Raw genomic sequence first — 271574 nt, 5'->3', positions numbered from 1 at the left:
GTCCTGCAGGTACATGAGTCCAGTGCCACGTAGAGCACTGTAGGTGACAAGACTGATAACCAGTGGAAGTACCTGCAAAGTGGTAGCGGTATGCATATTCTGCTTAGCACCCAATAGCGGCTGGACAATGGCATTCTGAATTAACTGGAGTTTCTGAATTGTCTGTAAGGGCAAACCCAAGTAGAGTGCATGACAGCAGCCTAGCCTCAAGATAACCATAGAATGGTTCCATGAGGCCTTATCAGCAGTCAAGGTAGGAAGCCATCTTCTGAGCTAAATGGAGTTGATAGAGGGAAATACGTGGAGATTTTGGGAGTGGAGCCTGAGAAGAGAGAGGGAGAGGGACTTCAATGCCATAGAGTCCAATTAGCAAAGCAGCCATTTTCTCCAGGTAAACTGATCTCTATCAGCTGGAGATCAGTTGTAATAGTAGGAGATCTCCAGCCACCACCTGGAGGTTGGCAACCTTATCACTTCATCTGGAGACAATGGATGCTTTGGAGCTTGGACTCTATGGCACTGTTCCCCACTGAGGTCCCTGTCCTCCCCAGGCTCCATCCCCAAATCTCCAGGAGTTTCCCAACCTGGATCTGGTAACCCTAATCCCCCCCAACCCCCACCAGTACCCATGGTGGACCTGGCAACCCTGTCTGCAATGGAAGCTTGCAGGATGACCATGGGCCCCTTGCACACTCTCAGCCTAACCTGCCTTAGGGGAGGGGCCGTAGCTCAGAGGCAGACCATCTGCTTGGCATGCAGAAGGCCCCAGGTTCAATCCCCGACATCTCCAGTTAAAGGGACTAGGCAGGTAGGTGATGTGAAAGACCTCAGCCTGAGACCCTGGAGAGCCATGGAGAAGGGTCGTGGCTCAGTGGTAGAGCCTCTGCTTGGCATGCAGTAAGTTTCAGGTTCAATCCCCGGCACCTCCAGTTAAAGGGAGGAGGCAATTGGTGATGTGAAAGACCTCTGCCTGAGACCCCGGAGAGCCGCTGCCGGTCTGAGCAGACAATACTGACTTTGATGGACCAAGGGCCTGGTTCGGTAGAAGGCAGCTTCATGTGTCCACTGTAACTTGTGAACAGGGTTTCTGCCACCACATTCCCCTATTTGCACGAACACAGTTTTAACTTTCTAGTGTATATATTTTAGGGGAGGGGCCGTGGCTCAGTGGTAGAGCATCTGCTTGGCATGCAGAAGGTCCCAGGTTCAATCCTCAGCATCTCCAGTTGAAGGGACCAGGCAAGTAGGTGATGTGAAAGACCCCCGCCTGAGACCCTGGAGAGCCGCTGCTGGTCTGAGTAGACAATACTGACTTGGATTGACCGAGCGTCTGGTTCAGTAGAAGGCAGCTACATGTCTTATGGGGAGGGGCCGTGGCTCAGTGGTAGAGCATCTGCTTGGCATGCAGAAGCTCCCAGGTTCAATCCTCAGCATCTCCAGTTGAAGGGACCAGGCAAGTAGGTGATGTGAAAGACCCCCGCCTGAGACCCTGGAGAGCCGCTGCTGGTCTGAGTAGACAATACTGACTTGGATGGACCGAGGGTCTGGTTCAGTAGAAGGCAGCTACATGTCTTACGGGGAGGGGCCGTGGCTCAGTGGTAGAGCCTCTGCTTGGCATGCAGAAGGTCCCAGGTTCAATCCCCAGCATCTCCAGTTAAAGGGACCAGGCAGGTAGGTGATGTGAAAGATCTCTGCCTGAGACCCTGGAGAGCTGCTGCCAGTCTGAGTAGAAAATACTGATTTTGATGGACCAGGGGTCTGATTCGGTATAAGGCAGCTTCATGGGTACCTCACAGGGCCGTCGTGAGGATGTGCAAGAAGCTGATCTGGGTCCCCATTTGGAAAGAAAGGCGGGGGTTACAATGAAGCAAATCGATCAGCAACTCGATCAACTAGTTAAAGCCTCTAAGCGGCCGCTGGCGCAAAATAAAGATTCCCTCCCATCGAAGACGGCGTTAGGGGGCGCCCAAGAGTCCCGACTGGCGTCTGCGGAGACCTCTCTCCTCTCCCCGCCCCCCCGTCCAGGTCGCTCCGTGATGACGAAAGCGGACGGGGCGTCCCGTCGCGCACCCACCCCCTCCCCACCCCCGCCCGGCCGCTCCTCCTGGGCGGTTGCCTGGCAACGTGCTCAGCCGGGGCCGGAGCAGGCCGCAGCCTGCCTCGACAGCGCCCGGGTCGGGAGTGGGAGCAGCCGACGCCGCCATGACTTCGCTGCGGGCTTTCACGTGCAACGACCTCTTCCGCTTCAACAATATGTGAGGAGGGGGCCGCGGAGGGCGGGCGGGCAGGCTTCGGCCGGGCCCGGGTCGCCTGTGGCCAGGGCGGGCCCTCTCCCCGGCGAAGCGCTGGTGCCTGGGTCCCCCCTTTTTTTTTGAGGGGGGGTTTAAAAACCAACCGCTGGGCCTCCTCGGCCGCCCCGGTTCTGGGGCTCGAGGGAGCCCCGCTGTTCTTGGCGGCTCTCTTGGGACGGAGGGGTCCCCGGGGCTGGCCTGGCGCGGTGGTCGGCAGCCCTGTTCGCAGGTTGCGGGGGGGGGGGCGCCTGCCATTGGTGACGGGCCCGCGCTCGACACGGCTTCATACACGCTTTGACGGAGTCTCACGTTCTGTGCGATGCACGCACAGCGGAGTGCGGGATTCAGGCGCCACGTTTATCCGGGTCCGGGTCCCTGGTTTCATTTGCAAAGTGGATGTTGTGTTGGCTTTGAACGCACGAACACATGAAGCTGCCTTCTACTGAATCAGACCCCTGGTCCATCCAAGTCAGTACTGTCTACTCAGGCCGGCAGCGGCTCTCCAGGGTCTCTGGCAGAAAAGGGTCTTTCACATCGCCTACTTGCCTGGTCCTTTTAACTGGAGATGCCGGGGGATTGAACCTGGGAGCTTCTGCGTGCCAAGCAGAGGCTCCACCACTGAGCCACGGCCCTTCTCCATGGCTCTCCAGGGTGTCTTTCACATCACCTACTTGCCCAGCCCCTTAACTGGAGATGCCGGGGGATTGAACCTGGGGCCTTCTTCATGCCAAGCAGAGGCTCCACCACTGAGCCACGGCCCCTCCCCGTAAGACATGTCGCTGCCTTCTACTGAACCAGACCCTCGGTCCATCCAAGTCAGTATTGTCTACTCAGGCCGGCAGCGGCTCTCCAGGGTCTCAGGCGGGGGTCTCTCACATCCCCTACCTGCCTAGTCCCTTTAACTGGAGATGCCGGGCATTGAACCTGGGACCTACTGCATGCAAAGCAGAGGCTCTACGACTGAACCACAGCCCTTCTCCATGGCTCTCCAGGGTCTCAGGCGGGGGACTTTCACACCACCTACTTGCCTAGTCCCTTTAACTGGAGATGCCGGGGCATTGAACCTGGGACCTACTGCATGCCAAGCAGAGGCTCTACCACTGAGCCACGACCCCTCCCCATAAGACATGTAGCTGCCTTCTACCGAACCAGACCCTCGGTCCATCAAAGTCAGTATTGTCTACTCAGACCTGCAGGGGCTCTCCAGGGTCTCAGGCAGAAAAGGGTCTTTTCACATCACCTACTTGCCTGGTCCCTTCAAGTGGAGATGCTGAGGATTGAACCTGGGACCTTCTGCATGCCAAGCAGAGGCTCTCCCACTGAGCCACAGCCCATCCCCTAAAATATATACACTAGAAAGTTAAAACTGTGTTCGTGCAAATAGGGGAATGTGGTGGCAGAAACCCTGTTCACAAGTTACAGTGGACACATGAAGCTGCCTTCTACCGAACCAGGCCCTTGGTCCATCAAAGTCAGTATTGTCTGCTCAGACCGGCAGCGGCTCTCCAGGGTCTCAGGCAGAGGTCTTTCACATCACCTACTTGCCTAGTTCCTTTAACTGGAGATGCTGGGGATTGAACCTGGGACCTTTTGCATGCCAATTACCAAGCAGATGCTCTACCACTGAGTCACGCCCCCCCTCTCCATGGCTCTCCAGGGTCTCAGGCAGAAGGTCTTTCACATCGCCTACTTGCCTAGCCCCTCTAACTGGCGATGCCGGGGATTGAACCTGGGAGCTTCTGCATGCCAAGCAGAGGCTCTACCACTGAGCCACGGCCCTTCTTAAAAAACACTCCCTCTGTGTTTTAACAGGGTTAGTGTGGCCAGCTTGGGGAGGGTGGCTGGTGGGAGATGATGAGGGTTCTTTAGATGATAGTTGTCTTTGTTTCCCGCAGCAATTTGGACCCTCTCACAGAGACTGTATCCTTTTTAGCCTGGACATGAAGAACTGGGCGGTTGTTTAATGTGTTATATGGAAGCAAACCCACGCTTGCCGCTGACTTCACTGGGGAGTTACACCAAACAAGAGCACCTGTATTTATTTTTATGTTACTATTTTTGTATACTTATACCCCATCTTTCTTCCCAGTGGGGAATCAAAGCAGTTAACATTGGGCGAAAATGCATGAGAGGTTTTGCATTGGATTTGCTGCTCTCTAAATGCACATTTTCCCCAGCCACATTCTCAGAACTCAAAAATAAGCCTCCATGCAGAGTTTTGAGAATCCAGGTAGGGAAAATGTGCATCTAGAGAGCGGCAAATCCAAGGCAAAACCTCCCATGCGTTTTCGCCCATTGTTCTCACCTCCTCAGTGTTCTTCTCACAGCAACCCTGTGAGGCAATGTAGGCTGTATGTGTGTGTGACTGGCCTGTGGTTACCCAGCAAGCTTCCATGGTTTGTTTGTTTTTTAAATAAACTCCCCCCCAAAGTGGGGCTCAGGGTTGTTCACAACACAATTACAACCAGCAATGAAATTAACCCAGGTAAAATTTCTTAAGACAAATCTAAAGACCACAACATAACCTCTGTGTGCTGAAAATAACACATAGAATCGAGATTCAGTCAGGAAAAACAGCACACATAAACAGCCTGGTGGCTGAAAGGGGAAGCTGGTGGAGAGACCGGAGGGAGGGGGAACGGGAGGGAGGTTCAGGATCCAGGGCCTGAGATGTAGTCATCATGGATGTAAAACATTTGCTGTTCTCAGCAATAGGTTTAGCAGAACATTCCTTTGGGAGGCCCGCTCCACGAAGCCACTTACAATCTTAAAGACAACAGGCGTGAGTAGCACGTGGTACTTCGATACAAGTGGCTAAAGTTTCGGACTAAGATCATGGAGACCCAGGTTCAAGCCCCCACTCTGCCGTGGAAGCTTGCTGGGTGACCTTGGGCCAGGTACACATTCTCAGCCTAACCTGCCTCATAGGGTTGTTGTGATGATAAATGGAGAAGGGGAGAATGATGTAAGCTGCTTTGGGTCTCCGTGAGGGAGAAAGACAGGGTGTAACTGAAATAAATAACAATAATAATTTAGTATTGATATAGCACATTTCAGCTGGTCAAACTGCTTTACAGTCAATTTATTAATGTTATGGTCACAGACCTTAATAATGATAATACAAGCTATACAGCAATAACTGCAATAATTACAATGCCTGTACTAACAACAGTAGTAATACAAGCTAAAAACTGTACGATAGATCCTCGGTTTTGGCCGGGGAGAGTTGGGTAATAAATGGAAATAATTAATAAAGAAATAGAAATAATAAATAAATAAATACCCAACCTTTGCCTTACTACAGTATAGTCTGCACCATGGCATTTACAAATCTCTTCCTCAATTTAGATAATAATAAGATAAAGGAAGCCACACTATACGTAATATTTGAATTTACATCTGCCAAAAAAATCTTATTTGGACCTCGTCCGTGTTCAGTATGTATGTGTAAGTCTAGATCGAATAGTTATATATTGAACAGTGGAAAAAAAGATGTGGGAGATCTTCTATTTGACTTACAGAACAGGGACATAAACGTTGATCAAACTAGTTTACAAGTCTTTGTGTTGAACATAATTATTAGTCTGTTTGTTTGATTTTTGTACCCCACCCTTTCCTGACTGAAGTCAGGCTTAGGGCAGCAGATTGGGGTCTTGGACTATCATGTAGGGCCACTTAACAAAGTCATTGCTTAGGTGAATTCTGAAGCTGTAAAGGAGCGCTGAAATATGTCTTAGGATCATCTGTGATGTGCAAACAGAATTTTCTTCCATGTTCAGGTAGCAGCACATATGAAGCTGCCGTTTTCTGAACCAGGCCAGCTCAGTAGTGTCTTCTCTGACTGGCAGCAGCCCTCCAGGGTCTCAGGTGGAGGTCTGTCCTGGCACCTGATGCCCAGTAGCCTTCTGCTGGAGATGCCAGAGATTGAACCCGGGTCCTTCAGAGGACACCAGCAGGTGATCTTCCACTGAGCAGCATTCCCTACCCGTCACAATGGAGTTAAGCATTAACAGTTGTTCTTTTTTTATTATTATTTTATTTTGCCCGTTTTAAGAAGCTCGCCTTTTGAGATGAATTTTTCTTAACCTGCAATACTCATAGTATGGGATTCCATTTTACTTACAGTACTTGGCTCACTGGCCAGAGTATTTTATTGTTGCGGAAGCACCTGGTGGCGAACTAATGGGTTACAGTAAGTAGAATTTTCCCTTCATTGCTGGGTGTAAATCGTTCTCTTTCCTTTACATTCTCTACCTGGAAGCAAGGCTCGTTTGATTTCAATGGAATTTATTCCCAAGTAAATATTCTCATGGTAACAGCTTTTGGCTGCAGTCCTAAGGACAGTTTTGAGACCAAGCCTCATTGAATAACATGGAATTTACTTCTGAGTATACATGCATAGATTGCTCCCTAGTTATTTTCCTTTTAGTATTTTAAACAAGAAAAGTGATATGAATGTGTTTGTGACTCCATGGTTAACAGAATTACATAAATCTGCTAATTTTCTGTAACCCCATAGTGATGGGATGGGTGATAAACAATTTCTGCAGGTACTGAACAGAAGTCCTGCTTCTTAACCACCTTTGTTCAGCCCCTTCTGGTTTCTGCCCACATACTTTTAAACCTGCTTCAGCAGCCATGAGAGCTTGAAAATTTTTTTTTTAAAAAAGCTCAGCCTCTCCAGGACTTGAATTTTGTGGCAAATTCCGCCCTGGCCTTCAGCATCTAAAAGGAGGCCTGTTGAATTGGCCTAAGCTGCGTAGTGAAACATTTACCTGGCATTGTGTCATACTAAAAAGGCTGCAACTGTAACCTTCTAAATTAGTGCCAGAAATGGTCACTGCCCTTTTAGAGATGTTAACAAGAAAACTGCTGTGAGATGAGCATGCGCTAGTTCAAATGTGCTAACTCACATTCCTTTTTCTTGCAGTTATGGGGAAGGCTGAAGGCTCAGTGGCCAGAGAGGAGTGGCATGGCCATGTTACTGCCCTCTCTGTTGCTCCTGAATTTCGCCGGCTGGGTTTGGCTGCTAAGCTAATGGAGCTGCTTGAGGAAATATCGGAGAGGTGAATCCTGTTCTCTAAAGATCTAGGTCACTAAGCTGTAAGCAGTGGTACTGGTTCAGTAATGTATTGGTCTGCAGAAATTCTGGTTACATTTCCTGTGAGTCCTATTGAAGACCAACCATAATGTTATGAGCTACTTAAATCATGCCAAATACCTTCCTGGATAGTACAGTCTCCCACCTCTTGGCAAGGAACATGGATGCATGCCTCACCTCTGGAAGGTCACTCTGGAGCAGAAGGAGGCAACTGAAAAAGTCCGCGTAGCAGCAGAACACACCCTGACCAGAGTCAAAAGGCCCTGTTAAGCCAGAGCATAGTTACTGGGAGAGGGCATCCTTCAGATATGTGGGTCCCAGGCCACAAGGGGCTTTCAAGGTAAGGTAAGCAGTTGCCCTGACCTGGACAGCCCAGGCTAGCTGGATCTTGCCAGAACTCAGAAGCTCGGCAGGATCAGCCAGGGCTAGTATCTGGATGGGAGCCCTCCAAGGAATACCAGGGTTGTGACTCAGAGGCAGGCGATGGCAGACCACCTCCCGACATCTCTTGCCTTGAAAACCCTATGTGGTCATCATAAGTCAGCTGTGACTCAACGGCAAAAAAAAAACATCTACCACCTTGAATTGGATCTGGAAACAAATTAGCAGTTAGCGGAGGAAGCTCAGAATTGCGGTAATATGTCCTCTATGACCAGCCACGCATATTAATAGGCTGCCGAATTCTGCACTAGTTGAAGTTTCCTGTTTTTGAGGTAGCCTCGCAGGCAAGATGTTATAGTACTCAAGATTTGAAGTTACTCTATTGCAGATCAGCATGGCCAGATCCTGCGTCTGCAGATAAGGGGCCAGCCTCACCTCTGCTAAAATGTGTTCTTTGCTGCCAAGCTTGCCTGCATCTCCAGTAGGAGGGTGGGGTCCCACAGGATTCCTAAGCTCTTCACGACATTCTTTAGGGAGAGCTGAGCTCCATCTGTAGTTGGAAGCCAACCTCCTGCCAAGGCAGCAACCTTGCCCCAACCAGCTTCACCTCTGTCTTGCCTGGGTTCAGTGCCTGCGCTTTGTGCTTGGCTATGGCATTTGTGCCCTGGCACAGAACAAAGATGGCAGCATCTGTTGACTTGCTCAGTGTAATGTATAGCTGGGTGTCATCAACATATTGCATATTGATGACACCCAACTCCAGAGCTCTGGACAGTCTTAAATCCTATAGGTGGAAGTACTGACTCTTGTGGCCCTCCCTTCCCCATATCCCATTGTTCTGACCCCACATTGCCTATAGCCACTTCTTAGGTCTGATTTAAAAGGGCTTGAACTGCCTCAGCCCTGTCCAACTGAGTTCTGCGTCCATCTCCAGCCATCTCAAGAGTGGCTCAATCCAAACAGCATACCAGACCTCTCCCAATAAATCCCCAAAGAGTGCTGCACTCATCCAGGAACAACGTACTGGTGGTCCCTGGCCTGAGAGATCGCCAACTGTCCTCAACTAGAGCCGGGGCTTTTTCCTGCAGGGGTTGGTTCAGTTCCGCAGGGCCTGTAAGATGGAGATATTTTGCCAGACCTATGGTTGAGGGGCAGCGATGGCTCTACATCAGTTGGCCTCCCCTACTGGACCCTCCTAGAGGTGCCTGTCCCCTGCCCTGCTGTTACTATTTAGTCTTGGGAACTGTTACGGATGGGAAGTTTTATTATTTGTGCTCCATCTTAGCCAGTTAGGTTTTGTTTGCGGGGTGGTTTGCCAGTGCCTTCCCCAGTCATCTTCCCTTTACCCCCAGCGAGCTGGGTACTCATTTGACCGACCTTGGAAGGATGGAAGGCTGAGTCAACCTTGAGCTGGCTGCATATATATATACACATGACAGCTCTAAGTCATGGCCGGTCTGTCTTGTTTGGAAGCTCAAACTATGATTTGGGTCCTAAACCACAGCTAGCACACAAACCATGGTTTGTTTAACAGCATTTTTTTATATATATAAAAAATTGCTGTTAAACAAACCATGGTTTGTGTGCTAGCTGTGGTTTAGGACCCAAATCATAGTTTGAGCTTCCAAACAAGACAGACCGGCCATGACTTAGAGCTGTCGATCTGCTTTTGTTTTCCATCTGCTCAGCACTCTGGTCTGGGACCGCTTCAGTGGCTTTTGTCCTTAACTGATTTGTCAACAGGGATGTTATGTCAACCCTTTAGCGCAAATTCTTAAGATGTGTCAAGTTATGGTTCATAGTGTTGCTTGAGAAAATGCTGTTTAGTTAGGGAAGTGTCTGAATTGAGATAGAGGTTGCCTGTATAATGTTTCTTCCCATAGATTTTCATATAACCTCTTATGTCACATAGCACGATTGCAAATCCTTTTAGCTATTTTGCCTCAGTGCCCTCTTTTACCCCCCCCCCCTTCTGTCTCCTCCGATGAAGAAAGGGTGGATTTTTTGTGGACCTCTTTGTAAGAGTATCAAATCAAGTTGCCGTGAATATGTACAGACAACTAGGCTACAGTGTGTACAGAACAGTGCTAGAATATTACTCAGCCAGCAACGGGGAGCCTGATGAAGATGCTTATGGTGAGTGTTTGGAATTGCATTTCAGACAAATGGCCTGTGAGGTTGAAACTCTCGATCCATTGCTGTAAATATGTGTGTGGAACTGGTTAACATCAGTCTTGTCTAGATTAAGGGCACAGTCTAGTCTAAAATAAGTAATCCAGTGGTCCACTTCAGTGGCAGATGTTTAGGCATGCATGTAGCTTTACCACTCTCCCTTAAGGAGAGTTCACTTTTAGCTGGATCATTTTCTAAATTCCCAGTTGTTACTGCCGCTTCATTGGGCTCTTGAGGCATGAGATAGAGCTCTGGAGTGTCATTTGGTTTATGCAGGGAGACGCCACATCAAGGTAATGGTGGTCTTTATGGCAACTTAACCATTGCTCTAGGATTTTTTTCAAGCATGCATACAGATTGGAACTTGCAGGGCAGAGCGCCCCAAAACAAATAGGTAGAGTCAGTAGTGAATATTGTTACATTCTAGGCACCAGGAGGGACCTCAGGAACAAAATTGCCACTTCTGGTCAGTGTAGAGAAAGACCTGGTATTATAAAGGATAAGTAGAGGGCTGCTCTTATTAATTCTTGTAATGAGAGCACTGTGCAGACAGTTGGGCTGGTTGAGGTAGCAATTCGCAAGTTCCATCATTGGCAGCCTGAGGCTCTTCCAGTACGTCTTGCTAGGCTTGCATGGTGGAGCAGGGAAGCTACGAAGGACTCTGTCTGACCTTAGTAGCAAGATGAGTTGGTGGCCAGAGGCAGAGGAGAAATTAGTCTCTTCCTGCAGGAAGTGCCTGTCTCCTCCCAGTCCCCCACTACTTGTGCTGTTTCAGTTTAATCTTAGTTTTGTGGATTTCTTATTTCCCACTGACTTGTTTTGCAACAAAATATTTTACTAGTACTTGTTTTTGTCTCCATTGTGTTCATATTCACAGATATGAGGAAAGCCCTGTCTCGAGACATAGAGAAGAAATCAATTATACCATTGCCTCATCCTGTCAGACCGGAAGACATTGAATAAGCCAAGGCTGGTTATTTATGCAGTGTGCTGAGAATAACATTTGGAGACAGCTGGAAACACTTTACAAGGACACTGCAGCATTTTGAGAAATGTAATTAGGAGTCTTGGAGCAGTGAAGAGAATGTGCAGATCTGAACTTTTGTTTTTAGGCTGTTTGGCAAAATCTTCAAATGCTGCTGATGCAAAGCAGACGTGACGGGAACCTTTTGTGACTTTTAATTAAAACCATAAATAAACCTCAGTTGTTTTGAACTATTACAAAACTTCAAATTCAGATGAAGTATCTTACAGGGATTGGAGCCTTAAAGTAAACACAGGAAAAAAATTAAAACCAATAAGTGTCAAACCTAGGTATCTATAAATATCTCAATTGTCTGATGTTCTTATACATTCCCGCCTCTGTAGTTGTGTGTCATACATGTAATTAGAAATCCTGCAGCTGTTCTCTCTGTTTCCTGTTTGGGCATAGAGCCTAACTCCTTCCTGTGGATGGTTAAAGTGACAAGTGGATTCTTCAGGTTTTCCCAGCTTCAGTAAATCTCTAGTTTCAATCCAGCTACTAGATGTGAAGCATAAATTAGATTTTTTCATTGTTAAACTGTATCTGATAGCATCGAAGAGCACCATTGACAGTTCATTATTGTTGTCATGAACCTTTTCGAATTTTCTGAGATGTTTCTTTTTGGTGGTAGAGTGGGGCTAGTCTGTTGTGTGGTTCCAGAGGACAGATGGGGCTCTGTGACTGGAAGGAATATGTGTTGAGGTAGTGGTGAAAACTCTCCGTGAACCCTGCTCACAAATATAATTGTGGTTGATGCCTCTTGACAAAACTACCAGTGGCTCAGGGTAAGAGCTTCTGCTTTGCATGCAGAAGGCGTGAGGCTCAGGTTGCAGTCTGAAGGCCAAAGCTCCTTTTAATCTGCAATAAGGGGCAATTACGCCGTCACTGGTGGCATCCACGCCAGCGCTGGGATGCCACGCTGCGGCTCAGGGCACAGGCGCTGCCTCATGGCAGTGTTCCAGTGGTGCAAGTCCCTGTGCTGGCATTCCTGGGGGTGGAGCTGCCTTTAGGCAGCTTCCTACCCCCTTTTGCCCCAAGAACTCCCCGCACCAGTTTGGCTACAACACCTTTTTTGGTGTCAGCCCCATTGAAGTCTATGGGAGCATTTTCCTATTTTTTAATCTTTACAGAATAAAATCTCTTTTTGGCAGCAGGGAAGCCTCTGTGGAGGCAGCATAGCAGCGCCACTCCCGGCCACCGCAGATCTACCCTCCCTTTAGGAATGGGTTGCCCATCTCTGGCAACCCCTGTAAAAAGGTTCAGGAAGTGGGTGATAGGAAAGACCTCTGCCTGGAGAGACATGGCCAGTCTGAGGAGACAATACTGACCTTGATGGACCAGGGGTCTGATTCGATATAAGGCTGCTTCATTTGTGAATATTTGATGGTCTTCAGCTCTGGCTCGTGTTCTGGCATCTGGCAGTCTGCTTTAAGAGTTCACGAACAGCAGAGGGAGGGGAAGAAGAGACTCAGTAGATAAGTAACTGAGCAAGCTGTGAACTTGTACGTAGGTCTTGCCCCCAAGGAGGTTTGTCTTTCCAAAGTGTTCCTTAACCAAGGCGTATTGCTGGCTTACTGGACTTGGGAGGACTTTGAATTGATAAGCAGTGTCTCCTGTTTGGTTGCTGCAAAGTTCATGGAAAACATTTTGCTTCCAGATGTTCCAAATACCATCAGGCAGCATTGCCAAGTTGGGCAGAATTTGGCAAATGCTAGACTTGCTTCTCCCTGTGACAACACAAGCTGACTTTTCTTTGCTTGCACTCACTGGCGTACAGGCAGGCTGGGCTGCCGATGGAAGGGGTGGAGGGAAAGCTGCACGTAGTCCTTCATCTCTACAGTTGCTAGGCAACATCTGCCATGCAGTCCTAATGTGTATATACTTCCGTTAGTAACACACGAGAGAGGGGTGGGCAAAGACTTGGGCCAGAACTGGAGAAGATACCAGGCATCATGGTTGAGGAATAGGCGATTCCAAGCAGGAAGTGGGGAAAAGATTTTTAGTTCCTGCCTACCTTAGAACTGGAAAGGAATCACCCATCTGTCTCCAAGATGCCCTTCACTTCAGAGGGAGAATTGGTGTTTCCTGATGCCTTTAAAAGCTGTGAGTGGGTGGAAGTCTATTTTTAGACAGAAATGGAGCATAAAGGCAGCTAAATGCTGCCTTTTTCTGCCTCCCTCCTCTAGTGTTTATTTTTCCCAGCCATGCACAGAAGGGGCAACATTTAGCTCTGCATGCCCACACGTCCCATTTTTGTTTAGAAACACTCATGCTCAATCAGCCCACTTGCTTTACATGTCAGCAGGTGGATTTGTGTAACTACATGAGGATTTCCTATTATATATATTGGGTTGTTGTTTTTTGCTGCCACGTCACAGCTGACTGATGGTGACCCCTGGTGGTGGTTTCAAGGCAAGAAACATTCAGACGTGGTTTGCCATGGCCTGCCTCTGTGTCACAACCCTGGTACTCCTTGGTGGTCTCCCATCCAAATACTTGCCACGGTCGACACTCCTTAGCTTCTGAGATCTTACGAGATCAGGCTAGCCTGGGCCATCCAGGTCAGGGCATATATTAACTTGGATCTGTTTTATTATCAGAGGTGCTTTGCTTCAGCAGCAGGAGCCTTCCCTTAATTCAAGACGTGTGAAAGATTGCCAGGGGAGGCACCTTAGTTGGCTCTGCTAGTGGAATGCCTCTGTGACATCCGGTCCTACCCTTTTTACTTTCTTGGGTTCCCAGATACCTGCAAGAATCTTGGCTGCCTATAAAACACCAACTTTTTCTCCTAGCCCTTAGCTGAAGTGGCAAATTCTTCAGAAAGCCAGCCTCTCTGGGAGGGGGAAAAGTTGCATTCAGAAATATTTTCTATTGAAACCATGGAACTAGAAATTAATATTATACAAAGAGCAATAAGGAAATAAGTTTACAATGAAAACATGAAACCATTGGGTGTGCGCACCTCCATGAGAGGTTCACTGGGGGTGGAGGAGAGAAACAGGCTTGGGGGTCCTGGTGGCCCCTCGGCGGCCGGGGCCCATCAGCAGGAGCCAGCTGCTTTATGCTTGACTCTTCCTAAGCCTCTGGGGAGCCAGCAGACCTGCAGCTAAGCAGGGGAAGACGGAAGTGAGAAGATTTACATTGGAGGATAACCATTTATTTGCCTCAGCATCTCAAGAGGACTGGAAAAAGGCAAGAGAGACTGTAATGCCTTTGATTGTGGGTGAACCTTTGAGAGCTTAAGGGAAAAGACTCTGAACTGAATTCCTGGGTGGGGAAGCCGGATCCACAGGACTGTTTCCCTGGGTCAAAGAAAATGAAAGAATCCCAGCTAAAGAGCGACACAGCAGGGAAAAGGCCATCTCCATAGCTAAACCATTTAAGAAGTCACACCTAATAGCTGGTGTAGCAAGGTGTCTTCTCTAATGAACTATATTGGGATTTCGCTGGCTTGCATAAATTAGAAAGAAACAAGTGGGGGGCCTGCAAAACTTGGAGAGGGGAATCCCTCTCCCCCCCCCCACTGCTGTGCCTACTAAGGCTGCTCCCCCTCCCCCTGATCTTGACTGGTGAGGTCGCAGTAAGGACTCACCAGCTAAGGAAGCCACCCCCCCAACACACAGTGAAATCGCTAAGTGAAACCTGTTGGGGTGAGTGTGCCCCCTACCTGCTGATGTAAGTATCTGCCACTTGGGAATTAGATATAAAGATTGTAAGGGACCCCTCCACTTTGATTTCTTTGCCTCCAACCTTTCCCATAATGCCAAATTCCCTTTCCCCCCCTCCCCCATGAATGGCAAAAGAATACTTCTGGGGATGGGAATTGGGCTCAGAGGACATGATCCGCAGAGAATGTCTCCAGATGGCAATTCCCTCGCCCTCTAACACCTAGTTTTTCCTGCTGCTTCTGGCTCCAGGGCAGGGTGTGGCCTCAGGTAGGGTGCCTTCTACTGCCCTTGCTAGGGTGTCCTTAGCTGGGCCTCCAAAAAAGTGCCAAAAAGCCTCATAGATGGCATTGTCCAACCCACTCCATGCTGCTTGGGCTGGGTTGCTGAAGCCCGCCCAAGAAGTGCAGCCAGTGTGTAGGCACCTTCTGGTTTGCACCTAGGGCTTTCTTGTAATAAGATTGCATGGGAAATGGCTTTGTGGAGAGAAGCCAAACAGTAGGTGCTGAGAGAAGTCCTACCAAGGTCACGCACTGCTTTGGGTTAATGTTTCTAGTTCTCTAGTACGCAAGAATAGACTTGCCTTTCATGCAGCTAAATACGCACTTGTGCCAACATAGACAAATACCCTTTTTTCAAAGGCAAACAAATATAATTGAAAGCAAGGGGGCAAGTGATTGGCTCAAGGGGGCATTCGGTTTTTCAGCAGGTGGTCCATTTTGCCATAAAGTTTTGTGCCCCACTGTTGTTGTATCTTCTGGCTCTCCTGTGCCTTTGATATCCAAGATATTTGGTTTGCAGTTCACATGGAAGTTATTTACGCAGTGACCATTTATTCTCAGATGCAAGGACTATCCCTAGGGCATAGTGATCTATGTGGGGACTTTCATAGCTCAGAAACAAGTTTCTCCCTGCAGGTGTTATAGGTGACAAATCCTAAGGCTTCTTTCTTTACTCAGAAATTGACTTCTTGGCTCTCTTTGTGATCAGAACAGCTGAAAAATATTAGAAGTAGCAATATTAACCCAGCTAAAAATTCTAGGGGTGCACCGTCATATATATGTTTATAAATTAACTGTGTGATGCTACTCACATAAACTTGTTTAGCTGCATTTAGAAGAATAAGAAGAGTTGGTTTTTATACCCATTTCCCTACCCTTTAAGGAGTCTCAAAGTGGTTTATAACTGCCTTCCCTTCCCCTCCCCCCAACAGACACCTTGTGAGATAGGTGGGGCTGAGAGTTTAGAGAGAACTGTGACTAGTCCAAGGTCACCCAGCAGGCTTCATGTGGAGTTGGGAAACAAACCTGGTTCACCAGATTAGATTCCGCTGCTCTTCACCACCACACCACACTGGCTCTCTATTTAAGGCCTCTACAGGTTTAAGTGCCTTTCACTGAACTAGTGTATCAGACTTTAGGCTCCTCATGAAGACCCTTTCATTTATGCTTTTAAAATGTTCCTTGTAAAAACATGCATGAGTTTAGAATTGCTCTGCTAAATGTCCTGTATTACATTAAATTGAAACCCGATCTTGGAGTGCTTTATTCTAAGTATTTTTATGTTGGCTTAATCTATCATTGTAAAATATAATTTATGTTGGTTTAAATATCCTTAACAAGAACTTTTGAATAAGAGGGAGGCAGTTAAGTCATCTAGTTAAAACTGATTATATTTACCACTATTAAGCCTTATATGTATCTGGCATGTAGATGCTACAGGAATATGGTGACGCATGATTATTATTGTACATTTTGATTTAATATAATATCACATCATGCATATCTTCAGTTTGAAGGTAGGCATTTAATTTATTATAGTATTTTGTATTCCTCTTAATATGTGCTGGACATCTTATTTATTTACAGTGCTCTGAAGAAGTTTATTGGAACATGTTACGCAATTTACACGTGAACACTGAATTACTATTTTGAGTGCTGGAGGCGTTACAACTCTATTTTTTATCTTCTGCTGCTGCAGATATATCTTACTGTGAGATAAGCTCACACTAAGCTGAGATTTGGTCCCACTAAGAATGAAATTAGTCTCTGAATAGCATTCCTTGCTAATGGAGGCCCCTGGATTTCACAAGGCAATAGGTTACACTTTTATTGCCTAGGAGTCTTACATAACTAGTACAGGCAGGAATACAGGAGCCCCGTGGCGCAGAGTAGTAAGCTGAAGTACTGCCATTAAAGCTCTGCTCACGACCTGAGTTCAATCCTGACGGAAGTTGGTTTCAGGTAGCCGGCTCAAGGCTGACTCAACCTTCCATCCTTCCAAGGTCGGTAAAATTAGGACCCAGCTTGCTGGGGGTAAACTGAAGACAACTGGGAAGTCTGCCTTGTAAACACTGTGATGTGATGTCACCCGATAGGTCAATAATGATCCGGTGCTAGCACAGAGGACTACCTTTACAGGCAGGAATGGATTGACAAACCAGCAGTATGCCTACAATTTACTATGTTTGCACACCAACTGTTAATCCTTTCAGCAGCCAAAAGCAAAGGGGTTGCAATGCTTTCTACTCACATGCTAATAGCACAATCTCTCTCCTGTTCCAAACATGACTGATGATTCACATTTTTTTGTAAATATTTATTGCATTCTTCCGCAAAAGCTACTGTACAAAATTAATGGTAAAAATTCAAAGGAAGGATCAGGGACTGCTTTCATCGATGTCCTTGTCTGGGTCTCTCTCTGGGTTGTCGTCTTGCTGCTGCTTTTTCCAGAGTTTAGCTATCGCAAGCAGTTTGAGGTTGGGCTGATTGGCAGCATCCTCAGGGAAAATGTAATCATAATATTCTTCCCAGCCAGCATCCGACTAGAGGGAGGAAAAAAGGAACATCACAATTCTATCCCTCCTATTTGTTTCCCTCTTTCCTGAATCATTACTGTACAAGCAAATGGTTTTTTAAGAAACATTTGAAAAGAGACATTTTTGGCAATAAGTTAGATCTTGTGGCTCCATACCAATGGCAGAGACACTTTTCCTCCGGTAGAAGGAACCTCACCCAATGCAGAATGGATCCAGAGGACCCAGCTCAAGATAATTGACTGCTACTGTGGGCTGCAGATTAGGGAGCTGCATGTTTGATTGCTTCCCCCCCACACACTCATGCACACAAGAAAAAGCACATGGAAAGCTAACATGGCAAGGAGAGAGTAAGGCTGAACGTCTCTCCTGAGTGGAGGGAGCTTTTAAGTTAAGACACTGATGTGTTCTAGCACAGGATAGATTTTTAGTTTTTATTGGAAACCTCAGCAATGTAACAACACAAATTAAACAAAGACATAACTATGGGAGAGGATGTTATATATGCCACTTCCAGCCTGCAGCCTTACAGGAGTTCTGCCCAAGAATGCCTATCAGCTCAGCTTCCTGTTCCCCACACAGGCCCAGCAGAGATGCCCAAGAATGCCTGCAGTCAGACCACAGAAGCCAAAGTCTCTCTCTTGTTAACTCGCATTGAGCAGTCCACAGCCTCCGAACACTGAGGTCTGAATCATCAGGGCTAATATTCGTTCAGAGATTTTTCAACCTTTAATTGGTCTAATTTCCTTTTAAAAAACACCTAAACTTGTGGTTGCAGTAACACCTCGTGGCGGCTGATTTCATCTGTTAATCATGTGTGGTGTGAAAAAGTTATTTTGTGAGTTTCAATGAAGATGAGCTTTACTACTGGATACTTCCAGCTGCATAACAGGCCCAGGGCCAGTGAGATCTCCTCTGATCTTCGACACAACTGACTAACCAAACTAAAAAAGCCGGAAGCCAAAGCTTCACAGAAACTGTAGCTAACCTCCGTTGCTTATTTACTTAATGCTTAGCTTGCAGAAGGAGCACTCACCCACTGGTGCACTCTCACACTGTCACTTTTGTGACCTCGTGCGAGATCCAGTTTCATAACATCCCATCGTGCGCTCCTGGAAACCCACCACCCACCAGAGATGGCCAACTTTCCAGAGTGGGTTCTTACCCCATCTTCGGCCTGAAGCTTTCTCCGCTTCTTGACTTTCTCTGGCATGAGATTGTCCACCCGCTCTTTGCTGGATTCTGTTCCAAATTCCTCTTCAAAGTTTCTCCAGGATTCCAGAAGCATAAGCCTCTCCTCTTTCTCCTCGCAGTTCCGCATGGTTTTATTGGCCTCTTCGTAGATCTGCCTGCATCGTGGCAAGCTGTCATCTTTTGCCGCTGAGAGTTCAAACTGAGCAAAACTGATCCACACCTAGGCCGAAACAGAGAAATGGCAGCAAACCAGCGATGCGGCAACAGGAGGCCAACACATGAACACATGAGCTGCCTTATACCGAATCAGACCCTCAGTCCATTCAAGTCAGTACTGTTTACTCAGACCACAGCGGCTCTCCAGGGTCTCAGGCAGAGGTCTTTCACATCACCTACTTGCCTAGTCCCTTTAACTGGAGATGCCGGGGATTGAACCTGGGGCCTTCTGCATGCCAAGCAGATGTACCACTGAGCCACAGCCCCTCCACAAGCCCCACTTTAATGCCATCTTTTTCCCCAGGCTTTTTCTCTTGGAACACTTATATCTAAAATTAATGAACGGTCGCTCTGAAGCAATGCAGGCGGTACTGAGCTTTTCACAGTAATAATCAATGGACATCTGTACACAAGCAAGACAAGCAAAACTGCGAACTGTGTTCTACTGTTCTGTGGCTCCCAGTTCATTCTGACCACTGAATCCAGATTTTTAGAGCAGACCTCAATCTGCAGTTCAGTTTTGAACCCCCCCCCCCCCCAGCTCTATTACAGCAGCATTGGGCAGAATTACTTAATGGCCCTATCCATGAACAAGAACACTACCTTCCAAATCTACATCTATTCAAAATCAAATTAAAACTTTTTAGTTGAAATGTATTCAACAAAACCGATGAACTTGATCCAGCGGTACCAGCTCTTCAAAGTCTGGAAAAAAATTCTGAAATTTTCCACCAAATTTGCCAGCATGGTGCCATAGCTTGATCTATTGTAAATTAGTGAACAACACAGTCAAAGGGGCCAACCTCTAGCGCCCCCTGCTGCCCCCTTGCCTCTTAGTGCCCCCCCAAGGTAATCCCCCCAGGGGGTGGTACTGCCCACTTTGGGAACCAGTGACAAGACTAAGAAGAAAAAGCTAACAGTGGATCTTTGAAAAACATCTGCAAAACAGCCATTTTCAGAGGAGCAAAGATTTGATCGCCCACCAGCTTAGGGGCTGGTGGCAGATAGCTGAGCATAGATGGGTGCAAAATGGGGCTCACAGGGAAGTTTGACAATCTAGCCAGGGTCTACACCACAAATGGCAAACACAAACAGCTCAGAAGGCCACATTCCCTGTCAACTCTGTCACTGAAAATTCCACTTAAATTCAGTACCATCAATACTACTTCAATTAGTCATCAAACTGGAAAAATCAAAAATGGTTCCTGCAGCTGTGGCGACACCAGCTTTTAAAAATGCCGAGCGAACGGGGTGAGCGGGGGCTTCTTTGCTGAACAAAGAGTATTTGTTCCTAGTGCCAAACCTGAAGCACATGAGAAGTACTGGGGGCCACCAGGGGACCCCTAAAGTGCCCTGCATTGCTGCTCAGGGCCTTAAAATGATACTGCATTTGACCTACTTCATTCTCCTTTGCCCCACACGTTTGCTAAGCAAGCCTGTCGTGACAGACAGCTGCATTCCAAAGAGTTGTCCCGGTCACAGAACCCTTGTGATTGACAGGGGGTTTGAACAGAATCCTGAGAGTGGTAGTTAAGAACTTGACAGTTAAGAACTGACAGCTGACTGAGAGAGAAGTTAACAGACAGAGCTTGGAAACAGCTGCGTAAGCCGTCTGGTGGAGGATTTTCTCCTCAGGAGTCAAAAGGAACACATTTTGGGGTTTTGGATCGGGACAGGATCCATAACCAGTTATATAAGGAAAATAGCTCTAAAGTTTATATTGTGATTCCAATAGTTTAACAGGAGATGGCTCTGGTGAAACACATGATCCCAGGCCAGTTTAAGTCAGAAACTGGGGAAGTGTGTGAACGTTCCTAATTCCTACAAGTCAAGAAATACAATGTAAAAGCAACTTAAAGTTTAAGAAACAAACAAGGGACTGCCAAGAAAAAGCCAACTCAGTAGAAAATACTCAAACACTTGTATGTGAAACAGCTTAGTTACATCTTGAATTACAAAATATCTCTTGTATATATCCATAAGAAGTGCCTCATACTTGGTTTGTTACAAGCCAAATACATTTTATGACACTTCGTCAACCTCAGCTATACCATCCCCTAAGCAGAGACAAATAAAAGGGGGGACATGATTGCTCTCTTTAAGTATTTGAAGGGCAGGAGAGGATAGGACCTGCACTAAGGGGTTTAAATTGCAGGCGGAGAGGTACTGACTGGATATTAGGGAAAATATTTTTTACAGTAAGAGTTGTTTGACAGTGGAATCGGCTACCTAGGAGGATGGAGAGCTTCCCCCGCCCCCACACTGCTAGGCTTTAAGCAGAGGCTGGACAAACACTCGCCAGGGATGCTCTAGGCTGATCCTGCACTGAGCACATGGTTGGACTAGATGGCCTGTATGGCCCCTTCCAACTCTATGATTCTATGTTTTACTTCAAAAAGCCATCTTATTATTTGAAAAAACCTCTTCCGTGATCCCTGTGTTAAATTACAATCCCTCTTAATTTGACAAAGGGAGCTTTGACTATCGAAAGCTTATACCCGCAAAACCTTGTCGATCTCTAAGGTGCTACTAGACTCGAATATAACCATTCTACTGCAGACCATTATAGCTACCCTCTGAAACGATCCCTCTTAAGATGGCCTAAATTGCACAGTCTTGTTACATGTTTCTCTAGACCTGTTTAAACTTCTGAAAGCTTCCATTGCTGCAATGGGAGTTGAATCTGGCTCTGCCCAAGCACACACGTACCTTGACATGCTGTGTTCTCTGCAGCAATCGTCGATAAAGATTTCTTGTGTTCTCGTACTCTTCCTGTTCAATCTCAAAATCAATGTAAGATTTCCAGAGAACCTAGAAGAAGGGACGTATTGGTATCTAAGTCAAAAAACAGTTTTTGGGGAAAATGCTTGTTATGAGCTATCTATGTAAACATGTGCCTGATCCTGCAAAGGAAAAAGAAGAGTTGGTTTTTTATATGCCGACTTTCTCTCTCTGAGGGGGAGAGCATCTTGCAGAGATGGATGATTCCCTTCTGGTTCCTTGGGATAGGCAGGATGTAAACAAACAAACTTCCGGTTTCCTGCTCCGGAATCGCCCCCTTCTCAGTTTCTCTTCCTGCCTTGCTGCGGGAAGGCAGCAACCAGGGTTGCTCTGCAATCCACTACCAGCGACCGCCATTTTGGTCGCAAACCGCGAGAACCCCAGGCACTCAGCAGCCGACGATCGGCTGGAGGAAAGGCGCATGGCGAGCCACGCGACACACACGCCCGACGACTTTCTCGCTCAGGGGGAGCTCATGGAGGGACTAGTTCCAGCGCCCCCCCCCACCACCACCACATGAGCCCTCCGGCAGCCGCAAGGGCAGCAACGTGGAGCGGCAGGAGCGACAGCCTTCCTCCTCGTCCTCCGGCAAGAGGAAGCAGCCGGATGATGGCTCCAAGAAGGACAGGGAAGGGAAAAAGAAGCCCGATCCGGCCTCCGCCAACCCAGCCGACTCTGTCGGGCGGCGGAAAGAGGAAACGCCAGGAAGCCTCTCCCGCGGTCACGGCGCAGGCAGCCCCGAGGACCAATGAGGACTCCCGGGAGACGGCAGCCGCCGCAAGGGACAACAGCGCCCTGGCGTCACGCTTAATGGGTGAGACACAGCCCCCCCGGCCAGCAGCCCATCCAGCCCACCAGGACAATGGGAGGTCAACTCACCGGGGGCCCCCAGAGTGACCTCCTCGCCCTAATGAGGCAGATCCTCAGGGAAGAATTTCCCTTTCTGCAGCCCGCAGCCCAAGGGGGCTTGCAGCCGGCTCACCCATACACGGTCAAAGGGGGAACATGGCCCACTCACCCCTACTACCCTCCTGTGCAAATGGGGGCAGAAGAAGGTTCCAGCACCAGCACTGCTACGGGGAACCTTAAGCCCTCCTCCACCAAGGCGGGAGGGAAGACCACGAATGCATCTGACTCGCTGCAGGACGACAAATCCCCCCCTCCCAATACGATTCTGATGAGGGAGGGAGGAGGGCGAGTTCTCTTCTTCTGAGGGGGAGGGTGAACCCGTGGAAAAGCAGCAGACGCGGCTGTTTTGCAGAGAGGACTATCAGTCCATCTTCTCTAAAGCCATCATGGCCCTCGACCTCAACGAGGCCCCTGAGCCTGATGAGGGAGAGAAAGGGAAGGGTAGACCAAGGGGTCCCAAAGAATTTTCCCCCCCGCACGCAGTCCTCCACCAAGGTGGTACCCTTCCCAGAATACTTTGAGCACCGTCTTAAATTGGAGTGGGAAAAGCCCCTGGGCAACAGGCCTCTTCCCCGTAACATCACCAAACTGTATACCTTGGCCCTGCACGCCATGGAGCTTCTTCACCTACCCCTAGTGGAGGGTCCAGTGGCGGCGCTACAGTCCCAGGGTCTCCTCTCAGGAGATGGCAGGGGCTCTTTAAGAGACCCCTCAGACAGGAAGGCTGGCCAGGCCTCGCGCAAGACCCATGAGGTGTTAGCCATGTCCATCCAAGCCTCTGCCACTGCAATCCTCTTTGCGAGGGCGGCTATAGTGTGGGCAAGAAAACTAGCCACCCTTGTTCCAGTGGAGGACCGAAAGGCGAATGAGGGCCTCAATAGACTGATGAAAGCAGTCTCCTTTTTGGCGGACGCCACCTTAGACTCTATGACGCTTTCAGCCAGGGCCATGGGGACCAATGCTGTGACAAGACGAGCCCTCTGGCTACGAGCCTGGCAGGTGGACCAAGGCTCCAAATCCATGCTGTTGGCTTGCCCTTTCCAGGGTGGCAAGCTCTTCGGAGACAAACTGGAGGATATTTTAGTGGAGACTAAGGACAGAAAAAAGGCCATGCCGGGGAATCCCCGCCCCTCGCCTTCCTTTCGTTCCTACCACACACTTGCACGACCTAGAGCGGACCCAATGCGCTCAGCTTGGTCCGGCACAAGAGGGACACAAAGAGGGGGCAACGTTACAGCAGACCGAACCAGTTCCAAAATCAGAGACCGGGCAAGCCGAGCCACAATTTCAAGCCAAAGAAACAATGGCAACAAATCCGCACCAGTGGGAGGACGACTGAGACTCTTCGTACACCAATGGGAGCAGGCGCAACCAGATTGGTGGGTGCGCGAAGTCATTCAACATGGCTATCGAATAGAGTTTCTTCGCCTGCCACCGGACCGCTTCGTCCCATCCCCCTCTCCACGCAAACACGACAAACGTACCAGGACCATGACAGCCATTCGTCATCTTCAGTAAATACAGGCCATCGAACCAGTACCAACGCCAGAGAGATTCTCAGGGGTCTACTCTGTCTTTTTTACAGTTCCCAAGAAGAATGGGGACTGTAGGGCTATACTGGATCTGCAGTTTGTGAACAAATTTGTCCAAGCCAAACACTTCCGCATGGAGACCCTGAGATCCATTGTGGAGGCACTGCGCCTGGGGATGTTCCTGTCATCGATAGACCTGACAGAAGCTTACCTGCACATCCCCATACACACAGACCACTGCCGCTTTCTCCGCTTCGCCTTCGGGGACCTTCACTTCCAATTCAGGGCACCCCCTTTTGGACTTTCTCAGGCTCCTCGTGTTCTCCAAAGTCCTCGTCACCCTGATAGCGCTGTTACGGAGATAAGGGATACACATCCATCTGTATCTCGACGACATCCTGGTCTGTGCAACCATGGCGGATGCAGCCAATCGTCACACCACCAGAGTTATCCAAGTACTGAGCAAACATGGCTTCCTCATCAACAGAGCCAAAAGCAACATCTCCCCATCGCAGAGGATACAGCACCTCGGTGTTTGGATCAACACCAAACACAATACCTTGACCTTACCAATGGACAAGGCTACCAAACTGGCTCGCCTCGCCAAGCACTTGCTAAAGTCAAGGTCAGTGGGGCTGACTTCCCTGGTTCAGCTTCAGGGGTTGATGGTCTCCTGCATCGGCATGGTCACATGGACTAGGTTCCATGCACGACCATTGCAATGGATTCTCAAGCCTTACCAACCGCAAATCCTCCAAAAGAAGAACATTTGTCTGATCCTTCCGGCGGCCACCAAGCTGAGCCTACTTTGGTGGTCCCACGCCTCGAACCTGCAAAAAGGGCAAACCTACATCCTCGACTCACTCATCCAGATTTTCACTGACGCCAGCCTGGATGGGTGGGGGGCTACTCTAGGCCATCAGGTGGCCCAGGGCACGTGGTCGCTCCGGGAGAAAGCCATGCACATCAACTGCCTGGAAATGCGAGCAATCCACAGAGCGCTCCTACAGTTCCAGCCGAGCATTATGGGTTGCCACGTCCTGGTGCAGACGGACAACATCTCCGTCAAGGCCCACCTGAACAAGCAGGGGGGCTCCAGATCCTCCTCGCTACAGGGGGAGGCGACCCAAATCCTCTCTTGGGCAGAGAAGCATCTTCTGTCGATCAGAGCAGAACATATACAGGGCAAACTCAACACTCAGGCGGATTGGCTCAGCCGCCAAACGCTGGACAAGGGCGAGTGGTTGTTGAGCGACCGGTTGTTTCACCTTCTAGTGCAACGTTACGGAACGCCGGCAGTGGATCTTTTTGCCTCACCGGCAAACAACAAAACACCCCACTTCTTTGCCAGGTATGCCCACAACGAAGCGGAAGAGGCGGATGCCCTGCTCTCGCCCTGGCCTCAGGCCTCCTGTACGCCTTTCCGCCACTGCCCATCATCCCCAAGGCACTGAGGAAGATTCAACAGGAACGAGCGATGGTCTTGTTCATAGCACCAGACTGGCCGCGCAGGCCATGGTACTCAACCCTGATGGAGTTATCCCTACAAGAGCCCTGGCGGCTACCCACGTCGGAGGACATGCTGCATCAAGGGCCTGTGTGGCACCCAGATCCAGACTGGTTGAATCTGACAGCTTGGCTATTGAAAGGCAGCGGCTTCTGAGCCGCGGGTACCAGACCAACGTCGTCAACACCATACTGGAGGCCAGGCGACCTTCCACTCAGAGAATATACAATGCCTCCTGGAAGGCCTTTGTCAGATGGTGCCGCTGTAAAGATGAGGATCCCGTGACGCTGTCCACAGCACAGCTACTGCGATTCCTGTAGGACGGGGTACACCAAGGACTTAAGACGTCCACCCTGTGCAGACAACTGGCCGCTATCGCCACAGTCCGTCCCTCCCTGGAGGGATACACCACCACGACGCACCCCCACGTCAGATCCTTCCTCAAGGGGGTGGCTCAGACGTCACCTCCAGTCATGCACCGCTTCCCATTGTGGCGGCTCCATGTAGTTTTGTCGGCCTTGATGGGACCCCCGTTTGAACCATTGACGGAGGTTTCCCTAAAATACCTTCGGCTCAAGGCATTATTTCTTACAGCAGTCACCTCGGCGTGTAGGGTCTCCGAGTTGGGAGCTCTTTCGATGAGGGAGGGGCTCTGCGTTTTTCACCACGACAAGGTGGTCCTCAGAACCGACCCTAAGGTGGGTTCCAGCTTCCACAGGCAACAGGAGATCCACCTACCATCCTTCTGCCCACGCCCGAGTCATGACAGGGAGAAGAACTGGCATACCCTGGACATGATACACGTCCTCCGCATATATCTGGAGCGCACGGCACCGATCAGAAAAACGGACTTCCTCTTCATTTCAGTGTCAGGGGTCAACAGAGGCAAGAGGCTCTCCAGACCGACCATCAGTCGCACACTGCGTTCCTGCATCGTAGAGGCTTACAGAGCCGCCGCCGTACCTGTCCCTCAGGGCATCACCCCGCATTCCATACGAAGCGCGGCCACCTCGGCAGCCTTCGACAAACAGGCCTCCGTTGAAGAAATATGCAAGACGGCCACGTGGTCCTCCATATCGACCTTCGTGAGACACTACTGCCTCAACGCCTACGCTTTGGCGGACACAACCTTCAGGCTTAGAGTGCTCCAGCACGTCGTAGACGACCGCTAACCCACCCTGAGGACGTTAAGCTCTTGGACATCCCATCTCTGCAAGATGCTCTCCCCCTCAGAGAGAGAAGGGAACCTTGGGTACTTACCGTGAAGGTTCTTTCTTCTCTGAGGTAAGGAGAGCATCTTGGCCCACCCGGGCAAGGACGGAGCACTCTCGTGGTATTCAAAGGCTCTGCTTAGGGCACAGCCAGGTTGACAATGTGGGTTTTTCATTGCAGTTAATTCGGTTAAGTTGTCACTGTTAGTCTCGAAGGGGGTCCCAAGCGGCCCCCGCCCTGTTCCTGCATAGTTTAATAAAGTGTTCAAGTCAGTTTGGTCTCAAGCATACTTCATTCGTTGATGACCGCCGTAATAGCACGGCAAGCCTTCTTCCTTCTTACTAATCCACTAGCTCGGAAAGTATTGAAACTGAGAAGGGGACGATTCCGGAGCAGGAAACCAGAAGTTTGTTTGTTTACATCCTGCCTATCCCAAAGAACTGGAAGGGAATCACCCGTCTCTGCAAGATGCTCTCCTTACCTCAAAGAAGAAAGGACCTTCACGGTAAGTACCCAAGGTTCCCTTCTCTACCACTTAAGGGAGACTCAAACCGGCTTACAATCACTTTCCCTTCCCACAACAGACACCCTGTGAGGTAGGTGGGGCTCAGAGAGTGTGACTAGCCCAAGGTCACCCAGCTGGCTTCATGTGTAGGAGTGGGGAAACAAATCCAGTTCACCAGATTAGCCTCTGCCGCTCATGTGGAGGAGCTGGGAATCAAACCAGTTCTCCAGATCAGATTCCACTGCTCCAAACCACCGCTCTTAACCACCAAACCATGCTGGCTCTCTGTTTCTGCACACAGATCAGCTGTGGTAGGAAAAGGCTGCTCCACCTTCAGATGCCTTCCTGTAAGCATATTTTGCTACTATTGAGATTATATTATGTTCCCTCTGGATGAGACCTAAATCTCTTGCGCTGCACTGAGCACCCCACATGGAGGCCCCCTGTTACCTCTGGCATGTCCAATCGCGGCTGGCCAATGGCCAATTCGTATATTGCTCTGGCTCTGTCAACGTCACCCAGGATGGTTTCCAGCTCAGCAAACTTGATCCAGGAGGTGCAGTTTTCCGGAGCAAACTCCAGAAACTTCTCATAGAGCTTCCGGCACCGATCAAATTCTCGCAGCTGCAGCTCCAGCTCGATGTAGCCTTTGAAGAGCTTGTTCTTTGGACATTTGCCTACAGAGGTTCCCTGGCAAGAGGAAATTCAAAACCCTGCTCAGAGCTAGTCACCACAAGGTGATTATCAGCTTTAGGTGATGTGTAGACCCTTAACCCCCCCCAATTACCCCAAGAAGCGCAAGTGCTACCATACAGGGAGAAGAGATGCACCACTTTGGGAAACTAAAGAGGAAAGTCGTGAGTGCTGGGAATAAGACAAGAGAATCCAGAAAAAGCTGTCTGACCCAGCCATAAGCATGCAGAAGACACAGAGAACTACAATCTGTAGGGAAGCATCAAAAGTGGAAGTCAAGGGCATGATACAGGCAGACCCCACAAAGAGGGGTGTCCCAGGGCCAGTGGGGAGGAAGACAATCCCTTCTGAGAAAAGCCCAACTTGAAGTAGGGTAGTCCTTTCCATTACTGGACGGAGAAAGGAAAATAGGAATTGAGCATTTCTCCTCTAAGATGCAGGCAAAGTCCATTTCCATTCAGTTTACGAATCCATCACTCTTCTTCCCAAGGCACAAGGGTATTAACAACACGCGGAAAGGTGGAGCAATGCCTAATCTTAACATTGGAAGCTAGCAGCAAAATCATAGTGGCGTCTTCTTGACAATCAAGAAGAAATAAGGCTGTACCAGTAGGTGGGAGAAAAACAGAACAAGGCCCCTGACGAAGCTTAAAACAATATGTGTTGGGATCTAAAAGGCCTAATAAGCTGCTCTACCTTGTGCCTTGTTCTTTTTTCATCTTCCTGACAAACCAGAGAGCTGCAGCAAGGCCTTATCGCTGTATAAAATGACAGGGCTAGAACCACAATGTTAATGTGAACAGGATCAACCCCATTACCTTCAACTACTTCTCGGTCTGCAAACAGCAACAGTTGTTTCAACAGTACCTTCCAGGGAAATCATCTGTATAGTCAACAGCAGCATCTATATGGATCTGAGGATGATCTGGCTGGCTAGGCGAGCATCCCCTTCCTCCACGTGTATCCTCCCCCACACAAAGCTGTGTATCTGGTGGAAGGGGAACCCAACCCAGACAGGAGTGTACCATTCTTCATTCAAAGGACTCACCAAAGCTCTCCTGGCAAACTGGAGATTCTTCTGCCTTATTTCAAACTGAGCATACAGCAACCATATTTTGGCAAATGTAAACTGAAAAGGGAAATGGCATAAGGTTTTGTGTCAGATTTAGATTAGCTCAATCAAAAAGCAAAAGTCTGCACTACAGATAGGCACATCTAACTTAGTCACAATTCATCTATCATATCACACTGCTTCTCTTCCGACCTTATGCATGTTTACAAGTTACTGAAAGTAACTGGATGCCTCAGATACAATTATTCCAGTACTACTAATGGGACTTTTGCCATAATTAACTTTAGCAGGATTGGGACCATACCTTTTTGTGAGGAATGAGTTCAATGCAGGCTTGATACACTTGCCTTGTCCGCTCTGGATCCTGAAAGGCAAAACAGTCAGAGTGGAGACTTCCAGACAACGGAACACCTCTGCAAAAATTATGCTGAGCACCTAGCTGGATGACTCCCACAGCTCCATTCTGCTAGTGGGGACATTTTCCTCTGGTGGAGAGGGACTTTCCCTGATGCGAGATGACCTTGTGTCAGGGGGAAGGTTCCTTGCACTGGAAGAACACGCTACCACTAACAGAATGGACCCCAAGGAAGCAACACAATGTTGGTTATGCCTCCTTCTTAAATCTCTGCCGTGTCTTCCAGCTTAATTACATTTAGAATAAAAAGATAAAATTTCTAGCAACAGAGGTATACAGTCAAAAGCAAGGAGCATTCTGGGGCTGCCAGGTGGTTTCCCTGCACGTAGGAAACTGACACTGCATTCTTATGGAGCAGTTACTTAGCTGAGATTTTGTCCTACTTGCAAGAGTCATCTGGTCGCTTATATGAACTATATTACAGGCAGGTCAAGCACCGGGTTGTTCCTGACCCATGGGGTGACGTCACATCCCGACGTTCACTAGGCAGACTTTGTTTACGGGGTGGTGTGCCATTGCCTTCCCCAGTCATCTTCCCTTTACCCCCAGCAAGCTGGGTACTCATTTTACCGACCTCGGAAGGATGGAAGGCTGAGTCAACCTTGAGCTGGCTACGTGAAACCAACTTCTGTTGGGATCGAACTCAGGTCGTAAGCAGAGCTTGGACTGCAGTACTGCAGCTTACCACTCTGCGCCACGGGGCTCCTTATTACAGGCAGGTACTGGAGAACAAATATGCAGAGGTACCACCAGGACATTCTGCTTCCAGAAAGGATGCAGGATTTTCTGCAAAACGGAGACCCACTGTGTCACCCCAATAATCAGACACCAAGAACACAAACAACATTCTGGAACAGCTTTCTTTTACCTTCGCCTCTAGCTCTTCATAAAGTGCGTAGTTGATCCACAAGTAGATATACCTCTTCCAGTGTCTCTTTTCTTGGATTGGAGGAACATTTGCAATGGCTCTTTCATAAACATCGCGTACTGCATCGTGATCGGCGTCACTTTCCACAAGCCGCAAGTAATCAAACCAGGCGTCATAGTTATGTGGATTGGCCTTTGGGGAGGATACAGAAGAGCATCAGAAAGGCAAAGCAGGATGCAGCACTAGTTCCTCTCAAACAAGAGGAATGCCAAATACAGTGCAAACACAGTTCTATGGCTCTACTCTCTGTATTACAGTGTTCGGTTTGAGGAAATGGCCCTGCTGTATCCTGAGTTCCATCACTCCAAGCAGCCAAGGCTTTTAGGTATCATTGGACTGAATCAAGAGTGTCGCAGTTCCAACGAACGCCAAGACCAAGAGTTCTTGTTCACAGCATCTTGGCCTGGCTGTAACAGAAGTTTTGTTTATTTAAGAAAATTATTAGCCACCTTTCCACCTTACAGAACTCAAGGCAGCTTACAATATAAATATAGTAATAATAAAAACCAGAATTTAAAATAACAATTTAAGACTGCCACCAAATTAATCAAATACAGTCCTAAATAAAACCATCTTCAACTGCCTCTTATAATATTGAAAGTGAGGGGGCGGCCAAATGCACCTCCTTGGGGAGGTTGTTCTATAATTGTGAGGCTACAACCGAAAAGCTCCTCTCTCTCATGTAGCCACCAAACAAGCTTTTTGATTGGTGGGACAGTCAAGAGGGCCCCTTCCTGTGTTCTTAATTTCTGGACAGGAACATATGGGACGGTCCTTCAGATACCCTGGTCTCAAGTCATGCAGGGCTTTAAAGGACAAAACCAACACCTCGAATTTTGCTCAGGAGTGGATTGGTAGCCAGTGTAATTGCTGAATATCAGGGTCAAATGCTCCCGATAGCTGGGCCTGACCAGTAGTCTAGCCACAGAATTCTGCACTAGCTGCAGCTTCTGAATACCCTTCAAGGGTAACCCAAGTAGAGTGCATTGCAGTAGTCCAGTCTAGATGTAACTAAAGCATGGGTCACTGTGGCTAGATCTGACTGTCCCAGAAATGGGCGCGGCTGATGCACCCAGCTGAAGCTGGGCAAAAGCACTCCAAGCCCCCACAGCCACATGGTTTTCAAAAGTGACCGCTGTGTCGAGTAGCACTCCCAAGCGGAAAACCTGGCTTTTCAGGGGGAGTATAACCCCTTCCAAGACAAGAGAGAGGTCAAGTCCCAAGTATGCCTTTCTACTAACCAGGGAACCTCTGTCTGGTCAGGATTACGTTTTAGCTTGTTCACCCTCATTCAGCCCATTACTGACTCCAAACACCAGTTCAGAACATCAATAGCATCTTCAGAAATAGGTGGAAAAGAAAGACAGAGCTGTGTATCATTGGCATTTTGGGTTCTGGGCACTGTGTGTCTGTGCTTTGATAAGCTAAATTGTGTCCCAAGGAAAGCTGAGTTCAGCAATATCTATTCAAGTTGAGCAAGCTTTCTCCATTTCTCTTTATTCTACATTGTTTCCCCACAGCATACATTTATATTGTTCAGTTTGTTCTGGTGGAAGGGGGGTCACAGATTACCAATTTTGCCAACATGCTTCAAAACCTTTCTTTGCACCCATAAGACCTAGAAAACCTTTCATTGTCCCCCACCCAGCCAAGACTGGCTGTTATTCTCCCTCAGCGCTGCCCTGCCTACCTCCACAAGGATGTTGTGAGGATAAAATGGGGAGACTCATGTACACAGCCCTGAGCTTCTGGGTGGAAGGGTGGGATTAAAAAAACAAACAAACCACGATGTGATCATGATGATGAGAAATTCAAATGACAGCCAAAATTCTCTGAGCCTGCAGGAAACCCACCTTCTGGGCTGGAAAAGCTCCCTCTGGCACTCACCTTCACTTCTTCTTCATACTGGAATCTCCTCTTGCTGACAATAATGTCCTCGATGCCTCTCCGGTCCCCAAATTTCTTTTCAAAAATGGTGTAGTTTTTGAACAGTTCCTGGGCCTCGTGCTTTGGGATTCGATCCAAGGCGTATTTGTAGATCACCCGCACTCTTTCAAACTGAACGAAAAGCAACAGCTTAGAACATGAGGGGAATCTGGTGTCTTGTACACCTTCAGTTGCTCCTTAGCTGCATACAGCTGTATTCTCAGAAAACCGCCTTGCTGCTTGTGTGCAGACCCCCACCCCCCAGTTCAAAGATGCAGAGGCTGGAAGAGGTCTCTGCATGAAACCTGGAGAACCAGACACAACTAGGCTAAAATCAGATGTTTGGTTCGGTACATGTTGCATGCTCGTATATCACTGGCCGAACCCATACCCTCAGCCATTTCTCAGAATCTGATCTATCCAGCCACTCTACTTGTTCGAAAGGGCGACAGGCTCAGATAACCATCAGAATCTCATTACTAGCCGAAGGGTGTGAAGACCTGGAAATTTTTTTGGAACAAATTATTTTGGAAGACTTCTGCATTTTTCCAACAGAAAAATTGGAAATTTGGGGGAATACTGAAAGATACTCCTGTGGAATATATTCTTTTGTTCTTTGAATTATTGAAATGCTTTTAAAGACAAGGTTTTTACTCACTCAAAATGAGTAGCATGAAGAATTTAAGGAAACACAATCCACATCATTGTGTGTGTGTGTTAAGTGTCGTCAAGTCACTTCCGACTCACGGCAATCCTATGCACCAATGTACTCCAAAATGTCCTATTGTTAACAGCCTTGTTTAGGTCTTGCAAACTGAGGGCTGTGGCTTCCTTTATAGAGTCAATCCATCTCATGTTGGGTTTTCCTGCTGCCTTTTGACTTTTCTTAGCATTGTTTTTTCCTGTCACACTTGTCTTCTCATAATGTGACCAGTCTGATAGTCTCAGCTGAGTCATTGTGGCTTCTAGGGAGACTTCAGGCTTGATTTGATCTAAGGGTAAAGGTAGCCCCCTGTGCAAGCACGGGGCATTACTGACCCATGAGGGGACGTCATATCATGTTTACTAGGTGGACTTTGTTTATGGGGTGGTTTGCCATTGCCTTCCCCAATCATCTACACTTTATCCACGGCAAGCTGGGTACTCATTTTACCAACCTGGGAAGGATGGAAGGCTGAGTCAACCTTGAGCCAGCTACCTGAAACCGACTTCCGTAGGGATTGAACTCAGGTCATGAGCAGAGCTTTGACTGTAGTACTGCAGCTTACTACTCTGCGCCAAGTTTCATCAATCATCTATTAAGGCTTTTCGTCTGTTCAGTTGTCTGAAATGTGTTTGCAATGAACTTGTTGACCTCACAGAATTCTATTAATTAATCTCCTGCTTCATTTCATGCTCTTAGCCCAAATCTTCCAACAATATTTGATTGTTTTGTTTCCTTCTTTTGTGTTTCAGTCACCTATGATTAATAGCACATTTTGTTTAGTTCTGTAATCAGTTTCTTCCTGGACACTTGCAACTTCTTGCTTTCAATTTCTTCCTCTTCAGAGTCCAAAGCTGAGGTGTAAACTTGAATGATGGTTATGTTGCTAGTCTTTCTGTGAAGTCTGATTGATACTATTCAGTCAGACTTTGCATTATAGCCCGACTGCTTGTGCTACATCTCACTCCTCTATTAGCACAACTCCATTTCTTATGTTCAACATTTCCTGAGTAAAACACTTTGTTATTTTTTGACTGACAATGTCCTAACCCAGCCCACTTTAGTTCACTTGTTCCTAGGTTTGCAATGTATAAATATTCCATTTCTCGTTTAACTATTTTGAGTTTACCTTGATTCATACTTCTTACATTCCATAGTCGTCTTATATGTGTCCAACAGCTTTGGACTTTCCTTTTGCATCCATTTGTATCAACAACTGAACATCCTTTTGGCTTTAAGCCAGTTACGTCATTAAGAATAGTGCTATTCGCACTTGTCTTCTGCTCTTCCCCACCAGCTAGATAAGTGCCAGAAAGATAATTCCTATGTATACCGTAGACATACACAACATATTCTCAAGGACATGTTTGTTTTAATGTGACTAATTTTGTTTGCAATTAATAGGTGACAATGACACTGGTCTAATACTGGGGAAAGTAGGGTTTGCTGTGGCAGTCTGAAATGTATGTTTATCAGCAAACAAAAAATTACCTCTTTCTGGTTTTCTTCAAATTTTGCAAAAGCGACATATAGATGTTCATCCATATGGTCCTCTCCAAAAAACTCCACTGCTCTCTCAAAGACTTTCCTCGCATGGGCAAAATAACTGTGCTTTTCTTCAAAACGGGCATACTTGATCCAGTTCTTAACGTCAGGATGCACAATTACAAGTTGGATGTGTTAAAGAAACCCAAATGACTAAGTGTTTATTTCAGTCTTGCTTTTTGGGGAATTACTGGCTATTAATGCATCATTACCATGTCTAACAGTAATGTGGCTGACCCCCTTGCCAATCACAGAAGCAGGAAACTGGGCCCCACAGATGAGATTTCTTTACACACAGCAAGGATACAGACACCGACAAGGATCTAAGACTGTGGCAAAAGTAGAACATACAAATAGCCCCATTTCATTTCTAAACCACAGTCGTCATCCCCCCGCCACTCTTTGAAGAAGAGTTGGTTTTTACATGCTGACTTTCTCCACCTTTTAAGGAGCATCAAACCAGCTTACAATCCCCTTCCCTTCCTCTCCCCACAACAGACATCTTCTGAGATAGGTAAGGCTGAGAGAATTCTGAGAGACTGTGACTAGCCCAAGGTCACCCAGCTGGCTTCATGTGGAGAAGTGGGGAAACCAGCACGGTTCTCCAGATTAGAGTCCACCACTCTTAACCACTACACCACGCTGGTTCTTATCTAGACAGATATCACACTTACCCTGTCCTTTCTCCAAATAACTCAAAGCAACATACATGTTTCTTCCCTCTTTTGTTTTTCCTTCACAGGGGTGTTAGGCAGAGTGTGTGTGACTGACCCAAGGCAGCCCAGTGTGCTCCATATTAGCAGAGTAGGAATGTGAACTCAGGTCTCCCTAGCACTAAGCATCACACCACACAGGGTGCTTTGGTCTATGGAAGCCTGATGTACAAGCAAATCGTGCTTCTCTGCATAGAACATCTCTGCTGTCAAAGTATTACTAGATGCTTTTAATAAATGATGTAAAGTGGGCTCCCCCTTGTTACACTTGCTAGTATGAGAGCATACCGATTGCTCACAAACAACTTAAAAAAATCAAGCTAAAAGGTGCAAAGCACAGCCTCAGTGTTGACGTCCTTCAAAGGATATATCGCTCATAAATGGTGCGCGCTCTGTCCACTTCCTTGTACCGCAGCTCGAAGTTAATGTAGGAATGCCACGACTGTTCCTCAGGCTGCCATTCCATCCAGCGTTCAAACACCTGGCGGGCTCCCGCAACATTTCCCAGCATCTCTTCCATGTACGTGTATTTGTACCTTTTCCAAGAAAAGCAACGTACAAAAGACTCATGCTTTGTCATCCAGCTAATGAATGTCACGTTTTTAAACTTGCAAAAATAACTATCCATTTGTGATTAGGCAATTCAGAAAAGAAAAGGCACATGCTCCACAGAAGGCTGGCATATCGCACTCTAGAGCCCAGATTCCTGTTTGGGACTCCTATTTCAGATATCCAACACAAGCAAGCCAAACCAATCTTCAAGCCATGACCCTCTTCCAAAAAACTGCTATCGACAGAAAAAACCATAAACTTTTCAATAATACTATTTAAAAAAATAAACTGATATCTTTTAGGAGCTTGGGGACAGAGTTGTAACCACTCATGAACAAAAGCAGACAAACACTGGTTTACTCATACTTAAACAACTATTTTAGAAACTGTAAAAGATTCTCAGCTTACCAGAATTGGTTGACTCTTGGTAGGGTAGTGACAGCTCGATCCCAGATATTTCGCGCATGATTTACCTGTCGGTTCTTCATTTCCATCTCGGCATATTTCAGCCAAAGGGTGACATTTCGGTAGTCCACATCTAAAGCACGCTCGTAAATGGAACGAGCCCTGAAAGCAAAATGTTGTTCTAATTAAAGCATATGGCACACTGATCGGGGTGGTGGTGAGCACTATTAATTGCTGGGTATCCAATGCTGGGTGGAAAAGATAGAATAATATAATAATTTTTAAATTTATTTTAAGGCACTAAATCAAGATTAAAAATATTAAAAATGATAAAACATGGCACAATGACATCTCATAAGGTTGAACCACACGCCATACGTGTTTTGGCCAACAGGCCTTCCTTGGTGGTCAATTAAAACCCATATAATGTACCCAAATATTTACAAATATATCAAGAAGAAGAGGAGTTGGTTTTTATATGCCGACTTTCTCTACCACTTAAGGGAGACTCAAACCGGCTTACAATCACCTTCCCTTCCCCTCCTCACAACAGACACCCTGCGAGGTAGGTGGGACTGAGAGAGCTCTAAGAGAGCTATGACTCGCCCAACATATACAGACAACTATATACCAGCCCAAGCATGCATGTAGGGTGTATCATAAATTCAAATTATAAAGCCCTCTAGTTGGAGTGCCTGCAATTTGTTCTACACTGGGCTGTATCAGTCTCCCATTCAGAATGTGTGCGCAAGTATCAACCTAAAAACACTTGGCGGGCAAAAGAAAAGGTGTTGGTCAGGGTCATGGCACCGACACCATGTTTGGGACCCCCGACACAACTGAAGGCACCTGATTACCTTTGTATTTCTTTGAGGCTTTCCTCCCATTGTGCGTATTTGATCCAGTTACTGATAACAGTCCGATTTTTTCGTATATTATCTTCAAAAGTCTAGGGGAAAAGTCAGACTTGGAATTAAAGAGTTTAAATCAAACAAAAATGCTGGCCATTGGCCGTAATGAATAAACAAACAAATCAAACAAAGAGCTGTAAGGAATCTGATATTCTGTATGCAGGCTTAAAGTCAAAACTCCCTGCTCTGAAGAACTAGTTAGGGTTGGTAACCTGCCCAGAAAAAAAAAATGCTCTGCCCCTTTGGTCGAGTCTTTGCGGGATGTTATTTACCTCCCTGCAATGAAATGCTTCAGCTACCTGTTTCCACCCATTACGTCTCTATTAAAGAGACAGAACACTGTTCTCCGGGCTTGTTCACAACCTTCATTACAGTCAAGGAACAGCTTTTCTGTGGAAAATTAGAAATCACAAGTAAACAAGCTGGGGGCCTGCAGGGAGGCGGACAATTTGGAAAACCCACTTCACCAAAAGGCCCCTCTGTCTCCACCCCCACCTTCTCATCTGCCATGTGGGATGATAATACTGACCAACCTACCAGAATTCTTAAGGACTACTATAAAATAATGTTTATGGAACACTATGAACACTGTAAAAGCATGATATATAGAATTATAATTGTTAATGGTGCTCTCTTACAGATGGTTAGAGAACACCCTTTCTGTTCCTTAAGAAACTCAAGACATCCCAAAAAAAACAACAACCCAACTTCAAGTATATGCTAATAGAGTCTGAACTTGCTGGCTGCCAGACACAAGCAAATAGGGGAAGTTTTTTTTAAAGATTATATTTTATACATATATATGCATATTTTTTGCATTCATTGGCCAATATAATTTGATTGTTACATTTACTATATGCTTACTTTTCTTTTTCGAAGTTTGTAATCGTTCAGCTCTTCTTCATCTGTGATCTTCTGTTGAGGGGGTGGGGGAAGAAGCTCGAGCTCCCTTTCCTTGGCTTCTCTTAAGAGCTGCTCAGCTGTGATCTGGACCTCTGCTGGTGCTTTGTTCTTCACCTGGGGAGGGAGGGGAACAAGCCATTTGTGTACTCTTTATATCATAGAACTGTACAAATGAGAGAAGAGAAATATGAGGCAGCTGAAGTTTGGAGTTGTTTTGCTGCCAATCTGAAGTAAACTTGCAAACTAATAGACAGGAAATAGCTTCTCATCTGTATGTAAGCGCTTTGAACACTGAAAAAGCTTTATCAATGCCCAAATATGTGATCCTGTGAATGCCATTAAATGCTACATATACAACTTTTCAGGAAACGGTAAACATTACCACAGGGACCCAAGTAGCTCACCTGCTCAAAGAACACTGGTTTGCTGCTTTGTTATTAAACACACATGAATATGCTCAAACTATGTACTTACTCTGGCTTTATCAATTTCACTGTCCTGCCCCCAAATTCTGGGAACTGTGAATATGTGGAAAATTTAATTAGATGTCATTAGCCCCCTTCATGGGGCTTCTGAGGAAAACAGAATGTTAACTTCTGTACTGTAGATGAATTCATCTAGCAAACAAGCAGGCTCTGGTTCAGCTTATCCAGCAGGAGGAAAGAACAGACCCTGTTATTTAATATCAAAAGGTAGACCTTGTTCCTTTGACATAGCTTCTCCTGAACAGTTATCAGGAGCAGAGAAAGCTGACATGAAATACCTTGCTTAGCCACAATAATTTCATGCAATTACTTTTAAAAATTGTATAAAATATTTGCATAACTTGAAAATTGGGCAATCCCACTTTTGCCAATCACAAAACAACATTCCCATGCTCTGGATCTATCTGATATTACTAGAATCCCTAGAGGATCAGACTTGCACTCCACACAAGTATTAGTAACTTAAATCTTTTAAAATGAAAGCTCAACTATGCTCATAATCAGAACTTTAGTATGGATTCAGTTATGCTTTTCTCTGTCTCTCAGTAATATCACACATTTGTGATATATGAAGAGCTCTCTCCTCCCTGCCAGAATTATTGGAAAAATTGTATTACTTGAAGTTGACAGAATTTTTTTGAACACCCCCACCCCTGGTACTTCATATTTTTCTAGCTTATTCATATTTCAGGAGCTCTGTTCACAAACAATAATCTGTTTCAGGCAGATTCGGTATACATTTTTGTTGTTTTAGTTTCTTTTAAGGCACAAAATCCTAATGGGTAAATTTTTACATGAATGATTAATTCTGACAGCCAGCACTTGGGAGAGATTGAGTTTATCAGTGTTGTTTACTAATCTAATGCAACCTCCATCACTCCAGTACCAAACTTACATACTTTCATACAACATTTCCTCTGTTTAATAATAACAGTTGGAAAAATGATCTCAAATCCAGCCTTTAATTGTGCTATTGCCCATGTCCTACTTGAGAGCCAGTGCGTTCTAGTGGTCAGCATGTCAAACTAGGATCTGGAAACCCCTAATTCAAATCCCAGCTCTGCCATGTAACTCACTGTGTGGCTTTTGGCCGCTCATGTTCCCTACCTCCCAGGGCTGTCGTGAGGATAAAACAGAGAAGGGAGAACTACGTCACCTTGAGCCACTGAAAGGGGGGATAGAAATGTGACCAACTGTGTTGCACTGGTAATGGCCCCATGTGTCGTCAGACCGTCCATGATTTAGTGACCACCAGGACTTCCCCGAACAGGGAACCCGAGTTTTCATCTTGGCCACCCCTTCCAGGCCAGACGCGGACGCGCGTGAGAGCCGGGCTCCTTTGAACGGTGCTGCCAAGCAGGGGGTTTCCATGGGTCCAGCTTTCTGGTAAAAACGCCCTTCTCTATGCGAGCTTACTCAGAAGTAAGTCCCACTGAGTTCAATGGCAAAACCTTTACTTGAAAACAAATTCCTATGCTAACTATACTACTGGCCACCGAGACTAGATTAATTCATGCCATCATATTCCCTATTACTATGTATGGGTGTGAAAGCTGGACAGTGAAGAAAGCTGATAGGAAGAAAATAGATTCCTTTGAAATGTGGTGTTGGAGGAGAGGGTTACGAATTCCGTGAACTGCCAAAAAAACAAATCAGTGGGTTATAGATCAAATCAAGCCTGAACTGACCCTAGAAGCTAAAATGACTAAACTGAGGCTATCGTATTTTGGTCACGTCATGAGAAGACAAGAGTCACAGGAAAAGACCGTGATGCTAGGAAAAGTTGAGGGCAGCAGGAAAAGGGGAAGGCCCAACAAGAGATGGATGGACTCAATAAAGGAAGCCACAGCTCTCAGTTTGCAAGATCTGAGCAAGGCTGTCAAAGACGGGACATTTTGGAGGACATTGATTCATAGGGTCGCCATGAGTCGGAAGCAACTTGAATGCACTTAACACACACACACACACAGTCTTGCCTATTGTGAGTGTATGAGAGCAATTTTTGTCCAAATAATATACTTGCTTTTGTTTGCTATGGAATTTGTTTTCTAACATCAACTACCTTCTACCTGGAAAAGACCGTCATGCTAGGAAAAGTTGAGTGCAGCAGGAAAAGAGGAAGACCCAACAAGAGATGGATTGACTCAATAAAGGAAGCCACAGCCTTCAATTTGCAAGATCTGAGCAAGGCTGTCAAAGATAGGACATTTTGGAGGACTTTCATTCATAGGGTCGCCGTGAGTCGGAAGCGACTTGAATGCACTTAACACACAACACACACACACACAGTCTTGCCTATTGTGAGTGTATGAGAGCAATTTTTGTCCAAATAATATACTTGCTTTTGTTTGCTATGGAATTTGTTTTCTACCTTCAACTACCTCCTACCTGGAAAAGACCGCCATGCTAGGAAAAGTGGAGGGCAGCAGGAAAAGAGGAAGACCCAGCAAGAGATGGATTTGACTCCATAAAGGAAGCCACAGCCTTCAATTTGCAAGATCTGAACAAGGCTGTCAAAGATAGGACATTTTGGAGGACTTTCATTCATCGGGTCGCCAGGAGTCGGAAGCGACTTGAATGCACTTAACACACACACACAACTGTACTACTACTGGCGAGTAGGCCAGTAGTACGGGGGCTTCCCAGAGGCCCCTGGCTGGGCCACTGTGCGAGCAGACTGCTGGACTGGATGGGCCTGGGTCTGACCCAGCAGGGCCTTTCTGATGTTCTTAGGCCTCGCCGAACTCAGCAGTCCTACTCCCGAGTAAACACGCAACTGGATCGTCCTGAGCAAGGAGCGTGCTTGCGCCTGTTCAGGCTTACTCCGAAGCAGGGGGAGCAGCAGGTTGGGCTGCGGGCCCGGCTCTTTCCCCACCCCTCACGGATCCCTCTGCGCCCCCCCTCGCCTCTCCCTTCCCCACCTTCGCCACTTTGGGTATTCGCTGCTTCCCGGCCGCCGTAGACGCCATCTTGCCTCCCCTTCGACTCGCGCGCCCCGCCTCCAGCACGTGACCCTTTAAATCCCCCCCCGGCATGCAGCGCGTCGCGGTGGGCCGGGCCTTGCGGTCGCCATAGCAACCGCCGGGCGCGTCTTTTCCCGCAGCTGGACCCGGGCAGGGAGGAAGCGGCGGCCGGGTGAGTGTGGCGCCTCTCTCCGCCTGTGCAACTGACGGCTGGAGGAACGAAACAGCAGCTCTCCCTTCGCGCTGTCTTGTGGAACTCGCTGCCACGAGGCGGGCTGATTTAAAAGGAGGGAGAGCGCGAGCTCAACCTAGGGCCGCTCCGGCCTGAGCGCGTAGCATTGCGCTGGGAACTTGTGTAGCATCGGCCGGGAGAGCTCAGTGGGGCCTCGATGCCCAGAGGCAGCTTCCCTGAAAAGGTGGCATTATTATTATTATTATTATTATTTTAAATAAGTGTTTTTTTAAAAGCTGCATTTGCATCTTCGAATTTGCAGGTATCGATGCAAATTAATGGTATAGTAGTTGGGAGTGCTGGACCTGGTTTGAACTCCCAGTCTGCCTTGGAAGCTTGCTGGGTGGCTGTGGGCCCCCCACATGCCCTGCCTAATTTACCCCACAGGGTTGTTGTGATGGAGGAGGGCCATGTAACCTGCTTTAAGTCCCCACTGGGGAGAGAGGTGTGGTATAAATGAGGTAAATAAACAATTTAAGTAGAAACATAGCTCACTGTAGTTTCAGCTCTATGTGGGGCAGCTAGGGTAGCTCAGCTCCTTGAGCCTGTCAGTCAAATGTTTGCACAAAAGCTTCGTTGGGGGGCTGGGGAAGTAACTTCAGCTGATTTGACCGGACTTTTTCATTAATTATTTAAATTAATCTCGTTTTACTGTTCTGTTGTTGTTTTTTAAGCTACCTTAGGCAGGTTCCTGAAAAGGTGGCATCAACATTTTCTAAGTAAATAAATTTGGAATAAACAAACAAGAACCTGGGTATTGCAGCGGCTGGCCTCAAAAAAAAAGATGCCCATGTACTGAAACAGGGGCCCTATACCTCCCCTTTGAATGCCAGCTGCTGGGGAGCAGGCAGCAGGCTGGGGGAGAGAGCTGTTGCCATTCTTGCGGGTGCCCTGGAGGCATCTGGCTGGCCATTCTTGGAAACCAGATGCCGGCTTGGATGGATCTCTGGTTCGGACTTCAGCAGGGTTCTTCTTGCACGTGCCTCTTGCACGCTTAACCACCTAGTTAGAGCTCCTTTCCAAGTCTAGTCTGCAGCTTTCCATTTTCTGGCATGTTATGTCTGCTGCCTTCCTGTTTGGTCCTGAATGCCAGTGTGGTGTCGTGATTACAGTGCTGGAACAAAACTAGGATGGCCTAGCTTCAAAATTTCTGCTCAGCCATGAAGCCACCTGGGTGACCTCTTTCAGCCTGGTCTACCACTCAGGGTTGTTGTGGGGATAAAATGGGAGGGGAGAGCCACGTATACCACCCTAAACTCCTTGGAAGAAGGATGGGATAAACATGCACCAATACATAGATCCTCCCTGTGAGAATGAGCTTCCAAAAAGGCGGAAAACAAAACACGTTAATGTCTTTTTTTCTGTGTCATTAAAAAAGTGAGAAGTTAGGACAAGCTGGAGGACTTTCCTTCCTTTTATTCCTTCTGTTGTTTGTAACCCAGAGAAGGAACAAAAAGTACCCGATTGCTACTATTCTGTGTTTGATAGCAGGATTGTGGTTGTGTTTTATTAGTTGTAATTAAAAAAAAAGAAGAGTTAATCTTTTTAGAGTTGGGGAAGCAGCTGTATCTGTCGATTAATAATACAGTCCACTCCAAGCTAAGGATGGTGATAATACTGGCCTACGTTACAGGGTTGTTGTAAGTACTATGTCCACTCATTCTGCAGGTTAGTGGAGTCCTGAGTTGTTAGAATGCACTCTATCACTTCAAACTGCCTGTGTAATGGAAGATTCAGGTACAAATCACTCTGCTGTGAAGTTCACTGAGTGACTTTGACCCAGTTATTCTGTTTCAAATTAACCTACCTCACCAGATTGTTGTACTAATCAAATGTTAAAGGGGACAGAACCATGCATACTATCTGAATTGCTTGGAGGAGGGACAGGATAAAAATGTGATCACTTCTCCTGCAGTCGATGTATTACATTATTATTTTTACTGTAAAGAAAAAAAAAACTCTGCATATTGAAAACTCTGAGAGCATTCAAAATGTTATCTTACCTGCACAGAAGAGCTATAGCCCATTCTACTGCTGTCTCAGGACTATGTTACATTACCTGCTGCATATGTGAATTCTGCCTAACATCCATTCTGTATACTGCAATGAGATGGTTAACGATTTTAAAGTGCCCTGCTTCAATGAGGGGGGGAGTTGGTCATACAGGTTGAGTATCCCTTATCTGAAATGCTTGAGACCAGAAGTGTTCCATATTTCGCATCTTTCCATATTTTAGAATATTTGCATACAGCATCTTTATTTTCTGGTTTCCCTTGATATTTGCATATACGTAATGAGATATCTTGGGGATGGGACTGAAGTCTAAACATGAAATTCATTTATGTTTTGTCTACACCTTATACACATAGCCTGAAGGTAATTCTATACAATATTTTAAATAATTTTGTGTATGTGGGCATTGTGGGGAACCTGCCGTTGGTGAGACTGGCCTGCATACGTGCCATTTTATTACCTTTTGTGAGTGCTCAAAAAGTTTTGGATTTTGGAGTATTTTGAATATCGGATTTCCGGATAAGGGATACTCCACCTGTATTTTTTTAAGGCTTTCTCTCCTAAGAAACTCCCTGCATACACATTAGGAATAAAGGTATAATGTAACCCTATCTTCAATGCATTATTATATGCAAAGAATTATTGATGAACAGAAGTATTCAGAAATATGAGCTACTTACTCCTTGCCTGTAGTTTGTAGTGGTAAGTTTGCTTTGTTAGTATTTTATTTCTACAGTTGTTAATGAATCTTTTGCATTATCTACATACACTTGGGCATATCTATATTGCAGTTTAAACTTCCTTTGTATGGCTGAAGGCTAAATAAATAAATTCTAATTCTAAACCAGCAATCTGGTGTGCACAGTTGGAAGTACATTGCATTGAATGCAGTGTGACTTGCTTTTGCATAAACATGCATAGGGTCAGAGTGCAGTTCACTCCCTGTAGTTCTGTAAAAGTGGTTTGGAATATCTAGCATAGAATTCTCAGCACCCTCATAGAATTCTCAGCACTACAACACCCACGACACATAACCTGGTTAAAATCTACCTTCTGAAAACAAGTGACGAGACAGCTTCTCCAAAGTTTAATGCATATTTGTCCAGAAAATGCAACATGATCATGTGATCCCAAACATGTTCTTCTAATGAATAATGTTTAGACTGAAACTCTGTACATGCTTAGTTTGAAACAAATGCAGTTCAAAGAAATCCAACTGGTATCCAGGTAATGTGGGTAGGAGTGGACTGTAAGAATAATTGTACTTCTGAAAATATTTGTATTCTTTTTTATGCTTGTTCTTAGTAATGTATTTTATTTCAAATAAAGAGTAGGAAATATTTTCTGTTTTGCTGTAGTCTATACAATGTCTTCACTATCACATGCAACAATTTCGACAACACCTTCTGATGTGTTCACTGCCAGGAGAACAGAATCCCATGATATTCCTACTATCATCCGTCACATTAACTATATGACAGAAAGCATATTTGGCAGAATTAATGTCATTTATCTTTTGTAAGTAACACAGCTGCAATGGAGTCACTCCTGGAACCTTTTTTGGGGGGTGGGGGGAACTAATGTTCTAAAATGGAATCAAACAAACATCTGTTTTACAGAGAAACAGCTAATCTTTCAGTGACCTTAATCAACCAGAACAATGAAACTGTTGCTCATGCCGTATTTGTGGACTATCCCAACTGGAAATGTGTTGATCCGGCCTACTGGGAAGACTTCTTACAAAATGACTATAATGAACGCAGGTGCACAGTAAGTAGTGCACATTTTTTCCTTGAATTTTTTTAATTGCAGGAGCCTTTGATCCTATGTGTCTTCACTGCAGGAAATAGACATAAAGCCACCATTTGAAAATCCTCATTCCCTATTGCATGTATTAATAATGTGTTATATGAAAATGAATATTGAAGAGTAGTTTGCCCTTCCCAAATGTGACTTGCTTCACTTTCTGCGATCCTGCCTCAGTCCTAGGGTTCTCTTTCCAAATGTCTCTTGGAGAATGAAGAAGGTGCCATCTTGACTCACTTGTGTAAGAACATAATGCATCCTTGAATGCGTTGGAGGATTTCTGTTCTGTTGGCTTTGATTTCTAGGGAAATATCTGTACTCTGTTACCTGGCTTGAAAAGGATTTTGTGGCCTTAGGAGAAGAACTAAATATCTACAGGTCTACAGAAGATTTGAGAAGTTTTCTTTTGCCCCAGATTTTGGCTGTCTGTTATACTCTAGTCATGTGAAAGCCAGCTGTGAGTCCGCTTGTACTGCTAAGAGTTCGAAGACTTTCTGAGACAGGCAGAGAGAGCTAGAGGGGCTGTTGAGCAATGGAGAGGCACCATTGGTTTGTTCTTCCTCAGGGAAACGAGGGTGCCACCTGATGTCAGAGGTGCCAGTGAGTAGCTGCTTGCCCACCTACACTGAACACAGGGATGCTGGTTACAAAAGGCTTTAAAATCATGGCCCGAAACATTATTTCTCTTCCCTCTCCTCTTTTTTTTTTTTTTTTTTTTGGCAATACCCAGTCTGATAAGAAGTTCTTGAAAGATTTCACACTGTTTTATGTCATTTTGGTTGGTCGGTATAAAAGGTATTACTTGGGTTGTGCTTTGTTGTCCCCTTTCAGCATTCCGGTTTTATCTGTGTTCATCTGAACAGCTAATTTTCCCTAGCAGCCATTAGTAGGAGGGAATAGAAACAACTAGCTGCCAAGGTGAGAGCAGAGATAAAGAATGAACTGAAAATGGTGGCCAGGTACTCAGTCATCCCTTTCCCGCTTTCAGTGCCTATCGTCAGGGGAGCCCTTAGAAATCTCTGTCCCAGAGCTTGGTTTACACAAGACCACATCAGATAATAGATTTACCATTTACCATGTGGACTTAAGCTCTCGGCTCTCCTTGGACAGCATCATTCAAAAGTTCAGCTGTGAAATAGGTTAGGCAGAGGATGTTTGACTGGCCTCTCCGATCCTAGTCTGACAGTCCAACCACTATGTCATACTGGCTGTATGCAGCCCTAGTCTATTGAGATGTATGTGAAACACACACATGGGCTGCTGAGAAGCTTATGTGCATTGACAAAACATGAATGCATCCAAAGAGCCAGCATGGTGTAGTGGTTAAGAGCGGTGGTTTGGAGTGGTGGAGTCTGATCTGGAGAACCGGGTTTGATTCCCCACTCCTCCACATGAGTGGCGGAGGCTAATTTGGTGAACTGGATTTGTTTCCCCACTCATACACATGAAGACAGCTGGGTGACCTTGGGCTAGTCACACTCTTTCAGCCTTACCTACCTCACAGGGTGTCTGTTGTGGGGATGCGAAGGGAAGGTGATTGTAAGTTGGTTTGATTTCCCCCCCCCTTCCCACGCTAACTCAAAATTAAAACCTACAATTTCCCAGATTATACATAATTTACAGGACATCACACTTTGCTGAATAGTGTTCCCAATCCCCCCCCCCGGGGGAAATTCCCCCCTTGCTGAGAACCCCTGATCTAGATATTGCTTCCAACATGCAACTTCTGGGCAGAGGGATTTATAGGGCTTAAACCTTCCACTTCCAGGCACTTCCCCCTGTAATTGCTCCCTTTAGCTTTTCTTCCCCACATGAGTGGGAAACCTGGTTTGAACCAGTCAAGCTGGGGGAATAGCGGTTGTGGATATGCGGATGGCAGAGGAAAAGCAACAGCAGGTGGAAGGGTTAAGTGCCCATAACCTTTCCATCTGCTTCTTCTCTCATGTAAATGCCCAGCCTTGCTGTGCACATCATAGGTGGACCTGAAACTGGGAATCTCATGTAGGGTCCTTGTCCAGCAATTCTTTGGTTATGAGCTGTCCCTGGTGCTGAAGTTTGAACAATGAGCCAGGAGTTGTGTCTGCACTTGAGTCCCTGTGGAAAGCTGATCTGCAGGTGTTTGTTCTTGTTTTAGCCACGGCAAGACACTTCCCTGAGCATGAGATTTATAAAAATAAATAACCTATGTTTCACAGGATCAGCACCTATGATAAATGGAAGCTTTATTTTCTGTTCTAAAATGGTTGTTTTGAATTTCTTTGCATCTTTTGTTCACAGCCTTTAAATACCTTGTTTCTGCATCTGTTTGTGGCAGCTGATGAACGTGCTGTTCACTGTTCTCAGGAAATCATGAAGTGAGTGGATATGTTACCAAATATGCTAAAGTCTGTGTGGAACCTGACAAGCAGATAAAGTGGACTGTTAAAATGAAAAGCCAAGGCTGCAAAACAGCATATGTTTGTAAGGCCCTTTCAAGTCAGTTGTTCATTGGATTGTAGCAAATGTGTGGTTCAGTTCACACTTGCAAGTTCTTGCACTTGGCAAGCCAGGATGATGCGCATACACAAGACCACTTAGCTTTGATTTAATTCTCACATAGAAACATAGAGTTGGAAGGGACCACCAGGGTCATCTAGTCCAACCCCCTGCACAATGCAGGAAATTAACAACTACCTCCCCCGCACATCCCCAGTGACCCCAACCCTCCCCCTGCCATGCAGGATCCCACAATCAAAGCACTCTCGACAGATGGCCATCCACCCTCTGCTTAAAGACCTCCAAAGACAGGGACTCCACCACCCTCCGATGCAGTGCATTCCACCATTGAACATGTTGGTAACCAACTCAGTGACAGGCCAGAAGAGCTGTGTGAAGCAGCCGCTGGTTCCAGGTAAGAGGACTAAGCTTGAGGACTCATGTGTAGGATTCTTGGAGGATTGCTTTCAAACCAGAAAGGCTATTTTGCCGACCCACTTCAAATTTGCATGTGAGAGCTGTTCAGTTCAGTAGGATCGCTGTTACCTTATGTTAGGATATGGGGAAGACCCAACATGAGATGGCTTGACTCTATAAAAGGAGCCATGGCCCTCAGTTTGCAAGACCTAAACAAGGCTGTTAACAATAGAACATTTTGGAGTACATTGGTTCATAGGATTGCCATGAGTTGGAAGCAACTTGATGGCACTTAACACACCCACACACACACCTGGATGGTATGTGGAAATTCAACCTGGAATAGTAATCTTGAAAAATCCAAAAAGGGCTGTGGAAATTCGACACCTCTGCATCCTAGCACATAAGATTTTAATAGGATGAAGCAGATACCTGACAGTGGTACCACTTTCATGATGAACTGTGGGCTGGTTTATTTAAGACGAGTGTCAAATATAAGGCCCGGGGGCTGGATTCAGCTTCTTGAGAGCTGTTATCTGGCCCGCAAGGCAGCCACCTCCCTCCCCTCTCCCGATCTGGGCTGGCGAGCCTGCTGCGGGGTCAGCCCCTCCCACTCCTAAAGTGTCAATGATCAAAGACTGTTAAAGAAAATACTGTAAGAGTGTTATTGTTTTAAGCATGTTTGTATTTTAAGTAAAAAAAGTAAAAATAATATCAATTGGCTTTGCCTGTTTCCATAAAATTTGTATCTCTGGTACCTGGCATTAAATTTTATGGTACACAGGGCCTGGCCCGACCAAGTGACATTTATGTCATATCTGGCCCTCATAACAAATGAGTTCGACACCCCTTATTTAAGAGAACATATATGAAGTGGCCTGCAAGTTAAAAAACTATAAAATCATAACAACATAGTCAATAGTAAAAACAAGGCTGTGGTATAAAAACAGCCACCAGACAGCCTCAAAAGTGTCAGGAAGAACAGGAGAAACCCGTTAGTTTCCTCAGGATGCAGAAGAACAATTTAATAAAACATCAATCCGTTCAGGTGAACTTGACCTGGAAGCAGTCTTGAGTGGGTAGGATTTATGTCATTTCTAAGGAAAACCTCCAGTTTAACGGGAAAGTGATAGATCTGACACATGATTAAGCATGCATATTAGTTACTTTATTCAGAGGTCAGGGCTGATTTCTACAAGCCCTCTTCTGGAACCTCTTGATTCCTGCCAGGTTTCAGGAACCTACTATTATTTTTAAAAATGCTGATTCACAACATAGAATTAGGATAGATAATTTAAAATTTTACAAGTGAAAATGCCTACTGCTCACCCTATCTTGTTGACTATGTGGATTTGAAATAGAAAATTCAGGGATGGAAAAGATTTTTGAAGCCTAAATGAAAACCAGCATTGTTGTGTTGTTTTTAATTATATGTAATATTTTAATTCAGGACTGCCTTTAGAACCGTACCAGAACTGCACTTCATACTTCTCCTTATACCTAGTCAAGAACATTTAGGTAAGGCTGCTCAAAATCCATTCCCTCCCCTAACAGTCTTATTGTTTGTGAGGAAAAGATGAAAAGGATCCAGTTGAGCTTATTCCTTGAGAGAGAGAAATCTGGGGGAAAGTACTGAAGAATTCTTTGTAATGGGCATTTTGGCCCATTACATTCTCTGTTTAGAAGATCTGTTGACCATTTAAGTTTCCCAGGACTCTTTATTTCTTGAAATTGCTAGTGCAAATATGTGTCAGGGCACTTGCTGTAGCCTGTTCTTGGAAGTTATACAAGAGGTTATCAGTTGACCCATCTCCTGGTTCCTGTGGTAGGTCTGGACCGTAGTTCTAAAACAACCAGGGGAAGGGTATCCCCTTGTACATGTGACACATGAAGCTGCCTTATTCCAATCAGACCATTGGTCTGTCAGTGGGAGGGGCCGTGGCTCAGTGGCAGAGCATCTGCTTGGCATGCAGAAGGTCCCAGGTTCAATCCACAGCATTGCCAGTTAAAAGGATCTGGTAGCAGGTGATGTGAAAGACCTTGGGGAGCCACTGCAAGTCAGAGCAGTCTATACTGACCTTGATGGACCAGTGGCCAGACTCAATATAAGGCAACTTCATATGTGCATATGTCAATCTTGTCTACTCTGACTGGCTGTGGTTCTCCTGGGTCTTTGGTAGAGATTCTTTGCATCAATTGACGCTGAGGATTGAACCTGGCACCTTCTGCATGGCAAGCGGGTGTTCTCCCACTGAGCTGTGGCCCCTTCTCTAACAATGCTTTCTGTATGTATGGCAAGCAGGTGTTCTCCCACTGAGCTGTGGCCCCTTCTCTAACAATGCTTTCTGTATGTACAAAGTGCTTAACCTATATTATGTTGTCATCATTACAGTGATCCTTTTATCATTATCCCATGCAAATGTTTTGAAACTGAGACTGAGAAATAAATTCATAGTGGGGGTGACTTTTTAAGTGAGGATTTCTCAGTTCACATTCTTAGCCACTGCTTGGTACTAATGCCCAATACGTGATCAAGTTGTAAGTATTGCTCTTATTTATTCATGGTAGTTTTAATGTGCTAGAAATCAGCCCAAGACATAGATCTAAACTACCAGTAGGCTTGCTGGAATACATTCTGTTTCATAAACTGTTGTAAAATGAAGCTCATTGGGCCAAAGTTATGGAATATAAGAAAATGTTAAAGCTGTTTTGATTATATTTGGCAAATATAAAAGTTGAGCAAAATATCTGAACAGTCAGTGCTTTTAGTTTGATATTTTATACTAAGAAACAATGGGTGGGGAATATCAATACACATGCTGCATGAAAACAACTTCCTAACAGTAAGATGTAACCAACAAAGCTATTTATCCTACAAGAGGGGTGTGAAGCAGGGTTTCATTTTGGCTCCTTTGCTATTCAATTTCTATATAAGATCCATGGTATAAAGCCTTGTATGATCCAGACTTCAATCCCCCTAAATTAGCGAACAGATCAATTCCTGCATTATTATATGCAGATGATATAGCTATTTTATCCTGTTCTGAAGTAGATCTTAGTAGAGCTGTTGAAGAAAGGTGGAGAGGAATAGCCAGCAAAAGCACACATAGTCCCTTTAAGAGCTGACCTGCCCCCTCCAAGTAAAGTGCAACAAGGCTGTGTTTTCACGGGGAGGGACTCAGAAGCTCCATGATTCACTGGGGATGCCTAATTAATCACAAGGTATTCCTGGAATTGGGGGGGGGGAGCTCTCATGCATATGATGTTTGATAATTCAGAGCAGAAAACTGTGCAGCAAACCAACTGCAAATTTTCCCTGCATAAATGACCTTAGATAACTTTCGTTCAGGCTGGGTGGAAGCCATTGGAAAGAAATTACAATCTTACGGGCTTACTCCTCCAGCTCTATGCCATTTTGGGTTCCTGGGAGCTAAAACAATCAAAGAATCTGGGAAATAGCCCTTTCAGTTGATAGAACCTGGGTCCATTCTTATCTGGCAGCATGGAATCAAGGTTCAAAATTTTGTTCCCACAAATTACTTCCATGCACTAGAATTTCCTAAATACTACAGAGCATTTACTTTGGCTTGTTTCAACATTCTACCTTCAGCTCTGCTCCTTTATTCCCACCATTTGTGTTTTTGCCAACTGAAAGCCATGGAAACAGCTGGACATGCGTTTCTTCACTGTTACCCTTGTTTTATCTAAGTTTCCAGGCAATCTGAGAAATTTTATATATACACTCTCCTTGCAGGTTGCCTTAATGAAATCACTCTAAAGGTGGCCAAATGTCCCTTTGCTCAGCTGATAATGAAAGAGAACACTTCAATTTTTTTATTAATTGCCTTATACTACTAAAATTAGCACTTAACAATTCTTAGCTTAGTTATTGTTTTTATGTTTATTTGTGTTTGTGACCTTACATTAGCTGACTTTTTATTGTAATAAATGAAATACATAATTTAAAAGCATGATCAAAAGGTGACAGTAGGTATAGTGTGTAATAGAAATGGTTACATCTATGTATAGTTGTCAAAATTCTTTGAAACTATAAGCTGAAGTTCAAAGTACTGGCTCAGTGTTGAAATCCAATGAACAAGTGGCTTTTGGTAATTATCCATTTGTTTGATTTTATTGGGTTTTTATTTTAGGATGGCTAAAATGAGCAGTGGATGCTAACATTGATATCAGCATTATCAACATTTATTACAATGAAAAAAAAAGATCAATCAGCATCAGTTTAACAGCACAATTTACATATAAATATAAAATTACTATACAGAGATTAAAATTCATAACCTTATTGTGCAGTAATTAATTATACATAAAACCTATTAAAATGTTTGGAATATCTGTTTTCTTATGGACAAGGTCTCAGCTCAGAATTTGGCCACTTTAGAGGTGGTCTCATTGGAGCAATCTGCAAGGAGGAGATATGTGTAGCATTTTCCAGATCTTCCTGGGAACATAGAGTAGAGATGAGATAGGTAGAATGGATGTCCTTATGAAACGGACAATATAATAACACATGTTCCACTGTTTCAACTGTGTTCAACTGGCAGATACACAGATGTTGGGAACAGGGAATGTGCAAATATTTCCCTTTCAGTAGTGCTGAGGGCAGGCAGTTACAATTCGCTACGCTAGGGTGAAAACTCTGTGTTATTTGGGGAATTCTAAAGCATAAAGTAATATCTATTGTCCTACCTATCTATACATTTTTATCCCGCCTGCCCTCCATGATGTTAAGGGTGATGTACATTGTCTATTCCCTAATCTTTGTTAAGAATCATCCTTTCTTCACTGGATCAGAACCTTTATTCATCTCTAAGTGGACAACAGAACTCCTTAATTAAAATACCTAATTTACAGTAAGATTTGTACCAGAAAGCAAAAGCAATTCTTACTTTAGCACTTTTACTTTAATGGCTGAAGAGATTCAGTGCACATCTTGTATCGTTTTCAGAATTGTTTTATTGTCTTCCAGATATGGACTTAGCAGCTGCTTTTAAGCCACTGATGAAGGTATCACATTCAGAAGTGAATATGGAATACAGCCTATTTATGTGTGAGAGGCATCACTACTGTGCACAGCTCTATATCCGCCAAGCCAGGTAATAGTTCTGCACCTTTCTGTGATTTTTATTGGGATAGTTTAATTAACTACCTTTATTTGTTTAAAATGTTTATATCCTGCTTTTCTCCTTTGACTCAAGATGGCTTTCATAAGCAATAAGTTGTAATAGAAAAACGAAACAGGATACAAAAGTTACCAACACAAAACATACATTCGAACACAATCGTCTCTTCCAATTCTTCCCAACACTCTTGCATGCCTTCTGAAAAGCAGGAAGCAAAGGTGCCTGCCCCATCCATTCTGGTAGGCTAGTCCATAACACCAGAAATGCCCTTTTCGATGATGATGAATTAGAAGATTCACAGTGCATTCCTGAGCTCTAAGGGCAAAAGCCTTTAGGAGGCCAGGAGGGTGCTGCGACAATGTCTGGAACTCCAGTGCCGGCGTCCGGATTACTTACGCCAGGGTTAGTGGCCCGAACGTCATCAGGAAGGCCCGGGTGCTGGGTGCTGCTGCAGCATCACCACTTTGGGATGCCGCCAGGGCCTTCCAGTGGTATCCCAATGCCGTCAAAGCCCATACAGCTGTCCCAGGAGGCAGTCCCGGGGCATCCCAGCGTCCCAGGAGGCATTCCCAGGGTGTTCTGGCACTGGGCTGGGGTAGGAGCCACTGTTAGGTGGTCTCCAAAGCCCTTTTGGGCTGGGAATGCCCCCCCTTTTTTTGACGAGATACGCCTTTTAGGTGGCATATCTCCTGTGCAACCCTATGAAGGGTTGCATGGATTTTTCCTGCTGCAAGGAGGTTTCCATGGCAGAGTGGGGATTCGAACCTGGGTTTCCCAAATCCTAGTCCAACACCAACCTCTATACCATGTTGACTGTTGCTGCTGCTAAGAGTGCCTTTTCCAGCCACATCATGCTTGTCAGGTATCTCCCAATTTAGAGTATGTTGACTTTGTCACATGGATCCGTTACACTGTCACCCTCCAGCTCATGCTCAGCATTAGGCTCTATGTGGGGCTGCCTTTGAAGATGGCTTGAAAGTTGCCCTTGGCACAAAATGATCACCGTAAAACTTAGTTACTTCAATGCACTCCACGTGGGGCTGCCGGTTCGGAAACTGCAATTGGTCCAAAATATGGTACCTGTGCTACTGCCAGGGGTTGGTTACAGGGATTGTATCACCCCTGTGCTTAAAGATCTGCACTGGTTACCCAGTTTCCAGGCACAATTCAAAGTGCTGGTTCAAGGCCCTAAATGGCTTGGGGCCAAGGTACCTGAAGGACTGTCTCTTCCCATGCTGTCCAACTCTCCAGTTAAGATCTGCCTCTCAAGCACTGCTCTCTGTGCCCTCACCGTCAGAGGTGAGGAGGGTGACAACTAGAGACAGGGCATTTTCAGTGGTGGCCCCTCACGTTTGGAATGCCCCCCCCCCCCAAGGCTTGCCTGAGCCCTACTTTATTTTAGTTTAGGTGCCAGGATTTCTCTAAATTCCTCTTAATCTGGATAGAATGACTCAACATGCTCATAATTACGGAGTCTACCTTGTGTGCAATTTACCCTGTTTCCTGTCTTAAGCAATGTAAACAGCAATATCGTCAACGCAACTGAACTTTACACTGACATGAATAACACAGAGAAAGACTACATCACTCCAGTATCCAAAGATTGATGCCCTTTGTTGTTGACTTATTGTATGTACTAGGAGGGAAAGTGGCATGGTATAGCCCAATCTATTCAGATCTCAGAAGCTAAGCAGGTTCGGAAGGGAAACCACCAAGGAAGACATAAGAACATAAGAAAAGCCATGCTGGATCACACCAAGGCCCATCAAGTCCAGCAGTCTGTTCAACCAGTGGTCAACCAGGTGCTCTAGGAAGCCCACAAACAAGACAACTGCAGCAGCATCCTGCCTGTGTTCCACAGCACCTAATATAATAGGCATGCTCAACTGATCCTGGAGAGAATAGGAATGGATCGTGCGTGTGTGTGTGTGTGTGTGTTAAGTGCCGTCAAGTCGCTTCCGACTCATGGCGACCCTATGAATGAAAGTCCTCCAAAATGTCCTATCTTTGACAGCCTTGCTCAGATCTTGCAAATTGAAGGCTGTGGCTTCCTTTATTGAGTCCATCCATCTCTTGTTGGGTCTTCCTCTTTTCCTGCTGCCCTCAACTTTTCCTAGCATGACTGTCTTTTCCAGTGACTCTTGTCGTCTCATGACGTGACCAAAATACGATAGCCTCAGTTTAGTCATTTTAGCTTCTAGGGTCAGTTCAGGCTTGATTTGATCTATAACCCACTGATTTGTTTTTTTGGCAGTTCACGGAATCCGTAACCCTCTCCTCCAACACCACATTTCAAAGGAATCTATTTTCTTCCTATCAGCTTTCTTCACTGTCCAGCTTTCACACCCATACATAGTAATAGGGAATACGATGGCATGAATTAATCTAGTCTTGGTGGCCAGTGACACATCCTTACACTTCAAAATCTTTTCTAGCTCCTTCATGGCTGCCCTTCCCAGTCTGAATCTCCTTCTGATTTCTTGGCTGCAGTCTCCCTTTTGGTTGATGGTGGAGCCAAGGAATAGAAAGTCTTGAACAATTTCAGTTTCCTCATTGTCAACACTTAAAGTTGTGTAATTCTCCTGTAGTCATTACTTTTGTTTTCTTGATGTTCAGCTGTAGTCCTGCTTTAGCACTTTCTCTTTTAACTTTCAGCAGTAGTCGTTTCAAATCTTTACTATTTTCTGCCAATAACGTAGTGTCATCAGCATATCTCAAATTATTAATGTTCCTCCCTCCAATTTTCACTCCACCTTCATCTAAATCTAATCCAGCTTTCCTAATTATATGTTCTGCATATAGATTGAAGAGATAGGGAGATAAAATACATCCTTGTCTGACACCTTTGCCAATTGGATCATGACTAGTATCCATTTTTACTAGTAGCCATGAATACCCCTCTCTTCCATGAACATGTCCACTCCCCTCTTAAAGCCTTCCAAGTTGGCAGCCATCACCACATCATGGGGCAGGGAGTTCCACAATTTAACTATGCATTGTGTGAAGAAATACTTCCTTTTATCAGTTTTGAATTTGTCATCCTCCAGCTTCAGCAGATGACCCTGCGATCTAGTATGAGAGAGGGAGAAAAGCTTCTCCCGGTCTACTCTCCATACCATGCATAATTTTATAGACCTCGATCCTGTCTCCCCTTAACCGCCTTCTTTGCAAGCTAAACAGCCCTAAGTGTTTTAACCACTCCTCATAGGGCAGTTACTCTACTCCCCTAATCATTTGGTTGCTCTTTTGCACCTTCTCAAGCTCTGCAATATCCTTTTTTAAAGTGTGGTGACCAGAACTTTACACAGTATTCCAAGCGTGGTCTCACCATAGATTTGTACATGGGCAGTATGATATCAGCAGTTTTATTCTCTATTCCTTGTCTAATTATGGCCAGCATGGAATTTGCCTTTTACACAGCAGCCACACACTGGGTTGACGTTTTTATCAAGCTATCCACTACCACCCCAAGATCCTTTTCTTGGTCTGTCACTGCCAGCACAGATCCCATCAGTGTATATGTGAAGCAGGGATTTTTTGCCCCAATATTCATCACTTGACACTTGCTCACATTGAATCTCATTTGCCATTTTAATGCCCATTCTTCCAGTATGCAGAGATCCTTTTGGAGCTCTTCATAGTCCGAATTTGTTTTAACCAACCTAAATAATTTGGTGTCATCTGCAAACTTGGCCGCCTCGTTGTTCATCCCCAACTCCAATTCATTGCTGAACAGGTTGAAAAGCACTGGTCCCAACACAGATCCCTGAGGGACCCCATGCTCACAACCCTCCATTGTGAGAACTGACCATTGATTCCTACTCTCTGCTTCCTATTTTTCAGCCAGCTCTCAGTCCATAAGAGGACTTGTCCTCTTATCCCATGACTATGAAGTTTGCTTAGCAGTCTTTGGCGGGGGACTTTGTCAAATGCCTTTTGGAAATCCAAATACACAATGTCCACAGGTTCATTCCTGTCCACATGCTTATTGACACTTTCAAAAATCTCTAAAAGGTTTGTGAGACAGGACCTACCTTTACAGAAGCCACGTTGGGTTTTGCTCAGCAGCGCTTGCCCTTCTATATGCTTGACAATTCTATCTTTAATAATGCTTTCCATCAATTCACCTGGAACAGACATTATACTAACTGGCCTGTAATTTCCTAGGTCCCCCCGGAACCTTTTTATAAATGGGTATTACATTGGTCATTCTCCAGTCCTCTGGGTCAGAGGCTGATCTAAGGGACATGTTACATATTACCTCTGCAGAGGAAGGCAATGGCAAACCATCTCTGCTTCTCACTTGCCTTGAAAGCCCCTTGCTGGGGTTGCCATAAATCGGCTGTGACTTTACGGCACTTAACACATGCACAACTGTATGTATTGGCACTGACGTCTTTATTCAGGTAGGCACTAAGGCTTGTGCACGTCAACAATGAACCTTGAAAGCAAACAGTTTGGATAATTTGCTTTGTGTGTGTGTAAAAGTCTTTTTTCCTGTAGTGCAGTGGGCACAGGGAACATATTTCAGTTTAGCACAGATGTCTCCCTCTCATCCAGCCATCTATGCTAGCACAAGCTTCTGCACAATCGTTCTTTGAAGTTGTCTTCCTTTTGATTGCCTGCAACAATTTGAAGGTCAAGGCACTATTCTTCATCATGGAGTCAAACTTGATTTTATTACGATGACCGGCCTTGTTCTGACAAAGTTATCTAATAGTTCTCTTGTCCCATTTCTCTTTAATCTTCCATCAGAAAAAAAAAGGCTGCAGAACAGCTACGTGCCACTTCTTTCTTTTCAGTGCAGATCTTCCTTCCAGAGGTTGATTCATTATCTGTGAAACAGCCACGGTCTGCTTCAAATGATGACATTGTGTCAAAAGTAATTCGAGCCCTTTCATCCTGTGATAGTGCCCATCTGCTCAATGCAGGGTTTGTTTTGACAATGCTGACCGTTTCTCCTCCTTTCTCCAACAGCATTGAAACATTTTTGTCTGCAGTTAGAGATGATTTCATTAGATTTATTCTGAGGTCTCTCAAAAACAAAGTTTGCCTCCTGAACTCCTCTTTAACTCAATGGAATGGCTGGTGTGTCTCACTGAGATATACGAGTCTACACTGTGCATAGGTCGTATGATTGTTCCCCAACGTTTTGGAGCCTGCATGCAACTTTGGAATTTTGAGCGGAGATGATGAGTGCCATCCTAAAATGGCTGCTTCAGGAGGCGGAGTCAAATCCAAAATTGCTGCCACAGCAGGCAGAGGGAAAGGAGGGAGAAAGAAGGGGGAATAAACAGAAAAGCCTGAAGGCAGAATGGACCCTCGCCCTGACTAAAGAAAGCCCGAGCACTCCCCAAACCTCCTGATTCTCCAGTGCCTGTGACTGCTGTTGCAGTCAGGGAAAACTCTTTCATTTGAATAAGAGCAGCGAATAACAAACCCTGCCTTACAATGGCTCTGCCCAATTTCTGAAACCCTCAGTGGGTGCCAGGGAAAGTACTGGCCTCGATCATGGCACCATGTCGGGAAACCCTGCCACAAACAAAGGCAGAAAAAAGAAAAGTTCCTAAATGCTATCCCGTGTAAATGCAAGCTGGGTCAGAATCCTATTCATACACTCCAACTTAAGCAGGGAATGTAGGTGGTATGTAGGTCTCTCATGTGAAGCCTCTAGCCTGTGGGCACCTTTGGAATTTTGACACAAGGTGGTGGGCACAACCACGAAATGGCTGCCACAAGAGGTGGAGCCAACTACAAAATATCAGGGAGTGAGGTCCTGCTTAACTCTAATAGTAACTCTTCTGTTACCTAAATGGGCCAGATATGCATATACCTTGACTACAGGAGCATCCTCCCTGTAAGGGGGTCAGAAGCCTATACACATTTGTGATGTAGACAACATGGATTGTGCTTGAGAAATTTTGTCCAAGAAATGTGTAGATCATCACTGTAGTTTTAAAATGTTTAAAAATGCTTGTTTGGCATGCAGGCCAAAGGGGCAGGTTTAGACTCTGCATACCCAAAATATATTTTTAAAATATTTCAGCCCTCTTCTACTCAAAAATATCTCTACAAGTACATGTAAGCACAAGTTTCCATTTTCCAATCTGTCTGTCTCACCAGTTCCTAACATTTCATATTTTTCATATTTCATAAAGAACTTTTTCTGTCCATCAATTAGAAATTTCTTTGGTAGCATTAAAGTGACTCTCAGGGCCATCCGAAGTCAGTGGGATCAGAGGGGTGTAGTTCTGCTTAGCATTGCACGGTAAAGGACTGAGATGTTTTGCAATGGCTTGTTGAACTATGTTATGCTTGTACATGTTGGCAAGCAGTAAATGAATGTTCGAGAGTACTAGGAAGGAACGCACTAGATACGTGACCACTAGAGGTCATCCTAGACCTTATAACAGTGGTGGCGAACCTATGGCAAGTGTGCCAAAGGGGGCACTCAGAGCCCTCTCTGTGGGTACGTGCGCCGTTGCCCCAGCACAGAGTTCGCCTGAGTTCGTTACTAGAAAGCCAGAGGGACGCGGGGCCGGGCTGCTCCCCTCCCCCTCTCCACGTGCACCTGAGGGCATTTCTCACATCACCCACCCCTCTGCCCAACAGCCCAATGGGAGCGCTTCCTCCCTTTCCTGTCACATGCGGCAGGGCGGCTCACATGCCGGTCGGCTCACATGTGGCGTGAGGGTGTGGCGCGGACGGCAGTCTGTTGAGTCTGTGGCGAAGGTGATTCCCGTGGTGGGGTTGGAGAGGAGCTAGGTTGGAGGGGAGCATAGCTCACAGCATGGCATAGCTGGAGGGGAGCAGAGCGCTCGGGCCACAGCGTGGGTTTTGCGGCGCCTCCCACCTTTCAGTGAAATCCCCTACCAAATCTAAAAATTCATTTAGAAAATTCTACAACATTTGCAAACAATCCTACAAGCCATCAGGAAATCTACAAGGAATTTTCTAGCATTGTAGCAGCTGCAAAGGTGAATTTTAGTAACACATTTTTACAGTTCCATAAGATGGAGACAACCCTGTGTTTTCTTACTTCTCCAGATAAGGCCAAATTTGAAGAACTTGATCTTTCCTGCTTACACTGGTTAGAGTTAGGAAATCTGGAAATGGAGCTATTAGAATTTCAAGAAATCTCCATCTGGAAAAATAAATTCTATGACCTATGTGAAACACTTGAGAAGATAGAAGGGATGACAAAGGACAGCACAGTTCTGAAAATGAAATCCTTAAAGTGTGGAATTCTCTGCCAAATAATTTTAAGTCAATGAAAGCACTTGGGATTGCTTTCCTTACTTTGTTTGGATCATCTTATGCTGGTGAGCAGCTGTTTTCAGCTTTGAATTATATCAAATCTGACACCAGAAACAGACTAACAGATGACCTGTGCTGCATGTGTTGCTCTCAAACTTACAAAGTATGAGCCAATGTTAGACAAATTATCAGCATGCATACAACAGCAAAAATCACATTGTTCAAAAGCATGCCAAATGCGAACTTTTACCTTTCAATAAAAAGTTGTTTATATCATTGAAAGCTCTGTTATTGTGTTTTTCTTTTAAGACAAAAGATGTTTATGTATGAGTTGTTTTTTCTAAACTAAAACCTCAGTATTCAGGTTAAATTGCCAGGTTGGCACTTTGCGATAAATAAGTGGGTTTTGGGTTGCAATTTGGGCACTTGGTCTCTAAAAGGTTCGCCATCACTGCCTTATAACAACTTTTTGCTTGCATATAGAAATCTCTTTAATGATGGGGAAATGAAGGGACAACCGTAAATATTCTGCTAGCCCCAAGGGTAGCATGGGGTCTTTCTTTTTTTCTTGACTTGTTTACCTGTATTCAGTTTAGTCAAACATGCACTGATGGCAAGTCAGTTTGACGGATGAAGCCAGGGGTCTGAGGTATATGGCACCCTTTCCTTCCTGTATTTTCCTACCTGCTCTGCTCCTTTTACTTTACTTCCCCCTTTATCTGGCCTGTCTAGAAGCAGTGAAAAAGTCCCTTTCCCAAGTGGAATTGTGCCAGGTACTAGTAAAGTTTACCTGTCGAAATGCTCTCCGTGAACAGATTATCTGAAGGGAGAAAAGTAATAGGGAGACGGGTTCAGTTTAGCGTTTTCAACTGTAGGCTCACAATAGGTAGCCATGTTAGTCTGTCAATAGCAGTAGGAAAGAGCAAGAGTCCAGCAGCACCTTAAAGACTGACAAAATTTCTGGCAGGGTAGGAGTTTTTGTGAGCCGCAGCTCACTTATTCGGATAACTGTATGCTGTATTTCTGCAGACTGCATTCAGGGAGGCTTTATTTGTGGTTAGAGTGTATGCAGGCCTCCATCAGCAGTTGGAAGTGGTGCAGCCCAAGAAAAGCTTGATTCAGCTGAGTGAATAAAGTGGATCTTAGGTCTTCATGGTGTAGGATGCCTAGTTATAAACACAGGAGGAACTGGTGAGAGAGAGAAAGAGATGTTATTATTTACTTCATTTATACCTCACCTTTCCCCCCAATGAGGCCCAAAGTGGCTGACATCTTTTTCCTCTCTTCCATTTTATTCTCACAACAAACCTATGAGGTAGGTTAGGCTGAGAGTGGGTGACTGGCCCAAGGTCATCCAGCGAGGTTCTGTGGCAGTGTGGAGATTCGAACCTGGAATCTCTCAGATCCTAGTCTGTCACTCTAACCACTACACCATACACCCTTTCTTCTAGTTAGGATTGGTGTGTATGAACATATTGTTTATCAAACAGATTATAACCTGTTTCTGAGCAAGGCTGGAGAAAAATGTCTTGCCCCTTTAATGGAGGTTTAATGCATAAATATGGGCAAGTGAAGCTTTTCACATTGTGGTGTTGTAAATAACACCTCTTAAACCTCTATTAAAGGGATGGGACATTTCCCTCCCCCCTCTAGCCAGTTGGCAATCACATATGAAACTCATCACTCAGAAATATTTCCAGTTCTTAATAGATTTTTTTTCCTTACATCTTGATGGGGGAGTGAGAATGAACAAATTATAATTTTAATTAAAATGGATGTTTTCATGGGGGGAATGAATGAATTTGTTAATTAAATTGCTGGCAGTGATTAATGGGTGAACTAATAGTAAAGTTGATGAGATGTCTTTGGCTTATGGTGAGGCTTATTGCTCTGTGAAGTAAAGTACATGATTGGATCAGGTGAGAACTGTGAGGGGAATGGAGCTCACAGAACAACACTTTTCTGCCTTCCCCTCCCACTGTAACTCACTGCCTTCCCCCAAAAAACTGCCCCAGAGCATAGCACTGGGGACAATGTGGGGGTCTGCAGTATGGGGGAGGGGGGAGTAGCACCCCCCTCCCCCAACACACACACTGGTTGAAACTTGTAGATTGGATCCCGTGAATCCATTCTGCTAGTGAAAGCTCTTTCATCTGGTGGAAGGAGCCTTCCCTGACTTAACAGTAGTGTTCCCTCTAGTGAAAAGGATCCACCGCACGACGTGGCCTGTTGATTAGTTTCAGACCTTGTTAAGTCTTAAAGACATTTTCTTTTTATTTTAGGGTAGAAGACCATGATGATCTCACCCCTCTCTTCACAAGTCAGAATGATACTCTGAGAGAAACATATGGCGAGTACTTTCTTGCTGAACTAATAGAAGCACAAGATGACGAGAATGTTGCTGTGGTTTGTGAGGTGAGAGAGGAATGCTAACGGTACTGATTTGCATTTTACGGGACTCACAGTATCTCCATGCCTGGGGTGGGGAAGTAACCTGGGATTAGTCCCGGCACCTCAGTGATCCTTAATGGCATTGATCAACTCCACTTGGGACTGGGGAGGCTCCCTGCTATCCCTTCTGTTGAATGTGAGGACCTGTGCTTGGAGACTGTACAAATACCCTCTGCCATAATCTGGATTTTACCAGAATTTCCCTACTGGCTATTTGACAGAACATGGTTTTTTCTGGTCATCAAAATGCTTGTGCCTTGGCTCTCCTGCCCGAAAGTTCTAGACCGTTACAATTTGGCTATCTAGCGTGGTACAGAAGTAGAGTGGTAGAGTGGTGATTTATTGTAGAGTGGTGATTCTTATCCAGAGAACTGTCGTCGCTGGGCAATAGTACAATGCCGTTAAGGCAAAATAGGGCAGTTGCCCATGTGCCCTGGGCGGGCCTGTGCAGCTGCTGCCACAGGTTTGGGCTGACTGCTGCTGCTGAGCCAGATTTACTAGCATCACCCCATCCTGAAGCAGCAGCAGCTTGGTAGTGTCTGCATCCTCCACCCTGCGGGTGAAGTGGGTCAGTGGCTTTCGAGTGACTATGCTCTTAGAAATGACCCCTTCCTGAGAAGTGGTATGTTATCTTATTCAGATAGTCACCTACTAAGCAGGACTCAACTACTTTACTCACTTAAAAAGTAAGTCTTTTTATTGATGTACTCCAATGTAATTGTGTGTGTGTGTGTGTGTGTGTGTATGCAAGTATTACAAAGTCTTAATATTCAGTAACAATGTATACAGTAAAGCAAGCAAGTTCTACATAATATTCAGTTTTAAAATCCAACACTTAAAATATAACAGTTAAAGAAGTCTGATCTAGTTCAAAGTATCTAATTCACACTCTAGAATAATTTATTTGTAAAGCCATAGATACCAACACCTTCTTCTGAGATCCTCTGAGAGAGGTCTGAAGTTCTAGCCCTCTCCCTGCCTGTATTTATACTGTTTCAGTCACCTACAAAGAGGTTGACTTTAACAAACGAGCAATTCTCATTTTTACTGCACATGCTCAGTGGCCTCCCATTGTATTGCCAAATAAGGACGTCCTCTTCCAGGAGGCTATTTTTTGCTAAACTATAAACAATCAGTTTTTAGCTTTATTATCACTCTATATAATCTATTTTAGTATCATTCTCATCTCTGGGAAAAAAGGTTAAGATTAAACCCATTCATTAATTTCTAGCATCTTGTTTTCATGTTTAAATCATAAAATACAATTATTGTTTACATTACATCATTACAGTAACATATCCTTGAATATAGTGGGTGGAGAGCATTTCTGTATATGAAGTCATTGGAAGGCAGGAATCTGACACTTAGTTTTTCTGCATTTCAATAGTTATATAAGGAGTGGCTAACCGTTTCTCATTAGCTAACCGTTTCTCATTAACAAATAGCTGGGAAAGGTCTTAGAAAAAATAAACAGAACGTGTTGCTGGAAAATTACTGACGCCTCTGACAGGGTAATAGAAGCAGAAGCCTCTGGCAAAGAATATTCTCCTAACTTTTAAAAGGAAATTAAACCTCTGCTATATATCTTTTGCAGTTTATATGTGTAGTTGTGTTTTATATTGAATAATTCTGCATATGTACAACACTAATTCCATGTTCATGTGCTCCAATGTGTCAAAACCTGTAATGCCTTCTCCTTGTACATTGTCGAAGTCATTCATGTAAAACGTTTAACATCTGTTACAGAAATCAAAAAGCATAACTTTGTTGCAGTTGTCAAGCTATAAAAGTAATTCAGATTTTGTGAGTCCATAAGACAATAGTTCATGAGTAAATATAGTCCAAAAGCCAGAATGTAACTTTAAACAATATTTTTAATAATTTTGTGTACATTGTGTACATTGAACCATCAGAAAGCAAAGGTGCAACTATCTCACCAGAATACCTGTATCAGCTTTTAAAGAAGAGCAACAACAAACTACCGTATATACTTGGGTATAAGCCGACCCGAGTATAAGCCGACCCCCCAAATTTGAGGCCAGAAAAGGGAATTTCTTATTGACCCGTGTATAAGCGGAGGGTCAATAAGAAATTCCCTTTACCGGTAATGCTGCGCTATAAAATGGCGGCTGCCATTTCAGAGCGCAGGGATTGTCTCGCCCCTGCCCCAGGTCGCCCTCCCGCTGGCCTCCCGGGCCCTCCCAACCCCCAGTGCCATCCAAGGGCCGCCATTTTAGAGCGGGAGGAAGAGGCCCAGAGAAGGCCCGCTGGAGGCCCGCGGATCAGCTGTAGAGCGGGAGGACCAGCCCTGGTGAGGTGGGGGGGAAGAAACTGCCACTGCCGCCACACAGCAGAAGGCGCGGTGCGGTGGGGGTGGGCTGGGGGGAATCAGCTGGCCGGGGGGAGCGTGCTGGGGGTGTGGGGGGGAGTGCACTGGGGGTGGGGTGGGGGGGAATCAGCTGGAGAGCGCTGGAGCGCGCTGGGGGGGTGGGGAATCAGCTGGAGTGCGCTGGGGGGTGGGGTGGGGAATCAGCTGGAGCGTGCTGGGGGGTGGGGTGGGGAATCAGCTGGAGCGCGCTGGGGTGGGTGGGGTGGGGAATCAGCTGGAGAGCACTGGAGCGCGCTGGGGGGTGGGGGGGAGCGCGCTGGTCGGCTGGAGCGCCCTGGAACGCGCTGGGGGGGTGGGGTGGGGAATCAGCTGGAGCGCTGGAGCGCGCTGGGGGGTGGGGGGAAATCAGCTGTCCGGGGGGAGTGCGCTGGGGGGGGTGGGGGGGAAATCAGCTGGCCGGCGGGAGCGCGATTCAGGCGGCTCCGAAGGAGAAACCGCCCAATTACCGTATTGACCCGTGTATAAGCCGAGTTGGGATTTTTCAGCCTTTTGGGGGGGGCTGAAAAACTCGGCTTATACACGAGTATATACGGTAACTAACAATGGCAGGCTTTCAGTCTCCACCTACAATGCAATGTACACTGTATTTTATTTTTTTACGTGAGAGGAAACATTGAAAGCAGGCAGCACGGATCTGCCTGCATGCCAGCTCGAAGGGCCCGGTTTACTGATCAGTCCAAATATGGAATTCCGGATAAGCGATACTCGGATTAGTCAAGGCAGTTTATATCAATTTTAATGATGGCAACAAATTTTCCCACTGCTGTAGTTTTTGTATGCGCCAAACGCACACAGCGCCCTGATCCTAAACACATGTACTGGATAAGTAAATTGTATTGATTTCAATTGAAATCACAAGTTACCAAAAATCATAAGTTACCAAAAGTTACCAAAAATCATAAGTCACAACTTCTCTTTGTAGTTATGGAATTAAATCTTTTTGGTCTTTAAGGTGCTGCTAGACCTGTTTATCCTTTTAAATGTGAGCTTTTGAGATTGTGCCTTTTCACGAGAGGGTAACCCTCTTTTCATTTTGATCTTTTCAGGATGAAGGCAAGGCGGTGGGTTTCATGAGTGTGTGCTCTGAAGTGAACATACAGTTGCTTCATGAATGCTTCAACTTGGGTCCTTTCCACGGACTCTGTAAACCTCACCCAGATGACGTTCTTAAGCTCCCACGGGAGCCAAGTGACATAGGTGAAAACACAGAATGTTTGTAAGCTCTAGAGCAGTGATTCCCAAAGTGGGCAGTACCACCCCCTGGGGGGGCGGTGGGATTACCTAGGGGGGCACGAAGAGGCAAAAGGGCAGCCAGGGGCGCTAGAGGTGGGCCCCTTCAACTGTGTTGTTCACTAATGTACAATAGATCAAGCTATGGCACCATGCTGGCAAATTTGGTGGAAGCTATCAGAATTTTTTTCTAGTCTTTGAAGAGCTGGTACCACTGGATCAAGTTCTTCAGTTTTGAATAAATTTCAACTAAAAAGTTTTAATTTGATTTTGAATAGATGTGCAATTTATTGTTACTGTTTTGAAATTTTACTGTTATCTTTAGTGAGTCATGCAAACCCCTATTTTGAGTCATGCTTTTTATAGGAGAGGGTAGGGGGCGCTGGGGTTGAGTTTGTGGAACCAAGGGGGCAGTGGCCCAAAAGGTTTGGGAACCACTGCTCTAGAGCCATGCCTTGATTTGAGCTTTGTTACATATTTTCTTTATTTAAAACATTTACATCCTGTATCTCTACAAACTCTGAGGCAGCACAAAATAAGTAAAAAATTGAAATCTCTAAAAGCATAATTCGCACCATATACCAATTCTAAAAAGGGCAGAGCTGGGAGATCAGCTGATGTAGTACCATAATTGAGAGCGCCCCATGATCTAGCAGGCCTGGTCCAGCAAGAAGATGGTACTCAGAACAGCACTTCCCCATAGATCTCAGAGGCTAGACTATCATAAAATAGACCCCCCCAACCTTTTGGAGCCTGAGGGACCTTTGGCATCCTGACAGTGGATGGTGGGTGCAACCGCAAAATGGTTGCCACAAAAGTTGGGGCCAACCACAAAATCTCAGTGTTATGTGTAACTCTGATTGCTGCTCTGTTTAACAGGATGCTTTTAAAAATGAATATTTTGTTTAAAAATATATTCTTGCATATGTAACAGCTGATCTTCAGTCATACAGTGAAGATCAGTGTACTGTAGTGGCAGCTGCTGCCCACACAACGTCTTAATAATCTGTCCAATTGTCCAAAAATATAGGAATAGTGTGCCTAAGGAAACTGAAGGAATTATGCAACATATTTTTAGCTGTACGCTAAAGATATGTCTTTTGAATGGTGACCCCAATAGTATGGATTTCCATGGAAGACATCTGCTTCAACAGTTGGTCCTTGCAGCTAGAATGACTTTGGCACAGAAATGGAAGGAACAGTGAGTTCCACTTGGAACTGAGGTTAAATAAAGTGTGGTTCATATGGGCAATTCATAAGATATTGTCATATGTGGACTGGGAAATGGTGGACAACTGCTGAGTTTGTGGATATATGTTCATTCATTATGTACTGGAATAATAGTAAGGGTTATCAGGATTTGCAGTAACAGGTATTGGATTTTGTATGAAAGATGGTTTGTGTGTTCAGATATTGTTAATATATTGATTTAAGTTAAGATTGCTGATTAAGGATTAAAGGATTCAGTAGTAATATTTAAGTTACTATATAGGGCTATGAACTATTATGTTAGTAGGACTACAGCTTTGTGCTGCAATGAGCCTATTGCTGTAGTGCTGTTCAAAACTTTCTTTTATTGCAGTAAATTTTTAAAAAATTAAAATTAAATCCAGCATATCATCGTTTTCATGACTAGGTCTCTCAGGAGTTTTACCAAACTGCCTGGCATTGTTTTAAAGCTGTTGTTTCAGCACCTAATGGGGATTTCTAAGAGTTAAATAGCATTATTATCATGCCTCAAGTAGGGACCCGAAACCCACAGAATCCTGTGGGTTATTTGGGTTCAGTTGGGTGCAAGGATCCACATTCAGATCAAAAGTGTTCAGCAGATGATGAAAGGATTGGGCGAATGTCTTAGGTAAATTTCAAAAGTGAAGTGCAAGTTCATAAAGGGTGTACCTTTTATGGGGGAGGGGGTCGGAATCATTTAGCCAAACAGGTGCTAACAGCTATGGGTAGAGAGAAAGAAGGGGGAGCGAAGTCTTAAAATAAACCAATCAATTTGCTAAAACTCCGATATATGTATAGAAGTCAGTATAAAAACTCACTAGAGTGAAATAAGGTGCTAAATTTTGATGCTCATGATTGATTCAATTTTTGTTTGATGCCTTTTTTATGTCACATTCTCCATGCAGCTCAAGTCAGCAGCAGCCTAACAAGACAAGGATCAGAAAGCATGGGCACCCAAGATACAGAAAACCAGGTAATATTACCCGTTACTCCTTAGATTGAAAAAAAGAGAAGATATTTTCAGCTTTGAACAATATATACCATGGAAAGCCGGAATGCTGCCCACTCACAGAAAGGGTGTTTTTGCTCAAGGGAGTCATCCTTGTCTTCTTCTGACCCCCTCCCCCGGCACAGCCTGTCTGCCCCCACCAGTTAGTCCTCTAATGTTCTGCATGGGCTTGCAGCAAGATGGCCTCCTCACTACGGCTCAGGTTCCAATTCTGGCTCCTTCCCTTCCTGTTACATTACTCTTTCACATGACTGTGGTGTCACATGACTTCCTGTCATGTATTCACAGTTTAGTTGGCCCATGCTACTGCTGAGGATTAAAGGTGGGTGGGTCCACAAAGGCTGAAGTCCACTGTTACAAAGGCCAGTTATGATTCCGGAATATCACAAGGGCGTTGTTAGAGATTAACAATGCTAGAAGAGCATTTACCCTTATCAGGTATGCAGCACTTCCCTCCGCGGTGCTTGAAGACAAATTCAAGAAGATTCCATACCTAGAAAGGTTGTATTTATGCTAGTTATGTGAGATAGAAACAATAGAACATAAGATCTTGAAATGTCCTTATTATATGGCGGCTAGACTAAAAATTATTAATCCATTGTTAGATAGGATTTCTGAGGAAACTGACAAAATTAAATTGTGCTATTTGTTATCAGATAAGAACTCCCAGATATTGCACCAGATTTTGTATTTTGATAGGTAGGATCTGGAAAATTAGAGTTGCGGCAAATTTTAAATGGTTTTTAAAGGGTCACATTTTTAGTTATTTTCATAAATTACTTTTTTGTGTAATTGGATTGAAATGTCTATTGTTTGTAACGCTGGTGAATGACCATGATAAAGCAGATCAGCTGAATATCACGAGAGAATTGCAGCTATGTTCTCCCTATCTTATTTAGAGTGGATAATTCACAGTGGGTAGCCGGGTTAGTCTGTCTGCAGTAGTAGAGAAGAGCAAGAGTCCAGTAGCACCTTAAAGACTAACAAAAATATTTTCTGGCAGGGTATGAGCTTTTGTGAGCCACAGCTCACTTCTTCAGATACAGCTAGAATGTGAATTCATCTGTCTTTAAGTAGAGGAAATGTCAGGCTGCTATCTCGGTTTCGTTATTGCCTCTGTCTCTGTGCTGTATTGTCTGCCCCCCAAGGTCGCATGCCTAAGCCTAAGCCTGGGAACTCAGCTCCTGGGAAACTGTATTCCTGCGTGTAATCTCCCGCCTTTCCTGCCTTATAATATCTCCCAGCTAGTGAGCCTTTCATAGCTGTCATTTTATTCGTTTGCACTGTATGCCTATTTGATCAGTAAAATCCACCTGTTTGGACTCTATACGACTTTGTGGTGATTTCTGGTTCTGTGGGCCAAGGGCTGACATTATGACAGCTAACACCTCACATCTTCACCGTTCTCCTAGCCAGGCTGGAGCCCAGGGGGGTTCGCCTGCCACTTGGATGGGAGCTGTGCAGCTCTCCAGGTGATCTACTACCCTGGAGCCCTTCTCAGAGGACCCTACTCTGTTACAGGACTTAATTGCTGAACTTTTCCGGACGAACCGAGAGGTTTGCCGCTTGAGGGGACTGGTACACGCGCAGTGGCAATCTCTTACAGGACGTCTCTGGATGTTAACATCGGAGGATACTGATGCTCGTTTAGATCTTCAGGACTTGGATCAATTACTGGACGATGCCCGATTGGCGACTGAGGATTTACAAATATTAACTGGACTTCTGGATACTCTTATTTCTCGACAAACTCTTTCTACCATGGCGGGAGCCCCACCGGAGGGTTTTTCCCTGATCCCGGATGCGGCCAGCTGCCAGGCTGAGGCCAAGCGAGTCGCTATTAGCACCGCTCTTCTCCTTGTGGAATGTACAAAGGACACCCCGGTAGCCACCTTGGCTCAAGTTTTGACCCCGACGTTTGGAGCCGAGGCATCCGCACTGGCGGTTCGAGTACAACCTCTGCTGGGCGGGGAACCTGACCCCATACTCTTGCTCCTCGAGACAGAACTTTTGCCGCGCATTACGGCAGAGGCTGCCCTAAGACTTGAGAACGCCAAAGTTCTTGCGGATCAGCAAGCCGCCGAAGCGGCTAGGGTCGCAAGAGAGAGAGAGGCGGCGGAAGCAGCCAGGGCGGCTGCAGCAAGGAATCAGGCGAACGTGGACACGCGCCCCAAGGACTATGTACTGGGACTATCAGGTCTCACCTTTTCCCCGGCGTTTGTCCCGTCGCGTACGACCCAACGCGCACGCCGTTTGGCTGACCGACGTCGAGACTCAGATGAGTCTGAAGACGAGGATTTATATGGGGATAGCTCTCAATGGGCCACGAGCTTCCGAACCAGTAAGCCTCATCTTACTGGGGGCCCAAGTGAGGAGGTTCATCTTTTACGAGCCCAGAATCGGGAGCTCTCCGACCGTGTGGATCAACTCCAAGAAGTAATGGAACTTATGCTTCACGAGAACAGGCAATTACAACAAACCCTGATAGCTCAGAGACAGCCCGTTCCGATACCGGGTCAGGCGGTACCCGTACAACCACCCGCTAATGTGCCGGCTCCACCCTTACCTCCTGGAGCTCCTGTTGCTCCTCCGCTCCGACCACCCGTGCAACCACCTGCTAATGTGCCTGCTCCACCCTTGCCTCCTGGAGCTCCTGTTGCTCCTCCGCCCGGACCACCCGTGCAACCGGGTCAGCCCGCGCCCGGCCCTTGGAAGCAACTCAAATTGAGGACTACGTATGACGGATCTCTTGAGACTTTGCCTTGTTTCTTGCATCAAGTGGACAGTTATATGCGAGAACAAGGTCAACTCTTCCCCACGGAAGATAGCCGGGTGCGGTACGTAGCTTCCCTCCTGACAGGCAAAGCGGCTGACTGGATGGTCCTCCAGTTTGACACCCGCTCTCGTGCGATTCGTTCCCTCAACAACTTCATGACTGCCCTGAGAAGGAGGTTTGAGGACCCCTTCCTGGGAGAAAGAGCCAAAACGGAACTTTTACAATTAAAACAAGGCTCTGCTACAGTTCGGGAATTTGCCGATGAATTTCAGCGACTGGCAAGTAAAATTGTAGGTTGGCCCGAGACCACCCTAATCCATCATTTCAGGGAAGCCTTGCATCCTGACATTCTGAACTGGTCTTACATGCGGGGCGATCCCGATACCCTCGAAGGCTGGATCCTATTAGCCGAGGAAGTGGAAAGCCGCCGCCGCTTTATTTCTCTCGTCCGTCAAAAGCACAAGGAGAAGGGCACCCAAAAGCCTCAACCCAAGGCACCACTGCTCGTCCCACGAAATCCCCCACGTCCGCTCCAGGAACGTGAAGTCCGATTTCAGAGGGGTGCCTGTCTTACATGCGGAGAAATGGGCCACTTTGCAGCCGTTTGCCCACGCCGCCAGGAATTATTTCGTCCCAGCACGACAACCCGCGCCCGAGGTCGTCCACCACGCAGAGGCACCGCGGCCACCCGCAGCGCAGCTCCGGGAAGGCCCACACCCTCTGCACTCCATGCCGGGGACCCAGCCTCCCTGCCTGCTTCCAACGACCCCGCCGGGTCTCGGATTACAAGTGCCCCATTGGGGGACAGCTTTCCCTCTTCGGATGAGGAAAACCCTTGGATTTCTCCAGCCTTAAACCTGGAATCTCCCCTCGACTTGTCAAAAAACGGCTCCGGTCTGTGGTGAATGGAGCATCTCCACAGACCTCTCAGGATCTTCCTATCAAACCGAATGCTCCTACCAAAATCAAAGAAGTGGACTCCACCGTCTACGTAGATGCAGTTTTACAACAACTTAACGGAGGTCCACAAATCCCCGTCAAAGCACTAATTGACTCCGGTTGCTGTCGCACTCTCATAAGCGAAGCCACGTTTGCTGCCCTCAGAGCCGACTCAGAGGCTTTACCCGCCCCCGTCCAATTTGCTCAAATGGACGGGAGCCAATTCCAGGGGGGTCCAGTTGATCATCGCACCATAGGGGTGGCAATGGGAATTGGTTCCCACTGGGAACAAATAGACTTCACTATAGCCCCTATCCGATTTGAAGTGGTCTTGGGAATTAACTGGATTAAAGGACATAGTCCCAGTATTGATTGGGAAACAGACACTATTTCTTTCGGTAGTCCCACCTGCGACCAGCATCGGCAAAACTTTGCTCTGCCATTTCCGCCCGTTCCAGCGTTAACCTCTACTGCCCCAGTACCACCGGCTCTACCCGCTGTATACCGGGACTTTGAAGATGTCTTCGACCTTAAGGAATGTGATGCCTTACCCCCCCACCGGGCCTCAGACTGTGCGATTGAAGTAGTAAAGGACTGCACATTAACCAAAAGTAAGATTTACCCTATGAGCGCTTCCGAGCGCACTGTCCTCCGGGACTTTTTGGACAAAAACCTCGCCAGAGGGTTCATTCGCCCTTCGAATGCCCCAAACTCGGCCCCCGCGTTTTTCGTCCGGAAAAAAGAGGGCGACCTTCGCCTGTGCATTGACTTCAGAAAGCTCAATGCGGTTACCCAGACCAACGCCTATCCTATCCCATTAATATCGGATATTTTGGGACAATTACAGGAAGGCCGTGTGTTCTCTAAATTAGACTTGGTGGAAGCCTACTACCGAGTCCGTATCCGCGAAGGAGATGAACACCTCACTGCCTTCTCTAGCTGTTTCGGAATGTATGAATTCCTTGTAATGCCGTTCGGATTAAAAGGGGCCCCGGGGGTCTTCATGCAACTCATCAATGAAATCCTACATGACCTTCTATATCGTGGGGTGGTGGTCTACTTAGATGACATTCTCATTTATTCGAAAACTATGGACGAACATGTGACTCTGGTCAGAGAAGTTCTACAACGCCTGCGTAACCATCAACTGTTCGCTAAACTAGCTAAGTGTGAATTTCACCAAAGCAAACTCACGTTTTTGGGATACATCATCTCCCACCAAGGTCTTCGCATGGACCCCGCCAAAGTCCAAGCCGTCCTCGATTGGACTCCCCCCACCAACCGTAAGCAAGTACAGCAATTTCTGGGATTTGCAAACTTCTATCGGGGATTCATCCCTAACTTCGCCCAAGTGGCTCTACCCATTACGGACCTGCTGAAAACTAAAGGAAAAGTAAGCTCGGCTGCCTTGCCCTCCGCAAAGATCCTATGGACTGAGCAATGCCAAGCCGCCTTTCTAGCCCTCAAACGCCTCTTCACTTCGGAGCCGGTGCTACGGCACCCAGACCCAAATCAAATGTTCATTGTGCAAGTCGATGCTTCCGATGTAGCCATGGGAGGGGCTCTCCTCCAGCAAGGACCGGACGGTCTTCTTCACCCTTGCGCTTACTTTTCAAAAAAATTTGCGCACGCTCAATTAAACTGGCCCATCTGGGAGAAAGAGGCCTCTGCAGTTCATCATGCACTGACTTTATGGCGGCAATTCTTGGAAGGGTCTAAAATACCCTTTGAAGTTTGGACCGATCACAAAAATCTAGCTGCCCTCACGGGGTCCCATAAGCTATCGGCGAAACAACAACGGTGGGCGGAGTTCTTTGCTCAGTTCCGTTTCACCCTGAAGCACGTCCCTGGGAAGCAGAACGTTCTCGCGGATGCCCTCTCCCGTTTACCACAATATCCGGTAAAACTCGAAAGACCCACCAACTCTCTGTTCACCCCTATGCAACGTGGGGCCCTACCTATGCTGGCTGTGCAAACCCGATCCCAGCAGCAACACACCTCGCAAGCTCCGCCAGCCCAACCGGCTGCCCAGCCGCCACCGCAACAGACCGGAGTTCCCGCCCCTCCTACCCCTCCGACCGCTCAGCCGCCTGCAGTCTGCGCGCCGCCACACGTAAGCACTAGCCCTATAACTATTTCTCAGATCTCCAGAACCGACGGGGGGGCTCCCTCCAAACTCCCCATCTCCGAATCCTTTTTAACTGTCCTTCGGGACCAGTGCCTTTTAGAACGTTCCGCTCATACCCTACCTCCTGGTGTTTTGGAACAAGGGGGGTCCTGGTACAAAGACTCAAAATTGTATGTACCCAAAGCTCTCCGGAAGGACGTTTTACATTTAGCTCATGGAGCCAAAACAGCTGGGCACTTTGGGTTTCTGAAGACCCTCCACTTATTGCGCAGACAGTTCTGGTGGGGGGGAATGCGTTCCGACATTGACTCCTTCATCCGCAGCTGTCCCGTTTGTGCCGCTGCGAAACGATCGCAGGGCAAACCCCCGGGACTGCTACAACCTCTTGAAACGCCCAGCAAACCTTGGGAAGTAATCGCTATGGACTTCATGACTGATCTCCCTCTCAGTGGGGGTAAAACTGTGTTGTGGGTTGTTACTGATTTGTTTTCTAAGCAAATACATTTGATTCCATGTGCAGGGATCCCCTCTGCTCAGAAACTGGCCCGCCTCTTCGTGACGCATATATTTCGTTTACATTCGTTTCCGCGTAAAATAATTTGTGACCGCGGAAGTGGTTTCGTTTCTAAGTTTTGGAAAGCTTTCCTCAAGTTGGTGGGGGTGGAACAGGGATTGTCTAGTGCATACCATCCTCAAACTGATGGTCAAACTGAACGTGTCAATGCTGTACTCGAATGTTATTTGCGTTGTTATGTTAACTACCACCAGGATAACTGGGTGGAACTGCTACCTTTAGCAGAATATGCCTACAATAATGCCATGCATCAATCCACAGGTTTTAGCCCGTTTTTTGCTGTGTATGGACAAGATTTCAGTCCCATCGTTCCTACAGATGATGTAGAGGGGGAGGGGAACCCCGACATTGCCTCCTGGGCACACGCCCTCCGTACCACTTGGCCCTGGCTCGTTAGCAACCTCGACCGGGCCAAACGTAAATATAAAGCGCAAGCTGACAAACATCGCTCCCCCGGGGGTGATCTGCAAGTGGGTGCTTTGGTTTACCTTTCCACCAAAAACCTCCGGTCCACCCAACCGTGCCATAAACTCAGCGCCAAATTCATTGGCCCTTTCCCCATTACTCGGGTCATAAACCCTGTCACAGTGGAACTGGCTCTCCCCAAATCTTTGAGGCGTGTGCATCCTGTTTTCCACATAAGCCTCCTCAAACCCCATGTTGCTTCTCCACAATGGCATCCGGACCCACCGCCTGCGCAACCCATCATGGTGGGGGGGGAAGAACACTTCGAAGTCTCCAAGATCCTTGACTCCCGTATTCACCATGGTACTCTCCAGTATCTAGTTCGTTGGAAACATTTCCCCCCTGCCTATGACGAATGGGTGCGCGCACGGGATGTCTCCGCCCCCGACCTCATTGACGCCTTTCATATTGCTTACCCGAACAGGCCAGCCCCCTTGCGAACTGGGAGGGGGCCTTGAGGGGAGCAGAATGTCAGGCTGCTATCTCGGTTTCGTTATTGCCTCTGTCTCTGTGCTGTATTGTCTGCCCCCCAAGGTCGCATGCCTAAGCCTAAGCCTGGGAACTCAGCTCCTGGGAAACTGTATTCCTGCGTGTAATCTCCCGCCTTTCCTGCCTTATAATATCTCCCAGCTAGTGAGCCTTTCATAGCTGTCATTTTATTCGTTTGCACTGTATGCCTATTTGATCAGTAAAATCCACCTGTTTGGACTCTATACGACTTTGTGGTGATTTCTGGTTCTGTGGGCCAAGGGCTGACAGGAGAGTGAATTCAGACAAGCATTAGTATGTAAATGAGAATAGCAGGTGTGATGGGATGCAGAAGAGTCTGTGATGTCCAGGGGAGAGATGGGTGTGGAGAAATCAGCATTGGTAATGAGCCATGAATGCAAGGTCTTTATTCAGCCCAGGTAAATGCATTCTTTAGTTTGAATATCAACTGTAATTCAGCGGTTTCTCTTTCCAATCTCCCTTTGAAATTCCTTTGTAAGAGAACTGCTACTCTTAAATTTGCAAAAGAATGTCCTGGAAGGTTGAAATGTTCTCCCACTAGTTTTTGAATATTGTGGTTTCTGATGTCAGACTTATGTCCATTTAATCTTTGTCTAAGAGACCTGTTTGTCCAATGTAGATTGTGGAAGGGCATTGCTGGCATGTGATGGCATAAATCACATAAATTCTAATGTGATTTATGCCATCACATGCCAGCAATGCCCTTCCACAATCTACATTAGTTAGACAGTGCTCTGACTTGGGTTGAGACAGCTTCACATGTTCTTGAAAGCTAGATCCCTAACAATGTTGCAAAGGGGCATCGCCTTGGGGAAGAAAGGAGCTGTGAGGGTTCCCAACCTTCCTGGGCAAACTCCATAAAACCACTTGCTCAGACTGTCGTGCAGAAACAAGGAACTTTATTGGAAGCTTCAGGTAGTACAGGCCTTTCACTGGTAAAGTTGCAAGTGAATACTGATTCACAAAGACAGAATTATAACCCCTACAGGGAAGCAGATGTCAAACTTATGTTATGGGAATCTACGAGATAATTGTGCATGGTACAAAGCATCAAAGAACTCAGAGCTTGTTAGTACTATCTACCCACCAAGGCCACAGTGGTGGAAAGGAGTCAGTGAGAGCAAGGGAGGGACGTGGGAAGAGGGAAGAGACATTCCAACCTGGGGCCCGTCAGACGCTGCGCCTGAACCAAGGATAGTCAAGAGGCCTGTACTGCTTTTACGAGCCCAGGGAGGGGGGGGGGGAAACATACAAGACAAAGGCCTACCCAAGGCAAGGCATACAGACCCTCACAGGAGCACCATGACCATTTAAAATAGTTTTCGAAGATGGGTGTTTTTTCAAGGAGTGAAAATAGTCATGAAGAGTGCCCACCGGTTCAGTCCTAGATTTAAGTACATTGTTAAATTCTCCCTTTGAAATCAGTGGGTCCTAATTTGAGATAAAATGTGAGATAAAATTGGTCACTACTTCATAGAGCTAGGCTGATTCACCTGTGCCTGTAATATCACAGCACTGTTCATGTTACAGTCAATGCACATACACCTTGCATGTACACATTCTTACTTCTGTTTGTAAGGAAGAGCCAATGCCCGGGGACCAGTGTCTGGATAAACCAGTGCCTGGTTTCAGTCACCTGTTCAGCTGTACATGAGAATTACTCAGTACATATTTAAAAAAAACAACCCACCGATTGTTCAGTGTCATTTTTGAACGTGGTTAACTGGTGACCTGCAGCAGAATGAGTGAACATCACTTGAACACATGAAGCTGCCTTCTACTGAATCAGAGCCTTGGTCCATCAAAGTCAGTATTGTCTACTCAGACCAGCAGTGGCTCTCCAGAGTCTCAGGCAGAGGTCTTTCACATCACCTGCTTGCCTAGTCCCTTTAACTGGAGAAGCTGGGGGTTGAACCTGGGACCTTCTGCATGCCAAGCAAATGCTCTACCACTGAGCCACAGCCCCTCTCATTTCAGCCTCCACTGAAATGTTAGACAACATCAGGCAACATGAAACATTTGTCCACCTTATGTGATAATTTTCTTGGTTTGGAGAGCCCTCCCCTGCACTTACCGAGGCCAGCAGATGTGGGGAGCAACTACCTGCCACCTAGCAGGTCCAGCAATGTGGTTTCTTCTCCACTGCACCCCAAAGAGAAGCTGGCGGGCACTGGAACAGCAACAGTGCTGAAAAGGCCATCAGTGCCAATAGATCTGTGTGGCTCTTTTAAGGACCCACACCTAGTAGCTGGGCCTGTTGCCAGCTGCCCAGCAAGCCCAGAAGATGACCAGGAGAATTCCCCTATGCGGAATGCAGCCAAGCCCCCATCTCTGATTTCATGGGAATGCTAATTCCTGTGGGATTTCCCTGGGACTTCCTGGATGGGTTGGACTCCAGTAACTTCTTTAAAAGGAAAATTAGCCAGGGAGGACTTTCCAGGGTTCTCTCTGTTAAGCTGTGGAGAGGCCAACCATGGGAGAGAAAGGACACAAGGTGAGTTAACCTCCTTCTCTCTCTAGTACGGAGGCCCCACAGACCTCCTGCAAAGAACACTGGAGGGAGCCTAAGTTCAGGGGCTCAGCTCAGTGATAGCTATACAGTCGGTCATTGCCCAAAATTAACCTCTTGACTTAGCTAAAGGTCAAAGGGACTTTTGGCGGCTGCTGTGCCAGCAGGTGCATCCACTAGCAAAACCGCAATGGTTTGGAAAGGGGGATATTAGTTTACATTTGGTAGATACAACAATCTTTGCCCAAAGCAGAAGATCTTTCAAGGCTTATGACCGCAGGAAAGCAGCAATCTGTAATGCCAGGCCTAAGCTAATCACAGAATGATTGGCAGCTGCCAGCCAGCACCCAGTTTACCAAGGAATAAGTGTTTGCCACATTTAAGATGGAGAAATGTATAATCATTAGACTCAACTTGTGTTTTAAGATAAATGTAGGGAAGTAGTAGTGAGGGGAAAGAAAGAAAGACAGATAGACCAGGCTAAATATAGAATAGGGTCTGTTCTGGTTCAGTGTCCTTGACCTGAAAAGTTTAAGATGTTTCTAGAGAAGAACAGGGGAGTTAAAATAAATAAATAAATATACCTTTAATGTTGTGTGGACAGGAACATGGGCACATACCAGAAAGGTACCCATGACTGCCATATAGGGAAAATCACCCCAGAGGGAGGCACTAGAAGTGGAGAGTATAAAATCTGTGCTGCCATAGACAAAATCAGAAATTTCCCCTTGAGATATTTCTCCAGATTGATCAGTATCTGGGTGTCATCAGCTGGCCAGCTTGAGGTAAGTGTGTGTATGTGTATGTGCACGTGCACTTGAACCTAATTGTGAGCTGTTAATCAAGACTGCAGCTTTAATCAAAGCTCCCTTGTATCCTATGTCTGTTCCTTCCAGTAAAATCCTGTGGCTTGAGTGATGTATCCTGTGCTCAGTTGGTGAGGGTCCCAGGATGGCTGATCACCTTCTCTGAGACCCACATCACCCCAGAATTTATTTCTAATAGCGGTAGCCACAGCTTCTGGCAATAATGATGCTTTTTCGGGGTCAAGATTCAGAGAAAATGTAGAGCGTAGTTCCATGAGGCCATAGACTCTTTATAAGTCAGCATGAAGTTAAGTATGTATCTTGCTTTGTTAGCAGGAACTAAATTGGATCAAAGTTTTTTTTAACCACCCAGAAATCCACCTTTGCTCCTGGGATCCTTCAGCATGGCACTATTATTGACCTAGTATTAATATTCATGTGAAGATAGGATGTTGCTCAGAATTTGCTTGTGGTGCTTCCAAAACACATAAATGTGTACAGATGGTGTTTGATAGAGTATTTCGTATTATTTCTATGTATTTCTGTAGGGCATTACCAAAACTGAAAGCTTCATTACTCAAACTTCAGAATCGAGCACAGGTGTAATTCCATCAGCAAAAGAAAGTGATTTTTCTAGATCGACAGAGGTAAGGCCTCTGAGATTTTACAGTCTCAGTGATTGATGTCTTGACATTACAACTTTCCAGTGTTCTTTGTACTGGTGGATTTCTAAATCAAAGTTATAATGCTGTAAGGAGAGATTTTTCATTCCCAGGTGGAAAATAGTATTATGGAGCGGTGGGAGCAGAGCTAGACCATCTGCAATCCACCAGATTTGTGGATAGTGCTGATCTATTATCATGCAGATTTTGTGATGGTGCTTCAGTTAAAAAAATATGGGATACATGACATTCTTGGAACCAAGAGACTAAAATTTTTACATCCGAGTTTCCCCCAGCACTGCATAAGGCCTGATCTGCACATGCAGCTGTTGTAGGTTTCAATATATTGATTATAGATATTGACATATTACAGCTTTTAATTCATTATTCTCAGTCTTCAAATATGTTTTGACTATGTAATGAAGCGTCTGTGAGAAGTGAAACCAAGTTAGATCAGTGAACAACTGATAGTCTAGGATGAATGCCAAGTTACAGATATGAGCGATGTTTGTGTTACTTGAAAGAACAGTAAAAAAAATGAGGATACAAGAGGCTTTTCGCATTCGGCTTTTCTGCCTTTTCATCTGGCTAGACAGATTTTTAAGATATTATTTTGCTTTTAAGTATAATCAAGATGCAATTATGTATAACTTTAAGGTTAAAGGATGTTTAGACTTAATAGCTAAACAATGAGCAGACGTGTGTGAAACTTAAGAATGTTATGAGAAAAGTATGGTTTATATGACATATCCTGATGCCATCCATCAATTTATGACATCAAGGTTAAAGTATATGTTTGAGAACAGACATTTAATCTGATTTCATGCATCACAAATCCTTTGAAGTCTGGGGAAATGATAATATTCCCATAACGATATTTCATTGGTTCCCAGAACCTCCAAAATTGTATAAAAAGGGCTTGTACAATTGAGAGAAATTGGGACATTCTCCTCCAGACATGCTTGCATGCTGTCTGTATGAGAAACTTTCCCCGGCATGATCATTGACGGGGTGGTTACTGGGTTGGTAACTATTTTGTAACTGTATTTCATATTAGATCTATATTCGTTTGTTGTAACTTGTATATATTGTGCATATATCTTTCCATTTTACTATTTTCTGAAGTATTTACAATAAAAAGGAATTGCTTTTCAATTCAAAATACGTTGTATCATCACTTGCAAGTGGCTGGTTAAATAAGGTAACGTGGTTTTTAGTGAATCACAAAATCTAAAAACTTAGCCTCAAAAGTACACTGATTGGCTACTTCACAGCAAACTAAGATGGCAGACTGCAGAGTTAGTAAAATGGATTATACCACTTTAGACTGCAGGTGAGATCACATTTTTCCATGCTGCCCTGTGTTAAAAATAAACAAACCCCTCCTTGCAAGTAGTAACTAGCATGCAAAGAGCTAAGCTAGAACCTTTCTGTGAGTGTCTTAGGGAGACTCAGTTCCACGGTAACCTCATTGATTACTCTGGTAATGGGGAAAGGTCCTACATAACGGTCGCTCAGTTTTTTGCAGGGGCGAAGAGAGCGGAGGTTTTTGGTGGACAGATAGACTTGCTCCCCCACCTTGAGTTCCCATCCCGGAGACCGGTGTTTGTCCGCTTGTTCCTTGTACTTGCTTTTTGCCCTTTCCAGATTAAGGAACGGGTACTCAGAACTCCAGCCGCCGCACTGGTAGGGTCCCCCGCCCCAGTCTCTCCACAGTTACCCTCTGAGTACTCGCAGTTTACTGATGTTTTCGATGTTAGAGAGTGCGACGAACTGCCTCCCCACAGAGAAACGGACTGTGCCATCGAGATCGTAGGGGAAGGCAAACTGTCTAAGGGAAAGGTTTACCCCATGAGCCCCAGTGAAAAGACTGTATTGCGGGACTATCTGGATGTCAATCTGGCGAGGGGTTTCATACGCCCCTCCAAGGCTCCTTATTCAGCCCCAGCTTTCTTTGTAAAGAAAAAGACGGGAGATTTAAGACTGTGTATTGACTTTCGCAGACTGAACGCAGTCACCCAGTCTAATGCTTACCCCCTCCCTCTTATTCCTGACCTTCTAGCACAATTAAAGGAGGGCCGAATCTTCACCAAACTGGACTTGGTAGAAGCCTACCACCGCATTCGCATCAAAGAAGGAGACGAACCCAAAACGGCCTTTTCCAGTTGTTTTGGGATGTTTGAGTACCTGGTCATGCCGTTCGGACTTTCGGGGGCTCCGAGTGTCTTTATGCAATTAATTAATGAAGTTTTGCATGTTTTACTGTTTCGGGGGGTGGTGGTATTTCTCGATGACATTCTTATTTACTCTGAGACCATGGAAGAACATGTGCGCCTAGTGCGGGAAGTGCTCCAGCGGCTGCGGGAGCACGAACTGTATGCTAAGGTGTCCAAGTGTGAATTCCACCAACCTTCTATTACATTTTTGGGGTATGTGATTTCCCACCAAGGGTTGGAAATGGACCCCGCCAAGGTCCAGGCGGTGCGGGACTGGGAAACCCCCACTACCCGCCGCCAACTTCAACAGTTTTTGGGGTTTGCCAACTTTTACCGGAATTTCATTCCCAACTTTGCCCAAGTTGCGCTTCCCCTCACTGCCCTGTTACGTACCAAGGACAGGGGGGCTAGCGCCGCACTCCCCTCAGCCCGTCTGCAATGGTCTCCCCAGTGCCAGCAAGCTTTTGAACGTTTAAAGCTACTTTTTTCATCCGAACCCGTTTTGGCTCACCCGGATTGCACCAAGCCCTTCGTGGTGCAGGTGGATGCCTCGGATGTAGCAATGGGCGGGGCCCTATTGCAGAGGGATGAGGGGGGACGGTTAAGGCCGTGCGCCTACTTCTCCAAGAAGTTTTCCCAGTCCGAAATCAACTGGGCCATTTGGGAGAAGGAGGCAGCAGCGGTCAAACATGCCCTTACCATATGGAGACACTTCTTGGAGGGGGCCGAACTGCCGTTCGAAGTGTGCACAGATCACAAGAATCTTGAGGCTCTCAAGGGAGCTAGAAAACTCAATGCCAATCAAATTCGGTGGGCCCAATTTTTTGCAAAATTTCGGTTCACCCTCAAACATGTCCCTGGCAAAGAAAATGCCCTAGCTGATGCTTTGTCACGACTTCCCCAGTATCGCAACGATTTCGATCGCCCCGTCGACTCCCTGTTCACTCCCGAACAGCGAGGGGAAGTCCCTGGCTTAGCCGTCACCACCCGATCCCAAGCCCGCCAACCGGAGACCCCCCCTACGCTCAAAGGTATCCCGGAAGTGTTCCAACAGCGACTCCGGGACGCCTCCTTGCAGGAGGAGGAGCACAATCTCCTCCCTCCTGGCTTGGAACGAACCAACACTTGGTGGGTGCAGGGGGGGAAACTATATGTCCCATCTTCCCTTCGCAAAGAAGTATTGGGACTTGTACATGGGGCCAGGCTGGCAGGTCATTTTGGTTTCGTAAAAACGCTTCACCTGGTTCGAAGGCAGTTTTGGTGGCCCGGTATGAGATCTGATGTGGAGTTGTATGTGCGCAGCTGCCCCACCTGCGCCACAGCCAAGAAACGGATGGGAAAACCCCCGGGGCTTCTCAAACCGCTTGAGAACCCCTCCCGTCCCTGGGAAGTCATCGCCATGGATTTTATCACCGACCTACCTCCAAGTCGGGGGAAAACGGTTCTCTGGGTTATCACAGACCTCTTTTCCAAACAGGTTCATTTCGTTCCATGTGCAGGTCTTCCTTCAGCCCAGGGCTTAGCTAAACTGTTCATCACGCACGTCCTCAGGCTACACTCGATCCCGAGGAAGGTCCTCTCCGACCGGGGGGTCCAGTTTGTTGCCAAATTCTGGCGGGCTTTCCTAAAGTTAATGGGAGTGGAGGAACAGGGCCTTTCTTCCGCCTATCACCCCCAAACGGATGGTCAAACAGAACGAGTAAATGCGGTAGTAGAATGTTATTTGCGCTGCTATGTAAATTTCCACCAGGATGACTGGGTTGACCTGCTGCCATTTGCCGAATATGCGTACAACAATGCGCCTCATTCCTCTACCGGCTTTAGTCCCTTCCAAGTTATATACGGGACGGATTTTGGCCCTTTCGGTTCTGCCCCCGTCTCGCCAGAGCTCCAGTCTACCCCTGATCTTCAGGAGTGGATTCAGGTGGTTAAATCCACCTGGCCATGGTTGCTCAAAAATCTGGAAAGGGCAAAAAGCAAGTACAAGGAACAAGCGGACAAACACCGGTCTCCGGGATGGGAACTCAAGGTGGGGGAGCAAGTCTATCTGTCCACCAAAAACCTCCGCTCTCTTCGCCCCTGCAAAAAACTGAGCGACCGTTATGTAGGACCTTTCCCCATTACCAGAGTAATCAATGAGGTTACCGTGGAACTGAGTCTCCCTAAGACACTCAAGGGGGTTCATCCAGTCTTCCATATAAGCCTCCTCAAACCTTATGTAGCAGCTCCCCAGTTCCACCCCCCTCCCGCTCATGAGATTCCTACCGTAGTAGGAGGGGACACCCATTTGGAAATATCCAAGGTTTTAGATTCCAAATGGAAGAAAGGGAAACTGTTTTACTTTGTTCGCTGGAAAAACCTTGGCTCCGCTCATGACGAATGGGTGGCCGCACCCCACATGGCAGCTCCTCGCTTGGTCCGAGAATTCCACCTTGCTTATCCCGATAAGCCTCATCCTCCCGGAGGGGGGCCTTAAGGGGGGCAGAATGTGAGGGTCTCTGTCTTTGTGTCTCTGCTTTCCATCACCTGCGCTATTATCAGTGAACTCGTAAAAGCAGTTCACACCTTCTGGTCTCAGGCGCCAGGCCTGATGGCCCATGTATCTTCCCCCCCGCTGTTTTCCTGCCAGTACTCCCTCAGGCCGGTGCGGCCTTGGAAGTGTGATAGCCGCACCAGACTTCCTGGGATCCGTCTGATGTTTTGTATTATGCCAAGCTTGTAACTTCCCATAACAATAAGTGTGAACCCCAGTGCCCCAGTGCCCTGGAGTCAATATATTCTGTAAACCCGTATAGCCCCTCACTTGCAACTTTCTACCTGTGCCTGTCTCATCTCCTGAAGGCTTCAATAAATCTATTGTTTCTGTATCAACGTCTGAGCAACTGATTTGGAGAAGCAAACTCAGAGAGGGGGATCTCTCACACTTTCCCTTTTCTATGCTTCACTTTTATTGTAGTTTGTTTTTAAACATAGGGAAGGGGAACATGAAGAAATTACTTCACCTACAGTCTGAAGTAATACGGTTGATTTTACTACATCTGGATTCTACCATCTCATCCCACTCAACATGGAGGCCAGGCCTAACTGTTTCATTTTGGAACAAGGCCATCAACTTACTTTTTCCATCCCGTGTTGATGGATGCCACAGACCCAGACACAACCCCAGAGGATGTTATATGCTTATCACACTTAGGACTGTTCTGGAGTGACTTTCAACATTAATTTTAAAAGACTGGGAAACACCAGAGATCCTCTAGTGGGCTAAACTCAGGAAACAGCCACTGCCCATCCCCTTTTTACTTGTATTCAGGTGAACAGGGTTCTGAGGCAGTACGCTTATTTGCGTCATTGAAGTGGCTTCCCCAAATGGCTTTTACCTCCTAGCTATGTTCTGTCAACACTAACATATTTGGTATTTTTGCCGATAAGTCACAACTGACTTATGGAGACCCCCTAGGGTTTTCAAGGCAAGAGACATTTGGAGGTGATTTGCCATTGCCTGCCTCTGCGACATGCCCTTGGTATTCCTTGGAGGTCTCCCATCCAAATACTAGCCAGGGTCAGGGCTGAGAATGTTTGACTGGCCCAAGGTCACCCAGCAAGTTTCCATGGCAGAGTGGGGATTCAAACCTGGGTTTCCCAGATCCTCGTCTGACACCCTAACCACTACACCACACTGGTTCTCATATAAGACCATACAGACATCTATAAGCCCCCCCCCCATATTTCAGTACAGTTCAAATGGGGCTCCAGCAGGGCATTTCCCCCAGCATGACAACAGGGAAGCAGCTCGAATACTAAAGTACTTCCTAACACAATAAAGGGCAAAAGCTCAAATAGGAGTTAAGTGAATTAGTCCCTTCCCCACCCAAAAGTGCAGGTGATGTCTCGATGATGAGCTATGATAACACACCCTTAATGCACGGAAGGATCTAGTTGGCAATTATCGCCAAGGAGGGGGGCCCCTCACCTCTTCAGGGAGCCCATTCCAAAGAGCCAGAGCCAAGATGGAAATGGCCCGGGGCTTTGGTTGATGCCAGATGGGCCACCCTAAGTGGTGGGATATCCAACAGATGGCTGCCTGGTTACTGTAGTTGGCACACAGGGTCATATGGAAGGAGCCAGTCCTTCAAATACATGGGTCATGAAGGGCTTTAAAGGTCATAAACAGCACCTCGAACTGAACCTGGAAACAGAATGGCAGCCAATGTAGCTTTTTCAGAATGGGCAACATATGTTCCTGACAGCAGTCGGGCTGGTACATTTTGGACCAGTTGTCGTTTCCGGGTTGTCTTGAAGGGCAGCCCCACATAGAGTGTGTTGCAGTAATCCAGCCACGAGGTTACAGAAGCATGCATCAGCATGGTCAGGTCAGCTGAGTCTAGGTAATGAAAAAGTCAGTGAGTCAGATGCAACTAAAAGAAAGGCACTGCTGGCAGCCATGCCAACCTGCTTTTCAAGCTGCAAGGCAGGGCCCATGTGCACCCCCAAGTTCTTAACCAGCTCGGAAAAAAGCAAAGTTTTGAGGACAAGTGGATTCAGACACTCTAGTCTAGAACATCAGCCTTCCCAACCAGTTTCTCTTATTGTATTTCATTTTGGGAATGTGCTTATTTATACTTACTGATTTCATGAATTTTTTTTGTAATTGTATTTTATTAGCTAGTGCTTTTTTAATGTTTAGATGTATTTTATTGAATGTTTATTGTTGAAGGTTTTATTGTAAAACGATCCAAGACCATGCAGGAGAGGATGCGGTATAAAAATGTAATAACTAAAATCAGTTCACACCTGGTTCTTTGTTCACCCCCCTACCCCCCAGTCTAGCCAACCCGATTTATTCCAGTTACTCACCCCTAACCTTTGTAGTAAATTTTTGCATCTATTATTTCTGCCTGGCAGTTAGAATCAAATTGGCCAGTAAGATTGAAACTTTTGGACTCCAATCTTGGCTCTAGAGCCCATAATGCTCACCTTCCACCATTTTTACAGGATAAATATAGCCCTCCAATACCCCATAATTTTGTAGGGACAGATCAGAGATCTGGAACTAGCCTAGGTGTCTGCCCTGCTTCCTCCTCCTCCTTCTCTATTTACACTCAGGACCCCCAGGACTCCCTCACTGCGTCAGGGCAGGCTTGTGTTTTCATTCCCCTCCCCCTTTATTGTGTGCTTTTGTTGCTTAGAAATTAAGTTGTCTAGGTAAAGATTTGCTCTCTGTGTGCATGTGATAGAGAGAGTGAACCTGCAGCTCTTGGAGTGTGTTCTAGGGTTGTGCACAATTTCCCCCCAATGTTTTTTGGATTCGGGTTTATCAAAGGGAAAGGTTTTCGAACAAATCATCAAACATCCAGTCCTTGAGCATTTAGAAAGGATAGATCTGGTTACTAAGAGCCAGCACGGGTTTCTCAAGAACAAGTCATGTCAGACTAATCTTATCTCCTTTTTTGAGAAAGTTACTACCTTGCAGGTTCAGAACAAGTCATGTCAGACTAATCTTTTCTCCTTTTTTGAGAAAGTTACTACCTTGCAGGTTCAGGGGAATGCTGTAGACATAGTTTATCTTGATTTCAGTAAGGCTTCCACATCATATTCTTGTTGACAAATTGGGAAAATGTGGTTTAGATCCTATTACAGTTAGGCGGATCTATAACTGGTTGACAGATCGCACCCAAAGAGTGCTTGTTAGTGGTTTCTCATCCACTTCGAGATAAGTGACTATTGGAGTACCTCAGGGATCTGTCCTGGGCCCTGTGTTGTTCAGTAACTTTATAGATTATTTGGATGAAGGAATAGAGAGGATGCTTATTAAATTTGCAGATGATACTAAATTGGGAGGGGTAGCAAATACGGTAGAAGACAGAGCCAGGATACAGGATGATCTTGACAGGCTGGAGAATTGGGCTAAAACTAATAAAATGCACTTCAACAAAGATAAATGTAAAGTTCTGCATTTAGGTAGGAAAAATCAAATGCATAATTATAGGATGGGATGACTTGTCTTAGCAGTAGCGTGTACGAAAAGGATCTTGGGGTCTTAGTAGACCAAACGCTGAACATGAGTCAGCAATGATGCGGTAGCTAAAAAGGCAAATGTGATATTGGGCTGTATCAACAGACGTATAGTGTCCAGATCACGCAAAGTGATGGTATCGCTTTACTCTGCTGTGGTTAGACCTCACCTAGAGTGTTGTGTTCAGTTTTGGGCACCGCAATTTAAGAAGGATGTAGACAGGCTGGAACATGTCCAGATGAGGGCAACGAAGATGGTGAGGAGTCTGGAGACCAGGTCCTATGAGGAAAGGTTGAAGGAGCTGGGTATGTTTAGCCTGAAGAGGAGATGACTGAGAGGTGATATGATAACCATCTTCAAGTTCTTGAAGGGCTGTCATATAGAGGATAGTGCCGAGTTGTTTTCTGTTGCCCAGAAGGTTGGACCAGAACCAACGGGTTGAAATTCAATCAAAAGAGTTTCCATTTAGATATTAGGAAGAATTTTCTAACAGTTAGAGCAGTTCCTGAGTGGAACAGGCTTCCTCGGGAGGTGGTAAGCTCTCCTTCCCTGGAGGTTTTTAAGCAGAGGCTAGATGGCTCTCTGTCAGCAATTCTGATCTATGACCTTAAGTAGATCATGAGAGGGAGGACATCTTGGCCATATTCTGGGCATGGAGTAGGGCATGGGGGGGAAGTAGTTGTGAATTTCCTGCATTGTGCAGGGGGCTGGACTAGATGACTCTGGTGGTCCCTTCCAACTCTATGATTCTATTCTATGAAACCTGGAATTTTTTGAAAAACCAGATTTTTCAAAAATGTTTGGGTTAATAAACCCGAACCTGAAAAATTCCCGAAAACCCGCCAGATCTTTCAGATCTGCGCCACCAGCCTTTTCTGGGGACTGGAAAAGGCAGGGTGGGAGGCGGATCTGAAAGCAGTCCACACTGCATCGCTTCTCTGAATTCTGGAGAAGCGGTGTGGATTTATGTGAGTTCCACCCCACCGGTCTTCTCCAGAACCCAGAGCCCTACCTCCAGTCTGCTTTGGTGCAGCAGCAGAGCTTGAGCTCTGTTTTCACACCAAAGCAGACTGGAGGCAGGGCTCCGCCTCCTTCCCCCTCTCTTACCTACCTGCACTTAGCTTTGGTGCAAATTTGAGGTGGGAGCTCCCAGCCAGCTCTGCCTCCAGTTCTTCAATGCGGCAGCAGAGCAGAAATGGCAGCGGGGCCATAATGGCGTTATTCATGGTCTGCTTTTTCGGTCCTCATTTATTACCGCTTTTTTTTCTGGTTAAGTTTATTTTTTAAAATTCAGCTTATTGATATGCACAGCCTTAGTGTCTTCTGCTTTCCTTGATCTTTGTTTGTAAGATTTAGACTCTGATTCTATTTTCAGCGTGCTTTATTTCTGGAACCCTCCCCGTTCCCATAGTGAAGTGCTACTACTAAATTCTGAACCTTGGTATTCATAGGCAGTGATCTTTAATTTAATTTACCTGGATAAATGTGGGGATGCTTTTAACATGCAAGGGCAACACCCCAAGTGCCGAGGGTTACCCACAGGTAGGTTATTTGGGTAACCTTTTGAATTATCGACTGTGACTTTTGTCCACCAACTATCTTGATTGATACAGGACAAAAATTAATAAACAGAAATATTACTTTTTAGGTAAACCAAATTCCAAAATGTCAAAAGGGGCATATGGTGCAATCCTAACCATGGTTACTCAGCTTTAATGGATTTAGAACGGTGTAACTGCTTAGGATTGCACTGTTAATATAGCAATTGGTATGCAGACTTTAAAGTAAACATGCAATGTCACAAACCAGAGCATAATCCTTAACATTTTCAAAGAGTCTATATACTACCAAATCAGATACCACCTAACCCACTGACTGAATTAGTCAGTGTTGTGATACCAAGGAGCAGGAAGGCTCAGAGAAAAATTAGAGGCAACCATAGAGAATGTTTTGAAATATCCCTTCAAGAACATTTTTTTTTAAATGTTGGCTCTTGAATGTTTTATAGTTCTTCAGAACATTTTTAGGATTGGTTCCCTTTTTCTTCAGATTTTGTATCTCGTTGTCATACACCCTGTTTCACATTTCTCTCAATAATAATAATAATAATAATTGATTAATATCCCACCCTTCTGGTGCAAAAACTCTTTCTTCACATTCATTCCTCTAGTTACATTGTTCTTATTTCCTGGCTTTGGGTTGTTTCACATGTTTGGGACAGAGAAGTTCCCATTGGCTACGGCATTTTTTCCAACACACGCTCTGTGAAATATGGAAAGAGATTTTTTTGAAAACATTCATTAAACACATGCCAGGGAGTCTCCAGTGTTTGGTCTTGGTCTTGACAATTTGGATGGACTATCCATTTTTTCCAGCTTCATATTCCAGCAATTGCTTGGGCTGCTTCCTAAATCCCGATGTATCCTTTTCCATATCTCTTCAAAATCTACCATTTTCTGTTGCAAGTAACCTACTTTCCCCACACTTTCTTTATACATTTTCTGCTCCTCATTGTCTTGCTTTTCTTCCTATTTCTGATGTATATTTTTCCTGCACCATTTTGGCTTTTTCAGCTTCACAAATAAAACATTTGATTCATACATTCACAAATGTACTAAGGTACTGCAGTATCACATGCTTGATTTCTTTACATATAATATTTAGTCCAGCCTGCCCTTATCATATCAGACAAGTGTGCTGAGTTGCTTTATTGTACATAATTTATCATTTGTTTTCTTGAGCCTGCTGAATTGTCCATTTATTTTTCAATGTTTTGATTTGTTTCTGAGCCTTGCCTTGAACATATGGCGAGATAATCGGATTAAACCTTGGGGGGAAGACTGGCTTGACTTCAAATGTGGTGCCAGTTCATTGCTATGACCACGTTCAACGTCTTTTCTTCATCAGTGCCAGCATTCTGTATTCATCGTAGCTTAATTCTCCTTTGCGTCCCTGTATTGTTTTAGGTAGTGATTGAACACTAGTGTACGTAATGCTAATGTTTGAGATCCAGCTTGGTTCTGACGTGTCACATTCAGACTGATGTTACGAGGTCCATAGTTGTAGAAATCCCCTCCCTTCTCATGTCTCACTGCTGAACTGGTGGATGAGACTAAATAACTCTTTAACCAAAACAGCATTTTTTATTCTTTCTGCTTATCTTGTTTCAGGTGATCTGCCATGGTCTGATTTTGCCAAGAATTTGAATGTTAATGTTTTGTACTTCTTTTCCAAGATATAAATGTTGCTGTTGTATCTCTCAAATAATTAACTTTTACTAAATGTTTTGACATTTTAAAAAGATCCTCTCCTCAGCAAATCCAAGGCAAAACTTTGGCTCAAGTGGACCAAACAAGTATTTGTATTTTTAGCCCCCCCCCCCAAAAAGCAGTCGTTGTTCTTTATTGTTGCATGTTGCTATTTATTTTGAAAGGCTTTTTGGTTACTTCTGACTGCAGGCAGAGCCAGAATTGCCTGTGCCTTCATTAGAACAGTTGCTAGACAGTGTGCAAGACCAGGCTTTGAAAACCACTGAGGCTCCAGGTATGGAGAGAGAGGCTTTCCGTCCCATCTACAGGGGAACAGTCAACGCTTTCTGCATTCAGCTCTTTTGTATCGACGAGCAACATGAAACAAGGCAAGTGCAAATCAAAACCTCGACATTTCATTTCATTGGGTTAAAGGGGCCTTGTTTTTACATTCTTGTTTCCTTTTAGTTCTGACTAGATATGTACAGTATTGTGTGTGGTGGTTAGAGAATCAGACTAGGATCCAGGAGGCCCAGGTTCAAACCCCCACTCTGCCACGGAAACTTGCAGGGTGACTTTGGGCCAGTCACACACATTCAGCATCACCTACCTCACAGGGTTGCTGTAAGGATTAAATGGCGGAGAGGAGAACAACTTCAGCCACTTTGGGTTCCCACAAGGAAGAGCAGCAGGGTGAATAAATATCCGTGCCCATGTATTTGTGGCCAGGCAAGGCCTTGGTGAGCCAGCGTGGTGTAGTGGTTAAGAGCGGTGGTTTGGAGCGGTGGACTCTGATCTGGTGAACCAGGTTTAATTCGCCACTCCTCCTCCACATGAGTGGCAGACGTTAATCTGGTGAACTGGATTTGTTTCCCCACTCCTACACATGAAGCCAGCTGGGTGACCTTGGGCTAGTCACAGCTCTCTCAGCCCCACCTACCTCACAGGGTGTCTGCTGTGGGGAAGGGAAGGTGATTGTAAGCTGGTTTGATTCTGCCTTAAGTGGTGGAGAAAGTTGGCATATAAAAACCAACCCTTCTTCTGATCATGGCCGAAAAGCAGGATATAAATCTTCTAAATAAAGACACAAAATACATATGCCTCTGATCTTTATGTGGGCTATACTGGGGAATAGGCTTAATGTATACAGAACTCTTATTTGTTAGAGCAGGCCTCCCCCACCTTTTAGAGCTTGTTGGCACATTTGGAATTCTGACACAGGGTGGTGGGTAGGGTCATCAGATCCCTCTTCGCCACCGGCGGGAGGTTTTTGGGGTGGAGCCTGAGGGTGGGGTTTGGGGAGGGGAGAGACTTCAATGCCATAGAGTCAATTACCAAAGCGGCTATTTTCTCCAGAGGAATTGATCTCTATTGGCTGGAGGTCTGTTGTAATAGCAGGAGATCTCCAGCTAGTACCTGGAGGTTGGCAACCCTAGTGGTGGGTACGACCACAAAATGGCTGCCACAGGAGATGGAGCCACACATACACAGTCCCCAAGTGCAAGGGACAAGAGGAGTAATTTAAATATATATATATACTGGGAAAGATGAGGGAGAGAGAGAGAGAACAGAACCAATACTGCTGTGGCAGCTACAACTAAAGCAACATTCTTCTAATCTTCATAGCTAATCAGAAGCCCTGCTGGGTAGGAGCCCCACCTGGCCCAGCCCACTTTCTAAAAACCCTTGGTTGATGCCAGGAAAGGTATTGGCAGGTGCCATGGTTCCAGTAGGCACCATGTTGGGGACCCCTGTATTAGAATGTGGTTGTGTTAATTAGGCACAATACTTAAATCAAAGTACTAGCCTGCTCTCTTTCCCAACCCTTTGCTTTCCACCTTACCCTATTTTCTTTCTTCACCCCATGTCTTCTCTTTTGCTCCCTACTTCTCTCCTTCTTCCACCGCACCTGTTTTTCTTCCCTCCACTCTTGTGGGAGGAGGAGCACAATTTGGGGGCACTAAATTCTGAATCTGATTACATGACTGAATATACCTCTAAAGAGGCAAGTTTTTCAAATGCTTTTTGAAGGCTACTAACGCAAGGTACAGCCAGCTGTGCTCCCATCCCCAGGAGGCACATGACTCATGAGAACAGGCCCTGCTTCCAACTCCAGAAGGTGATACTGCCCTCAAACAGGGAGCCCAGGTAGAGCGGACACATGAGATCTTAACATATGTGGGAGCTGTGTGTGTCAGAGGGGGGTTCCTGGGGTCTGGGAAGGTCTCCGAATAAGGAAAGGTAGAAAGACTGGTCTAGAAGGAGGTGGGTTATAAGCTGATGTTAACCAGGACCTTTTTCATCAAGATGTACAAATTATCTTGTAAAGTGTAGCTTTTGCCATTGCAGATGATAAATGGTGAATGTTTTTTGAAGGAGGGGAGGTGGGAGAGAGCAGGTTTGAGAAATACTGTGCATTCCAGAACTTCTTTAAAATATTTCGTTCTATTTACAGGTCATTGGATTTCTTGAAATTTGTTTTCAAGCTTTTCCCAGTAAGTATATGCAAAATAGTCACATAAAAAATTGCTTTAGGAAATTTGGTTTGTTAAACGTTCTTGTTCAGTGAGGCAGATTCTATGGGAAATGTTCTGTAGATTCTCACCCTACCTGTATGCCATATTTAAAGCATCTTTTTTCTCATTCCATGATAAAAAAACTAGATTTCAATTTCTCAGAACAGAACCCAGATTTAATTATAAAATGTAAATTAAAATAAGAAAATATGCTTCATTTCTGCTATCATGTGAAAAATTCCACAGAGTTCCAAAGTCTGGATGATTTGGTGCCCAAATATTCAGATAAAATGTAGAAAGACTGTCTAGCAGCTCTAACTCCCCATTGCTAATTATGCCTATATCTGGGCATGGATTGTGGGTTGAAGAAGATCTGTGCTGTGGAAAATGAAAACACTTTCAGTGGGGCTGTGCTCACATGAATCATGTGAGGAATTATCTATATTTACTAACAAACTAACATATTCAGCCACAGACTCCTGTTCTCAATATATCTTGCAACATAAGAGCCATCCAGCATTTAGTTATGCAAATCAGTGGTGTCAAAGAAACAAAGGGGAGAAGAGGTAAGACCTCCTGCAACAGTGCCTGAGAACCAAATGTTGAAGTTTCACTTTCCCCTTTAGATTTGAGTCCAGTAGCACCTTGGAGTCCAACAAGATTTTCAGGTTTTAAGCTTGCAAGAGTCACAGCTTCCTTAGACATGAGTGAGAATGGAGATCTGCAACTTTTTATCCCAGACAGAAGGTGGGAGGGATGTTGGATGCTAAAGTTCAATGCCTATTGTAATCAACTTGATTAGAGCAGAGGGAAAATTCTTGGGGGCAGGCAATTAGACTCTAGTGAGATAAGAATCCTGTGTCCCTGTTTAGCCCAGGAGTTCTGTTTTGACTCTCGAAATCTTCTACCCATACCCTGAAAATCTTGGTAGTCTCTAAGGTGCTACTGGACTAACTATTCCAACAGTTCTACTGCAGACCAACACAACTACCCTCTGAAAATACTTTCCTGAGAGAACAGGAAAATATAGAGGATCTGCCGAATAGCAATTGGCGGTTATAAACTCTGGGGACATAAAGAAGTTGGAGAGTTGGCTATTAGCCATTTTGTCTCAAGCCGCGTCAGGCTAAACTATCCTTACATACCCCTGGACTCCATTTTGGACATACGTTACAGAACCAAGGAAATAAACTTCCTCAAATCATGAGATCAAGATAATGAAGCTTATCTGGATGGTCCTACTGCCAAGAAATAAGTACTTGTCATTAGCTGTCCCCTGTCAGGGACAAGTAAGAACGGGGTGAGCCGGGATGCATTTTCCTAATTTGTTTTCCTTCTTTGCTCAGTTCTGCAGCCTATAGAAATCTTGTGTGAATACTTTATTCTTTTATTAATCCTTTATAATTTGGATGCTAGTAGTGTGACTTCTATTCCTCTCAACCATGTTTATCAAAGGAGAAGCACGGGGACAGCTGATCCCTTCCTCCCCAGCCTGTGGAAGCGTGATTGCTTGTTCCCATAGCAGCTAGCTAGAGTGATGTGAGGAAAGCAGCCTAGAGGCAAAGCATTAAAGTGTAGAGGGCCCCAGCATGCAAGTCCTCCCAAAGAAAGGCCGTTTAGCCTTGCTGGTGGTGGTGAACTGAAGAAGGGGTTAAATGGGGGGGGGTGAGAGGTGTCACTGGGCAATGACTTGGGGTGGCCCTGAAGCTTCTGAACTGGCAGTGTGGAAGGAAATGGGGTCCTGAGACTGTTTGTCAAAAGATGCAACTACTTCTGAGCTCATCTGCATGAGAAACTTTCTAAAGCATTATGAAGTTGGCAGTTCTGCTGCACAAACCCTGTTGGAATGAAGGGGAGCAACGCAAGAGCACAGCAATATTTGTTTTTTATTATTTTATTTTAAAAGAGCGCCACAAGAGCCCCAGTCATTTCAGTAGGGCTTCAGGATTGGGCCTTGAGATGACAGTATATTAGGCAGATGTACTGAACAGGTGTGATTCAGCAACTGATATCCCACAACCATTTTCAGTCTTAATATGATTTTATAAAACAGGTAGCCATATGAAAAGGGGTAGCCCTTAATATGATGTTATAAAATCTTTATGTTGAATTCTCCATTCATGGAATATATGACATAATTGTTCTCTTTATTTCGATTCGAACTATTTTCCTAAACACTTGACGTATGATTTTTAGGAGTGACTGTGGCATGTTGTTTCTTCTTCTTTTTTTCTAGGACAGAGACTTCTGTATCATCACAGTGCCGCATATGGTACCAGAATTTTATCTGATCCAGAACTTTGTTCGGGTTATTCCTTTTAGCAGTTGTACGCTGGACCAAGAACTTTACGTGTTCCATCGTTCTGGATTGCTCAAGTTAGTGACATATTTTCTATAATACTAGTTCTCAAAGAACCTTAGTTTATAATATTGTCGAAGGCTTTCACGGTCAGAGTTCATTGGTTCTTGTAGGTTATCCGGGCTGTGTAACCGTGGTCTTGGAATTTTCTTTCCTGACGTTTCGCCAGCAACTGTGGCAGGCATCTTCAGAGTAGTAACACTGAAGGACAGTGTCTCTCAGTGTCAAGGGTGTAGGAAGAGTAATATATAGTCAGAAAGGGGTTGGGTTTGAGCTGAGTATTGTCCTGCAAACCCAACCCCTTTCTGACTATATATTACTCTTCCTACACCCTTGACACTGAGAGACACTGTCCTTCAGTGTTACTACTCTGAAGATGCCTGCCACAGTTGCTGGCGAAACGTCAGGAAAGAAAATTCCAAGACCACGGTTACACAGCCCGGATAACCTACAAGAACCAATGAACTCTGATACTTACAGGACAATACTTTTGCAGGACAATACTCAGCTCAAACCCAACCCCTTTCTGACTATATATTACTCTTCCTACACCCTTGACACTGAGAGACACTGTCCTTCAGTGTTACTACTCTGAAGATGCCTGCCACAGTTGCTGGCGAAACGTCAGGAAAGAAAATTCCAAGACCACGGTTACACAGCCCGGATAACCTACAAGAACCAACCTTAGTTTATGTTTGTGGCTTCTGTGCAGCCTCGCATTGGGACTGTGCAGGCTTGCGCAGTCCCCCGTTTATACTTGCACAGAAGACCACTCAGTGAGCGACAGTTATAGGTAAGTACAACCTTGTTTTCTTTTATGTTCTGTTTTAGTTTGTAATTAATTTATTAGACCATCAATTTTAATCACACTAATTGCAGACAAGAAGCTGCCAGTAAGATGTAGATCTATTCAGCTATACTGGTCAAAGATTGCAATAAATTATTATGGAATTATATGGACCATCAGCTGGTCAGCTGGCAGCCGGTTGATTGGCAGGCAATTGCCTGCCATAACAGGGCGGTCGGCAACCCTAATTACAACTGATCTCCAGCTGTTAGAGAGAGCTCTATCCAGTGAGCCACTTCATGAAGTGTGCATGCTTGAACAAGCACAGGGGGAAGGGAGTGTGGCTCAGTGGTGGAGGATCTGCTTGGCATGCAGAAGGCTCAGTCCCTGGCATCTCCCGTGAAAAAGAGGATAAGGTAGTAGATGATGTGAAAGACTTCTCTGCCTGAGGCCCTGGAGAGCTGGTGTATTGCCAGTATCTCCTATGGGACAAGATCTCCCCTATTCTGGATTACCTGCCAGCTAACAAGAAGTACTTACCTTACCAAGCAACACATCAATACGACTCACCTCCTAGGGGAGAGCGGCTTTCCAACGACAGCCATGGCAGTAGCCCATTTGTCACTATGCTTGGCAAAGCTCTAGCAAAATAAAATAAAATCCCTGTGGCACCTTAAAGACTATTAACATTTATTTTGGTATGAACTTTCACAGTTCACTTCTTTAAGTACGTGAAGGGGAGATCATATTGGGAATTCTTCCTGTGGGGATAATTACAGGGAGAGGAGCTGAGGAGAGAGACATGGTGCCTCAGCTGCTCCCCCCCCCCCCCGGTAATCTTTTCCATAAGAAAAATCCCCAGTAGTCTTCCCTTCACATATCTGAAGAAGTGAGCTGTGACTCACGAATGCTCATGTTGAAATAAATGTTGTTAGTCTTAAAGGTGCCACTGGGCTTTTCTTTTGCTACAACAGACTTACACAGCTACCCTTTTGCAATAGGCTCTGCAAGCCCGAGGCAAGAGTCTTCACCGAGGACTTACCATTTGGCAGTGCAGGCCTCTTTAGCAGTAAAACCGATGACAATGTTCAAAAGTGTTCAAAACCTACCTTCTGCTGCACCTTCCATGGAGCGAAGTACTACTACAACCATAGAAGAAGAGTTGTTTTTTATATGTCGACTTTCTCTACCACTTAAGGAAGAATCAAAACGTCTTATAATCACCTTCCTTTCCCCTCCCCACAACAGACACCTTGTGAGGTAGGTGGGACTGAGAGAGTGTGACTAGCCCAAGGTCACCCAGCTGGCTTCATGTGTAGGAGTGGGGAAACAAATCCAGTTCACCTCAGACAGCTCCAACAGTCCTTCATGGATTTAGCCAAAATTATTGGAGAGCAAATTCTGGCAGTAGCTGGTACCATCAACCGAAATACTTCTGCTGGCCACAAGGAAGGCCCTGTTCAAGTACATACCTGAGAGATGTTCTACGAGGAATGAAAGCGGCCTCACGTCCGTTTGGTCTGGAGCTAATCTAAAAACCGTTCTGGGTTATATCAACTGATATAAAAATGCATTAATTGGCCGGTAAACCCACTCCAAAGAGGAGTCAGGAAAATCATTAATATGGCCCTTTGCCAAGGACAAAAGGAAGGTGTATTTCAATATATGGTTTATTGTTTAATGATCAACAACAAGTTACATAAAATTGATTTAGCAACATGATTAAAGGTAGCAGAAATGTATTAACAAGGTATGCACATAAACTTAGTGTGCTTTATCTAAGAATAAATAATCTTGCAGGTATTTTATAAGAAAACCAGTTAGCTACCCGTAGGAGTGCAAGCCCAATTAAGTAGGGCAGCTAAAGATGACTGTGATCTGAGGTAATTTCTTGAAAACGTATAAATATGACAGTTGCTGTGGGAGTCAGGCACTATCAGAGGCACAGCCCTTCAGCCTCTGCACTTCCCTAAGGGTATTTACCAAGGGCAGTGGCAATTGTTGCAGCACACCTCAGGCAACAGGGAATTGCCATCTTTCCCTATATGGCTGACTTGTTACAGCTATGTCACGTTTCCCCTTCCTTCATCACATACATATCACTTTCCCTGGGCCTCCAGGGAAAGTCTGAAGTCTCACCCCCAGCCTTCCAAGTACCGACATTGTACCAGTGCAGTACTTGCAAGCTCATTTCTGCCTCAGGACAGAGCTTGTACCCTAACTCAGCTGGCCTCCACAGTACTCAACCATGTTCAGAGACTATTGGGACACATGGCAGTATCCACTGAAGTGTTTTAGTGTGTTAGAATGTCCCTGTACCTGCTACAAAGTTGGTTCAACCACTCATTCAATCCCTTATGCAACTCTCAAGATATGCTTTTCACACTGCCACCACCCGTCTGCAGAAGCTTTCTGTGGTGGCTGTGCCTTCATCATCTCCAGCAAGAAATGCCTGACCCTCCTGTATCTCCACAAGTAATAGTGGATACCCCTAACTGGGGTTGGAGGGACACTGTATTCACTACTCAGCCATGTTCAAGACCCACGAAGCTGCTCCACATCAGCTATTTGGAGCTCCAAGCAGACTACAAGTCCATCCATGTTTTCCTGCAGAAGCTGCAGGGCAAAGTGATTGAAGTGGCCACGTCACCATCATGGCCACCAAATATTATCATCAGGCAAGGGGACAGCTTCTGTGAGTCTATTTTGCCTCACATACAGCTTTTAGGAAAGATGCATTGGGAGGCCTCTATTGCATTTCATATTTCAGGCAAAGACAACATTCTTGTGGACTCCTTCAGCTGCCCCAGATTGATCCCTTTACAGTTTTTACCTGTGTCCCTATTTCTGTAGGTTGGGTATGCCAGAAGTCACTTCATTTGCCTCTGCTGACAGCAGTTACTGGAATCACTACCCCAGCAAAGGAGGCAAACCACATTGTTCAGTGGGAGATGCTTTCCTCATTAGTTGAAGATGCCAACTCTTCTATGTCTTTCCTCCTCATCCGCTCGTCATCACAGTGGTCAACAAAATAGAACAGGAAGGAACAACCTGCATTGTAATTACTCACTTTTGGATCAGACTATCTTGTTTTATCGAGGTCCAGGGTAATCCATTACATCTCCCCAAGGTATACAGCCACCTGTTGCAGGATTGCAGCAGGATCCTGCATCCAGAAGTGAATAAACTCATGCTGGTTGCATGGAGAATAATTCATGATCCCCCCCACCAACACAGTTGCGCTGATGTGGGGGGTATTCCTGAATCCAAGGGCACCTTCAACCAGGCTATCTTATATAAGAGGGAAAATGCTTCTTCATATTCACCTCATCTCATAGATGGGTCCTTCTCGGCTCAGAGGGACAAAGGGCATCTTCAAGATGGGTGTTTCCTTTTCCTCTTAGCTCGGGAGGCAGAATTAAATATTTAAAATTTTCCTGGCTTCTGAGGGTAAACGCCCCCTATAGCCAGTTTTATTTCCTGCCTTGATCGGGAGAGCAGCCTTTCGCAGCTCTCAGCTACAAGGAATAGAAATCTCGAGCCTTACTTACTATTCTTATCTAAATATTCTTATCTCTTACTTACCTTTCTTCCTATTCTTATTCTTCTATTCTGTCCTATTTAAGATAGGGGAGATAGGGGAAATAGTTTTAATACAAAGAGGATCCTTCCCTCCAAAACAAAATGGCGTATCGACAAGAGGACAATTACAATGCCTCAGCCGATTTGGACCTGAGCCTGCTAAAGGCTATGCCTCATCCATCCGAGGCAATCGAGCCCTCTACCAGTCACCAAGTTGACTCGAGGGTTAAAACTAAAAAGGCACCGCAAACGGAGGAGGCAAGCACAAAAGGGCCGTCTCGGCCGGTAATAAACGCGCCAAACGCCTCATTGACGCCGCCCATCTTCAGCCGCGCTGCAGCGAAGCGGACGAAAGTACGCAGCTGCGGGCGGCTTGGAGAGTTCAGCGGCACTAGTCGCTCCCTCCGTGAAGCGTTCTCAGGGGCAGAACAATGAGGCTGGCGGCTCGCCATTAGCCTATGACAGTGGTCGGCAAACTCATTAGTCAACAGAGCCAAGTATCAACAGTACAACTATTGAGATTTCTTTTGAGAGCCAGATTTCTTAAACTTAAACTATATAGGTAGGTGCACTGTTTATTAACTTAATAAACTTTAATTAAACTTTTAAGTCTTAATTAAACTATAGGCAATTAAAAACACTGGTCTTCTTGCCTAATCAGTTTCTAACATTAGTAAGTACTTTTATTTTTCATTTGTTGCATACAGCTTGTACATCTTCCCTCAACACTGGACTTCCATTCTGTGAATTTTGCATTTTTTACAAGCACATTGATTTTTGTGTTTACTATATGGAATTTCATAGTGGGACTTACATGGGCCACTGGCAGACATTTTATAAGGGGATTACTGACAACTGCCCTCTCCCCTGAACTGCAAAAATAATAATACTGGAAGGCAGAGCACGCTGCACGGACCAGCCAACAACCAGGAATGACCGCAGGGAGGGGAGTGAGTTCAAGGCAATCGACAGTTCGTTTATCATGCAGATGGGACTGGGAGGGGGACAAAAGAAGAAGCTTCAGCTTCCTACACAGGTATTTTTTACTAGCAGGCACACTCAGTATATTGGCGGTTGCACACTCTGGTGTTTGCCGGAGTTTGGGTTCCTCTCCTTGCCTGCAGGTATTGATCAGGGGGAATTTCTAGCGGGCTCGGATTACCTCTGAGCATGTTGGCGGCAGCCCCTGTGCAACCCTCCCTCCGAAGCACCCACGAAGCCCTCCGAAGTCTAGTCTGGAGGATCCTCCGGCAGGGTTACCTGCGCTCCCCTCCTTGGCTTCTGTGCCGACTGTGAGGTTCTTCAGCTGCCCTCGGCAATCCCAATAAGTCACTTGCTCAGACAGGTGAATCAGAAGCAGGTAAACGTTTATTGAGGAGCACGTAGGAATACAACATGAGCAATCCACGAGTTCAAAGCTGCTAATGGCGAACCAAACTACAAAGCATAACTTTAAGCACAGTCATCCCAGGTGCAGAAGCAAACTGCCTGGGAATTAGGTGATAATGGAGCCTAGCAGGAAGGGGGGAGGGAGTAAGCCATAATACTGAAAGTGCCTACATGAAACTCAAGGCCAGAGCAGAGGGAGGGGGAAGGAGAGGGGCAGTTTGACCCGTTCTGAGAAAACAAAAAAATAACTCTTGCGCAGGAATTGGCCTAACTCATGTCAAGAGCCTGCCTGGACTCCTGGAATAGACACACTTGAACAGAAATACGTATGACTCTGAAAGGGAAATAAGCATGACTCTGACACCGACTGCAGAATCACAGCTCTGCGCCCAGGCCGGTTCCTTCCTCTTCCATCAGACTCCCCCCGCCCCTTGTGTGAACTCCAGACATCCCATCCCGCCTCGCCAGCCAGTGGGAGGAGGGCCTACCGGGCCAAACCAACTGGTGGCAACACCGGAGGGGAGCGCAAACCTGGAGCGAGGATTCCAGACCCCCTTTTACTTTCCAATCATAGAACCAGCCGTTTTTTGTTTTTTTTTTACTGCCGAGGTAATCCGTCTCTTTTGATAATGAAAGAGAACTTTGCTCCTCTGCTTTTCTAATGAACTACAAAGAACCAGGTGGGGCTGTAAGAGGAAAGGAGCAGTATGCTAAATCGCGCACGCGCTTAGAGGGACGGTTGTCTCCTTCGGTAAAATGTAGCCTATATTAGCGAAGGGTCTTTCCAGCCGTTCACGGTCTGAGGATCTAATTACCGAGCCGCCCTCCAGAGGCCAAAGAGCCACTTGCGGCTCGGGAGGCGCGGTTTGCCGACCACTGGCCTATGACGCTCTGACTAGAGGCGTGGAGACTGCAGCGGCACCTGCCACTCCCCCCCCGCCGCAGACGCTCTGGGGACAGAAACAGGAGGCTGGCGGCTCACTCTTGCCTCATGAAGCTTGGTCCGTAGGCGGCTTGCCTTTACTTCATGGACCAGAAGCTACAGCGGAGACACCGGCTACCGGTAGGATCTCCTTTCCCCCATTACAAGAGGGCGAGCTAGCCTTTCTGAGAACAGAGCTCTCCTCGCTCATCAGAGACGCCTTCACAGAAGGCTTACGAGCAGCTCAACCTCTTCCCATGCCATTTTACCCCCAGCGTTATACAGCCCAGGGAACACAACCAACCCAGATCTATTCCAACATGGGAGCACAGTTAAACCAGGCGAATGTTGACAATGAGGCCAGTACCTCTTATGGGGATGGCAGATGGCCCACTAAGGCTGCCCTAAAGGACAACTCTGGGCAGCAGACTATGCAAGGGGAGGAGGGGGATGATTCTATCTCCTCAGCAGGAGGAGACAGATATGAAAAGGAAGAAGGAGAATTCAGCTCCGATGGGGAAGACATTACTGAACAACCCAAACAATCCAGAGTGTTTAACACAGAGGAATTTCCTCTATTACTAGCTAAAACTCTGGAAGCTCTTGATCTCTCAGATGTTGTTCCCTTTTTTGTTCTGAGTCATCAAACCCTCAGACAAAAAAGGGAACAAGAGAGTTTTTTCACATGTGTGACACACCTGATAAAGTAGTGCCAGTACCAAAGTATTTCTTATCCCTCATGAAGTCAGAATGGGAGAAGCCCATGGCTTCCAAACAATGGCCTATACTCTCAAAAAAGTTTTACAACCTAGATCAGAACACCTCAGAAATACTCAAAGCTCCCCCGGTGGAAGCACCAGTCACTGCACTACATACGTCAGATCTAGTTACCGAGGAAGGTCAGGCCATGATCAGGGATCCTGCTGACAGAAAGGCAGAGTTAGCCTGCAAAAAATCACATGAGGCTTCTGCACTAGCAATTAAAGCCTCAGTGACATCAGAACTGGTATCCAGAGCAGCAATCATCTGGGCCAGAAAATTAACACAACTCATTCCCCAGGAGGAAAAACAGGCCTGTGAAGGAGTATCCAGACTTTTACGAGCAGTATCCTTCCTGGCTGATTCAACATTAGACACCATGACATATGCGGCTAGAGCCATGGCCGCATAGGAGCTGCTAGGAGATCACTTTGGCTCTGCCCATGGCAAGTGGAGCACCGATCTAAATCGGTCTTAATGGGTTACCCCTATCAAGGGAAACGATTGTTCGGAGACAAATTAGACCTCATATTGGTGTAAACAAAGGACAAAAAGAAAGCCCTACCAAAGAGCCTACACAAAGAACCCAAAAAATTTTCAAATTCCACACCATTTCGATCCTACTATACACTTAAAAGGTATAGGCCAGACCAACGTAGAAACAATTGGAATCAGAACCGTAACTCCTTTCGGAGAGGAGGAAGGTTCAGCAGAGGTGCAAAATTCTCCACATTTCAGGGCGACAAAGGGAATAAACCCGGTCGCCAAACAAAACAGTGACGCCACACTGCAGCCTGTGGGAGGAAGGCTCAATCTGTCAACCACAATGGTGAACCTCCCAGCCGGACCAGTGGGTACTAAACATAATAACACAGGGTTACCAAACAGAATTTTCCCACATTCCACCAAACAGACTGGTGACATCACCAACTTCAAAAACAAGGACAAACTTCAGAGAACCTCGTCAGCCATCCAACACCTGATGGAAATCAATGCAATAGAAACAGTGCCTCTATTGGAACGCTCATTGGGAATCTATTCGGTATTCTTTACGGTTCCCAAGAAAGACGGAGGATGGAGGGCCATCCTAGACTCAAAGTTTCTGAACAGATTTATCCCACTGAGACGTTTCAGAATGGAGACATTGATGTCAGTTACAGAGGCATTAAGACCAATGGACTTTCTAACGTCCATAGACCTCACAGAGGCATACTTACACATACTCATATGCCCACAACATTGGCGCTTCCTGAGATTCCTATACCAGGGAAGACACCACCAGTTCAGGGCCCTCCCCTTTGGGTTAACATCTGCCCCAAGGGTATTTACCAAAGTCCTAGTCACTCTGGTGGCGAACCTATGCAAAGAGGGAATAAGAATACATCCTTACCTTGATGACATACTAGTATGTGCAGACTCAAGACAACAAAGCGTACAGCATACAAGACTAGTAATAGAAACATTGACAACACACGGATTCATAATCAATTACAAAAAGAGCACGTTGATTCCTTCCCAGCGACTGACACACCTAGGGGTAGATATGGACACAAAGCAAAACATGCTATTTCTCACAGGAGGAAAAGTCAAACTCATATCTTCCCTAGCAAGGAAGGCCTACACGGCCCGGTCATCCAAACTCATGTCCCTCGCAAAATTACAGGGTCATATGGTGGCTTGCATACCAACGATTCAATGGGCTCGTCTCCATACGAGACCCCTACAATGGCTACTCAGACCCTACCAGGGGGACATTCAAAAGAAAAGAGACCTAAACATTCTTCTCTCCAAGGAAGCCAAAACCAGCCTTCAATGGTGGTCAAACCAAAGCAACCTATCAAAGGGTCGCAGATTCATTTACCCTGTTCCGGAACAGTTATACACAGACGTTTACACGACAGGGTGGGGAGCATCATTTCAAGAACACATAGCCCAGGGCACCTGGACCCCCCAGGAACAAAAATTACACACAAACGCTCTAGAAATCAGAACGATATTCAAAGCCCTTCAGAGCTTCAGACAACAAGTTCAAAGGAAGGACATATTAATTAGGACAGACAATGTGGCTGCGAAGGCACATTTAAACAAGCAGGGGGGATCCAGATCATCAGTACTTCACAAGGAAGTAGTACCGATACTACAGTGGGCGGAATCCAATCTAACATCACTCACGGCAGAACATATACAAGGAATCACCAATGTACAGGCAGATTGGCTCAGCAGGGAGACAATCAATGAGGCGGAATGGTCATTACATCCAGACATATTCCACTTAATCACACAGAAATTTGGAACACCACTAGTAGACCTATTTGCGTCCAATACAAACCACCAGCTACCTCGCTATTATTCCAGGTACACACAAGTGGGGGCGGAACAAACAGACGCACTAACAGGGACCTGGCCCAAGGGAATGTTATACGCCTTCCCACCCCTCCCACTCGAACACTGAAGGCTTACGTATTGTTCATAGCCCTGTATTGGCCCAGACGCCCATGGTTCCCTACATTAATACAGATGTCAAGCAACAACCTCTGCAGGCTCCCAGACAGACCAGACCTGCTGATACAGGGGCCGGTTTGCCATCCCGATCCAGGATGGTTCAAAATGACCGTATGGGTATTGAACGCACGAGACTGCATAAGTTAGGATATACACGCAGACTTTCAACGCAGAGAATCTATAATTCAACCTGGAAGGCTTTCACCAGATGGTGCAGACGCAAAAACATCAACCCACTCAAACCTTGCACACTAGGTATTCTGGCATTTCTTCAGGAAGGTCACAAACTCGGTTTAGCTACATCCACTCTAAGAAGACAGCTAGCATCCATAGCCACTATTGTTCCAAGAGTGGCAGGATATCGAGTAACCAAACATCCTCACATAAAATCATTTCTTAAAGGTTTAAGTCTAACCGCTCCACCTGTTAAACATAGATTTCCCACATGGAGCTTACATACTGTGCTAACAGCCCTCATGAAGCCTCCCTTCGAGCCACTTATGAAGGTCGGCTTGAAATGGCTGAGAATGAAACTCCTCTTCCTAACAGCCATAACATCAGCACACAGGGTTTCAGAGTTAGGGGCACTATCAACTCGCCCAGGCCTCATAATATTTCACAAGGACAAGGTAGTGCTCAGGCATGACCATTCCTTCATACCAAAGTGCAACACAAAATATTACAGAGAACAGGACATAGTTCTACCATCATTCTGTCCCAATCCACAGACACCTAGGGAGAAGACATGGCACTCACTAGATCTACGTAGAGCACTTCATGTATACATGTCTAGAACAGAAAGTATTAGATCATATGAGGCACTATTTATTAATATTTCTCAACCAAAAAAGGGTAAACCCATGTCAAAAGCATCCATCAGCCGCACCATCTCCTTATGTATAAAGACGGCTTATACGGAAAGCAAGCTACCCATTCCTGGAGGCATAACTGCCCATTCGGTTAGAAGCATGGCTACCTCAACAGCCTTCGATGTCTAACCCTCCCTGGGCGGGGACTGCTCTTATATGTCCCAACTTGAAGATGCTCTTTGTCCCTCTGAGCCGAGAAAGAGCCTTGGCTACTTACCGTGAAGGCTTCTTCTGCTCAGAGGGACAAAGTCATCTTGCCCTCCCAGACGTCCATCACAAGTTATATCTAGTTACAGTTCGATTACAATTCAAGGTTATCTACTCAAAACTCACAGTTCATTAACAGAGTAGTTTTTTCTTCTACTTCTTAATATTTACAAAACCAGACGGTTACTGGTAAAAGTACACTGACATATTATCTGTTTATTAACATTTTATTCCACTAATCTTATAAGGCTTGGAAAGTTTTTAACTGGCTATAGGGGTGTTTACCCTCAGAAGCCAGGAAAAATTTAAATATTTAATCCTGCCTCCTGAGCTAAGAGGAAAAGGAAACACCCATCTTGAAGATGCCCTTCGTCCCTCTGAGCAGAAGAAGCCTTCGTGGTAGGTAGCCAAGGCTCTTTCTCACCTGTCCATTCACCTCTGTCCTTGAATGCCTGCTGCATCTTCTCTGTAATGAACCAGGACACTCTTCCCTGAGACTCCATCGTACTGTATTTCAGCTGCCTGACCATGTGTAGCAGGCCGATTCATCTTCTCACAATCACCAATGAAGTCAATCTTCAAGGCCTCATTAGACTCCACCTGCTGATTTTCTCTCCCGCTCCATCATGTAACCTGCTGGTTGTGCTGTCCCATCTGACAAGGAAACCATGTGCATCTCTAGCCTGCTGGGATCTTAATCTGTTATCTGTTAAGGTGGCCTCCTTGCTTGCCCATATGCTCAATGAGGAGGTCTAATGGAACTTTGCACTTTGAGCATCTTTACCTACACCTGTGCAGAGACAAGTCCATCTTCAAACTGGACTTCCCTTTCTTACCCAAGGTAGTGCCTAGTTGCTGTCTTAGCCAGGAGCTGGCTCTCCCTATGCCAAGAACTGCTGGAACACATTCCACCAGAAGGGTAGTGACCTCTACCACCTTCAGCAGAGGCATTCCTGTACCAGAACATTGCAGGGTGGCCACCTCATCTTAGCCTTCCATGTTTATTAGAAACTGTGCATTGGATGTCAGAACTTGGAAGGATGCATCCTTTGGCAGAGAAAAGTGAATGTTGTCCTTCCATGGCTGTGCCTGTGCCAACCTCCATGTTATATCCACTGACTAACTCGATGCACAGAGACTATGAAGAAGAAACACAGGTTGCTTACCTGTGACTGATGTTCTTTAGGTGATCATCTGTGCAGTCACACAATCCATCCTCCTTCCCCTCTGCAGACTCCTTTACAACTTGCTGTGGCATTCTATTGAGAAGGATTAAGGAGAAAACTGTGACTCCTCCTTCGAGGCGAGCATGGGCTTGGAAGGAGGGCATGAATTATCACGGACAGACTTTGTGCCATAATGTTCCAAATGTGCAAAAGCATCGAGTCCATTTGTGTTATTACACAGATGACTACTCAAAGAACATCAGTCACAGGTAAGCAACCTGTTTTTTTCCAGGTAGGGCTCCTGACTTGTATCTGTTTTACTTCAGCCAGGGGATGAATCATGAACCTTCCAAGCATCCCCTGCGTCTAGGACATCACAGCTGATTTCAAAGGGAAGAAAAACAGGCCACAGGCATCTGCAGCAGATAGGCAGGTGTGCCCTCTAGCAGGGCTCACTAAGCTAAATGAAGCCCCTGATCCACATTTTGTAGCCTGCAATATGCATGGCAGCCCCCCTTGCTTTTCAGTGCCAGATAAGCAGCAAAATCAACATATTTATCTAGTCACTGGTGGGTGGCCATTATGTGATTAATGGGCTGGGTTTCACAAGTAGAATAGTCCTGTCTTGGAGGAATTTTTGAATTTGAGGCTTTGCCTTTGGATACTAATAGCTGGGTTCTTCATCAGCATCACTTTTCTTCCACATCCTTCACTTGTCCCACAGACAAAATCCCTCTTCATTGGTTCTCAGGATGCTGCTTCCTATGTCTGTTCTTCCCCAGAGACAGCATCCTCCAGTGAGAAATTGTATAGAAAATGCCCCTTTACATGAAAGCACAAAGGTGAAGGCATTACAGGCAAGATTTGGAGTGGGTGCAAATAGGTAGTCCAGTAGTTTCTCTCCCAAGACTCTCATGTTAAAATATAATTTATGAACATGAGCTGGAAACCGAAGAGCAGCGAGATAATTCTGAGTCACATAAAAGCCAGAGTCAAGCCTCTAATAATCCTTCCCCAATGAGGAAAAATATGAAAAAGCAAGCCTCAATTCACTGTTCTGCACTATGAGGCTTTCAAAGACCGGTAAATGGAAAGTGGGCTGCATGAAATAGAGGAAGAGCAGGCTCAGTGGAAGCAAGCGTTGATGGGGAGGGGGACTGAGGAAATGTGGAAGTGCAAAGTCAGAAAAATAAAGGCAAAAGACACAAAATGGGAGGCTGATTAGCAAAGGTGGTGAATTGGAAACGTCTTTACACAAAAGCCAGGGGATGGCAAATGCTACTTAACAGGGAGGGAGGGAGAATAATAGAGGGCAAAGTGCAGGCTGGAATACTTACGGGATACTTTTCTTCCATTTTGATTGCATCCTAATAGTGCCTTTGCTTCTGGACTTGTGAATTGGACTTCTAGAATGTGAATTGAACTTCTAGAATGAGTTAATTCCTCACTGGTAGCAATGTGAACATACCCATATTTTCACCCTTGTATATCATTCTCCTAGTGGGTCTGATTTTATCTAAAGCAGATTCCTATTTTTCAGGTATTTTACTCATTTCAAAACTGTCTTACAGCTAATTGTATCTCCTAATGGTCTCTGTTGTGAAAATATTCCTGGGAGGCAGAAGCAGATACTGCAGTTTTGAAATCAGAGGAAAACATCTCAAGATGCTTTGAGAGTGGTTTTGGTTTTAGAAAATTACCCAGTGCATTTTAAACTAGCAGTTCTTTTTCAAGTTTATTTTCCTTCGTCTACTCTTTGTGCAGGGAACAGGTTCTTTGCAAGCAAAGAAAGGTAATTTATGCATGGGTACTTTCACTCACGTTTGCCCCTGGTCTGTCTCAGTTGTTCCTTGGAGTTATGCATGAGTTTTCCTTCCATTAAGAGATGACCTTGCAGCCAGCCCTCACAAATCCTGGGACTTCCCGTTCCTCTGTTAACCCGATTGTTCCCTCTCCCCTTAGCTCAGCCTGGGTGAAATACCCGTGCATAAGGCAAAGCGCGGGACCAGCAAGCTTGGTTTCTCTCACAGCCAATTACAAAGCAGCGTGTATTGAAATGGGGAGTAAAATGCTTCCTGCTTCCTTGGAGCACTTTCTGAGCAGAAGAAAGGCTTTCTAAAACCGAGGCTTGGATTTCTCCCCCCCTTTCTTTCAGATTGCTCCGTTTTTTGTTTTTTGTTCTTAAAATGTTTTTTTATGCAGCTGTTGGGTTTTGGGAGGGGGGGAATTTTCTCTCACAATAAGCTTTACAAAGTAAGCCAATTACAAAGCAGCATTTAAAGGGTCAGGACTTGATTTGAGCTTGGAGACTGCTTGTGCATAGATTCCCAACAGGAAAGTGTGGGTCCAGTGAGCAACAAACCTCAAGTAAAACTCCCAAAGAGATCCTGCAAGAAAAGTTTCAAAAGCAAAATATCCTTGAAATTCATTGAGTAATTAAAAATAAAATGTGTACTGAATTAGCTTTTTATACAATACCTTTAAGTGCTTTTTTCTTCATCCATTTTTGTGAGCTATCCTGACAACTGAGAACCAGTGTGCTGTAGTGGTTAAGGTGTTGGACTAGGACCTGGGAAACCCAGGTTCAAATCCCGACTCATGCCATGAAAGCTTGCTGGGTGACCTTGGGCCAGCCGCACACTCTCAGCCCTGACCCTGGCTAGTATTTGGATGGGAGACCAACAAGTAATACCAGGGTTGTGACGTTGAAGCAGGCAATGGCAAAACCCACCTCCAAACGTCTTTTACCTTGAAAACCCTACAGGGTCGCCATAAGTCAGCTGTGACTTGACGGCAAAAAAAAAAAAAAAATCCTGAAACTGAACAACTGATAATTCATAACTCTCAGGAAAGTTTTGCATGTTCACTTTGAATTGTTTTTTTCCCCTCTGCCTGGTGTTTCATGTTACACAATCAAAAGTCTGTTGAACAGAATTCTTTAGTTAAGGAAAGCTTGCTGGTACAAACAGTGGATGCCACGCTGTGACTCAGCAGCAGAACATCTGCTTTGCATGTTCCAAGTACAATCTCAGACAACTACAGTGAAGGTGGTAGGTGATGTGAAGGTCCTCTACTGGAGACCCTGGAGAGCTGTTGCCAGTCAGATTGGACCGTACTGATCTTGATAGACCAATAGTTTGGCTCAATCTATAAGGCAGTTCCATGTATGCTTCTTGCATATCCTTATGCAAAATTTGCAGTGCTTTATTTTAATCCTGGGCATTAAATCTGACTACTTCAACTTTCGTCCAGCTATGCTTCACTGTTCGACCTTAAGAACATAAGAAGATCCCTGCTGGATCAGACCAGTGGTCCATCTAGCCCAGCCTCCTGTTTCACACAGGCCTTTTATGCAAGTCTGTTTCCCTCATGGTCACCCCCATGACTGCTTTGGGGCTTTGTTTTTGCATGCCTTTTCTGATCGTCAGGTCGCCTTGCTCTCTCCACACATTTCCATGTGTTTTGCCAGTGTTTTCTGTATGCTGTTTCAGCATCCAGAAACGAGATCAAGGTGACCTTTGACGGTCAGAAAGGCATGCATAAATAAAGCAAAGCCCTGAAACAGTGAGAGGGGGCGGCCACGAGGAAACAGCCAGGCATAAAAGGCTACAGTGGCCAACCAGTTACCTTGGAGGGGCATCTTGGAAATGAACACCTGGCCATCCATCTGTTCAGGTGGGGACTTTCAATGACTGTTTGAGATGAGGTCTTCCCGTGGTACTCAAATGTGTGGATAAATGTTTTAACAGCGCTGTATAGGATGCTGAGTCTAATGGTGAGTCAGCTGGCATGACTGGCTGTATTTGACCCCAGTGGAGTAGCAAGGGTTAATTCAGAACTGGCTGTATTTGACCCCAGTGAAGTTGCAAGGGTTAATCCAGAACTGGTTTGCAGAACTGTGTGATGATGAGGATGGAAGAGTTGCACCCTTGTGATCATGAGGGCAGTTCGGAGTGATATCATGATGGATGATAACTGCAATGTCACATATAGTGTTGACTCTGGAATAAAAAGAATTGCCATTGACTGAATTTTCCCCTCCGACCAACAAAATTGTAGTTCTATGACAGAAGTTAGAAATCTCACCCAGAATTCTCAGAACTTCTTTGGGGGAAGCCATTAGTATTGGTATAAAACTGTTGTAAGTTAATAGCTTAGGTATGCCCTGAACTATAAGATGTTTTTGAACCTGTCTCAGACAAGTGTCCAGTTGTTATACAAGCTTCTGTTTGCTAAAGGATACTTAAAAATAGCAATAAAGAGCTTCCAGAATGAAGCACTGCTGTGATACAAGAGTACTGTGCCAAGACCGTACAATTTCACTGGAGGTAGCCGTGATTATCTGCCATGAATGCAACATGCAAACATGCCTGTATATTTAAACCTGGATTCTGAGACTGTTAAGAGATGTGTCTCTTGTGTGTACAATTAATACTGTTTATTTCCTCTTACAGATCTTTTCATGTAAGACTAGCAAAATCTGCTGACATCCATGCTGTTGAAGAGCTAATCAAAACCCTGGACTTGAACAGAAGAATATTGGATGACTTGAATAACTACATATCAGCCCGGAGAGATCTAGTATGTTTTCACACTTTATGCTATATTGCTTCTGTTGAATTTCATACAAAACTGATTTGTGATGATGAACAGGGGTTCCTTGGTGTATGGAAATCCCTTTCCAAAACTGGTATCTTGAAAGTTGTTGCTGTATACTTTTGGTGTTATGTAGGTGGCCTGTGGGAAGAGCAGTTAGTGGGTTACTGTCACATTTTAAATGCCACATCAAGGCGTACTCGTTTTTCATTCTTTTACAGTGTGATCCAAAACGGAGATACATCCTTCTAAGTCCATTGAAGTTAGCGCTTTGAAGGGTGTGCCTCTGCTTAGGATTGCACTATTGGTGTTGGCTACTGGGAGAGTTACGGCTTTGACTCTGCTCTGCACCAGTGGACAGGTTGGGTGGGGGTGATAGCTTATGTTTATTTGTTTGTTTTTAGTATTTTAAAAATGTACATCCTGCCTTTCTGAAATGAAGCTAAGGTTCCCATCAGGAAAACAATCTTCCTGCACCTATGCACAGAACCCCACTTTTTCGAAGGCATGGAGTACAAAGGACCCACTATCCTAATCACCCTACCCTTATCCCTGATAGCTTCAGGATCTCTTTAAGCATACGTTCTTACCAGGGGCGTGTTATAAGCTGGCATGGGAAATGGCGAATTAAAGAGCATTTAGCATTCTTATTGCACTGCCACCCAAATGATATTGACTTGAAATACTTTGATAGACTCCCAGGATTATTAAGTGAACATCGTCTGTCCCTTACTTTTTATTCCCCCCGTATCCCAGCGCTGATCCTTGAAAATCAGGACCGACTAATGACATTCGGCATTTTCCCCAAAGAATCCTTTTGCACAACAACAATAGCACCTCTGCTCTCATCTAAGATCCCTCCCAAGCCCCTCTTTAAAAAATCAACTAAATTTGCTCCCCAAAACCAGGCTGAGTCTCACAAGGTTGATAAGCCTTTAATAGATCTGTCTCCAACTAGTTTAAAGAATGTCTCCCCAGTTGATTCAAATCTAAAATTCATGTACCGTAAATCAAGCCTACCACCAGATTCTAGATGCTCTCTGCTCCAGCCATGTAACTCGGTCGATGATATACTCGAAATGGAGGATGCAAAACTAATTAGTTCTTTTTGCATTCTCCCGACAAAGGAACAAAACAATATAATAATGAGGCTAGGGAACCTTAAAGATAACCTTACCCAGATTAAGTCAGCACAGGCCCATTTACCCCCTTTTAAACCAAGGGTACCTTCCCTTTCTACTAGAACTGAGCACCAACCAAATTCCAAACACACGGTTGATATGACTCCTGACTCTCCAAGCCAGTCCAAGAGTCTGACCTATTTCAAGGCAATGCCCCGGTTCCTCTGGAACCAACTGTAATAATGTGTCCTCCTACAGCAGATTCTAACTTGCTTAGGGAGATGTCTCCTACAGATCTCCCTGATAAGGACTCTCATCTTGCTGCAAATTTCTTAGCTGGAATGTTGCTGGATGGTCAGCTAAACTTACTGATTCTGATATACAGTTATTTCTTTCGACGTTTGATATCATCCTTGTTCAGGAAACTTGGGCCACAAAAGAGATCTTTCTCCCAGGCTTTACCTCTTTTACCCAAAAAGCAATCAAAGGCTCTGTGGGCCGCCCTCGTGCAGGACTAACATGCTTTATCTCCACTTCTTTAAGCATAAGCTCAATTGACCTTCTTTTGGCTGAAGAGTTGGTGCTAGCAGTTAGAGTAAATCTGATTTTTTCTTCACTTATTTTATTTTCTGTTTATATTCCTCCTGCTAGATCAAGTAATACTGCACGAAACTGGGCCCGTCTGGGAGAACTATTTGATGACATCAAAAACAACCACCCAACTACTCCAGTTCTTATGGCTGGTGATTTTAATGCACGAATAGGGCCGGATGATAATACTCTCTTCCAAAATCTTATAGGGAATTTTGATGAATCTTTCCTGTTCCCTATGGTATACTAGAACTTCCAGGGACTCGGTAATCAATTCTTCCGGCTTAAGTCTGGCCCAATTCGCTATTCAGAGGAACCTAATAATAGTTAATGGGCGATCGCAGATCGACCCTAATGGAGATTTTACTTTTTTTAGCCAAAATGGTGCCAGTGTTATCAATTGTTTTCTGGTTTCATTAGATCTCTTACCTCTAATCAGTAATATGGAAGTCTGCGATTACATGGGCAGTGACCATCTCCCTATCTCTCTTTCAATCAACCAATTATGTGTTCCACACTTAATACCGTCCTACCATCAAATATTGCACCAATCCCAAAAAGCCCTAGCTCGTGTTTACTGGAGCCCTGAGCTTGATTCCTTGGTGCGTGGCAAAATGCAGCTTTTGGAGGTGATTTCGTTGAAAGCTGCTCTCCTTGAGCAAGAGTCTGCAGCTACTGTCTTAAATGTTTTTTTTCAGATTAATTGATTTATTTAAACCTTTATTTACTAAAGAAATCACCTCAAGCTTGCACGCTTTATAGAAACGAAATTTTTGGTTTAACCGCGAGTGTAGACTACTCAAACGAGCAATAACCAGGAAACATAGAGAATTCAGAAGGAACAATACTATTTCAGTATTGAAGGAATTGTTAACTATTAAAAAGAACTACAAGGACTTGGTAAACTGGAGGAAAAAAGAGGCCCTGTATAAAAATTGGAGGAGCTTGATTACAGCTATAAACAACAATGATAATTCAACCTTCTGGAGGACTGTGAATTCTTTAATGGCTATGCCAGAGTCCCCGCATGTATCCCGTCTTTGGTCTGGGTAGCTTACTCCAAGAGCCTCTTCTCCTACTCTGTGGAAAACCAGGGTCTTATACCTGTAGCACCTTCTATTTTGCTGAATTCCTGGCCAGATGTGACCCCTAAGGAAATTAAACCGCTCATTGATCGCCTACGCTCAGGCAAAGCCCCAGGTCCTGATCTAATTCCCTACAACTTTTTAAAGTCATCAGTGAATGGTGGGCTAACATTCTTGCTCCTGTATTCACACAAATTAATGCATCAGGAGCTATTCCAAAATCTTGGAGACATACTATTATCGTCCCAATCTTTAAAAAAAGGTCAGCGCTCTGACCCAAGCTGTTATCGTCCAATCAGCTTTTGTCTTGCTTAGGCAAATTGTATTCCTCCTACTTATTAAAGAGGCTGTTGGACTGGGTTGAGAGTAATGACATCCTTGGCTGGGAACAGATTGGCTTTAGAAGGGGTTGGTCTGTCACGGACCACTGTTTAGTGCTCTCCCATCTAGCCGAGAAATATTCCTCCCCCCGAAATGGCACCCTTTATGCGGGTTTTATGGATCTTAAGGGAGCTTTTGATACCATCCCGAGGGAAAGGCTATGGTTGAAAATATCACATTCTACTATGGATAGGAGGTTACTATGGCTTATTCAGCAATTTCACACTGACCTCACAGCTCAGGTTCGCTGTGGCAACCAAGGAGAACTAACCGAGCCTTTTGAACTGGTCAAGGGAGTTAGACAAGGTTGCCTCCTTGCTCCTCTCTTGTTTAATCTGAACCTGAATGATATGGCAACCAATTTCTCAGAGTTTTGCCACCCCCAAAGCTTGCAAGTCATCCCACCCCGATTCTACTCTATGCTGACGATGCAGTTCTCCTGTCCCGCACAAGAATTGGTTTGAAAAGATCTTTGCAAACTTTTTCTGAGTACTGCTCTAGGGAAGGTCTTAAAATAAACCATCATAAATTTAAGATTATGATCTTCACTAAGAGGAGAAAAATGCCTCTTTTTCGCTGGGTTTTAGATGACTTTGAGGTTGACCAAGTCAAGGAGTTTGTTTACCTTGGCATTCTGTTTTCCCATAACCTAAATTGGAATGCCCATCAAAAAGCAGTGTCCAACAAAATTAAACCTGGGGTTGGTGCTATTATCAATTTTTTTCACACCAAAGATGGCAAATATATTCCAGGGGCTATTCAGGTTTTTAACCTGAAAATTACTCCAATTATCCTCTTTGGTGTTGCCATCTGGATTACAGTCATCAATGAATCTATAGATCGCCCACTGCTTCAGTTCTTACGAAAACTCCTAAATGCCCCTCGATGTGTTGCTGGCGTTACTCTTCGTTCCGAGTTTGGCCAAATGTCACTTGAAGCTAGGGCGTGGTTGGCCGCCTTTAAACTACACCTTAAACTGTGCTTTAGCACTGAGGGGTTCCTAGCTTCTCTGAAGCATGACCCTTTCAAATCCTCATGGCAAAAAATCTTAGATGAGAAACTGGCGTTGTTGGGCTTCTCGCAGGATATGTTATCAGATCTTGGGAAAACTGAAGCTTTTGCCAAAATTAAAAAGCGCATTAAAGAGCTTGATTATAACAGCACTACTTTCGTGCTCGTCTGTTCATCCCAGTTCTTCGGAATACCCCCTCCACGTGGTCTGCCTGCCTATACATATTACCTGACAACTCCTCGTCTCTGTAGAGCTTTTTGCTTGGCTAGATTGAATGCTAACCCTTCTATGGTGATGCAGGGCAGAATTCTGAATATACCATACTCAGAGAGGATCTGCCCTTGCTCTTCTGGCTCTATTGACTCATTAGCCCATGCCCTTTTGGAATTCCGCTTTTACAAGGAACTTCGATCGCACTATATTTCCCCCTTTTAATATACAAATCCAATGCCTCTGTTACTGACATAATGCCTTTTTTACTAAGCGGCAGGGACCCCAAGGCTACATTGTCAGTGGCAAGATTTGTTTCAGTCCTTATATCCCTCCAACACTAAATATATGCTGCTCAAGATCAATTGATCAAGGAGCTTCTAAGGGATAAAAGGAAAGGAAAGGAAATGAAGCTAAAGGTGACTCACAAAATCAATATTCCCACAGACATGACAATTAAAACAATCCACTATTAAAACCAACAAAAAGACACACAACCACAGATGCTATCATCTGGCTGCCAGTAGTCAATGCAGTACTAACGTGGCCCCAACATTAACAAAACCATGAAGAAGAAGAAGAGTTGGTTTTTATATGCCAACTTTCTCCACCACTTAAAGAAGAATCAAAACGTCTTACAATCACCTTCCTCTCCCCACAACAGATACCCTGTGAGGTAGGTGGGGCTGAGAGAGTTCTAAGGAAGCTGTGACTAGCCCAAGGTCACTCAGCTGGCTTCATATTGTAGGAGGGGGGAAACCAACTCGGTTCTCCAAATTAGAGTCCGCCGCTCATGTGGAGGAGTGGGGAATCAAACCCAGTTCTCCGAATTAGAATCCACTGCTCATGTAGAAGGACAGGGAATCAAACCCAGTTCTCCAGATTAGAGTCCGCCACTCATGTGAAGGAGTGGGGATTCAAACCTGGTTCTCCAGATTAGAGTCTGCCAGTCATGTGGAGGAGTGGAAAATCAAACCCGGTTCTCCAGATGAGAATCCACCGCTCATGTGGGGGAGTGGGAAATCAACCCTGGTTCTCCAGATTAGAGTCTGCCAGTCATGTGGAGGAGTGGGAAATCAAACCCGGTTCTCCAGATGAGAATCCACCGCTCATGTGGGGGAGTGGGAAATCAACCCTGGTTCTCCAGATTAGAGTCTGCCAGTCATGTGGAGGAGTGGGGAATCAAACCCAGTTCTCCAGATAAGAATCCACCGCTCATGTGGGGGAGTGGGAAATCAACCCCGGTTCTCCAGATTAGAGTCTGCCACTCCTAACCACCTCTCTTAACCACTACACCATGCTGGCTCTTAACAGAGGAAAATAGACAACTCAACAGTTGCAACAGAAGTGCTTCAGAAAAGGACCTGCAGGCATGAGCGCTTGATGCTTCTGGCAAGGAATTTGTAGCCCAAAATGGTTTATGCCACAATAATTTAGTTAATCTTGAAGTTGCTGCTGGTTTTTGAGCTTGTTTGTATAGTTTTGCTGCAAGTGACTTACACAGGTCTCTTTCAAATTCATTATATGAATTGATGTCTGAGAAAGAAAGATGGGAGATGAGGTGAAATAAGAATTCACTGTATTCAGTTATTTGAGGAAAGAATATATACAGATTATTTTGCTTTGTTTTTCAGGATGGAACGCCAGTTCAGGCATTCGTGGTAGAAGTTTTGAATCAGATAGTTGGAATATCGATCATTAGGAATGAAACGGTATACTTGATTGTCCTTCTTTTCCCCCTTTTTAAATCAGAGGGCACCAAACTAAATTCTCATTATATTATAAATCTTCCCAGTTTGGTCATTCATATCTCCCCGAAGTGACAGTGTTGGAGAAAGGAATGCATGAACCACCAGTCTCCTCCCAATACAGTTGGGAAGGAGTGATCAGAATGACGTATATGAACAATGCTCAGAAGAGTTTAAAGAATACAGCCTCTGAGTATCCTTACAGGATGAGTTAAAAGAATAAAAACTGTATTTTTATAAAGGCATTTAGTATATTTTATGTAAATATCTTGTTCACCATTCTCTAAGAACATAGAGGCAGAGCAGCTTATAAATGCAACCTAGAATTCAACTCTGTTTTGAAATTAATGTATTAATGGCTTCCCTTTACTGTTGCACAATGAAAAGTACCCTCTCAAGTCATAGCTGATTTATGGCAACCCTGTAGGGTTTTCAAGGCAAGAGTGCACAATAGGTACTAAGATTCTATCCCTGGAAAGGGCAAGCAAGTTACATGTAGCAAACTGAAAAATACATTGGCAGGAATTTCTTGACAGCATTTTCATTTTCAACAAGGGAGAAAAACATCTGATTTTGTGTCTGGAATGATGCAGATTCAATGGATTTCAAGTTTCATTAATTAATCCCAAAGTTTGGAGTTCCTATAATTCAGTGATGGGTATGGATCTATAGTTAATAGTCACTAAATATGTAGACGAGAGCTAGCACGATGTTGTGGTTAAGGTGTCGGACTAGGACCTGGGATACCCAAGTTCAAATCCCCACTGGTGCCACGGAAGCTTGTTGGGTGATCTTGGGCCAGTCACAAACTCTCCGCCCTGACCGTAGCTAGTATTTGGATGGGAGACCTCCAAGGAATGCCAGGGCCGTGACTCAGAGGAGGGCAATGGCAAACCACCTCTGAATGTCTCTTGCCCTGAAAACCCCACTGGGGTTGCCACAGGTCTGCTGTGACTTGATGGCAAAAAAATAAAACAAAAATACGTAGACTTTCTAAATGTACTGGGTTTGATCTAAGGAGGTTCTCCCACCAGCATAATGGGCACTTGTTTTATCAGGACACCAGTAGAGGGGAATGTTTTTCCTCAGTTCTGTCTGAGTGTCCTCTAACCGCCCACATGCAGATTTCCTGGGGCTCAGTAGGCTACAGCAGGAGAGGAGCGGTTGGAAAGTGCTGTTCCCTGTCCTTTGCTCTACTCACTTTGCTTTGGATTCAGTGTATTTATAATGGAATATTGCCGAAAAACCTACTGATATGGTTTCATTTGGACAGCGACATATATGGCCTTGCTTTAGTCCCTAGAGAAATTCTTCTGCACAAATGGGGCTGGCGGAGGTGTGCATCCCAGTAGATTGTCCCTGTAATGATGCTCTTGCATCCTTCCTTGAAAACGGAAGGGGTACAAAATTTTCAATGTAGCTGTTTAAACACAGCAGTGCATTTTCCATGAATTACTCTACCAAACTGTCATGTTTTTCAGGACATTGAATACATCCGCTCACACTACAACATTGAAGACTTTATTTATTTCAACCATCACCAGCGGGAAGATCATGGCCATTTATACCATTTTGCTTTAAATCCAATCTTTCATCACTATGCAAAACATTTCATGAAGGAGATACTTCGGCTGTCCTACAAAACCTGTCTCTACTACCCCATCCATCCCCAGACTGAAGAAGGCAAGGTAATGTATAAGTTAAAGCAGTGTGACTGTTTTCTCCTTTAATAGTTAATAGTATAAAACATTTACATAGGATTTTCAGAGCTGAAAGTGCTGCGTACACAATGGGTTGTATTCAGTAAGAAACAGGTAGAGTGAACCTCAAGGAGCAGGACTTTCCTGTCTCTCCCTTCTTGTTCCAGTTCATTGTCTCCCCACCCAAATTCTGCTCCTGGATGGTAAGGGGACCTGCACATACAATATCAGGGCAAAGTGGGGGTCTGCTGTTAGAGGGGGACTCACCCCACTCTCTCCTTCAAAGGAAGTGCCCTTCCACCAGTGGAAAACAGTGGTTGAATCAACCCATCATTTTGATGTGTCTTAATGAAAGGTATTTTGCAACTTTTGTCTTTGGATTTTGCTGTGGACCAATACAGCAACTTACGTTTGTTGTCTTGCTGTAATCCCTACCAGTGGTTGGATCCAGTTTTTTTTAAAATGCAGCCATGATACTGATACATCGATATAAGCATGCACAAAAAATAAAACCGGGGGGTGTTGTGATACTACCGATGACAAAGGATGCTCCCTTGAAAATCCTGATTGCTTAAGGCACGTGCAGAAGAAAATAAACTGACTCCACAACTATGAAAATACAGAGAGAAGGCAGACATGTGGAAGAACCGTGTCTAAACTGATTGATGTTTGTGGATTGACTGCCATGAAAATCAAGAGTAAGTCAAGTGTGGGGATAAGCCCTCAGCCTCAGGTTCCCACCCCCTTTCTGCTGTGGGGAGGTAGTACTGGCCTGCGTGACAAAGCTATGTGAAATTACTGAGACGCTGTCTGCAAAGTGCTTTGCACGGTTGAACCACAGTACATAAATGCCAGGTAGTTGTATCATCACTGTGATATATTGGCTTCTCTCCAACCATCCATGCACAGAAAGCACAGGGAGATTTTCCATGTTCCCCCACACAGTCAGATTGCTGTATGGGCCGCTCCACTATAAATGTACTGGCCTGCATCCAACCGTTCAAGCATGGAATGCAGTGTTTTCCTGCGTTCCTTCCCGTTCCTGGAATCCCTTTTGATTCATGGAAATATTGTTCCCAGGGTCATAGGATCTGCTCAGAGGAGTAGTCTCCCTCCCTTCCTGTAGTGGAGCTAGGGTTGCCAACCTCCAGGTGGTAACTAAGCACAGACTATGGCTATATTTAACTCTATGATAAGTGTATTTGAATGATCCACAAAGGCTACAAGGCCAATGTTACATGAAAATTACACTGATACTACAAAGGTACGAAAAGTACAGTCACATTCATTCCAAAAATACAATCTTCTCTGAAGGATGGTGCACAGTGACGATGCCTAGGGAGACAATCGTTTCACAGTTCTTCATCAGTCCCGTTCAGTCATCATATTTGCACACTTATTCCTTAATTTTAGCTTCAGTAGCTCCAATACTGTCTCCAATGATGATTAATCTTCTTATTAAGTATAACACGCAACCACATACAATTTTTTAGTTCCAATATTTCCTCAATGGATATCCATTCATAGGTTGCACCAACAGAGTCACCTTTCCTCTGTTCCCAACCGGGATACCAACAGAGGAAAGGTGAATCTGTTGGTGCAACCTATGAATGGATATCCATTGAGGAAATATTGGAACTAAAAAATTGTATGTGGTTGCGTGTTATACTTAATAAGAAGATTAATCATCATTGGAGACAGTATTGGAGCTACTGAGGCTAAAATTAAGGAATAAGTGTGCAAATATGATGACTGAACGGGACTGATGAAGAACTGTGAAACGATCGTCTCCCTAGGCATCGTCACTGTGCACCATCCTTCAGAGAAGATTGTATTTTTGGAATGAATGTGACTGTACTTTTCATACCTTTGTAGTACCAGTGTAATTTTCATGTAACATTGGCCTTGTAGCCAATGTTACATGAACACTTATAATAGATAATACACTTATCATAGAGTTAAATATAGCCATAGTCTGTGTTTAGTTACTAACCTTAGGTATTGGTACAGAGATGTCCTTTTGGATTGTTAAGCCTCCAGGTGGTGGCTGAAGATCTCCTGCTATTACAACTGATCTCCAGGTGATAGAGATCAGTTCACCTGGAGAAAATGGTCACTTTGGCAATTGGAGTCTATGGCATTGAAGTCCCTCCCCTCTCCAAACCCCACCCTCAAGCTCCACCCCCAAAATCTTCAGATATTTCACAACCTGGAGCTGGCAACGCTAAGCAGAGCTGAGCATTGGGAAGAGGGAAGAGGAGCAGTTTCACCCTCTACTTCCTCCTCACATCTGCCCATGGATCCATGCAGCAGTTCCTCTGCACAGGTCCTGCAACCTCAGAACAATCTTTCTCGGTTCTGGGTTGGACGGGCATCTGGAATCGTGGGTATTACCATCACGTGCCCAGGGAGGCAGGACCAAAAAATTTCTCTTCCGTTTCCTGTCTCCCTGGGCGGGAAATCCAGTTTCCGTCCTGCCTTGAGTAGGGTGGCAGCCTGTAGCTGGAGCTCTGTCTTGGGAAGTTTTTTCCTTCCCCCCCCCCCTTGTGTCCTTTTCTGATTATTTCTCTCCTACTGCAAGGATCCCCTATTCTTCCCTTCCTCCTCCTGCCACTTTTAGACGCGGTCGCGTCTAACTCCCCCTTTGACCTTCCAGCCTTGCCCCCCCTCTCCTTTCCGTTTCTTCTTCGCCCCTCGGGCAAGATGGCGGACGGCAGGAGGGACTTGGACCTCCTGTCCGAGGGAGACCAGGACCCGGCCCTCGTTGTTTCAACAGGGCGGAGGAGGAGAGATCTGGTTAGCGGCCGAAGTGGCGGCCACGCAGCGCCCGGCTCCGAAGGGGCGGCCGCAGCAAAAAGGGTGCGCTCTGAGGAGCCACTCCAAAATGGCGCCAAAGCCAACAAGGGGCGCAACCGGGCGCAAACCGCGGGCCCAGCCCTGGGAAACCCGGCGATCGGAAGTACTTCGACCAAGTTCGATTCCAACGGAGGGGGTAATGTATTCAGCGATGAGCCTGAGGCTCCGGTTACCAGGAGGGAGGTGTTTAGCCGGTTTAATGGGGTGCTTGATAAGCAAGCACAAATGATGAACGCCTTTAGGGATTCCATGGCCCCATTACTCCAGGGAATCAGCCCCCCTCAGACTAATTCTACCAATCCCCAAGAAAGGGGGGGGAACTAGGGGGTCAGCCCAGCTCCCAGTGGCGCACCAAGGCAGCTATGAAATCGCAACCGGTTGTGCAGCATTATCAGGCCTCTGAGGACTACCTATCAGTGGCCTCTGACCCTGAAACTAGGGAGGAAGGAGAATTTGACTCCGACGAGGACACTCCAGTCCTCCTGGAGGAACAACATCCCCTCCTGTTCCTAGCAGAGGACTTCCAGGCCCTCCTAAACAAAGCACTCATTGCTCTAGACCTCAATGAGGATCCAGAGCCCATTGCTGATCCCAAACCAAAGACCAAAAAGAAGGGGGCCAGGGAGTTCTTTCCCAGCACCAAACCCCGGGTCTGGGAAATCCCCTTCCCAGAATTCTTCGAGACTCAAGTCCAAACTGAATTCGACAAGCCCCTTGCAAATAGGCAGTTTTCAGCAAATATTAAAAAACTTTACACAATGGTGCCACAGGCCACGTCACTGTTTCGACTACCACTCATAGATTTCCCTGTGGCAGCGATCCACTCTTCGGATTTACCCGCTGAGGATGGGATGGGAAGCATCAGGGACCCCCTCGATAGGAAAACTGAAATCCTCTCCAAAAAAGTGCATGAGGCTTCCACCCTGGCTATTCAGGCCTCGGCGGCAACCTCAATCATGGCAAGAGCCTCCATAGTATGGCTCAGAAAGATTATACAGCTGTACACCGGGGACAATCGCAAGCTGACAGAGGGGCTCAACAGACTCCTCAAGGCGGCGGCCTTTATGGCAGACGCATCCCTAGACTCCATGTCCTTCGCAGCCAGGGCCACTTCCTCCAGTGTCGCCATCAGACGGGCACTGTGGATTCGCCCATGGCAGAATGAATTAAAGAACAAGACCCTAACCATGTCTTATCCCTATTCAGGGGGGAAACTCTTCGAGGAAAGGCTAGAAAGGATTCTAGTGGAGAATAAAGATAAGAACAAGGTACTCCCCAGGTCCTTTAAAAGGGATGGGAGATCCTCCTCCTCCTTTCCCACCTTTAGGTCTTCCCATACACTCACTCAATTTAGATCAGACCAGAGAAGGGGGGCTTGGAGCAACAGCAGTAACTACAGAGGATCATCTCGCAGGGGGGGCGGCAAGTTTTTTCGTCCCCCCCAGGGACATCAACAATTCTCAAACAACAAGGGAGATAAGTTCCCCAAGACTCCCAAACAGTGACGCCAACTGCCCGGGGATAGCGGGGAGACTCCTCCTCTTCCACGAAGTGTGGGACAGATCTTACACCAACGCCTGGGTGTCTCAGGTCATTCAGTCGGGCTACCTGATAGATTTCACCAGCGTTCCCCGAGACAAATTTGTGAATTCCCCAAGATCTGTACGGGCAGAGAAACACCAGAGAACTTTAGAGGCAATCATGCATCTACAGAGGATTGGAGCCATAGAACCGGTTCCACAAAGCGAACAGGGGAGTGGGGTATATTCGATTTTCTTTACAGTCCCCCCAAAAAATGGGGACTGGAGAGCTATATTAGACTTGAAACATCTGAACAGGAGCGTACGCTACAGAAAATTCCGCATGGAGACTCTTCGATCCATATTGGAAGCTCTCCAATCGGACCAATACCTCACTTCCCTGGACTTGAAGGAGGCATACCTCCATGTCCCAATTCATCGCTCCCATTGCAGATTTCTCAGGTTCTGCTACAGCGGGAACCACTATCAGTTCAGGGCCCTCCCCTTCGGGTTGACCTCCGCTCCCCGCGTCTTCACCAAAATCCTGGTGGCGCTGGTAGCGCTGCTTCGCCAGGAGGGGATCACTGTGTTTCCGTATCTCGACGACCTCCTGATTTGCTCGAGCTCCAAGGAGCAAGCTCTAACTCACAGCTCCAGGGTGATCCATGTTCTCACTTCACACGGTTTTTTGGTGAACATGGAGAAGAGCCACCTGATCCCCTCACAAAGTCTGGAACACCTGGGGGTCATCATAGACACACACAACAACTTAGTGACTCTACCCCAGGACAAGACAGACAAACTGCAGACTCTAGTCAAGGCCACCGTAGGCTCCCACTGGGGCAGGCTCATGGGCCTAGCCAAACTGCTAGGGAAAATGGTAGCCTGCATCAGTTCGGTACCATGGGCCAGGTTCCACTCAAGGGAACTCCAGATATTACTTCGTCCCTATCAGGACCTTATCACGCAGAGCAGGGACAGGGTAATCCCTCTATCCCTAGCCTTCCGGCATTCCTTGACCTGGTGGCTAAAGAGCAGCAACCTCAACAAGGGAATGCACTTCATAGTGGAGGATCAGATCCAGCTGTTCACAGATGCCAGCCTGGAAGGGTGGGGAGCCACCTGTCAGTCCCTGGTAGCCCAGGGATCCTGGTCCGAAAAGGAAGAAAGCTTCACATAAACAGGCTAGAGCTGAGGGTGATTCAGTTAGCGTTACTCCACTTCCAACACGTAATTCGACACAAACATGTCTTGGTCCGGACGGACAACATCTCGGCCAAGGCATACGTCAACAAGCAGGGGGGGTCGAGGTCCCCCGGTCTCCACAAGGAGGTGAAGGCGATTCTCCTCTGGGCGGAGTTAAACCTGTTGTCTCTTTCCGCAGAGCATATAAGCGGGGCCCTAAATTCGCAGGCCGACTGGCTGAGTCGGCAGGTCTTAGACGAGGGGGAATGGTCCCTCAACCCGTCCATCTTCAGGTCGATACAAGAGAGGTTCGGACGGCCCAAAGTGGATCTCTTTGCCTCGGCGAACAACCACCTTCTCCCCAGGTTTTTCACCCGGTACTTCCATCAGGAAGCAGAGGACATGGATGCTCTAGTGGCCCCATGGCCACAGCAGCTCCTGTTCGTGTTCCCACCCATTTCCATACTTCCAAGAGTAGTGAGGAAAATCAGGAAGGAGAGGGCCTCAGTCATACTCATTGCCCCGCTATGGCCAAGGAGACCCTGGTATCCCAGCCTACAGAGAATGTCAGTCCAACCTCACTGGGAGCTTCCGGCCATCCCAGAGCTGCTACATCAAGGCCCCCTGTTCCACCAAGAACCTCAATGGCTGTGCTTAACCGCGTGGAAATTGAGCGGGGATCGTTACTAGGGATGGGCTATTCTCCCGCAGTAGTGGACACAATGCTGGAAGCTAGAAAGCCATCAACCAGGAGGATCTATAATACCTCCTGGAGAGCCTTCGTTCTGTGGTGCAAAAGAAAGTCCACAGATCCCCTTTCCCCAGGGAACCCCACAATTCTGGAATTCCTTCACGAAGGCCTGCAACTGGGCCTCTCAGCTTCCACCTTACGTAGACAGGTGGCGGCCTTGTCCACTGTTATAGCCGAGGTAGAGGGGTTCCCCCTCTCTCGACACCCACATATCATAACGTTTTTAAAGGGTGTGACACAAACTAGACCACCAGTAGTGCATCGCTTTCCTACTTGGCGCCTCAACGTAGTCCTTTTGGCGCTGACTAGGCCACCCTTTGAACCAATCAAGGAGGTGCCCCTTAGAATCCTGAGGATGAAAGCTATTTTCCTCGCAGCCGTGACTTCTGCTCGACGAGTGTCTGAGCTCAGAGCCCTCTCCTCCAGGGAAGGTTTCTGCGTCTTCCGTAGGGACAAGGTGGTTTTGAGAACTGATCCCACCTTCATACCCAAGGTGAATTCCTTGTTCCATAGGTCTCAGGAAATCCATTTACCTTCCTTTTGCCCTCATCCTGTACACCCCAAGGAAAAGCAGTGGCACAAGTTAGACCTTCGCAGGCTGCTGAAGGTCTACCTCAGCCGCACAGCTGACATCAGGAAGTCTGATGCCCTCTTCATTTCCCTAACCAATCCCAACAAAGGGGGGGAAATGCCTAGCTCCTCCATCAGCACGGCAGTTAAGCAGTGCATTGTGGAGGCTTATAGGGCCAGCAATATTCCTCCCCCTACTGGAATCACCGCACATTCAGTGCGCAGTGCGGCCACATCGGCAGCTTTCAGCAGACAAGCTCCCCTGGAAGAAATTTGTAGGGCAGCCACCTGGTCGACGGCCTCTACCTTTGTCAAGCATTATAAAATTGACTCCAGGGCATCCGCTGATGCAGCCTTCAGTAGGAGGGTCTTGGAGCAGGTCTTGGACTGATCCTGAGTCCCACCCCGGGGTATAGCTCTTGGATATCCCACGATTCAAGATGCCCTTCCAACCCAGAACCGAGAATGGAGCCTTGTGTACTCACCGTGATGGCTCCTTCTGTTCTGGGTTGAAGGGCATCTTGCCCGTCCTTCTCAGGTCCAAGACGAGGTGCTCTGTACACGTAGGGGGCCGGAACCGAGTTTCAGCTTGTACAGCAGCTTATAATTCCATTATGACACTCCCTATGTCCGCCATGCGCTGTGGCTCTTTCCTTATTACTCCTTATCTGTTAACGTTGTTGTTCTTGTTCATAGAGCTCACTGTTTTGTTTATGTGCAGTGGTGTTGTTTGCCTTCTATACACTTACCTGTCTCCTTAGCTCGGCGAGTCCGTAAACTGGATTTCCCACCCAGGGAGACAGGAAACGGAAGAGAAATTTTTTGGTCCTGCCTCCCTGGGCACGTGATGGTAATACCCACGATTCAAGATGCCCTTCAACCCAGAACAGAAGGAGCCGTCAAGGTGAGTACACAAGGCTCCATTCTGAAGGTCAGGATGGGTTGCAGGAATGGAGAGGAAAGTGGAGAAACTGCATTATTTGCACAGAAAGATGGATACAGGCCAGGAGTGCTGCTGCTGTATTTATGGCAGAGTGGGCCACTCAAGAACAGTACAGAATCATAAAATTAGAAGAATCTCAGTTGGTTGTCTAACCTAGCCCACTTCCTGGTCATGATATTCTGTAGCCAACACACCGGTATTGGCAAGAGCTCCAACTTTCTCCAACTTTTTCTTCAAAATCTTCAGGGAAGAAGTTTTGATCCATGGTTCCACTTAAAAAATATTCTTGGGCCCAACCTTCAGTTTTACATAATAGGCATTTTATTTCTTCTAACCAAGAAATCGTGTGTTGAGATCCATCCCATTCCTCCCCCTCCTTTATAATAAAAGAAAGAATACTGAACTGTTTCCAGTTTTTAGTGTGGTTATGAAGAACTTTTATCTAGGATATATGCTTTCAGAAAATGTTGAAACCTTTTAGTTGAGTGGTAAACCCTAATGAAGAGTAAACAAACTTTTCTCAGTAAGAACAACGTGGAGTCTCATTTCCGTAAAAGAATGGTACAAATTGCCAAATGGTGGCATAGTCTATCAAAAATATGGTCACCCTGATACCATTGCTAAGAAATTAGTTATAATGGAACAGTGTCACCTGGGCATTGCAACATTTGTTTTTATAAGCATTGTGTCATAAGAACATAAGAAAAGCCCTGCTGGATCAGACCAAGGCCCATCAAGTCCATCAGTCTGTTCACACAGTGGCCATCAAGGTGCTTCTAGGAAGCCCACAAACAAGATGACTGCAGTAGCAACCTACCTGTGTTTCACAGCACCTAATATAATAGGCATGCTCCTCTGATACTGTAGAGAATAGGAATGCATCATGACTAGTATTCATTTTGACTAGTATCCATGGATAGCCACATCCTCCATGAACATGCACACTTCCCTCTTAAAGCCTTCCAAGTTGGCAGCCATCACTACATCCTGGGGCAGGGAATTCCACAATTTAACTATGCGTTGTGTGAAGAAATACTTCCATAGAATCATAGAGTTGGAAGGGACCACCAGGGTCATCTAGTTCCTTTTATCTGTTTTGAATCTCTCACCCTCCAGCTTCAGCAGATGACCCCATATTCTGGCATTGTGAGAGAGGGAGAAAAGCTTCTCCCTGTCCACTCTCTCCATACCATGCATATAGTCCAACTTTTTTATGGTCCATCTCAGTAACAAAGAGGAACAGAGATGTTAAAATCCTTATTTCACCAAACTTAACTTCCTCTCACATATGTTGCATCCATTATTAGGTACCTGTAGGCATCAGTTTTGAGAGAGTTTGAGGAAGACTCAATTATTAGTTTTGTTTGAATTTGGATTTTGTACAAGCACACACTCCTATTCCCTCCTAAATTCACTCATTTGATTCATTTTGTAAGCCTGGGGACCAGAAGTAATCGAGAATCAGCAAACTAATTATGATTTTCCCAGCAGTTGCAGGGTTGGGGTGCATTTTGGGGGACCCCACATATTCCCTGGGATGCACATGTGTTTCAAGAGCAGGCCCAATATTACCACCTTGGTACTGTTTTGGGTTGGGAAAATGGTGCGAGAGGAGGCTGAAGCCCCTTTGCCATGTGCATCATGGTCCTTATCCTAAATAGGCACCATACACACAAGAATTGGGAGAACCCACAAACTCATGTGCAATTGTGTTACATCTGACACACAGTGGGTACTCACCTTTAACCTGTGTAATGTGTGAAGAAGCAAGGATCACCAAACGTGGTTAGGTAAGGGGACTTGAAGTGTTCTTTCTAAAAGGAAAGTAGACTAAACTCTGTAGGCATGGAACTGGATCAAAAGAACCCTGTTTATTAGAAGGAAACACTTCCTTTCTTTGATGGGTTTTCTTTGCCAATTTCATGCATTCTGGATATATCACTCATGCCTCAGCCCATAATTGTCTATGGTGAAAAGAAAGGCCATAACAGCCCCCCTCCCCCCGCCTGCCCAGATACAACATACAAAGACCTTTAAATCCTGGCTATGGCTTCCTTTGGGTCGTGAACATTCGCAGATCCTTTTAGAAAAACTCAGCCACATTGGAGCAGGTTGCTTTTCATGAATTGAAATATTACCATAGTGATGTTAATTGACGTAAAAATGAAATGGGGAAAACTGTGCAGGAAATAAGAGCGCACTAGCAAGGCTTGCTGTAATAATAACAATTAATAAATAATTAAGTACCATCAAGTTGCTCCCTATTTATTGTGTCCCTATTTATTGTGTATGGGGTTTTCAAGGCAAGAGATAAGCAGAGGTGGTTCATTGCCTTTCTTTGCATCTCAACCCTGGTTTTTCTTGATGGTCTCCCTAGGGCTGTCAATTCGGTTCGGTCCGAACTGAAAATCAACCGAATTTCCCCTGATTCGGTGCTTTTCTGTTCGGACGGATCCGAACTCAAAACTGGCGGGCAACCGGGGGGGCCGAATTCAGCGAGTTTGGGAGTTCGCGAATAAATTCGGCCAATTCGGCCGTCAGTAAGCAGCATAACCGTCAGTAAGCAGCATTCTCCTCCCCCGGCCAATCGGTGGGCAAGCTGGGTCTTCTTCTGGCCAATCAGTCAGGATTGAGTACTGGAGGAATCAGCTGATGTGCGGCCCGGCCAGGGAGAGAGAGAGAGAGAGAGCGAAATCCTCGTGTGTGTGTGTGGGGTGCTTGTGCACATTCGCTCCTTTCTGTGGCTGCAGGGGGCGCATTTTTTGGGGTGCACACACAAAACTTTCACTGGAACTTCAGATGAAGCTTCTTAAGGTACCCCCCAAGTTTTGTAAACATTGGGTCAGGGGGTCCCGAGATATGGGCTCCCCCCTTTTTCTTTCCATGGCTGCAGGGGGCGCATTTTTGGGGGTACAAATCCCAAACTTTGAGCGGAGTTTCAGACCAGTGTTCTTAAGATACCCCCCAAGTTTTGTAAACATTGGGTCAGGGGGTCTCGAGATATGGGCTCTCCCCCTTTTCCCTCCCCCCCTTTTCCATTTATGTGGCTGCAGGGGGCGCTTTTTTGGGGATATAGCCCCCAATCTTTTAGCATAGCTTCAGTGAATTATTCTTAAGATACTACCCAAGTTTTGTAAAGATGGGTTCAGTGGGGGCAGAAATATCGCCTCCCCCCTTTTCTCTTTCCATGGCTGCAGGGGGCGCATTTTTGGGGGTGCAGACACAAAACTTTCACTGGAACTTTAGATTAAGCTTCTTAAGGAACCCCCCAAGTTTTGTGAACATTGGGTCAGGGGGTCCCGAGATATGGGCTTTCCTCTTTCCCCTTTCCCCTATTGGGATGAATGGGGCAGCCGATCCGATCCTGTGTGCATCTCCTCTCCAGAGCAAAACGTTCCGTGCCTAATTGGAATCATCTTGGATTACAGCCCGTCCTGATGGAACAGAAGACAGCCACAGTAAGACCCCTTTGGGGGCTTTAATCTATATTTTTTATCATGTGTGTGTGTGTGTGTGTGGGAAAGCAGAGTCTGTGTGTGTGTGGGGATGGAGCAGTTTCTGTGGGTGGGGGGGAAGCCAAAGGGGGCTTTCGTCGGTTCTGCCTGGGGTGTGTGTTCCCCCTCGAGTCTCTCGCTCCCTGGTTTGAGGGGGGAGGTTTCAGTTGTGTGTTGCAAAGGTGTTGTTTAACAAGGTTGTGTTTGCAGTTGTTTTGCTAATTTCTCCGCTGTTGTCGGGCTGGGAGCTTTGTGCGTGGGCGGCAAGCTCTGCTGAGAGATGCACAACATTAAGGGTGGGGGGGACCCCTTTCAGGGCCCATATCTCAGCCCCCCCTGACCCAATCTTTACAAAACTTGGGGAGTCTTTCAATAAACGTCCTTTGAAGCTCTGCCAAAAGTTTGGGACCTCTAAGCCCAAAAATGCCCCCCCCAGAGCCGCGGAAAGGCGCGGTTGTGTTTTTAATGGCTTTATTCGGCCGAATTTGTTTCCGAACTTTGAATTCCCGCCGAATTGAACGGATCTGAAGTGGGGGAGTTCGGACTTCGGCACTTACCGAACCCACAAGGGCCAAATTCGGCCGAATCCGAACTGTACCGAATTTTTTTTTTTTTGACAGCCCTAGGTCTCCCATCTGAATACTAACCATGGCCGATCCTGCCTACCTTCCAACTCTGAAGCCTGTGCTAGATTCAGGCTGGTAAGACTTCGTGTTCACAAGAGGACATTTTTTGTTTGGAACACAGGCAGGATACTGCGGCTGCAGTTGTGTGGGCTTCCTAGAGGCACCTGGTTGGCCCCTGTGTGAACAGACTGCTGGACTTGATGGACCTTGTTCTGATCCAGCAGGGCCTTTCTGATGTTCTTATGTTTGTTTGTTTTGTGTCATATCGTCTCTATTTTAACAACAGTTTGAATGTGGCACCGACTTTTGGAAACATTTCAGGATCCTTTGTTTTATATTACTGCTTTCTCTTTTTAACTATTACTTCCCTGCTGTGTTGTTTAGCTGAACTTGTGGCGTGATAAAGGAGTTTTTAATGATACATTGATGAAATATGAGGCTCTCCCCCCTTCATGTTTATGCCAGTTCATTAACATTCATCATTTGGATGAAAGCGACAATCCATATGCTTTTCCCCCCTATATAAATGTTTAACCCTCTGTTTGCCAAACAACTGGAGGCAAACAGCAAACATGTAACACTGCTTAGTGAGGTCGGGTGAAGATGATTCATGACCGCAGCGGAGGAATACATCCTCCAGGGGAGCTACTTGTACGGCAAAATCCCATAAACCAAACCACTTGTTTATCTGTCATTCCCACTGAGATAGTAATGCAATTACTCTCATAATTATCTTCATTAGTGTCGGGAATTAGCTGCAATCCATTCCTCTGCTCTAAGCATGTTTATTTCTTTGCTGATATTTCTCTTGGATTTAATCAAGGGGATAAAGAATTCTTGTCTTCACAGAGCCCGGCTGCAGACATCTGCGATGCACTCTTCTGACATTCTCTCTGCTAAAATATAGCTTGTTGTCTTTCAGTTCCAGAATCCCTGTGCCCATTCCCTGACATCTGCCCTTCATTACATGGTTCCCGTGCGACCAAGACGACAGATTGTCTATCCTCTGGAAAAACTTGGCATAAATGCTCCATCAAAGCAGGTCTCTAAGGATCAGGTGGGTAACAGAAGCAGCAGGAAGCAAAAGGCAAAGCTCCAGCTAAATGTAGGATTTGGCAGATGGGATGACATTACTGTCTTAATGTTGGTGGGCTGCTTCTTAATTACCTTGAACCTGGTGCTCCTGCCCTTCCAGAGTCAGCCTGGGCTTTTCTAAGCTTGCATTTCAAATTGAGGATTTGCAAGCAGCAGCCTTTAAATTATTCAGTATGTACTTTAGAAATAGGGATGTCATTATGTAAAATTAACAGATTGACAATACAGATGATTTTATCTAGCAGTTTGATCCTTCCCAGGATCCAGACCTGCCCTTGTGATTCTGCCCTGTCCTTTCATCTGTCAACTGAAGGATCCATAATAGGGGGGAAGTGGTCCAGCCTCCCCAGCAGAGGGTATGGTGTGTGTGTGTTGTCAGGGCGAGGAGCTGGGGCCAAGTATGTGCAGCAGGTGCATAGTCTGTTGCAGTACATTAATGGGGAAATCCTAAACAGGGTTACACCCTTCTAAATCCATTGAAGTCAATGGGTTTAGAAGGGTGTGACTCTGTTTAGGATTGCACCAGTAGATTATTAAGCATCGGGCTCTTCACAGGCTTGCTTGATGTGTGGGATTTTGTGTTCCCGTTGCTTCCCTCCTGCACATGATTTCGGCATAGAATTTTTGTGTGTGTAAAGCTTTCTTCCTCCTCAAACATGGTGCGTAAAGTGGATTTGCAGCTGTATGGAGCAGCAGATGCAACTGGGCAGAAAGGCATAATAGGGTGCTTCCTGAGGTCAGCACCAAAGCTCAGGAGTGGCTGAACAGGGACATCTCTGGTTCTAGTGTAGTCCCTAGCTCTAATTTACCCCCAGGCAAAGATTGCTACTAGGCCTCTCTCTCACATCACCCAGCCCCAAAAGCATGTGAAAACAAATCACCTGTCTCGCCCAACTCCACTGCTCCCCTGTCTCAGGGTGGCTGGGGACCAGCAGTTTTATTTCCCTTCTCCTGAATTGTAACTTTTACACTATACCCCGCTCTAAGTTTATTGAGCCCCTCATACTGAGAATGGGACCCGACAGGGAAAGAGAAAAGATAGAAAAGCTCCTATAAGGAGATAATCCCTCAATCACCTCTCAGGTAGCAAAATTTTGTACAACTGCAATGACAATTCGTTGCCACAGAGTAGTCTCTTAGTCCAAATGGCAGATGTAACTTGGATGTTATTTTTTTTTAATTTTTGTTATTTTTTTTAAAGTGATTTAAGACTTGGACTGTAAATCTTTGTCGGTAAGACCATTTTAGTCCATGTATTTTGTTTTATCTGGCCAAGGGCCGCAAATAAACAATCTATCTTCCCCTTCAGTCAGCAGCCCTGTCTGGATACAAAGCATGCATCCTTACTGGCTTCTCCATTGTAAATGTTCTCACTTGCGTTCCCCATTGTCTTGGCGAATGCGGGTTTGGGACCATGTGTGCGATGAAAAGCCACGGCGTTAAGCCTTGTGTCAGCTAAGGAAGTATGGAGCAGTATTCTTTATATTTCAGTCACTCTATTAATTAGCTATTTTATAGATGTCAGTGCAGCATCCTGAATTAAAAAAAAAAGATGGTGTGTGTGTTCATTTCTCAGCGAAGTAACAAATTAATACAGTCTTTGGTGGCATATTTCTCCTTGAAGCTCTTGGGAGAAATATGCATAATTAATGTTGCATTTGTTTTCGAATCTAACCCATTTCTGGTCGCTTCCTTCTCCTATCTCTAATAATGACTTTACTTGAATAGTTATTATGACCCTTTCAAGTCGGGGACTCCCCAACCCAATTCTGATCTATGGCTATATACCAACCTTTTTTGAATTATACATTTTTTTACTACCAAATATCCACCCTCTTATCATTCTGTTCCATTGTTCTAACTTATTTGTACGAATTCCTAGCGGTATCGTCTGAAATAAATACGTTAACTTAGGCACCCAGAACATTTTAGTACTTCTCATTCTAGAAGAAATACCTAGAGTTTTATTTCTCCACTTTTTCATATCCTTCTCTATCTTTCTCCATATCATATTATAATTGACCTCCGGAATTCTATTAATATTCTTTTGTAGTACTATACCTAAATATTTAAACTTTTTAGCTCCCATCCCTATATTTGTAATTTTATTTATCTCTTTTTTTCCATCTTTGTTCACATTGAGATATATAATTTCTGATTTAGCCATACTGACTCTTAATCCTGAGCAGCGTTCAAAATCTTCTAGTATAATCTTTATTTCTTTTATCGCTTCTTTAGGGTTTGTCATGATAACTATGATGTCGTCTGCAAATAAATTGATTTTCATTTCTTCTTTCTTCATCTTGTAGCCTTCTATCCTTGCACTGTTTCTTATCCTTACAGCTAACTGTTCTATCTCTATAATAAATAAGAGTGGTTAAAGCGGACAGCCCTGACGAACTCCTCTCTGAATCTGAAAGGCTTGTGAGTGATCGTTGTTAACATTCACCATGCTGTTCCGTCTCTATATATCTCCTGAATTGCATTTATATAAATATTCCCTATCCCGCACTTACTCATAATCTGCCACAGGTATTCTTGGGAAAGGGTGTCAAAGCTTTAAATACATCCAGTTTTAGGAGGCCCAGTTTTTTTCGCTGGCCATGTTGCAGGGCATTTATTATATTTCTAATGGGGTGGGCTATGTTCCTATCTTTTACAAATCTGTACTGGTCTTCTTTTATTATATTAGGGATAGCCTTCTTTAGTCTATTTGCCATTATTTTTGCAAAGTTCTTATAGTCTTGATTAAGAAGACTTATGGGTCTATATGAGCCTACCTCTTCAGGGTCTTTTTGTGGTTTTAAAATCACTATTATTTCTGTTTGTCTCCATGAGTCTGGGGCTTTCTTATCCTTCAAGACTTCATTGACACCGTCTGAAGTTCTGGGGCTAGAACCTTTACCATTTCCTTATAAAATTCACTTGTAAACCCATCTAAGCCAGGTGATTTACCCTTTTTCAGTTCTTTAATTACATCTTTTATCTCTTGCAATGTGATATCCTCTCCCATTTTAACTTTCTCATGCTCCTTCAATGTTGTGTTAATGTCTTCTTCAAAATCTACTATGTCCCTCTTCTTATATAGATTTTTATGGAAAGACTGGAACTCCTCCGTAATTTCTTTAGGGTGTTGTGTTGTTTGGCTATTTACTTTTATACTTTTTACCCTTTGTCTTTCCTTCCTATTTTTCAAGTAATTTGCCAGTCTTTTTGCTAAATTAATACTATTTCTTTGGAATTCATTCCTCACCATAACTTCCCTTTTCCATAGTGTTGCTGAGTCTAAAGCCTCTAGTTGTTTTTTAAGTTCTATTATTTGATTCTGTAAACTGGGGTTATATTTGTTCGTTTGTTTACTTTGTAACCTCCTGGATTTCCTGGATTTTGAATTGTCTTTTTGAGTGCCACTCTCTTTTTATATTCTTTTCTTTCTTTATACAATACCCCCTTATCACCGCCTTTGCAGCATCCCATAAGATATTAGTAGAGATCGTCCCTCTGTTTTCCGCAAAATACAGCCTTATCTGCTCTTTCATATATTGTCTATCCTCTTCTTTAGCCATTATTAAATTATTATACCTCCAGGATCTTTTTGTTTGTTGCTGATTTAATTCTATTTCGACACTTATTGGAGCATGGTCAGATATCCAGATTGGGTGAGTTTTAATTCCTTTAATGTTCATATTGCTACTCTTTCCTAGGAATATGTAATCTATACATGATGCTGTTTTATGTCTGCTGGATATGTGGGTGGGTTTGGGTTCCTTGCTGCAGTCCACTCAAGCCCCCTGATATTTTGTTCCAGGGGAGTTAGCAGGCCTCAAGGAGCAACATAGTGGGTGTTTGCAGTGTGTGTGTGTGTGTGGGGGGGGGGTTGTTCAGCAAAAATCACCATGTTTTCTTAATGTGGTTGCAATCAGGCCACTGGAGGAAATTGGTTGGGTGTACATATGTGTGCAATTCCACAGTCCCAGGGTTGTGCAGTCATGGCAAAAGTGACCGTAAGTCTAGTGGAACTGCCGATTCAGACCACCTCCCACACTTTCCCCCCAGTGTCCATGGGAAGGTTCACAGAATTCCAAGAGCCTGGAACAGATAGGGTCTGATTCAAAATTTATTAGAAGAAAATTCCATGGTCATCCTGCAACAAACATGGCTCTCATTTTTTCCACACACACACACACATTTATTTTGTGACATTTATTGTCAAGGCTAGGGTGGATTCAGGGAACATCATTCTCTATGCTCAAAAAGATAATCTCTATAAGCCCTTAAACTCTAAGTCCTATTGTTCACTTCTTTTCTTGTGTATAACTAGGGTTGCCATCTCCAGGTTGGGAAATACCTGGAGATTTTTGGGGTGGAGCCTGAGGAGGGCAGGGTTTGGAGAGGGGAGGGACTCCAATGCCATAGAGTCCAATTGCCAAAGCGGCCATTTTCTCCAGGCAATCTCTGTCGCCTGGAGATCAATTGTTATTGCAGGAGATCTCCAGCTACCACCTGGAGGCTGGCAGCCCTATGTATAACTGAACCTCTATCAGAGCAATTCTAAGGGCCAAACTATATGTTATGGTTTTCAGCATGTTGCATCTGAGTTCCCTGATCTGATTTTGAATTAGTCAGTCATATATCATCTGCAAGGTCCCTTCTGGTAACTCATTTCCCAAGTGTATGGGGCCCTGCTTCAGATCAGGACCACGGCACATGGGGAGAAGAAGCTTCAGCTTCTCTCCTGTGCCATTTTCCTGACCTGAAACAACCCCAGAGGACATTATTTGCACTGATGAGGGGCTGCAGGTGAATTGATGTGTATCTGCCTCACCCACTTACAAAGCTACTCGGAAGCACAAGAGTCAAACCAGCGCTGCAGCCAATGAGAACCAGTGCCAAAACATCCATGTCTCTGATGACAGTGCATGGGGCTGCATTGCTCTGACCTCACATTGAAAGCACATCGGTCAGAACTTTGATGATGGGAACACTAGAAAAAGGACACTTTTCACAAACAATTGTGGCTGTTAATGCACATAGAAAGAGCATATTGCTAACAATTGTCTGTTCAGAACCTTACAGACAGGCTCTACCATACAAGGACAGAGTATAAGAATGTGCAGTGAAGACAACATGGCCCCCTTGAAGCTATGCTGGTGTAATTTCAAGGTAATTCCAGCACCAGGTCACATCACAGTGACCCTGTAATTGATGTTCTTTAAGCGGTCATCTACGTATTTGAGCCACCTTCTCTTCTGTCCCACTGCAGGCCTCTTAGCTCTTTTCTCTTTGAGAAAACTTCTAGCTAGAGTGATTAGGAACTGAGCAAGAAGGGGCCTGCGCCTGCCCCTCCCCTTGAAGCAGCTGCTGTAATTTGGTGCCCTGTTTTGGGCGGCGGGGGGGGGGGGGTGAGCACCAATTTTTAGGCCTAGAGCACTGTAATTTTCCAGACATGCTTCTGCACTGGTACAATTAAAGATAAGCAACCTGTTTTTCGGTGTGGTTTAACATAATTTCTTAATTACTTCTGCACTGCATAGGATACACTGAAGTTACACCAGTGTCAGCATCCATCACTATATCCCGAGTTGCTCAGCACATGTGCACATCCACAGATACTAAGGTTGCCAACCTCCAGGTAGGGCCTTGAAATCTCCCAAAATTACAACTGATCTGTAGATGACAGAGATAAATTCCATGGAGATAATGGCTGCTTTGGAGGGTGGACTCTGGGGCATTATACCTCCCTGAGGTCCCTCCCTTCCCCCAACCCCTCACTCCCCAGTCTCTATGCCCAAATCTCCAGGAATGCCCAAACCTGGAATTGGCAACCCTAACAGTGATAGCCTGTGTTTTAGAAATCCCTTCCCTGCTATCACCACATGTCTTCTACTCCTTCTGTAGATCTTTCTGAGGTTCTCGGTATTAGTCTGGAATACCTAGCTGTTATCAAAGTAAAAAGAGATTATAGATAGTCGCATTGTTCCAAAGTGAAAGTTAAAAAACAAAAGCCATGTAATACTTTTTATTACAACCTTTTTAATGTAATTTTGGTTGGTCACAATAAAAGGTATTATGTGACTTCTGTTTTTGTCTAGCTGAGTGCTGCATTTTTTAAAGAAAACAAAATGTACTGGAATCCCATTGGCATACAGTGCCATCAGTCAAAATCTCTCTGAAGACAAAAAAAATGATTTTTCTAGTAACTTTCACTCTTAACAAAATACATTTTTGTTAATTGCTCTCTTTGCTGTTTTCTGAAAATTAACTCATTTGAACTGTTCTCATTTAAAAATTGATATATTTAATATGACAAAATCTGTAATTTTACACAGTGCATCTTCAAGAGTGTTATTTTTTTATGCAACATTGTATAATTAGTTTGAGAGCAGGAAACTATAATTATTTTTATAATTATATCTTAAATGCTTATATATTATCAACTTGTTTACTTTCTCACCATCTGGGAGCATTCTGCTATCCATCTGTTTTGTGTAATTATGTAATTATGAGTATAAGCCTCGAATAGGTGATAGAATTAACAAGAATAACTGTTCCATGAAGTAGAATAAAAATGCCATACATCTGTTGAATTCTTGTTTCTGACCAGCCATTATTCATTCTTTATTATTTCTTGCTTGCACTCAAGCTGTCCAGCTTTATTACATACTTCAGGGCTGTCGTTTCTCCCGCTGCTCACCAAAAAGATGGCTAAATCAATTATGAAGATATTGCAGAAAGCTTCCTCAGCTTGGGAGGGCTTCGTCCTCGGGTCTGCTGGCACTGCTTCATTGTAGAGCAGGCAGGAAGAATGTGTTAATTGTGGTCCTTCGATTGTCCACAGGATGGCTCTTTGTGGAACAGCAGCTGTTCTGCCTCATTTCCCCACCCAGAGTCTCTTCTTGGACGGCCACTCTTTATGCAAGTTGTAGTCCATGCATGCCCACTGCCCTCTTCTTTAGTCTTCCAGGATTGATTGCTCCAGTAGTATGGGAACAAAAAAGAAGCAGAGTTGTTCTTTATACCCCGATTTTCTCTACCTTTAAGGAGTCTCAAACCAGCTTACAATTGCTTCCCCTTCCCCACTCCTCCACATGAAGCCAGCTGGGTGACCTTGGGCTAGTCACAGCTCTCTTCGAGCGCTCTCAGCCTCACCTACCTCACAGGGTGTCTGTTGTGGGGAGGGGAAGGGAAGGTGATTGTAAGCCAAATTGATTCTCCCTTAAGTGGTCGAGATAGTCAGCATATAAAAACCAACTCTTCTTCCTCTTCCTCCCCCCTCCACTGTGTGTTTTCCCTCTAGAAAAGGGAATGGAGGGGTGTCCCCTTCCCAGCCTACTAAAACCCTCAGCCTGGGCAGAGCCAGAGCAAGACTCATCGGCTGCACATGGCTCTTTGCAGTCAATTGGATCGAACAACAGCAAGGGTGAATGAGCTCCTGCACAGCGAGGTCAAAGGTTAAGCATGCAAATGACGAAAAGAAGGATGGCCCTGAAACAGTGCGGATGTCAAAGTGTCAAAAATTGCAGAGGAAAGGAGGTAGTTTTTATCAGTCGCCAAAATGAACCCAAAACGAGACAAGTGGTTTTGGCTCAGCCCCCTATAAGAACATAAGAAAGGCCCTACTGGATCAGACCAAGGCCCATCAAGTCCAGCAGTCTGTTCACACAGTGGCCAACCAGGTGCCTCTAGGAAGCCACTAACAAGACGACTGCAGCAGCACCATCCTGCCTGTGTTTCACAGCACCCAATATAACAGGCATTCTCCTCTGATACGAGAGAGAATAGGTATGCAGCATGATTAGTATCCATTTTAACTAAAAGCCATGAATACCCCTTTCTCCATGAATATGTCCCCTCTTAAAGCCTTCCAAGTTGGCAGCCATCACCACATGTGATGTGGCAGCTAGTTCCACTATTTAACTATGTGTTGTGTGAAAAAATACTTCCTTTTATCTGTTTTGAATCCGTCACCCTCCAGCTTCAACAGATGACCTCACGTTCTAGTATTATGGGAGAGGGAGAAAAACTTCTCCCTGTCCACTCTCTCCAAACCATGCATAATTTTATAGACCTCTATCATGTCACCCCTTAGCCGCCTTCTTTCCAAGCTAAACAGCCCTAAGCGTCTTAACTGCTCCCCATAGGACAGTTGCTCTAGTCCCCTAATCATTTTGGTTGCTCTATGTAAGGACTAACACAGTAACAATATTGTGTTTACTCAGAAGTAAGTCCTACTGAGTTCAGTGGGATTTACTCCCTGATAAGCATTACTAGGATTGATGTCTCAAAGAGAAGAATGATGGGGTGGTGGTGGAAATTTCATACATTTTTGTGCATGAGACCATGTCGAAATCGGTGTGGTCTAAATTTATGGTTTAATGTAACAAAGGAGTAGAGATGGATTTTCCCCAAAGCTGCTGCTGTTGCATGTTTTGTTGTGCATAAGCAGTCCATTGTTAATGATTTACGTAGAACATGCAGGGGTGAAAATCCGTTTATTTATTCTGCCATCCCTCCTCCTGTGTCGTTGATGACTTTATAGCACTCACAGTCATGCAAACATTTCTATTCTGAGCTGATAGCTAATCATAAATTTCCTCACTGTAAATGTCAGTGGGTTTTGTGTGTTGCCTGCCATTACATCTTGTTTGGAAGCGGGAGCGTTACCCAATTATGGGGAGGCACCAGATGGCATCATTAACAGGAATGCTCTGAATGTTTACCACTTACGTGCCTGGGTGAAATTAAAAGTAAGCTGACCTATCTTCGGTTGGAAATCATGATGTCAGTAGTATACAGGTGTTAATGTTGTTTGCTGTAAGACAGAATACTCGTCCTGGCCTGCAAAACTGGGGTTGGTTTGTTTGTTTTTCTCCTTCTTCTATAACCTTTTACTAAGAATTGGCCAGGTTGATACCATGCTGGGTGTGAGAGCTATTTGAAAAAGGAAGATAAATATTGTATTACTTGATGTGTGTGTGTGTAAAGTGCCGTCAAGTCGCAGCCGACTTATGGCGACCCCTTTTTGGGGTTTTCATGGTAAGAGACTATCAGAGGTGGTTTGCCAGTGCCTTCCTCTGCACAGCAACCCTGGTATTCCTTGGTGGTCTCCCATACAAATACTAACCAGGGCTGACCCTACTTAGCTTCTGAGATCTTGATACTACCCCCAAAAACGTTACTACAAGCATGTTACAAATAACTGCACCCCACTGCTTAGATGTGCGGTGCTGATTAATTTCAGTATAAATTAAAGCTGTGAAGCATTTCAAGATTGAATTGTTGGGTTGGATCCCACAGATGTTGCACTAGTGGAGGTACCTTCCTCTGGTGGAAGGAGCCTCCCCCTGACATCAGGGGTTCCAAGAGGCAGGCCACAGGATTCCTCTCAATATTTCAGGCCAGTTCTGTTTGAAGGAAAATTACAGCATAGTTTTTAATGTTGTTGATGTTGAACCATATACCATTTGTGGATCAGATGCTTGTAGACGGGAGCCCATGACTAGTACACAGTTTTAATCCTACTTTTAAAAGCATGGGAAAGTAGCTGTGAATTGATAGGCCACGAGCAGCCAAAAGCGTTATGGTACAACTGGAATCTAGTCTTGACAAGCAAGCCTGCTGAGTTGTGGCACATTGAATTCCAACAAGTGGATTCTGGGGGCCAGCTGAGAGTGCTTCTGCAAGGTGCCACCATCAGTTGGAGTTTTTCCTGCATTGGACTCAGAGCAGAAGCTTTTCCCAAATGGGGAAATGCCTCCATCAAATGATCCCTTGACAATTGGCCTTCTGATGTCAGCCATTTCCAAAGTGTTGCCTCAGTGTGTGCGTGCTGGAATATTGGCTGCCCTGAAATGAAATGGTTCCAAACAACCGTTTTGATATGAAAGGGCATTTTGCTTCAGATTTTTTTAAAAAATGAGCGTATGGCACTTCTCTTTAGGTTGAACAATGTATCGGAATGGACGTAATAATCCACATGTAATTATCATGTACATGATTTGGTGCCCTAAACTGTATGTGCACAAATTTTCTGCATCTGTTAGTTGTACAGTGAAATTAAACTAAATCCCATCCAGGTTTTTTTTTAACAAGATGTAGATTATTTTTATTTTAAACTATATTTCTGATCATATCACTATGGAGAGCAAGAGTCTAGTAGCAACTTAAAAATTAACAAAATTTCTGTCAGGATATGAGTTCATACCCTGCCAAAAATTTTGTTAGTCTTTAAGGTGTTCCTGGACTCTTGCTCTTTTCTATTTCTAATTATATGTATCCTTGGCATTCAGAATTTAAGCTGCATGAAGTGAAGATAATGGTTTGTATTCTGTCAACCCACAGAGCAAAGTCTGAAGCTCTCTCCAGCCTAAGGAGACTTTCTCCAACTTGAACGGCTCTTCCTTCAACAAAAGAGATACTTAAGGTGCAATCTTGAATGTGTGTGTTAAGTGCTGTCAAGTCACTTCCAACTCATGGCGCCCCTATGAATGAAAGTCCTCCAAAATGTCCTATCTTTGACAGCCTTGCTCAGATCTTGCAAATTGAAGGCTGTGGCTTCCTTTATTGAGTCAATCCATCTCTTATTGAGTCTTCCTCTTTTCCTGCTGCCCTCAACTTTCCTAGCATGACTGTCTTTTCCAGTGACTCTTATCATCTCATGATGTGACAATCCTGAATAGTACCCTCTTTTAAGTCCATTTAAGTCAATGGGCTTAGAATGGTATCACGCTGTTTAGGATTACACTAAGTCTGATGAAAATTCTTTAGGCTAGAGGAAGGCTCCTTAGGCTGGTGGAACTTCCTCCAGACTAAGGTAGGATACCACCCAACAGATATATATGGTTTCATTTGATTTCCCACAAAATAAATTTGACATCCATGGTAGCTGAAATTTACCCTGCGTTGGATGAGTGGAGATGCTACCTTTGCTGCCATGGACTTAGCTGTTGGTGAGTGTGCTGAGCAGGTAGTTGAGGAAATAGATGAAGAGAAGGAAAGGCGGAGAAAACAAACTGGAAAGTTAAGAAATTGGAGAGGACACTAACCAAGTGAATAAAATAAATGACAGGGCTTGGAGGCTGAGGGGAGATAGAAGTTGCAATTGTCCCGAAGTCAACTAAGGGTAGGCAGATAGGACATGAGAAACGGGAGTCATTGGTCAAACTTAGAGGAATATATAACTAGTACAGCAAAGCAGTGAGAAATACGGGGGGGGGGAGTATGTGTAGGATAGTCAGCCATCCATGTCTCTGCCTGAGGTGCATTTCACAACCCAGAGAGAATGACCAAGTGACTCAGTGGTGTGGTTTCCATAGTGACGTCTCCACAGCATAGTTTGCTTTGCAGCAGATTGACCTTCTGCTGCCAGCCTGAAGCCAGTTGGCACAAAGCAGCCCAGACTTGGAAAGATTTGGTGCCCTGTCCTACCTCCTAACAGGCTACATCTCCTGTTGTTTTCTCGGATGTGCCAGAGCATCAGCAGTCTTAGAGAAGCCCACATACCACTCGGTAATGCATGTTTTACTTGGAGCAGGTTGAAATAGCAGTGTGCATTCTGGTGATCCACTCTCCTTTGTCCCACTGACTTAGAACTGAGCACCATAGTGGCCTTTATATCGCAGTATTTCTGGCGCATTCCTGTGCTTGATAAATATGACAGATTTTGTTCATATCTGGGCCTCATTCTCTCTTCTCTCTCAACACGTTATATCTTGTATCTAATTCTAAACATTACCAGATATAGAAAGGGGAGATGTAGAAGCATCCCAAAAATAAAAAGGGGGGATAACCCCGCCCAAAGGAGAAGCAATGTGCACATATCACAGCTTCTAGAAAATGCCAGCTGAAATGATATCACAGCTGGCATTATGTGGTTAAAAAGATAAAGGCCCCCTGTGCAAGCACTGGGTCATTCCTGACCCATGGGGTGACGTCACATCCCGACGTTTACTAGGCAGACTTTGTTTGCAGGGTAGTTTGCCAGCGCCTTCCCCAGTCATCTTCCCTTTACCCTCAGCAAGCTGGGTACTCATTTTACCGACCTCGGAAGGATGATTCAGGTCGTGAGCAGAGCTTGGTCTGCAGTACTGCAGCTTACCACTCTGCGCCATGGGGCTCCTGTTATGTGGTTGCCCTATCACTAAAACACTAAGAGAGAGAGGAGAGGGGGAGTGGAAGAGGAGGAGAAAGTAGTGATATGGGCAGGTTGGGGGAGGGGAGGATTGCCAACTTCCTGAAGGAAAAAACATCCTGTCTCTTGGAAGAGAGGCTTCATGGAATGTAATAGACCCACTGATGCTATTTACCATATTTTTCGCTCCATAAGACACACTTTTTTCCTCCTCAAAAGTGAGGGGAAATGTCTGTACGTCTTATGGAGCGAATGCCGGGTGGGTGCGTGCGCGTGGGGACGGCGCGAGCCAGAGTTCCCCGCCCCGACGGCCAGCTGGGAGGCGGGTGGGGCCGCACAGAGCGAGCCGGCGCATGCGCCCAGCTGGCTCTGTGAGGCCCCGCCCGCCTCCCAGCTGGCCGTCGGGGCGGGAACCCCAGCTCGCACCGTCCCGACGCGCATGCGCCCAGCCAGCTCTGTGCGCCCCGCCCACCTCCCAGCCGGCCGTCGGGGCGGGGAACGCCGACTCGTGCCGTCCGGACGCACACGCGCCCAGCCGGCTTTGTGCGCCTCGCCTGCTGGGAGGCGAGTGGGATGCACAGAGCCAGCTGGGCGTGTGCGCATCGGGACGGCGCCAGCCAGCATTCCCCGCCCCGCCGGCCAGCTGGGAGGCGGGCGGGACCGCACAAAGCCGGCTGGGCGCGTGTGCGGCTCCCTCTGTGCGGCCCCGCCCGCCTCCCAGCTGGCCGTCGGGGTGGGGAACGCCGGCTCGCACCGTCTCCACGCTCACGCGCCCAGCCGGCATTCGCTCCATAAGACACGTTTTTAGAGGAGGAAAACAAGATTTTTTCTTGTTTTCCTCCTCTAAAAACTAGGTGTGTCTTATGGAAAGGTGCGTCCTATGGAGCGAAAAATACAGTACTTCAGTTCCATGAAAAGCTTCAGCTGCCCATCTCCATGAACTTAAGCCTCTATTCAAGGGGCAGAACATTCCCCCCCCTTCCTGTTGATAATTCCAGGGGAGGGAGAAAGAGGCTGTTGGAGTACTGGAAGGAGGGAGAGGGAGGCAGAGACAAGAGGGTTGTGAGGGAATGAGAACATGGCAATAGGAGGTGGGTGAGCACATGGAGAGGAAATGAGGACCAGCAAGGTGAGGATAGGATCTACCGGGTCTTTTGTGGCAGGGTGTTGTTGGTTTTTTCCCCCCTATTAGAAGCACAGTCTGGTTTTCGCTTTTGTAAGTCAGCAAGCCCTGCCCTGGATAGCCCCAGGCTGGCCTGATCTCATCAGATCTTAGAAGCTAAGCAGGGTCGACCTTGGAAAGTATTTGGATGGGAGACCTCCAAGGAATACCAGGGTCGTGACATAGAGGCTGGCGATAACAGACCACCTCTGAATGTCTCTTGCCTTGAAAACCCCACCAGGGATCTCCATAAGGCAGATGTAACTTGATGGCAATAAAAAGGGCAGCATAGAAGGTTCCCCTTAACAGTATTCAGCAGAATGCAATAGGCAAATGCAGAGGTTTCCAAGTGCAGTTTGCATATTAGAGAGGTGGAATATAGAGGGGATTGGTCATTGGTGTGGCGGTTCCACGCAGTTTGACACCAGACCTAGCAAGCTGTGCTAGACTAATGTAACACACTTGAAATCCTTGCACTTAGACTGAAATGACTTTGCTTAGGATTGTCCTGTCAATTACCCAGACAGGGGAACGTAACCCAAGATAGGGTTGCCAATCTCCAGGTACTAGCTGGAGATCTCCTGCTATTACAACTGATATCCAGCCGATAAGAAATCAGTTCCCCTGGAGAAAATGGCCGCTTTGGCAATTGGACTCTATTGCATTGAAGTCCCTCCCCTCCCCAAACTCCGCCCTCCTCAGGCTCCACCCCAAAAACCTCCTATAAATGGCGAAGAGGGACCTGGCAACCCTAACCCAAGATCGGATATCGCTCTCCTGTTAAACTATCCCTTCTCTCCCACTTCACTCTCAGCTCTCAAAACCTAACTTGACTTTTTCCCGGTACTCAGTTCCTGCTGGCTGGTTCTGAGAATTGCTGTCATTGACTCCTACCTGTCACACTGCTAAACATGAATGAATAATGGAAGGAGACTGTAAGCCTATTTGCATTCTCATTCAGCCCATTCTTTAGTTCTTCTTGCTCATAGTCGTATAGTTCTGTAGCATGGAATGCAGGTTTTGCCCTCTCAGGACTGAGAGCTGACATGGCTACATGTTCCACCTGCCTCAGAGATGCCAAGAAAGCTCCCCCTTATTACCATAACATGTAGTGGTACTTGCCACATGGTGACTGCATGAAATATCCTATCCTTGCACCTCGTCATTTCTTGCCACCTCTGGAAGTGGGAAATTTTCCAGTGTAACAATGTGTTATATGAGCATTCCCAGACTTTGTGGCAGAGGGGGAGAATTCTCCACAGGGATACCATTTTTTACAGTATCTGTGTGATGGAAGTAACATTATAAAGCAAGAGCAGAGCTGTTCTGTCTCTCTTGGTTTCTAATTGCCAGTTATATATTTGGATTGAGCAATGGGACTATTTTTCTTGACCCAACCTGCATGCTCCATAATGTGTAATCTCTGATGGGTCATGATGGTTACATAGCCTCTTGAATCAAACTGTTTCAGGAAATTAGCCTTCTAAACATTTGAGTATAGAAATATTTTTCAGATAATTTTTCAATGAAACGGATTAGGAGTGGTGAGGCCTTCTGGCCCAAGTGAGAAAAATACACCATGAAAAACAGGAAAGGAGGTTCTGTTCTAGGGACAGAAGGTCCTTGGAGAGTCAGCATATAAATTCCCTAAATTAATTAATTAAAATAGGATACTTGATTCCCTGAGTTCTTCCCCATCATTATTCCATGGTTCCATTGTGCTGCGTCCCCACCATCACACAACAAGAAAGGCAAACTACAGAAAGCTGATGAAAGATTTTGTCTCCTTTGATACTTATTAATATATATTACATGTTTATTACATCTCATCCTATTGATTGCATTGATTCACACTGTGTAATCCACCTTGAGTCTCAGTGAAAAAGACAGACTGTAAATGAAGTAAACACACACGCAAACTGCTTTCCTGAAGAGATAAGTATTTTTATTTTTTGTTATTTTTGTACAGAAGCTCAACAGCACAGCCAGAATCCTGTGCAACATAAAACCAAGATTTTAAACAATTTATTTCTATCCTGCTTGTCTCCCCATTGAGGACAAAGTATCTTAAAAAAGCAGTCAAATATAATTTAGACTAATAAAGAAGTCCAGCCCCTGAGCTGGTCCTGGGCCACTGTCCAAGCTCACTTGAGGCTGCCTGCCCAATGCCCATGCTGAATACCTAGCAAAGGAACAGAGAAAGAACAGTAGTTGAACACAGATCTAACTCAAAGGTGTTACAACCATCCTACCCTTGGGGGAAGGGAGCCTTTCAAAATTAACTCTTTAAATGCTGAAAAATTAAAATATTTTAAATTTAAAAACATTTGAAAAGTAAAATAGTAGAAGGAGTGGTCTTGTGCAACATAAAAAGAAACAGGAAAAAACTGCCAGGATTTTTTTTTCTGTTATAAGTTTAGCTCTGGCAAATATTTCCAGTAATATGGAGTCCCCAAATCTAGTGAGAAAATTGACAGTGGAAGATTGCATCTTTTCTAACAGCTCTACACACTTCCCAGATGTCTTCTGCCTTTGTGGTGTGAATGTCAGTCTATTTTGTTAGAAGCTGTTCCAATCTGCATTGTTTATCATTGTCAGAGAAAAAAATGGCACTGGGAAATTCTTGTGTATAAACTCCGCTGAATGGTGCTCTTAAAACTCCTATTATTGTATGCAGAAGACTTTCCTGCTGGATCGTGCCCCCAAACATGCAAACTCCTTCCAGTTATGAGTACAAGTGTTTAGATACTGTCCAATCCAGTTTCTGTAAATCACCAGAGAAAGATTCCCTTAAAAAAAAAAAAGTAACACAGATCATCGGGTGTTGTGGTTTTAAGCAATCATTGTGCGCTGTGGTTTTAAGCAGTCGTCCAAGACTTATCTTGGGATAGTTTAAGGAGACCACTTAATTCAGACTAATTTTATCTGATGTTGGCCACTGGATGTCATTATAGCACTACAAAACCACTATCAGGGTGGACGTATATTTGAGAGCACTAACAAGAAGGAAAAGAAGAAGGATTCTTAAACAGAATGCCCTTTTAATGGCATGGTCATACGTTTCTATGCAGAAATATGTTTCTTGTGTTTAAATCTGGAAATTTCAGGAAACATTCAGTGAGGCCTGTGAAGCGGATCGGCAACTAAACCCTGTTCACAAAAATCCAGTTTCTGCTGTCCTGAAAATTTCGGGCAGCTCTACACATTTCTGTTGCCGTGGGCGACACCTCTGCTACTTCAGCCTTTCCTGAAGCAAGCATGGACATCCTAACATGTATTTGGCTTTGACAATGTGCATTTATGTTTGATGTCCACGCACAACACGTTTTGCTGTAGGAAACACTTGTGTGATACTGCTGTTGGCAAAAGCAATGGAGATGTGAGGTGCTGTTTTTATTCATCGTTTTAAAGACTTAAAGGAGTTCCTGGGAAATCTTTGAAGGTTAACATTTACCATAGCATAGAAATGCCACAGATTGTTGCATGTCATGGCCTTTTAAACCCACAATTTTTTCCTTTCTCTGCTGAGGACTAAGGTTTTGTTTCCACAAAAGCCTGTGCTCCAATAAATCTGCTAGCTTTTGTTTTTTCCCCAACAGGCTATCTTGGCTACCCTACTGGCATTTTGAGGACTGTAAAAGTTTTAGGAGTTATACAAAGTATTCTCTAAATGGAACAACTGCATTTAGTTTTGTTTCATTCCTTGGTAGTCAACATCTTCAATTGCCATCTTGATGGTTATTTTAAATATTAAAATTCAGAACAATCAGGAACTTCCCCACTGTTTACAAAATTTACATTGTTCCTCAATTAATAAAAACTTATAAATACCAAAACAGAAAAAATTGTCCAGTTAATGAGCGAGTGCATGTTTAAATGAACTGTTATGGTCCTATTGACGTATAATGTATACAGCCTGAACTGCACACAGGTTCCACTGTATAATTGTGTTCGATCCAGCATAGTGTTTCCCTGGGCACAAGGACTTTTGCCTGTTGAGTGTGACTTTTGCAGTTCTCCACTCTTGCTGCAGCTTGAAATGCCCCTTGAAATGTTCCCTGTCCCCAGAAGCAGGATTTCAGGGGGCGTTTCGGGCTGCTGCAGGAGGGGGAACCACATAAATTGTGCTCTTTGCACTCATGGAAATTCTGGACTGAATCCAACCCAGTGCACCATCTCTTATAGCCAGGGTTGCCAACTCCAGGTTGGGAAGTTCCTGGCGATTTGGGGGCTGGAGCCTGGGGAGAGGGGGGTTTGAAGAGGGGAAGGACCCCAGTAGGGTGCAATGCTTAGAGTCCTCCCTCCAAAGCAGCCACATTCTCCAGAGGAACTGATATCTGTAGTCTGGAGATCAGTTGTAATTCTGGGAGATCTCCAGGAACTGCCTGGAGGTAGGCAACCCTACATATCGCTTGGGCATCTGTTGGATAAAAATGTTTAGAAAGGTATTTAGAAAGAGGCTGCGGGGAAATCAACTAGTTATGTGCCTATTTAATATGGTATTTTTTTGTTATTTGCTATTTATCTAGGTTTGCTGTAATGTACATTAAACCATGGAATGGTCAGTTGCCAGGGGGTGTGAACCTCACTGCTTCGTTTATTTGGAAAGCATACTGATGATTTCTCCTGTCCAAAAACATACTTGCAAGTTTCTTGGATTTTTGAATGCAAATCTGAGCCATTAAACCAGTCTTAATGAACGAAGCTTCGAGCTCTAGAGGAACTTGATTCAGAAGAACAGGACGAAGAAACCAAAGCAGACGAAGCCTGTGCCTACTAATAAAATGGAGAATATTGACATCTTTTCAATCAATGTAAATGGACTAAACTCCCCCATCAAAAGAAAGAGGATATTTCATAAGCTGCTGAAATTAAGATCTGATTTGCATTCAAGAAATTCACTTAAAAAAGGAACATGAAAAATTTCTGAAGCATAAAAAACTGGGTACGGTAATATCATCTTCATCGTCTAAAAAGAAAAACGGAGTGGCGATCTATGTCAACGAGACCAAACTTTCTATCGAAAAATCCAAGACAGACAAAGAAGGCCGATATGCTCTCATATTGCTCCAAGGGGCCAACGGACAGAAATTTACAATTGCCAATATTTATGCTCCAAATCACACTAAAGAAAAGTTTTTTATAACCTTTTTTGAAGACTTGATCGATTTCCATCAAGGTGAAATATTGATAGTAGGTGACATGAATGGGGTCATGGACCCCAAGATGGACAAATCGACTAGGATGAAAGGGAATAAACTACCGAAGGTAGTATATCAATATCTTCAGGATTGGAACTTGTCGGATGCATGGCAATTTAAACATCCTTATAAGAAAGATTACACTCACTTTTCTAACAGACACAATTCATATTCAAGAATTGATCTTGGATGGATTTCAAACACCCTACTTACAAATTTGGAGGAAGCAGAGATACTACCAGCGACATTTGCAGACCATAATCCACTACAAATTAAAATTCATGGGGATCGAAGAGGATTAAGAAGATGGCGAATGAATGACAATTTGTTTTTGAGAAGAGATATTGTTACTCAGTGCCAAGAGGAAATAAAAATTTTCTTTGAAACAAACTGTACTCCAGGCATGGAATCGAGAACAATGTGGGATGCCAGTAAAGCTTATATGAGAGGAAGATTGATAGCAATTGCCAACAAAGTGAAAGAAGAAAGAGAAAGATTGCAAAATCTTCATTCTTAATTAAGACTACTAGAAGAGGAACACCAAAGATATGGGAAAAAACAAGATTTGATGAAGATTTCAAGCCTTAAAAACAAGATTGAAAGCATGGAGATCGAAGAGATGCACAGAAAATTGATATTTGTAAAGCACAAACATTTTGAACTGGCAAACAAACCGGGAAGATACCTAGCAAACACCTTGAAAAAAGAGTCAACCAAAAGAAGAGTTACCGCTGTATACAAGAACGAACAATTGACATGTAAAGAGGAAGATATCCAAGAAATCCTTAAAGAATATTACACACAGCTATATCGAAACAATGACACTGCACAGATAGACCTACAATCCTACGTACAATCAGCAAAACTTAAAAAATTTGAGGAAGAAGACCGAAAAATATTAAATCAAAAAGTCACTGTACAAGAAATATCTGATGCCCAAAGAAATTTAAAATTAGAGAAGGCACCAGGCCCTGACGTAATTACAGCGAGTTATTATAAGAAGATGGACAATATCCTAATTCCTCAACTACAAAAGGTCTTCAACGATTTACTATTTGAGAAAGCCTTTGATAACGTTTCATGGAACTTTTTGGTGGAAACGTTATAACAAATAGACTGTGGCACACAATTCTTGAAAACCATTAAGGCCATATATACCAATCAAAGTGTGAGATTATTAATTAACGGGATGTTAACAGAACAATTGGAAATACAAAAGGGGACAAGACAAGGCTGTCCTTTGTCTCCTTTACTGTTTGTTTTGGCAATGGAGATACTAGCAAATAAGATAAGGGCTGACCCCAAAATAGAAGGAATAAAATATGAAGACCAAGAATACAAAATAAGAAGTTATGCAGATGACGTGGTTTTAATATATTGAAAACCAGTAGTTTCATTGACGAAAATAAGAAAATAAATTGATCAATTCAGTTATTATTCTGGATACAAGCTCAACAAAACCAAAACTAACATGATTCTCTACAGTGTCACAGCTGACGAAAGACTGGTTATACATAACAAATTTCAATGGTCAACGCCAAAGAAGAGTGTGAAATATCTGGGTGTCAAGATACCAGTGGGATTAGATACACTTTTTGACTTAAACTACAAAATAGTCTGGGGGAAAATAGAAGATCTTCAAAGATGGACCAGACTACAAATTTCATGGTTGGGTCGTATAGCCGTGTTGAAAATGAACATTATGCCAAGACTTAATTTTCTGTTCCAAACAATTCCAATTTACATAAACTCAATGACATTGTCCAAATGGCAGAGAAGATGGAACAAATTTGTTTGGAATGGCAAGAAACCTAGATTAAGATTTGCAGTCTTACAAGATGAGAAAAATAGAGGTGGATTGAATCTACCTAATCTTAAACTATATCACCAGGCAGCTACTTTGGCTGCACTGACAGACTGGATTATACGTCCAGAAGATTGAATGGTTAGATTAGAAAAAGCGGATCTTGAACATGGCTTTCACCAATGGCTTTGGACAAAAAAAGTCACCACAAGATTTAAGAACGTAAATACAGAGAATCTACCACTGCAGATGATAAAAGTATGGAATTCATTAAAGAGATTTCTTAGTCCATCGCCACCTAGATTGATGTCTCCAATAGAAGCATACGCAGATTTTGTAAGTAGGAGTAAAAACTACTTACTTATAATGATTTACTCAAGAAAGACGATCAAGTGAAAACATTACAGGAACTCCAAGGAGAGAACATTAAGATTTCTTGGTTTGTATATCATCAAATAATACATTCTTTAAGAAGAGATTATGTACAAAAAGGCAGACAAAGGAAATTGACAGAATTTGAAACTTTGATTACCAAAACACAAGATCATCTCCTGTCAAAAATCTACAAACTATTGCTGACCATAGAAACGGCATCTGAGCAAGTAAAATATGTATGGTGAAGTGGATGCAGAACTTTGGGGAGATGATCCCAATGCAAACCGGGAAGAAATTGTGGAAAACAGACATTAAGTTTACCAGATCACAAGCTGTAAAAGAAAACTGGTATAAGAGGTTCTACAGATGGCATTATGCACCGGAAGATTTGTAGAAGATGTACAAAGCAAATCAGGCAAACTGTTGGAAATGCTCTGATACAGAAGGGACATATTTCCACCAATGGTGGACACGTAAGAAAGTACAAACTTTTTGGGAAATGATACATAAAGAAATACAAGACCTAACGGAAACCAGCTTTCAACCAGAAGCCAACTACTTCTTACTGGGTATTATTCCAACTCAAATCTCACCCAATCAAGGAGAGCTGTACCAATGTGCAACAACAGCAGTGAGATTGTTATTGGCGCAAAAATAGAAAGATAAGGAGATATCAGATTTAAAGATGTGGATTACAAAAATGCATGAATATGCAATGATGTCAAAACTCTCTACCTTGCTACAACATGGGGATGTACGAGGAGCACAAACAGAAATGGCAATCTTTTTATGATAAATATGATAGTTCGTAATTATATATTTCAGTTAATGTTATGAAATCAGCAATTGTTCTTCATAATAGATTGAAAAGTAACACTAACGACATCAAAAATAATATTAGAGAACTGATGTACAAATGATATAATAGTAATATAAGAGAAAGTAAGATTTTGATAGAGATAATGACAAAGAATGTCCGTACGCCGGAGTAATAGAAATGAAAATGAATACAGTCTGATTATCCCTTTCCGTTTCCCTTTTCCCATGTCTTGTAATAAAAACAATAAAAACTTTTTAAAAAATGAACAAAAACAAGAGTCACTGGAAAAGACAATCATGCTAGGAAAAGTTGAAGGCAGCAGGAAAAGAGGAAGACCTAACAAGAGATGGATTGACTCTATAAAGGAAGCCACGGCCCTCAGTTTGCAAGATCTGAGAAAGGCTGTTAAGGATAGGACACTTTGGAGGACATTGATTCATAGGGTCGCCATGAGAAATGACTTGATGACACTTAACACACACAATGAACGAATCCTGTGGACCCCACCCCCCACATACTTCGGTAGCCCTAGAGAGCCGTGGGAGAGTGCTTGGGAAACACATGAGCATCCCGAATGAAGCCAGGATAGTTTCCCTGTGGTCCTAAGGTTTGTCATACTGTTCCACTACTTGCTGGTATTGTAGAGGCTTCATTGAAGAAGGTCTCATTAGGGGTGTATTTTCCCCATGGGCACTCAGCCCTGGCAACATTGTTCTTGTTGAGTGTGGGCAGACTACCTGTTCTTTACTGCTGAGAAGGCACCTCTGTCCCCATCACATCTATCAGGGCTCCCAAGTCAGAAGATATGATTTCCAGGTAGGACAACACTTCTCTCTCTGCCTTGTTTTTCCCCCAATGCAAGCACAGGGTAGCAGAGCTGAAACCCCCCGCCCCCCCATGCCAGAAACTGGCTATGGTTTTTGTTGTCCTGATGTAAGCAGAGGTTTGTGTGGAAACAGCTCAAATGGCCCAGCATTAGCAATCATTCCCAACACAGCTTAAAGTATTATTAAAATCTTGCAGAAGTACAAAATATTAAGATGATTATTCTATATGCAGTATCAAGTTGATCTGTCCACGGAACAATAACATGTATTCTCAACACTGCAGCATGCCCCCCCCAACCCACCCTTTCTTGTTCTTTTCCCCTCCTTTTTTGAAATAAATATAAAAAATAAACAGAGAAGCCAGAATAATTTTCTTTTTTTACCTACCTATTAAACTGTATTGCTTCCTGTAATTCTGGGCAGATATTTAGCTAGCTATAACAAGATAGGCAGCTGTATCCTTTAGGTGGGTACCTTTTCAGGGATCTGCAGGCTGGTGCGTGTTTGTGCCACACAAGTACCTATTGGATAATAACCATGTCATCACAAATGATAACACTCTTCCCTCTCTCCATACCTGCAATGGTTTCCTCCCCTTAAGTATTCTTTTTAATATGGTGAAGGAGCTGCAGGCTTAATTTGAAAAGGAATAAAGAATAATGCCACTTTTACCTGCTCCTTCAGAGGTGGAGTCTATAGTGAAATTTGGCTGATAGAAGATTGTTTCATTTAATGAAAGCTTTTGCCTTGGCGGGTCAGGCAGTGTTGAAAATATCCATCATTATGTGCTTTTTCTGAACCTTGGTGTTAGCCTCTTAGGGCACAAACAGATGTGACAAAAATCATTGATGTCTTTTTCATCTACAGAAGGTGCAAACCACCGTGCCTGTGCAGTCCTAACTCAATCTGGGCTTCCTGTGGTGATTTTCTTTAAAATGGTGGTAATAGTGCAGAGAGACTGGTTTAAATCAGTTGAACTTTGCAGGTGTTGAAGAGTTAAACCCCACCCTACATGGCCACTATTCAAATCAGGGCTGTGTGTGTGTGTAGTTTGTCAGTGTGGTGTAGTGGTTAAGAGCGGTAGTTTGGAGTGGTGGACTGTGATCTGGAGAACCGGGTTTGATTCCCCACTCCTCCACATGAGCGGTGGAGGCTAATCTGGTAAACTGGATTTGTTTCCCCACTCCTACAACATGAAGTCAGCTGGGTGACCTTGGGCTAGTCACAGCTTTTAGAGCTCTCTCAGCCCCACCTATCTCACAGGGTGTCTGTTGTGGGGAGGGGAAGGGAGGAGATTGTAAGCCGGTCTGAGTCTTCCTTAAGTGGTGGAGAAAGTCGGCATATAAAAACCAACTCTTCTTCTTTTATGGATACACAGATCAATGAGTTTCATCACATCCGTTTTTGCTCTTTGGAAGGCGTTGGAGTAATTTCTTACAGACGTATTTGATAGTTTTTCACCATGGAAGCCATGTTTTCTTCAGTCAGATACAGACAAAATTGTAAAATATATAGCTGGGCAATATGTAGCCATTCCTGTTTGTTCAGAATGAGATGCTGAATTTGAGTAGTTTGAATTATTTGTTTCTTTAATTTAAAGGGGAATGATCTGTTTCCCATTAGGACTGATGACCAAGTTCTCTCCATCCTAATGACCTGGTTTTAGTGGCACAGAATGAAACCGTGTTTCATCAACTCTTGAGGAAATTCCATGAATTTTGTTTTCAGGACAAATTAAGTCAAAAGTAATGGTATTTGGGAACAGACCTCCTTGTTATGAATCAGGGTTCCCCAGTGTTGCACTCATGGGCACCATGGTGCCTGCCAGTACTTCCTTGGTGCCTGCTGAGCTTGTCAGGTCAGGGCTTGTTATTGGCTGCCCTCTTTCAAATGAAAGGGGTTTCCATGGAGCAACAGGAGGAATGGTAAGCACTTAGGCTTTCCTTTAGTCAGCTTGTGGCTTCATCTCCCTTCAGGATTTCCTTCTTCCCAGGAGGTATGAGAACGGAGGTATTCCATTTGGCTTTATCTCCTGAGTTCGCCATTTTGGGTTGCTGCTCACCACTCTCAAAATTTCAAAGATGCCCGCGGGCTCAAAAATGTTGAAGATCCAGGTATAGATGGACCATTGCTAAAGACCTAGCGGTATTTTTTCAGTGAACAAAAGTTAGGTGCCCAAATACTGTACCACAAGGTAAAGATGACTGTTAGTCCAAACGCTGCCCAACATTTTTCTAGAAGTTGAAGCAGAAAAATCACTGTCACATTCTTTATGAATTACTTGCAGGATCCAGGATACAGTATAACAAGATGAACTTTATTAACCGTTTACATAACTTAGAACTCAGTATTAGAAGGAGCAAAACTGACTTCCTGCTACAGCCATGACTCTGCTCATCTGCTCTGACCCTCTTAGATCTACATAGTGTTAAGCACCACCTACTTAAAGTCATAGTGTCCTCACAATCACTAATTGTTGTTTTATTATTTTTTATGCCTGTTTCTTCTCAGCTTTGATATGGTGCTTCAATCTGTGATACTTGTGGAAAATTGGCAATTGTTTTGGTGGTCCAAAAGAAGCCTCTAAGAAAATTATTACTCTTGCCAGAAAACAAGTCACTGGCAATACTGAGGTTTGAAATTGATCTCACATATGTTATGACCCAGATTATTGGTTGAGATGGCAGACAGTTCCTCCACAGGAATATTTCAGCATTTTGAAGAATTTTTCTTTTCATTTCTTTTCTTCTGGGAGTCAAGTATATCCTGAGTCATTTAATAAACTATCATCCATTGATTTTTATGGTGCCTTAGTGACAACCACATCAAAAGGGCAGTGTGTCCCTTCCTTTAGATACGAATTGGAAGGTTGGAGTTTTATGTGATGGGAAGGCCATATTTAATTTGTGCCTCTGGCCAATGCTCTTGGAATTTATTGATAGGTTCCCAACATTTTGTCTTGGAATAAAAAAAAAGATTTTTTTTAAAATGTCTCTTACAGGCAAAGTATGCGTTGAACCACTTCAATCGGAAGTTGTCCCTGGAGCCTAAGGTGTCTATCAATGCTAGAATAGTCGTGGTTGGTGCATCAAATGTTGGAATTTCCTTTCTTGAAACACTGATTTTTTGGTAAGTTTTTAAATCATATGTTGTTTACCACATTTTGATTTTAATCTTTCTTAACTTTACAGCGAATGGTTCTTTCCGTATTCCTAACTTTCTTGGGCGAGAAAGCTCCGTGGGCATGTTAATGTGCACCCACAGAGTTCTGTCCCCCTCCAGTTTTCAGGGGGAATTCTGTCTGTGCAGCAAACATGATTCTTGTGGATCCTTTGCTGCACACTGACATGTGGACAACATAGCCCTTTTCAGATGTTACCTTCATGTGTCTGAGGAAGCTGCTGCTCTCAATCTGCCCTTGTACAAATCTATGGTGATGTTACCATACTTGGAATATTGTGTACAGTTCTGGTCACCACACCTAAAAAACGATATTGCAGAGCTTGAGAAGGTGCAGAAAAGAGCAACCAAAATGATCAGGGGGCTAGAACAACTGCCCTATGAGGAGTGGCTGAAATGCTTAGGGCTGTTTATCTGGGAAAGAAGGTGGTTAAGGGGAGACATGATAGAGGCATATAAAATTATGCATGGTATGGAGAGAGAGAACAGGAAGAAGCTTTTCTCCCTCTCTCATAATACTAGAATGTGGGGTCATCTGCTGAAACTGGAGTGTGAGAGATTCAAAACAGATAAAAGGAAGTATTTCTTCACACAATGTATAGTTAAATTGTGGAACACCCTGCCCCAGGATGTGGTGATGGCTGCCAACTCGGAAGGCTTTAAGAGGGGAGTGGACATGTTCATAGAGGAGAGGGCTATTCATGGCTACTAGTAAAAATGGGATACTAGTCATGATGCATACCTATTCTCTCTAGTATCAGAGGAGTATAGTATATAATACTTATTCTCTCTAGTATTATATTAGGTGCTGTGGAACACAGGCAAGATAATGCTACTGCGGTTGTCTTGTTTGTGGGCTTCCTAGAGGCACCTGGTTGGCCACTGTGTGAACAGGCTGCTGGACTTGATAGACCAGGGAGGAAGCAGGGAGGAGAGTCAATAACCGTTACTGGGAATGTGCCAAACAAAACAAAAAAAATCTTTACCCAAAGGCAGAAGACACTGATAGAGGGAGGCAGACAAATCTCTCTGGGGAGGAAGTTCCAAAGTTTTGGCATCACAATGCGGAATTCTTTCTCGGGTTGGCCACCACCCCATTTAGCCTCGGATGACAGGGGCAGCTCAGATGACAGGGGCACCTTTGAATATGACTGCAGTGAATGGGTAGGTTTATATGGGAGAAGGCGGTCCTTAAGGTAAGTTGGTCCGTGGCCATACAGTGCTTTAAGGGTCAGTTCCAGAACCTTGAATTGAGCCGTAAAGCAAATACACTCAAAGTGAATATTATACGTGGGATTATTTATATTTTACGTGTACTTCCTTTCTATATACCTTGCAGATATATTCATAAAATTAATACTTTGTTTGGAAATTTATGTGGGGTTCCTTACTGCCTCAGATTTCTTTAAAGAGATGCAACTTCCATTCAATGAAGGAGGATTTGGTTTCTCTGATCTTAGTCTATATCATCAGGCATACCTGTAGTAATCATTGGGATCACTCCTAGCAGTTGGACTATTCATCTTGGGTTCTTTGGAGGCTTCTTGTCTGGACCCTCTAAGAGGAACGCATTAGAGTCTACTTATGCTAGAGAGGATCCTATTCCTCCTGCACTCTCTGCAGCTATTGAATAATGGTGCACAATGTTACAACAATATCAGTATGATCCTTTATTTATTTATTTATTTATCATCATCATTATCATTATTAGTTTTTGTTGTTGTTGTTGTTAGGTTTATACCCCGCCCTCCCTTGCACTGCTGGGTTTGGGCCAACTTCCAACAGAATGAATACATATAAATACATCAATATTAAAACGTATACTTAAAGCTTTAAAACTAAACCCCATTTTAACATAGATGGCACCCTAATTCAGTACTGACTCCTGTAAAAATGTCCTCACTGAGGAGGTTGGTCAGAAGCTGGTCTTTTCATAATGAAAATGAAAACACCTCTGAGAAGGACTGATTTCTCTGCATCAGTGACTATACAAAACCACGGTTTGGTTGTGGACCCTTATGTATTCAAATGGTCCCAATTCATAGAAAGGAAAATTAGTTCTCTTGGTATTGATTTAGGGGCGTTGCTAAATTCCGGGGAAGGCTATATTCTTAGATTGATTATAGGGAGAATGCTGGAGCGAATAAGATCTGCTCACCTACTTTTTGGGGGCTTTCCTTCCCTAAAAGAACAATGGCCGGATATTTCTCCAATTTAGTCCATCCCTCCCAGTGCAGAGCCTTCATGTTGGCCAGATTAAATACATTCCCATCAGCCATAGTTTCGGGTAGATAGAGGGGTATTCCTCAGAACAAAAGACTATGCAGCTGTCAGTTGAAAGAACCAGAATCAGTAGAGCATATTCTCTTATATTGTCTCCTGTATTATAAACAACGTCTAGAACTAATCAACCCTGACCTTATGTCCTTAAAAGATTTAGCACATGATGGCATCAAATTTTTATTAGCGGATAGGATACCTGCTGTCTCCGAACATGTGGCAGAGTTTCTGGCGATTGTTATCAAAAATAAAAATAAAGGGTAAGTAAATAAATTTTAAAAAAAACTGTGGCACTCTGCAGACACTGGGAAACAATACTTAAAAGGGTGTTGGGGTAAGCTAGGCTGTGTGATAGGTCCATTGTTGTATGGAAGAATGTACTATCACAGCATTTAAAACTGAAGAGTTATATGTGACACCCTTTTGAGTTAGTATTGTGTTTTATGTATTTCTGTTACTACTATTACTATTTTTATGCCAATAAAGGTGACTGAAACTGAACTGACTATACAAAACCATTTCTCTCACAACAGACTGGACTTTCAACAAACAGTACTTCCAGCTACCCAACTTTAATAATTTAATCATGCAATAAAACATATTCTGAAGTGTGTCAGTCCTGGCACTTCTTTTCAGCGTTGACAGCTTAGACTTACAGTATATTGCATACTAAAATATCATCATGGGCCAATCCAGACCTAAAAATTGGGATGAAATCCTTTTTTTATGGTAGCATGGACTGAGAGGAGGATTTTTACACTGGACCAGTTGGTAGACTATGATGATGAGTTTTTGTAATTTTCTCAGCAGAGGTCTAGATATGAATTGTCAGCTTCTGCTGAATAGCAATATTTACAATTGCAACAGCTGTTGGTATCTAAATATGGCTTGCAGCATTAGTGTCTCAGAGTCCCCTTTGCTCCTAGAAACTCTAACTGAATTGATATAGAAAACAAAACCTACAGTATTTGTCTATAAAATATTTGTTGTTGATTAATAAATATGATATACAGAGAGTTTCAGGAAATAATAGAAAAAGGATCTAGATCACCCTATTTTACCAAAGCATTTGGATATGCCTTTAAAGTTTATAGCTGTTATCTCCATGGATCTTAAAAGGTAAAGGTCCCCTGTGCAAGCACCGGGTCATTCCTGACCCATGGGGTGATGTCACATCCCAACGTTTACTAGGCAGACTATGTTTATGGGGTGGTTTGCCAGTGCCTTCCCCAGTCATCTTCCCTTTACCCCCAGCAAGCTGGGTACTCATTTTACCGACCTCGGAAGGATGGAAGGCTGAGTCAACCTTGCTCAGGCTACCTGAAACCAACTTCTGTTGGGATCGAACTCAGGTTGTGAGCAGACCTTGGACTGCAGTACTGCAGCTTACCACTCTGCGCCACGGGGCTCCTATCCATGGATCTTAAGTTGTGACTTATTCAGCAAAAAAATTATGTGTAGGATATACTGGACACCATAGCAACTCTTAAGCAAAGGACTCAGTAAAGTGTCTAGCTCTTGGTGTTGTAACTCACAGGGTACAACCCTTAAACATGTGCTTTGGGTGTACCCAGTCATTCAGTTTTTCTGGGAAGAAGTTATTACTCATTTCAATTTAGTATTAGAATCTTCATTGATTTTTGAGAATGTTTATGTACTTTTAAACTATCTGCTCGTCTCTTGAAGACATACAGGCCATTCCTGAGAGCTGCAGTGGCAAAGGAAGTTGTGGCTGCAGCGCCACCACAACACCTCCAATGAGGTTTCGTGGCTGGCGCAGGAGAAAAAAGGGGTTTTTACTCATAAAAACCCAAAAATGAGAGGGGAAGACCTATAGAGAACAGCAATGCTTCGCTACTGAAAACGTGGCATAGCATCGCCATAGCTTTAGGGGGTGTTCCTAAGCTGAAAGGGGTTAGGAAGCTGCCTAATGGTAGCTCTGCCCCAGAACACCCCGAGAATGCCTCCTGGGATGCTGGTGCGAGGACTTGCGCCAGTGGGAGGAAGTGCCGAGGGCCGTAGTATTGCTGCAGTCCAGGGGTGCCAGGGGTAAGTGGCACTATGCCGCGTCCATCCCAGTTTGCATGGCGCAAGTGTCACGGATGCCGGCATAGGGGTCATGCCGCCTCCTATGCCCATTCGGCCCCGAACCTCAGGAATGGGCTGTAACAGATAGACAGTGAAAATGAACCCTCTGTGCTCTTACTACAGCTAAAAGACTCGTATTACAGCATTGGAAAGATAAATGTCCACCTCCAGTAAATCGATGGATTGGGGACCTTAGAACTTTATCAATATTTGAATGCCTGGCAATTGTTTATAGATATTTGGAAACCCTTTATAGAAACGTATGTGTAGATCTGCCACCAATGTTGTTATATTTCTGTCTCTACGTTAGATATACTCTTATTTAATTTATTTTTTGCTGGATTTTGAATTTTTTTCCTGTGTTTTTCCCCCCTGTTATTTTTGAAGGAAATTATTTTTTAAAAAATGTTGGTCCCAGGCTGTACAAGGCTCTAAAATTAATTCTGGCACCTTGAATTGAGCCCAGAAACAAATTGGAACGCCGCTAGAGTGATATGGTCCCTACAAACCACTCCAGTCAACACTCTGGGTACAGCATTCTGTACAAACTGCCATTCCCTGACATTCTTCCAGGGCAATCCCACGTAGAGTGCATTGCAGTAATCTAATTCTAGATGTTATTTATTGTACAGTGGCACCTGTTTTGTGGCTGATGTTTTATGTGCAGATTGTTGTAAACCTGCTGGTTTTAATGTAATGATATTGTTGGAAACTGGGTTTTTATACTCTAACTGCTGGGAGGGGGTTAAGCCTTCTGACACTCATTTTAAAAATCCCGTTTCTGCAGTGTTACCCATTGCTCCATTTTAACAAATATTCAATCCTTCTTCTTTCACCATGTTGCCACTCCTTCCCTTTCTCTTTGACGCATGACTCTCTAAGAGAAGCGCCATGTGCAGTTGCAGTGCCCATATGCACACTGAACCTCAAGAATCACACACAGCTTTACATATCAGAGGATTTCTTTTTAAATTCTCACATTCCCCTGTCTCTCAGTGTTCTTGCTTTGTTTTATCTTCAGAAAATATTTTTTTAAATTGCTCACAATAGCTTTCCTCAAGTGTATTTTTACTGAAGCTCAATGCAGATCTGCTAAGAATTTCAAATGCTATTATAGTACCGGGTCAGAGCTGTCCAGAATACAATCAGAACTAAAGCTGGGGGGAAAAACAGGTAGTCTGGCATTTTTACCGGGGGAAGAATACCAACTGAAAAGGATTAACGTACTGTGCGTGCTCTATTTTTTGAATACTAACATCACTTGAGGAAGCTGCCAGCTCTCCTGCATTCTAGCCTGTGAATCCCCTATGACCCCCTTTTCTCCCTCAGATTGTTTTGGTTCAGCATCTTTCCCGTGAATTGTCTTTCATAGTACTGGGAGTGGAATGAAAATAACCACTTGCACAAAGGCTGTAGGAAGAGAGTGCGCCGTGCTATAACTGATAGACTCTGTAGCAGTTCTCATGCGTCTATGAGCACTTGTGTGAGCAGAAAAAACATCTTTGGGTTTAGTTTCATTCCTCAGGGAGTTTAGCACAAGGTGTAAAGCAGCCCTGCTAGGAGCGGATGACACCATTCACATGCAAAATGGCTTCTTTAAGAAGAGAAGTTGATTTATCACCGCCTTCGTCTGCAAAGTCTTCCCTAGTAGTCTCCCATCCAAGTACCGACCCTGCTTAGCTTCTGAGATCTGAGAGAGCCAGCATGATATAGTGGTTAAGAGTGGTGGTTTGGTGGACTCTGATCTGGAGAACCGGGTTCGATTCCCCACTCCTACACATGAGTGGCAGACACTAATCTGGTGAACCAGGTTGGTTTTCCCACTCCTACACATGATGTCAGCTGGGTGACCTTGGGCTAGTCACAGTTCTATTAAGAGCTCTCTGAGCCCCACCTATCTCACAGGGTGTCTGTTGTGGGAGGGAAAGGGAAGGTGATTGTAAGCCGGTTTGATTCTTCCTTAAGTGGTAGAGAAAGTCGGCATATAAAAAAACCAACTACAACTACTATACCGTTCCACATCCCCATATTTTGTTCTAGTCATGATCTAATAATGAATCACTTCTTTTAATTTCTTCAAATGCATAATTATTTGGAGTTCACCTTAGCATACGCCAGGCATACCCACATTTTGTTCTTCAGCAGTTACTTTTATAAACCCTTCCCATACTGCCTTTACCAATGGTAAGTAAACACTTGTGGCTTACAACTTGAAGCTGTTAGATGCCCATGATTTATTTTTTATTTTCTTACAAAAGAGGCACATGCTAAAAATAGACAGAATCAATTTTTAACCTTCTAAAGAGGAAGTTGTTTTTCCTCATTATTCTTCCCGCCTAATTATACAACAATCAACAGTTAGCACAGGAGCAGACAAATATAATTCGTTTTCTGGCAGACCAATTACCATGGCTGGAGTTTTGGAAAGATTTACACTTGAAACATTGAAAGAGAATCTTCCTTCTTCATACCCTTTTTAAATGTTGTTGTACTATTATTAATGTTTGTTGCTATTCTGGGCAAATCCGTTTGGGGGAGAAATCTTTGGACCCTTTCCGCACACTCAACCCTGATTTTTTTGGCAGTTGATCCAAAAGTATTGGAATTGGTTTGGGCATGGTTCTTCTGCACATGTGTTCTCCCTTTCACTCTGAATTTTCATAGTTGTAGAGTCAGTTTACTTTCTTCCACACATGCCTTAAATAATGAGGATTTTCAAAGGAAGATTCTGTTGCCATCAGTGGTATCACAGCACCCTCTCCTTTTTATTTTTTATTTTGCACATGCTTATATAGATGTAGTGATATCATGGCTGTATTTTAAAAAAACACTAAAATATCAATATATCAATACAATGCTGCAGTGGTAATTGAAGCAAGTTCTCTGAATTCCCAGCTTTCATTTTTTTAAGAGTAAGGCTTCTCTCACAGAAATATGCTTTTTTCCTTATATCCCTGTGAGGGAAAGGGCTAGAGACTTTAAATAAAAGAAAGCTCAAAATTCCAAGAACTTGTTTAAACTACCATTACTAGGCAGTTCCCTGGCAATTTTGGTGTCAGTACCTTTAAAAACATCCCCATCCCCCCAGAAAGATTCCCCATAGGGAATAATGGAGCTGAAAAATATTGGAACCCCCCCTCCAAAAAACAAAACAAAAACAGATCTGAATACCATACCAGTACTGGGAAACCAGGAATACTGATGTTTTTCAGCTCCAATATATCTGGGCAAATCCTAAAATTATTATTTTTTTGCTGCCCACCCCTAATCATTGCAACTATATTTATATATCGATATTTTGGTGCTTATTTTTGGAATCTGGGATAGCTATTTCTTCACTGGCATCTGCAGTGAGAGATTTAAACTTCAAAATTTTCAACTTAATTCATTGGTAAAATGAAAACTATATGGTATTGATACTATATGAATTTAACCATGTGTAATACTACTATAAACTTTCAGGAACTCTACCAAATAAGCACTGTCAGCATAAACTGGTTTGAGTTTATACTACTAAATAGTTTTTTTAATAAGTGTATGCACACAGGATTAGGAATAAGAAAACTGACATAAGGAGCTGTTTTCTAAAATATTTGCAATCTTATGTATAGAGGCCAGTGTTACAAAATGGTCTTTCCAGTTTAAGTGGTAAAAATATTTAGGATACGAAATTTCAGAGGATAAATAGTACCTTTTCTATTTCTCTTAATTTTAGAGAAAAAATATTTAAAATGCTGCATCAGTGGCATTTGTCACGAACTAAAAAAGCAATGTGCATGATACATGTTCATATTGTAAATTATGTAATGGGGACTATCGCCATATGTGGTAAACATGCAGAGCAAAAAGATTTTGGCTATCAGTTGTGGAGTATTTGAAAAATAGACTATAAATTTGCTATATTCTGCTGAAGTTATCCTGTTCAGCTATACATCTGCATTCCAAAAGGAAATTCAAAATATTTTCTTGCACTTGCTAGCTGTGGCTAGAATTGTCTTTTTCTCATTTCTGAAAGTTGAAGAATGGATCACGAAATTAAAAAAAAAAAAACCTTTTTGTTAATCAACTTAACAAATTTAAAAAGAGGGAAAGATATTGAACCAGGGTATGGCAAATATTTCTCATAAAAATGGTTTAATCAGATAGATGGTTATTTTATTTTCATTCTTTAAAACTTCTGTAACGATAGTAATGGACGATAGTAATGATGAAATTTTAAAAAGAAAGCTCCACCCCTGGGAATGCCCCCCCACCGATGCCGGCATCAAATCAAAGCAGTATGCAGCCAGAATTGATGGGGGGAAACTCATGAGGAAAAGCCCTTTGTGAGTACAGGAGTTTCTTTTCTTACTGCCTTGGAATGGAAACAAATTGAGGAGCATTGTTTTAAAATGGTCATGTCTCACTGTACTAGGAAATACCTGTTTAATGTTTTGCTGATGCTTGAGAGAACATGAAAGAAGAATAGGGCATTCTCTTAATGGATTGTACAAGGGGATTATCAAATAGGTCTGGGTTTTGTTTTCCCTTTGTGCGCCCCTTCTGGAAGGAGGACTATGGGAAACCGTATATCTTACATTCGATTTTCCATTACTGATATGACTGAGGCCCTGAATTTCAAGACTTTTCTGCTTGGAGGAACAATATCATATGGATTGTTCCAGGGTTTTCAAGATAGGCAAGAAGCTGTGTGAACAGACTGCTGGACTTGATGGACCTTGGTCTGATCCAGCAGGGTTTTTCTTATGTTCTTAAGCTGATGCATAACTTTTCCGGGGAAAGACATCTGGACAGATACATCCTGTCTGCATTTTATAATACAATTAAAACTTGGACGAACTTAGGTTCAAAAAGTATGCATGTTAAAATAGCAAAGTTTTAGTGCCGCTTCATCAACTGTGAATGGTGCAGCTATGCTGTGAATTGTCAACTACCCTCCCCACCCACCCCAGTAAATATGGGGCTGGTGATGGATTGAGAAAGGGCTAGGCATCCACTTCAGTGTTTATTGCAGGAAAGCCTGGCTGTTGAAATGCAAGTACCCTGTGCTCAATGGGCAGTTCTTTCCATGCTAATATATATGTTTTTAAAACTATTGTTTAGAACAAGTGGTTTCTCCCCTTTCCTTCCTTTTGGCCTTGTTCAGCTGTCTAAATCTGGCTTTAAAATTGCATGCTTCCCCAGCCCCGCTTGCGCTAGAACAGCTACAAGTCCTGTTATCTGGGAGGCCAGCATTACACAATATCCTGCACAGCTGTCCTGTTTGGCAGTGCCGTGCATGCTGCTTGCTGTTTAATTAGGCTTTTTATCTTTACATTTGTCTGAGAAATGTCATGAGCCTTCCATGTTGCCTGCCGCTAATTAGTTGACTAATTAAATAGTTAGTGCTTACTTGCTGATCACAGGGCTAACATGTAATGAATGTTTTAGTAATTGTTATTGTTTTATGCTATCTGCCTTTTGCAACATGAATTGACTGAAATATATGTCCTCTTCTCTCCCCCCCCCCTCCCCATATGGATGGAAAATAAAACCCAAGCGAAACAATGCATTGGGGTTGCTGTGTGTTACCGGAGCAGCAGCATCATTCAGACATTATTGGCATGCGTCCGTTTAGAACAAATGGAGACGATCAGTGTTGGGGCAGAGATAAATAGGGCATGTTCTGTCTTGCCCTGTGAAAAATCACAGTTACATTGGATGGTGTCTGTGACAGATGTGAGACAGAGGAAGAAGAGTCTCTGAGCAGCAGCACAGGCTAGTATTATGGTATGGCTCTATGTCCTAACACCAACTGCAATTTCAGCTTTTAAAAGCTGTTACAGGTGATAGAGTACTCTTTAAAAACATACGGTAAATACTCCTGAGTCAGTGTCTTTTGTGCACCGCAAATCTCCAGTGTGCATCCACATCAGCGGAGGAGGCCTTTCATCGCATGTGTCCCTTGGCATGCGCAGAGTTGCTCTGTTACCCAAGCGAATGGGGAAACTGGGTCCTAGCTCAGAATAAGGTACCCAAAAGGTAAGGAATCAACATGAAATCATGGGCTAATGATACAAGTGATTTTGTGAATAATATATAATAAATATAATACAAACACAAAATTAATGTGAATATAAACAACTTGTTCTAGCCTCTATGTATCTGTGCTGAACATGCCAAATAAACATAAAAACACAAAATTACAACAGTGTGACAATATACCCAAACAATAGCACAGCTCAGACCATACATGTTTCGGCTGTGAAGCCCTCTTCAGTGGTCCAAATAATACAATTCTATGCCATTTTGAAAGTGCATGAATGTATAAGAAAATTGCAATCCTTAGACTGAGTAAGCTGACATTTGTAAATTGTATAGTCTAAATTTTGTTTATGTATATTTTCATTTCAGAGTTGCCTTTGTAATCTTAGGCGCCTGTAGAAGTATTCCTTTCACAGTACTCAGTCATCAGGATATATTGAAAAAATATTGTTATCATGCCATTAAAGGTGACTGAAACTGAAACTGAAAAAATGTTGTTTTTAGCTCAGTATATCCAGCTTGAGAAGATGTACCTGGGCGTTTGGACACACACTAATGATTTTGGGATTTTTCTTCCTCCCCCACCCCCCGTGTACATGCATGGAGGGCAGTATGCGGAGGCTTTTGTGCTTGGAGGACCCCTGGATTCCAAGCACGCATGTTACCTGCCTCCAGATCCCAAAAGTTATGCACGTGCAAAAAATGCACCATATGTGGCACAACAGAATGCATCTTTGCACGAGGCCGTGGCCTTCCGTGCCACCCCACAGACGCTCAGCCTTCGGATCTACCAGTAAATGTCAGAATTGCCTGACCTTTCCTACAAGTTTCTTAACTGTTGTCAAGGTTAACACTCATAACCTTTCTACAGCAGCTCATTTTTGAATGCTAAAAAAAATCAGTATTTGTTCTTTTACAACAGTTCATTCTTGACATCAGACTAATTTTCCAATAGTATTTGTTCTTTTACAATAGTTCATTCTTGACATCTGACTAATTTTCCAATAGTGAGAAACATATGAAAGACTAATCTTTTAAATTCTCCTGTTTCTTTTATCATGCCCCTGCAAACAGGCAACGTGACCCTTTTTATTTCAAGCACAAGGATGCTGAGACCTCCTCTGTAGCTGTCCTCCAGAACTAGGCAATGAAACCCAATACCTTTTACTTATTTCCCTAGATACTCTAATCTCTCCTGCTTTACAAGTATCTCTGAGCTGTTCTTCCCCTTTTGTATCCACAGCAACATGAATCCCGGCTGGAATTATTTGCTTCGATAATGCAGGTGCACTTATTTAATGCTTCATTGGGTTGAGCTCTTAACTTGAAGCTTTTTTTTTCAACCAGCCCTTTTTCTTATCTGCACATGTTCACCATTCTTTATGAACATTAAAGGCAGAAGCCTTTCTGTTTGCCAATATGTGGCTCCTCTTTTTCTCCTCTTTCCAGTGATCAGATGCTTGCATTTAGATGGACAGCAAGGAGTTGACAGCCACGATGCTCAGATCCCTGTTTCACTGGCATGGAATTTAATTCCCGGAACAAAACAGTTGCATTAATATAAGGCAGTAATTCCCAACCTGTGCACCAGGCACATTAGCGTGTCATGAGAGAACTGTTAGTGTGCCCCTCCCCCTAAGAAATAAATAAAATGATTTTCCTGCGGAATAATTCCTGGAGCCCACAGTAAATGCCATAAAAGGAGGCTGCCCGCTACAGCTCTAGTGTGTCTTCCAATCTGCACCTGTTGAAGACAAGTAATGCTCTTTCATCTCTGCAGTGGGAATGGATGAATGTCCCAGATGTTTCCAATGGAAAGAGACAGAAGATATTCAGTTCATTCCTGAAAGGGCAGCAAATGCTCTTAGGAACCAGTGTGACCCCTATGTCAGCATTGGTGCCACTTGTGCCATGCAAACTGGCACGGATGCCGGTGTAGTGCCACCTACGCCAGCCCCCCTGGACCGTGGAGGCAGCACGGAGCTTGGGCATCAACGGGGCCTCCCACCAGCGTTCTCCTGGTGCAAGTCCCCTCGCCGGCATCACGGGAGGCGTTCCCAGGGTATTCTGGATGGCACAGCTGCTGTTAGGGAGCTTCCAAAGCCCTTTTGCCCCAGGAACACCTCCCAGGATGGTGGCGGTCCTCACCACCTTTTTACATGGTGCAGGCCTGCTTTCCTCTAGGGGGGGGGGAAAGCCTTTTTTCCTGGTTTTATTTTGGAAAAAAAGTTTGTTTCCCCTCCGTGGCTGCTGGGAAGCCTCTGAGGAGGCTGTCCCAGCCACTGCTGTTTGCCCCATCCCTTCAGGAATGCACTGTTAGGCACGTTCAGAAGATGGCCAAGATGCCTTCCCTCTCATGATTTGCCTAACCTCATAGAATCAGCATTGCTGACAGATGGCCATCTAGCCTCTGCTTAAAAACCTCCAGGGAAGGAGAGCTCACCACCTCCTGAGGAAGCCTGTTCCACTGAGAAACTGCTCTAACTGTTAGTAAATTCTTCCTAATGTCTAGACGGAAACTCTTTTGATTTAATTTCAACCCGATAGTTCTGGTCCAACCTTCTGGGGTAACAGAAAACAACTCAGCACCCTCCTCTATATGACAGCCCTTCAAGTACTTGAAGATGGTTATCATATCCCCTTTCAGTCTTCTCCTCTTCAGGCTAAACATACCCAGCTCCTTCAACCTTTCCTCATAGGACTTGGTCTCCAGACCCCTCACCATCCTTGTTGCCCTCCTCTGGACACGTTCCAGATTGTCTACATCCTTTTTAAATTGCGGTGCCCAAAACTGAACAGAGTACTCTAGGTGAGGTCTAACCAGAGCAGAGTAAAGCTATACTATCACTTCGCGTGATCTGGACACTATACTTCTGTTGATGCAGCCCAAGACCGCATTTGCCTTTTTAACTACCGCATCACACTGCTGACTCATGTTCAGTGTTTGGTCTACTAAGACCCCAAGATCCTTTTCGTACACACTACTGCTCAGACAAGTCTCCCCCATCCTATAATTTTGCCTTTGATTTTTCCTACCTAAATGCAGAACTTTACATTTCTCTTTGTTGAAGTGCATTTTATTAGTTTTAGCCCAATTCTCCAGCCTGTCAAGATCATCCTGTATCCTGGCTCTGTCTTCTACAGTATTTGCTACCCCTCCCAATTTAGTATCATCTGCAGATCAGTGACTCTTGCAGAAAAACCTGGGATGGACTCCTCTGACTGAGGATAAGGCTTATTTGTATGCACTGTTAAAGGTAGCCTTCTATAGATTAAGCAGAGCCAAATGTGTTCACTCTGAGACTTCAAAATGTAACTGTTAAATGCAGAATGAAGGCATACGTTTAAGGTAATATGAGCAGCAGCTAGCAAGGGCAGGACCAATTGGAGGAGCCAGTGGTCATGTGATATGAAGGAGTCAAAGCAACTGAAACTGCAGCATGATGTAGAGGATTCAAGATTAACAAGTATTCAGGAGGTGCCAGGCTGAATCCAATCAATGGTCCATTTAGACCAGCACCTTGTTTCATGCAGCAGCTAACCAGTTGCCCTTGGTTGCCATCTTCTGCACATTTGCCTCTTTTGCAATATCTCCCCCCCCCCCTTAAGATATGGTGGCCAGAACTGTATGCAGTAGGGCTGTTGAAAAAAAAATCGGTATAGTTCGGATTCGGCCGAATTCGGCCCATCTGGATTTGGGATATGCCAAAGTCCGAACTCCCCCGCTTCGGGTCCATGCAATTCGGCGCAAATTCAAAGTTCGGGAAAACAATTCGGCCGAATAAAGCCATTACAAACACAACCACGCCTTTCCGCGGCTCCAGGGGGGGCGTTTTTGGGGTAGAGGTCCCAAACTTTCAGCGGAGCTTCAAAGGACCCTTCTTGCAAGACCCCCCAAGTTTTGTAAAGATTGGATCGGGGGGCTGAGATATGGGCCCCGAAAGTGGTCCCCCCCACCCTTAATGTGTATCTCTCAGCAGAGCTTGCCGCCCACGCACAAAGCTCCCAGCCCCAACAAACAGCTAATGAGAGCAAGGGCGGGGCAGGTGCTAAGAAGTTTGCAAAGCAACACAACTGCAAAGCAACACCTTTGCAAACATGCAAAGGTTGGGGCAGGTGCTAAGAAGTTTGCAAAGCAACACTGCAAAGCAACACAACTGCAAAGCAACACCTTTGCAAACATGCAAAGCAACACCTGACACCTGGGGGTTTGCAAACCATGGAAAGGGACAGAGGCAGCTAGCTATGCATAATGAGCAGGAGGGTGTGGAATTTCCCCTTTTGCATGGGACTCGGGACCAGGCAAATGCATTCTTTAAGTCACCATTTGAAAACCAGTTTTGAGCAAGCATCAAAATAGACCTAACCGATCTTATGAATGAGAGAAAACCTGAGGACACACAACTGAAGCCCCCCCTCAAACCAGGGAGAGAGAGACTCGAGGGGGCCAACACACCCAGGCAGAACGGGCGAAAGCCCCCTTTAGCTCCCACCCACCCACAGAAACTGCTCCCTCCCCACACACACACACAGGAGAAAAAATTATAGATTATAGATAGAGGTCTTACTGTGGCTATCTTCTGTTCCATCAGGAGGGGCTGGGAGGGGCTGGGTAATCCAATATGATTCTATTTAAGCACGGGAGGTTTGCCTTGGATTTGCCGCTCTGGAGATGCATACAAGATCGGGTGATCCATTCATCCCAATAGGGAAAAGGGGAAAGCCCATATCTCGGGACCCCCTGACCCAATGTTTACAAACCTTGGGGGGTCTCTTAAGAAGGCTTGTCTGAAGCTATGCTGAATGTTTGGGGGCTGCACCCCCAAAAATGCACCCCCTGCAGCCACGGAAAGAGAAAAGGGGGGAGCCCATATTTCTGCTCCCACTGAACCCATCTTTACAAAACTTGGGGGTCTCTTAAGAAGGCTTGTCTGAAGCTATGCTGAAAGTTTGGGGGCTGCACCCCAAAAAAGCGCCCCCTGCAGCCACGGAAATGGAAAAGGGGGGAGGGAAAAGGGGTGGAGCCCATATCTCGGGGGGCCCTGACCCAATGTTTACAAAACTTGGGGGGTCTCTTAAGAAGGCTCGTCTGAAGCTCCTCTCAAAGTTTGGGGTCTCTACCCCCAAAAATGCGCCCCCTGCAGCCACGGAAAGGAGCGAATGTGCACAAGCATCCCCCCATGAGGATTTCTCTCACTCTCTCTCTCCCCGGCCCAGCCGCGCAGCAGCTGATTTCTCCAGTACTCAATCCTGACTGATTGGCCAGAAGACCACCCAGCTTGGGCACTGATTGGCCGGGGGAGGAGAATGCTGCTTACTGACGGTTATGCTGCTTACTGACACCCTGAATTTGCCGAATTTATTCGTGAACTCCCGAACTCGCTGAATTCGGCTCCTCCAGTTTCCCGCCATTTTTGAGTTCAGTTCATCCCGAACTAAAAACCACCGAATCGGGAAATTCGGCTGTTTTTCAGTTCGGGCCGAACCGAATCGACAGCCCTAGTATGCAGTATCCCAAAATTAGGCAGTTATGATATTGGCCATTTTATTCTCAGTCTCTTTCCTAGGTTGTTCCTAGCATGGAGTTTCACCACTGCCACACAATGAGTTCACCTTTCTATTGAGCTGGCCACTATATCGCTCTCATTCCTTCTTTAAAGTTTGGATTTTTCCTCCAACATGCATCACCTTGCACTTATTTAAACTGAACTACAATTTTCATTAATCCCCTTTTTGAGAGACCCTCTTGGAGCTCTTTGCCATCCTAATTAATTTGGCTAGAAATATTGAAAATCTTAAAATTAGATATCTTCACTTAACATTGTTGGAAGATGAGTAGATATCTTACTCTTTTAAATAATTAATCATTTGTGAACATAAATAGTTCCATTTTCCATTGATGCAGGGTTTTTTGGGTTTCTAATGGTACAGTTTTTATGCCATAACTCAGTATTTAGATGAACAGTAAATTAGTGATGGGATCAGAGTACTAACCTTGACCTTGATCAGCTGACCTAAGAAGCTACTGAAGGCTTCCATGCAAGACTGGTAGAGGGCTGCTCTTCCAGGATAGTAGCTACCAAGCCTGATCTTAGTTCTCCAAACATTCAGGGACTCTGTGTGTCAGGGCTGGTTTACAAAATTAAACATTTGCCAGGTCTCCAGCTCCGGTAAAAGATCCATCCATCACCTTAGCAGCCCTGACATCTCATCTTGCAAGGAGCAGCTAAGAAATTAAGAGGCAGTGTGTGGCAATTCTTGGTTTGTACACCCAGCCTCTTACAAGGTAAGGGAGCCCACTAAATTATGTTGCCTAAGGCACTAGGAGCCCTGACCTGGATGGCCCAGGCTAGCCTGATCTCGTCAGATCTCAGAAGCTAAGCAGAGTCAGCCCTGGTTAGTATTTGGATGGGGGACCACCAAGGAATATCAGGGTTGCTATGCAGAGGAAGGCACTGGCAAACCACCTCTGTTAGTCTCTTGCCATGAAAACCCCCCAAAAAGGGGTCGCCATAAGTCCGCTGTGACTTGACGGCACTTCACACACATAAGGCACTAGGAGCCTCATGGTGCAGAGTGGTAAGCTGCAGTACTACAGTCAAAGCTCTGCTCACGATCTGAATTTAATCACGAAGTTGGCTCAAGGTTGACTCAGCCTTTCATCCTTTTAAGGTTGGTAAACTATCCAGCTTGCTGGGGGTAAAGTGTAGATGACTGGGGAAGGCAATGTTAAACCACCCTGTAAACATAGTCTGCCTAGTAAACGTTGGGATGTGACATCACCCCATGGGTCAGTAATGACCCGGTGCTTACACAGGGGACTACCTTTACCTAAGGTGCTACAAAATCCCATGGTCTGCATTAATATGTATAGGAACATGGTAATGATTGCGCCACGTCATCTTCCACTGATTCAGATGTGTTGTATAATCCATCAGGAAGTCTGTTCACACAGTGGCCAACTAGGTGCCTCTAGAAAGCCCACAAACAAGACAACTGCAGCATCATTATCCTGCCTGTGTTCCACAGCACCCAATATAATAGGCATGCTCCTCTGATACTAGAGCGAATAGGTATGCTGCATGACTAGTATCCATTTTAACTAATAGCCATGAATACCCCTTTCCTCCATGAATATGTCTACTCCTCTCTTAAAGCCTTCCAAGTTGGCAGCCATCACCACGTCCTGGGGCAGGGAATTCCACAATTTAACTATGCGTCGTGTGAAAAAATACTTCCTCATGAATTACACATCCTTTCATGCACTTTAATTGCCCTCAGTAAAAATCTTGCCACCACATCAATTATTAGTGGATCCTGTGCGTTCATAAGGAGGGAGGCCTTGATGCTTACAGGTAGCCATTCTCTGTCCGCAAAGATTGGGTCTAGTAGTTGAAAATGACTTCTAGCATACAGGGAAAAGTTGAATAAGACATAGGAGACTGATTCAGTTTCATCCTCCCCACATGGACAAACCCTATCTGCAAAGGGGACTTTATTAAATCTCCCATGCAGCATGGCAGGTTTGCCAGTGCCTTCCCCAGTCATCTTCCCTTTACCCCCAGCAAGCTCATTTTCCTGACCTCGGAAGGATGGAAGGCTGAGTCAACCTTGAGCCGGCTACCTGAAACCGACTTCCGTTGGGATCAAACTCAGGTTGTGAGCAGAGCTTGGACTGCAGTACTGCAGCTTACCACTCTGCGCCACGGGGCTCTATTGGTAAACATCTACTGGTTGCCAATCTCCTAAGGTCCTGCAGTTCTATATCTAAAAATCTGTGCTTGATCAGTGCATAAGCTGCTTCCGCAGTGAGACAGTACAGAGAATCCAAAGGGATTCCTATTTGTTTAATTTTACTTTCAATATGGTTTAACCAACTAGAATATTTAAATTCAGCCAAGAGCAGAGCCACACCTTTATTGGCTAATTAATAGCTGAGGGGCTGTGATAAAGTATCTGATAGCTAGGTGTATATGCCATTAAATGTGATTGATTGATTGATTGATTGATTGATTGATTGCTAGGTACAGGATGAGGTTTATCTCTGTAACTGTGGTTGTTTTCCTCAGAATGTGCACTGAGATCAGGTGCGGCCCTGCTTACTCTGCTGGTTGTCCTGCCTTCTGTGTGGTCATGAGCTGAAACTCGGTCACTGGCTCATGCAAAGACAGGGAGAAGAGAAGCAGGTTCCAGATTGAAATGGGGGAGTGGGAGAAATAGGAACCAAAGTAGAAACTGCTGGGTGAGACAAGGCAGCACTCTCCAGTATTTCCTCAAGTTGTATAAAATCTGCAGTTGCAATAGTTTGTTTCCTTTCTCTCTGATGGGAGAAATTAGAATTTACTCCTTTAACGTAACCCTTAGGGCTGTGACTCTGTGTATATGGGTGATGGGAAGAAAATGGTCTTCCATGAATGTGAAGGAGAATATTTTCCAGTCTTAACAAGGGGACCCTTTGATTATATTTGCATTTATTCTGGTTACTGGATTTCTATTCACTTAGCAGTTGATTCTGCAAAGGATGTGTTAGTGATAATAATTGTGTGCTTACTTTAGAGAATTGAGCAGGCTCTGCAATATAATTATTAATCACTCAGGTAAAGCATGTATCTCTGTCCTTTGCATGATTTTCTAAGACCGGTAACCCAAATGGTGGCCAAGCATGAGGAACTCATGAATTGGGGGGGGGGGGGGGATTCACAGTGCAATCCTAAACAAGTCTACTCAGAATTCTACTCATGTCTACTTAATGGGGCTTACTCCCAGGAAAGTATTCGTAGGATTGCCCTTTCAGTCACTTATGCATGCTAAGTATTAACCTAAGCTGAGCCTGGAAAAGTATGCATTGATTTTGTATATAACAAATTGGGTTTTTGTTTGCTTCTTTTCCTCCTGTAGTCCACACCTGAAATTTAACAACCTTACCTTGATTTCAATGCACGGACTTCCTGGGAAACAGATGATGGAGAAACAGCATAGGCAATTTTTAATTAACAGGTATGTTTGAAGTCCTTTTCAGTTGGTTGGGGCCCCGGGGAAGGGCCTGCCTGGTGCCCTTTGACTCTAGAACTATCCGCTCTGCCTCCCAGCACTGAGGTTGGTGCCATCCCCTGCATACTTTCCAGATTTTTCTCTTCTTGGAAGATCTTCAGATCAGATTGATGTTGGGATAGTACTGACTGAAGTTTATTCCTCTGGGCTTTTTAAAATAAATGGTTGTAACTGGAACCAAAGTACGCATGGGCTCAGTTTGGCAATCCTGATTGTTCTCTAACACATGATGGGGAAGCAAAACCATGCTGTCATTCCCCATCCATTGTCAGTGTCACTGGATGTTTATGTGGGAGTAAAGCATTTGAAGAAGAAGAGGAGTAGCAGTTGGTTTTTATATGCCGACTTCCTCTACCACTTAAGGAAAAATCAAACCAGCTTACAATCACCTTCCCCCCCCCCACAACAGACACCCTGTGAGGTAGGTGGGGCTGAGAGTGTGACTTGCCCAAGGTCACCCAACTTGCTTCGTGTGTAGGAGTGGAGAAACAAATCCAGTTCACCAGATTAGCCTCAGCAGCTCATATGGAGGAGTGGGGACTCTACCACTCCAAACCACCGCTCTTAACCACTACACCATGCTAGCTCCTGTACACACGCTGGCTTATGTGTACACATGTAAGCCCAGATGGTTCGGTCAGGTCCTGATTTTATCTGGGAACCTAATCATGCTGCTTAGATCTCCACACAGGGCCAGATCTCCATTCAAGCTACCCTAATGACTCTTGGGGGTGGCACAATGAGGCACAGGAAGTTTGACATCATTTCCTGGGCCTGCATCACCGTTGGCTGAGCCCAGGGGCTTGGATCCAGCCAGTAGCAGCAGCACGGGCCCCAGAGGTAATGGGTGTACTTTGCGAGGAGTGACAAGATACCTTGAACTGGCCTTGCCTACATGTGTTGGATTTTATGGATGTACATCCTGTTTACCCATTATACCTGCATGTAGATTGGTGGTGGAATGGGTATACTTGTTGGGAAGGAATGGGAAGTGCAATCTCGCTTCCTGTTGTGGATATCTGGAGGAAATCAGGAGAAGGTATCATCCATGCTGGGCCACAGTTAAAAAAGTAGTCTTACACCCATTTTTTAAAAATCTGAAATTAACATTAAACCTACATCACATACTTTTATAGCCTTTACCAGAGTTTAAGAGAGATCTTGGCTGTGGTAAAGTGTGAAGTGTAGATACAAAGTCGACTTGTACCTGGCAGGCCCAGTTGCCTGTAGTTCCCTGGTCCTCTGCCTGTTTACAGCAGGTGTCTTCATTTCACACTCTTGTGTTTTAAGCTACACAGTAAAATGCATTGAAAATCAATAAAATAAAAAGTTACAAAATGCATGAAACAATAGCATCTATTTTGGGTTTACAGCTCATTTCTTGCTTCACAATGTTACAAACTGCACTGCAAACCTTGGTCCTATCTTTAGCAAATGCAGTTGCTGCATAAAGTGTGGCACGGCCTTCAGATGCATTTTTACTAGCTTAGGTTTAGAATTTACCTTGTGACCAATGTAAAGCAAATTGTTTTAGTAATAGAAAATGCTTGGTTCTTGTAGGTTATCCGGGCTGTGTGACCGTGGTCTTGGTATTTTCTTTCCTGATGTTTCACGAGCAGCTGTGGTAGGCATCTTCAGAGGAGTAACACTGAAGGACAGTGTCTCCAGTGTTACTCCTCTGAAGATACCTGCCACAGCTGCTGGCGAAACGTCAGGAAAGAAAATACCAAGACCACGGTCACACAGCCCGGATAACCTACAAGAACCAATGAACTCTGACGGTGAAAGCCTTCGACAATAGAAAATGCTTGGTTTTAATGTATTTCATACAAAATAATCTCTTACTGTGGGCTTCCGTTCACTCTTCCAATCCGCTAGGAGCCTTCAGACAGGTGACTGGAGGGGTGAAAATCCATGGTCGCTTTAGCCTCCTTTATTCCCTGTTTCAGCCAGGATCAAATGCACATTTGGTGAAATGCATGAGTTCGATCCTGGCTGAATCCTGCCTGAAACAGGGAATAAAGGATGCTAAAGCAACCATGCATTTTTGCCCGACGTCTAATTAATATTTTGCTGTCAGCTGCTAAAATGCCGCTTGTTCTTTCCTTGCAGCCATTGTTTTAATGATGACGATTATGCACTGATGTCACTTTGTTCCTGGGTCAATGTTGTGGTTGGCAAAATGACTGGCATAGACAGGTGTGCAAAGCACGTCATCATTTCCAAGGGAAGGAAAGTGCCATACGATCATCTCATTCTCTGCACTGGACAACAATATCAGGTGAGACTGATCAAAGAATGAAAGGAAATAAAGTATACTTCACACCTGGAGTCATAAAAGAGCACAAGGGGAGAGTAATCTAAAGTAAATCCTGTGCCACGGGGAAGGTTTTCTGTATTTCAGCCTGCTATACCAAATGAAAAAGCCATGGTAAGTTACTGAAGCTGCAAGTTTATGCTCTCTTACCTGGGTCCCATTGAACACAGGGAGACTTCCATTTGGGCATGCATGCATAGGGTGGGGCTGGAAGTAAGTGCAAGAGACGGGATGACTGTGAAAGGCATGAGCCTAGGAAGTCCTCTTGTGTAAGCCTCATTGAAATGAATGAACAGTTCGTTGCACAACTTCCTTTAATTTCAGTTGGACTAGTGAAGGAATTCTCCCTGATACACTGGGCCTCAAACTGCCAACATTCCATAACCACGTCAGCTGAAAACTCTAGGAGGACTTCCAGCAGAAAACCCTCATTGACAGTGAGACAGAAATAGACCTGTTTGGACTGAGATTATTGTCCAGCATCAACACTGGAAATGATTTTGTTTGTGTATTATATTTTGCCTTGAATTTCAGCTGAAAATTGGATCCCAAAGAGGCTTCCAGGAATCCAAACCTAATACAAAATATTAGTGAAAGTTCAGTGCAAAACATTCCTCCTGGGGTTTTTTCTTGGCTGGATCTGGATCCAGGAATAACAGAGGAGGGCTAGGCTGCTTCCCCTAAGAGCGCCATTGATGGAAGGCAGAAAAAAGAGGGACTCTCTGCTGGAGTTGGGTGGCTGCTGCCTGCCCCAGTGATATTGGTGATAAGCTGGAGGGAGGGGGGAGGCTCTGCTGGAGCTGGATCTAAGCAGAATTGAAGAATGCGCTGGTGTTCCCCAATCCATCTATGATGACCCCAGCAGATGGAAACTTCAAGTATTATGAAAACCCAGAGCATTTTTAAGGCTTGAATCAAAGGTATAAGCCAGGTTGCCCCATTCTGCCCCTGGCTGTAGCTGTGGAGGCTTGGGCAGAGGCTTGCCCTGCAACCCCTGTCAAACAGCTGCCATGGCTCAGTGGTAGAGCATCTGCTTGGCATGCATGTCCCTAGGTTCAATCCCCAGCATCCCCACTTTAAAAGGATCAGGTAGCATGGGGTGTGAAAGACCTCTGCCCGAGACCCTGGAGAGCTGCAACCAGTCTGATTAGATAGGATTGAACTTGATGGACCAGTGGTCTGATTTAGTATAAGGCAGCTTTATTTGTTCAGAGCCCCTGAGCCATTCCCAGTTGGTAGATCAGACTGTGCTTCATAAGTGATTTCTGAAAGAGGATAGGACATTGTACAGCTAGAAGTGGGGTCTTGACTACATCGATTCCTCTGTGGTGTTGGAAAGATCTGATAGAAGTCGGGACAGGCTCTTCCTTGGGTTACAAAGACCAGTGCTTCATATGTGCCTAAACCTTATTTATTTATTAAAACATTTACATACCACCTTTCCTCGTGGTTCAAGGCAGCTTACAATAATAGAAATATTTTCAGTTAAAAGCAAAATTCAAATAGCAAACCCCAAGTCTCTCCCCTTTCTCTTTGTTGGCTTCTGTTTAACTGGTTTGGCTGGCAAATACCATCTGTGTTTTGTTTATATTGTTTTTATTAAAAGTTTATAATTTTATTTTGTAGTTTTATTACTGTTGGGGATCTGGGCATGTGACATGAGAACATGCTCCCTTGGCCTCAAGAGCCTCAGTTGATTAGACTTACCTTACTGCAGACTGTTACATATAGTGCCTACATCCCATTTACTGTTGGTGATTGGGGTGATCACTGGCCTTACAAATTCAAAAGCCCTCTATGCCCAGGCTACTGGTGACCACGTGCCCCATTCCAGCTTATGCTGAGGACCGAGCTCCGTGGTTCTGCCTAGTATCATTAACCATTTCTGGTTCATGGCCAAAAATGGGTAATACTTCCTAGTACAACAGCAGCCCAAATGGATTTGCACACCCTGCAACATCAAAACAGAATACGTCTGTTTACAGTTCAGCCAAACCAGTCAACTGCTCTCTTATTTTGAGAACTGGTTTATCATAATGTAGCATCGTCTGTGTGCAACAAGGCAGGAAGATGCTGGGAAAATTGTCACCTAGCAAATGAACTTGCTGGGTGGCCTTGAGCAGGCTCCTATCTGCCCAGCACTCATGGTCTTCCGTCCTGTCGCATCTGAGTGAGGCTTGTCATTGCTGGATAGGCAAGCCGAGGGAGGAGAAGCCATGCAGACGCTGGACAGGCAAGACAGACACCTGCAAGCTGATATCAGCTTGATGTCAGAAACCAGGCTCCCATCAAGCCTTTCTTGGGTCAACTAAACCAGGGTTGGTTCCTTTTGTCACTGACCCACTGAGTCAACGGTATGCAGAGGTGCCCAGATGCATTGAACATCCAGCTGGCATCTCCCTCCTCTGGCACGCAGCCTCAGCGATGCAGAGGGTAAGGTACTTGGGTCTGGCAGCCAGAGTCCCCGCTTGGAATACTTGTCCTTCTCTCCGCTTTAGGTCCTCACCTGCAATTTGAGGCCAGTCATGTTATCCTCTGGACCCACTGTAAGGATTTCTGGAAGGGCTTTCCCATGCACACTTGGCCAGAAGTCCCACTGAACTCTGCAGGACTGAACTCCAAGTGAACATGTATAGAATAGCAGTAGAAAAGAGCAAGAGTCTAGTAGCACCTTAACGACTAAGGTGCAGGGTAGGAGCTTTCTTGAGCCACAGCTGAAGAAGAGAACTGTGGCTCATGAAAGCTCATAACCTTCCAGAAATTTTGTTAGCCTTTAAGGTGCTGTTGGACTCTTGCTCTTTTCTACTGCTAGTGACAGACTAACATGGCTACCCATTGTAATCTATGTATAGAATACCTCTGCAAGATGTTGCACATGAAATGCTTTGAGCACTAGAAATGTGCTCTGTAATTGCTAAGCATTCTTATTTCCGTGACAAGTGGGTCATGACATCCATCACATCAGTTTAATTGATGCACTACTAATAATCTCTGGCCCTCTTAATTAATGCAGGTCCCATGTCCCACTGGTGCAGATATCCGAAAACTTCTCACCAACAGAGAGGTCTTCCAAAACTGTAAACAGAAATACACGAGTGTGGCCCCTTCCAACCTGTTCATCCTTTCAGATGAGGAAGACTGCTTTCTGGCAATGAAGTGGGTGAAAGAAAAACTTATTGGCTTCCCAGGTAAGATGTTTGTACTAACTACTGTATTGGGTGGACAGGAGAGGTGGGGGGGGGATTTATGTATTTTTTGGCATAGTGTGTCTCCATTTCCAGCATATAATTATAGCCTAATTAATGCTCACAAAATGTTTTATTTGCTAGGAATTGTTTTATGAAATAATTTGCAACTCCTTGTCAATTTTGGTGACCTTTTTTTCATTTTTTGCTCGGAATAAAGGCTGGATATATTAATTACCTATAATTATTTTATGACATGAATAAAAGCCCTAAGAGCAGAGTCTGGCTGCAATCATTAATCAACAAATTAGATGATAATTTCATTGGCAAATGTGTTTTGCAGTTTATAGACAAAATTTCAGAACTGGAAAACACTGGCAAAAATAAACCTCAGGACTACAGCGCACACACAACCCCCCCCCCCAGCAAAAAACACTGGGTTCAATCCAGAGATCCTCTTGTCCAAAAGGCATTGTATGCATCTAGCATCATGCTCAGTAAGCTAATGTGGGTAGGCATTCACCCCTCCAGTATTTACATTATTTAAGTTGAGCTCAGGGCAGCTTCCAGCAGAGAATAAATAGAGATACAATATAATGTGAGTTAAAAACATAAAACTTTAATCACTACTCAATTAAAAGATGGTGTTCTAATTTGTACCTACTATATACAGGCTGAATATCCCTTATCCAGACATCTGATATCTGGACTGACCCAAAAACTGGACTGTTTGAGCCAACATGCAGGCAAATCCGCGCTGCCCAGAACAGGGTACAGAGAAGACAGGAAGGAGGATGGGAAAGGGTGGGGAGAAAAAAAAAAGGAAGCCATCTTTCCTTCTGGGGAGGAAGAGGCTACCACTGGCACTCCTGCTAGAAGCTGCTTCACTTTCTCTGCCTCAGGCTGGGGACCAGATGTTCCAAAATATTCCAAAATACAGAAAGATCCAAAATACAGACCACTTCTGGTCCCAAGCAGTCTAGATAAGGGATACCCAACCTGTAATACTAATCTCTTCCTAAGGGTGAGTTGGCTTATAAATGTTCGCAAGCAGATAACCAATAGCACCCCGGAATTCAAAGGTCTTCCAAGGAGTTGAGACAGGCAGAAAACCAGAAAAAAAGGGAAAGGAATCAATGAAGGAGAAACAGGAAAAAGGGAAAGGAGGGAAAGAAGGGAGGAAAAAAGGGAAGGGGGAAGGGAAGGGGGACATGTAGCTACTCTGGTTTTTTGCACTGTTTCAACGCTGACCACATTTTTTCCAGTGCGTTCAATAATCTCTGCCAATCTGGATGAAACTTCTTCATTACATGTGCGCGGTGGAATGGCAAATGAGTTACCCTATTCAAAAGACAGTGCGATGTATTGGCACATGTTTTTGTCACCTGTGTATACAGAATGGGATCCCACAGTCTTCCTACTGTCTGTAGATGAGCAGCTGGAACATAATATAAGAAGAACCCTGTTGTATCAGACCAGTGGTCCATGTAGTCCAACGTCCTGTTCCACATAGTAGTTAACCAGTTGCTCTGGAGGACCAACAAACAGGGCTTAGAGGCCAAGCTCTTCCCTTGATGATGCCTGCCAGCATGGTATTCAGATGTTTGCTACTTCTGTATGTAGAGGTTCCCTTTACTCCCCATGATTAGTAGCCATTGATGGACCTCTGCTCCATAAATCTGTCTAATTTCCTCTTAAAGCCACCTACACTTGCGGCTATCACTGTGTCTGCTGGCTGTTCACTCCACAATTTAATAACTCATTGAGTATAGAAGTATTGCCTTTTTCCCATCCTGATCTTATTTGCCTGTCCACTGGGTTCCCCTGAACTGCAGCACCAAGGGTAGAGGGGAGGGGACAGAGTACTTTGTACTGGGAGCCCATCTCCCAAATCATAGAAATCTAAGAAGAGCCCAGCTCATTCAGTGAAGCATCCTGTTCCCCTCAATGGCCAATCTGATGACCTAGAAAGCCCACTAACAGGACTCCAAAGGCCAAAGCCCATGACGACTGAGTTATACTGCTCTGAACATGGAGGTTCCTTTAGCATTGTGAGTGACAGCCATTGATAGGTCTAACCTTCATGAATTTGTCTAAGCCTCAGTATGGAGAGATCCTCTTAAAGCCATTTGCCACCTGACCTGATTTTCACCATGCTGAATTCTTTGGGATGCTCTGTACATTTGGCCACTTCTCCACCCACCTTGTAATTCCGGACCATTTATAAATAATTAAGTTGCTCTGGTCCTAATACTGTTCCTTGGGGGACAATATTGCTTTCTTCACTCCATTGTGACAGCAGTCCATTTACCTTCTGCTTCCTATGTTAACATTGTACTAATCTGTGGGAGAATCCATCCTCTTACCTGGTTCTTTTTTATAGAAAAAAAGGTGCTGGTACGCATGACAGGGAAGACGCTACATTTCATCCGTTTCACAGATGATGTCATCAGTGGGCATGACGGGGGAGACCAGCTGCCCTGCCGCCTTCTCTGCAGTCCAATCTGCCACCTTCTCTGCCAGCTTCTTTGCAAAGAGGCTGGCAGAGAAGGCAGCTGGTGGGACTGCAGAGAAGGCGGCAGGGCAGCTGGTCTCCCCCGTCATGCTGTCTGATGACATCATCAGTGGGCGTGACTTCAGCTGCAGGATGGGCCAGACTATAGCTTTTCAGTATGCCTGGCCTTGCCCCAGGAAAGATGGCCAGCCGAAGTCTCAAAAGCCAAAAAATGTACCAGCATGCCATACCGGTGTGTACCGGCACAAATAAACCCTTGCTCTTATTTCATGCCTGCTTAGGACCAACCTAGACATGACCTGAGAGCACATACAGCCCCACAGCAGAGCAAACAGGCCCCTCCATGGCCATTTCAGCTTGGGAAAACCATGCCGGGGGGGGGGGCTAACACCCCTTCTTCCTCTTTGCCATGCTCCTAAGCCAAATTTGGCCCCAGAGCCCCTAGATTGGAACCCTGACCCAACTCGTGCTAGACGTCACGTCTTGCTTGGCCGGGCTCTAAGCTTACTCAGGCGTGTTTGGTGAGGGATTTTGTTTAAAAAAAATTTGGCAGTCTAAAAATATTCTCCCTTTTCTGCATGTCTGTTCCTTGAGGAGTAGGGCCTCTCTGTACCCAATGGAGAGGGAAATATACTCTGCACCTGCTCAAAGGCAGTTTCTGCTGCTTTTATTTCATGTGCTCCAAGGCTGAGAACAAACATTGAAAAGAGCAGCCAGCAAGCCCTGGTATGTACCGAACGTTTCTAGAGATGCACTCATAGAACTATTCCTTCCATTGAAGTGAATGGAGACACTTCTGCTCTGACTGCAAATCTTGTAGTCATTCCAGAGAGGTGTCTTTTGTGGCACCTGAACAAATCTCCACATAGCTGATTGCATTTGGACTGCATGTGGAGAGATAGCCAGAAACATCTGTATTTGGTGAGCTTTTGGTATTAATGATGCTGATAGATGGAAAGGATTTATGCTACTGCAGTGGAGTGGTTGAGTGACAGCACCCGTGTCGCATCTGCCATGAACTCAGCCATTTTAGGCTCAGCTCTCATCTGCAATGTGGGGATGATCATGTGTCATGAGCTATTTTACCAGGATTACTGAAAACAATGGAACAGGTATTTTCTCATGGCCCCACAGTGCTCACAACTATTGCTTCTGCCCTCCATTTCCTTTGATTTCTGCTCTGCTTTATTCCTGGTAGGGGGCTGTTTCAGGTGTGAACCACAATTTAATTTAGTGTGTGCATAAATACGTATATAATGTTGAAATTTCATTTCAAACACTGGCAGGCCACCGTTGCCCAATAAAGGGCGGATGGGGAGAGTGTACCCAGCCTCGTCACCCACTTCTGGTCCCTGAACTGTAGCAAAGGGCTTGTTATCATTGTGTCCACAGATGCCCTGTACAAATGCCCTGTACATCTTGACAGCATTATCGGCTTTATGCTGCTTTTAACCTCTTCCCCATTCTTGTGCATTTTCACTCAGTCAAGTCTATACATTTGAACTTCGTAGGCAGGAGCTAATTTCACCACTGCCATCACCATGTTTATAAAGGCTAATGTGGATGTCGCAAAATTACACATACCATGAAGAAGAGCTACTGAATTATTACATAAAAGGTAAAGGTCCCCTGTGTAAGCACCGGGTAATTCCTGACCCATGGGGTGACATCACATCCTGACATTTACTAGGCAGACTTTGTTTGCGGGGTGGTTTGCCAGTGCCTTCCCCAGTCATCTTCCCTTTACCCCCAGCAAGCTGGGTACTCATTTGACCGACCTCGGAAGGATGGAAGGCTGAGTCAACCTTGCTCAGGCTACCTGAAACCAACTTTTGTTGGGATAGAACTCTGGTCGTGAGCAGAGCTTGGACTGCAGTACTGCAACTTACCACTCTGTGCCACGGGGCTCCTAGTTTATTACATAAGGAGACAAAAACCGCAAAATAGACAGTTAAGTGGATGCCTTCCTGCCCTGTCCAGCTACAGTGTGATTACCAGTTGGGCTCAAGACTGGCTTGTTGTGAGAATCCTTTGTTTCTGGCCATTTCAAACTGGGCATCTCTTTCCTGGAGCGGCTCCAGCCCAGCGTATGTCCCACAGACCTCAGGGAGGACAAGAGCCAAAAAGAACAGGAGGGTTCCGCCTGGTCTTAAACAGCAAACATTCAGATTGCAGAAGAATAGGTTGCCCACCCCCTGTGATGTGGATCTGTCAACATCTGAGGCCGGGCTTGTGAAAAGCCAATCAGATATGCATGCGCTAATAGGCCTTCCCACTCCACATGCTGATGAAGGCAGCAGGCAGAAGATTGAATTATCACCTCTGGGTTCGGCTGGCCGGGAGGTGGGAAATTCAGTTCAAACACACTTACGTCTGATTGAGCAATGGCTAGGAAAAGGAAGAGCTCAGCTTTTCTCGTCTCAGTGACAGACAACTATTCTAAATAGTAAAGACAGCTCTGCTGGCTGTCCATGATGGGGTGTGTGTTTTGTTTTGTATGTTTTTTAAGTGGGAACTGGAATGTCAATTGAGCCAGAATACATCAAATGAATCGTACGGCTCCTCACCTGAGTCTCACCACAGTCCTCAGATCAGCCTGGGATTGACCTCTGGATGCCATCACATCTGTGCATGACATTTAAGTAGCAACAAGAAGGGGATGTTGGATATGTTGTTCTGAACAAGAAGGGGATGTTGGATATGTTGGAGCCCAGGTACCTAGACAGAAGCCAGCCATGCTGTCCACAGAATGTTCTGGAAGGGTGATGCTGAGGAGGGCTAAAAGCAGTTGGTCCCTCCCCAGAAACTTGGCATTTACTGTTGGGTTTGCTTTGATGTATAGAGATTAGGCAGCTGTAGCACCCTCTCTATGAGCCCCATGGTGCAGAGTGTTAAGCTGCAGTACTGCAGTCAAAAGCTCTGCTCACGACCTGAGTTCGATCTTGACGGAAGTCGGTTTCAGGTAGCCGGCTCAAGGTTGACTCAGCCTTCCATCCTCCTGACGTCGGGATGTGACGTCACCCCATGGGTCAGGAATGACCTGGTGCTTGCACAGGGGACCTTTTGTGAGCTCCAGGCTGAGAGCACAGCTGGAGTCAAGGTCAAGTTGCTCAGAGGTTTGTTATGATGGCCTGCATCCCGGCACGATAAGTGTAATCTATCATGGGAACCAGGCTCAGCCTGGTGTCCAACGGTGCCTTTCTGATGTATATGTCCACATGAACGACGAGGTTGCTCATAAAGGGTTGCCAGCACTCCTTCCTACCCCGTCGGGGGCTTGGATTACAAATGAAGGCCCATCTGGGCCGCGGAATACAATCACCTCTAGTCCCGCCGACGCGGATACATCGGAGGAAGAAGAAGACGGGACCTGGGGATCCTTAGCAGCCCTGAACCTCGTTCCCGTCCAGGAGCAGACAAAAAATGAGCAGGGTCTGCAGTGAACAGAGCGCCACTGCGGACCAAAGTGACTGCACCCCCCACAGCTCCGCTAATGGTGAGAGAAGTGGAAGACACTATGTTTCTTGATGTAATATTGCAACATTATAAGGGGGTCCTCAAGTAGCGGTTAAGGCTCTAGTAGATTCTGGATGTGCTCGTACCCTAATCAGTGAGGACACTTTTAAAACCTTAAACATAAAAGCAAGCGTTTTACCTCAGCCCCTCTGATTTGCCCAGATGGACGGGAGCGACTTCAAAGGAGGCCCGGTTGACAGGCATAGTCGCCATGGGAGTGGGGGACCATTGGGAACAGATCCGCTTCACTATAGTGCCCGGCATCTGCTTTCCAGTAGTCCTGGGAGTAAACTGGCTTCGGGGGCATAGCCCCATAATCGACTGGGCAGCCCAAACACTTGAGTTCGTCCACCCGCAATGTGAACAGCACCAAAAAGAGGTAGCCGTCCTAGGCTCTGCCTTGATGGCAGGGGATGCTGATCCGCAATTGCCTCCTGAATATCGAGATTTTGCAGATGTTTTCAATGTCAAAGAGTGTAATGTACTGCCCCCCCCCCCCACCGCGTCACGGACTGTGCTATTGAGGTGGGGGGGGAACATTTGACTAAGAGTAAGATTTATCCTATGAATCCCAAAGAGAAGGCAGTATTGACTTTATTGACAAAAATCTGGCACGGGGCTTCATCCGCCCCTCCACAGCCCCACACTGCGCTCCTGCCTTTTTTGTGCATAAAACGACAGGTGACTTAAGACTGTGTATAGACTTTCGCAAACTTAACGCCGTTACCCAGACTAATGCCTACCCCATTCCCCTCATTCCAGATCTCCTAAGCCAACTAAAGGAAAGATGCATTTTCACCAAATTGGACTTGGTTGAAGCGTATTATTGCATACGAATTCGAGAGGGAGATGAACCATTGACTTCCTTTTCTAGTTGCTTTGGAATGTTCGAGTACCTTGTAATGCCTTTTGGATTAAAAGGGGCTCCGGGGGTCTTCATGCAAATGATTAATGAGATCCTCCATGATTTGTTGTTTAGAGGGGTGGTAGTTTATTTAGATGATATCCTCATCTACTCCCAAGAGTTTGGATGAGCACATCACCCTGGTCAAAGAAGTTCTGCAACGGCTCAGAGAAAACCACCTCTATGCTAAGGTTTCCAAGTGTGAATTCCATAAAAAGGAGCTAACCTTTCTAGGCTATAGGATTTCACACCAAGGAATAACCATGGACCCGGACAAGGTACAAGCAGTAGTTGACTGGGAGCCGCCAACTACTCGCAAACAAGTACAGAGATTTCTCGGGTTCGCTAATTTCTACCGCCATTTCCTCAGAGGCTTCACACAAGTTGCGCTTCTGATTACTAACTTGCTCAAAACCAAGGGTAAAGGAGTTGCCGCTACCCAGCCCTCCGCTAAAATAGAATGGACCCCGGACTGTCAGTTAGCCTTTGAGACTTTGAAACGTTTGTTCACAACTGAACCGATACTTAAGCACCCAGATTGTGACCGCCCTTTCATTGTTCAGGTAGATGCTTCTGAAGTAGCCATGGGAGGGGTCCTCATGCAAGAGGGGGAAGATGGCCAGTTATACCCATGTGCCTATTTCTCAAAGAAATTTTCCCAGTCTCAGCTCAACTGGCCCATTTTGGAAAAGGAGGTGGCAGCAGTGAAACACGCCTTAATGATCTGGAGACACTTCCTAGAAGGTGCTGAGACCCCCTTCCAGGTTTGGATCACAAAAATCTGGAGGCTTTAACAGGGACTCACAAACTCACCGCAAAACAAATCAGATGGGCGGACTTCTTTTTTCGCTTTTGTTTTGTAATCAAACATATTCCGGGCAAAAGAAACCTTTTAGCTGATGCTCTTTCTAGACTTCCTCAATATCCTGTTAAGATGGAACGGCCCACCGAGTCCCTGTTTACTCCAGAGCAAAGAGGTATCCTCCCCACCTTAGCAGTCCTCACGAGCGCCCAGGTGCGGCAAGCCCAGGCCGGGAGCGACTCCCTGCAACCCACTAAGGGAGTTGTCCCTCCTAGTCCTCCGCCGCCGCCCGAGGACACTAGCAGTGACTCTTCAACCCAACCCTAAGCGGAGGGCGACCCTGTCATTCCAACAGGACTGCCCCAGTCTTTCCGTGACACTTTGATATGTGAGTGCCTAACTGAGAGGAATAACAATGTACTACCTTCAGGTCTTGAGCAGCGTGGAGAAATATGGGTCAAAGACTCTAAATTGTACGTGCCTAAAACTTTGTGAGCAGAGGTGTTAGAACTAGCTCATGGAGCAAAAACCTCTGGACACTTTGGGTTTGTAAAGACACTACATTTGCTCCATCGTCAATTCTGGTGGGCGGGTATGCGTTCTGATCTGGACTCCTTCATCCACAGCTGTCCAATATGCGCCACTGCAAAACATCTGACAAGCAAGCCCACCAGGCTACAAAAACCATTAGAAGTGCCTCAGGGGCCATGGGAGGTAATTGCCATGGATTTCATGACTGATTTACCATTAAGTCGAGGGAAAACTGTCCTGTGGGTGGTTACAGACCTTTTTTCCAAACAGGTGCATTTAATCCCTTGTGCAGGCATGCCCTCCGCTCAAAGACTGGCTCACTTATTTGTGACACACATATTCAAATATCATTCCTTCCCGCGCAAGATAATCTCGGACCACGGCTCTATATTTGTAGCCAAGTTCTGGAAAGCTTTCCTCAAACTGGTAGGAGTTGAACAAGGTCTATCAAGTGCCTTCCACCCCCAAACAGATGGACAAATGGAAAGAGTAAATGCTGTATTAGAATGTTATCTCCGATGTTATGTAAATTATCATCAAGATGACTGGGTTGATCGATTGCCTTTTGCAGAGTATGCATATAATAATTCTGTTCATCAATGCACAGGCTTCAGCGCCTTCCGCATTGTGTATGGCAAGGAGTTTGGCCCCGTCGGGCAGGTGGATGTGTCAGGGGAGGGGGGGGTGCGGAGATGTCAGACTGGATTCAAACCATCCAGTCTACGTGGCCTTGGTTAACTGAAAACTTAAAACGAGCCAAAAGAAAATATAAAGCTCAGGCAGACAAGCATTGGTCCCCCGGCTGGACGTTCAGGGTGGGTGATCTGGTATATCTCTCCACCAAAAATCTACGTTCTCTACGACCCTCCAAAAAACTGAGTGAAAAATACATTGGTCCCTTTCCTATCACCCGGGTTATTAATGAAGTCACAGTGGAGCTGCAACTCCCCAAGAAGTTAAAAAGGGTCCATCTAGTTTTTCATGTCAGTTTGTTAAAACAGCATGTGCCCGCGTCTCAGTAGCATCCAGAAGAGCCTCCAGAGATTCCCGAAATGGTGTGTGTGTGGGGGGAGGAGTACTGTGTAGTTTCCAAGATCCTTGAATCCCGCATTCATAGGGGGGACTTGGAATACCTAGTTCATTGGAAACATTTCAGTCCCACCCATGAGGAATGGGTTAAACATTGTCACATCTCTGCCCCTCGCCTGCTGCGTCAATTCCATGCTACGTATCCAGATAAACCCGCCCCATCGGCTGAGGTGGGGAGGGGGGAGCTCTAGGGGGGGCAGAATGTGAGCTCCAGGCTGAGAGCGCAGCTGGAGTCAAGGTCGAGAGCTCAGAGGTTTGTTATGATGGCCTGCGCCCCGGCGCGATAAGTGTAATCTGTCATGGGAATCAGGCTCAGCCTGGTATCCAACTGTGCCTTTCTGATGTATATGTTTCAACCTGCCCGCTTTCCCCCCACTTGAGTCCTCGTACCTTTTCCTGTAAGTTGCTGCTACACACCTTATGTTTCCCAAATAAACTGCTTCTTAGACAACTCTGTCTGGATGGTCTGTTGTTTGGGATTTGACAGGTGGACTCAGACCTTACACCTTTACCTTTAGCACCCTCTCTATGATGAGAAATCTCTAGTACAATTCCTAGTGTGACAGAATAGTTAGCAGGCTGGCAGGCTTGCAGTCTCCATTCTAGAGAACCGCCTGCCACAGCCAGGAGCTCTCTGTTCTGAATGTTGCTTGTTCTGCTTCAGTTTTGCTTCTAGTTGGCTGCAGCAGATCCCACAAAATGGTACAAGATCATCTGGATTCCTCATAGATGTATACACACATATACATGGGTGTATGTTTGCATACATTTGCCTAAAGAGTTTGCACAAGTTTGGTGAAATTTTGCAGAGGCAAAATTCATCCCTTCTATCCCAATTCCGTAAGGGGCAAGTTGATCTAACTTGAATTAAATAAGGTGTACCAAGTTTCATACATTCGGTAGAATTTACCGGAAATCAGCACCAAAAATGGGTGGCAGGCTGTGGCCACAAGGACACCACCACCATTTTAAAGTGATTTAACCCCCCACGCACTCCTTTTCAAGTGCCAAAACAGCTGTGGGGGGTGTGTGGCCATTTTAGCACTTGATAAGACACTGGGGGGTGTGTGTGTCAAGGCTGACCCTGCCTGGGTGCAGTAATATAGCCAAGTTCACCTGGGCTTGGTTCCAGGAACTCACCACAAAGCAAAAGAAGTCTTTACTGAAGAAATTTAAGAAAGGATATTAAAACAAGGCATATAATTCAGTGGCAGTGAAACACATAAAAATAACAAAGCCAGTTGGCAGTCTTACTGGAGTCCTGACAGCGCAGTTCATTCTTAAGGCAAAATAGCTTCCAGAGCATAATACTAATATCTTCTTGGCAGCAAGGAGGCGTAGGAAGGAAAGGGTAAAAGGATAGGTTCTTCTCTGTTGCTATACTTATATGCCTCCCTGTCCCACTGCAGCCCACATATTTCTACTTGGTGATGAGGGTCATGAATACCATAGGGGGCAAAGTGGGAGTCTGCTGTGGGAAGGGTGAGCATGGCAGAAATCCTCTCTCCAATGGACATGCCCTTTGGTCAGCAGCAGCAGAAGAAGATCATGCCATCAAGTTGCAACCAACTCATGACTAGGGTTGCCTACTCCAGGTTGGGAAATACCTGGAGATTTTTGGGGCAAAGCCTGAGGAGGGCGAGGTTTGGAGAGGGGAGGGACTTCAATGCCAAAGTGGCCATTTTCTCCAGGTGAACTGATCTCTGTCAGCTGAAGATCAGTTGTAATAGCAGGAGATCTCCAGCTAGTACCTGGAAGTTGGCAACCCTACTCATGACAGCCTCTTCCATGGGGTGCTCCGGGCTTGAGATGAGCAAAGGTGGTTTGCCATCACTTGCCTCTGCACAGTAACCCCAGTCTTCTTTGGTGGTTTCCCGTCAAAGTACTAACCATAGCCGACCCTGCTTAGCTTGGACCAAACTGGGCTAATCAGGCTGTTCTGTTGGCAGAAACAGACCATAATGCAAGCCAATGCCCAGTTTTTTCCAATTTGTATTATTCTTCCAAAGCAAACCTGGCCAATATAGTCAATTGCAGTCAGTTGTAACCCATTAGTTATCATACAGCTAAGAAGCAGGTGGTTGGAAAGAGCAAAACTACTTTAACAGCCCCAAACAGATCAATTATTTTTCTATTTACTCCAATACCACTTATTGCCCTTTTAAAACATGCTTGTAGGAATGCTGCAGCTTTGAAATTGCAGAGCATAAATAACATGGCGCAGCTACCGCACTCCTTCTGATATGCTTTCTGTTTAATGTGATTTTTGCAAGGCTAAGGATTCAGGTCACGCTGAGGTCATGAAAGTTTTATATTCCCAATTGGAGGAAATGAATGAGGATTCTCAGCAGTGGGACATGAGTGTCTAATATTAAATGATAAATCTACTATTATGGGTTTTATTTATGGTTCCTGTTACTTCTCAGGCTAATATTACATTTCTCACAGATACATTTTCATGCAGTGAAAAGTTTATTTGGGAATTACCAGGCATCAATCTGTCGGATTGATGTAGCTGATTTTGTAATAGTGGGCACACATAGCAATACTTATAATAAACTGAAAACTTGATTTCCTGAGGTCACAGAGGGAGCATTATTTCCCTTAATCTAATGTTTTTGCTCCGGCTAGCCCAGTCTTGTCAGCTAAACAAGGTCTGCCTTGGTTAGAACATGGTTGGGAGACCACCAAAGAAGTCCAGGTTGCTATGCAGAAGCGGGCAATGGCAACCACCTCTGTTCATCTCTTGCCTTGACAACCCTACAGCAAAGGATCCTTTTCCTACTGTTTGCCACTGCCCAATTTCATAGTGCAAATGCCAGTTTTTTCTCTTTGACTGGAACACTGTTGACTGTTCCTGAACTTTAATTGTATCTCTGGATCTCTTGGCAGCCTTCAGCACAGTTGGTGTTTCAATATTATTAAAGTGCCTAGAACTGGGAGTCAGGGTTAGGGGCAAAGTGCTTGAGTGGTTTAGCGCTTTTTTAGCTCCCCGTCTTCATAAAACTGTGGTTGATGAATCTGCATCATAGGATTTATCCTGTGGAGTCCACATGATTCTCTGTTGTCATTCATGCTTTTGAATATCTATGTGAAATCTTTCGATTGTCCATAGCTCTGGAATTGGATGTCATCAATGTGCTGATGACACCCAAGCTATATAGCCTCTGGAAGTGGTTGTCCTGAAGCAGTACAGTCTTCTGGAGGGGACCAATTGGATGGGTGGGAAGAGCAAGCTGGAATTGAATCCAGACAAGGTGATGATGCTAGTTGACAAGGTTGATACCATTGTGGGTGCCATTATACATCCTAATTTTGTTGGGGTTAATTTATCTCTGTTGGACTCAGTCTTGGGGTATTGGTGGATCCTGCTGTTTTACTTGAGAAACATGTGGATGCTGGAGCAAATCATGTTCTCTTCCAACTCCATCCGGCATATCAGTTGGTTCCCTTTACAGATTCATCCAACTTGGCCTCTGATCCATGCTACAGTAATCTCGAGACCAGGCTACAGTCTCTATATGGGACTGCTCTTGAAGATAACCCAGAAAAGTTATTTGGTGCAAAATAATCTCTGGAGAGGTGGCACAGAAATTTTCTACATAACAAATCCAATAAAGCAACTTATTCCTTATCCAGAGCAAGCCATTTTACACATATTACACCAATTTTAAGATATTTGTGCTCCCTCTCCCAGCTGTTGATGGACGACCGGTTGGACTGTGCCCTGGAAAATCTGGCCAGGTGTCTGGAGGCTGTGGCAAAATGGTTAAAACAGAGTCACCTGAAAGAGGTCCTCTGGCTGGGTCGGGGAGGCTTGGATGGGAGATTCCAGCTTCCCACTTTCGACGGGATGCAGCTGAAACCAGCTGCCTCAGACAAGTGTTTGGGAGTGATCTTAGATGCCTCTCTGTCTTTAGACACACATACTCCAAGATGGCATTTTTCCATCTTTGCCAGGTCTGGCAGTTGGTCCCCTACCTGTCTCGTACCAAGCTCGCCACGGTGATCCATGCAACGGTCACCTCTAGACTAGACTACTGTAATTCACTCTACACAGGTCTACCTTTAAGATTGCTCCAGAAACTGCAACTAGTCCAGAACGCAGCGGCACAGCTACTGACGGGAACACTTTGGACAGCACAAATTCAGCAGGTGCTTCACCAGAAGCATCTCCAGATTGAATTCCAGATCTAGTTCAAGATTTTGGTTCTAACCTTTAAAGCCCTAAATGGTCTGATACCACTGTATCTTTGGGACTGCCTCTCCCTATGCACCCCCCAGAGAGCTTTACGATCGGCTAATAATGATCTATTAGAGATCCCTGGCCCTAAGAGTGTCCGACTGTCCTCGACCATTGCCAGGGCTTTCTCGGCATTGGCCCCAGCCTGGTGGAACTCTCTTTCTAATGAGACCCATGCCCTGTGGGACTTAGTTCAGTTCTGCAGGGCTTGCAAGATGGAGATGTTCTGCCAGGCCTGTGGTTGAGGGCAGCGACGGTATCATCCAGAAGCTGGCTTCCTCTTCCCCTCCCCTCCCTTATTTCCCTTTCCCGTCTTTATCAACCATCCCTTGTGTTTTCCTCTCCCTCCCCTTATGTGTGTTCCTGCCCTAGTGTTAGTTCTGTTGTCCATCTCCTCCCCGCAAGGTATGACATCAAGCTAGACAGTAGACCCGTTGCAACAGCTCTCCCGGCAGGGAACTAATATGATACCACTGGTTTACAGAGGAATTTAAATTTAGCATTGTTTTAAAATAATTTATCTTGTATGATTTGTATGTATTCTAATAGAACCAGCGTGGTGTAGTGGTTAAGAGCGGTGATTGGAGTAGTGGAGTCTGATTTGGAGAACCTGGTTTAATTCTCCACTCCTCCACATGAGCAGTGGAGGCTAATCAGGTGAACTGGATTTGTTTCCCCACTGTTACACACAAAGCCAGTTGGGTGACCTTGGGCTAGTCACAGCTCTGTTAGAGCTCTCTCAACCCCACCTACCTCACAGGGTGTCTGTTGTGGGGAGGGGGAGGGAAGGTGATTGTAAGCTGGTTTGAGTCTCCCTTAAGTGGTAGAGAAAGTTGGCATATAAAAACCAACTCTTCTAATACGTATTAATTGTGATGTTAGCCTTTCTGAGCCTGGCTTTGCCAAGGGAGGGCAGGATACAAATAAAAATTGTTGTTGTTACCACCACCACCACCACCACCACCACCACCACCACCACCACTGGTTTCTGAATTCAGTTCAAGATACTTGTCCTTGAAGCCCTTCATGACCCAGAACATGCAGACTTGCAGGAGAATCTCTTCCACGCAGCACCTCCAATCAAATTCTGCTGTGTATGCCCTCCAGTACAGTTCAGACACTTATAGCTGCATTTGGGCCTTTTCTGTGATGACCTGGTGGAACAGCTTTCCTGAAATGCAGGGAAGACAACCACTTGTTTAGGAAACTATGCAAGGCATAATTGGTTAGGAACTGTTTTAAGTGACTGTTTTAATTGTAGGTACCATCTGTATGACGAGTTGATGCTGACACTAGTGGTTTGTAACAGTCCTCTAATTATTAGAATTTAATGGTGACCATTTGTTTATATTTGAATTGATTTTGTAATCTCCCTTAAATCTATTTGGGGGAAATGGTAGGATAGAAATGTTTTTAATCAATTAATTTAATGGCAATATTGCTAGAATGTATGCTACAGTAATTTAGTAGTTTCATGTTAAGTCAGTTTCATTCCTGAAATTGTCCTGTGGTATCCCCATCACTGTTACTGTTTAGAAAAGTCAAACCATCCTAGTAGGAAAATACAGTTACTATAGAGACATTGGCTAACAAAAAGCTCTTTAACTTATTTTGCCAGAAGGTAATTTTTTTACCTCAGCCACTCTTATAGCAGTTCCATCAGTAATGACAGTCTACATTCATCAGCCTGGGAGATTCCAGAATCCACTTGACCGAAAGCCCAAGAACAAGCTCCCACAGTCCTCTATGAGGACAAGAAATGGGAAATCCTCATTGGAGAAAGCAAAGAGCACAATCTGAGGCCAGGTACAGTTTAGAGCCAGAATCAGGCAAAGCAGCGTGGAGAAGGGGGAAGGAGCGTCCTGTGGGGCAGGGGTGTCAAACTCAATTGTTCATTTCATTTCATTAACCTTTATTGGCATACCAAAAGACAGAGATAAAACAACAATATACCTCCAAAGGGCAATACATATAAATTACAAGTCGGGTTAATAAAACTTTTCTTGTTCTTTAAGAACTCCTGTAAGAAATTCAGCCACAGTAGCCGTAATTTTAGGATCATGATCACTCAAGAGAATTTTGCATTTCACTTCATTACTCCTGTATCTCTTGTATTGGAGCAAAGTAAATAGCAGTTTATCCCGCAGAGTCACATAGAAGGGGCAATCTAAAAGGATGTGGTCAATTGTATCCAACAAATTTAAACCGCATGTGCATAAGCGTTCATGTCTAGGGATCTGAAGGTATCGGCCTAAGAGCATCCTAGATGGGACAAACTCAATTGTTGCAAGGGCCGGATACGGCATAAATATCACTTGGTCGGGCCAAGCCAAGCCTCGCCAGCCCAGATTGAGAGTGGAGGGGTAACTGCCTTGGCTGGCTCGCAAGTAAAGTTGCCAGCCTCCAGGTGGTAGCTGGAGATCTCCCGCCATTGCAACTGCTCTCCAGGCAACAGACATCAGTTCACCTGGAGAAAATGGCTGCTTTGGAAGGTGGACTCTATGGCATTATACCCCATTGAAGCCCCTCCCCAAACCCCACCCTCCTCAACCCCTGAAATCTCCAGGTATTTCCCAATTTGGATCTGGCAACCCTACTCGTGGGCCGGATAAGAGCTCTCAAGGGGCTGGATCCAGCCCATGGGCCTTATATTTGACACCCCTGATCTAGAGTTTTTGAGCTTCAAAATCTCTGTGTGGCAGGCCTGCACATGCACAGTAACCCATGTGTGACCACTCGATGAACAATAGTTACAGCTAGGTCCAGCCTCATTCAATCTTTGCATGGTCTATTTCTTCTGGAAGAGAGACCTTCGTAGTGTTTGTAAAAAAATGTTATTTACAAATATACAGGAATTATTTTAATACAACAGTCAGCTCAGGAAGTGCTAATTCCGAAGCAGGATCAATCCAGGAGTTCCCTTGGAAAATGAGGGGTTTGATTGGGCTCAAACCCTAAAATGTTTCTTAGCATTTAACCTAATCCAAGCTTCTTACAAAATGGCACTGACAGATAATTGAATGTCTGCTAGCTTCTGGATTTTGTATGAATGCTGCTTTGCTAGACTTGTGCAGCACTCACACCGATGAATAATACGATCCTGAAGGGTCATCTTGGGATGATGAGAATGACCGAAATAGCCATTTCCTCTAGAAGCATGTACTTTTTGTAAATACTGTGCCAGAATTCCTGCCAGTGTTCTACGATGTTCATAACCAAAATGCTGGTTCCAAGCAGCCTTAGGGGACAGTGTTAGGGGGCCAAACTCTGCCCCAGTTATATACTGTGAATGTACCCATGCCAAATATTGCTTGAAAATGGGACAAGTATTTGTACTAGAATTGTGCAACAGTTAACAAGTTGAACTAATTAGTTAAGAACATTTTGATAGAGTATACTAATCAAGTGCTGATGAGCTGGGTAGCGGATGTTTTTAATGTTGTGAATCACTCTTCAAACAATTACTTTAAAAAGGCATTTTCCTTCTCTCACGCACAAAAGGGAATGCTTATTCCAAGAGGACAGCAAACGGAAGATGCGGATGTGTGTAACTCTTCCACTGAAAACAGTGAGACTGTAGGCTCAGAAGCCCAATGTATTCAGTGGGGCTTACTTCCAGGAAAGTGTTCTTAGGATTGCAGCCTACAGGCTATTCACATGTTAGTCAGAGGCAAGCCTGGGTTTGCCTCTGGAATGGCATTCACATGGGGATTCTTCCACACATGGGCAGTGGAGGTCCCTGCAGAAAACTGAAGCGTTCATAGGACATTATGCACAGTTTGATCACATGACTCATACAGCTCCCAGGCTTCCCCTCCCCCCTTACCTAGATTCCTACCTCAAAGTATGGGGAAGGGCTCAGAGCTAAACTCCACTTTCCAAATGGCATGGGGCAGCTTGCCCCCACCGTTTAGCTCTTTAAAGGGCTTTTTTCCCCTTTCTCTGCTGAGCCATGGGAAGTGTGAGAGGAGGCTTCTGACCCACAGGTGGCATGCCAAAAATGTGTTTGTGTCTGCACTTTTGTGCAGGTGCAACAGAGAAAATAAGAAGCAGGTGTTGAAGCAGCAGCGGCACCAAGCACTGCCTGTCGCTGTCTGTCCCCATCATGCTGGGCCACTGCTGCCATTGCAGGGGTACATTTTCATGCCCCAATGTAAACGCCCTGACCTGGATGGCCCAGGTTAGCCTGATCTCGTCAGATCTCAGAAGCTAAGCAGGGTCAGCCCTGGTTAGTATTTGGATGGGAGACCACCAAGGAATACCAGGGTTGCTGTGCAGAGGAAGGCACTGGCAAACCACCTCTGTTAGTCTCTTGCCATGAAAACCCCAAAAGGGGTCGCCATAAGTCGGCTGTGACTTGATGGCACTTTACACACACACACACACACACACACACGTAAACGCAGCCTCAGTGTACCACTTGGCAAGGAATGGCAGCCAGTTCTCTTCTGTCCCATTCATACGTTACCTTTTTAGATGTACACCCCCCAAAAAATGTGTGAAAAGCCTTACTTTTTTACCTTTGTACCTTTGGGATGGCCAAAGTACACCTGGTACCCCCCCCCCCAAAAGAACATTACGTTGTACTAATAACCTTTTGATGGTCCCCGACCCTAGAAGTGTGCAGCTGTTCTCGACAAGAGCCAGGGCTTTTTTGGCCCCAACCTGGTGGAATTCCCTTCCTCATGACATCAGGGCCCTGCGGGACCTCAAAGAATTCCACAGGGCTTGCAAGACAGAATTATTCCACCAGGCCTACAAGTGAGGGCAGCCACAGGTGGTCATCTGTGCTGACCTTCCAACCTTCTCCCCCACCTTCTCCATCTATTAAATTACGTGGGGGGCCGTCTGCTCTGCCGGGCTTCAGCAGCTACTGTGATCTGATTGTGTGCCATCTGTTGTAATTTAATATTACTGTAAGTTTTAAGAGTTTAATGGGTAATTAATATGTGTTTAAAGAGTTTAATATTAAATACTGTGGTTTTATTGTATTATCGTGATTAATTGTTGTTATCTGCCCTGAGCCCGGCCTTGGCCGGGTTGAGGTCAGGATAGAAATCAAATAAATAAATACTTCAGCTCAATTGACCATTGTATGTGTTTTGGGGGTTCTCCTGCTGAGGATCCTAAGTTCCTAGTTGCCGTACCTGTTCTTTTTTTTTTTTTTTCCTGAATTCCCCTATATCTTGTGGGTGGGAGACAGAAGAAACATGGTAGGAGGAGAGAAAAGAGAAATAAGGGACACAGGTTTCTTCTTTTCAAATTATGAGAGAAAATCTCTGTAGGTTCTTGTAGCTACATTACTCCTCCCCCCCCTTCCATTTTCCTCCATCTCTTCTGCGGGTTCTTTTATTTGTATTTGAAAGTGCTCTAACCAAACAAAAGAGATGGGGGACTTGTGGGTGGGAGGGGGAGGGCATGATAAAAGAGTTTGTTCTAGAGGTTCTCAATCCAAAGGGTTTCAAATTCTGGGGGCATAATAAATGTCCTACTTTCGTGTTAAGTGCTTGCTACTTTCTGGGATGTATTCTGCAGATTCTTCATTCAATTTATCTTAGCAACTGTTGCTAGGTAACATTGTTTGCTTCATAGCATCAGAGCGACAAGAGGGTCACAGATCAGTTCAGTATTATTATCTTCCAAGTTACACTAATAAGGTTTTTATGTGTCTTAAATTATTTTTCCCTCTCTTTTTTCCGCTTTCCCCAGGGAATGTTATTGTCTATGGGAATACAATTGACATTTACACCACCATAGAAACCCTCATATCGTTAGGAGTTAGTGGCAGCAGAATACACCTTGTGCATCCGCCACGGCAATCGAACGTTACTTCTATTAATAACAACGCAATAGAAAAAGCTGTCAATAGAGCATTGTCCCAGGTCGGCGTCTCTGTGCATCGCGACTGTCTGTTGGCTCAGTGGAATGATGGCCATCATCCCGATCCCATTGTGCAGGCATCTTTCACCACTAAAACAAAGCCACTCAGACTGCAGTGCTCTGTAAGTATACGTCTTCGCTAAATCTGCCCACCACCCGATAGAACCGTTTTGCTGAAAGAAATACAGGGTGCAATCTGGTGGGACATTCTTCAGCATATGCCTTACTGGAATGAATTAGAGGTGTGAGAGCACTTCCCATTGGATGGGGCCCACGATAGTCCATTGCAGCTTCTCCACTGCATTTGGAAGATGTCCGACCTTTGGTTTGGCTTACTCTTTAAAAGACAAGCTAAAATGTTTTACGTTTCCTGAACATATTAATTTTTTTAATGCTTTAATTAACGATGTTGCCAAAATTCCAATCCAGATGAAGTTAGTTGTGATTAATGTCACATTAATTTCAGTGGGACTTAAACACGCTCAGCTTTATTTGGAAAAGGACCACTGTGACCATCCCACTCAGCCCATGATATTGCACTTCTAAAATAATATGATTATACATTTTTTGCCAACTTTAAGTATTATTTTTCTGAATAAAACTTGTTATCTATAAACCTCCTTTTAGAACCCCCTCGCACAGAGTGGTAAAGCTGCAGTACCGCAGTCAAAGCTCTCGTCATGACCTGAATTCGATCCCAACAAAAGTCAATTTCAGGTAGCCGGCTCAAGGTTGACTCAGCCTTCCATCCTTTCAGGGTCAGGTGAAATGAGTACCCAGTTTGCTGAGGGTAAAGTGTAGATGACTGGGGAAAGCAATGGCAAACCACCCGGTAAATATAGTCTGCCTAGTAAACGTCGGGATGTGACGTCAACCCATGGGTCAGTAATGACCCGGTACTTGCACTGCACAGGGGAGTACCTTTACCTTTATAAACCTGCTTTAAGATATATAAACCCTTCTTCCAAGCTTGACACAAACCTGTGTCAAAGGTGTCATTAGTATCTGTTCTCAGTGCAACAGGAAAGAGATACAAATTGTATAATGCTCTAGAGATCAATTATTGAAATTATTAACCAGTTATTGGATCAGAACTGTGGCTAACCAGGAAGTTAAAAGTTTTGCATAATTTAAATTACGTCAGGATTAATTTGCATTAGATCAAAACAAATCTGGTTTTCAAAATAAACAGGTTGTGCAATTGGGCAAAATAACTTGTATTACAAGGTGGCATACTGTACCTTTTTAGGCCTTTTTTAACTTTACCCACAAGAGAGTGGATTATGACACCTTCAAGGCAGTTAATGATGCTTGTCTAGTTTACGATGGTAAGCTCGTGATTGATACCAACTTCCATACCAACGATGCGGCCATCCGAGCTGCGGGTCCACTGACCAAGTTCTCCAACATCTACTACGCCAACGAGTGGACGCACAGCAATTTCAACTCCAAGGAGGTTGGTTTCCAGCTTGCTGCTGCCATGCTGAATCTTTTTGATCCAACTCTGGACCCAGTTTTTGAACCCCCAGAAGATATGGACAGACTCATCCCTATATACAAGGGATGCAAAGTACAAGGTGGGCCCCAAACTCTGCTTTTTCATAATCTTGCAGCTATATAGTATCTACACTGTCATCTGCTGTGGCATGACTTGGCATGAAGTGAAAGAAATGTAACTATTTCTATTGGTGTAAAATGCCATTTTTAGGTTACTCCTGCACAGAGATTATGTCCCACATTCCCCACCATGCTGCAGTGGAAGGTGAGGTCAGCTTCCATATGATGCTATCGTCCAGTTCCCTGCTTTGCTGCATTTCTTGTGAAACTGGCTTTGGTACAGTCTTTCCAGAAAGATCCTATTCAAAGCAAGTTTGGGATCCAAGTGGACAAACAAGGGGGGAAATCCACACACACACACACACATTTGTCATAATTTCCTCTCACACCCACTATTCCACACCACCACCAGTGGGCTTATGACAGGTTTTTAAGAAATCGGTAGCAGTTATATTGCTATAACATCATTATGCATTGTGACACCCATGTTGGCAACTATAAAAACTTGGGGCCTAAAAGAAATTAGGAAATGGATGGTTGAACTTGACAGGGAAGCATCTTATGATATTACAAATACAAAAATCTAAGTTTTCAGCATGGTATGCTTTATTTAAATCGGATAAATTTCTTTCCCGATATATATCAGATCTCTCAGATCCTTCCATAAGGAGAGCTTTTACAATGGCTCTGGCTCGATTCCAGACGTTTCCATCAGTGTTCATACAAGGCAGATATAATAAAATTCCTTACAATCAACACCTGTGCCCCTGCTCAGTAAATCAAATAGAAGATCTCCCACATCTCTTTTTCCATTGCCCATTATATACCTCTATCCAACCCAGATTAACACAGAATATTCCATCTGTATTGGACACAGACGAGGCCGAATAAGGTTTTTATTGGCAGATAACGTGTTAGCTTAGTTAGTGCAACTGTATTGCTTTTCATTTGAATATCTCTGTACTATTGTTGTGTGTTTTCCCTATATTTCATTTTGCATTTTCCCACCCCCTTTTGAATCCAGCTACTTGTCCCCTTTTTTTCTCTCTTTTACAACAAACTTTTTCATAAAGACATTTTTTTTAGCTTCACAGTACAATCTATTTCTCTGGGATATTTCTCTTAATCTCTTACCCATGTGCTAGATTGCATGGGTGCTGCCAGGTTGGTTATACGTTATTTTGTTACTGCTCTGGTACTGCAATGGAAGACTGCTTTCTCAGCGGGTCAGTCAAGAGGTTCTCAGGAGGTCCTGAGTGGTGGCAGTGGATTACCAGGGTACTTTCCAGGTACCCTTGGTCTAAGGGAGTTTCCCAGCAAGGAAAGGCATCATTTCCCCCTTCCTACTGTAACACACATGTTTACTGATTATTTTTCAAAGCTTTCGAAAAGTAATCTGGCAGCAAGGGGGGAATGGTGAGTGAGAGGGTACAGCACAGAAAATCCCCTGTATGTGGAAGCTTCATTGCCAGTGCAAATGACTCTGCTTTTGTAGTGGCAATGAGATCACAATGGTGAATGGTGAGCCAGCGTGGTTTAATGGTTAAGAGCAGCGGACTCTAATATGGTGAACCAGATTGGTTTCCGCACTCCTCCCCATGAAGCCAGCTGGGTGACCTTGGGCCAGTCACTGTTCTCTCAGAACTCTCTGAGCCTCACCTCCTTCACAAGGTGTCTGTTGTGGGGAGGGGAAGGGAAGGTGATTGTAAACCGCTTTGAGACTCCTTAAAGGTAGAGAAAAGCAGGGTATAAAAACCCAGCTCCTCTTCTTCTTCCCTATGTGGAAGCAATCTTAGAAACACTGCATTCTTAGAATCTCTGTGCTGAGCACCATTGAATTTTCTCCCATTAATGGCCAGCACAGATGCCAAATTAATATTCTGAATGCAGTGGCACCATGCACAGAGAAAAATTGAGTTGCTGTATGCACTAAATCACAGGATTCCCTCCTTCATACTTCTTTTTTGTGAGAGTGTACTGGTATTTCATTTTCTGTATTACCCCACTTGTTTGTATGACCATTTCCTGTGCCCAAGATTCTCCCTGATTAAATAATGTGAAAACATGAGCAGGCACCATGAGTTCCTTCCTCCCACCCTTCCTCAGCTCCCTTATGGAGTGGCAAATGTCCATACTGAGAGATCATGTGGAAACTTGAATACAGGATGTATCCTCAATGCTAGATTTTAAACATGAGGGTGCAAACATAAGGCATACTTACAATATTTTCTAAAAGAGGAAGACAACATACGTCTGGCAAGAAATTCAGAGCAGAGAGGACTGCAAATGGACAGGTTTGTTTGTTTCAGTTTTTGATTCATTTATCAACAAATTCTCCACAACCTTTCCCCTTAAAACCCCTCAAAAGGCTTTTGCGACAAATTAAAGCAATGCAGGCAGCAGAACAGTGCAGAACACTAACTAAAATGGATTAGCCAGTCAGTCATTTATTAATATGGGACTTGTTGAATTGTTGAGTTGAAAAGTATAAAATCCTAAGAGGACGCTACTATGTACATAGATAGCAAAACACGTCATCCCAACCATTTGCGCCTAGTTTTGGACGCAGCAGCACAAAATTTAGCAGTGTCAACCGTAACCCTTGGATTTTCATCCAAGAGCAGCTTCTTTGCCTTCTCCACCTCCGAGTTATCAGAGAGCCTGTTCGTCCGGGGCCGGATAAATTTGCCACGAATCTCTTCATAGTAAGGGCAGCGGCTAGGAATATGCTCCATGGTTTCTACATCCCCTGTACCACACCGGCATAATCTCTCTGAGATGGGGATTTTTAAAAATCTCCCCTCTAGGAGTGCCGAAGGGAAGGCAAACTGAAATGGATCAACTTTTGGGCCAACCTTTTAACTAGATTAGACAAGGATGGTGCCACCATTTTTATTTTATTCTTAGACTTTGTGATTATTTCAGATGGGTTTTTTGGTCATTTAGTGATTTTTACAAAATTGGTTTATCTGAATTTTATGGTAGACCATCTTGAGCACTTTACATGTAAAGGCAGTTGAGAAATGCCCTAAATAAATCAAATAACCTAAGAAGCAGTATGCAGCAGCAAAAATAAATCAGTGGGCAAAACATTAGGGAGAATAACAATGTTTTCAAATGGCATCTAAAGACAGTAAGCTTGGTGCTATTCGGACGTTTCTGGGGAGGGAATTTAGGAGGGGTTATTACTTGCTCTTTTTTCTTTTTTTGCACTTCTTAATAAGTTCAGCTGAAATCACTAGAGCCGCTTCACAGTAACTGCGACTGAGAGGAACCTATACCACCTGTCTAATAGCATCAGTTCTCCTGCCCATTGCTGTATCATGTTATTCTTCTGTAGTTTTAACAAATTAGCTGTCGTATATGCTAGCTGAATTTACACAGACATCGATAACGCATCTCCTTGTTTCTAATAGGTGGTATCCTACCTGAAAAATATTATTATGTGCACATTTATAAACCAGGAATTCCCACTCGCTTGGATGTACAAGAAACACAGCCCAATTATGTAAGTATTTAAAAATCTATGGGCGCCATAAAGCACACCTGTGTTCTTTGGGTTTGCAAATACCGTGGACACTATTGCTTTGGATGCTACAGCTTTCTGTATGCTAGACATCTTGTTGGGATCACATGGATCATGTAAGAGAGGCTATTTGCCACTTGGGGTGGAGTGATTGAAGCACATCTCTAACAAACACAAACATGTTATACTTGGCCTTGTTGCTTCCAGGCTTGGAGCTTGGGAATTCAGCACTCGAGTTGTCTCCTTTTCTTCTAGCAAAGTTTCTGTGGCTAACATTTGGATGAGGGGCAGAAAGCAACATGTATTCCAGTGATGGGGGAAGGTTTTATTTGTTGGACCTCTGCATGTCATGCTGATACTAAATGCCTTACAGTGTGAATGGTTTCTTGTACAGGTTCTCTCCAATAAAATCACAGACAGGTCATCTGTCACCCCAAGTAAGGTGCCCCCATCCCAACCTTGGTGTCTGCTGCTGCTGCTGGCTAGGTCTAGGCCAAGCCCCTATGGCAGAAACATGGGCTTGGACCCAGCACAGACCACAGCAGGAACCCTTGCATGGCTTTGCTGGAAAACCCGCCCTGATCCCAGGCATCTAAAATCTGATCAAAACTAGTTTTGTATCTAAAAACCATATCTGGCCTTTGCGCATAACCCATATGAGAGGACCGAGTGCTTGGTAATTTATTCTAAAACATCTGGCTCATCTGTTTTTAGATATGTTTTTTATGTATTCTATGTATGTATTCTAGATCTGTCGTTCCCTGTCTGCAATCATTTTTAAAAATTTATTGCAGGGCATGGCAATCATAACTGGAGATGCGATCGAGGGGAATTATTTCAGGATGCATGTCAACCGATACAGTCTGATTGAAACCATTACCTGCTTTTCAAAGAATCCTCTTCCTTTATCAAACTACATCCCTTTGTTTGGACAGCACGAGCGTCTTCTTAACAATCTTTGCTCTCGCTGGAAGGAGGGACTAATCACAGATCTCTACAGGTAGGAAATGTTCTGGTTTGTGCAGGAAACCTTCTGTCTGGATTCTGTTATTATTTTGCATTTTACCATATTATAACATGTATTTTTCATATAGAATCCCTGGGTTGGGGGGAGAAGCTTTCAAAAGTATAATTGCTTATTATCCCTATAATAGAAGCTATGCAATCTGAACTCTGGGGTGTAACTTTTTTCCTGGGTCTAAAATGACTGATGATATCCAGAGGAGAGTCTGCCACCTAGCCCAGACTGCCTCAAAGAAGCCGAAGGCCTGGTTCTCTGGTGGCTCCCATTCACAAGAGTCTCACTTTGTTCAACTAGGTTTAATTTTTTTCCCTACTAACAGCCTTATTAAGGATAGTTTGGGGAGGGGGGTTGTGTTCGGTTCTGCTTGTGAGCCAGTAAGCAATCTTCCTTCCCTCAGCAGCAACAGCAAATGGCCTAACAATTCTTTTCAGAGCAAGAAAGAGAATTGCTGCCCCCCCTCCCCATCTTCTCAGAGGCAGTAGCAGAAATTCCAACTTGATTTCTCCTACTGCTTGTCATGGCGGGGCGGGGGGGCTGGCTAACCCAAATTAGTCTCAAAGCAGAGGGTGAGTTTTGTGGGACACCACGCCTGCCCTTTGAAAGGTTCCTAGGCTAGGCAAACGCATTGCCTCAAAGAACTTCCTTCACCATGAAGAGCACAACAGAAGAGGTGAAGGACGTAGGATTTTATCTCACCCCAATCTTAGCCCTCCTTTTACTTTATGTTATTTTATTTACTTCGTTTATACCCCACCTTTCTCCCCAATGGGGAATTAAAACAGCTTACTCCATTTTATCCTCGCTACAATCCTGTGAGGTAGGCTTGGCTAGGCTGAGAGTGTCTGACCAGCCCCAGGTCACCTCACAAGCTTCCCAGGCAGTGTAGGTCTCCCATATCCTAGTTTGAAACTGTAACCACAACATCATGCTGAGCCACCCATAGCCAGTGGCATGAGAATGGGGTGGGGGGCGTGGGGCCCACTCCTGTGCCAGTTGCTGCTGCTCCTGCCATGGTTGGGGGCATGTATGCCCCCCACCCCCCACAGAAGCAGACAAAGAGTCTTCCAGCAAGAGTGCCTCTCCTCAGCCCTCTCAGCGAGACTCCTGGGTTCCATAATAGACAATTCTGTGACAGCCTCTCCTTCCTGTTCATGTGCCTGTATGTCCACAGGTTTTGTTTTTAATATATGCAGCAATTAGAAACAAAACAGAGTGTATGTATTTGAGGCTGGTTTGAATGTTATTGATTGTTCACCACCCTGGGGACCCTACGTTGGGTGGAAAGGCAACTTAAAATGTTTTAAATCGATAAAATAAACATAAGTAGCTGTTTGACGTTCTTGCAGCCTGTTTGTTCTGGGTGGAATTGCTTCAAAATGTGTGAGGTGTGGATGTTATCGGGCATCAAGGGATCTACAAGTTGTTTAGTGTCTGAAAGACCTCCCCCCCCGCGCCCCCCCCGGTTGCTCTTTCCAGTCTTCCTACCCCTTCCCTACCTCTTACTTTTAACTGTTCATGTGGTTTCACATCATTTTCTGGGCCAGGAGATCTGTATCTTGAAGGATGTTGATTTTTTAGTACAGTGAGCTTTTCCAAATGACATTGTTCAAAGATATGATCATATTTATGCAAGGCAGTAACAGCACTATTGCATAGTAACGTACTAAAAGGGTATCTAAATATTTGATCTGGTGCTATGGTGTCAAGACTATATCAATGGTTGTACAGCATGTGGAAATAGATTTTTACTTCGCCTTGAAGGTATCATGCCACACTTGAATGGCTCTGCCGTTGTTGTCCTTTGAAAATGGAAATTCCAGAGAGGTAGCCGTGTTAGCCTGTTGCAGCAAAATTAAACAGAAATCCAGTGGCACCTTAAGGACTAATCGCATTCATTCCAGCATGAGCTTTCGTGAGTCAGAGCTCACTTTTTCAGATGCATTTTGGAAGGAAATAATTTTACACGCGTTTATAGGGGAAATTAGAGTGGGGAGGAAGGAGGGGTTGAGGCAGAGCAGGGCTTGGTGTGGATCCTGTCCTAATTCTTTGTGTAATTGTCTGTGTTTAATTCTGTGTGTAATTCTCTGGGTTTAATGCTCTGTGTAAGTGACTGAAAGACATTACGTTGTTTTTTTGTAAAGGATGATGACAGAAGTCAGAGGTTCTAGCCTCTCTCTCATGGGGGGGCAGATAAACAAAAATGCAACTAAGTAGGATAAACAGCAACTAATTGAGGAATATGTAGTTGGTAGCATAAGAAAGTTAACTGACATCAGTAAGAGGTTAGGAAAACATGTTAGGAAAAGCCAGTTTAAGGCCTTTTATGCATGGTTGTTTCTCTTGCGGTCACCCTTCTGATGACTTTGGGTCTTTGTTTTGATTTTGCATGCTGTTTCCAACCGTCAGAGGTTGCCTCGCTCACCCCTCGCATTTTCCCACGTTCCCCACATTTTGCCCGCATTTTCAAATTCGAGATAAAACAGGTCTCTGAAAACACGGGGAAACACAGGAGGAGAGCGAGGCGATCTCTGAGGGTCAGAAATGACATGCATAATCAAAACAAATACCTGAAGTCATTGGAGGGGTGATGGCGAGTAAAACAGCCATGCATAAAAGACTAAAGTCTCTAACCTGGTGAGCTATTAAAAATCTAAGTCTCTATTTAAGTCCAGATGAGAAAGAGTGTTTAATTTCTTGATGAGGTATAATTCAGCACTTTGAGGTTGCATATTTCCTTTCAAGTTTTTTTCTTTTTATTAAAACAGCAACTTTCAGATCTGCAACAGTAGTTCCAGGAAGATTAAAATGTTCCCCCACTGGTTTCCAAAAGTTTTGATTTCTTTTGTCAGATTTCACTTTCATGTAGACAGTAGAAGGGAATTGTTGATTCGTGGTGGCACATATTAAATTGGATGATATTATCAATTATTATTATATCTGTCAGAATATTAATGTATAATTATTGGGGGATCGGGGCCCCAGTTCCTGTAAAGGGAACCCCGATCTTTAATTTATCTGCTACCAAATCAGAGGGAATGGATCGTTCCTCTTGAACTATGAGAATTGAGATCACACACACGCACAAAAGAGGCAAGACGCATTTGTCTTGAAGTAAAACAATCTTTACTCTAACTCAGGGTAGGGAAAAAGTCACTGGGATACAAAACAAATAATATCTGTCTACATTCTATGTTTCCTATACTTGCCAAAAGCCTTTGGCAAGGCACTAAGCTTACTTACGAGTAGGCACCCTTAGCAAAAGGAGAGCCTCTCTCCATCCTGCCTGTTCAGCAGTCAAGCAAGGAGAAAGTGATCAACTACTTTCTCTTCTAACAAAGAAATCGAAAGCAGTTGAACATGCAAAGTAGTTGTATACGTGACCCTCGGGGCACGACTGCAATGGCCACTACACTGACCAAATGGTCAGTTACAATATTAACCCTTTAACTGTCTGACATGTAACAAAGCTCGCTCTCTAATACCCAACAATCCCCTTTTCGAGGTTTAGTTACATTCAGACATATAAACGCAATGCATCACGTAAGTATTCAAACTGTTGTCTAGGCAGTGGCTTCGTCAGGATGTCGGCCACCATCTCTTTACTTTCACAGTACTTCACTACTACGAGACCTCTTTCTTGTTTGTCCTTTACTGAGTCCATTTTGAGTCGAAGAAGTCTCTTCCCTTTCTTAGAGTTCTCGCCATTCAGTAGTGCTATACACGATTGATTGTCCTCAAACATTGTAGCAGGTGTCAGTTCATCTAGTCCAAAGTCGCGTAGCAGTTCAATTATCTCTTCCAGCTCTGTACATGCGCACTTGGCTGCTATGCATTCTGCTTCAGTTGAAGATGTTGACACAACTTGCTGTTTCTGGCTGGTCCAGGAGATTAGGTTTTCTCCAAAGTAGAACAGATATCCACTTGTAGATTTGCTGTCTGTTCTAGTACCACCCAGACTAGCGTCCATGTATCCTATCAGTTTCAGCTCAGTATTTGGAGTTATCTTCAACTTCAAATCAATAGTTTTCTTTAAGTATTGTGTGAGGTGTTTAATTGCATTCCAATCATGTTCTGCAGGTATGCTGGTCCTTCTACTTAGGATTCCAACTGCTGCACTTATATCCGGTCTACTAACGTTGCTCAAGTATAGAAGTTTTCCAATAGCTTCTCTGTATTTGTGATTGTTAGGCAATAGTTCACCTCCGTCTAGATCCATATATGAAGGGTCAAGTGGAGTGTTCTTGGTCCTGCACTCCTTCATATTCATGAATTGTAGAAATTCCAGTATCTTGTTCCTTTGATTGATTGAAAATCCATTGTCTTGGTTTCTTTCAATCTCCATTCCAAGATAGTTCTTTACTTCTCCAAGTAGTTTCACTTCTACTGATTCATTCAGTTTGTTTGCAATTTCTTTTGCAGCTTCTTCAGTGTCAGAACAAATCAGAAGATCGTCTGCAAAGGCCAAAACAAAGTCCCATCCATCATCCTTCTTCCTTCTGAATAAGCATTTCTCTATATTTCCTTGTTCAAAGCCTTGAGCTTTCAATAATGAGGTTAGTTTGTGGTTCCATGCTCTTGCTGACTGTTTGAGCCCATATAAAGTCTTTTCAAGTTTACAAACTTGATTTTTAGTATCACAGTCCTTTAATCCTGGTGGAAGTTCCATGTATATTTCTTCTGATAAGTCTCCATTCAGGAAAGCTGTTTTGACGTCGAGTTGCAGTACCACTTTATTCCTGGAGGCGGCTATACTCAGCAAAGTCCTTATAGCCGTGTGACTAATCACAGGTGCGTAGGTTTCTGTGTAGTCAGTTCCATACTTCTGGGTAAATCCTTTTGCAACTAGCCTTGCTTTGTATTTGTCAACAGTTCCATCCGAATTTTTCTTGACCTTGAACACCCATCTACATCCCACAGTCCTTTTGTTTGGTGGGAGTTTGGTTAGTTTCCAGGTATTATTCTTCTGCAGTGAGTCTAATTCTTCTTGAATTGCCTTCAGCCATCTCGACCGCTCCCCATCGGGCAACTTTTGCAGTTCGTCCCAACTTGAGGGTTCCACGTGGCTGTCAATTCTAGTGAAAAGACTCAGTTTCTCTGCTGGTATTCCTTTTGTAGTCCTTGTAGATCTCCTTAAGGTCTGAGAGGGTTCCGCTGTTCCATCAGCACCGGGATCAACCCCTTTTGAATCTGCAGTCTCTTGCTGTTCCGCAGGAGCAGGTGGATTGCAATCCCATGCTGTAAATGGAATCTCTATGGTTTCCTCTTCACAAACCTCTGGATCATCAAAGTTATTAATTTGTTGATTATTAATAACATTTCTTTCATCTATATATACTGCATTCAATATTTGTAAATTGTATGTCTTAATGTCCATTATCCTGTATCCTTTTGAGAAAGGATGGTATCCCACAAGAATTCCAAGTTCTGTAGTAGGATCCATTTTTCCCCTTTTCTCCTTTGGGATGTATGCAAACACACGAGATCCAAATGCTTTCAAGTGTTTCAGACTAGGCTTCCTGCCATTCCATCTTTCATATGGAGTCATGTTGATAGCACTTGAAATTGTCCTGTTGTAAAGGTAAGCTGCTGTATTTACACATTCTCCCCAGCAGGGGTAAGGCAAGCCTGCCTGTAGCATTAAACATCTTGCACTTTCCATCAGAGTTCTGTTAAACCTTTCTGACAACCCATTGTTCCTAGGGGTATATGCAACTGAGGTTGCATGCTCTATTCCTTCAGATTCAAGAATTTCTTTCATTTCTTTATTAATGTACTCACTTCCATTGTCAGTGAACAATAACTTTATTCCTCTGCCATGTTTATTCTTCATCAGGGCAACATAAGCTTTAAATTTTTCAGCTACTTCAGTCTTTGATTTCAACAAATACACATATGCAAATCTTGAAGCGCTGTCTATGAAATGCAGAACATATTTTGCCCCTCCTGCTGAAGCCTTGAGTGGGCCAATCAAGTCTGAGTGCACTTCTTCCAAAATTTCTGCCTTAACACTGCTTGGCCTCTGCACGTGCTTAGGCGCTGTTCCCTTTCCTCTGAGACACACTTCACAACGTTCTTTGTCCTTAAAGCATTCCTTAACTGGCATTCCACAATCAATCAGCAGTTGCTTCACTGACTTAAAGTTTTTATGAGCTAGTTTCACGTGCCATTGGTACAAACAGTCCTTGTGGTTACAATCTGCAGCCTTCTGCTCTGTCAATCCTTTATTAAAAGCAACTAGGCATTTTGATTCTTCCTCAACATTATCTTCATTTCCATCAAAATCACTTTCATCAGAATCAACATTGCTCTCAAAATCACTACAAGCATATTCCTCCAATTGACTTGCAACATTCTCCAGGCAATAGTGCGAGCCTACTGATAGCACTGGGTATTCTCTTCCTTTAGAATCAAATAAGCGACATTTGTCTTTTGTTATAGACACTTCAAAGTCTGCATCCACTAATTTATTCACGGACAGTAAATTTTCATCTGAATTAGGCATTAGGAATACGTCTTGTAAGGTCAAATGCATTACATTTCCACAATAGCTTTGAATTGCAATAGAAACTTCTCCTTTCTGAGTGCATAGAAATCTTTCTCCACAAGCCATAACTAATGTTTCATCACAAGGCTCTAGAAAGTCAAAAGCTGATCTCAAGCCAGACACATGTACATCTGCACCACTGTCAAGAACAAATGTATTTACACGCCTTAAATAATCTTTGGTTGAAGCTGTATTCGAGACTAGATAAGCCTTTGGGTGACTGTGCCATCTGGGCTTCCCTTGGCTTGTACTTGGGCTCCCTCTTGTGGACGATTGGGGCTGTTGCCTCCCATTTCCATCCCTCTCCCTTTGTGAGGATTTGGCGGGCTTTTCTTCCCGGCGAGAGGGGGGGGGGAATTTCTCCCTTTGTTTCACGTCTCTCACATTGAAACGACCGGTGACCATGCCTTCCACACAAGAAGCATCTGATTGTGGATTTGTCATTTACACGCAGTACAGACACTCCACGAGACAATTCCCTCTCTTGGCTCCTGTCTGCTTCAAACTGTTTAAGTGCAGTCACCAGCTTAGTAAGGGTTAAGTCCTCTCTACCCAAAAGATTCCTTTTTTCAGCGTTATATTTAAAATGCAAACTTCCCAGAAATAGTACAAGAAACTCTTCTTCACCGATTTCCCCTCCTACAGCCTTCAATTCTGATTCCATATCTTGCATTTTCTTAAGGTGTTGCAAGAGGGTCATATCTCCAGACATTTTATTTGCATACAGTCTAGTTTTTAAAATCATTTTCTGGGTTTTTGACACAGTTCCAAATTTCTCATTGAGTGCATTTAGCATTTTCCTGGCGCTATCATTATTCAAAATTATCGCAGTTTCTTCCGGATTAATTGCATTGGAAATCAAATTCATTGCCTGGGCATCTGCAATCTTAAATTTCTTTAGGGCTTCTCTATCTGTGTCAGCTGGCGGGTCTTCATTCAAAACGTGATTCACCCCAATTGCTGTTAAAGCATTTTCCACCATTCTCTTCCATACTGGAAAGGAGGCTTGGGTGATATGGGGGACAGAAACGGATTGGGGTTGTTTTGAATTCATACTTTCCTTATCGTTGCTCATTCCAGTGGCTCAGGGCTGCTTTCCTCCTCACAGGATCCAAGCGCGGCGCGCGGGGTTAAGTTTCCTGCCGTCCTTTGCAGACCAGGCTGCTGGCTCCGTCACAGGAAAAATTCCCTCTGGGCGTTTGTAAATCCTTTCGTCTCCAGTGAAGATCCCAAAAGCAAAAAAAAAGGTGCGGTGTGATCCTATCTCAATAGCCAAAATAAAAACCAAGCGTACTCAGCTACCACTTATTGGGGGATCGGGGCCCCAGTTCCTGTAAAGGGAACCCCGATCTTTAATTTATCTGCTACCAAATCAGAGGGAATGGATCGTTCCTCTTGAACTATGAGAATTGAGATCACACACACGCACAAAAGAGGCAAGACGCATTTGTCTTGAAGTAAAACAATCTTTACTCTAACTCAGGGTAGGGAAAAAGTCACTGGGATACAAAACAAATAATATCTGTCTACATTCTATGTTTCCTATACTTGCCAAAAGCCTTTGGCAAGGCACTAAGCTTACTTACGAGTAGGCACCCTTAGCAAAAGGAGAGCCTCTCTCCATCCTGCCTGTTCAGCAGTCAAGCAAGGAGAAAGTGATCAACTACTTTCTCTTCTAACAAAGAAATCGAAAGCAGTTGAACATGCAAAGTAGTTGTATACGTGACCCTCGGGGCACGACTGCAATGGCCACTACACTGACCAAATGGTCAGTTACAATATTAACCCTTTAACTGTCTGACATGTAACAAAGCTCGCTCTCTAATACCCAACAATAATAACCTCACCACCTATATTAACTATGGACCTATAAACATGGTTTTATAAATTATAATATAGAACTAGAACAAAATTAGAGTCCAGTACCACCTTAAAGACCAATAAAATTCGCTTGAGCGGAAACTTTTGTAAGTCAAGATTTACTTCATCAGATAGGGCAGGTAGCATCATGGCTTTGGTGGACAAGATATATGGAAATACTGTTTTGTTTGTTTAGTTAGTTTTGGTTGATTCCTGTTGCGTGCCTTCCTAGAGGCTTTGAGCAGGCAGCAACTGTTTAAGAAAATATATAGTAAATGTCATTTGGTGGATGGCTCGAAGGATTTATATCTAGTAGACCACCAAGGAATACCAGGGTTGCTGTGCAGAGGAAGGCACTGGCAAACCACCTCTGTTAGTCTCTTGCCTTGAAAACCCCATAAGGGGTCGCCATAAGTCGGCTGCGACTTGACGACACTTTACACACACATACATCCTCTAAATCAGTTTTCCACATCTGGATGCCAGTCGCCTGGGGTTCAGAGTGACGACATCTGCTGAGCCACTATAGAAAATGGAATGCTGGACTAGATGGGTGCCAAGGTTCACTGAGAGCACCTAAAAACCTTGGGCCAGCCTGGGATGGGTCAACATCCCAAATAAATTTGGACTTGTGGGTCACTGTACCAAAAAGGTTAGGAACCGCTTCTCTAACTATCTTGAAAAAAATTGCCATTTGCTAGTAGTACAGTTAAATTTATCATAGTTGCGTTAAGCTTGAAATTCACTCTTCTGTAATTTTCTAATGATTTACTGGCTTTTGCGGTTTCTCACTCCAAGGCAGAACAGTTCCTGCTATTCTTTAATCCTTTTGTAACTGGATTAGATTCTTCCTGGCAATTGCCAGGAATGAACTCTGTGAAACAGCTGTCACCTGGGAGTTAATTTGTCTTTCTGTGACATGCAAATTATCTTTTTAATTCAAGGCAGTATCTAGTTAGGAATTTTCTCACTGCCTTGTGCCTGCCAGGTTAAAGGTTTTAACCCTGTGGAAGTGGGTTTTATGGTGATGGCCTAAATAAGTTTCAAAATTAATGGTAACAACTGGGCCACACAAGCCATGCGTAGAATGGTATATTTTGTGCTTCTTAGACAAATTTGTTCCTGCGTCTGATTAACTGATGCCAGTCACAACAGGGCAACCAAATAGACACAGAAACAGCTCTTATACAAATGTAACAAATGTTACATTTGTATAAGAGCTGTTTCTGTGTCTATTTGGTTGTAACTATTGTATACACAGAAGTGTCTATTGCTGCAAGAGTCACAACAGGGAAGCAAGCAGTGAGAGCTGGTGAGGCTATGCCAGCCAAACTCTATAGCTTATTCTCTGCCTTTGAAGCTACCGAGTGTCCACTGCAGTACTCAGAGTGTAGCATTTTATAAGGTTGTAAAGTTGCAGATGGGGCCTGGGAGATCCTCTGGGATTACATCTGATTTTCAGATTACAGAGATGATCAGTTCCCCTGAAGAAAATGGCTGTTTGTGGGGGTGGACTCTATGGCATTATACCGTGCTGAGGACCCAACCTTCCCCAAACCCCAGCTTCCCCAGGCTCCACACACACACACACCCAAATCTCAAGGAATTTCACAACCCAGAGTTGGCAGCCCTGTAATTTGTATTCAGTATAGCATTTTAAAAGCATCCATGCAAATTATACAACTCTGCTAAACACAGAGCTTGCAATTGTTGAATACTAGTTTGGATTGACAAACTCCTACCACTACTTGAGAGAGAAGAGTAAAGTATACATCTATCAATTAAAAAAACTGCTACTGCACAACTCCCATAATTGGAATGCTTGTGCAAGGGGGGCGGGAGAGCTTGCAGGACATGTTTTGCCCACCATACCATATTGTTCCATTTCAGATAAAACAAGCAAGAGATCTGCAGGGAGCAAGCAATCCATTACAGGAGTTATTTCTTCCCCATTCTCTTTTGTGACACTTTTGTATGATGGGGTGAATGAGGGGGGCATAGCTCAGCTGCAGAGCACATATCTTATGTGCAGAGGCACCCTGGTTCTCTAGTTACCCCTGACTGAGACTCAGAGGGGGGGGGTCACTGCTGACCAAAGGTCTGACTTGATATCAGCCCCTTCAAATGTTAAAGAGGCCGGGGCAAGCTCAGATGCACCTGCTCACAAGAGCTCTGTCTTGTAATGGGCTCCAGCTACAGCATGAGTTGACTTAGTTCAGACCTGTCTCCAGTGTTGCAACCCTGGTGCTCCATCATATGGGCAAGGATGCATTCGGATGCCACAACAACCTCTCAATGGCTTTGTCAGCACCGTGCAATTAGTCACGATGTCCAAATGCCGGCACCTCAGCAAACTGGAGTTTGATTCCCACATAAGTCAAGAGCTGAAACTGGGATTTAATGGAATCCTGAGAATCCTGGTTTGCAGTTGTATAGCCAGATGCAATCAGAGCAGGGGTAACTGTGGTCAGATAATGCCTACCAAGGAAGGGCTGCAGCTGACATGGCAACCTTGGCTGAAGGCATGAGTGGCACAGGCTGCACCTGAACCTTCGTCTCTAGGCTCTCCAACTGTGAACATGGTCTTCACAGAGGGAAGTAAACTTCATCCAGAACTCATCGATCCTCAGCTGGAAGTATTACAGGTTGAGTATCCCTCATCCGGATAGCTTGGGATCAGAAGTGGTCCATATTTTGGATCTGTCCGGATTTTGGATCTGAAGTTCCACTGCGATGAGGAGTAGGGCACCCAGACTTCAGTTTAGCGTTCCTGCCACAGCTGAAGTTTGACTGCGGTGGGGAGAGAAGCTAAACTGAAGTCCAGGCTCGCTCGCAGTGCACCCAGACTTCAGTTTAGTTTCCCTCCCTGCCGCAGTCGAACTCCTCATGGAGTGAGATCCCGCCACCCAACTTCTCCAGGCTTTGGAGAGGCCCAGCAGTGGCGATCTGCCTGCATGTCGGTTTCAAAGGTCCGGATTTTGGGTCAGTCCAGATTTTTGATGTCCAGATAGGGGATACTCAACCTGTATCAACAATTTTATCTGGATTGGGGTTCAGTTTATTAGCTGTCCTCAACCCCTTTGCTGTCCCCAGACATCCTCAGTCAGGCCACCCAGTGTAACCCAACTCTGCTAAAAAGGGAAAATAGAGCTGATGACACTTCACTCCAACCTGTTGCGATGGTTTCATGTAAATATTAGACATCATGTGGGACAGGCCTGGAACCTATTGGCTGCAGGGCTGGCCAGCACCGCTTTCTGGTACAGGTCAGATAAGCGGGACTGGAACCACCAGAGCACAGTGCCCCATTCACCTTGGTCAACCAGACCAGAAAGATGCTACGGCTGAAGATATTGGTAGGGGTTCACTCTCCCAGTTCTTCTTCCTAGGAAAGATTATCGATCAGGGCAATCCAGACAGTTTCCATTCCAAACCACACTAGGAGACAGGTTGTCCATCTCATACTCAAGCAAGCCCAAAAGGGTATATTTGCCACCAGCTAGAGAGCCAGTGTGGTGTAGTCATTAAGAGCTGTGGACTCTAATCTGGAGAACCGGGTTCGATTCCCCACTCTTCCACATGAAGCCTGCTGGGTGTCCTTGGGCCAGTCACAGTTCTCTCATAACTCTCTCGGCCCACGTGGAGGCAGGCGATGGCAAAACACTTCTGAACGTCTCTTGCCTTGAAAACCCTACGGGGTCGCCAGGAGTCAGCTGTGACACACAATAGTTTTCCAAATTCTTTAGGTCAAGAGAGAGCTTCAAAGGGCCTTACTGTCACTCAGTTTAGCACAATATCCTTCTTCAGCAGAACAAAGGCCCAAACAGAAGAGCTTAGTTTCCAAAGGTCTGCTGATATAAGGCTGTATTACATAATTTCAAAAACCTATCTAGAGAGGAACTCCACACATGTCCTCTGGCAAGGTATTCAGAGAGGGGGGCAACTACCACACTAGCCATCAATCTCACAGAAGCCAAATTAACTGCCCAGAAGAAGGTAGCCACTAGCAGGCAGCCCTACGATGATGGGCGGGTCTGTAGAGGGAGAGGTGGTATGTGCCTAGAGGGAAGATAATTGTATCTTCTGTCTCCTTCACCAGTGTCCACACATTCACCCCACATTTCTGCATCGAATTCTGTGCACATACCATGCTTTTTGTACCTTTTCTGGCTGCACAGGTGAACCAGTAAGTACAGCTTGGTGCTGACATTTGGCTGATTGTATATGCCTGGGGGCCTGGGACTGTTAGGTATGATTCTGCTCTACTTAGTCATGTCTGCATAGGGCTAGAATTCTCAAAAGATTTGTTATATTCTCAAATCCTGTGTCTCTTTTATCTTCAGTGTATGTCTGGGTCATCCTGGCCCTTAAGATGAAATGAACACACATTCATATGATACAAATGGACCTCACACAGCCTTCATTGCACATTAACGTGATTAAATTTACTAATATAATGAAATCTCTCCTTAGCAACTAACTGCTTAAGGAGCTTATTTATCAAATTAGTCAAATGGATTTCTTCCTTCCAAATTCTGAAGTATCTTCTTAGCAGAGTGTTTTCAGGGCCACAATCCAGGCGGATTGTGGCTGAGTATCAGCAGCTTGGGAAAGTGGACGTGGCAATACCCATTTAGACACTGATGCAGACAGAGAAAGCGTCATTCAGTTAAAGTGAGAGGGAAATCCTGTTCCAGTGAATAGGGGTGTGCATAAAGAAATTGCTGAGCCGAAGGTATACATGGAAATTGCTGGCTCAGGACGGAACGCTGATTTTATGGAAAAGTAATACAAATCAAAATATTGTCGAAGGCTTTCACGGTCAGAGTTCATTGGTTCTTGTAGGTTATCCTGGCTGTGTAACCGTAGTCTTGGAATTTTCTTTCCTGACGTTTCGCCAGCAGCTGTGGCAGGCATCTTCAGAGTAGTAACACTGAAGGACAGTGTCTCTGAGAGACACTGTCCTTCAGTGTTACTACTCTGAAGATGCCTGCCACAGCTGCTGGCGAAACGTCAGGAAAGAAAATTCCAAGACCACGGTTACACAGCCCGGATAACCTACAAGAACCAGTAATACAAATCCTTTTTTAAAAAAGTTCAAGTTCTTACCAGCAAAGAAGCACATGCTCATGTTTTTTTTTTTTTTATTCCACTGATTTCCTGGGCGATGCAATTTCTCCTTTCCAATCAGATCCTTTCAAGGGAGGAGCCCAGAGTACTCATAGAATCATCGATTCATAGAGTTGGAAGGGACCACCAGGGTCATCTAGTCCAACCCCCTGCACAATGCAGGAAACTCACAACTACCTCCCCCCCACATCCCCAGTGACCAGAAGATGGCCCAGATGCCCTCCCTCTCATCATCTGCCTAAGGACACAGAATCAGCATTGCTGACAGATGGCCATCTAACCTCCTCTTAAAAACCTCCAGGGAAGGAGAGCTCACCACCTCCCGAGGAAGCCTGTTCCACTCCTGTTCCACTGAGGAACAGCTCTGTTAGAAAATTCTTCCTAATGTCTAGATGAAAACTCTTTTGATTTAATTTCAACCCGTTGGTTCTGGTCTGACCCTCTGGGGCAACAGAAAACAACTCGGCACCATCCTCTATAATGATAGCCCTTCAAGTACTTGAAGATGGTTATCATATCCCCTCTCAGTCTTCTCCTCTTCAGGCTAAGCATACCCAGCTCCTTCAACCTTTCCTCATAGGACTTGGTCTCCGTCCAGACCCCTCACCATCTTTGTTGCCCTCCTCTGAACACGTTCCAGCTTGTCTACATCTTTCTTAAATTGCAGTGCCCAAAACTGAACACAATACTCTAGGTGAGGTCTAACCAGAGCAGAGTAAAGCGATACCATCACTTTGCATGATCTGGACACTATACTTCTGTTGATGCTGCCCAAGAATTCATTTGCCTTTCATGTTAAAATTCCCCCCTCCCAAACACTTTTCTCAGCTCACATCCCTACTTGTGAATCTCTGCCTTATTCTATCTTACCTGCTCTGTGTAGCACAGATGCCCCTTCCCCTTCCAGTAGCTCCTTCCCTATGAACTCTTGACTGGGCATTAGAAAGTTTAACAAAAAACAAAATCCATGATTCTTTTTTATTATGGACAACTTTTTTGTTAGCCCTAAGAAAACGATATCACATGAATTTTGTATGGGCCCAATATGGCTGGTTACACCTTTTCTCATAAAAATCTTGCTCTACTTAACCTAAAGGTCCTTGCAGTTGAACCATATTTCTAAACAGTTCTAAACAGTATCCACTAATTCACTAATATTCTTACAGTATGTATCCTTTTATATTTCAAGGTTTACTATATGTGTATATAATAATGATTTTAAAGAATTAATTCATGTAATTGCAGATTGTATGACAAGCTATGTCATTTATTCCCTTTTAAAATGTTGCTAAAGACTGAAGGAGAAAAAGCAAGAACAAAACTAAGCAAGTAAAATTCAACACAATAAAGATTGAGTTATCCAATGCACATACAATGCAACGTACTTGCAATCAAAATCTTTGCAAGAATCTTAACTAAACCTTGTGTGTTTGTGTGCCATCAACTCACAGCCAATTTACGGTGACCTAGTAGGGTTTTTAAGGCAAGAAACATTCAGAGTTGGTTTGCCATTTTCTGCCTCCACATGGGCTGAGGGAGTTCTGAGAGAGCTGTGACTGGCCCAAGGTCACCCAGCTGGTTTAATGTGCAGGAGTGGGGAATTGAACCCGGTTCCCCAGATTATAGTCCGCCGCTCTTAACCACTACACCATGCTGGCTCTCAACTAAATCTTAGCTAACACATAATGTTATAGGTAACATTTCTTTGCTTATATATTCTTGCAATTCAGGTTGTATAAGAAAACAAAGCAATCTTATGCACTGTTACTCCAGTCTAAACCCAGTAATTTAAATGGGCTCAGACTGGAATAAATCTTCACAGGAGTACTTCCCAACAAACTGAGTATACTTTCCCATTGCACACACACACACCTAAAACATATTTATTTATTCATTCGCTAAGGCTATATTCTTCTTAGGCATTCATCCAACCTAGAAACAAGCCCTTTCCCCAGTATTTTGAATAAATTGCTGGCTAAAACATGATGTTTCTTTCCTACATTATCTTTAGATGGCTGGGCAGAATTGTTGGAAGTAAAATCTCATGTGTAGAATTATACTGTTGCAGAATAGAACTTTACAAAGATATGCAAAAGGCAAAAACATTGCATGGTTTTCATATTTTTTTTAACATATTGGTAAAATGCATGCATTAAAAGCGTTTACAGATGGGACTCATTTTAATTCAGGGATTATATTAAACCAGCGATGGATGTTGACTATGAAGATCAGATGTCAAGCAAACGTTCAAAACATCAAGAGGATTTGTTTACTCAAAGTCAGGACATGGTGTGCTGCTCTGTGGAATCCAATTGTTCAAAAGCATTATGGGGCATGTTTGTGCTGAAAAAAGATTCCACCTTAACACTCCAGTTCGCCCTTCAGGCTTCCTTAAGATTGCTGTTGGTTTTCTTTTCTGTCAAAAAAGAGAGAGGCTGTGAGCATGGCTGAATGCACCTAATGCCACTCAGTACATTTTGTGGTCTAATTAGAGGTAAAGAGGTGTGCATTTTTGAAGAAGAAAGCCAGAATAAGGGAAAGGGAACACATGAAAGCCCTAACAGCTTTCCCCTTTCTGCTAGAATTAAATGCTAACCCTGAATCATACTATTAAAGCTATACTACATAATAGATCAATATTAATACCCAAGCAATTCTGGGAGGCCTTGGGCTTATCTTATGTATTACATTACTGAGTTTTTAATGAATAACTGCACTCCTAATGAGCAGCTAGACTATCCAGAAATCCAGGGATTAAAAGTTAAAAAGCTTCTTTATAGCTTCCTAAGGCTGAAAGCTTCCTTATTCGTATTGATTAAGGAAGCTGTTGAAAATTAGTAAAAGCAAAACAGCCAGTAAATACATTATTTACTGTCAGATTTTATAGAATAATATAATGCTGCTATATATATACATACACATGCTCTGACCTGGATGGCCCATGTTAGCCCAATCTTGTCAGATCTCGTAAGCTAAGCAGGGTCAGTCCTGGTTAGTCTTTGGATGGGAGACCACCAAGGAATACTATGCAGAGGCAGGCAATAGCAAAACACCTCTGAATGTCTCTTGCTTTTTAAATCCTATGAGGTTGCCGTAAGTTGGTTGTAACTTGATGGCAAAACACACACACACACAAAAGCAGGGGACCCACAAGTATTTGTGGCAAGCATCTCATTTCCACCTCTCCCACTATTTCCTCTTTCCCTTCCCTGGCGCCCATCTCCCCTTTTCCTACTTCCTTCATTCCTTCCCACCCATCAGCCAACCTACCTTCATCTGCCCCCTGCCTTCAGCTTTCCCCCCACCAGTTGCATGATGCTGGCTGAGCTGAGGCCAGTTGCATGGTGGGGAACCTGCAAGGGCTTGTGCGTGTGTGTGTGTGGAAGGGGGGTACCTCACTTCATTTCTACCCAGCTTTTCTCCGCATTATGTCATTCTCCTCTCCTTCATTTTATCCTCACAGTCACCCTGTGAGGTAGGTTCAGTTGAGAGTGTTTGGCTTGCAGAGTAGGGACTCAAACCTGAGTCTCCCAGACTCTTTGTACTACACTACACTGACTATTGTGTGTTTAAGGTCCCAGTCTCTGGATGTAAGTATCCACAGATTCGTCCATGTAGAGAATTAGATATGTTGATAAAAATGTGTGTTTGTTTGTTTATGTACGTCATTTATAGTCCACCTTTCTCACTTGGACTCAAGGTGGGTTACAGAGTGAGTCAGTACAATCGACAGGATTGGGTATTCAATAGATAATACAATAGGATTAGGGTTGTAGAACCAATCAGAAATCTAAAAATAGAACTGAAGCCAAACATAAGTGTTAACATGACACATTAAATGAAACAAAACTTACATAATAGGATCCTAGTTTCAGTAAGCTAAACATAGTAGTGTAGACCACAGTCCCTAATAATTTTTCCAAGTAACTTTGTGGATAATTTAGTACAGTGCAACTCTATTGCCTGTGTAGAAAAGCTCTCTTGAATAATTCAATTTTGCATACTTTGTGGAAAGCCAGGAGATTGGGAGCCTTCCTGACCTCCTCAGGGAGGACATTCCATAAAGTGGGGTCCACAACGGAGAAGGCACGTGTATGGGCAGTTGTTGATTTTGCCCAATTGTGCAGATGAGCGAAGCTGTCGTGGCAGTGCATCGGGGGAGGGGCAGTCTTGCAAATACGATTATCGCATGGGTCACCATGGCTAGGTTGGGGCGGGAGAGGTGGGGCTCCAACTGCCTGGCCTGGCGGAGATGGAAAAAGTCTGCCTCGGCCACGGTTTTGACCTGAGCCTCCATTGTTAAGGAGACATAAAAATGATCACACCCAGACTCTTGAGGGCAGATGCTGGTGTTAACTGAAGCCTTCTTCTAGCAGTTCTGGTGTTTGCTGGGTTCCAGGTAGAAATGGGAATGGGGGCTCTAGGGAAATCTCCCATGTAGTTTCTTCAGGCTGAACTGTAACACCCCAACAAGACAAACGGTTAATTCTCCTTCGCAGCAGTGCTTCAGGGCCTCAAGGAGAGTGGGGGGCAGGGAAGAACTGTGCAAATCAGAAGCTCACCAAACTCCTGGAAATCCCCCCCCCAAAAAAAAACTTCTTGCACCTCCTCCCTGCACCTTTGTTAACATTTCTGTTTAGGACCAGGAGATTTAAAAGAAAAACATTCCTCCCAAGACGATTCTGTGTCAAATTTATCGACATAAATTTTCCCCAGAATATGTAAATACATTTAACCCTGCGGCTTCTGGGGGAATTTGCTTTTAGCCTCCTCAGTATAAACAGAAATGTTAAGAAAAATAAGAGTAAAGGAAGAAAAAAGTAAAGCTTTTCAGCTTTTGGTGTGAGGAAGTTGGTGGACTCAGTTCGATAGAATTTGGGACTATAAGGTTTGTTCCCCTCCTTCTCTCTGGATAGTCTTGGGGTGCCCTCCACTATCCATCCCTTAAAACGTTTGCCTTTTTGCTTTATAACCTACATAAGAGCTAAGAGCTGTACTCTGTTCCTTCCCATGGAATGTTCATCCCGGGTGGAAACAAAAGATTTCTGTGGGTGATCCACTCTTTCCAGCAGGGGGTCATCTAGGGTATACAGAGGGGAAGGTGATGGGTTTTCCTTGGAGCCCCAGGAAACCACAGCCACCCAGCCATTGGTCTTAGATAAGTCTAACAAAACAAAAATCTAGTTCACCTTAAAGACTAACAACATTGATTTCATGATGGGTAGCCGTGTTAGTCTGTCAATAGCAGTAGGAAAGAACAAGAGTCCCATAGCATCTTAAAGACTAACAAAATTTGTGGCAGGGTAGGAGCTTTCGTGAGCCACAGCTCACTTCTTCAGGTGGAGCTAGAATGTGAGTCCAGGTAGACTCACATTCTAGCTGTATCTGAAGAAGTGAGTTGTGGCTCACAAAAGTTCCTACCCTGCCACAAATTTCGTTAGTCTTTAAAGTTCTATGGCTCTTGCTCTTTTCTAGTAACATTTATTTCAGTATGAGCTTGTGTGGGTCACAGCCCACTTCTTCAGATAGATATGTAATGGGGAAACGTACTGGGGAATTTTTAGGGGGCAGGTTGGAGGAAGGAGTCAAGACCTAGGGTCTTCTCGCCCCAGCCCACCCACAAACATTCCCCAGTACAGTTTTTCATTACATATCTATCTGAAGCAGTGAACTGGGACCCAGGGAATCTCACACTGAAACAAATATTGTTAGCTTTTAAGGTGCCACCGGGATTTTGTTTGATTGTGCTATGAAAGACTAACATGGCTGCCCCTTTGCAATCATTCTTGGATAGGTCTGACTCTCTGTGTCACAGGACTTGGGCTTAGAAAGGTGTGACTCTGCTTAGGTTTGCACTGTTAATGCAGAGGTGTGAGCTGCAGAGGAAACAAAGAAGGTCCACTTTCGGGAGTGGGAAGGAAGCACGCCAACCTAAGAAAAGTGGATGTAAATAAAGACACAAACAGTGCCATCCTAACGAGAGTTACTGACGTGGAAGCAGGCGGATTAGCAGTTATGCAGGACACACCACCAGAACTCCTTGCTTTATAGAAAACAGTGTTGTTTAATTTACAGTGCACAGATAAAAGACAAACCGTCGCGTACACTTCTCTCCACCAAACTTCCCAACACAGAGTTACAGTTACATAGGCTTATATACAGAACTCCACCTGAAACCAATAAGGCCACCTGTAGACCTGGCCACAGTATTACATCATCCTTACTGCTTCAAACCGGTTAGTTGCAGTTCACCCTAGAACCTGCAAGGCTGTTGCTGCCTCTTGCATCATCCTATATGCCTCTGATCTGACACCTACCTGTCAGCTGTCTCTGTCAGATTATTATGGGCAACTTGTTACTCTGACACTCCTTCTCAAGTTGTCATAATAATTTTACCAACTGTTGAAATCTGTTACTATCTACTGTCTTAGTAAACAGATCAGCTGTTTTCTTCACCTGCACACTTCTCAATATATACTTGATTTCTGTTTATAGCTTCCGCCACATTCTGATATCTAATCCGGATATGTCTGCTTTTGCTTCTGAAACATTGCTCGTTTCCCAATTGCATTGCTGCAGCATTGTCAGTATATATCTTTACAGGTACAGGTACAGTTACATTCAGTTCTTTTAACAAATACATGAACCATTCCAACTGTATTATTGTCTCATTAATTGCACTGTACTTAGCTTCACAAGTACTTATTGCCACAAATGATTGAGTAACTGATTTCCAGTGAATAAGGGCTCTGCCCAAATACAGCGCATACCCTGTGGTAGACCTTGCTTTTCCCTGATCCGCCCACGATGCGTCAGAATAGGCAACCAGCTCCCTATCACAAACTCTCAGGTACAGCTTCCTGTGCATAGATCCTTTCAGGTATCTTAGCACCCTCTTTGCTGCCTTCCAATCAGTTACTCAGGCAATGCACAGCCTGATGAATGTCTGGTCTAGACCACGTAGTGAGATACAGCAGGCTTCCCACCAAAGACTGATACATAGTCTTGTCACATTCTGCCTGTGCTTCTGTTTCACCACTCACATATCCTGTTACCATAGGAGAATCCACAACAGTTGCATCTACCATTTTAAACTTCTCCAGTAGCTGTTGTATCTTATCAGGCTGAGACAAAGAAAACATCCCATCTTCATCTCTGCTTATTTTTACTCCTAGGTAATTACTGATTTTGCTTAGACATTTCAGTTTAAAAGCGTTCTCCTAATTGCTTTTCAAATTGCTTTTCAAACTGTTCTATGTAACCTTTATTATTAGCCATTAGACACAAATCATCAACATACGACATCACAAAGACCTCCTTCTGTCCTGAGCATTTAGAAAACAAACACAAATCTGACAAGCTCTGTTTGAATCCCAATTGTTTTATGGCTTCAGTCAGGCAATGATTCCACTCTCTTGCTGACTGATGTAAACCATACAACGCCTTGTTTAGCCTCAGGACCATGCTTTCCTGCTTCAACTCAAAGCCAGGAATTTGCTGCATAAAGATTTGTTCTTTTAAAGGTGCGTTTAACTAGGCTGTTTGCTCATCATCAGAGCTGATTTCACGGTCTCACATCCAGGGGCAGCCAATTTACAAACTGCCACCTGGTAGATTAGTGTGAGAATACCTTGTGCTATTGTAATGCTTCCATTTCATCTTTTCTTGCTCTGTACCACGATAGTTTATCTCTTTCATTGTCAGCTAATATATTTTCAAAGCTCCCAGGTTCATAGCTCTCAGCATCCATATTGCAAATGCAATCACAGTCATCAAAACCAAACCTTGTAGGCGGCACACCTTTGGTGCTGCGTTCAGACCTCCTGACTTCAGTCTCTTCAGAACTCTCTCCTTCTGAATTGTCAGACTTTACACTCTCCCTTCTTGGAGAACCCTCTGAAGTTTCAGACTTTACACTCTCCCTTCTTGGAGAACCCTCTGATGTTTCAGACCTTACACTCTCCCTTCTTGGAGCCCTTGCTGGAGAACCACTGTTATCTCTGGCTTCCAGCTGCTCATTAATTGAAAGAGATATCATGTCAGGCACCTTATCTGATCCGTGCAACCTTGCCCAGTTGAATGACTCTCCAAAATTAGCAGAACGGATAATTGTTATCCTATTGTAAGTATCAGCAAAACGGTAGGATTTTGCAGCATTCTGATACCCAAGGAACAAAAGTGGTTTGGACTTTTTGCCTCCCCTCCTATGCTTTAAAGATATATCCACCCAAGCCTTGGCACCAAACACTCTCAAATGCTTCAAGGATGGATTCCTTTTATACAAAGCCGTATAGGGGATGTTATCAATGCTTGAAGTCCACAACCTATTAATGAGGTAATTAGAAAACTTAATTGCCTCTGCCCAGAACCTAGGCTTTAGATTAGCGTCCTCCAACAGAGATTGCATCATGGATTTTAAATATCCTATCCGTCTTTCTGCAACTCCATTTTCCTGGGGGACACAAGGGTTAGCAAGCCTGTGCTGAATCCCTTTGCTCTCTAACCACTGGTCTAACTCATGTGACAAGAACTCCCCGCCATGACCCGACTGGAGATTGGCAACTGGCAAACCTAGCTGCCTTTCCACTCTGTTCACCCAGTACTTGATTGTTTTACAAGCTTCACTCTTGTGCTTGAGCAGATAAACCCAGCCAAACCTCATGTGGTCATCAACCAGAACCAGAGCCCATCTGTTCCCCAACACACTTTCTTGGAAGGGGCCACAGATATCTACATGGACAATTTTTAAGGGTCTGTCTGTCACACTCTGGCTGACTTCGGCTACTGGACACCTTCTGCTCTTTACTGATTTACATACAGTACAATCAAGAAAATTATTACATTTGTTTAGCCTCACCTCATTTTCCCCTAGCAAGCTCAGGGTTTTCTGTATTGTTGAAAATGAGGCGTGGCCTAAATGCTGGTGTAACAAATGCACACACTCTGGATGAGGATTTTTGTTTAAAGTTCCCACTGTGCTTGTGGCTTCCCCAGCCCCTCTGCGCACAACATAAACATCCTGCTTTAATTGCCCTTGCAACAGCGTGTCTCCCTCTCCGCTTATCTGGCAGGAGTTTCCTTTAAACTGCACAGAAAAACCAGCCCTGGTTAAGGCAGAATCGCTTAGCAAATTATTTTCCAGGAGAGGTATGCAGAGCACATTCTGGAACGTATGGCTTAATTCTGGAAAGTTTAGGCTGCCCTCACACTGGACCTCTAAACGTTTCCCGTCTGCCAAGCTGACATGTGTTTTTGCAGACTGCTTTGTGTTTGACAGTAAGGAGCTATCTTTAACAAAATTCTTGCTAGCCCTGCTATCAACCAGCCATAAATCCTCACCCTTATTAGTCTCTGCCGGCACCACAGCTGTGTGTGTGGCAGTCTGGAATTGTTTCTTAGCCGTCTTCTTCTTTAATTGGGGGCAATCCCTTCTGAGTTGCTGAGTTCTGCCACAGGAATAACATTTCCTTACAAAGAGCACACAGTCCTCCCCCTCTTGATTGAAGACGTCACTCCTCCGGTCCATTCCATGCCCTTGCTTCAACGACCTCTGCGCAGAGTAGACTTCACTCCCACTTACATGCTGAATCCGCCGCTGGGCTGAGGTCCTCGGCGTTGACTGTAAATTACCTCGCTGCCAGGGGTGAAAATCCGGGTTGTTAAACCCCTGGGCTGAGGTCTCCGAAGATGGACGAGACGCTGCTCTTTCCATCATGGGGTGACTCATTCTCAGCTGGGCTGTTGTCCTCTGAATCTGTCCCTCCTGCCAACGCTCCTCATCTTCCAGGATTTTGCTGGTAACATAATCACACGTAAGCTGCTCCACAGCCATGCATTCCAGAGAGGCCACCAATACATCAAAGCTTGCATCCAAGGAACCCAGCATGATGTATACTTTATCCTCGTCTGAGACATTCTTTCCTCTCAACTCTAGCTGCCGAAACAATTCTGCCAGAGTTCTCAAATGCTCCGAGGCAGGCATGTGAGGTGATTTATTAGTTCTGTACAGCCTCCTCATTGGTGCTAATATAATTCCAGCTGAGTCTCTGCGATAAACGGCTTGCAAAGACGCTCACGCATCCTTTGTGAAAGTTTTGCTGGCAACATATACAAGCTGGCTATCCCCCACAGTCAAAATTATATTGGCAAGCGCCTTCTTATCTTTCTCTTGCCCTTCATCATCATCATCAGCGGAGGTTTGCAGCACAACATCCCATAAACCTTCTCTCTTAAGGTAATGCTCAATTCTCACTGACCAAATGCTGTAGTTGTCAGTGTTGAGCTTCTCCACTGGAATTGCAGATTGAGCCATCTCTCTGCTCAATCACTCACTGTTCCAAAAGCCTCTGGACGTCCTGGAAACGTGCTACCACTACACGTAACCTGCGCGGTGTAGTGAATCTGGGCCCATAACCCTGACGTGGAAGCAGGCGGATTAGCAGTTATCCAGGACACACCACCAGAACTCCTTGCTTTATAGAAAACAGTGTTGTTTAATTTACAGTGCACAGATAAAAGACAAACCGTCACGTACACTTCTCTCCACCAAACTTCCCAACACAGAGTTACAGTTACATAGGCTTATATACAGAACCCCACCTGAAACCAATAAGGCCACCTGTAGACCTGGCCAGAGTATTACATCATTCTTACTGCTTCAAACCGGTTAGTTGCAGTTCACCCTAGAACCTGCAAGGCTATTTCTGCCTCTTGCATCATCCTAGATGCCTTTGATCTGACACCTACCTGTCAGCTGTCTCTGTCAGTTTATTATGGGCAACTTGTTACTCTGACAGTTACACCCTTCTTAATCAATTAAGTGAATAGGCTTAGAAGAGTGTAACTCTGATAGTTTGAAACAGATGCTCTGATTCAATGAGCTAAAGTTGCGATTTTGGCACCCCAGTGGCCTAAAGACTTCATCAGGTCTCATGCAACTTCTTGAAATGGCACCTTCTAGTAAATTATTTGGCTTACTCGATGGGAAAATGGAGACCAATCATGAGTAGCAGGGTAGTGTTGCCAGCTTCTTACTGGGAATTTCCTGGAGAGTTGGGGTGGATCCTGGGGAGGGCGGAGTTTGGGAAGGGGAGGGAGCCCAGCAAGGATATGATGGCATAGAGTTAAGATTGCCAACCTCTCGCTATTAAAACTCATCACCAGGCAACAGAGATCAGTTCCAGGGGAACCAATTGCTTTGGCAATCGGACTCTATGGCATTAAAGTCCCCCCCCTCTCCAAACCCCGGTCTCTTCAGGCTCCTCCCCCAAAACTTCCAGTTATTTCCCAACGCAAAGCTGGCAACCCTACATAGAGTCCACCCTTCGGAGCAGCCATTTTCTCCAGGAAAACTGATCTCTGTCATCTGGAGATCAGTTGTAATTCCAGGAGAACTCCAGGCCCTACCTGGAGGATGGCAAGCCTACTAACAAGGCTGTATGAATCAGACTTCTGACTCAGGAGTTTTACTGTAACCCGCATGACAGACATTGCCTTGTGGCACCTAGTTTATCTATTAGGTTCTTTCTATAAATATATCTCTTTATACTTTTCTAGAGTTATGCATTTTTGTAAGAAAAAAAATTAATCCACTGCATTTCCTTAAGACTTTGAGTGACCTGCACAAAAAATAATCATTTGCACAGAAAATAAGTTTCCATATATCTTGTTCTTTCTTGCCGAGGAATATTACAGTCGCTAAAATTTCCTTGTAGGGCATATTTGATTCATTCGGCGCACTAGTGCAAGGAACATATTGCGACATTGCTGTGGCCTGTTTTTCTGCCCTTTATTAATCCAGAAACCTTAATGATGAACAACACTTGTGTCATTGTCTACACAAATGTAATTTGTTTATGCAGGAGTTCAGTTAATCCTGCCATCTGCTTTTCTCAAATGAGGACAGATAATGGAGACACAGTTCCTCACAGGTCTTCGGGCTTTTAAATTCTGATAAAATCAGGATTCTTCACTGGCTCTTGCCACAGCCCTGAATTAAGCCACTTTAAATGTAATTACTGAAGCTGGCTGTACATCAGGAACATCCATTAAAAGAATTGATTGACCACGCTGTTATGGGAGGCATTTTATGAACAAACTATCCCGATGGATCCAGAACCGTAATTTGTAAGAGCAAAAAAGCAGGTAAATACTTTATTAGTGGTTAATGAGAAGCTCTCTGGGTAACAAAATTTCTTCTTTTTTAATCAGCTACTTGAAGGAACCTTGGGCCTTGGTCATCTATCACGATCGCTTTATCGATCTGAAGAAAGAACTGCGCGAGATTCTAGTATCCATCCAGGTAAAGGAAATGACTACCAGGTGCATTTTCTCAGGTGGATGCCATGTGACTGTTGTGGGCAGTTTTAGGAGTTTGCTTTCAGCTTCCACTTTAAATGCCCTATTCCTGTATTTTATTTGTGAGCATTTGACATGATCCAGAACATCAGGTGTAGACTTTGGAAATAATACTCTACATCCGCATTTAGAATTCCTATTTATTTCTAGCACTGGCTCTGTGGACAAGACAACTCACTGAAGTAGATTCTGATGTATTTACTAACTGCCCACAATTATATAGGGACCCAATTATAAAATAGTTATAACTGTTAAGTTTACTTTATGCAACAATTTTACATTTTAATGGCTGTGCGAAACCTGTCTGTTTATTTTAATGGGTGTTGTGCAAAAGCTAGCAAGCCGGTTCCACAATGCAGAAGTGCAGTCTTTATGCCCCGCTGCCCACATTATCTGCAGCTGGCTTTGGGTCAGACCAGATGTGATGCAGGTAACTGATCTTTATTGGCTTTAGAAGAAGAAGAAGGAGAGTTGGTTTTTATACCACGATTTTTCTCTACCTTTAATGACTCTCAAAGTGGCTTACGATGGCCTTCCCTTCCCCTCCCCACAACAGACACCTTGTGAGGTCAGTGGGGCTGAGAAAGTTCGGAGAGACTGGCCCAAGGTCACCCAGAAGCCTTCATGTGAAAGAGTGGGGAATCGAACCCAGTTCTCCAGATTAGAGTCTGCCACTCTTAACTGCTACACTACGGTGGCTTTAAAAGGTTAATTGCATAAATGTGCTGTCCCAATTTGAATTGGGGCTGCACAGGAAGGAGAAAAGGGGCTTAACTATTACACAGATGAAAATGTACCCCCTGCTCCATCTGGGCCATTTAGTATTTTCAAAGTAAAAAGACAGTTATTGAAAGAGCCTGTCTTTCCCAGTGAAAGTGCTAATAACAGCAGCAGGGGGTTGGTTAGCTAAACTATGTGAACTCCTTCTCCATGTGGCCCCAACCTGAATTGGAGTCCTGTGAGCATGCAGTTCAGTTTTTTGAAGATGAAGAATGATCCACGACCTTCACCACATCTCTTTTGAGCCTTGGTTGTACATAATATCACAAATCCCTGTCCAGGCAGTATCAAGCAGGTCTGAATCATTCTCGCATGTGTAAAGTGCCATCAAGTCACAACCAACTTATGATGATCCCATAGGGTTTTCAGGGACAGTGATTAAGACTACAGAGTTTTCCTTTGTGGTCTCCCATCCAAATACCGACCTTGCTTAGCTTCTGAGATCTGATGAGATCAGGCTATACTATGCCATTCCACATCCCTGAATCTTTCTTACATGAGCATTATAATCTGCAGTTGTATTAGCTGTGCATCATGCCCCCACTGAAAAGTGAAGCCATAAATTGGATATTGCAGACCTGATTTATTCTTTCACATAGAATGCATATAATTTTCCACTGCTGTCATAATTACATTCCATTTTATGCATCCAGGCACTGTTTTGAGGTTTTTTGTATGAGGACCTGCTGATAATATTTTCAGCCATGCTTCCTGTTGGGACCTTTGCACAATGTTTGCATCTGCTCCATAGCTGGTCTTATTGTGCATCACCTTGAGCATCCAGTCACTGCTTTCTTTTCTTTTTATGCATCAAACAGTACTGTTCTCGAGCAATATTGCCTTTCTAGGCCGTTACCTGCTGCAGCATCAATGCCATTTTCATGCTAGGAGTAATAAATTATAGATTTGCAGCAACCTTTTGCAACAGTGTCATAGGCAGACGCTGTACCAAACGCATTTGTGACATAATTCATACCCAGAGGGTTTGGAATCTAAGGGCAAGTGACGCATATCCATCTTGTGCTTGCCCAGTACTTGACGTCTGTCAGCTGCAGCTAATTTTACAAAACCCGTTATGAGCATACAAAGTAAAAAATGTTGCTGAAATCCAGATAACGACTGTATCTCCCTCTGAATCACACCTGTTTCTTTCTCTTTATTTGCATTTACGTTGTGTTTGTGATTCCGGGAACAGGGGGGGAAATGGACAACCAAATGTGTCAGGGAGCCAACTTAGACAAAACTCTTCCCCTTGACATGCCAGCTTGTTACTGGCAGGAGGAGACATACACCTGGTAATCCTGACGTGCAATCGGTGTGTTTTGAATTGACTCTCTGTCATGGCTTACAACAGACTTTTCAGAATTCTCTCAGTCTCACCATTCCCCAAGGAAGCAGAATGAGAATATAGAGGCTCGATTCAGTAGCAAAGGGCCGTTCCAGAACCAAAGGATGTTGTCCTTCAACTGCCACAGTAAAGACAGGTGATAAGCATGGCTGGTTTCTTCTATACTGTAATATCTTTCAAATCCTCTTTTTTTGCCATCAAGTTACAGCTGACTTATGGCGATCCCTAGGGCAGGGTTCAAGGCAAAAGATGTTCAGAGGTGTTTTGCCGTTGCCAGCCTCCATTTCATGACCCTGGTATTCCTTGGACTTCTCCCATCCAAATACTTGCCAGGGTTGACCCTGTTTAGCTTCTGAGATCTGACGAGATCAGGCTAGCCTGGGCTATTCAGGTCATGTCTTCAAATCCTTACGAAGACCTTAAATTATCCTGAACAGATATCTATACCAATGTAAACAGACTTCCATCCTCATTTTCAGTTCAGACCAAAATAACTGGCCAGCGGTTGGTTATGAATACGTATGAGCTCTAATTTAAGAAGAATAACTATTATATTGGAGGCTCCATATTGTGGAAACTCTGTTATAAAAAAGGAAAGTACCTTGAAACAGACAGTTGTGGTTCCCCATTTTCTTCACAGGACAAATTGTCAGTGAAAGGAAGTGACAATGGACACTGACCGGACTTGAGCAAACCCTCCTCACTGCTATTGGCATGAGGGAAACTACCATACCTCTGGAGCCCAACTGATGAAACTAATTTCTTTGGCCCAATGAAATAAGCTTCTAGTACTTTTCACAAGCACAAAACTTGCTGTTTAGCAAAAAAAGAAGAAGAATTGGTTTTTATACCCCAATGTTCTCTACCTTTTTAAGAAGACTCAAATTGGCTTACAGTCGCCTTTCCTTCCCCTCCCAACAACAGACACTTTGTGAGGTAGGTGGGCTCAGAGAGCTCAAAGAGAGCTGTGACTAGCCCAAGATCACCCAGCAGGTTTCTTGTGGAGGAGTGAGGAATCAAACCCAGTTCACCAGATTAGAGTCCGCCGCTCATGTGGAAGAGTAGGGAATCAAACCCGGTTCTCCAGTTTAGAGTCTATCGCTCCTAACCACTACACACCATGCTGGCTTTCTTGTATCTTGTTCATTAAGTGGGTTCACTTGCCTACTATACTGCCTTCTTTTCCAGTTTAAGTAGCATTCAATTTCTTTGGTTACAGTATACTAGCACACAAAGCTACCTCAGACTGAGACAGACCATTCGAAAGGTTGAAGGAGCTGGGTATGTTTAGCCTGAAGAGGAGAAGACTGAGAGGGGATATGATAACCATCTTCAAGTACTTGAAGGGCTGTCATATAGAGGAGGGTGCCGAGTTGTTTTCTGTTGCCCCAGAAGGTCGGACCAGAAACAATGGGTTGAAATTAAATCAAAAGAGTTTCCATCTAGACATTAGGAAGAAGGCTTCCTTGGGAGGTGGTAAGTGCTCCTTCCCTGGAGGTTTTTAAGCAGACGCTAGATGGCCATCTGTCAGCAATGCTAATTCGATGACCTTGGGCAGATGATGAGAGGGAGGGCACCTTGGAAATCTTCTGGGTATGGAGTAGGGGTCACTGGGTGTGTGAGGGGGAGGTAGTTCTGAAATTCCTGCATTGCGCAGGGGGTTGGACTAGATGACCCTGGTGGTCCCTTCCAACTCTATGATTGGTCCAAAGGAACATAAGAAGAGCCCTACTGGATCAGACTAGTAGTGAACTGGATTTGTTTCCCCACTCCTACACATGAATAGTCACAGTTCTCTCCAAACTCTCTCAGCCTCACCTACCTCACAAGGTGTCTACTCTGGGGAGGGAAAGGGTAGACTATTGTAAGCCACTTTGAGACTCCTTAAAGGTAGACAAAAGCAGGGTATTAAAACCAACTCCTCCTGCTGCTTCTTCTCCAGCATCCTTCTTCACACAGCAGCCAACCAGTTGTCCTGGAGGGCCAGCAAACACAGCATAGAGACCAAGACCTTCCCCTGATGTTGTCTTCTAGCAGGGTGCCAGATGTTTGCTGACATATAATCCAGTATCATCTTCTTGTAGACAGTAGCACTTTCGACTCACTGGCAGAGGAGGTCTTTCCCAGCCTTACGACCTAAGAACATCTTATCTGAAGATGCTAGGGATTAAACTTGTGTCCTCTTGTACACAAAGGATAGGCTTGACCACAAAGCTTTGAGTTCTCCTCCAGAAGCTTAACCAAACTATAGACTAGAGTCTACATTCTTTTTGATTTCCCTTCTCCAGAAAGCCAACTGATGGGTGGAGCAGGAAGGAGAGATGAACATCATGAGGAACAGCTGATCTTTAATCAGTTCCCTTTTTATCTGATACTTATTCTGGAAACTTGATCATGCTTCTTTACTTCAACCTGAGAAGCTTTTTTTAAATGAATATAATTCCAGATGGCTAGCTGTATTACTCTGTAATAACAAAGTAAAGTTGAGGTCTTTTGGCACCTTAAAGACTTAACAAAATGTATCCCAGCCTAAGCTTTCATGAGTCAGAACTCACTTCCTCAGATCCACTGGATCCACGTGATGGATCCCTCATCTTCTGCACGGTATCCCAGTGTGATGAACCAGCCCTGCAGGCACCCTCATGGACCCAAGCGGGGCAGTACCGGTAGTTTATTTGTGAATATTCTCTGAAAACCAAAAACATTTGCAAGTATTTAAAAAGCAAGATACTTGAATCTAAGAAAATTAGGCATATGTAATTAATATCCAAATTGTATTTAAGATTCACAGAGTTAATAAATAGCCATGTTCCATGACAGTCTCTGTTTTTAGATACACGTCTTCAGTTAGTTTTGAGCAAATTTCTGTCAACCATACATTTTTTTCAGTGCTGTTTTTTAATCACTCAATTTACTTTCAGTCACATTTGTTTGCTACAGTTAAATTCCAGATCTACTCAGAATGTCCTTTTAGTACTGCTTTGTCCAGAAGCCCAGCAAAGTGTTCAGTGGCTAAGTCATAATTAGTTATCTGATTAATTACATTAAAAGACTCCTTCCAATAATATTTTAATTTGGGGCATACTCACCACCCAATATGTAAAAACAGCATTTGATTTGGAGATGTCTCCATCATATGTCATTCCCATTCTTGTGTATTTGATGTTAATCAGTAAGGTGTAAAGTACCAAAAACAAGAACAACATCTGTGTAATACCTTTTATTAGGGTCAACTAAATTGGCACAAAACACACTGTGCAAGCTTTGGAGTTCACCAGAGCTCTTCATCAGGCTGGATGTTAAATTTAAAAAGATAACTGGTAGAAGGCAGAATTATCTAGCCCTGACCTTAAGGTTAAATCTAACAGGCATCCTTTGTGAGATGCCAGCAGGCAATTATTGTCCAAACACTTTTGATAATAATTCTCCTCGATGTCAAGGCAGGTAAGAAGGATTGGTAGTGAAAATTAATCGCTTTAACACTCCCCCCCCCTTTATAACTGTTACCCAGCAAATAATCTAAAGTCCATAACAATTGACTGATATGAGAAGCTAGTCCCTTCCATCGTTTTCTGTCGCTAGGGATTCAAGCTCTGTTTCCGATTTCAGTGTACCCTCAGATGGATTTTCTGTTTCCTCATCTCCGCTTGCTTCTAGACTCCAGTCAGCACAGTCCCGTGCAATATTCAGGTCTGGTTCTCCAGCCAAGCCACCTAAGCGAACAATTTGGCGGGGGGGGGGGGGAGCAATGAGTAAGGTCCTTCTGGGGCCCCCTTCCCCCATGCCCTTAGTAACAGGCACCACCTCCTGGACCCCTGCCTAATTCCAAGTCGGGCACCTGCAGCTCTGCTACAAGGGCTCAGCTCAAACCCAGCTGGTGATGATACGGCAGGAGGCGAATGGGGGTACTTTACTTGGGGCCGCAGAATCTCCCGATGAGGTCCTGCCAGTATCACCCACTGCCCTAGAAGACCATGGGGATAGTCCAGAAATAACTCCCTGCCTCCATTATGGAGTATGTGTGCCATATCCCAGTGATCTTCTTCCTACCCTTGGCATTCGATGGCTCCGCTTTTTCTCTGTGTGTCCTCTTCTGTTATTTTTTTAAAATTGCTATTTGTCTTTATATTCTGTGGAAGATTGAATTCTAGATGACATGCAGCACTTCTAGTTTTGTTTATTTTGTTAATTTTGTTTCATTTGTACCCTGCCTTTCTCCCAACGGGGACTCAAAGTGGCTAACGTCATTCTCCTCTCCTCGAACGACCCTGTGAGGTAGGTTAGGCTGAGAATGTGCAGCTGGCCCAAGGTCACCCAGTGAGCTGCCGCAGTAGTGTTGAGGACTGGAACCTTGAATCGCTGTACAGGGTACTTTGACACAGTAGGCCTGTGAGTTCATGTTTAGCTTTTTTGTGTAAATTCTGCAAACATGTGTTTGCTTTCACTGTTCTAGCTAATTTACAGGTTTCAACCTTAAAGAAAGAAATGGCTTTATGCCCAGAAAAAATCCCAGAACAAGTAGAACAGAGTTGGCAACCATTATTCTTTGGGATGCTCATAATGCCTTTAGAGGGCACAGATCAGGTTTAGGGAAGCGTTGGCCTGCGTAATAGCTTCTATATAAGCCAGCCATACCCCATAACCTCTGAATCTCTCAGATCTGGAATTCGGTGAAATCTGCTTTTCCTTTTTATGGCAAAGCTCTGGGTAAGAAGCTTTGAAATGTAACCTTTCTCCTTAATGTTAGCTTAGGTAGACTAAGAATGATATGTATGCTTATGTAGGCTTGATTTCTATGCGGCGTGCCAGTGTTCTGTCAGTTCAATAATGTTCTGTTTAATAAGATCTAGAGTGATCTGGGTATTTTTAAATAAAAAATTGAATTAGTACATTGACTGTTTATTGGTTGGGAAATCCACTTTGAGTCTGGAACAAACAAACAAAACAAAACCCAATATTTCCCTTTGCATGGCTTGCAGCATTGTGATCTAGTAGTGAATGTGTTGTTTTAATTCAGTCAAAAAGGTTTTAATCTGCATATGGCTGTTTAAAGTAATGCCCCCTTATAGGTGGAACTTAGCATGGTGTAATGGTGTAGTGGTTAAGAGCGGCGGACTCTAATCTGGTGGAACCGGGTTGGTTTGCCCGCTCCTCCACATGCAGTCTGCTGGGTGACCTTGGGCCAGTCACAGTTCTCTCAGAACTCTCTCAGCCCCACCTATCTCACAAGGTTCCTGCTGTGGGGAGAGGAAGGGAACGAGATTGTAAGCCACTTTGAGATTCTTTAAGGTAGAGAAAAGCGAGGTATAAAAACCAACTCTTCTTCTTCTTCTTCCTCCGAGATTCTAGTCACTCTAACCACTATACCAAGCTGGCTTTTCCAGCTTGCCTTCCCTTGTCGGGTAGTAAGACAATGATCTGGTGGTCCTGATTCTGTAAGCAGCTGCGCAGATAGAGCTACACTTCATCGTCTAGCTGTTTGAGAGGGGCCCTGTCAGCGAGGGCATCCAGTCGGGCCACGGATAAGCAAGCCCCGTCTCCTTCCCACCCACCCCCGTTCCTATTCCTTTGCTCGCCAGGCATTAGCGTTTCAATAGAGATCCGCTGTGAGATCTCTGGCACCGTGGAACAATGCCTGGGAGCCCGAGAGATTGCCCGGTTGTTTGCTAGTCAATTTCACCAGGAGGTTTAGTAGTGGGCAATCACAGGCAAACACTTCCTTATTGTCACCTTGTATCCTTTCACATTCAAAACAACTCTGCTGCACCTCACCCTTTCATGTCCTACCACTGATGTAATCAATTGTATTGTATGTTCCCTATAAAGATGACCAGTATTTCCCCCATCTGTATTCTGACCTTAAGTTTGTGTAGACCTACTGAACCCGTTTGCTTTCTTAATAAAACTTTAAACTCTCTGTAATGTCTGGAGTGAAGTTTACTATTGCTGAAATGCAACGAGGTCCTGAAGTCTGACAGGCCCAGAGCCAGATTCTGCTCCAGCACAGTATCAGTCTGCTACATTGAACTGCGCCATGCAAAAGGTTTACTTGCGCTCTGTTGTGTGTCCCAGAGGGCGGTCAGAAGAGCCCCAGATGGACCGCCCGGGCCTTGTCTTTTGCCCCAGTTTTTAGGACAGTCTTGGGGATTTTAGGAGATTTCAATGGCAAATAAGGCGGATGGGCCAGCTGCCGTGGAGGGCAAACTCTGTCACACCACAGACACCAGAGCTCCTTCGGATCTACCCGCCCCACGCAGTAGTCTGTTTAATTGCTAGATGGGACATCCTGTACACCAAGCCGCCAGTTCCAATTAGATACCTGCACATAAAACAGCCTTCCAACCTACAATTGTTTTAAGTGTGCCCAAAAGGGTGCTTTTGGAGACAGCACCTCAAGTCTGTTTTAATACTGATATGATACATAAGCCTCTTAGGCAGTAATCCGTGGCCTGCGCAAATTCTGTCAGGGTGGAAGGGAGCGTAAGGGCACGTCTGATTTCTTTTGTTCGTGTATAGCAATATGGGTCTATACAGGGCTTTAGAAATCAGTGTCAGCCAAGGGGGCTCCTGAGGAAGGGGAGAGGGACGTTTTCCACTTGCGTTTTAGACCCAATCTAAGCTTCACGTGTAAAAACAGCCTTAGAATGAAATGACCCTTTCCCACGAGGCTGTGGTGGACTCTGCCTGATGAATCTCCCCCTTCTGCCGGTACCAGACCTCCTTGGAGTCCGACAGTGGTGGTGCTGTGCCAGCGCTCAGCGAAGTGAGCGTGGTGCTTCCCAGCAGTGCTCTGCGGATCAGCCTGCCTGCTGACCAGGGAATGTGGCTCGCAGCTGCCACTCAGGGCCTTTGGGGAATCGGGAGGGGGGAGGGAGGCTTAACAGATCGCCTCTGGCTAAAGGCACAAAGCAATAAATCCCAGTTTGACTTTTGCCTTAGATCCGAATCCTCTTTCTGGTGCAGCGTTTTGCCCATCTGTGTAAAATTGTGAGTTTCTGTGTGCTTGAATATATTTCTCAGGAGGCTGCCCTGAAAGCCAAGTATTTCCCTTGTGGATTACGGGGCAGAGGACACAAAGTGGCAGGAGCTCCTCTGAATGCTTCCGGCATTTCAAATTCTCTTCAATCTGTACTCCCCCCACCCTCCATGTGTTGCTTACAGGAGGAAAAGCAACCTTCGATGCAAGAACTTGTCCGGCAGATGGTGGATGGCGAGCTGGCTCTGCTTGAGAGGCCAAAGACATACCTCAAGCGATTCTACAAGCAAACCGTCTACAGAGATTTGCTGGAGAAAAGCATTCTCAGTTATCTGAACTATAACAATTACCACCTGCCAATGTTTGCCTGGCCTGGGATAGTTTAGGCGTGGTGGGCTAAGTATGGTTCTCATTTTACTAGAGTTTGACTTTTTGTTGTTGTTTATTATTATTATAAGTCCATTGGGGAGGTAATTTTCACAGCTGTCCAGGGAAAGAAGACGGAATCTACTTTATTTCCACAGCCCAGCAGGTGGAGCAGAGCGACGGTTTTGTCATTCAGCAAAATACAGTTCAGGACAAAGAACCAAGCCATGCCCATTAAGCGATGGATGGGCAAATTCCTACAGATTGCAAAGTGTTTTCAAAATGAACCATTAAAGCTATCTTTGTAAAATGGACCGTGTTCAGTCTGATTGATCTGGTCTGCCCCCGTCCATTCCGTTCCAGTGATGTAGCGGAGAGGCCAGCCGCTCGACCGCAGAGCAGCGGCTCGGCTTCGGAGCCCTGCTGCCTTTAAACCCTGCGGCCGCCTGGGCTCTTCTGCACCGGGGACTCCCTCCCAAGGCAGAACCTGACAGATGGCTGGTGAGATTTGCATACTGCATTTTAGCTTTTTAAATTGTTCATTCCAAATGCGAACTTTGTATCTCTCCGTCTTCCTGGACAGAAGGTACATTGTACTGGGGGAGGTCAATTCTCTAATGTGCTGGCTAGTGACCCAGCAGCTGTGGGGTTAACTCCCTTGCTAGCGGCATCTCAGCAACCAGTTGACCAATAGCAGCTGGACCTGCACAGTGTTCTTTGCTTCTGTTTCAGCCAATAAGGAAGAAAAAATGGTCCCAAGGAGGGAAAGTAAAGCCCGAGGTGTTGAATGAATGAAAATCTGGGACCCTTAGTTCTAAGAACATAAGAAGAACCCTGCTGGACCAGACTCGTGGCCTATCTAGTCCCGCATCCTGTGTCACACTGTGGCCAACAACAGAGCTCAGCCTCGGCCTTTCCCTGATGTTGCCTCCTGGCACTGGGATTCGGAGGTTGACTGCCTCTGAATGTGGAGGTTCCCTTTAATCACCATGGCTAGCAGCCACTGATAGACCTATCTCTAACGGGGTACATGAGCGGGGGGGGGGTGTGTGCCATAAATCAACAACTTTAAAAATGAACTCGAATATTACCAAGGGAGGCAGGGGGTGACTTTTTAAAATGCTTTAAAAAGAAATACGCAGGAGCTCAGGCCTGCAAGGGAGGCCTGTCAGCTTCTCAGGAAAGGACTTCTGCTCCTTAATTGTTAAGTGTTTTGGTGGCAGGCAGCAGCTTTGACTTAGTGGGGGTGGGGGGTGCGGGATGCCCGTGTGTAGTGGTTAAGAGAGGTGGTTTGGGGCAGTGGACTCTGATCTGGAGAACCGGGTTGGTTTCCTCACTCCTCCACATGAAGTCAGCTGGGTGACCTTGGGCTAGTCACAGCTCTCCTAGACCTCTCTCAGCCCCACCTACCTCACAGGGTCTCTGTTGTGGGGAGAGGAAGTGATTGTAAGCCAGTTTGATTCTTCCTTAAGTGGTAGAGAAAGTCGGCATATAAAAACCAACTCCTCTTCTTCCCGTGCCACTGATGGCTGGGAGTAAGCTGAGCCTCTGCAGAGCACCAGCGGTACCCTCCTCATTGGGCTGCCCCAAGGACTCTTTTGGGGTGGCTTGGCTGGAGAACCAGCTCTGGTCCAGCGGCCCGAGGAACATGTGACTCAGCATTGTCTCACTCTCTACAAGGGGGGGCTCAACAGATCCTAAGCACACATACTTGGACGCTGGTCCCCTGGATTCAACTGAAGATATTTTCAAACAAATGTGTTTTAATATTAGGGTTCCTATTTATTCACACTTTTAAGCACTTCCTTTACATGGGGTTATTGTATAGGTTTGCAAAGCAAAATGACACATTTTTCACTGGGGAAGAGTTAAGCCCTCCTCTTTCCCCAAGTCCTGTGACCCTGGTCCATATTGCCCCCCTCCCCTCCAGTGGCTACTATTCCAGTCAAAGCATTCCAGCATCTTGCGCAATTTAGCCCTTCCACTCATCCCCAACTGGAATAAAGCTTGGGCCTCCTCATTTGCTCAAATTCCTATTTACTCCTTTGCCTCTTTCTTCCCTTTCTCTTTTTTGCCATCTCTCCCCTTGCTGCCCCCATCAAATTTTAGATTGTAAATTCTTCAAAACAGGGACTATCTTCTTTTTTGCTTATCAGATTATTAATAAATGAAATGAATGGAACCAGCAAAATCTGTAATACAGCTTTTATTTGTTTCATTTACACCCTACCTTTCCCCCCAACCGGGGACCCAAAGCATCATTTTCCTCTCCTTCATTTTATCCCCCCGCCCAACATCCCTGTGAAGGAGACTGGGCTGAGCGGATGTGACTGGTCCAAGATCACACAGCTCTCTTTAGGATGGACCCCCACCTGTCCCAGTTCCATACAGTATGAGGACATCCAGAAAGGCCTTCCCTCTCCCTGGATATTCACTGAAGTCCTGGCCTCAACGTTGCCTGGCCAACATTGCCTCACCAGGTTGCATGCAAGTCCCAGGTGACAATAGGTGTCCCAGCAAGGGTTCTAGAGTTCCAGTCCTAAGTCAATGCCCAGGGTCCTGCACAATCTAGAATTGCGGTCTAAGATCAGATAGCACGGTTCCAAGAGCTAAGCAAGTTCAGCAACTGGTTGGCTCGGCACAGTTGAAGCAAACTAGCCCCACAGTGGCTGCAGACTTGTACAGGGAGTTCCCCCTCAGGTCTAGCGGGCTCCTCCTCGCAAGCTGAGTGAGCTGCTCTCCTCATGAGGAGTGCTGCGGCCAAATCCTGTGGTGACATACCGGTTTCTCCTGGAATGTCCTAAGCAGGTGGGAGGCCCTGGGCCGCCAGGTGCGCACTCCTCTCCCTGGTGCGTGCCTCAGCCCTCACCCTTCACCTCCTCTGCTCCTGGGGTGCTTTGGGAGATCGTGGCAAGTCTGGTCACGGGTGGGTCTCTGCTGGGGCCTCCTGAGGGTCCTGCTGGCTCACGCGGTGGTTCTGGGGCTGGCTCGGGGTCCCCCTGTGGAGGCGTTGCAGAGCCCAGCTCCAGGGAAGGGCCTGCCGAGGCACGGCTTGGGGCAGTTCCATCTCCTCTGAGTACTCCTCTGTGCTAAACCCGAGCAGCTTGTGACACTTGGCATTAAACTGCACATGGTACGCTGCTAAGTATAACCAGTCTTTGCAATGAAAAACCACCAGAGAGGGATAGGTGGTGGGGCTTCCCGGTGGACGGTGCCTTCTGGATCAGATCTCTGCCAGCCTGGCACTCTGCCATTGTGCAGGCGAATCTGCTGGAGGCAGGCCTTGAGGGCGGAAGCTCTTCCTTCCTCCCCCAACCTCATGAGATTCCTGGGCTGTTCCCAACCCCTGCTGACCCCAGACAGACCCTGCTGCCCTGTGGGTCCATAACATCTCTGGGGAAGCGCAAGTCCTGGGGTGGATGGCCCAAGGATGGAGCTGGGTGGACTGGCCGTTGTGTTTCCTGGTGGGCCAACAGCCTCCCCCTCCATCTGGGCCAATGGGGGGGGTGTACCGAGCCCACTCAAGCTTTACGCAGAAAGGGGGAGCAGTGGCAGCTGGCCCACGAGGCAGGCAGGCAAGTTCCTTCTCCATCCCTTGAGGGTCAGATGGGGGGGGGCTTTTCCAGGGCTGCCCCCAAGTCCACCCCTGGCCTGGAGAACTGGGCATCTGAAACGTGGGCTTAGGCCAGGGACAGACAAAGGGGCTAAAGCAGACCTGGAGTGGGCCGGGCCAAGTGGCACAGGTCGCACTGCAGGCAGCCCAGCCTGCTGCTTCCAGGGCAGCAGCCCACCTCTGCGAGGGGAAGAGGGGCCTGGGGGCTCAGCGGCTCCCGCTAAGGCTCAGGATTGAAGCGGGGCCAGCTTCCAAAGGCGGCCTCTTTCCCTGGCCTCCCCTTCAGCTTTCTGGGCTCTGATCTCATTCCTCTTGCTGCCAGCAGGAGATGGAGCGCAACAGAGCTTGTGCCAGCCCGGAGCCATTCACGTCCCATCTCTAGCTTGGATGGCGGCAACCTCTTCCCACCAGGCAGCTGCCTCTGCAAAGCGGAAACGAAAATACTCTCGCCCCAGGGAGAAAGAGAGAGGAGCCCTTTGGAGGCTGCTGCGGCAGCTTGGCCCTGCTCAGGGGGCTCTCGGGTTTTGGTTTTGTCCTCGCCAGGGCCAACGGATAGCTACCGGCGTTTTAGACCCACCGGGCTTTCTTTCTTTTAAAAAAAATCGCTGCAGCTAATAAGGAAGGATCAGGAGGAGGTGTAAAACAAGCCGATCAATATTCAGACGTGCCTGTGTCAGAAAGAGAATGGGGGGGAGGCTTGGGGGGAGCTGCCCGCAGGCTCAGTCGTGTGTGAGAAGCTGTTGACTGTTGTTCTGGTGGAGAGAAGCAGTGATAAGGTTTGGATAAAGTGCGCCTGGCCCACAAGAGAGGAGGAGGAGGCGGCGGCGGCCTCTTTGGCAGCTGTATGCTAATGGCTGCGGAGCGACGGCCTCCCCCATTAAGGGCCGGGGCGGCACCCATCGCTGAGCAAAGAGATGCTCCGACGGGAGAAACGGGACACGCGCGGGCGGCCCTTTCACTTGCTGGGGAAGGTGTGGGTGGGCTGGGGGGCCAGGGGGGCCAGGGCCCCTGGGAGAGGGGCGAGAGGACCTCTCCGCCCTGCCCCACGGGCCCCCGCGGAGCCCGCCAGCCTCTTCCCCGCCCCCCTTGGGAGGGAGCTGCCCAGCGCGCCCCAGTGGGGGGAGGCCCTTCCTGCCCCCCGGGGCGCCCCGGGGAGGAGCGGAGGGGGCCCGTGCCGTGCCAGCGGGCCCGGGGGACCTTTGCCACGCGCTTCCCGGCGCCTGGCCCGCTTGCGGGGGGCCGCCTTCCCCCGGAGCCCGCGATCCCTCCCTCCCCCCGCCCCCCCAGCAACCAAAGCCGCGGGGATGCCCCCGCCCCCATTTGCACCCGCAGAAGGCGGGCACGAGCCGGGTCGTCGGGGTCGCAGAGGAGGGGGGCGCTGGGGGCCGGGGGCGGGCCGGCCTTTGTGCCTGGGCTTGCTGCCCGCCCGGCTGGCTTTTGTGCGTCACGACTGAAACGGGAGCTCCGGGGCAGCTTTATGCTAATCGGGCCGAACAAAGCGGGGCGGGGGGCGGGGGGGGCGGCGCGTGGCCCTCGCGTGCCCCTGGGGCCGGCGCCCCCCCCTCGTTCCGGCGCGCACAAAGGCGCCCGCCCCCCACCCCCCCAGGCCCCGGGTCACGGCCCAGCCAGCCAGGCGGCCAGGCTCGCCGCCCGCCCCACAACAAGAGCCGCAGGGGAGGGCAGGGGAGGGGAGGGGAGGGGAGGGGCTGCCAGAGCCCCCCGGGAGAGGCCTCTCGGCAAGCCAAGCCTGCGGGGGAAAGCGGCCCGGGCAGGGGCCGCCCCCGCTCCAGCAGCCGCGGGCCCCGCGGCCATCCGGCCCCCCGCGGCGCCTCGGCCCCCTCCCGCCTGGCCCCGTCGGCAAGGGGCGCTCCGGAGGGCCGACTCCAGGGCCCCGCCGGCGGTCCCTGACCGGCCCCGGCGCCTCCCGCAAGCCTCCCCCGCCCCACACCGGGGGCCAGGGCAACCCCAGTGGGAACACGAGTTCGCCGGGGCTCGTCGGAAGGTCGGGGTGCTTTTTGCAATGCGCGGAGGGGACCTCCCCGCCCCTCCCCTCCCCTCCCCTCCGGAGCGCAGAGGCGAGCCCGGCCCAGGCAACAGGGGCTTGGCCAGCCGCTCCGGGGCTGGCGGCCGGGGGGCTGCGGATCTGGGGCTGGCGGGGCGGGAGCTAAGCGAGGCGAGCGGTCGCTTTGCACGGGCAACGGTCCCGTTCCCACGGACGGGCCTGAACCCTGGCGAAACCCTACGGCGAAGGCTTCTCTTTGCCCGGCCGGCTCCGACGCCCGCCCTCCAACACGCGCCTGGGGCGCGCGCGGAGCAACCCGGGTTTCACGTGTGGACGGGTTTTTTAGGCGTCTGCCGCGGGCAGTGATTCAGAACGAGGGGGTCGCGTCACGGGTCACTGAAGGCGCCGTGGGGGAGGCCGCCCCCTCCAGCTTCTCTCCGGCGCCTGCAGAGGCCCGGCGTTTGGGCCAACGCGCTTGCTGGTCACCGCAGCCGCGTCACGCGTTTCTCACGGGGTCCACGACTCGCGTGGAAGCCTTACGGGCGAAACGTCAGGGCGGGAGGCTTTGCACGGCTGGCCTGGCCGCGCCCCGCAGAGGCCCCCTCCCCCAGACGCGACTCTTTCACACTTTCAAGGCACTTTGCGGGGGGATTGAAAGTGTGAAAGACTCGAGTCTTTCAATGGCAAAATCCACTTGCAAACGATCGCGAAAGTGCATTGAAAGCGGATTGGAAGTGCCTTGTTCAGGGGATGTGAAAGTGCCCAGAGTCCCGGGAAAGGGCCGCTTCCTGGCGTTTGCAGGGCAGCTTCCCTTTCTCCTTCATAACATGTTCTGCGGGGCTCGTTTTTTGTGTGTGTGTGTGTGGGGGGGGGGAGGTTGTTTCTCCCAGGGGCCTCCAAATCGCAACCCCCGACGGAAAGAGGCGGGCAAAAAAGAGGCAAACGGGGCAAATCTCCTTCAAGCCCCGGAAAGAGGGTCCCTGGCAAATGCAGAATAGACCCCAGAAACGCCGCAGGAGACGTGGGGGTGTCTTGGGACCAGGCCGTGTGCATCGTCGGTAGTGTAGGATCCGCACTCGGGACTCAAGACAGGGCCAGGCGAAATAGTCGGGCTCGTGAAGCACCTTCCACTTCCAGGCGGAGGCCTTCTGGGCGCGGCTACTGCGAGAGGAAAGCCTCAGACCGACTCCCCCCGCCAGACCCGGCAACGAAATCTGCGTGGAGGGGGGGGGGCAGAGAAAATCTAGAACCCAGAGCCCCCCCCCATTCCTTTGCTCGCGCGGCCACATGTCGAGGGGGTCGGCGGCGACGAGCAAGCAGGGCCGGGCCTCGTTGCCAGGGTGCCCGTGGCCGCGGCAGAGGCGAGAGTGGCCCGCGCAGCTCTTTGCACACGCTCAGAAGCCCTCTCTTCTCTCACGGGTTTCCAGATGCCTGGCCTGCTTGGCGGCCTCTGAGTGGCTCGGACTGAGGCCACCGTTTAATCCGCAGCAGCCCCGCCGTTGGGTGGGCTTGCTCCGAAACCCGTGGCTCGCCAAGGAGCGCCTCCGGCCTGTGCCTATGGAGGCGTTTGCGGACCCAAGTGTAATCCTATTCAAACCCCATCGATTTTGACAGGGGGGTTAAGCACGTGCGGAAATCTCTCCCGCTGGAGTCTGGCCTCGGGTCAGGCCGTTGCTTTGGCGAGACGGGCTGATTTCACACGCGCCGTCAAAACTGTAGGCGTGGGAGAAAGGGAAAGGCCGCTCCAAACGCGCCAGCAGCGAGCCTGGGTGACCTGCGGAAATGAAAGGCGGGTTTAAAGGCACCTGTCGGCCTGAACGTGTGAACGCCTCATGCAGGTAGATTCGAGGTGCTGTGCCGGCTGGTGAGCAAGGATGAACCGTTTTCGAAATACGAAATCGGGGTGGAAATACTGTCTGGGTTTTTCTTGGCGCCAGGGGAAGCCCCGCACGTATACACCCCCCCCAGCCCCGGAGTCCCCCCCCCCCGTGGCGACCAGGTTCTAACGCGCAAGCCTTCCTGGCCGGGCCGCTCGCTCCTGCGGGCCCGGCTCCAAGGGCCCCCGCGCTCGCGTGCCGCTGCCCGCCGCACCTGCTCCGCAAGAGGCTCCTTGCGGGCTTCCTTCTGCGGCTTCTCCCCCCCCCCCCGCCCCCTCCAGCCCCTTGTTGTGGAAATGAGTTTCGACGACTCGGAGCTTTCAAGTTTCAATGCCTCTTTGCCGAATGCGGCTGGAAGCGGCTCCCCCCCCCACCCCCCATCCCCGCCGCTAATTTCAGCTGGCCGCGGGGAGGAGAGACACAAAAAAATCGCCCCCCCTCCTTCTCCTCCTCCCCAAAGAGAAATGGATCCTTTGAATCCAAGAGCCGCAACGTCTTTCAATAGATTCCCTCCGCTTAATGCAGAGAGCCGTTTCAATTCTCGGAGGCTGAAGGAGGAGAGGTCCCTTCGTTGTGGGGGTGGGCCGGGCGCGGGGAGGGGGGAGGCTTCATCCGCCCGCGCTGGCATCCAGAGCCTTATTGTCTTGCAAGAAAACGGCGTCCCGGCGCAGAGCTGGGCAGCCCGTCTTGCTCATGGTCTAGGCGGGGGAAGGTGTGCACAAAACCATCACACGGACAGACAAGAGAGAGAACTGCCTGCGTCGCTGGGGTCCCAAAATGGTTATAAATCCGAATTAAAAGGCTGGGAAATGGCGTCAGTTAAATGGAAATGACGATATCTAGGGAAGAGAGAAAGAGGAGTTTGGAGGGGGGCGATTGAATTGGCGCCATTCTTAAGGCGGCCTGGTGGGAGAATGCGAATCCCACACCCGAATTTCAGTGCACGTTTACGTTGGATTATCTGGCGTGAAGATATTCCTGCATTTAGCAGAATGCCTTATTGGTTGAAATACACTTCGGATAGGAAAGGACAAATGAGGGTTCTCTATCCTAATCTATCTTGCTATTTCTCTAGGTATAAAAGGGCATCTGCCTTCCACTCCATCTTGGGGTGGGAAGGCCTGGGCGCAGAGAGCGCCTAGCTCCTAGGTCTTGCTTCGATGATGGGCAAAAGGGAAGAGAGAAAGAAGGGAGGTTTTCCCTGACAATACATCCTTTAAACATCAAAGGGACAGGAAATGAGGGCAAGGTGTAACTAGAGATGACCTCCCCTTGTCCTGTCTATCTATCTGACTTTGTGGTCAGTTCCCCCCCCCCTCTCAATGTGCAGGCAAGTGACACCGTTAGGAAGGGCAGATTTTCCAACAGTTTACACCGCTTTCTCGTCGTTGATGAGGACTGAAGCCAGCGCCCTTCAATTCTTTCTGTTCCAATGAGCGGCTGGCGAAAAGTTCCCTGACCCCCCCCCTTTCTATTCTGCCCCAACGCCGCGGGAACTTCTCTTGCGCAAGCCGACTGAATGGGCAGGGGAGCAGCTTAAGACCCCTCGGCTCCAGGGGAGTCCCGCAGGAGCCCTTCCTCCCTCTCGCACTTGGGGCGGGCCTGGCGCTCCGGCCAAAGCCTCTCGCTTACAAAAAGGTTTGGCCTGGGAAGGGCCGCGCTCGAGATGCGCGTTTCCCCCACCCGAGTGCTCGACACTCAACCAGAAGCCCCCGGGCAGAGTTTGGAGCACGCGGGTGGGGAAAGACGCGCATCCTCTCGCGAGCGGCCCTTCCCAGGCCAAGCCTGCCGTGCGTAAGGGGCAAAAGGGGCTTCGAGCTGTGCCTGGCCGCCCGCTTCGCCGGCAGCCTCTTCAGCACCCAACGCCGCCCTCTCCTGTGGCCAGCTCACTTCAGCACCAGGGAGAGAAACAGCGCCGGGCCCGCCGGCCTGCGGGGGCGGGAGCGCCGCGCCTCCCCTTGCCCCGGGACGGCCCATCGCTGGGGAACCAGCAGCAACCTCTCCCCGGAGCCTGGAGCCGCCCGCCCGCCCGCCCGCCCGCCCGCGGGGTCTCCAGAAGCAGCTGCCGCCTCGGCAGGCTGGGGGCTGCCCCCCTCCCCTTTCGCGGCCACTCGGGTTAGTGGGTGAATGCGGAAGCCCCTCCCTGCCCGGCCTTTGACTTGTCCTGGGGGAGGGGGCGGGCCCCTCCCCCTCCCCCTCCCTGGCCCCCGGCAGCACGCGCCCGGCGCTCCTCCAGATTGGCTGCGGGTCACTCTCTATAGCAAGAGGTTAATTTCCTTGACAAAGGTGCGGGGGGGGGGAAGGAGGGCCCTTTTCCGTCGGGGGCTGGGGTGCCCTTCCTGGCCCTTGATTTAGCCGTCGATGTCAAGCAGCAGGCAAAGTGCGCGGGCGGCGGCGGGGGGGGGGAAGGCTTCCTCCCTCCCCCTCCCTTCCCGCGGAGCTGCCACCGGGGGCCGCCCCGCTTTCCAGAAGCGGCCGTCCGGCCCCCGGCCCCGAATGGGTCGGGCCTTGGAAGGGAAGGGAGGCCGCGCGCGCGCCCTGGCCGGGCCCCAAGGCGCGGGCCGCTGGCTGCTCTCCCGCGCTGCGCCCCATGGGCGCGGGGGAGCTTTGGCCGGGCGCTGGCTGCTCTCCACACGCCCCGTTCCCTCAGCTGAAGCCTCCCAACTCTGCCCGGGGGCTCCTGGTTGAGCGGCGCGTATTCGCGTGGGGCCAAGGGGCCTCTGGAGAGCAGCCCTGCGCCCCTGGCGCCGCGCCCTCCCGCCTCCCGGCCACTCGCACGGAATCCGAGCGCCAGCTTAGCGAGCCTCGGGGAGCGGCGGGCAGCCGGTCCGGCCCCGCTTGCCCTGCGCCCGAGGCCGGACCGCCCTTGGGGCCAGGCCCCGCGGCCCTGCCTCGCTCGGCCCCTGGCCACCGCCGCCGCCCGCCTGGGGAGGAGGCCCGGCAGCCCCTCCTCGCCGCCGGCCCCTTGGGCGCCTGAAGGCCGGCTGTGGCTGGGCCCGCTGCGCTGCAGGGGCGGCGGCGCCACGGAGGAAGGCGCGCCGGGCGGGCGGACGGGCGGGCCTGGCAGCCGGACCGGGGGGTCAGTGTGTGTGTGTGTGTGGGGGGGGAAGCGGGAAAGACGAGCCCCTGCCCGCGCTGGCGAGGCCGCGGGGCCGGGTCTGGGAAGGCGGGCCTGGGGAGGGGGCGCGCGCCGAGGGGCCAGCTGGGCCGCACAAAGAGCGCCCCGGCCCGGCTTCTGCTCGCCGCTGGCCGCCCCGGGCCGCCCCCACCGGCCCGCCTCCCCCGCCGCGGAGCGCCCGTCGTCGTGCGGAGGGCTCTTTCCCCGGGGCGGCAGCAGCGCCGGCGCCCCCCGCACGGGCGACACAAAGGCCGGCCACGTGCGCCTCCCCGACCGGGGGCAGCGGGCCGGGCAGGGGGCGGGGCCGGGCGTGTGCCGGGGGCGGGGAGGGGAGGGGGCGCGGGCCCTCAGGTGCATCTGCCCCCCCGCCCCGCCTCGCCCCCCCCCCCGCCCGGCAGCGCAGGGAGAGCGAGCGGCGGGGAGCGCTGATTGGCTCTGGGCGGAGCGGGAGGCGCGAACAATGCTGTCCTCCCCCCTTAAAAAGCGGCGGCCGGGCTGGGCGACTGGGGGGGGGGCCGAGGCGAGGCGACGAGACGAGGCGGCCGAGGCGCGCCGCCGGAGACGCCCGGGGAGCCGCCGCCGCCGCCGGGGCGCCGCGTGAGCCGGCCGGGCCGAGGGGCCGAGCGGAGGCGGGCAGCTGCAGGGGGGCGCGGCGGGCAGGCTGAGGACCAGGACGAGGAGGAGGAGGAGGCGGGCGGCCGGGCGGGGGTGGCCCGGGCCCCGCGCCGCCCGAGGATGCCCCGCGGCTTCCTGGTGAAGAGGAGCCGCCGGCCCACGCCCATCTCGTACCGCGCGCGCTGCTGCTGCCCGCCGGCGGGCGGAGGGGAGCCGGAGTCGCCGCCGCCGCCGCCGCCGCTGCTGGGGCCGGGACCACCGCCGCCCCCCGGGCCGCCCTTCGGCCCGCCCCAGGGGCCCAACGCCGCCGCCGCCCCCGCCCCCGCCCCCCCGGCGGCCCTGCACAGCCCGGCGCGGGCGGTGAGCGAGGAGCGCCGCGGGCAGCTGGGCTCGCCCGTGTCGGCCGAGTCCTTCCCGGCGCCCGAGCCGCTGCTGCTGGGGCCGGGCGGAGAACTGCAGCTCTGGGCCGCCGCCGCCGCCGCCGCCGCCCCCCCGGGGCCTCCCCCGGGGCCTCCGCCGCCGCCCGCCCCGGCGCGCAGCCCGGCCTGCAAGCGGGCGCAGGGGCGGAAGGGCAAGGCGGCGCGCCGGCTGCTCTTCGAGGATGAGGTGACCACGTCGCCCGTGCTGGGGCTGCGCATCAAGGAGGGGCCCGAGCCCGGCCCGGCCCCCCAGCCGCCCCCGCCCCCGCCGTCGGGTCCGGGCCCGGGGCCGGTGGCGGCGCGGCTGGGCGAGTTCATCTGCCAGCTGTGCAAGGAGCGCTACGCCGACCCGCTGGGGCTGGCGCAGCACAAGTGCTCGCGCATCGTGCGCGTCGAGTACCGCTGCCCCGAGTGCGACAAGCTCTTCAGCTGCCCCGCCAACCTGGCCTCGCACCGCCGCTGGCACAAGCCCCGCCCGACCCCCGGCCCCGCCAAGCCCAAGGACCCGCCCGCCAAGGCCCCGGGCGGCGGCGGCGGCGGCAGCGGCAGCGAGCGGGACACGCCCAGCCCGGGCGAGGCGGCCGAGGAGCTCTCCTGCCCGCGCTGCGCCAAGCGCTTCCGCCGCCACAGCGCCCTGCGCAAGCACCTGCCCCTCCACGCGCCCCCGGAGGCCCCCGACGAGGCGGCGGCGCTGGCGGGCGAGGGCCACCCGTGCCCCGTGTGCGGCGAGCCCTTCCCCAGCAAGAGCGGCCAGGAGCGCCACCTGCGCCTGCTGCACGCCGCCCAGGCCTTCCCCTGCAAGTACTGCCCGGCCACCTTCTACAGCTCGCCGGGCCTCACCCGCCACATCAACAAGTGCCACCCCTCGGAGAACCGGCAGGTCATCCTGCTCCAGGTGCCCGTCCGCCCCGCCTGCTAGCGACGGGCAGCGCCGCCGGGCCCTCCGCGCCCGCCCGCCCTGCCTCCAGGAACGAGCGGGGATGCCTTCGCATTTCACAGGCTTGACCCCCCCACCACCCCCTTCGATTAGCTTTATGATGGCTTGTGAACCGCTGGGATCTGGCTTTACTTCTTCTCTTTTTTAATTTATTTAATTTTGTATGTGAACGAAATCAAACTGCTTATAAAGATATAACTTGGGTTAGCATAGCCACAAATGCCTTGACTTTTATTGTTGCTCTCCAGAAAAGAAAAGGAAATGTTGTAGAAGCTGCCTTAATACCGAGACAGGCCAACCTTTTTTGTTTGAGTTCCTTCTCCAAATAGACCCACAGGTTGACGCTTTATGTGTATATGTTGATTTATGCGTAATGGTTATTTATTGGTTATTTATTATTAATAATTATGGTGTTCATTATTTTTGACGTGCTTGGCCTCTTTACCCCCTCTGCCTTTCTCCTCGCCATTTCACTGTGCATTTTGAATCTTTTTTTAAAAGGGATCTGTCGAAAAGGGTTTTAACTTTTGTACCTACGATAAACATACAACTCCAACCCCTTTATTCTTGCTTCGAGGGCTCCGAGACAGCTCTGCTTACTTTTAGATGCAATCTCTTTTCTACACACATTATTTTCTTAACTGTTAGCTATTTATAGATGCTTCATAGAACTGTTTTAACTGTATAACTATTTACTATTCAAATAAAAATATTTTCAAATGCAGATTCACCTTCTCCTTTATAGATTGTACTAAATGTCCAGTTTCTTAATTCTTGCTGCAGTTGTAAAAAGTAGGGCCCAGGTGGATTTGGGTGGGGCTAGAGAGTGGCCGGCCCGGGAATAAGGGACTCTCCCGCGGCCGAGCGCCCACGGGGGTTTTCTTTGCAGGCTTTCAGCCGCAGGGCGGGCCTCGCTTTTCGGGGCCGGGCCGGGCCTTTGATCCACAGGTGAAGGGGCAGGTTGGGTTTGGCTCGCCCCCCTCCACACACCGGCGATTCCTGGCCAGCTTTCCCAGAGGCCTGCAGGGGAACTTCGCAGCAAGGGAAACGGAGCGGAGCCTCGTGGCTCTTTGGATGCCGGCAGAGGCTTCGGCCGGCTGGAGCGCGAAGGCCGTATGTGGGAGTCAGGAGACCCCGGCGCGGACTCCTCCCGACTGCCCCGGGTCTCTCCCGGCCGGAGCTTCGACTTCTCCGGGCTGTCGTGGCGCGGGGAGGGGAGTTAATTCTGTCCAGACATTAGGAAGGATTTTCTAACGGAGCAGTTCCTCGGTGGAACAGGCTTCCTCGGGAGGTGGTAAGAGCTCCTCCCCTGGAAGTTTTTAAGCAGAGGCTAGGTGGCCATCTGTCAGCAATGCTGCTTCTATGACCTTAGGCAGATCATGGGGGCATGGATCGCTGGGGGTGTGTGGGGGGAGGTCGTTGTGAATTTCTTGCCTTGTGCAGGGGGTTGGGCTAGATGACCCCGGTGGCCCCTTCTAACTCTGTGCTTCGAAGGGGGCGCCTGGCCAGCGGCGCTCCAGCGACCGAGTTCCTAGGGGAGCTTTTGACGGCGCGGAGTGACCCCAGACCGGCGCTGCGATTTCTGTGGCAGCTTCTGCGGTCCCAGGGAGAGCCTCCTGGGGTGGGGGTGCTTGTGTGCGCGCGCAGGGGTGATCTGGGCTCCCCAGGAAAGGAGCTGGAGGGGGTTGGGGCGGGGGTCGCCTTCCCGCCTCTGGACCAGACGAGCAGCGCGGCCCTCGGCACAGGGCCGAAGCTGGAGCCGGCGGGTGAAGGTCTCCCGTGGGGGTGAGCCCAAGCCTGGCTGCTGCCCATCCCCACCCCACGCCACCCCCAAGTGGGCCCCGCACTGCAGCCTCTGGGGCTCAGGCCAGGGCCGGAAAGAGGGGTGGGGGGCGGGCTGGGCGGAGAGGGGTTTTGCGGGCCGCCGGTGGGCTTCTTTTCCGGGAAGGATGGCCGGAGCCCTTCCCCCGCCGCGCTGGCAGGGCCGCCCTGGGCAGAAGCGGGAAGGCCGCGCGCTCCCCTGCCCGGAGGACCGGCCACGGGCAGGGGCAGCCCGCCCCGCAGACCTGGCGGCCGGCCGGCCGGCCGACGGACGTCCGAGTTGGAAGAGCCTTCGGGGGAGGGGGAAAGGGGTTTTGGGGAGGGGCACACCTCTTGCAGCGCTCCCCCCTGCTGTCTTTGAACGGCCAGCCTGATGCGGCAGAGGAGGCGCGCAGCGGCCCTTGCAAGGCTGGCGGCGGCGGCGGCGTCCCCGCGTGGCCCGACCCCGGACGCCTTGCGCGGGCCCGCCCGCCCCCACCCACCGCCCTCCCCGCCCGGGAAGCCGCCAGCTCGCCCCCTGCCCTGCGACCTTCGGGCCGGCCGCCTGGAAGGCAGCGAGAGAGACGGCGCCGTGTCTGATCAGGAGAACCGGGTTGGTTTCCCCCCTCCTCCCCTCGAAGCCAGCTGGGGAGCCTTGGGCTAGTCACCGCTCTCTCAGCCCCACCAACCTCACCGGGTGTCGGTTGTGGGGAGGGGGAGGGAAGGCGCTTGGAAGCGCCTTTGAGTCTCCCTGAAGTGGTCGAGGGGGTGGGCGGGCGTGTGCGGGGCCAGACAGCTCTCCTCCTCCTCCTCCTCCTCCTCCTCCTCCTCCTTGCGGGGCTTCCCGGTCCGCAGCGTTCCTGCCCCGCTTTGGGCCCGAGAGGCCCTCCTGGCTCCTCCTTCCCCGGCGCTTCCCTCTGGGGCCATTGCAGAGGAGGCCCGGGGGACATGCCCCCTTTGCCAGCGCACGGGTTGCCGAGCCTTCTCGGGTTGCCAGCCTCCAGGTGCGGGCTGGAGTCCTCCCCGAATTCTTCTCCTGGAATCAACACTGGTTGCCAACGGAAGGAGGTCGGTTCCGCTGGAGGAAAAGGCCGCTTTCGAGCTCGCTTCGGTCCCCAGGCTCCACGCACCCCCAAATCTCCAGGAATGTCCCAAGCCAGTGTGGGCAGCCCTAGGTCAGGCTCCCAAGCAGACCTGAGGGTGCTCCACAGGAGTAAGGGGGGGGAGGTGGAAAAGGAGGAAATGGGACAGTGGATGGATTGGGAGCACCTCGAATCCGAGAGGAACCTCTTCTGAGCAGCAGCCACCCGGTTAGACCCCTTTGGGCTCAGAGTTCCTCCCAAGGACCTGTTCTGGGCACAGTCCGAAGTGGAATAAAGACAGGAAAGACGAGAAAAGACGGATTCAGGAATGGTTTCCTCCTGTGCTGTTCCTTGGGTTAACCTTAAAGAATTACAACTAATATCTAGATTTGGGATTGCCAACGTGCAGGTGGGGCCTGGAGAGCTTCTGGAATCCCACCAGACGGCAGAGGTCAGTTCCCCTGGAGGAAATGGCAGCTTCAGAGGGCAGACTCCGTGGCATCCCGGCCCCAGGCATCACCCCCTCCCAAATCTCCAGGAATTTCCCAGTCCAAAGTTGGCAACCCTACAACTTGTTCCCGGTCTCCCTCTCATGCACCAGTTGCCTTTTTCTTTAATGGCACAGAGAGAACGTTCCTGCTTCATGCATTTCCCAATTCCAGGTGCCCTCCAGTTTGGGTCATGTGGATGTGAATCTGCCCCTTTCCCCTGTTGTAAGGGAGGAGCAGAATCCTGCCACTAAACCTTTGGCAGAAGAGGGGAATTTAACAGGCAGAGCTTTTTTCCACCCTTGCTCCTGGCACACAAGTGTTATAGGTAGGGTTGCCAACTCTGGTGGGGTAATTCCTGGAGATCTGGAGGCAGTACCTGTGGAGGGAAGAATTTGGGGAGGGTTTTCACCAGAATGTGTGGGATACCTTAGCATTTGCCCTTGGAAGCTGCCATTCCCTCCTGGAGAAATGACCTTTGTAGTCTGGAGATCAGTCGTAATTCTGGGGGAACTCCAGTGCCCCCCCTCCCCCCCTCGGGGTTTGGCAATTCTAGTTAAAGGTTGTAGGGGGTCATCTTGCATTGCTCCAACAGAAAATTAAAACTACAAGGAGGAAAGGCAAACCTCAATTAGTGCTCAACTAGAAGAATAATCCTTGTAGAACAAAACAAAGGGAGATTCTTTAATTAGGAATTGGGGGGAGGGAAAGATTGGTAAAAGACAGGATCCAGAGAGAGAACCATGTTACACTGCTGCAGAAGATACAAACATAACACCACAATGCAATTGCTGAAATACTATCAGATCCTGCTGGGAAAGCCCCGTTGCCTCTGAGCAAGATTTTGATTTAGAGGCAGTGTTCATTTTTTACGGCTTTTTGTTCTCCAAGAATTAACCTTTCAATTTAGCACCAGCTTAAAGCTGTCCCCCCCCCCCGCCTTGGGTCTTCTCTGCAGCTGGTTACCTGACCTGTGCCATTTCAATGGTGTTCGTGACATATCGCTGATGCTTCATATGGTCTTAGCGACAGAATTGCTGCAATTGAGTCACTCAGTGTGGTGGGAGGATGTGGAGGAGCGTGGTTACTGCTGGCTGCGGAGGCAGGAATGCACAACGGGAACTATTTAACCTCTGCCGTAAGAATGGCCCTGCAATGTGGTGAATCTTTTACACACACTTATAGGAAACTGGCCCTTACACATAATTTTACTGCATGTCCTCTATCCTGGCATAATAGCCCCATGTTTCAATGTCAGCAGCTTTTTGAAATGGGGAGCAGCAAAGCGACTTTGCCAAACATTCAGAGAAATGCGGCGTGGTATGCAAAACAGTGCAGCACGCCTTGCCACTGTTGTGTGGGGGAAAAGAAAATGGACAATGCCATAGCCACTCCATAATATCTTCTTCAACATCAAGTTAAATTTCAAGATTTTGAGAAAAAACATGCTTGACATTCTCGAGATACTTTATCAGTGCGATCCTAAGAACACTTTCCAGGGAGTAAGTCTGGCTGGATAGACTGCAGTGGGATTCTGAGTAGATTGAGTAGGATTGCTCCCTTAGTCCACTAAAGTGAACTCATTCATTGTTTGCAAGGAGCTGTTACCACATGCGCTCCCTTTCACGTATATTCTTAGACACGTGTGGACTCTAACTTGCATTCAGGACACTTGTCCAGAACCTCAACCAATTTGGGAGAATTAAGCTCAGCATCAGGGGGACACCTCTTCCAAGTTTCCCAGGCTGGATAGCTTGGAAAACTGAGCAGAACATGATTTAGGGATTTTTACCTGGATAGTGGAGGAGCAAGCTCAAAGTGCCACTAACAGTCTACCAGTAACCATGAAGCAACCAGCTCTTTTGCAAAGGAAGGTTTAAAATTTATTTAGGGAAATACAGGAGTACAGGAATTGAAAAGGAACTCAAGCATAAGAACAGTACAATTGTTGTGTTCAGAGTTACATGAGAAAAGGAAAAAGTGAAAGAGTGAGCCTTTGGGTGAGTGAGAATTCTGTGCCAGGGAATTGTCACAAAGAGAAGTGGGATTTAAAGAAGGGGAAAAGAGAGTTTTTAAAAGAAAAGGAATGAACAGAGAGAGGTTTACCTACCCTCAATCTGCTGGGATGGGTAGAGCATCGAGAGATTGAATGTAGGAGACCTTTAGGAAGAGCTTCCAAAGGCCCCAAGGAAATCATGAGAAGATAAGGCAGCAGAGAGACACTCTTGTGTGGCAAGGAAAAGTCCAAAAGTGCCAGAGAACGAAAAGCAGAGTTGGTAACCTCTGAGCCAGAGGTGGGCATATGCTGCATAGTTTGGGCTAGCAGACCAGTGATAGGGGCCAGCATGAAAGAATACTAAAGAAATAACTGTAAAGTCCAGGAATTCAGAGGGATAATCTGGATTTCCTGACTCTGGCTGAGTTGGGTGGGGGGAAGTCTTCTCAGAAAGGCAACAAAAAGTGATTGCATCTGGCAGGTGGGACAAAAAAAGGCTGGGAATGTTAGGAAGAGACATTCAGGAAAGGTAAGTAGAAGGTAATCGAGCCCATTCGGCTGCTTGAGAGTAATTAGTTTTTTGTACTCAGGAAGACTTTGCGTTTACATTGCTAGACCTAACTGGCTGCCTGGCTTTGCAAGCCCCTGTGGTGGTGGGTGGGCAGGCAGATGTCCCATCAGGGAATCAGTCTCCCATCCAAGGTTTTGGCTGCTCATTAGCAGAGCTGGAGTTGAGCCTTGGCCTCACCTTCTCCAAAGTATAAACAAACCAACCGGCATGATGGCAAATGGTCTATGAGTTATAATGTAACAATTTTCCTGTAAATGAATAAACCAAAGATTCATCTACCATTATTATTTTACCATTATTAATTTACAGGAAAATTGTTACATTATAACTTATATAGACCATTTGCCATCGTGCTGGTTGGTTTCTTTATACTGTGGTGTATGTATCAGCATAGGTTTTCTACCGGTTGGCTACAGTGACTCACCTTCTCCAAAGCCCGGCGTTGCTAGCTCTTAAAATGGCTGCCAAGGTGAATTGAGCCAAGATGGCACCAGGGCACACATCTAGAAAGGGTGACAGAGCAACATGTCCTTGGTCCAGGAGTCTATGGCAGGTGAAGGCTTCGATTTTCCAGTGGGGTAAGACTGCTCATTTCACAAGCAGGGCTGCTCTGCCTATTCACTATTTCCCCCTTTGCATTAGTCCCCAACTGGCAGGTATCTAGATGATGCACTGTAGTGGTTTAGTGTAGATAATCAAATTAATTTGTAGATATATTTCTTTGAGGATGTTGATGTATGAGGGAAATCTCGCAGCACATAAGCAAAATTGGATTGCACTTGATTCCTTTCCCGGCAGTGCCTAGAATGTGATAAGCCAAAATCTAAGACTTTGAGGGGGCTACAATTAACCCTTAATTTCTCCACCTATACTAACTGTTCCCTGCATTCCAATCTAATGCCTCTCTAGAGTACATCTTCATTGTGTTTTTATAATGCTGGCTTCATGTGGAGTGGGGAAACCAACCCGGTTCACCAGATTAGAGTCCGCCGTTCATGTGGAGGGGTGGGGAATCAAACCTGGTTCTCCTGATCAGAGTCCACCGCTCCTGATCAGAGTCCACTGCTCTTAACCACTACACCACACTGGCTCTCCAGCACAGATTAAAATAATGTTGCTTTGGTGGCAGCTGCCACCACAGGGTTGGTTTTATTCACTCACTCCTTTTCCCCAGTGTATTTTTTAAAACAACTTCTCTTTCCCCCTATACTCGGACTTCTTCTGTGTGTGTGTGTGTTGCTCTGCCTCTTGCAGCAGTAATTTTGTGGCTGTGCCCATCACCCTGTGACAGAATTCCAAAGGAACCCACAGGTTCAAAAAGGTTGGGGACCCCTGGTAGAGTGATGAGAACACTTAGGCGCACAGAATCATCTGTAAGTTTCATTGCTTTTTACATTTTCTGGAGTTCTGTCTGAACCAATGGCATAGACCTTTCTGAAGGCATCTCTGACCAGCTAATAGGTGACAACAGAGTTGTTGCTCTACCCCTTGACCACACATTACAAATTCTAATTATCAGTCTCGACAGGAAAAAGAGCAACCAAGGGAAACTTGTTCATTAATTGGACTAGATGGCCTGTATGATTCTATAATTCTGCCTCAAACATTTTTCAAATGTGAGAGACACTGTCCTTCAGTGTTACTACTCTGAAGATGCCTGCCACAGTTGCTGGCGAAACGTCAGGAAAGAAAATTCCAAGACCACGGTTACACAGCCCGGATAACCTACAAGAACCAATTTTTCAAACTTTTTCCATGCAGTAGAACAAAGGAAGAGTTATATTCAGCACTCTCTGATTTATATTATCTGTTTACCATTAAGTATAATAGGAAAAGTTATGCTAGGAAAAGTTGAGGGCAGCAGGAAAAGAGGAAGACCCAACAAGAGATGGATTGACTCAATAAAGGAAGCCACAGCCTTCAATTTGCAAGATCTGAGCAGGGCTGTCGGAGTTAGGACATTTTGGAGGACTTTCATTCATAGGGTCGCCATGAGTCGGAAGCAACTTGACGGCACTTAACACACACACATAATATTTCATTTATTTTTTCTTTTTACTAGTGATACGCCCTACTCCTGATTAGATCTGTTCTTTTTTTAGTCAAATGACCATAAAATGAATGATTGATTGATACTAGTTATACGTCCTGACCTGGCTAGTCCAGGCTAGCCGGATCATGTTGCATCTCCGAAGCTAAGTAGGGCCGGCCCTGGTTAGTATTTGTATGGGAGACCACAAAGGAAGTCTAGGATTGCTATGTAGAGGCAGGCAATGGTAAACCACCTCTGAATATCTCTGGCCTTGAAAACCCTACGGGGTCGCCATAAGGCAGCTGTGAATTGATGGCAAAAAAAGAGAAGTGACAAATTTGACCCTTTATGATTCCTTTATTGTTTTTCAGACTTGGCTGCGCATAGACATTTAAATACTGTTCTGAGTGCTGTTTGTATTGTGATGTTTGTGAGTGAAGGGACTTTCACTTATATAAACTCAACTTCTGGCCTTGCTAATATGATGGACTACCTTGCTCTTTAGTCTTTGGTCTCTGCCTTACAAGTGATCCAGGAGGTCCTGTTAGTACTAGAGATGCTTAAATAACTTGTGGCCTTTAGACTTTCAGAGGGAAATAAGCCCCCTCTTGCTGAAGTAAGCTTTGGTGAAACCTAAGATCTTTTTCACCCTGACCTGGATGGCCCAGGATAGCCTGATCTCGTCAGATCTCAGAAGCTAAGCAGGGTCAGCCCTGGTTAGTATTTGGATGGGAGACCACCAAGGAAGTCCAGGGTTACTGTGCAGAGGAAGGCACTGGCAAACCACCTCTGTTAGTCTCTTGCCAGGAAAACCCCAAAAAGGGGTCGCCATAAGTCGGCTGCGACTTGAAGGCACTTCACACACACACATAAGATCTTTTTCACCTAATTGGTCTGAAAAGAGCACCCTAAATCATTATTGTAACGTACTGCAGATGGCTCTTCTCCCATGCCCTTTACTGGCAGTATTGTTTCCCCCTACATTCCCCCCTTCTGTTAGTATTTGGAAAAGGAAACCACCAAGGAATGCCAGGGTTGTTGTGCAGAGGCAGGCAATGGCAAACCACCTCTGTTAGTCTCTTGCCTTGAAAATCCTACGGGGGGGTTGCCATAAGTAGGCTATGATAGGAAGTCCTGTGAAACACAAAATATGGCTTTTTTAATTAAAACGTTAATATACTTGCCTTTCTCTTGAACATCTCAGGACTCAAGGTGGGTGACAACAGTGTATAACTAATCTGATGAAACAGTAACACAACAGATATAAGCACATTTAAAACTGGCCTAAACATCCCTTATGCCCGCACCAGCAAGATTGGGCTTGGGCTGTCCCAAAAGATCTCCAGAATTGCTGTATTTTGCAGCTTTGCCAGAAAGCCAGGAGGTTAGAAGCCCCCTTGACCTCTCCCATGATGCTGTTCCAGAGTCATGGGGGCAGCCACTGAAAAGGCTCCCGTCTGGACTACTGAGGAATATGCCTTAGATAAGGGTGGAGGGGCAGTACTGATGGTAGACCTTGCTGGGAAGAAGAGAGCCGCCTGCACAGGAACATGGAGGGAGAGGCAGTCTTTCAAGTATGTGGGCTCCAGGTCATGAAAGGCTTTAAAGGTGAGCACCAACCCCTGGAATTGGACCTGGAAACTAGTTGTCTGCCAGTGCAGGGACTTCAGAATAGGAATGTTGTTCCCGCCTTTCCTGTCCATGGGAGCCAGTACGGTTGATCTGAGAGACCCAGGTTCGAATCTCCACTCTGCCATGGAAGCTTGCTGGGTGACCAGGGGCCAGTTACACATTCTCAGCCTATAACTTACCTCACAGAGTTGTTGCAAGGATGAAATGGAGAAGGGGAGAATGTTATAATCCTGTTTGCATCCCCATTGGGGAGAAAAGTGGGGTATAAATGAAGTAAGTAAATAAGCTCGGGGACCAAAATGGCTTACAGAATGTTAGGAAAAGGAGAAAAACATAGAAAAAAAAAGTTAAAATCCACATCCACCCGCACAACAAGAGACATCATCACATCAAGTTAACTGATTGAACCACCTGTCCATAGAGCATATCAACAGGAAGCTTTTTGAATTAATGCTGGTTTTGAATATATGAAGCTAAGTTCTACCTCCTCCGACCTGTGGGCTGTAAACATCAGTATCGTCTACCCTGCCTGGCTGCAGCTGTCCAGGGTCTCATGAGGTCTTCCATATTCCCTACTACTTGATACTCTTTTTTAACTGGAGGGAGAGGAGCCGTGGGTCAATTGTAGAGTATCTGCTTGGCATGCAGAAGGTCCCAGGTTCAATCCCCAGCATCTCCAGATAAAAGGACCAGGTAGGAGGTGATGTGAAAAACCTCTGCCTGAGACCCTGGAGAGCCACTGTCAGTCTGAGTAGACAGTACTGACCTAGACGGATTAAGGGCCTGATTCAGTGTAAGACAGATTGATCATTTGAGATGTGGGGGATTGAACCCGAGACCTTCTTCATGCAAAGCGGGTGCTCTGCCACTGAGCCACAGCCCCTCCCTCACGGTTTTCCATCCTTTTCTGGAGTTAGTGGGGAGGGTGCTCTTTTTAAATCCTCTGGTAGCCCATTCCAAAGACCTGGATCAGTGGCTGGAAAGTACAGAGGTGTAATCTTACTAACTTTAGTGGAACTACTAGGCCAAAGGCGGCAGCGGAGGGTGGGGGGGCGGGATATATGCAGCAGAAATTGCTTTACAGGACTGAGCCCAAATAAAGTGATTATAGCCTGAGGATTGATTTCCTTCATCAGTTGGTGTGATAATTAAAGCAAGCATGATCACAATAATAGCGGGAATAGCAGAATTAATGGGATGAGACTGAAGGACGGAATACCAGGTGACCAGTTAATTTTCAATAAACAGACTGCTGATTTCACATAAAGACTGGGGAATCAGGAGGCTGCTTTAATTGACAGGCTTTGGGCTATTTTGTCTGATGCTTTCAGCCATATCGGAGTTCTGCTCAGCAGAAGGTACATTGGACATGTTTGGGAGGGGCCATGACTCAGTCAGAGCATCTATTTGGCTTGCAGAAAGTCCCAGGTTCAATATACGGCCTCTCCAGGTAAAGGATCAAGTAGTTTGTGATGTGAAAGACCTTTGCCTGAGACTGGAGAGCTTCTGCTAGTCTGCTAGTCTGAGTAGACAATTGTGGCCTCAGTGGACCAATATTCAGTATAAGGCACCTTCATGTGCTCATGTCACATTACAGTATAAACATTTGAGATCAGAACTGGATAGCTAAAGACATGGACAGAGACAGGAAACACAAGTCAAACACCAGGAGATGTTCTGAAGGAAAAAATAAGCCAAGAGTCAGAGCCATGGAGGAATTCTTTCCACCACTGAGATAATTGCTCTACTGCTGCTCCTATGCAAACAGAGGCAGGAAGTATGACACCCCTTGCTCTCTATGCATCTGGCAACAAACGGCTGCTCTAGAGGGTCATGTGAGGCAACAGGTAGGGTTCCACAAGCAGCCTGTGGGTTTGGACTCACGTTGAAGACGGCTGGGTTAAAGATTAAGAGGCTGGGCTGTGAACCTCCAATTGAAATCATGCCTCTGGTGTGACCTTCAGTGGCGAAAGCCAAGCCACCCTCAACCTCAGTGTCCTTTGCCTGGCATTGTAGGGATAATAATGGTGGTCAGTCTTCTAGGATTTATGCCAGGATTACTGAGATGACAGGGACAATCTGTTTGAGGACCTATTTGTGCTTCCGGTAGGCTGCTTTTGTGTGACTGCAGGTCACTGTGATAATTTTACACTATGGGTTGTACAACGTTTTATGTTTCTTGTGTTTCTTACCTACAAAAAAACTGTAATGCATTATGGATGGGTGGTACCTTTGGGCAGGATCAAAGCAGAAAAGTCTTTACCCACTGGCAGAGAACACTGATCAAGGGGGATAATGTTCCTGGGTAGGGAATTCCATATTTTGATGTCACATCCATAATGGCCCTTTCTTGGGTTGCCTCAGATGATGGGAGCCCTTGCATATAATTGTAATGGTCAGGTAGGTTCGCATGTAAGTAGCTGGTCCTTACAGTATGCAGGTCCCAGGCCATATAAGGCTTTAAAGGTAAGTACCAGCACCTTGAATTGGGCCCAGAAGCAGACTGGAAGCCAGCGCAGATGGAACAAGACTGGTGTGATATGGTCTCTACTACCCACTTGACAGCATTTTATACCAACTGTCATTCCAGACACTCTTGAAGGGCAGTCCCACATACAGTGTCACTGCAGGAGTTCAATCTAGAGGTTACCAGAGCATGTGCCATGGTGGCAAAATCTTTCCTACTCAGGAAAGGCTGTAGATGGCTCACCTGCTGAAGCTTTCTGAGGTCATTACCTCTTCTCCAGCCAGAGAAGAAAATGGTGTCACAAAAGTCCACACTGTTTACACTTGTGGTGCTATTGCACTAGATACCAACTTCTTGCAACAAACCAACTTCTTGTGGGGGTGGGAGGTAAATGGGAAAAGAATATGGAAAGCACGGGGAAGTAACAAATTAATAAACTTATTTACTTTATGTATAGTATTACATTTATTGTTTATTAATTAAATACATTTATTTATTTTATTCACTTTTCTGAGATTCAAGTTTATTTATTAACTTCATTTATATCCCACCTTTCTCCCCAGGAGAGACTCAAAGCAGCTTACATCATTCTCTCCTTCAATTTAGCCTCATAACAACCCTGTGAGGTAGACTAGCCAGTGTGTGACTGGCTCAAGGTCACCCAGCAAGTTTCCATGGCAGAGTGGGGAATCAAACCTGGGACTCCCAGATCCTAGTCTGAAGCTCTAACCACTACACTTCACTGGCTCTTTGGGGTAACATCATCCAGATTACAGATTTCTAGCTTGGTGCTTCTCAGAGTGTTTCCTGGAAGTCCCTTTTCTCCAAAGCAAAGAGCCAGTCCTGGCTTTCCTCTATCACACTGGAGCAGCAGGTGCTTCAGAAGAAACCAGGAGGTATCTGCATTGTCTCTGGAGGACCCACTTGGAAACAGCAGCCTCCATCACAGGAGGGCGTTCAGCTGGGCACTTCTTAA

General features: G+C 45.8%; 4 protein-coding genes across 4 annotated transcripts; 3 read left to right on the top strand and 1 right to left on the bottom strand.

The window, feature by feature from the left end:
- Positions 1-2182: 2182 nt before the first annotated feature.
- On the top strand, positions 2183-11145 carry NAA20 (N-alpha-acetyltransferase 20, NatB catalytic subunit). The gene is made up of 6 exons (XM_056862607.1): positions 2183-2255; positions 4187-4211; positions 6393-6483; positions 7222-7357; positions 9764-9909; positions 10823-11145. Exons 1-6 carry the CDS (start codon positions 2203-2205, stop codon positions 10906-10908), a joined length of 537 nt encoding a protein of 178 aa, XP_056718585.1. The 5' UTR covers positions 2183-2202; the 3' UTR covers positions 10909-11145.
- Positions 11146-17234: 6089 nt separating this feature from the next.
- Positions 17235-41531, bottom strand: CRNKL1 (crooked neck pre-mRNA splicing factor 1). Its single transcript, XM_056862725.1, has 14 exons — positions 41478-41531; positions 38033-38185; positions 37115-37206; positions 36261-36419; positions 35670-35836; positions 34534-34712; positions 32301-32471; positions 30354-30545; positions 29375-29434; positions 29047-29127; positions 27756-27995; positions 21569-21670; positions 18615-18863; positions 17235-17458 (listed from the first exon to the last, which is right to left on the bottom strand). Exons 1-14 carry the CDS (start codon positions 41523-41525, stop codon positions 17294-17296), a joined length of 2058 nt encoding a protein of 685 aa, XP_056718703.1. The 5' UTR covers positions 41526-41531; the 3' UTR covers positions 17235-17293.
- A 3599-nt stretch (positions 41532-45130) lies between these two features.
- On the top strand, positions 45131-245969 carry CFAP61 (cilia and flagella associated protein 61). The gene is made up of 25 exons (XM_056862278.1): positions 45131-45282; positions 45384-45534; positions 47848-47924; positions 49913-49980; positions 53450-53576; positions 63143-63275; positions 66747-66897; positions 69066-69133; positions 92226-92404; positions 94471-94510; positions 96768-96907; positions 113528-113654; positions 119704-119781; positions 121299-121505; positions 134385-134519; positions 159878-160005; positions 179347-179445; positions 181612-181780; positions 184830-185004; positions 204311-204603; positions 205731-206058; positions 209455-209546; positions 210359-210564; positions 236333-236423; positions 245769-245969. Exons 1-25 carry the CDS (start codon positions 45131-45133, stop codon positions 245967-245969), a joined length of 3615 nt encoding a protein of 1204 aa, XP_056718256.1.
- An 11325-nt stretch (positions 245970-257294) lies between these two features.
- Positions 257295-258512, top strand: INSM1 (INSM transcriptional repressor 1). The gene has a single exon (XM_056862881.1). The coding sequence runs from the start codon at positions 257295-257297 to the stop codon at positions 258510-258512; it is 1218 nt and encodes a 405-aa protein (XP_056718859.1).
- The last annotated feature ends 13062 nt before the right edge of the window (positions 258513-271574 follow it).

The sequence above is a fragment of the Euleptes europaea genome, chromosome 17 (genome assembly GCF_029931775.1).
Source record: "Euleptes europaea isolate rEulEur1 chromosome 17, rEulEur1.hap1, whole genome shotgun sequence".
Taxonomy (NCBI): Eukaryota; Metazoa; Chordata; class Lepidosauria; order Squamata; family Sphaerodactylidae; genus Euleptes; species Euleptes europaea.
This window is presented reverse-complemented; position numbering and strand designations above follow the sequence as displayed.

Excerpts from the sequence above, each read along its gene's own strand:
- NAA20 (XM_056862607.1), top strand. The coding sequence starts at position 2,203 with ATGACTTCGCTGCGGGCTTTCACGTGCAACGACCTCTTCCGCTTCAAC. Across the intron at positions 6,484-7,221 it reads TGGCGAACTAATGGGTTACA|TTATGGGGAAGGCTGAAGGC; the intron begins GTAAGTAGAATT and ends TTTTTCTTGCAG. Across the intron at positions 7,358-9,763 it reads CTTGAGGAAATATCGGAGAG|AAAGGGTGGATTTTTTGTGG; the intron begins GTGAATCCTGTT and ends CCTCCGATGAAG.
- CRNKL1 (XM_056862725.1), bottom strand. The coding sequence starts at position 41,525 with ATGGCGTCTACGGCGGCCGGGAAGCAGCGAATACCCAAAGTGGCGAAG. Across the intron at positions 29,435-30,353 it reads ATGAAGAGCTAGAGGCGAAG|GATCCAGAGCGGACAAGGCA; the intron begins GTAAAAGAAAGC and ends TTTGCCTTTCAG. Across the intron at positions 17,459-18,614 it reads AGCTTCAGGCCGAAGATGGG|TCGGATGCTGGCTGGGAAGA; the intron begins GTAAGAACCCAC and ends TCCTCCCTCTAG.
- CFAP61 (XM_056862278.1), top strand. The coding sequence starts at position 45,131 with ATGTCTTCACTATCACATGCAACAATTTCGACAACACCTTCTGATGTG. Across the intron at positions 45,535-47,847 it reads ATAATGAACGCAGGTGCACA|CCTTTAAATACCTTGTTTCT; the intron begins GTAAGTAGTGCA and ends TTTTGTTCACAG. Across the intron at positions 181,781-184,829 it reads GCACTGGACAACAATATCAG|GTCCCATGTCCCACTGGTGC; the intron begins GTGAGACTGATC and ends TAATTAATGCAG.
- INSM1 (XM_056862881.1), top strand. The coding sequence starts at position 257,295 with ATGCCCCGCGGCTTCCTGGTGAAGAGGAGCCGCCGGCCCACGCCCATC.